Genomic DNA, 247,517 nt, shown 5'->3' on the forward strand with positions numbered 1-247,517 from the left:
CTGGATGCGCTGGTCTGGCACAGATGCACCAGTGCCCACAGCCCGGCCTTCTCAACCCCACACCAGCGCTGGCCGGGAGGGGAGCACGACCCCGGGGTGATCTGCTACAGCACCCACGTCTGGCCAGACCCTCTGGGGTGACCTGCCCTGCCTGGGGTGGCCTCTGCACTGGGAGCTGCCGACAGCCCCATGAACTCAGCCCTGCAAGGCGTTAGCTCATCTCCCCGCTGCGCACAAGACTTGGCAGGCACCTTCCTGTGCTCTTGCCTGTTTGGGATCCAAATGGATGACCCCAAGCCCAGGCTGGTCTTGCTCCACCCAGCGTGGGAAGACAGCGAGCTGTGCTTGGCACCCCACACTCCTCTGGCCCCATCGGGGTGGGGTATATGGGAATCCTCACCTGAAAAGTTGGCTCATGACACACTGGGCCCCCCCCCGGTCCAGTGTGCCTGTCACAGAGGCAAGTACCACAGGCCACAACAGCAGAGGGAAGCACGCTGACGGTGAGGCTCAACCCGTCACTCCGGGACACTCGGCTCTCCAGGGATGGAGAGGACAGCACCAGGATGGACACCTGTGCCTGGGGTGGAGCTGGGCCCAGACCACGAGCAAAACAGCGCATGGCCACACGCGCCGGGGCTGAGCCTGAGCTCCAGCACCGGTGGAAAGCAGAGAGCTTCCAGCTGTGCACAGGCACCGAGGAGAGGTGGTCGCCATCCCCTCCACCATGCCAGGGTGGCCAGAGCAGGGCTGCAACACGGTCGCGGCAGAAGGGAGGAGCCAGCGCGGGAGGAATGTGCTGTTGCATGGGAGGGAGGAGATCACAGCAAAGGAATGTGCTGTGCCACGGCCAGGGCTGGGGAGCGGGGAGCGAGAGAAGAACCAGCAGGCAGGAAAAATAAACTCCGTCTCTCACAGAGCTACAGGGCCGCCGTCCTTCTGGTCGCAATTTTTTTTTCCCTTCTCCCTCTTAAATAAAACATGATGTCAGCCATTGTTCTGGCTGCAGAAGGGCTGCCAAAAGCTCTGGCCTTTTCTCAATTGTCCTCCAAGCTCTGCTCGCCTCCCCAGTACAGGACTGCGGACACAAGACCCACTGGTTAGGGTCACCCTCTCTTCTGGTTCCTACAGGGTTCAGGGGGCCAAGACCCACAGGTATGGTTGTGGAGTCCTCAGCTCACTGCCATTCGCTTCATCTGATCCACCGACATTACCCCACTGTGGCAGGTCTTCACATCACCAACACCCCGGTCTGCCTCCTTCCACCCTTTAGGAAACCCGAAGCCCCCAAAACCTTGTGGGCTGATGGCGAGCCCTGAGCACCGTGCTGGGAACACTGCCCGCTGCAGGAGTCAGGGTGAGCTTTGTCGGCTCGGAGGTGGTCCCCACACAGCTGTGCACAAAGTCCTGCCCTGATGCCGTTTGCTCTCTCCTCCGGACAAGGAGCAGAGGCAAATCAACACCCCCTGCAAGACCCCACAGAGGGGTGCTGCCCACCCTGGAGAGCCCCCACCAGTGAGCAGAGCTGGCTGGAGCGGGCCGAGGCGAGGAGGCACGGTGACAAGTACACGGTGGTGGAAGGGAGAAGAGCATCACATCGCAGGAGGCAGATCCCACCCCATCCCTGGCTGTGCTGCAGGTGGAAGGAAGATGCATGTGTGTGGGAAGTGGGGAGGCTGTTCTGAGATCCCGATTCAGCCAGGCATGTAGGCTCGCCAGATCTCGCAGGTTGCTACTCATGGGGCTTCAGTTCCTGTTGCAAGGACACCTCCTCTCTGTGCTCGAGCAGAGTCTGTCCCGGGAGCGAGGGAGCAGCCATATCACAGCCCACTGACCGTCTGCAGAGTGTCACCACCTGGGTGACCAGCAGCCCACCCGAAGCACAGGGTCAGCCTGGCCCAGCCATCTGCAAGCAGCTGCTTCCAGCCCTGCGAAGAGATGCTGGCTCTGCAGATGTAGCCCATAAAGCCAGAAAATCACAGGCAAAGAGCACCCGAGGGGCTTGGCCCACCCCTCCCCTCCATGTCCACCCTACCTCATCTGCCAGCTGCAGGTGGATGTCAAGCAAACAACATCCAGATCTGGAGACTGGGGTGGTACCCCAGGACCTTCCCCAGAACAACACATGGAACACATGGAACTGGTGACCCTTGTGCTACTCAGGGCCTTGGAGAAACCTGGCCGATGGCAGGAGGGGGTGCTTCAGGCTGAGATAACCTCCAGAAACAGGACTTTGAACATGTCCACAAGTGAAGACCCACAAACCCCAGGAAGGTTGAATGCAGCCTGTGGACATGGAAACAAGACTGCATGGGCAAGATACAGGCAGGGGGAATGATGCTGGGGGGGTGGTGGGAGTCCTGGACCCCTTTTGCACAAACCACTCTAGAAGTGGATGTGTGAAGGGAAACAGTGGGCAGAGGGGGTGAGGGTTGGGGGGACAGGCACTGCAGAGAGCTCTGCCCATGGAGCTCATCAAAGCTGAGATGTGGATGGGAAGCGTGTCTGAAGGGATGATGTCCTTTTCACGGCTGGGACACTGTGCCACCCTCTGGACGGGGGGGGCAGAGACATCCATGTAGCAGATCAGTAAATGGAAAGGCCAAGTTGCAGTCATTAATACGGGTGAGGGCTGCATTCCTCTTGCAAGTAAGACAGCCACACGCTGGGCTGCACCAGGAGGGCTACAGCCAGCACATCCAGACAGGTCCTCATCACCAGTGAATCTACCTCTGGGTACTTCAAAGCCAGCTCCATGGTTGAGGCAGGGATCAGTGCGTCCTTTGATCACATCCAGTATGGCCCCATGCTCATGGGAACGTAGGACTGGGGTGGTCCTGAGCCCCACACCACCTCATGGCTCAGCAACCTTCACAAGTGCCACCTCCTCTTCCCTAAGGAAATGCTCCAGGACACCAGGGGATTATGGATTTCTTTTTTCACATCAGATTATTCATGGCCAGTTAACATTCATTTCTTCCTGTGCCAAGACCAGCCATGTGCTCAGGCAGCTTTCATCCACGGCCAGCTTCTCTTCCTCTAAAACCAGGACAGTTTTCCATGGCCATCACTTCCACCTGCTGCCATGCCATGTGGTCCCTGTCCTCCTGCATCACTCTCAGGATGAGAACTATCATCTTCATGTCCAATAGGAGCTGGGGTTTTTTTACAGATTGTCTGCATTGTTTCTTTTGCTTTTGCTATGTACTCTGAGGAGAGTCTGGTTTTTTCATCTCTACAACTCCTTCAGGGGACTCAGTCTCACTGCACAGGGTGGCTCAGTCTTTGGTCAATTTAGTGACCATGCCGTCACAGCCTCCCCAGCCTGAGGCTCACCAGGCTGAAGCAGCCAGGCTCTGGTTCCCATTGCTCACACATTCCCCACCATGTCTCATCCCAGCAGCCTCTCTCAACATCATCTCTGTACATCCTTAATTAGGCTGTGCCCTGCTTCACAGAGGTGTCAGATACTCCTGTATCTGCTGGAAGATCTTCCTCAGCATAACTTGGGATCACTCATGCCTCTCCCAGAGGCAGTTTGTGATCGCCCTATGGGAAATGAATGCCTCTCAGTCCTAATCTTTGGGTTTCACACTCTTCTAGCAAGCTTGGGAGAATATCCCAGTCTTGAGCAGTCATAAATTTCCCAGCATGGTAGGAACATGATGTAAGTAATGAACCAGATCTGGGCCACATCCAAGGAGTTCTATCAAGAGCAAAAGGAGACAGGGATTGAGACATGGCTACAACATACACTCAAGGGATCAATCCAAGAGACAAGGTACTTATGAGGTCCATCCAGGAGACAGGGCTGGACACAAGCTGTCTACCACACAGGTCCAGGGTCCATCCAGGAGAGAGAGCAGGACACAAGCACACCTACAATGCTGCTCAAGAAGGCTCTGAATATCCAGGGTTGAGGTTAAATGATGCTCCTGGGCCATGAGCAGAGGTGTGGATGGGGCCCATGTAAGGCTGATCAGGGCCCTGACACCCTCCAACCAGGAATGATGGTAGTAGGAGACATCTGGTCAGAACAGGGCACACAAACAGAGGCTCAAGGACACCTCAAGCAGCATCTGTTTTTGCAAAGCTCCGTCTTGGCCAAGAAGGTTGGACTCCCCACATCATTTGCATGCCATGCAGGACAAGCCACATGCTGTCTTGGCTTGGGCTGCAGAAGAAATACTTCACATACCCCTCCGTGTGGCTCAGGGAATAACCCAAGGTGCTTCCATCATTTGAATGTCACCTTTGCCAGGGACATAAATCCCTTAGTAAAAAGAATAAATCCAAGTGCTTTCACATCCAAGAGGGGGTGGGGAGCAGTGGTCCTGTTTAAGATGCCAGAGCCAGCAATGTCCCTGGGCACATGTGACAGCTGTGGTGGATGCCTGGGAAAGGTGTTGTGAGGGCTTATTCCATGTGGGGAGCACAACTGGGTGCTGGGAGAGCCTGGGGGAGCCTGACTGGTGGCAACATGCGAGGCTCTGCAAACAATCTTGCTCAAGAGAGCCCTGTGCCACGCAGTCCTGCCAGTGGGCTGACTGTGTCATCCTGACGACAGCAGAGGCCAACTCTTCCCAGACATGTGCTGGGTTGTGCCTCAGCATCCAGAGGGAGATGCAGGGCTGAGAACACCCTTCCGCTGGCTCCCCAAACCCCCAAATCCAGGGGTACATTGGGCCCAGGTGCTGTCCTCCCTTGCTCATCTCCGTCCTCCAGGCTTCCATCTGCACCTGGGTGCCCTTCCTGGTCCTGCCAACCCCTTTGCTCCCAGCTGGGCTGTGCGGACCATGTCTTCCCTGGCTCAGTTTCCCTGCCTGCCTTCTCCCTCCTGCCCTTGCCCCTCATCCTGCAGGAGCCCACCTCATTCTGCCTCTTCTCACCCCCACCCCAGGGCTTGCAGCCCCCCACTGAATGGAGATCATGAGTCCATCACCCCAAACCAGCCACTCTTGGAGAAGGATGAGCTCATGTTTTCTGGTAAGCTCTTTGAGGCCAGAGGCTGGGTCATACCAAACCTCCCAGATTTATGGTTGAGGTGATTTTGACCCTGGCAGCAAGAGCCTGCACTGGCTGAGGCTGTGGGCATGCAAATGCACGGATGCACCTGAAGAACTGCCTTCTGCAGCACCAGTGGGGCAGCAAGGCCCCTGAACTACAGCCCACCTGCTTGCTGTGTGCCCCCAGCCCCACTCCAGATGTGCCCTCCTGTAGCCACATGGCAGTGATCTGTGCTTCAGCCCCGCAGCGAGATGTCCCTCTCCCCCTCCGGTGCCCCAGGGATCTGGGGAGCAGGGCACACAAGTGTTGTGTTCCCACATGGCAGTGGGGGTCCAGGAGTCCTCCCTGTGCCTCTTGCTGCCCCATCCACCCCACAGCACAGACAGGGGACTCTGTGTAAAGGAGAGGTCACCCCCAGAGTGTGCCACCACGTCCCTGACCCCTTTCCACTGTCCATGTCCAGCCCGACAGCACAGCTCTTCACCCAGCCACCGCACACAGGAGGGGTGTGGCATCCCCTCCACCTTCCCTGGCCCTTCACCGCTCTCACTGTGGGACTCTCACAGGGGAACAGGGACATTGTGCTGTACTGACATGGTGACTGTCACTGGCTTGCAACTGTCATTCAAGAAAATAAGCTGGAGAGCTCAGACACCTCTGGGCATCCACTCCACAGAGGCCAGGATGCATCCCATAGTTTCACCTTGAGATCTGGTCCTCTCCAGTCCTGTCCCCTCTGACCAGGGAAGCAGGACATTTCCTTCTCCCTCTGCTCACTTGTGCATCTCTGGAGCGGCACAGCATGGCAGTGCGTGAGATGCAGGAGCTGGGGAGGGCATGCAGGGCGGTGGGAGCCACACTGTGCCCTGCGGCCAGGACTATTCTCACCCCAGCCCTCTTCCTCCGCTTGCATAACTGCAGTAAACAACTCCCCACACGAAAAAATGTGTGGGAAGCATGGGAAGAGAGGGGAGCTGTTTCCAATTCTGGGCCTCTTAGAACTTGTCCTTCCTGGAATGAGGAGAAAAATATGGTTTTGATCCTGGAGATAAGGCCAGCAACAGTCAACATGTGAGATGTCTGCAAGGATTTTGTACCACCCCAGTGGCTGAAGGGGTGTGAGGATGTCGGTGATACAACCTGTGCAGATCAACCAGCAGCTCAGATGCTGTGATGGGAGCTCAGGCTGACATCCACTCCTCTCCAGGGTTGCAATGGAAAGGTGATGAGTTAGCAACCTCATCCAAGAAGTAGAGAAATTTGAGTGTGGGGAAAGAGCCCTGAAGGAGTCCCTCAGTGGAGAGTTTATTCTGTGCTGCCAAGAGGTGCCAAGCTCTCCTCAGGCAATGCCAAAGCTCTCTCTCAGAGCCTCTGTCCATAAACTCGAACAAGCACTGAGCAAAGCAAACACGGTGACCATCTCTTTTCTTCTTCTTCTGAGGCTGGAGCACCTTCAGAAACTCTGTCTCCAGACTGCAGGCTGGGGGAATCTAAAAAGGAGAAGGCAACATCACTGTGGGCATCCTGGAGCCAGGGGCTCTGATGTTCCTCCCAAGCAGCAGCCCATTGTGTCACAGAGGGAGCCAGCCATTTGCTGTCCTGGCCTCACCCAACAAGGAGACAGTTCTCTAGAGTCTGAAAAATTTTGGATGTTCTCCAGTGGTGGCACAATCACACTGTAAAGTGTAAGGAAAAGTCTTCCTCCATCCATTGCCCTGCCAACCTGTTCAAGGCTGTGTTATAGGCTGAGAAATGTGGTTTTCCTTGATCTTCCTTTATTAAAAAAACCACTGTATCAGGGAATAACTTATTTATGGAAAAACATCCAAGGTCTTTAGTCCAGTTGTGCTTAGAGCAGGACTAACTCCAAAGCCAAATCCATTTGCTCCAGACCTTGTCCATGAGCAACCTTATCTGGCCCCTGTGCCAGGCCTGCACAATACATTTTTTCTTGTGTCCAGTGATACCTTCCTTGCTTGAAACTTCTGCTTGTTGCCAATTTCCACCTTATTGTTCACCTCTGAGAAGAGCCTGGATCTGTCTTCTCTACAGCTCCCCTTTAGGCAGAGGAAAATTCAGGCAGATCCCCCTTTCAACCTCTCTTCTCCAGGCTGAACGACCCCAGCTCCCTCAGCCTCTTCTCATACATCTTCCCTCCAGATGTTTGCTGTACTCTCACTAACAGAACACCAGTTGGCTTTCATCACAGGAAAAGTGCGCTGCTGATTCATGGTCAACTTCTCTACCGAGTCCCCACGTCCTTTGCTGCAAAGCACCCAAGCGGGTTGGTCCCCAGCCTGTCCTGACATGTGGGGTTGCTCCTTCCCAGATGCAGGACACAGTATTTGTCTCTGTTGAACTTCCCGAGGTTCCTATTGTCCCATCCATCCAGTTTGTCAATGACAGAGGAACCTCTGACTGGCTTTATCTGAACCTCAAAGACTGCTTCCTCCCAGCACGTTTTCCTGAACGAAGAACTGGCCGACTAGTCCCAGGATCATTGCTGCTGCCGTTTTTGCAGACCAGTACAGCATTTTCTTCACTCCAGACTTCTGGAAAGCAGTAGCTTTAATGTTAAATTGCCTGCTTCAGTTGACAGAGCAGCTGCTACATTCTTCGTCTCCCTGAGCACTCTCAGCTCTACCATGTGGATCTGGCGTTTTCTTTTTTAACGTATTATTTTGTTCCAGCACTCTTTCTTCTGCAAACTCAGGACTAAGATATACATCTGCTTTGCAAACATCTGGGATGGGTTAAGAACATATTTCTCCCTGCTTATAGGGCAGAACATGGAAGCACTCTTTTATCTGCTTCAGTGCAAAGTTACACAAGTTAAGTTGAGCTGTCAAAGGGAAATAGTGGGGTTTCCAGATGCCTCTGCTGCCCTAAAGCAAATCCAGGAGCATTCACGTGTCCCTTTCTACTGCTGAAGCCATTGACAGGATCCTCCAGTGGAACAAGGAAGGAGACAGAGGCAGATTTCACCTAGCTCTGGTTACAATTTCATTTCAGTCATGGGCAGTGTTCAACAAACCATCTGGAGCTGAATCATTCCCCCTGCCCCAGGACCCTGGGGATGCTGGTTTCTCACCAGTACAGCCAGACTAGAGGTACTGGAAGTTTTCAGAGATCAGACCCTCTTGTGGGTCCAAGTGATGCCTCTGCTCCAAGGAGCCATCTCGGGCTCACACTAGCTCCAAGAGGCTTGTGGTATCCCCTTGGAGGCACTGAGATCTCCCCTTGACTGCTCGTGCCTTTCTCTGCTCCTCTAGTCCCTGGGTTGGGGACTTCAGTCAAAGTCAAGATGTGTCTGGATTTCCCCCGGTATCATTATTGCCCTTCACTTGTTCATGGTTTCACAGCCTTTTCCCTCCTGACAGACTTAAAGTGATTTTTGTTCCTGCCCTCTTTCTTCACTCAAATTTTGTGAGCCCTAAGTGGCTTGTACAGATGCTGAAGCAGCCTCTACATTCAGCTGAAGGACTTTAGTTTAATTCCTTTTGTGCTTAGGACATTTTTATCAGCTTCCTGATTCTCTTGAAAATTTCCTGTCTCCGGCTCAGAATGATCCTTCTCATTTTTCCCATGGTTTCTCTACAAAACATTGACATGATGTTGCAGTGTCTATTACTGGCAGCTCAGTTTTCGTTGCTATAGCACTTTGTAGTTACTTGAATGTCATTCCTTGAACAAATGCCCCGTAGTTAGGAATCAGCACTTGGACACACTTCCCTTGGTGCTGGATCAGGAATGACATCCCAGGTATTCACGTATTTAACTCCTTTTCACACCAGGAAGAGGCAAGGACCCAAGTGTCTGAGAGACCCTCACTCCTGTGGAGCACATCATGGGGGTGAGCGTTGCCTCTTCACCCCTTCATCCAAGAGGAAGTCCTGCAAGCGCGTGGATCTGCTGGGTCAAGATGTCACCTCTACACTCACTTAGTGTGAGCCCCTAAAACTTGGATGACAGTATTCTCCGACCTTGGAGCTGTATTTCAAGGATATTTCTGTATTCTTAGTGATGTAAGCTGTACTCCAACAGCTCTGTCCTGCCCCAAAGATGATGACACAAAGTCTTCCCAACAGCTGCTTTATCCACCTCACCAAGGACTGGGCTTCCTTCTGCAATGCCCATCACCAGTCCTCTCTTTGCACCTCAGCAATATCTTGGGGTCAAAGAGTCTCTCCATGTTTGTAAGCTCTTCTCCCTCATTTCTTCTCTCCTATAAACACAATCCACCAACCGATGAGCATGGGCACAGCACAAAAAAAAAGCAGGGAGAAACTCCAGTACAACCTGGGAGTTGTGAACTCTCATGGAGCTGGTAGCTGATTTTTTTTAACTCAGCTGTCACTGGCCAACCCCTTCTTGCCAAGCACTCTCACAAGGTGCCCAGCTGTGATCCAATGGCTCTGGAGATCACCCTGAAAGACATAGAGCACCACACATAAGAGCTGTAGTCCCTTCTGGTTTCCTTGCTCCCTGAGGACATCTTGTCCTGCTGATGGACGGGCTGGTCCCTCACTGAGAGCCAGGCATGGTCTAAGTACAACACTTCCAAATCACGAAGCTGATTTTGAGCTATCTGACAGCTAGCGAGGATGAGAAAAATGTTTGAAGAGAGGAAAACATATTTATTCTGATGCTTACATAACACAGAAACAGCTGAACGGATTTTGTTCAAACCATCCCCAAATAATTCTTCAGTTTTTTGGGCTGAGATCAAGCATGAACAAATTCAATCCAAAAGGATATTTTTTGAGGGATGTATAAACAACTGAAAATAGGGGTTTCGGCTGGAATGTGTGTCTCAGCCGTAACTCGAGTGTTGCAAGAGCAGTTTGTGTGTGTTTCTCCGGGGAGTGCGGTTTGGCGGCGATGTGCGGGATTTAGCTCTCCAGTCTCACATCCTCCCCTATTGAAGAGGGCTCCTTTACTCTAAACTTAGAAGTATCTTATGGGATCTGTTCCACTCGTGATGGGGCCTCACTGGCAAGCAGCTCCAGTGTGTAATTGTCCTGTCTGGTAGAAATGTTCCCTATGTTTGACTTCAGACTGGCCCCTGCTCCATGCCAGCACGTTGCTACGATACTGTCTGCAGCCACCCCCGTCATCAGCGCCCGGCCGCATCCTCACTGCTCTCCTTTTTTGCACGCCGACTTCAGATCTCCCTTCATCCTCTCCCCTCCTCGGCCGGTATCCAGGTCCTGGCTCGTCCTGCTCCCAGAGTCTCTGCTCCTCTGCAGTGATGCTGAAGCAAGCAGACAGGCCACGTTAGAGGGGGCAGGAGTCTCCCAGGGGGGTGGGCTGCTGGGTTCCTCACAGCCAGCCTCCTGCCCTCCTGCCCCCTAAGACTTGTTGGTATCATGGACAGGGCTGATGTGGGATGCAGGAAGTCCCAAGCTGCGGTCCCCTCTGAAAAGTCCACCAGCTCATGGTTGGCCATGAGTTAGCCCAGAGAGCCTCTGATGGCCAGGAGGTCACAGCACTGGCTCCCCGAGTCCTTCTTCATCTCACTGCACTCCCAAGAGCCAAACTGCTTCACTGACCCCTCTGCCAGGTCAGTCCATTTCTGAAGACAGGTGAAGGTCCTGGGCAGGGCCAGTTCTGGTGGCCACCAGTGCCCCACACAGCTGGCCAGGTGTTAGGGCAGTGTACAACAAGCCTTGCCCTCTGCTCTGGCTGAGCAGGTTCCTCTGCCCCTTCCCCAAAACAAGCGCAGAACAGTCCTGGCCACAATATTTTGCCTGGCATGGACATGCTCTAGACGAACACACTTGTTATTTCTGTCTGCTCATCCTGACTTTGTAACAGTGACTAATGCTTTTTCTGGCTGGGAGAAGGTTTAGGGGCATGTTAGCAAAGTCAATGCAAGGAAACAGGCAGCTCCTCTGATCCCCCATCACTGGCGACACCACTTGTGCTTATCCGTGCAGGAGTGACCCAGTCACCGGGCTCATTGCTGGGACCTACAGAAACCATGCTCTGGAATCCAGCCGGGGACATGGCACCCCCCGAGCTGGCAGCTGCTCCGTTGTGGGGCAGCCTGCCCTCAGCAGTGTGTCTGGGCAAACACTTTATTTCTGCGTCTGGAATCTTTCCGATGCATCCAAAGAGACCGAGCATGGTCTCAGTCCAACGCTGAGACTGTGCTGGAGCCCACGGGCTGAACACAAGGTGTACAATTAATGTTTCCAAGGAGAAACTTGAGGCATGGCACTGGAAACCTGCAAAGCTATCAGAGCCACCTCCAAGCCCCGTGGAGGCAGTAAATCCTGGCACAAGGTGGGGAGGGCTGGGAGGACAGGAAGGCAAGAGACAGCACGACTGAGCAACCCCACACCATGCCCTCCTCCTGCGTCTCTGCCCTGAGCTTTCCTCTCCTGGCCGAGCTTGTGTTGGAAATGAGCAGAGCATGTGGGGCAAGGAGAAAAGGCTGATCCCAGCAGAGACGACCTGGCAGAGGGGGTGTCCAGCTGTCAGAAGGTGTCCTTTCACAAGCAGGCATCCCATCACAGTGGAGAGATCTGATTTTATTTCCTGTTTGTTTCTGCGAGCAACTTTTTTTTTCTTCCAAAGCTTGTACCCATTCCCATTCAGAACTTGGCCTGAAATGGTGTCAAATAAACATGACTTCTTTTCACTCAGAAGACTGTCCAGCACCACAGGACAAGGTGAAGTCAAATGAAATACAGGAACTGGGGTTCATTGGCCCCTTGGACAGTGGGGCATCCTCTGCTCCAAGGTGATGCAGAGGAGATGGAGTGCTGGGGTGCCTCAGTGGAGTCGGGACTGCCTGCTTTTGAACCAAGGCTTCTCCAGCTAGCAGAGACGCAGTATTCCTACATGGAGGGCAAGAAAATTTGTCCTTGTGTTTTCAAGGGTACATCTGCAGGCAAATGCCATGGTATGAATGTTTTTGGACCTATCCACAGCCTGAAGCTTTGCCCAGGCCTTGCTGGCTGGAGGACCCTCAGCTTTTGCTGCAAGAGATGGATTGGGACTATCCAGCAAGAGCAGATGTTTCTGTATTCTGGTCAGGAGTCTGAAAGTGACAGAGGCACAGTTGTCCTCAGGCTACAATCAGTCAGAAAGCAATGCTGCCAGACACAGCCATCCAGGTCCTACCAGTGAAATCGCCTCTCTGGTGGCCATCCTAGCACCCTAGTGGCCAGCTCACAGCCTGGTTTGGCCGACTTCTGCCTCCAACGCGTCTGAGGTTGCTCTGTGGTCAGCGTGGCCTTCACTGGCTCTAGATCGCCACTTCCATTCCCAGCTCCTTCTCTGCAGAGGCCCACACTGAGTGAAACCCTCAGCTGAGCAGCCACTTTGGGTTGTCAAGAGGTGTGCTCCAGGATGTAAGGACACAGAGGTCAGGATCTGCTCTGCTGCCTCATTTCCAGGGGTTTTGTCCAGGAAAGCAGCAGCCCTGTGCATGTCACTATCCAGGACAAGCTGGGAGTCCCGCAGCCCACCTCTCCAGCCCAACTCATACTGGTCTGTGCACCTCTGACCCAAAGCCTGGCGGTGGCAAGGCCGATTCCTGCTGCAGGAGACAATCCCATGCTCATCCCTGCCAGCTTCCCCTCCTGAGACCTCTCCTCTCCACCTCCCCTCCAGCACTGCACATCACCTCAGAGACAACACCCAGCCGGGCTGTTAACACCTCTCTCCTCTCCTCGAAGCAGCCTTGTGCTTGGCTAGTTTCTCCTCTTCTTATCTGCAGCATCCGTTTCCTCCCTGCCCCCCCAGGGTCCCCCCGCTGCGAGGACCTCAGGGCCTGTGCAACCAAGACAGAGCACATCCCTCCCGGTACGCTCTCAAACAAACCCTGCACTGTTCACGGCCGTCATGCAAGGCCTTCACACCCATAAAAACTGGTTTGAGTTATTCCCCACTCTCTCCTCCAGTTCCCTTTTGGCACCTCCAGATTTATTCCTCCCGTTGCAGAAGTGTTTGGGATTCCTCTTATCTCTGAGCACAGACTGCATTTGTACGCAGGGGATGTCATTTGATTACATCCGACCCAAACTTTAATCGCTCTGTATAAAGTCTCTGTTGTGCTCAGTCTGTGCTGTTTGCCTATGTTAGGATCCTTTCTGAATTTCATTAGAGGAAAGACTTGTTTAAATAATTTGGGAAGCAATTTGGAAATACTTTTACTTATAAAAGCAGTGAGTTCAGTACGCTGTCAGTTGTGGATTTATATCGCCTTTGTTTGTGAACATCCAGATGGTATTCTCTGACTATTAAAATGCTTTTCATGATGTTCACAATGATTATTCACTTAGAAATTCCCACAGGAAGCTGACAACCCACAATTTGTCAGTCTCCTGCTTGAAAAGACTCAGCCAGTCCGACAAGGGGCTGAAACCACCCCAGTCCTCCAAGCAACGTGACTCCTCTCACTTGACAGGGACCACACGATGCACCTTGCAGGGTCAGAGCAGGGGAGCATTGCCTTGGCAGCAGGCACTGGTCAGGCATTTCAGGAAAGATCCAAGCAGGTTGGGCATTTGTGTCACCCGTGTCCATCCAGACATGTCCCCTGGCAGCCCTAGCCAGCCCCGTTGCAAGCCCAGCTGCTGCAGCGGCTCCAAATGGGAGCGGGCTTTTCGGAAAGCCTGGCCCGGCTGTGGTGCTGAGCGCTGGGAAACCTGGCACTGAGCTCCTCTGAAATCTGGCTCTTGACACTTAATGACTTTCTCTCATACGACGTGCTCTGTTACTTAACTAGGAATAAAAGTCGAATGTTGACTGCCAGACTCTCCATCCTTTGCTGTTTCTGAAGCTGCTCTGCATCAGCATCCCTCCCACGTTCTGCTGCTTTTGCCATTGCTCATGATTTTACACAAGTGCAGCAGTTGGCTCCTCGGGCAGTTTCTGTGCTCCTCTGATGCCTGTCCCTGGCCTTGCAGAGCTGCACTGGGACGGGTTGTCCATCATCTGCCAGGTTTGCTCTCTGGCAGCTGTCTGAGTCAGGAGGAGGACAGCTTGATGACACCCAGACCTGGCTGGGAAGCCCAGAAGATGCCACGTTGTGCAACAGCCCCATTCCCTCCTGAGCCAGGCACAGGGAGCTGGTGGGTTCCCCGATTGCTCCTGCCAGCACAGGATATGCTCCTGCTGACAAGTCTACACCAGGTTTGTCTACACCAGGTGCCAAGCACGTGCTGTGTCCCCATACTGCCAACCTGTCCTGGCCCCAGAGAAGCAGATGGTCCCTGTGCTGCCCACTCAGTGGCTGATACCTCAGGACTCACCATGCCCCAAACCCAGGGAGAGGGGAGGCTTTGGCCCTGCTGCCTCTCTGCAACATGCAGGCAAGGTGGGGGGCTTTTTCCAGGGTCATTCAGACGCATCTCTGCCTCCTCTCCCACCCTCTCCCCTCACCTTCCCTCAGCCTCTATCCCTGCATGGGCTTGGGATGGCTGAACTTTTGCCAATGGTGGAAAGCAGCTTCACCACCAGAGACGGCATTTCCTCCTCTCCAAAGCACTACAAAACCGGCCATGAGCCGGACGCTCAACTCCCAGACTGGCCATTTCTGTCCAAGACCCATGCATCCATCCCCAGGCGTGGTGCGGAGATGCCCTGTGAGCAGCCTCGCTGCCCTTCATCTCACTCCAAGCACCCCTGGACCAGCCAGCCAGCCCACCAGCCCGCCCTTCCTTCCTCCTCGGGGGGAAAGTGAACAGCCCAGCAACTGCGCTTTTACAGCGCAAGGCCTCGGACGCCTCATTTTTCTGCCGGCTCAGCAGGGCTGAGAATTGGCTCCAGGTGTTTTTGCTCGGGTCTCGCGTGCAGAAAGGGTGCTGCAGTGGGAGAGGCTGTCTGCTGGGACCAGCCGCAGCCACCAGCCTGCAAAACATCGCACTTCATCAGCTCCCCGGGGAGTGCACACAGTGGGGGGTGCCAGGGGAGCGCCTCCCCCCTTCACACATGCCGGTCAAGGTCAGCTCAGCGGAAAGAGGGAGCAGAGACCGCCATCCTAGGAACGGCAGCCACATGGGGAAAATGGTTTTCAGCCCCAAACTCATCTCCAAAATGAGAATGGGCCCTGCGGCAGGCTGGCCACGCAGCAGGCGTGCTTGGCCACGCGCAGGTGTGCACACGCGTGGGTGGCACGCGCATACACGAGGATCCCCGTGCCGCTAAACGCATGCCCAGTTACACAAACAGCGTGCAACCAGCCAAGGAACACAGCACCACCGGCTGCGGCATGCCAGAATGAACACACACATCGCCGAGTGCACCTCATTTACAAAACACCACCAGACACACACTCTAAACACAAACCACATGTTGGCCGGCGCGCACGCCCTCCCCGCGCAGACCAGCACAACAACGCTCCCCGCCAGAGATGCACGTCGGCACATGTGCTGTGTCCCTGTGAGCCTCGCCGCCCTGGAAGCGTGCACATCTCCAGCCAGCCCCACGCTGATGGTGGACCTGCCCTCCACGTGGGGACATCTCCTGTCCTGTCCAGCTCCCCCATGTTGGCAATGGCAAAGGCCGAGGCTGGGAGGTGCCCTCAAAGATGTCCTGGGGGTTTCCTGCTCCCTGGTGTGGTTGGTGTGGCAAGGATCACCCATCCCTGGGGTGAGGGACATCTGCACCAACAGTCTCCAGGCATCTGCTGATGTGCCAGGAGTGACAACAGGGGTGAGAGACATCTCTGAAGAAGCAACAAGAGCTTGAGGACCATTAGAAACCCAGCAGAGGAGGAAACCCGAAGTCCCTCTGATGTGGATGCAGGAGCTGACCCTGCAGTGGGAGCAGGTCTACACCCTCCACCAGCGAGGGCCCCAGCACCAAGAGCTGGAGCTTGTTTTGCTGTGGACAGGGCATCTTGTCCTCTGCATGTTCAACGCACCTCAAGGCTGGCTCTCATCTGCTGCTGGGCATCACCTCAGCTCTCTGGGGTCACACGCACACACACACACAGAGCCTCAGGGTTCCTCGGGCTTCGATCCATGCAGGCCTCTGCTTCAAGAAAGGCTGGTGGGGCTGCTTGATTCATGAGGCATGCACACCATGTTTCTCCTGTGTCCATTTAGGGCTCCTCAGGCAGCCCAGCACTGGTAGGATTCTCCTGAGGCTCATCAGACCCCAGGTGGAGAAACTGGACCTGGGCTGAGACGGCATGGTCACACCTACAGCATCCCTAGCCAGGGCTGGGCCTTTGAAGAGTTTTTTCCTTCGGAAACACAGCCAGGAGGAAAAGTGAGAAAGCTGCCGCACGAGAGTTGGTCAGAAACATTTAGACAAGACATTTCTCCATTGGAATGTGCTGGCTCATCGTGATGTTTTGTGGAGACGGTTTGATTGCAGTTGAACTCTGCCAAGAAACTGCCAGACCTGCTGCCTGGCAATCCTCCACCTCCCCCTGCTCCTGAGCAGCTGCCTGGGGCATGGGCAGCAACCCAAGAGCCTAGAGACTCTGCAAGCCCCAGGTCTCCACTCACCAGTCCATGAGAAGCTCAGCTCCCATGGCTGGCCTGGGTTTTGGCTGGAGGACAGAGCAGCAAGAGGAGTAGCATGAAGTCAGCATTCCCAGGAATTCCCTGGGTCTGGGTGTCAGGGCAGTTGGCTTCAGATCCAAGCCCCTTGCCCCCCCCCCCCCCCCCAATCTATTGACTGGAGAAGCTCTGTGTCTTGGGTTCAATCTACATCCAAACAAATCCAAATCTCCAAATGTAGGATGTGGGGGGGAAACCAGACTTGCTGCTCTCCCCAGACCCAGCTGCCGCGAGCACTGTGTGAGTACCAGGCTCCAGGAGCTGCAGCAGCTCCTGGAACTCCAGTCCCCAGCGAGAAGTGTAGGGACCTGATAGGAGGAAGCTGCCCCCCGTGTCTGTCTGCTGCAGGAATGACAATTCCTCTCCAGGCAGGTTCAGAGACAAACTGGGTAAAGGGTGGGGAAAAGCTGTGCTAAGCATCAGCTGTGTGCATAAATACTTTCTGTGTGAAGAGGTAAAGTATATATGCTGCTGTGGTAATGACACAGGGACTGGATCCCCCACCAAAACTACTTTGCAGAAAGATTTCTCTGCTCTTGGCAGAAAAGTAAAGACCATGCATTTTGTGGCCAAGATTTGGGGCATTTGTTCCTATGGCCAAGATGTAATATTGACTCTGGGAAGGATCCCAGTGTGGGGACAAGCAAAACAGGTGGGGGATCTCCATCTCTGGAGGCTTTCAAGCCTCAGGTAGACAAAGCCACAACCACCCTGACCAAGTGTTGGCAACAGTCCTGCTATGAGTCAGAAACTGGATTGGAGCCCTCCAGAGCCCCCCTCACACCAAATCCTGGGGGTTTCTGAGAGAACAACCCCAAGGGGATATTTTCAAAGGCAAGACCATTCCAGCCAGGAGATGCAGGTGCTCTGCACACAGGCTGAGGACCATGTTTCATACAGCTGTTTTTTCACATTCACACTCCTGCCAGCCTGACTCCAGTCATGGGCAGCCACAGGCCAGGCAAAGACACCCTGTTTCATGAGACATGCGTGGACGGCTGACAGCCTAGCAGCTGCTGTGCAATTACAGCCCAGGGATCGTCTCCAGCGAACATGAGGGCTCTGCGATGTAATTCTAGAGGCGGTAGTTGTGTCAACACAGTGCGCTGTTGTGGGACAGGTAATTCAATCTGGCCCTAGATTTCAATTAGAGACTAAACAATATAAAAGCCACATGGCATACGTGAAGTGTAATTGAACGCTGGCTGGCTGTCAGCTCTCAGAAGCAGCTGAGATGAGGCCCATCACTTGCAAGTGAGTTCCTGCAGTCCCAGACCTCCGCTATTTAACATGAAGACAACATGATTAATGTTATAAGTGATTAATGGATGAAAACCATGATTAATATTGTCTGCAGATGGCATAGGCTGTGGTGGGAGAGAGCAATCACCAGGCCCCGTGAGAAGCAGCATGTTTTTAGCTGTGTGTGAAGCCACTCTGGCAGGAGCAGAGCACAGACTGGGAGCTCTGGCCCCATAACCACAGACCAAGGGTCCTGACCCCCATTCCCACAGGTGGGAGGCTTCCTCCCAGGAGGCAGCTTCGGGGTCTAGCAGGTAATTTGTGATCACGGACCCCAAAGCAGTGACACAGGGGAGCTGGAACATAAGTGGGAAGGTTGCAAGTGTCCTGGTGTGCACCCACTGGGGGCTGTGCTCAGCTCACACGTGTCACAGGGGAGGATGGTTGGATGAAAGGTCTGGGAAGAGTCACAAACGTTATTATAGAGAAGAAGGCAAAGAGCATCAGGAGCCACTAAGCTACAGGGGACACTTTATGATGTCCATAAAAATGTTGTGATGGATGGTATATGGGGGTCCCATGTCCTTATACACAGAGTGGTGCTGGCAGTCGTTTAAGAGACTGATTGCATTAAGCAGCCCATCTTGAAGAAGACAACAAAACTCTGTCCCTGTGGAGTGATGGGGGGGGTAGTCCCACGTACAGCAGGGTGGACAGGAGCTGGTGTCCCAGCAGAGAGCTGGGAAGGGACATCTCACCATGGTCAGCTGTCAGTCCTGAAACCCTCACGAGGTAAAGGGGACAGAGATCATGGAAAACCTTTGGAAGGATCAGCAGGACAAGGATTCAGAGAGCAATCTCTGTTGTGTGAAATGCAACACCCATTGCATTTCACCCAACAGTGATGAAGGGCTGGAAACGGGCAACCTGTCCTGGGAGCACAGGGTGGGTCCCAGTGCCCAGCAAAGGAACTGGCACGGAGCTCCAGGAAGGACCCCACAGCTCTCCTGGGAGCAGACATCCCTGTGGAGCAGTGGCCACCCACCAATGCCCCACAGCCATGGGGCAGGGAGGCACCCAAACACTCGTGTTTTGCTCCCCCAGGAGTGATCAGGACCGTCTCAGGTCCACCCAACACCAGCAGACACGGTTCCCCTGGAGGTGGCCAGTGGGATTAGCAGCACATACCAGCTGTGAGCGACGGCTGGGTCAGCACAGCGTGGATCAGTGGGGCTTTACAGGCTGCCCCTCAGGGATTATCATGACTCAGTGACATGCTTTAATAAATAAGTATTTTTCCCTGCAGAAATGGTGAGCTCAGCCAAGCCATGCTGCAGGGAAGGTTGCCAGGGGGGCAGGGGATGGCAGGGGGGATGCGTGACTGCCTGAGGGTGGACGACTCCCTCCCCGGGCACTGCTGGGACCTTCAGGAAGCGGTTGTGGCACTGGTCCCCAAGGGCCCGTGGCTCCCAGGGGACGGCTGGGCGGCTGGCGGCCAGGGGAAGCAGACGTGAGTGTGTGGGGAGGAATGTTTGCTCCAGGCAGGTCCAGTCCCTGCGCTATTTCTGATCCCAAGAGGCCCCGAGGGAGGGCTGTTTATCAGGGATAGACTGTACCAGATTGACTTGGCATCTTTAAAAAAAAAAAAAAAAAAAAACAAAGTTCATTTTTGGGTTGGTTTTTTTTTTTAGACAAGAGGTAATAATGAGGAAGGCTGGAGGAGAAGGGTGACACAGTATCATGTGGGCTACAAGGGTGAGGACAGGGTGTGCTGGAGGGCTAAGCACAGCAGCTAGCAGAGCTCCTTACAGTGCATTTTTGGACCAAGGTCATCAGCATCCCTGAAGAACAAGAGGCACCACAAGGAATATAGTAGATCAGGAGGCTTCAGCGAATGGGTGATATTGAGAATCAGAGTAAAAGAAAATAGGCATGGTGTGCTGCTGCAAGAAGGTTTTGTGCGTAAGGCTGTTCATGGGAGCTGTGTCCTAAAAGGTGACTTTGTCTGGTGGAAGCCCCCAAGGCAAAGAAAGGCTGCAGATGTCAACCCTAAGCCAGCAATGTGACATGGCTGTTATCAAGAGGATCAAAGGGTCAAAAGGATCCTGGGGTCAGTGAGGCTGGGGTCCTGCTGTCAAGGAGATGAGAATCTGAGGGGTGGGATCTGCCACCTCTGTGCTGCTGCTTGTCCACCATGTGCCCTTGTCTTCTCTTTCTCCTGGGAAGCACAGACCCACGGTGGAGCTGAGCACAGGTCTCCATGCAGTTCCCCGAGGTCCTGGTGGCTGCCCACTCTCTCATGACTATATCCTGTCCAGCCTTGTGCTGGACTCATTGCTGATGCTGCTGGTGGGAGGACCTGGACCACTCAGAGGAAAGGACGGACATACTGCATGGCCTCAGCTCACTGGAGGGACCTGATGGTTGGGGTTTCTTCACAACTTCCAAGGAAACAAGACCTTGGCCACTGCCAGGGGATGTCTCAGATGGGGAGTAGGGACCTCCCGACCATGTGGGATGGGAGGTGTCTCTGGCTCATGGCATGGGCTCCTGGAGCATGCATATGCTGGGGATCCCGAGCACATGGTGGGGCCAAGGCAAGCTGAATGCCCCCAAATCACGGGGAGACTAAAACAAAAGGAGACACCTACCTTTAATCCACGCAAAACAAAGGTTGTGAAAAGTCACCTTGCTGCTGGGAGCCCCAGAGGGCACAGGGCATAAGGAGTTACAGGGCTATGAGCTAAGGGTCATTATCAGCCACAGGATGTCCTGGTTGGCAGGTACCTGAGCCTGCACCTGGGACAGTCTCCTGGTCAGGGAAGCATGAGACTGGGGATGGGGACAGTGATGACGGCAGTTCTGGGCCACATGTCTGCCAGGGCAAAGCCTGGGCATGACGACAGTTTTCCTTTGGGAGGCAAGCTTGTGGCAGAGATTGTGGCGCTGGCTGTGTGCACACCCCTTGACCACGGGAGCAAGCAGGGGACACGCAGGGACAGCAGCCATCCCCGCTGGGGCAGCCCACGACGGGGCAAGAGCTGGCATGGGGTGACTCTTTTCAGGAATCCTCACCCACGCAGCTCTCCAGGACTCACTCTCTGGCACTGGGAGCCAACTTCCAGGAACTCCTGGCTGCCTGGGAAAGCCTGGGCCGCCTGCATGTCTTGAGCCTTTTAAGGAGCTTGTCCTCCACAGCTGAATTTCCCCTGCTTTCTCCGAGCATCCCAGACAGCGCAGTGCCAGCACGGCCAGCTGTGCTCCAGCACGCTGCGCATCGCCGAGCAGGCAGCCCCCACCATGGGGACTGGCTGCCTGCATTGCCAGACGCAGGCAGGATGAGTTTGCACCGGGCAGCACCTGGACTTCAGAGGCAGCAAGAGGGCACTGCTGAGTGGGAAAGATCCTGAGCAGGGATTTGAGGGCTCTCTGAGCCCACGCAGAAGGTGTTGAGGTGCACCACAGTGACACCTCCTCCGAGCACTGCCATGTGCGTAGGCAGAGCAGGGTTGGGGCTGGGTGTCTATGCCAGGGCAGGCAGCATAGCAGGAGGGCATCCGTGGCTGTGCATAAGCACACACACATGCATGCACTACTGCACCCTCTCCTCTGCACACGTGTGTGTGTGTGTGTATGGTCCTGCTGGCGCCTGTTTGGCTGGGTGCTCCCATGCACAGCCCCCGGTTGTGTCTGTGTCCTGAGAAACGAGCACGGCTCATACCTGTGCCGACAACCATGGTCTCCGTCATCCTGTCTCAGTGCTCACGTGTGTGCGTGGCTCTGCCGTGGCTAGGCGTGTGCAAGCAGGTACGTGTGTGCAGTCGTGCACGTGTGGCTCTGCCATTGCCTTGTGAAGCTGGTTCACAGGGGTTTCTGGGAGCCGCATGACGAACATGTGTGCTTGCTGGCTGTGTGTCCAGAACAAGAGGGAACGGCTTGAAACTCCAACAGGGGAGGTTCAGACTGGACATTAGGAAATTTTTTTCCCAGAAAGAGTGGTCAGAGAGTGGAATAGGCTGCCCAGGGAGGGGGGGAGTCCCCATCCCTGGGGGTGTTTAAGGGCCGTTTGGATGAGCTGTGGGGGATGTGGGGTAGGGGAGAACTTTGTAGAGTCGGGCTGAGGGTTGGACTCGGTGATCCCGAGGGGCTTTTCCAACCTGAGTGATTCTGTGATTCTGTGCACACCCAGCTGCCCCCTGTGTCTGAACCCTCCAGCAGATGTGGGGGCCCAGGCAGGGGGGCTGCACATGGGGCAGGGAAAGGCACAGCTCCTGCTGTGCTGGTTGGGACCATGCTGGTCCCCACGTCATTCCCCTGCCAGCTCTCCCAGCAGTTGTTACTTCCAGAAGAAATCTCAGGATTTGCTGAGGGACACAGCTTCCTACAATTGTCCCCTGAGCAGCAGCGCTGGGCTGGGCATGGGGCTGTGATTAGCCCATGGCCTTGGCACTGGGGACAGCAGCACTAGCACTGTGCTAGGTGGGGCAGCAAGATAAGGTGCCCGGATGCAAATAACAGCAAATCCAAGGCTGCCAAGGCACCAGGATGGGAGATTTCAAGACATGCACCTTCCAAAGGGACACCTTGTCCTTAACAGGGAGGTCATGGCCAGGGAAGATCCTCCCCATGCCCTGGTGCTGTTGGAGACAGAGGGACACCTTGCTGCAGTGTCCCCTGTGTCCTGCTGGTGCTGTCAGCTGCAAAGAAGGGTTAGAGGGTGGCAGAGGATGGTGGAGCTGAGAAGCAAGAAGAAGCCGTTGCCACTGGCCTCTGCCTCCCAGCCTGTGGCACAGATGTAGACCCCAGGGCTTGGCCACCTCTCCCAGCTCCTTGCAGAAAGTGATCTGGAGTAATGTGATATTTGAGCAAGAGCTTTGCAGCTGGACGGGAGCGTCCTGTGCCAAGGGAGCTGCCTGGGGCTTGCAGCAGGCACTGTGCCTGGGTGAGAGACTCAGCCCCTGGCAGGCAGCGCGGGACCCCTCTGAGCGCAGCATGTGCTGGGTGGCTCGGCACGATCCCATGGGGGAGCAAGGACGCAGGGTGCAAGGCTGTAGGGTGGCCCCCAGCACCACAGGGGCTTTGGAAGAGAGAGAAAGCACTGGGTGGGCTGAGTCGTCTCCAGCCATGGGAGGACTGGAGCCATGAGGAAAATCCAGGATAGGGCCAGGTGCAGGGAACCCATCCAGCACAGACCACAACTTCCCCAGGGCTGTGCCTGTTTAGAGGCACATCTCATGGAAAAAGTGACCTGTGGGGCTCCAGGTTTAGTTTCTCACCACACGTCTTGTGCATTTTTCGAGGCTACTTTAGGTTTTGATCAGCAGTTAGGAAAAAAAGTTATTGAAAACTGTTTATTTTGCATGACTCATTATAACTGAGCATCTGGGTCTTCAGACTTACTCGGACTCTCTCCATCTGACAACACGTTGGTAGAAGTCGCTATGAGCTCTCTCTCTGTTTCTCCCCCTGGAATTTTCTGCAAGCATGAGCAGAAGTCCAAGGGCAGCAGCAGCTCTCCACGTACTGCCTCACCAGTTTGGCAGTTGCCAAGGATCCAAACTCTGTGCTGCCCCACCCCCTGGCAGCTGGGTCCAGACACATCCTGCAGTGACTTGACACTGCTAGTATTTTCTAGCCTTTCCATCTACTCATTCTGCACATCCTTCTTCAGCATCAGAAATGTGTCCTTTAACACCAGCTCTTGTCTCAGAACAACCTCTGCTTGCTGCCAGGAGCATCTTAGGGAGCTGGAGGTGGCCCAGCAGTGCTTGGTCCTTCTGGCACACTTTGGGCATCGCATCGCATCCCATCCCATCCCATCCCATCCCATCCCATCCCATCCCATCCCATCCCATTTCTGCTTCCTCTGAACACTGCCCATCCCATCCTGCCTGGCAGCCACTGCTGGACAATTTCTCATCCAGAAACAACTCCTGATAGTCAGGGCGACTACTGGGCAGGGAGACCTTCCTGCACAGCCCTTGATAGGCTCTTTAGCCAGCCAAAGGGCCATGGGAAGGCAGAAAGCCTGGAAAGACCCCTCCTCTTCCAGGCAGTTGTGTCTCCAAGGCTACTGTCCCCCAAGGTGGCCTCATGCAGATAACAGCATCCTCATCCCGTTGCTCAACTCTGCTGCCCCAAAACCACCAAAAGCTTGTTGAGAGGGTCAAGGTCATGGTTCTGCCTGTCATGTGTCTGCAGGGTGGATGAACAGCCTCAACATAAAGGAAAGAGCTGGAGCAAGGTAGGGGGGGTTTGGACATAGGCTGCATGGCTACATGGGGAAAAAGAAGAGCTTCAGGAAGCAGAAGAAAACGCCGAGGGATTCCCAGTGTGGGCATAGCACTGCTTGGCCTCCAGGACATTGGCAAATGCCTGTCCTGGTGCTGCTCATTAGCACCTCAGAGTGTGCCAAGCACATCAATGCAGTCTGGAGGTACCCACGGGGCGCAAGCCAAGAGGAAGAGAGGCTGGCGCTGTGCAAGCTGTCCCCTGCCCCCAGAAAAGCCCATGCCAGCCTGGCTTTGCTCTGTCAAGTATCTGCAAAGGGGAGCAGGCACTCCCAGACAGAGACAGCTGGACCCCTGTGCTGAAAGCAGCCCCTGGCAGCACTGCCACAGCATTGCAGCAAGCACAGGGATTGCTCTGTCTCTTCATCATACCTCTGGGATAAGCTGTTTGGAGGCATTTCCCGTGTTGCCTGAGTCTGGACATGCATTGCCCTCATGTCTGGACCCCCTCATGCCCAGCGTATCCATCCTCACGGGCTTGCACGCTGCTGAAGAAGGGGGCAGGTGGGCTGTGGGCAGCCTGCCATGTTCTCCATCCCGGTCCGACCTGGCAGAGGGCCCAGGCGGGCAAGGGGGGAAGGCTGCAGGAACTTGATAAAGAGTGCGGAGGGTGGGGATGTGGGGCTGGCTCCAGGCTGCCCGAGGAGAGCCGTGGTGGCAGCCAGGATCCCAGGCAGCAGCTGCGGGATGCTGAGGGGCATAAGGAGCCTGGCCTGGGGGTATTGAAGCCCCACAGAGTGAAGGATGGGAATAGACACAAGCCTGCCCGGCTCTGGCAGGGAGGGACCGTGGTGTCCTCACCGAGCAGGGAAGGGGTCCCTGCAGCCTCGGCTGGCTCAGATGCACCTGCACCAGTGCTCAGGTCCCTGAGCAGGCTGTGCTCGAGAGACATGAAGATGATGAAGCATCTTGCTGCTGCTCTGCCTAGGCACTACCTGCACACTTGCTCTGTCCTCCCTCCCTGCTCACAGGACCCCATGTTCTGGAGCTGCAAGGGGTTTTGGTGGGAGCCTGGTGGTCCCTGGGCTGTTGAGGACAGCAGAGTCTGAGACTTCCTCCTGAGCCCCTCTGAACATGCCCCCAAGATCATCCCCACCCCAGCGTGCTGCCCATGAGTTCTCTGACTAGTCCACCAGTAGCTGGGTGTGCTTAACACTTCGCTCCACAGGCAAGGGGATGGTCTGGCACCGTTACATGGTGGTGCATGCCTCAGTTTCCTGCACTATCCTAGACATGGGCAGATGGGACACCAGAGCTTGAACACGACTTGTGTGGCCCAAGCAGAGGACTGGGGGGGATGGTGGTCTGAGAACCACAGGGCACCACAGTGAGCCCAGAGCCAAGGTAGGAACCTGCTGGCACTTGCCCCAGGGACTTCCTGGCAGGAAGATGCCAGCTGGTGCCAGAGCCACGTGTCAGAGAGTTGGGGGGCAGTGAAGAGGGCAGCCCCATGCTGCTGCCATTCCCTGCGTGGCCCTGGCTGCTGGCCTCCTGCCCCTCTGCTCTCCATGCTCCCATCCTCTGGTTGGACCACAGGCTGGCATGCTCCTCCTGCCGCGTCCCAGCACCTTGCATTTCCCTGTAGCACAGCCCGGAGAGATGACCTTCCCATGGCACCTCGGGGTCCAGCTCCCTGCTGCCAGACAGGGGCTTCTCAGGACCACGGCTGCCTGCCAGGATGTGTCTGCCACTGCACTGGATCACCTCTCATTGCCACTCCAGCAACCAAAACAGCTGGTGTTTTCGGAGTCTGCCCAGCCCCTTGTGTGACCCAGACAGGCCCTGCTGCGAGGGAACAGGGGGTCAAGGGCCAAGCAAACATCTGGAGGGAGGTGCAGCCCATCCCGCACCCACACAGAGGGGCTTCCCACAGACAGGCAGTGTTTGGGGGTCAGGGGGGGTCCCCAGGGGCTGTACCCCCCAGCCCCCTGTTGCGCTGAGGGGTGGGTGCTGGCACATCCCTCAGACACAGCCGGTCTGAGGACTCCCGGCAGCAGCACACAGCTGGCTGGCCGGCCACCGACACATCTGGAGCTGCTCAGGCAGGTCCAGGCAGCTGCCCACAGAGTGCACAGCAGCCAGAGCAGGGCTGCACACTGCCACTCTGCCAGAAGGGACAACGGGTGTCACTGCACCCCACTGCAGCCACACCAGGGCATGCTGCTGTCCTGACTCACTTCCTTGCTTCAGCCCCACAGAATCTCATCCCTTGCCCCCGGTGCTGGGATGGCACACGAGGGCTGGGCTGCAGGGACTGCCTGAGCAGCAAAACCAGGGCAGGGTACTGGGATGACGTGCCAGCCACTCCATCCAGGGGGAATGGGGTCTCTGCCAGCACCCCCTCACCGTCCATGGGTGTCTTCTGGAGGGACAGACGGGATGGATGGACAGGAACAAGGGACACGAGCAGACTGCACAGACATGGGCACAGCTGTTTGGGGAGGGTCAGCCAAAGCAGCCCAGCTACACCTTGTCTTGTTGGATCTGGGTGTTAGTATCAGCCATCCCTACAGACTTCAGGGTCTTCCTCCCATGCAGCCTATGCCCTTTGTCTGGGATTCTGGCATGCTCCCAAGCAAGGAGCCAGGAAGGTCTCAGCCAGGCTTTGGAGCATCTCCTGGAGATGGTCACCCCATGGTGAGGGGGCACATGGGTCAGTGGAGCCACCAGCACAAGGAAATATGTCCCCAACACACTCCTGCCCAACAACTCCACCAGCAGCCCAGTGGAGAGCCCCAGCACAGCCCTCCTACTCCACCACCCCTCTTCAGGCAACCAGCCTCTCCCCCTGGTCAAGACCCCCGGCCAGTCAGTGTCTTCCCATACCAGCTTCCACCAAGGGTTGACACAGGCCCCCAGAGCAGATGATACCTGGGTGCCCTCCTGACTGGGTCTGTCAGCTCTTATTGCCAGTGTCACGAGCATCACTTCTGCATAACACAGGCAAAAGCACCAGTTCCATCGAAACAGGGCACAGATCCAGAGGTGAAATCCGTACCTTCTCCTGGCCTTGCTGCCGAGCAAGACCAGATCAACCTGTTCTGCCCCTTGAGTAGATAAGCACCCATGGGCCCCCCTCACATTTCTCTACCAGGTACCACCACTCACTGGCCTCGAGGACAGCCCAGTACAGCCAGTCCACCAGCACCCTGCTCCCCACCACCAGTGCTCAGGTCTGGTCAACACAGCAGAGCAGAGCATGGCCACCTGAAAAAGATGTTCCCCCAACCCTCTCCAAGGCATGACTGACTGCTTTAGAGCAAAGGGTCTTGATCCATGTGGTTTCTTTGTGCCAGTTTGGCCAATTTCTACCAACATACCAGCCCAGGGAGGCTCTTGCCTGTGCACGTGGTGGGGTCTGTGTTGCCTGGTGCAGCAGCTGGACCACCTCCAGAGCATCTGCTGAGCACCAGACCTTCTCCTGCCAGGGAGGACCCACCGCTGCCCACCAACAAGCTGGCAAGGGAAAGGGAGAGAGGGAGTGGTGTCCCAGTGCTGGAGTAGTAAACATCATTAATGAAGCATCAGTAGCTCATCAGGGGAAAGCAAGGCTGTTCTCAATTAGTTCAGATCTAGATTAGGCAAGAGAGGTGAGTAACAGTGTGGGCTGGACCCATGTAAAGTTATTGGCTCAAGCAGACTAAAAAATAAACAAAAAAAAAAGGAAAAAGAAGAAATACCATATTCAGGTCTGGTTTGTTTATTCAGAAATAGAGAAAATTAAAACATAAGTACTAGGACAAAATATGCCAGCTCTAAATTCTGCCTGAGATGGTGATTTTATTAGCAAAGAATCTGGATCTCAAGTTATGTCTCAAAACAACACAAAACCAGATGCAGAGGTCAATACTCTCATGCCTAATAACAATGCTTTCAGTGACATCCTTAAGGAAGAGATGGACTCATCGGTATTGCAAGAGACCTTTCAAACAACTTGGACAGCAAAGAAGACAACAAGATTTCACTATTAGAATCTGCAATTTAAGTTGAGACAGAGCATAATGAAAGCTCTGTTCCAAATGCAACCCCATTACATCACTAAGATTCAACAATTAACATCAGCTGCTTCTCAAGTAGTTTGAAAAATGAAGATAAAGTCATAATTCATGAGCTAAAGTCATCCCATAAGAAAAATCAGTGGTATCCTGAAAAAAAGGGGGCCTTGAAGTGTCAACCTAAAGCCATTTCCAAAGGGAATAGCAGCAAAACTAGTAGGAATTAAAAAGTATGTGTATGTCATACAGCTGAAATGTTCACAATGGAACTAAGACAAATGTAAAAAAACCCCAAAACCAAACAAACAATCAAACAAAAAAACTAAAAAGCAAAAAAAAAAAAAAAAAAAAATTCTTGCAGGAGAATCAAGTCCTGTGGACAAAACACTCTCTACTACAAACCAAAGAATCTTGAGGGTGAGCAGGAGCAGATCCTAACTTTCCAGCTTTGGAAGAAAATTCCAGTTTCAGAGAATAATGTGGGCATAACAACAGTGTTGTCCACATTAAAATAAGATATTCAAAAAACAAAATCTTAAAGATTGTCACAAAAATGTTTAAGAGATCCTGCAGCAAAAACAAGTACTGGGACCAGATGGCATCTGTTATTTGTATTAAAACCTTTTATTCATTGCACTCATTTGTGTGCAAAACTCAATGTTTTGCACTTCATTGTAAAACTTTCCAAGCAGTCTTATAAGGGGGGGTTGCAAAGTGACACATAGGTGTTGAGAGCTAACAATGAAGAATGAAGGTTTGGACAGGGATGTGTCCGGCTAGCTAGACGTCTCCTAACTATTTGAAAAGTTGGGATTGATCAGATGAGAGCTATGACCGCTTTGGCAGACACAGGTATCTCCCATGGGCACCGAAAAGGAGACAGATGAATGAGACCCTCTGCAGAACGATTTCTGGTTGCCCGTTGAGTGCAACAGCTCTGCATGGGTGTGACACGAGTGTCTCCTCCAGCTCCACTCCTATGGATGTGAGAGGCCCTGCACGTGCTGTCAGGGGTATCACAGCTTGCTTTTAGCAAGCCAGATCTCTAATCCAAAGCTGCAATCTAGACATGGCTCATGTCTGGCAGAAAGTCTCCCAACAGGACTTCTTGGCTTTGCTTGCTGCTATGTGTCCTGGAGGAAAAGCTGATGAGGCTCCATCACAAAAAATGCCACTATCAGTTTCTGCTCATTACTGGCATTTAACAGGCCATAGCAGCATGCCAGCACTGGGGAAGATTTTGCAGTTTGGAATAAACAAATATTGTACTCCAACCGTTACAAATACGCCCAGTGCAGGTGGGAAGGGAGTCTCTGATTCCATGGGGAACTCTCTTATCTTTAAAGAAAGCTACAAACACATGGCATTTGGCACTTTGGAGTGTTTTTATCAGCAATGCTGATGGTAAAAAGAATCTCTAATTCTTGAAAGTCACTGAAAAACCCTGATTTGGATATTTTATAGTTATGGTCATGCCTTATGGTCTCAGCGTGGGATGATGAATGACTGAGACGGTTGGATGGGATGACCAAGAAATAAACCATCATGACCTGAGGGCAGGCGCTTGCAGGGTGTTTGTACCTAAGCAGCAAGTAAAGAACAGAAAAGCACTGAGTGCTTTGTGTTTGGGGAATCTCAGAGAAGGTGCAAGGCTGCACTCATTCAGCTCCTGGGAGCAGAGAGCTACACCCTGCTCAGTCTCCTCCGTGCATGGATGTAGATGCTGCTTGAGCCCCCTGGTCGCCCAAAAGCTTGTGCTCTCCTGGCTCCTGCTCACCACCACTTCAAGTGGCCAGAGGAACGCACACGTGGCGCAACCACGGGGCAGGTTCCTTTCCCTGCTGAGTCACGCTCCTAATTGTGGGTTTGGTCTGTGGTTTTGGGTTCCTCTCTCATCCTGGTCCCTTGTGTCTGCAGACAGGAGCTTCCAGCAGCTCTGCACCATGAGGGGGGTCCATCCCCATGAGATCTGACGCAGCTCTTGCTGCCCATAGATCCCCAGAGGAGTGACCACAGGTTTCTAGAGAAAATCAAATCACCATGGAAGTTTGGTCCCTGTCTGGTGGCCTGCCCTGAGTGACTCAAACACAGAGATGAAGACTGAGGTTAGCAAATATTGTGGCTTTTCCTGTGGTGCCTGCAGCTTGGCAATGAGGGAATTGTTCATCTAGCCGGGGACACGGTTTCTCAGCTCTAGGTTGAGGTCTACAGACTCACTGCTCTCCCACTTCCAGCCCATGTCCCAGCAGCCTGGCTCTGACCATCACCTCTCTAACAGGAATATAAAGACAGTAGGAACTTTTTCTCGCCTTAAAAATACCCCCATTTTTCCTGGTGAGGGAAAGCGAGCACAGAAGATGTGAGATGACCACTGATCTGATTGTCTGACTGCCTGGAGGCAACCAGGCAGCTAATGGGCATCACTGAGCAAGAGCCAGCAGGGTACTGTTACTGTGCTTGTGGTCTTTCAGATGCACCGAATTTATGGCCAAGAGGCGATAAATATCACCTGAACATCAGAGGACTGACAATGTTGCCCTGTGACCACATTAACCAGGATCTCTTTTGGCTTAAAAATCCTCTGCCGGAAACTCAGTCTGCATGTGACAGTGTTGAGGAGAATTCAACCTCTGCCCTCTGCAATTAGTTCCAGTCATGGTCAGTGTTGAAATATGTTCTAGTCCACATTTGAGCAGGTCTAACTCCCAGCCTTTGGGTCTCGTTATATTAATTTCTCTGCTAAATAAAAACACTCCCAAGTACTTACTTGTGTTTTGATTTTGCAAGGAAGCAAGCCTTATGCAATCGTGTGTCTGTTCCTCATACCTTCCTAATGTGTGAAGCAAATTCAGGCATATTTGACAGACAGCTCGTGGTCTTAGGCGGTAGCTTGTAAGGATTTTTTAAAATAGGGCAAACATGTGGGAGGAGAGAAGCTCTGCTGGTTTCTCTCCCTCCTCATAAAATTGCTCCGAGGAAGAACATGGAAAAAGCTTTTGGTGTCCACATCTTTATAGAGCAGATGATCTGGAAGGGGATCTGTTACTCAGACCTCCATTATCTCAGTTAAAATATTGACCCACCAGGAGATATCCCCTTGGGAACCTTGTGCATGGAACAGGACATCCACTCCATGAGCTCCTTATCACCGGAAAATGAACCAACCTGCTTCTTCCATCCAGCCCAGCAGCCTGACCTCCTCTGGGTCCTGCTCCTCTGTGCATGGTCCCTCGACCCTTGCTATCACAGGAGGCATTCACGCCCTGGGGAAGATCGGAGACTTTGGAGAAAGGCTCTCTGCCTGCACAGCGCTCAGATGCTCCCTCTCCCTCCAGATCTGTGCATGCATCACTGGTTTTGCGAAGGGGATTTTCCAGGATAAACAGTTGAGATGAACTCATGGAAATCTGTGGCTTGTTAACCCTCGTTAAGAACCACTGGCAGGAGCCTGGGGACTCGGAGTCCCCACGGGGGCAGCCTGGGTCACGTTCTGAGGAAGAGCTGCTGGGCATGAGGGGCTGCGCAGGTGACCGTGGCAGTGGGGCTGGCAGGGCTGGACATCCTGTTCTCCAGTCTCTCAGCCCAATTAACATCACCTCAGAGAATGAGGTCATCGTAGCGGCCAGACAGTCTGGGAAAACACTTTCACAGCTCCAGGAGGATTTCCTTTTTCCTCTTTTCAATTGTTCCTCTGTGCTGCCTCCCTCTGCTCCCCCCTCCCCATCCATGTCCTCAGGCCTCCTTTGCACTTGGGCAGAGGCAGGCTCCTGGATGCTGCACTCACATTATTCCTCCAGGGAGGCAAGAGAGGCAGCCACAGCCTGCAGAAGGGCCACATGGGTGCTGGGGGAGACCCTGGTCGCTGCAGTGGATGCTGCTCTGCCTATGCTGTCGCGTGGCCATGGGAAAGAGATGGCTACAGAGCTGCTCCTGCCTGCCTCTGGTCTGCTCCAACAAGCATGTCCCATCCCAGGAGTGAAGGGGAGTGACAGGGCCAATAGCCCTGTCCTAATCCTCCTCTTGGTCACCTATTTAGGACAGGGATGTCTGGTCAGCATGACAAGCAAGAGGACCTCTGTATTTTATCACCAAGAATATGGAACCCCTCGAAGATGGAAGTCTTCAGAGTAAATACTTATCTAAAAACATGCTTTGCATCAGCATTTGCCAGAATTGCAATGAGGTTCCCTTTGCTTCCTCACTGCAGCTCTCAGCTCTAGAGATGCAAAAGTCTGGACATGTCTCTCAAGGTACATCCATGGGTTCCTCTGAAGCTGTTCCTGTGAGGTCCCTCCAGAAATCCTGTGACCGCAGCTGCTGTTGCCAGGACCATGCTCAGCCACCCAGCTCTCCACACCTGGTGATGCTCCCCCTCTCCCCCTCCCCTGACCTCCCTCCCAGCCCCAGCACACGGCTGCACAGCCTCGAGTCCTCCCTGGTTCACCAGAGAATCCTTCACAGGGCCTAAAAGTTGCTCTCATGTTTAACAGTGCCCATCACATCCTCCATCCACAGGGTGCTGGGTGTTCATGTGAAGGATGGGTCCCCATCCTGTGCAGGTGATGGGTGATGCAGGACCAGCCTGCAAGGGAAGTCCCTTGTGGATTGGGAGCTAAACTGGGGGAGTGGGAAGGAGGGAGGGAGTGACTGGGTTGCACTGGCCAAGCTCTCATGCGATACCACAAAGTTGCCCTGGGGGTCCCTGGGAAGACTTCCTCTGCCCCAGTAGGCCAGGACCGAGCACTTGAAAAGGTTCTGCCTGCCCCCTGACTCCCCATAATGCCGTTACCACAAGGATATGGGGCTCTGCTTTTTCTGTCCAGATGCCAGGTCCTGCCTGCAAAGCGTTTAAGGCAGGAGGTAAAGCCCAACCGTGAAGGATCCCATGAGGCAGCTCCCAGGCAGGCAGGGCTGGCACGACCTGTGTGGGGATCCCTGCCCGTGCTGAGATGGACGCTGTTCCCTGTCCCAAACCCCACTGGTGAGCTCAGCCACAGCCCACAGGAGCCCCCGCGCCAGCCTCAGTGGTTTGATCTCACCCGTGCCTGGGAGTGCAGAGCTCAGGGACTGCGCTGGGTGCTGGCTTTGGCTATGTCACCCACAGTTTTCCTAGAACATTTGTGCTCATCTCTATCTCACCCTTTTTATCACAATCCGGCAAGACACGTGGATTTAACAGCTGTCTTCACAGCAGTTTGCTCCCAATTTCCTTGCTTCATCCAACATGTACAGCCAAACCACTGTTAGCATCCCCAAAATACCGTCTCCTTCTTGGGAAGGAGATGGCATTTTGGGGCCGCTAACAGCAGTTTGTCAAGAGACTGGCTCAGGTACAGCAAGGTTTAACCATGCCAGAGTAGGGATCACTGGTTCATCATCCCCAGAAACATCGTCCAAGTGCTCCCCAGCATCCCCATCCCCCCTGCCAGATGTCCAGCTCAGCATGCTGCTGACATACATCCACTGCTCAGGGACATCCTAAGGCCTCACACTGACAGGCAGTAGGAGCATGCAGGCAGCAGGTATCGCTGAATCAGGTGACATTCATCCAGCGGCATCACGGCCCAAACTGTTGATGGTTTCACTGGTGCATCTTGTTCTGAACTCCTCGGTTTTGCATCCCCTGGTCCCAGAGCTGCTCAGGGGTTGCATGGTCACCATGGTACTTGAGGACTCAAGGATAAGAAGTGGGACATGACACAGGACCCACACCGCATGGAGTGGCTGCTTTGGGGCATGTGAAGGACAGTGTTTGGAGAGCTCATGTGCCCATGGCTTTCCAAGGGACCAGACTCTCACTTTTGGGCAATTATTCATTCAGACATTGAAGGGGAACATCCAACATGGCCAAGACACCAAGTAAGAGGGACCCTCAGGACTTGGTGTCCTAGCACTCACCCATGGGCAGAGAAGGTTCTGACACTCCTGGAGCAGGCTGGCCTCAGAGGGGAGATGTGCCTGCAGAAAAGACTGTGTCCCACAGCCACCAACTGATGCTCCACAAAGCACCCAGGGAAAGGAGATCTGAAAATTCAGTTTTCCAGAGGAGCTGCCAGACTTGTCCATGGCTCCACCATGGCCCTGGGCTATTGCACTCACAAGCCACTGCTGTCTTATCTTTTCTGCGCCTCAATGTTTATTCCCATCAGTGCCCACCATCTCTCCTCACCTCATAAAGTGCTCTCACATGCAACATCACTCTCCCCTCAAGCTCGCCGCCTGCCCTCTGCTCAGAGCAAGCATTCCAGCGAGCATTTGCCAGGCTGCCGTTAGACATGACCTCAGGTCAGTTTGCAACACCCTCCAGAGGTGCCTGTTTTCCTCTGGGGAGAATCCACAGAACAGCTCAGATACAGGGATACACAAACTCGTCTGATATGTTCAAAGAATTACTGAGCATCTGCAAGGACAGGGAAAGAAAAACAAACACACGGATGAAAGGATTCCTGGAACATGACAAAGAGGAAAGAAAAGGAGACAGGGATGAATAAGGCCACCCAGACTGGTCCTAGGCTTTTCTGGGAGCCCACCATCCCCTTGAGGAGAGGTACCTCAGCACCTGCTCTGTGGCCAGACTGTCACCACCTGCCTGTCCACTCTGTTCTCTCTGAAGCATGCGGTCAGACAAGCCATTTGGTGCAACTTCATTAGTGAAGAGCTCCTTTCTTCAAAGCAGGGATGTTGCTCCTTGACTCCCCAACCTCTGCCCTGACCATTTGGAGCAGCTAATGGTTCTGCATCTATTAAATGTGCCTCCTGTCCCTTTTGCATCCTCCCCAAGTGTTGGGATTCTAAAGGACTTTCTGTGAGAGAATGGACATGTGAGCAATCCTGCGTGAGAACAAGACTGATAAGAGCCTCAGCAGAGCAAGAATGCGATAAGGATGTGACCCTGACTGAGGGGGGAGAAACTCGACGAGACAAACAACCCCTGGCAGGGGTTGGGACGGAAGAGGAAGTTCCACAAGGCAAGAAGCCTGGCAAGGCTGATGCGGCACTTTTTATCCAACCGTAAGAAGGTTTAAAGCGCGGGCTAAGTTAACTGTCCAGTCTTGAGGACTTGTACTGCATGTTACTCACGTGTGCGGGAGAACATTATAAAAGGGCTTTCTTAGTTGTAATAAATGGGCATTACTTGATCACACTGGTCGTGTGCGTGCTCAGCTCTCCCGCACCCAAGGAACTCTTCTTTGCTTTCTTTGCATGAAACGTTCAGCCTAGGGCAGATTTTTCTTACTGTCCTTGGCACCAGTCACATCAGACACTTCCATCCATCTTCCAGTCTTCCAGAGCTTGCTCCACTGACATTCAAAATTCTCCCAGATATTGTTCCACAGCTCCTTTTCCCTGCCCCTATATCAAGCACATGGTCTCATCCATCACACAAACAAACAAAAAAAAAAGAAAAAAAAATAGAGGGAAACCTGTGGTCTTCCAGAATAACTAGAGGAGCCACAGCTCTAGCTGTACCCAAGGAGCCTGTTGGAGGAGGATGATGAGAGCAGTTCACATCCCTCAGGAGATGTTCAGAACTGGTCTACAAACTCCACGCTGCAGTGCTGAGTTCCCAGGCAGGGATGACACTCCAGTTCCTGTGCTGTGGAAACGCCCATGATGGCCAGCAAGAAGCAGGGATGGGGCTGCAGATCTCTACAAAAGCCGTCTTCGGCAGCCTGAAGTCCTGCCTGCCCTGAGGGACCTTCCATCTGCAGATCTGCCTTTCCCCACAGAGCCCAAATCCTGCTGAGACAGGGATGTCTTGGCTTGGTGTCACCTACTCCCAGGTGCCCATAGCGCTGGGATTTGAAGTCACTGCACTGACTTGAAGTTCAGAGCTGCTGTTCACTGCTGTGAGGATCTGGGTCACAAAACAGAGGGATGAAGGAGGTTTACCCCCTTGGTAAATGTGCAGGCAGCAGCGCTGCAGCCAGGCACCAAGCACGGGCACTGAAGCAGGTTTGCAGTGCCCATGGCCAATGCTGCCTTCGTGCAGAGAAGCAGCGCGTGGGCACAGCTCGCTCACCTGCAATGCACAGACCTCTGATGCCGTAAGGACACTATTTTAAAGCACTATCATTGTCTTAATGACACCAAAAATGGGAGTTGAAAAGGGGAGGTGAACCAGCAGGAAGCTGTTTGTTATCAGGACTGGTTTTCACCCTGCACTGTCTCGGTGTATAATCGGGTAAGGAGGTGCAGGTGGGATGGATGGGAAGCAGCAGGGAAACAGAGCTCTCCAGGCAAGGGAGGGAGAGAGACACTTCTAGTGGCTTTAGCCTTTGTACAGACTTTGCTGGCTCATAAGACAAATCATAACAGGCTTAAGAAAGCTGTCAGTTTGGGACTAGTGTCACCTGAGAAATCCCATGGGAGACCGGATCACAGGACCAGCACGGTGGGGAAGAGAGATGGGAGGGGGCCAGCACCAGTGGGACATTGCCTGGTCTTGAGGAGCTGAAGGCTCTGGGGCACGTGGAGAGTTCAGAGGCACATGGGCAGCTCTCCACTGCCCTGTGTGCAACCCCAAGGCTAACACCAGGTCCAGGTCCAGGTCCAGCTACTGCTCAATGCATGGCTGGATAGCAGGTGCTACTTGGAAGGGAGCACGGGGCTGAGCATGGGGACAGGAGGAGGATCCTGGCAAGGAACCTGTCCCCACCACTTCTTGCCCACATGTCCTCTCTACAGGGACCTCTCAGGCTCTCTTGTCCTTATCTGCTCACTTCCTGCAGGACCCAGCCCCTGCCCCTCATCTTTCTCCCCCCACAACCATCTCCCCTGATGGGTCCAGCAGTGAGCTGGTCTCCAGGGGATGCTGTGTGTCTGCAAAGCCTTTCTGAAGCTGTTTCGTTGGGTGCTGTCTAACCTCATGAAGCTGAGACCTCCCAGGATCCTGCCCTGGGAGGGATGGGATGGGGAGGAATCATGCCTGGATGTGGTGCACAATGGCAGTATCAGCCAGTGCCAGCACAAGGCACCCAGATCACACCAGCTTATGGGGACAGCACCAGAAGAAAACAGGGCACGGTTGGCACAAGACACAGACTGAAGCTCAGCAGCTCTTTCTGGACTGCACAAACCTAACTGCTCCTAGGTTCCAGGCTGAGCTCTTGAGTCAGCAAGTGCCAGGACCATTAATAGTGTGGTGACAGTGTTTAAATTGGAGCTGCCACTGCCGCAGACACAATAACTCCTCATGCACGAGAAACTGATTAGCAATGGCCCCGTGCGGCATTTTCCATCACCCTCTGAGGAGCGAGTGAGGAATGTGGCTGGAGGGGAAAGGGTGCAAAGTGGACCTCTGGGGCTACGGTTCACCCTGCCATCACCAGGTCCTTCCCTGTAGCTCTGCCCTGTACCCTCTCCCTCGTGTCCGGCTGCTGAAGCCCCTCCTGCAGAGTTTCAGGGCTGCGCTGTGACTTATTGTCAAGTGTTTACTGTCATTGCCGGGGAGACATTAGTTCAGATTATGTCAAAACAAAGTTATTCCAAGCTCAATCCTAGAGAAAAATATTATTGTAAGCACTGATTGGCGAGGGGTGGTGTGTGCACCGCCAGCAATCCCAAAGCCCAGGGGGTGGGGGGAGATAGGATCTTTGTTTTCAAGCCAGGCTCCCAGCCAAGAGCAGCCATAGCTGAGGTAGAAGGGAGATTTTGTGAGGCAGCCAGCAATTCAGGTCAAAGCTTCATTTTCTCCAGAAAAAAAAAAAAAAAAAAATCATTTAAACTGTAAAGAGAAAGTCCTGTTCCAGCCCCAGCCTTGGCCAGAGAACATATGTGCCATATTGTCCAGGAATTGAATGTAAGGAATCCAGATATGCCATGTTATCCAAGAATCACATGTAGGAAATCCAGGAGTGGCTTGTTATCTAGGAATCACATGCTGGGAAGCCAGACAGAGCCTGTTAGACAGGGATTGTATGCAAGGAATCCAGATGTGGCACATCAGATGGGGGCTGGGTGCAAGGAATCCAGATGTGCTGTATTACCCCAGACCTGCAGGGAGGGATAAGAAAATGGCAAACACAAGCAGGCAGCACCTAGCCTGAAAGTGCAAGTACCCAGCTGGCTCCAGCCTTAGCTCAGAAACAGATGAAAAGCAAAAAGCAGCCTTAAAACCAGGGGCTGCGAGCAGGGCTAGGCCAGGCCAGGCACAAGCAGGTAGGGTGGGGGACCCGGTGGCCAGCTTGCAGCAGGGCAGAGAGGAACTGACTGAGGGTGGAAGCAGCAATGTGGGTTCAGAGACCAGCCCTGGAGATGGGGATCAGCAGGAGGAGGTGATGGTCCTTTTCACCAATGCTGGTCGGTGGCCCTAGGGCCACCAAAAGAGGTCCTGAAGCAAGAGGGGCCTTGAGGGCAACTGGTGAAGGAGATGCACCAAGGAGGAGTGGAGACAATGTAATTTATAAATGAGCCTAAAGAGGTGCAAATAAGGACAGCAAAATGCAGGCAAAGTCTCAGGAGAAATTCCCAGACAGTGAGATAGAGCGGGCAGTGGACACCTCTCTCCGGGGCTGGAAGGGGCTGGATGGGAGCTGTGAAGCTGGCTCCCTGGAGCGGCCGAGGGGACGGAGCCGAGAGCAGCCCAGCTGGGCAGGGTGTCCAGCAGCAGGAGCCACCTGGCCCCAGCCCCAGGGAGCCACGCGGGGACAACTCAGTGGGGTGGTCACCAAGAGCACCCCAGGTCCCATCCCAGGCCGAGCAGCAGGTCGGGGCTAGCAAAGCCTGCTCAGCCAGGGACTGCAGGAGGCTGCTGGCACAGGCAAGCTGGCATGGATGCTACCACCACCCCAGCACCCCAGGAGACCTTTCACGACCCTGGGAAGTGCTGGTAAAAAAGAGACTTTCCCCAACACATATGCCCTGGGACCACCACCTGGTTTGGCTGGAGGGAGACACCCCTGCAGAGTCACAGTCCCACTCCCAGCCCTTCCCATGCTGCCAGGACATCTTCCCAGGAGCTGGGCAGAGCTTCAAAGCAGACAGTAACATACACTGGCAGTCAAGGCTTGTCTGGTCCCATCCCCGAGGGAGACTGGGAATGGGTCCCATCACCCCACTGCTGTGATGATTCAATGCCAGCCAGCGATCCAGTTCTGTGAGCTTCCCCTAACAGTGCCTTATGGGGCTCAGGTGTGCTGCTCTGACCACATCCCCTCCCTTTCTGGATGTGGTTTCTCATCTGCTTCTTCTCTCAGTATCTATTTTTGTCACTCTCTCCCTCCTGTTGAAAGAGTGCCACAGAAAAAAAATCACTGGGCGGCTCTGGGGACTGGCCAAAGCACGAGCTGTGCAAATGGCACCAGGCAAAATGCCCGGCATTACTCTGGCACTGAACCAGGCTCTTTAGAGACTGGCCAGAGCCCTCCCCTTCCCCAGAGCTCCTGGAGGAAGGGGCACCCATAAGGTGGAAGTAAATTGTACCCCAGCCACAGCGATGCACAGCATCAGCAAATCCTCTCTTGCTTTTTGAGGTAAGGCTGCAGGATGGAGCAGAGGAGGAGGCAGCAGACAGTGGTGGGACAGCAAGGATGTCCCCAAGCAGATGAGCAACATGACATCAAACATCCAAACATATTGGTGGATGTTCTGGGAAAAGAGCTGCACCCACTGCCTGATCCTGCCCGTGCCATCTTCTGGGCACTTCTGCTGGGTGATGACGGCAGATGGGAGACGTTTCCCAGAATAAGCGAGTTCCTTTTGCAGACACATGGGTGGGTGGGTGTCAGCACCACCGGCTGTACCCTTGTCCCCAGCTTTGTCTGCTGTTTGTCTGTATTATCATGTTTCGTGGCTTTCATCTCTATCCCATAGCACCCTCCATTCCTCTGCACTGTCATGTCCATCTCCTGTATAATTTCCAGTGTCCACCACCATCCTGGTTTCATGGTCTTCCACCCTGGTGCTGCCTGGAGCCCTGGGGCTGATCAGAAACCTTCCATTAACAAGAAACTGTGCACACTGTGAGCACGCTGACTGGTTCCTCACAAAGGCCATGAAGGAACCAGACAAACACCATGATTTGATCCTCATCAGCGAAGTTTACCTGGAGAATTTCTCCTACAAGCTGGCCCAAAGCCTGGCTGGCAGGAAGAGATTGTGCTGCACTGCCAAAGCTCCAGCCAGTGGTGAATCCTCCCAGCATCCAAAAATCTCCTCAAGTGCCTGGTCACCCTCAAGGAGTGAGAAACTGCATCTTGTTTCAAAGCTGAACTTGGCTGAATTAGGTTTCCAGTCAGTGGACCGTAGCGTGCATTTGTCAACACTCCCAAAAGCCTCCAGGAAACATCTTTATGTGCAAGTACCTATAAAATGATCACGTCACCTCCCAGGCTTCTCTGAGCGAGAGGGATAAATGGAGCCTCACATCCTGAAATTCATTTCCCAGCCCATGGGACCAGGGTCCATGATGAGTGGACACCACCTCTGGCTGCACACCCCCCTCCCTGGGCCATCAAGCCCTGGCCCTGGCAGGTCTCCAAGCTCTCAGCATTGTCCTGTCTTTCCAAGACTTGTTCAATGTCAGTGTCAGCATTTCAAGGACTCTTCCAGCAGCTCATTCTCGAGTGTGTAAGTTAGCTGGGCCTGTTGGTCTGTGGTTGCACAGCCTTCTCCATTACAGATGTTAATTACTTAACCCCTCGCAGGATTGAACATGTCTCTGTGTTTTGACCCAAACACAAACTGGAGTCATCTACTGAGTACTTATGGTTTTGTTTGTTAAAATTAGACTCCATCTACTTTGCACAGGGCTGGGATTTGGGGTTGGCTTGATTTGGTCATCCTAATGATGTTTTCAAATACTTCTCACTGCCATTAGCCAGTGACAGCTTCCCCTTCTATCACAGCAGTTCTTTACGTGGCTGCAGCCCTCCCTTTTCTCCATCCTCCCTGGGGTTCTCCACCTTCTCCAGCCCATGGGTTGGACCTTGGGTTTTGACACATCCCAGGGTCTCAGCTGGAAGCCTTCTCCGTGTAGGAGGAAAAGTCTCCTGCCTGTGCTGCACAAGAGATGACAGGACAGATGGGAGTGTCCCATGGACCAGATGGACTCTCCGGAAGATGCTAACCCTGGGTTACACCTACAACCTTATCCTGTGTCTGTTCACAGCCAACCTGTCTGAGCCCCTCCCAAGGGGGACAGAGCAGCCCAGACAGGAGGCTGGTTGCTCTGCTGGGGCCCTTTCCAAGGTCTTCATCAGCTGCCATCATCCCGTGGTCCCAGGAGATGCCATCAAGGTCTCTTTTCTCATCCAATGGCCACTCTTCTCCACACTACCAGCCTTCTCATCATCTGACTCTGCCTGCTCAGCATGAATCACCCCTCCAAAACACATGGTTGAAACAGAAGAAGGAAAATAAGGAAGAGAGGAAGACACGCTGCCCTCTCCAAGGCAGAGAAACAGCGTAAACACTTCAGCCTTCGTTCTGCTTCTTTCCCTCTACCCCAGATGCAGGCCAGGCTCCCGCCTGGTTCCCACCTGCTGCATCACTCACGGCAGAGCGGTCCTCCCCCTCCGGCTGTGGGCCACCACGCTTACACATCCAAACCGCCTCTGACAGCTTCTTCCCTGAGAGAATTATTTTGGTCTATGAAATCATGGCTTTTGGGGCACTGTTGGGATGTCCTTGAATGAGTCCCAGTTTTTGCTAACACCTCCCACTCTAAATTTACAGTCCCAGCCGGTCACGCCAGCAATTGTTTAGCATTTTAGAAAATCGACCTTTCAGATGTCCAAGTAAACGCTCTGTTCATTGATGTCCAAGGCAAGTGCAGCCACGCCGCTCTCCAGTGCCCACAGATCCCCCGAGCCCAGCAATTAGCCTGTCATTAGCAGAGCAGAGCTGGCTCGCTCCTTACCCTGACAGTGTCCAGAGTTTTCCATAATGACCAGCTCTTATCTGTGATTTTTAGAAACTCTTGAAAAGTTACGTTGCTGGCTGCACAAGACATCCGTAAAGCCTCTACCAGTCATCTCCAGGGAAAGAGCTCTTTCTCTCCACAAGCCTTTCCTGTAAGCTGCGATCATGTTTCCCCTAAACGACCCCATCTCTAATTAAAGAAGCTCAGCTGTCGGCGGGGCTGCATGCCGATGCCAGAGCTATCAGCGATGATGTCTGTTCCTCTCCTACCCCTGGGTTGAGCCAGTACCTCTCCCCACAGCCGCTGCATGCCCGGGATAATGGTGCTCATCGAGACTTTTCATCAGCTGTTCCAGTGCTTGTACAACCCCTCCCAGCAGCAGCGCTTCATTCATTCCTCATCCCATTTTTCCCTCCCTGTAAGGCAGTAAAATTCTTTACCTTTGGGGTTGTTTCTTTTTCATTATTCACCAGACTGCTCTGCAAACACCCTGACTTTGGACTAGTCCTTTGCCACATTTTTGGAAGCCCTGGGGACTGAGTTCCTCCCAGCTGCCTTTGTTCCTAAGAGCCGGTTTGTTTGCTGTAACTCGCACTATTTCTGGCGATAGTTTCACTAGACTGACTGTTGCCACTATATTTGTATCGAGAGTTGGGCAATAGCATGAGGAGACTTCATGTTTCTAAAACCAGCTATTTTTGGGACATGTGTGTAGCAGTGCTGCAGCTGAGGTCATTCAGCCAGCCACATGCACACGTCAACCTCCTGCAGACTCCTCTACCCCGTCCCACCTTGTGGGACATGCTCTGACGCCCGGGTGCCCCAAACCTCTGCCAAAGGGCTCAGCTCATCAGCACAGCTCACTCACAGTGGGGATCATCCAGCAGCAGCCAACCTGGGGTCCTGGGCCCACCAGGCTCCCCTCACTCACACATGCAGTCCACACCAAACTCCCAGGACCCCCTTGATCTCTCAGGTGGTGTGATAATTTGCAGGAGGAAAGTTGGATGTCAAGTTTATGAGATCTCCACATGAGGTTGGGCACTGGGCACACATTGGAGATGATGTGGGATGTCCTTGCTTGTTGGTCACACCAAGAACTGCAGCTCCAGGAGGTGACTGTCCAGCGCTGTCTGCTGTCTCACAGCCCCATGTTACCCAGCAGCACATGTGACTGGTCCATCAGCAATGGTGTGAGCCTGGCTCCAAGCACATTCCATGGACCACTCCCTCTCAACGCACTTCCCACGGCATCCGAATGCCTCCATGGGGATCAGCTAGGGGAGGGGTATGGTCACCTCCTCCCCCATGGACTCATATCTCCAGCATGAGGGTCTACATCAGGCCAAGCTTTCTGCACCGTGTGGGAGAGGCCAGATCCCACCACACCAAAATGGGCACTACTGACAGATGTTCCCACAGGTGGAAGGACAGAGGCCATAGCATCCCTTGGATTTCCTTCCCACCCAAGCAGATGGGATGGGAAAGGTCACTGGCTCCAGCACAATGCTGGTCTCCTCCAGAAGAGCCCTTGTCCCTCAGGACACACCCTTCACCCTGAAGGTCTGCAGTGTGTCGTGCTGTCAGGCCCCTGAAAGGAAGACCCACGTCCGGAGAACAAGGTGGCAAGGGCTGACCAGACTGCTGCTGTCAGCAGACAGAGATATAGGGGAGGGGGGGGTGGGTCATCAGTCCCGATGGACACCAGTGCCCACCTGAGCTCTCCATAGGTGTGGAGCAGCTCTTATCCAGGTGTCCAACACATCCAACACGGAGCAGCCCCTGGGCCACCGCGCGGCGTTTCGGAGGCGCCGGCAGCGGCAGTGCAGGCGTCGGTGACTCATGGAGTGAGAACAGGCAGTTCTGCGAGACCGGGGAGCCCGGGGAGACAACAACAGTCTGAGATTTATTCCACAAAGCAGCCTGAAAACAAACCCGAGGAATGTTTATTATTTTTCCTATGTGGCAGGGAAATAAAGCACGATTGTCTCTCGCCTGGAAATGCTGGCATCCCCACACACAGCTCCTCCGCTGAGATAGCGTCCACAGCTGGACACTCCCAGCCTTGAGTCAGGGCTGCCTCTCCATGGTCTGTGCCGCAGAAAAAGGGAGATTTATGGAGTGACTGAATCCCTGGGATGGAGCCCACTGGGAAAGGTCATCCCAAGCCACAGGAGCACCCACCACGGCCACGGACACTTGGGTTTTCTTTCCCTCTGACACAGCCCCTAGGCTAAGAGTGAAGGATATGCATCGAGGAGGGATGCCCATCCCCCTTCCCCCAGAGCTGTTTCCCCCCTGACCAGGAGAATGCATTGGTGGCACGAGAGGGCTGGAACCTGCTGTGGGGCTGCTGTGTCAGGATGGTTGTGCCGAGCCCGCACTTTGCACACTGGCTGCACCCTCCCTCGGCATCCTCCCAGCCCACAGCCCCACTGCCTCCCCTCCCCAGCCCCCCCCACACCTCTTGGCTCCAGCAAAGGCCAAGCAAGGTAACACTGGGGATGCCATTGGTCCAACTGTTCCCACCCCAGCCCGGATCTTCTGCAGTGAGCAGGCAGCAGTGCTAGAGTCACTGCGCTAGACATTAGAGACTATGCGGAGTAGGGTATATCCAGCGCTAGTGCCCAGACACCCCACAGATGGCACAGATTCACCCCAAAACCCAGCTGATATCACCTTACACCACATCCCATCCAGATGTTCTCTTTTGCTCTGTTAACACACCACTTCCAAGAGATGCAAGCCTTTGCATCCCTCCCTGGGACGCCATTCACCAGTGGCACCAGTGTTGCACCCTCCTGGGGTGCCATTCCCCAAAGCTACACCCTCCCCTTCCCAGGATCAGGAATAGCAGTGCTGAGACTGGTACGAACAGGGTGTGCGTGGGGATGGGGTGCAAACACCACTGGGAGAAGGGCCCTGGGAAGGGCAGGTGCTGGCAGCACTGAGATTAGCAGCTCATCAGGACACCAACACATCCATGTGCAGCCTCATGGGCACCGAGGCTTGGAAAACAAAGGACAGGCTGCCCCAAAGGATGAGTTGAAACCACTAAAAGTCGATTGCAAGAAGACAGAGTCATAAAACTCCCATGAGGAGACAAAGGACTGTGAGCCCATCAGCAGCGCTGCTGCCGTATGATTTCTAGAGGTGGGCAAGGATGAAGAGAATAAAGGTTGTGGGCAGCACCAGCCTGTGCACGCTAACTTCAGCTCATGTTTTCCACAGGCCGCCATCCCCTCGACAAGCCAGCCTGCAATCCAGGCCTGCTGGCCTGGGGCCTTCTCTGCGATCTGGTCTTGCAAGTTTTTCCAGCTTTGACCTCAGTCCTGCTGCAGTACATGAAGCCTCGGCAGGCTTGGGAGGGCTGGAGTTCATCCCATTCCCTGCCCTGTCTCGCAGGGCCCAGCCCTTTACAAATCAAGAATGTTTATTTAAAATAATTAAAAAAAAAAAAACGCAAACCCTCACATAGAGCTAGGGAAGCCCTGAGACAACAAACGAACATGAGTGTGATACTTAAGCTTCAAAAGGGCAGGCAAAACCAGTCTGTGCCTCATAAAATAATGAGTGAGTATTAGGAAAAGATCCTTAAATACCACAGATAAAAAAAGCAAAAGCATCTGGCACGGACCGTTTGCTAAGAACATCTCTTGCCTGAGAAACTTAATTGTTTTGTCAGGAAGAATTACTGGAAGAGGCCAATTAGAGCTGGATTTTGGTTTAGTGCCTGGTCTGATGGCCCCAAAGATTAGCACCCACACACATCTCAGTGTCCCGAGCAGTGTCACACCAGCTCTGGTCCAGCACATAGAGTAATGCCTGGAAGCTGCCAGGGGCACAGAGGTGTGTTCTGGTTTACGTGGCCACCAGCCACCCTAGGAGGGGGTTCAAGGTCTGTTCCTGAGCCCCGGGGACACCGTGTACAGAGGGGCTGGACTGCTGTTGCACAGAGACATGAGAGCGGCAAACCAAAGCCCTTGAACCCTCGGATCCCATGGCTGGTCCACAGGGGATGTGCTCTGAAGAGTCTGAGAAACCAAACTGTGGAAAGTGGACCTGAGAGCTGGAGACACCAGTGAGAAAAGACAAGTTTGCACCATGATGGGGCAACAGGATAATCCTTGGGGCATAGGCTCATGCTCAGAGGCACCATGTCTGGGAGAAGCCCATCACAACCTGCTCTGGTACCTGGGAGAGGACGTGCAGCTCCATCAGCAGAGCAGTGATGGTGGGTAAGGACCATCCTGGCATTGGGGCAGGTGCTGGAGCCAGGAGGATGGTCACATCCCCGGCAAGTACGCTAGAAAAAAAGCTTAACCAGAGTCTGCAATAAACAGCCCAGGGCTCATTATTAAGGTCAGAGTCCCAGGGCAACAGCAGCCCCCATCCTGTATCTTCTCCACTCCTTTTCTGCAAACCTCCTTCTTTGACAGCACCTGGTGGTGCCATCTCTCAGTTCATTCAGCCCCTCAGGCAGGACTGTCACCTCCTGGGCAAGCATCCCTGTGCACTATCACAAAATTACAGAGTAATCAAGGTTGGAAGGGGCTTGTGGAGATTTCTGGTCCAGCTCCACTCTCCTCAGCAGGTCCAACATGATGATGTTGGCTGGGGCCATGTCCAGTAAAGACCTCAACCTGTCCAGGAGCAGACATCCCACCATCCGCTCTGTCCTGTGTTTGACCACCTTCATGGGGGAAAAAAATTTCATCAGGAAAAATTTTGACGTTTCTTCATGTTGCAACAGGTAGCCATCACCTCTGGTCCTCCCACTGCACCCAGCAAGTCGAGACTACCAGACCGTGTGGGGCGTGGAACAGTGCAGCCCCCAGCGCCTCTTCCCTGTTACTCCCCTCCTCCTCCTCACCCCTGCTACATGGACCCATACCCTGGTGAGGAGACGTGGCTGGTTGAACCACTTGCCCTCATGGTAGGTCCAGGTTTGCAGGTGCCGTGCTTCCCCGGAGCCTTTGCCCTGCCCATGCTGCAGGAGCTTCAGGCTCAGGGCCAAAGGAAGCGCAGAGGTCTGCGAGGGCAGCACGGGAAGTGGAAAAGGGCAGAGACAGAGAAAGTTTATGAACGGCCCTTGCTAATGGAGGCATCCATTCACAGCAGACAGCGACCCAAAGCATGAGTGAAACCAGACCCTGGCAGAGAGATAACAGCACAATTATAGTGAAACTGGAATTCAAACCATGGCTTGCTTGCTTTCCTCGGGGAAAAGAGCAGACAAAATAACAAAAGACCTACCACATGCACATGGCCTCAGGTACCAGCCCCTGCTGGGCACTGCCCCAGAGATCTCACCTCGGCAGGAGCCAGGGCAGCGGGTTGTGCTCACAGTCCAGTGGGGCTGGTGGCACCCAATGATGCTTTCGTGGGGCTCCTTATGGTGTCGGAACTCTGCAGAGCACTGCCAGCCTGTGACTGGGTGAGCATCCCACCCCGTCCTGGGGGCCATGCCCAGTGGCCCCCATAGGGTGGGCAAAAGAGGGTTCGGAGATCCCACACACTCTCCCAGCACTGCCCCTCACGACAGGGCTGCAAATGGTGCCCAGGACCTCCCTTATTTAATTAATTACTGGGATATTTTTTTGTAAAACCAGCTGCAGTCATGAACTCTGAGCCCTAATGCTTCACAGCTCTGGCCACAGGGGGTGACCTGAGGTACTTCCCTCTTCCAGGTTGCACCCCATAACTGTAAAAATTGCTGGTCTGCCCTCTGCACAAGCAGGAACCTGGGGGCCAGGCAGGGGAGAGCCAGGGTGCTGAGCCCCTGTGTCAGCAGGGACGAAGCAGGAGCAAGGGGGTGGGCAGTGGGGGGCTGGTAGGGTGGGAGCTGGAGGCACATGGAGGAGGAAGCCTGGCCTCTACCCCAACCTCAACCTTGAAGAACCCAGGGACTCAGCCCTGAGCTCAAACCTGTCTTGGCCTTCCCGTTGCCTCAAGCCGGGATGGATGTCTGGTAGGGCCATGGGGAAACTGGCTGCTCCCACCAAAAGCCCCATCAGAGAGCTCAACGTACCAGCAACCCCAGTGGCCATCACGTCTCCAGCACCTGCCCCTCACTTCAGTCCTGCTGCTGTGTCCATTCCCCCACCAATATCAGTCACACTCACCAAGGGCAATCAGGGACAAGCCCAGGGAACGGCAAACCCACTGACTGTGCTGAGAGGAGCTGAGCGTCTGCTGGGCTGCATTGCCCTGAGCACCGATGTACAGACATCACGGGCATTTCTAGGCTCTTATGACACCCTTCAGGACAGTGCATCTGTGCCCATCAGCCCCACAGCACAGCACAGCACCCACGTAGAGCCATATACACCCTTGCACAGCCCGTCCCCCCCATCCCAGGAGCGACAGACCCTGCAGAGAGCTGTACGCTGCTGGTGGGTTTCCCTGCCTGGGCAGGTTTCTGGGCTGAGAAGCACCTGTCCCACCAGCCTGGGAACGGGGCAGAAAGGGGGACGCAAATTTGGGATTATGGGCTGTAATCCTGGGACATCGGACACCTGGCACTCTCATCATGGGACAGAAAACATAAACAAGACCCTGGGAAAGTACATGGAGGAGGGAGGGGTCCCTCATATCCCTGACTCCCCGGGCTCCCAGGATTTACAAGATGCCCGTCTCTGCCCACGACCCCCTGCAAGGGGACAGAGCAGCTCCACGGGACGCCGTCAGCCCCAGATGGCCACGAGCTCCCCTCTGCTCGCTGCAGAAGCACACTGTCCCAGGATGTGTTTGTCAGGAGGAGGAAAGCAGATCATAAATCACTCCAGCTGTGATGGGAGCTGGGTCCAGGCCATGACCGTGGCAGTCCCTTCTGCTCCCCTTGCCAAAGGGAACAAGCAGGGCACGGGGCTGCTGGCTCTGCTGCCATGAGACGCAATCTGTCTGCAATGCTGCTCGTCCAGCCAGGGGGCTGGGCAGCTGCAGTGTGTATTTATATCAAACAGGGAGAAGGGTTGTATTACTTTTTTTTTTTTTTTTTTCTGTAGTACAGCAGGAAATAGCTGGGATAGTTACATACCTGGCGAGATGGCCGAGGAACTGGGAGCCAAGAAACATAGAAGATCTGGCATCACCCAGAGCATCTGTGCTGCACACAGCGAGCAAGCACCCAGGGCTGCATGTATCTGCGTGCCTGACAGGGGGGCAATAGGTCACAGTGAGGACCCCCACATATGGCCAATGATTCGGGAACCGGTGGAGAGTGGCCAGCGTGCACTGGGTGACTTGAAGCAAAGCACTGAGCTCCATCCACCCGGCAGTGAAGCACGGCTCTCCAGCGAGCTGTGAGCAGGCACACAGAGCCCAGCCAACTTCTCACCTTGGGGCCAGGTTCAGACACCCCCTCACAGCCCCAGCACCTGGTGTATCTGCTGATCCACAGCCCAGGAAGGAACGAGGCTCCTCTGTAGCCCATGAAGACCATAGGAGAGAGGTCCAAAGCAGGACCTGCAGAGCCATTACGCTTCCTCCTGCCCCAGCCAGGATCTGGGACACTGCCACAGAGAAGGCCACAGCTCCTGCTGCCCACAGCCCACCAAGCCCCAGCACGGGACCTGGTGTTGGGCTGCTCTCTGGTGTTGGGAATAGTAGAGACTGGACTAGGGACCTCCTGAGGTCTCTTCCATCCAGCTCTGCCATTGTTTGTCTCAGAGCCAAGGCACATTAAGCTCTGATGTCCATTGCGGACACCCCCTGGTGACCCCCAGACCAGAGATCCTCCTCCAACACCCACCATACCAGCCAGAGACTCACTGCTTGCAGACCAGACCTGGTGAAGGTCATCTGGCTGTGGCACAAAGGGGTGACCTCGCTGCCTCAGCCTCGTGACTGGAAGAGGAAAGCTGTCTCTGGCTTGGCCAAGCATGTGATGTCAAGTGGGCTGCAAGAGACCAACCTTCAAAAGCCAGGATAGGATGAACCTGGAGAGACTCTGCTAGGGCTTTGGCACAAAAGTCTCCTCCAACACTGGTACTTCACTGCTGCCACCTCAACCCCCAAATCCTAGTCCTACTAACAGAGGAATTGTCCTTCCTTTGCTGAGGCCAACCAGACCAGCTCCCTCCTGCCCTGGCTCTCCAGCCCCCCCGGTGCTCCTCCAGCATCCCACCTTTCCATGATGAGCCCAGCTGCATCTCCTTGCCTGAAAGTTCCTTTTATAGCATCTCCCTTAATGAGATGGGTTGGATGGGGTTATAGGATCATTTTTTCAGCATGTCAGGATTATTTTTATTCAAGGCTTATTATTATTTAAGGCTTCCCATGGGGCTGTGGAGTCTGCACATGCATGGTCTTCATTCAAGGGTGATGAGGATTGCTCTTTGGGAACCTGCACACAGGTTGTAACAGTCCCGGGGGACTCATGCTCCCTGCTGACCAGCCTGGAACAGCACCAAAAGCCTTCCTGCAGTCAGGGATCGGACATGTGCCTTTTCCACCTGCCTTTTCACTTGCTGCAAAAGGAGATGCAACACCTTCCCCCTGCACTGAAAGGAGGGTGCAGTGCCCCGAGGCACCCTGCGTCCCTGTATATCGCCACCAGCAGAGGTGAACAGCAGAAACACAGGACCCACACAGGGTGACACATCCTCAAATACTTTCCCATCTTACAGCAGTTTGCAGTTCATGGACCTCCTGAGCCAGAACTGAGACTTTTTATGTGATAATCCCTGGTGGATTTTTCTTCTATGAACTTGAGCTGAACCCACCCTTTGAACCTATGTGAGCTCCTAGTTTACTTGTTCTCAAAGATAATCCACAGACAGTATTTCTTCAGCCAGTGTTCAAAGTGCCATAAGACAAAAGCCCATCATCAGGCTTTTGAAAATATGGGGTTTATCTAAACACCCTTTACCCAGACGTCCAGCCTGCCCTAGGCTGAGCTCTAAGCCCTGCCAGGAGAACATCAGCTGCGCTTCCCACCCAGTGCCAAAGGAGAAAAGGAAAGTAACGAACCAGTCATCTCAGAGTCAGCTGTGGTCACTTCCCCAGGACCCCTGGGACCACCAGGGACCACCTTCACCTTCCCTGTAGACACTGGGAAATATATCAGCCATCTCCAACAGGTTGTGCTGCCTCTGCCTCACGTTACCCTGTTTGTAATGATTTAATGTTGTTTCTTCTGTCTGGGCCCCTCCTCCTTGTTCTTGAGATAATTGCAGAGATTTCCATTTTGCCAGATTCCTAGCCTCTCTCTGAACTTACTCTCTTAAAGCTGTTTCTGAAGGACCAGGCAGCTGCCCTGCAGTATCCTCCCTCGCACGTGCTTCCCAGGAGTTATTACATAGCAGTTGTCAGTCCATAGTCTTCATTTTGCTGATCTCCCTCCTTCCTTTTCCAAGACGTTAATTGCACATCCTCTTCCAGCTGCAACTGTGAGTTAGGATAGACCCACCACTAGACTGCCTAACCAGGTCATTTGGATCAACATGGGTTGGAGAGCATTCAGACAAGCAGCTCAAGCCAGGAAATCCAAAGATGCAATCCTCCGGCAAAATCCTCCACAGCTGAAATCCTCCAGCAAAGGGAGGGCAAGACTCAACAGCCAGGAGCGCTTGGTTGTCATTGTTTCAACCACAGGAGAACACATCATGGATGAAGGATGGATGAATTCTCAGTCCATGGTCACCATCACCCAAACTGTCGTCACCTCCTCAGCCCATTACTCTGCTGGTCAACCCACACTCAAAGTCACTTCCTTCTCTACATGTGTTCTTCCCTGACTGTGTTACACAGTCCATGTCTGGTGATTTGGTTCCAGTCAGAATTGGCAAAGCTCAGCTCAGGTTCAGCTTAAAAAAATCAATGATTTGACCTATTTGGCTCCACTCCGCAAGGGACCCCCACAGTCCTCATTTGGGCAGGACAGGCAGGGGGTAAAGCAACGGAGGGATCCTCCATCCCTCCAACCAAAGACAAGCTGCTGGGCTCACAGCAGAGCTAGGATTCACAAAAGGAAAGCTTGGGCTCCAGGAGATAATGCAAGAGCCTGAGGACAAAATAAATATGGGTAGCATAAATGTGGGTACAGCAGCCCATCCTCCTTCCTGAATATCTGTAGAGTTGAGTGCTAGTGGAGGGGATTACAAATTGCTTTTTAAGATTTGGATACCCAAATGCCACCAAAGTCCTGGTGTAGACAGAGCTGAGGTGGCTTGACCTCACCAAATGTCCGGAATTGCTTCAGGACGATCAAGATGAACCTCAGCAGATAAGGTCCAGAGTACCCAGGGCTCACCACGCTGTCTGCTTAGGTTACACTCAGTCTCACCGAAAGCACTGAGTCATCTCTTACAAGTCATAAGAAATCCTTTGTTTATTTACAGCCACTAATCTACTCATTAATTCCTGCTCCAGTGAAAGTTTGCACCTTATTACTGAGCTGAACTTTGTTGACTCCAGCTTCCCACTCCCTGGATCTCATCCAGCCTGTCCCTGACGCTTCCCAGGAGGTGGCAGTCGCTTCCCAAGGTACACGGGCAAACCAGGGGAGTCTCAGCGACCTGGGCTGAGTCTCACGGGCAGTCAGGGTGGTGGCGGGGGGGGATTTGCACCCAGCCATGGGGCTGTGGTCGGCAGCCCTCCCTGGAGTGCCAGGATTTACACCGAGTGGGTCACCGTACACCTCGCGCTGCGTCTTGGGATGGGAACGGGGAGCTCCTGGCTGTGCTTGGGGAGGGACACCAAGTCACGAGGGTGCCGTCCCACGAGGGACGCTGAGTCACGGGGCTGAGGCCTGCTGAGGTGTTCACGATGGGATGGCACTGCCTGTGAGCGTGGGAGCTGGGGCACGGTGGCGTGGGGTGCCTGGCTGTGGGCAGGCCTGCGAGGGAAGGGAGACAGGCGCGGGCCGTGGCGGGGTGTGACAGAGCAGGCGTGGCTGGGAGCTGAGGTGAGGGAGCGGGCTCTCACCTGTGTTGGATGTGGGAAGTCCCCGGTTAGGGAAAAAGGGCAGATGGCAACGGGGACAGCAGGGAGCAAGGGGGAAAGGGGAAAGTGTGGCTGGGGCAGACAGGGGAGGGAGGTCTGTGGGCTGGGGCTGTGGACGTGGTCTGTATGGGGCTGCTCAGTAGCGAGGAAGAGGCTGAGCTGGGCAGAGGGTGCTCGGGTGAGAACTGCAGGAGTGCACGTTGTGAGCAGAGCTGCTGGCGCTGGGGATGGGGAGGGTGAGAAATCGGAATGTCACCGTGTGGGAGCACTGTGCCCCCAGGACATGGGACTGCTGAGCCCTGGGGGGGTTGGAAGCACCAAGCATTGGGGGTGCAGGAGGGATGAGAGCACCATACATTTGGGGTACAGGACGGGGGGAAGCACCGTGGACCAGGGGTGCAGGAGGGGTTGGAGCACCCCACATCAGGTGTGATGGGGGGATGAAGCCCATAACCTGGGGGCGCAGGGGAATGGAGCGCTGTGCTCTAGGGGTGCAGGGGGAGTGGGAGCACCACACACTGGAGGTGCAGGAAGGGGGGTAGCACCATATATTGGGGGCGCAGGAGGGGTGGGAGTACCACGCAATGAGGGTGCAGGTAGGATGGGATGCAGGGGACACGTGCACAGAGGCTGTGGGAGAGCGGTGGCCTGGGGATGTTCTCAGCACAGCGGGGACAGCTTGCTGCAACCCGGCCCTGGGGAGCAGCTGTGGTCAGAGCCCTGCAGGGTGGCAGGCCACAGCCAGGGGACATGTCAGGTCCCCGGGGGCAGCATGGTTCGCTGGCGGGAGGACAACCCTTCCCAGCCATGCGGGAAGTCATGAATCAGCTGTGAGCTGCTCCCCCAGGTCTGCCTGCCTGCTCCGCCGGTCTGATCTGCAGCCAGTTCTGCGCTGCGCTGTGCTCATTTATAGCTCAGCCTTTTCCTGCTACCTGGTTGTGAGCCATGCGGGGGTTAGGGGCCAGTGCAGATCGTTTAGTGACAGCAGCCCTGGCCGCCATCAATCACAGCAATGCTTGAATTTATGAACAGAGAAGTCGGGCAGGAGCCCAGCGATCTGGGGCAGCTTATGGTGCTGAGTGGTATGTGTTAGGGAGCAAAATCCCCTTGTCCCTGGACACCTGAGGGCTGGGTTTTAGGGAAGGACTGGACAGTTCAGGGACTGACAGACTTCAGCTGTGTTTGGATGCTGGGAAAGGAAAATGCTGTCATCTTGGATGCAAGTGGCAACACTGATGTGCAAAACCCCACCAGCTGCCCCGTCTGTCCAACCATCTGCCACCTCCTCGGCCATGGGGAGATGCACTCTCCTCCCTCTGCCCCCTCCAGGGGCTCTCCAGGTCCCACCTGGCTGGCATCCCACAGGGTTTTCCTGTCCTGCCCTGTTCACAGCCCAAGTCTGCACCCTGCAGAGCATCCCACTTCAGCAGGACAAGTGCTGCACTTTTGTGGGACTCAAGTGCCCCACTGTCCTTGCTCCCCCAAGCTTGCGATGTGCAGCAGAGAGCTCAGAGGACCAGGAGGGGTCCCTTCCCAGAGCTGTGCATGCCTTGTGGTGCCCTGAGGATGATCCCTGGCACTGGCATCCTCCCCACACCACCAAGGAGTAGGGAGAGGGGTATGGAGATGCCATCCATGATCTTGACAGCATTCTGTGACTGTCACCAAAGTCCCCTGAGACAGAAGCTGCCAAGTTCCCAGCTGGTCCCACCAAGCATCTGTCCCCTGGCCCAACTCCAGGGAATACATCCACCCCACAGCTGGGCCAAGGGGCTGGAAAACACCCAAGTGCCAGGCTCTGAGCATCCATGAGTGCAAATATTTGGGAGCAGAGAAACATGTGCAAACTCCTGCGCAGCACAGAGCCACCCATGCAGCACAGCCAGCCCCTGCAGCACATCATTCCCGCCTGTTCATTGTGTCTGAAAGCTGTGAGGAGAAGCTGGACTCTCAGCTTCTGATGAGGACAGCATTGTGCTGCTCCGGAGGGGTCTTTTGGCCATCGTGGTACCCAGGACCTGTAGGGCCCTTGTCCCATGGGGCTGCATGGGGCAGAGCACCTCCGGGGCAGGACAATGCACAAGGCTGTGATGCTGGAGTGAGGGAAGCAGAGGGGAGGCACCTGGGAGGGCTGGCAAAGTACGAGCCGAAGGTGTTTGGTTGCTCCATATGCTGGAGGTAGATGTGTGTGCCAAGGCAGCCCTGGCAGGGAAGCAGCTGGGCTCTGGCTGCATGCCAGCATCTCCTGTGAGCTCCCAGCAGCCGATGCCAGCAGGAGCCACTTGGAGCAGGAGCTGGACACACACAGGGCGCTAACAAGGACCTCCAGCCCGTGTCCCATCCCTCAGCACACAGGTACAGCCATCGCAGCTGCTGACATGAGTTCTTTGTTGCAGCAGACCTTTGCCATGCTGGAGCCCAAACAACCCTGTGGGTCCCAGCAGCCTCTGGCTCTCAGCTGAGCGCTGATGGAAATCACATCAAACCACCTGGACCTGTCAGGGTACCCACAAAAGCACGCACCTTCCTCCATGCTCTTGCCAGGGACCATCTGTCCATCGCTAACTATGCCACTGGGCTCATGCACAGCCATGTGGGCAACCCAACAAGCCATAACACTGGGCATCCCACAGCTCCACCCCGATGGGAGAGGCTTAGGGTTATTCCTCCAGTGCCAGTTTGTCCAGGCAACAGGGTTAGTCCCACCCTGAGGGCCAGGGCCATGCCAGGGATGCCCTGCACAAGCTCTGGGAAAGGCAAGTCCACCTGCTCAGTGCCCCAGCTGCCACCCTACACATTACACAGGGATTTGGATCAGTTCAGATGTGGGACCTGCAAGTAAGTTAGGAGCAGATGACATTGCCAGAGCTAGCAGAGCCCAGCCTGGAGATGTCTGGCCCCTCAGAGGATCCAAACGCAGCTCAGACCTCACCTGTCCCAACTCAGTGGCAGGTTTCAGGGCAAGGGACACACCTAAGCTGCTCTTCCATCCCTGCATCACCTTCTTGGGAGGGCAGATGAGGCCATGGCAGAGGTCTGTGAGCTCAGGGTGACCAGCCAAGCCCCTGCCTTGGGGACACGCATTCCCCCAGCCTCCACGTAGAGGGGTGATGGGGTTACCCCACCAGAGCAGCTGCTGAGCTGGCCCAGCCCCACTCCAGGGTCCCAGCAAGACAGGGTGGGTGACATGTCCCCTGCAGCCAGCACAGCCAGGGCATAGCCAGATCCCCTGTTTCCAGGCAAGGGACAAGGACAGCACCCCAGGGAACAGCATTGCAGCAGCAGGATGGCCTGTGCCCGAGTGGGAGCCCTCTAGCACCAGGCCATGTGCCAGGACAAAATCCAGCCTCAGCACCAGCACTGGCCATAGGGAAGCTCCGACCTGCCTCAACCTGCTGCCACCCGTCACGGGGGTCCCCACCATCCCACTGTGCACCCTCAGGGGACAGCCCGGGTCCTGCGACATTGGCACCAGGTCCAGTCCAAACGCTGGCTGCCAGCACTGGGTCCAAGCCAGCCCAACGCCATCACAACGCGGGGTGAAGCTGTTTGCACAGCTGTGGACGGCGTAGCGCGCTGAGCCAGCTCCAGGGAGGCTACGTTAGGAAAAGCACCGGCTAATTTGGGATTGGATCCGTGTGGGTCAAGGCTCAGGGAAGGCACGACCCAGCTGCAGTCCAGAGGGCAGTGGGGTCGGGGCGGTGGATGCTGGCGGTGTACCCTGACTCTGGTTTATCTTGTAAATGAAGGTCAGGCCGTAATTAGTGGTGGAAACCACGCTGGGAATGTGACAGCCGCCATGAGAGGGAGGTCACAAAGCTGGCGGTCACCACGCTGCCGGGGAAGGGGGTGCAGAGCTCTCGGGGCAGGATCCGACCCGTGCTGGCAGCTGCAGAGGGGACAAAGTGCCCGTGCGTGGTGGCAGGAGCTGTCGAAGGGCTGCAGCCCCCCGCGGACCGTGCCCAGGAGCCATCCGTGTGTTCTCGGGTGGGTGGGGATGGCCCCTGCCCCCGTGGGTCCACCCCCTCCCCGCCCGCCCCAGCCCCACGCGTCCCCTCTGCCACCACCCCCCGCCCCCCCCGAAGGATGCTCCGAGGATGTCGCCGGGGGTGACGCGGGGCTGCTGCTCGCCCGCGGCGGCCGGGGCTGAGCCCGCCGGCGGTCCGGGGGTCCCGGCGGGCGCGGGGCAGTGCCAGGGCGGCGGTGGCCCAGCGCGGGCGGAGGGCTCCCTCTCGAGGCCCCCGGCCAGCACTGCCCGGCCGAGGGGCAGAGCCAGCCCCCACCCGTGACCGTGGCTGGGTCCCCACGGGGCTCCCAGACCCGGAGCAGCTGGATGGAGGCGAAGCAGCCACCACAGAATGCGGGGACAACGGAGGAGCATCAGCGAGCTGCCAAGCAGGAGGTGATGAGGGCCACCAGCGTGGCCTTGGGGCAGCCACCGGCTCCTTCAGGCTGCTTTCATTTTCTTTCCATCGTTAATTAGCAGCTGAATTTGTCTGGTTTGTTCCTGGAAAAAAACAGAAGCCAAGTGATGGGTCACAACAGTTGAGGGTGGTCCCACAAGTCAGAGCTTGTCCCACATCCTCCACTACGAACATCAAAGGTCGGTTTAGCAGAAGACAAGAGTCACTCCCGAGAGCTAACGAACGTCTCTCATTAATCAGCTGGATCTGGTACCTTCCAAATGCTGGGCACCAGGATTGAGGGAGAAGGCATCTCACCACCTCCTCGTGGATTGTGTCGGCACTCAGTGGTTTCTTGTCCTGCTTCCCACGAGCAAAACCCAAACCTGCTATAGCCAAGATGTTCTTCCTCCTCCCCAGCCCCGAGGGTCCTTGCTCCTGTCCTCTGTCTCCAAGCTTCACCTGCTGCCACACACCGGGTCCGTGGGCACGGGGCGGTGCAGAATGACCACCCATGGGGGCGGCGGGGCAGCTGGAGGGGGCGGGCACGTCAGGACGTGAAGGAGCCGCCCCGGTGGTGGGTGCCCTCTGCACCGCTGGCTGGGGGAGCGGCTCAGCGTTAGGGCGTCACCTTCACGCGTGATGGGACAGGATGGGCTCAGGTGGCGGCAGAGCGTGGTCACCACCCGCTCACCGCTGGGTGATGGGTCTGAGCGTCAGAAGAAGATGCAGATGCAGGCGCGGAGGTGACAGCGCAGCATCAGGGACGTGCGGGGCTGGGACAGGGGGCTGGGCAGGAGGTGCCAAGGGAGCAGGGACTGTGCCGGGGCCAGCAGTGCCACGCGGGAGGGCTGACCCCTACAAGTGACAGAACAGACCTTCAGCAGCAGCGCGGTGGGCCGGGGCCGGGGCCCGCTGCACGGAGAGACCGGTGGCCCAGGGGCACCTGGTGTTACCCCGCAGGGCACCTGGTGCCACCACCCCTGGATACTTGGTCACCCCAGCAGGGCGCCCCCGGTGCGCCTTTGGTGTCACCCCCCGGGGCACTCGGCGCCATCCCCTCGGGACACTGCGGCCCTTTGGGGCACTTGGTGCTCCCCCCCGCTCCCCGGCGCACTTGGTCGCGCCCGGCTCCCGTAACGGCGCGAGACGGAGGCGGTGGCGGCGGCGGGCCCGGCGGCCAATGGGGCGCCGGGGGGCGTATCCGAGGCGGGGGGGGCGCGGAGCCAATGGAACGCCGGGGGGCGTGTCCAGGCACTCGTGCGAGGAGCCAATCAGACGCTGGGGGGCGTACCCGAGGAGGGGGCGAGCGGAGCCAATGGGACGCTGGGGGGCGTGCCCGAAGCGCGGTGTAGAGCCAATGGGACGGCGGGAGGCGTGTCCTCGGCGCGGAGCAGAGCCAATGGGGCGCCAGGGGGCGTGTCCGCGGCGGCGGCGCGGGGCCGGCGGGGATGGCGCTGCCGGTGGGGGTGCGGGAGCGGGTGGCGGCGGTGCACGGCGGCGCGGCCCTGCCCGAGCGCCTGCGGCTGTACGATGGCTGGGCCGCCGGCTACGAGCAGGTACCGGGGCCGGGGAAGCCGGGGGGAGCGGGACCGAGCCCGTTCCATTCTCCCGGCTGCCGCTGACCGCCGTGTCCCCGCAGGATGTGGCGGCGCTGGAGTACCGGGCACCGCACCTGGCCGCCGCTTCGCTCGCCTTCGCCTTCCCCGCGCCGCCCGCCGAGGCGCGGCTGCTCGACGTGGCCTGTGGCACCGGGCTTGTAGCGCGGGAGGTACCGGGCGGAACGGGGCGGGGGGCGGGACCGGTAGTGGCGGGGAGCTAACGGTGCCGGCTGTCCGTCTGTCCCCGCAGCTCCACCGCCGCGGCTTCCGCTGCCTGCACGGCGTGGACGGCAGCGTGGGCATGCTGGAGCGGGCGCGGAGCACCGGCCTCTACCGGCAGCTGCGGCGGTGTGTTCTGGGCCAGGAGCCCCTGCCCGCGCCCGCAGGTAACGGGCCGGCACCGGGGCGGCGGGGAGGGCGGCGGTGCTGCCCCGGAGGGTCCCCCCCGGTGATGCCGCGCGTGTCCCCGCAGAGCACTACGACGCCGTGACTGTGGTGGGGGCGCTGGGCGAGGGGCAGGTGCCGAGCGCGGCCGTGCCGGAGCTGCTGCGTGTCACCAAGCCGGGTGAGGGGTGTCCCCAGTGTCCCCTCCCCTCCAGGACACCCAGGGTGGCAGCACGGGGGCGCCGGGTCCCGGTAGATGTAGGTCCCCGACTGGGCGCTGGCCCTGTGGCACAGCCAGGACGTGGCTTTGTCCCTGCTGCCGGGTACAGGCAGGGACATGCAGTGACACCTCGGTCCTTGGCCCTGCCTGCTAGTGGACGAGGCCAGAGGTGATGGTGGCACTCCCAGCACTCCAGGACAGCCTGTGCTTAGGTGTGGTGGCCTGCCTGTCCCCTGCCCACTGCCCTCCCTGTCCCCTGCCCGCTGGCCCACTGCCCTGCCTGTCCCTTGCCCTCTGGCCTGACAGCTGACACCCAGCAGAGCCTCGCTGCCTCCCCTCGCCCCCCACTTTCCAGTGGAACACCAGTCAGTCACTGGGTGCCATCGTCAGGGGTGACACCCGGCGTGGGCATCACCCATCCCCTCTCTCCCGGCAGGAGGTTTCCTCTGCCTGACCACGAGGAGCAACCCCTCGAACCTGCGGTACAAGGCGGAGCTGGAGGCAGCGCTGGAGAGGCTGGAGGGGCAGGGAGCCTGGCGGAAGGTGCTGGCACAGGAGGTGGAGCGCTGGGAAAGGGCCACTTCCGAGGAGGAGAGCACCCAGGGCACCGGCTACATCTCCGGGGTGGTCTACGTCTATCAGAAATGCCCTGTACCCCCTGTCAAGGAGGGCTGAAAGCCAACGCGGCCTCTGGGAGAGGCGGGGTGAGCACTTGGACCCTTGTAAAACCCAGCCCAGTGACCCCCTCCCCAAGCCCGGTGGCTGCTAGAGGGTGACAGTGTTTTTAGGGAGCATCCCGATCCCCTTCCCTGGCTCCTTCTCCCCAAGGTCTGGGCCACGGGGACCTTGCCTGCTCCTCAGCATGGGGTGGATTTCCTGGTTTCACCGTGGTCTCCTGGGCACCACCATTAGCTCTGACATTCTGGTGCTGTCCCCGACGCCTTGGCCCTCACCGTACCATCTCACAGACCCACCTGGCTGTTCAGAGCCATCTCCTGTCCGGGATGTCTTCTCCTTGCCATACCCACCTCTCAGCCCTCGTGGTCAAAATCTGGATCCTTCTTCATCTCTCCCACCCCAGACCGCCATGGCCTTTACCTGGGGACTGTTGGAGGTGGGTCCCCATCGCCACATCCTGTGGTCACCCATCCTCGTCCTCCCCAGGAGTTAACCCAGTGCACCCTGAGGTGCAGGAGACCTCCTCGTCCAAACCAGGAGCAGCCATGCCAAGGTGACACCCAGCCAGAGAAGTTTTCCAAGCACCACATCGGCCTTTCATCCTGCAACAGCTGCTTAAGTCTCTCATTTTCCTACAGCTTTATAGTTAATGGTCTGGGTGGGAAATGAGCCTGGAAGGGACTTCAGGAGCCGTGGCTGCTCCCCACACAGGAGCCACCTGGCATGGCCGGCCCAGCCTGTTCCCCAAGCCCCTTGCCATGCTGCCTCCACCCCTCCTCCCCCACTGCTCCCTTGGGAAGTTTTTTACCCAAATCTCTTGCTGGGATATTTCCTTTTTTCCTTTTCTCTTCCCCCAGACCTGTTCCTGCTCGTCCCGTTCCCATGGCCCTGGGGAACAGGTTACTTCCCCTCAGGAGCTCTTCCTGGGTGGGAGGCAGTATCTGTGTCTGTCCCTGGCCCCCACCTGGGGCATCCCACATCTCCCACACTCATCCTGCCAATGGTTCTTTTCACCCCTCTGCATTGCCCCCCCATGTCTTGGGATCCCTGTGCCCATCATGGGTAGCTGCCCTGCTCCCCGCTCCCCCTCTTTGTCCCCAGTACTGTCCCCTGGGCACTTGGGGTCATGGCTGTCTTCATGCCTGCAATTGACTGTTGAATAAACCCCCTGCCTCCACTGCCTGCCTGCTGTGCGTTGTTCCCAGGGCAGTGGGGCTGCAAACCCTCTGGGGTAGCCAGGAACTGGGAAGGGGGGCTTTGGCCTTTCTCTGGGGTCCCCTCCCAGTCCTTGGAGGCTCAAAGGACTGAGCTCTGGGAGCCTGGTGTGTCCCCTGTGCCCCTCTTGGCTCTCAGCACACTCTCCCTGCCTCAGTTTCCCTGCTGGGGGATATTGAGGAGCCACCCTGGCTGCCCACTACCACATCCTCATGGGGACCCACCAGGTGCTGGGGCAGCAGCCCCCGTGCTGGCAGCAGGCTGGCAGGGCAGGGCACCCATAGGACACATCACCGTCCTCCCCACCACCACCGCGGCGCTTCAAAATGAGCCCAGGCAGCCTCGGTGGCACCAAGATGTTTATAGTCCGTTGCGAGCGCAGCTGGGAAGGGCGCACATGGGAGGACTGTGCCAGGGGTACAGCCAGCGTGGGGACAGGCAGGAGGAGGCAGCGTGTGGGCAGCGGGGGTGGCATGTGGAAGCAGGACAGGAGCAGTGGTGCTCTCCCTCGGGCTGGCACCAGTGGCTCACACATAGTCTTTCATGGGGTAGCCCATTGGGCTGCAGGTTTTCACGGCTCTGTACTTCTTGGGGTAGGGGTCCTGCTGGGATGGGGGTCCCGAGCAGCACAGGATGCCCCCGCCGAAGAGCTGGAGGGCACTGGAGGCCCAGCCGATGTAGAGGGCAGCCCCCAGCTCTCTCTTGAGGGCCTCAGGCACCATGGGGTTGTAGAAGTTGCTGACAATGCTGTTGGCAGACCAGGAGACAGGGATGAGCAGCATGATGCTGGCCAGGACAAAGATGGCACCTGCCACGATGGAGATCCTGGTCTTGGTGCTCTTGTCATCCACCCAGCGGGTGCAGTCTGCGCCCGAGATGGCGGTGAGGAAGGCAAAGAAGGCCACGAAGATGGAGGTGACCACCAAGGCGCGAGCTGCTTGCAGATCGGAGGTGAGCTCCAGCAGGGAGTCGTAGACCTTGCACTGCATCTGCCCCGTGCTCTCGTACACGCAGTTCATCCACAGCCCTTCCCAGAAGACCTGGGCCACCACGATGTTGGAGCCGATGAAGGCCGTCACCCTCCACATGGGCAACGCGCAGGTAAGGATGGAGCCCAGCCAGCCCAGCACAGCCAGCATCAGCCCACCCAGCTGCATCGTCATCGTCGCCATGGTCAGCACCTGCAGGGACAGGGCACAGCCATGACAGACACCGCCCCACGCCCGGCAGGCTTTCTGAAGAGCACGGATTTCATGCTGGGTGCGTCCTGTTCCCCACCTGGGCGGGAACAGCAGATGGGGACACAGGTGACATGGGGCGGGGACACGGGTGGCACTGAGCACCCAGGTCCCATGGAGGCCGAGGTGCAGGAGCCCCCATGTGCCACGTCTTCCCCTACAACATCCTGATGGCACAGGACAGTCCTCTGCCGTCACCCCCTCCCAGCTGGTCTGAGCTCACGGCAAAGGTTAGGCAGGGGACAGGTTCCTGGGAGCAGGACGAGGGGCTCACTGTGCCCATCCCACACTCCGAAGTGCAGACCCCCTCACCCCACTCTCAGCCCATGTCCTGCTGTGGTAGCCACCCCACAGCACCCACCCCATGCTCTGCTGCACTGCTGGCGCGTCAGCCTCCTTGGCCGTGAGTATTGGGGGGGGGGAGCACAGGCAGGTGAGGCAGCCCCTGCCCTCACCACAGCACTGTCTGCTCCCCGTTCTAGGGCAGGTTTTGCTTTGCCCTCGGCAGCCATGCTGCAGCGCCCTTTGGACCCAGGATTTCCTCTCTTGGGTGCTGCAAGTGGGTCAGAGCTCAGGTCTGCCTCCTATCCTGGCCGTGGTGCTCACACTTTCAGCAACACCCGCTCCTCCTTCACGCCGGGAGCAGCACCCAGAGGGCAAACCCCCGGTGAGGGGCTGTGGAGACCACGGTCACCGCAGGCATCGCTCCCCTGAGAGCAGTGGCCAGTACCGGCAGACCCGCCAGACATGCCAATGGTCACACATGGCCACCGTGGCCCCTGGCTCCCCCAGATGGCTGCTCAGCCTCCCACAGAGCAGAGCTCCCGTACCGCCACAGGGCAAAGTGCACCCATGGGTGCTTGCACCCACACTTGGCAGCCAGGACCAGCTGAGGTTTTATGAGCCCTAAGCAGCAGTGGGGTATCGGCTGTGCCTGGCACACCCTGTGGCACTCACAGGAGGTTTCATCATTGTTCCTCCCGTCCTGGTTTCAGTTTCTGGGGACTCTTCTCCCTCATTGCACCCCCACTCCTTCTCCAGCACCTTTCATCCCTTGGCATCCTGGCAGACACCCAGCACTGGGATTTTGCCTCCCCTGGTCCATGAAAGCCCCTTTGGGCCACAAATAAAATCCGTCTCCCCACGAAAGGGAGACCAGCCTCTTGGAAGGTCGGCAGGGAGTGGATGGGAAGCCATCCCAGGCAGCCTCCACAAGACACTCAAAGTGGGGTGCATGGCTGCCCGCAGCGGGGATGAGTGATGGCCCCGCAGAGCCTGTCAGGGATGCTCACTGAAGCATCACGCTCATATTTCTACCCAGCTACCAGCAGAACAGGTGCATTTTCCACCATTCCCACTCCCAGTGAAGGGATGTGAGAAGCTGGGAGCCCTCAAAACCCCCAGACCCAGATGTGACACCCAGAGCCAGGCAGCTGGTGTCACCCATCATCCCCACGCACCCCGAGGTGGGAGGGAAGGATGTTCCCAAGCCAGCAGAGTGCCGGCTGCGCCCTGGCGCAGCTTGCCGTGCCAGAAACAAGATAGGCAAAACACCCGGCGTTGCCACGCTGGCCCCGGGGTGCTCCCAGTTGGCGCTGTCAAGTGGCCCCGGGGCCAGCGTGCCCTGACCCGCCCTTGCCGGTGCCAATCACCTTCTTCCTGCTGGAGTGGCAAGATCACACGGGGACAGGCGTGGGGCACCCCAATGCCGTGTCTGGTGCCACCGAGGCCTTGTGCCATGGGGGGACCCGTTGTCACCCCTTGGGGAGCGGGCGCCTGGAATGGCCCGGGGAGGGGTGGATGATGCTGGGGCAGGGGACAGGGGTGGCTGGGATCATGGGAGGCTTCAGGGAGCAGATTTGAGGGATCTCAGGGGCCAGGGGTCTGCGGCACAGGAGCATCGGGTCATCCTGCCACTAAGGCGGGTGTTGGAGAGGGTAAAGAAAACGAAGCACAGCAGGGTCTGAGCAGCTGCCGTTTAATGCGGGAAGGCTGCGACGCGGGGCAGGCAGCGGCACAGCCCGGGGCAGGGGGGGACGGGACACCGCGACCCACCTTCTCCTGCCCCCAGCCTGGGCACCCCACTCAGGGGATGCCAAGGGAGCCATGGGGTTGGGTGCACCCCACAGGACGGGGTCGGTCCGGGAGTCATCCCCTGCCATGCACAGGGCGCACAGCCCGGCTCCGCTCCTGCCTCCCCGACCGGTTTTCCCAGCCTGGCCGCTGCCTTCCCACTCCCAGGATAATGATGCCCCCGCCCCGGGGAGCTGCCGCGAGAAATCACACGTCTTGTACAGCCGCTCCGAGCCCCGAAAGTAGGTCAAAGTCAAAATTTAGGGTACAGGCAGGCAAGAGCCTCCGGCACCCCTCGAGACCCCGTCGGGGTTCGCAGAGCCGCTGCGTCCCCATAGGACAGGTCTGGTGTCCCCACCGACGCCGCTGCCCACCCTGACGGACGCCTCCTGGGAGGGGGGTACCCAGCGAGAGCCCCGTGCCACCGGCGGGACGGGCCCCCGGGAGCACTGGGAGCACTGGGAGCTGCGTCACCGCGCGGCACACCCCGATACTGGGAGCCAGGAGATGCTCCGGGGAGGGATCGGGTGGTTTTTTGAAGATGCCGCGGCTGGGTGCTCCAGGAGGAGCGGGACCCCTGCCGGGGGGGTGGGCAGCCAGGACAGGATCTCCCTGTTCCCCATCTCAACCGAGATTAAAGAACCAGCTTCAATCCCCCGGTGAACAAAGGCAGCTCTGTCTGCTCTCCCTCACCGCCCCGGTGCCCGGCCCTCCCTGCCCCGGCTCCCAGCCAGCCCCCGGCCCGGCCAGGGGGGGTCTGCGGGCCAGGGACGCCCTGGGAGGTCCCAGCTCCCCGCTGTGGCTGGGGGGGTCCAAGCAGGCGCAGCGGCTCCTAGACGTAGTTGCTGGCTGGCAGTGAACGAGCGGCCGTGAACTTGGCGGAGTAGGGCTTCTCGCCCCGGGGGGGGCAGGTGCAGCAGAGGATCCCACCCCCCAGCAGCAGGAGCGCAGCGGCCGCCCAGCCCACGTAGAGGGATGACCCCAGGTCCCGCTTCTGGGAGTCGGTGACCAGTGGGTTGTAGAAGTCCTGGATGATGGTGTTGGCCGACCAAGAGATGGGGATGAGGATGAGGACACCGGAGATGATGAAGATAATGCCAGAGAGGATCATGACCTTGGCTTTGGCAGCGTCGTCCTCCACACAGTTGGTACACTTGCCGCCGGCGACCGCGAGCAGGGTGCCCAGGACGGCCAAGACGATGGCCACCACCACCATGGCGCGGGCGGCTTGCAGGTCCTGCGGCAGGGCCAGCATGGAGTCGTAGACCTTGCACTGCATCTGCCCCGTGCTCTGCACCACGCAGTTCATCCACAGCCCTTCCCAGATGATCTGGGCCACCACGATGTTGTTGCCGATGAAGGCCGTCTCCCGCCACATGGGCAACGCGCAGCAGAGGATGGAGGCCAACCAGCCGATGACAGAGAGGGCAATGCCCAGCACCTGCAGCCCCATGGAGGCCATCGCTCGCTGCCTGCACCCCTGCCTGCCTCCCGCAGCACAGTGCCGGCTGCCAGGACCATGGCAGGCGTTATATGCCTTTGCCGAGGGAGGAGCACTGGCCGCTGCCGCCGTCCTGCCGCCGGCACCGGATGGAGGGGTAAAACCAGTTTCCCGGGATTCCTCCGCTTGCATTTCTCCCTGAAGCGATGACACTTAATATCCTGGCTGCTCCCACGAAGGAGGACGCTGGAGAATGGGATCAGGCCACCCAGGCGCAGGGCTGCGTCCCACCACTGCCCGTGCAGGAGGTGCCCAGGGCAGTCACCGGGCTTCAGCCTGGGGTGCGGAAGGGGAAGAGCCGGTGTCCAGGCACTGGGATGTCTCTGCCATCGCTGCCAGCACCTCCTGCTCCATCACCCGGATCGGGTTCCTCCATGCTTTCGTGCCTCAGTTTCCCCCCAGCTCGTGGGGCAGCTGCTCCAGCAGCAGTTCAGCCTCTGGCCCCCCGCAGCGCCGTGCCGGGGGGCAACACACTGTCCCTGCCCCGCTGCTGGGCTCCGTGCCCGGCAGGACACAAGAGGCTCTTGTTTGTTCCTTGGCGTCCGTACCAGTACTTCCCAGCCCTCCATCAGGCCTCGGGCGGGAGATGTCACCGCCCAGACCCACAAACCGGTTGGAGCAGCTGCCTGCTCCCCACGGAGGAGAGACGGCGCTGCCCGGGGCGAGGGGGTGGCAGACCCCAAAACCCACCCGGCCTCATGCTCTACCGCCGAGCTGGCATTCACACGGCAGCCCTTGGTCCCAGCCCTGCCAACATCCCACTGTCTGTGCTGCCTGCGCTGCCTGCACTGCCTGCACTGCCTGTGCTGCTGGCCAGGCTTGGTCAGTCGGGGATGTGGGGGGCAGAGGTGGCCTCGAGGTGTCCCAGTGCCGCCGCTGCCCCAGTGGGGACCGAGGTGCCAGACGCAGGCAGGGCCACATGGTTCTGGCAGCATTTTGGCACAACGGGCCGTACCCACGGGCCAGGCTGTGCCAACGCCAATGCCGATGCTGATGCCAATAATGGTGCCGATGCTTTGGGCACTGCCCGACCTCTCCTCCTTTAATCCATGAGCCTCCACACACACATCCCCTCCTCACTCCCTCCAAAGTCCCTCCAGCATCTGCACAAGCACAGTGCGAGGCCAGACGGACCACAAGGACAGATGGACATTGCACCATTCCCCCACCCCAGCTTAATCCTGGGCCTCTGGAAAAGATAACAGGGCCTGAGATAATCTCAGTTTTTCCAGGCACTGAGGTCACCAATACAATCAATCACTTGTGCTAGTTGTTCAGTGAACAGGCTCTAGAGCTGTCGCTGCCCTGATGCAGTGGGATGAGCCGGGTGGGCTCTGCACTGCAGTACCATGAGGATGCCAACAGCACCTGCGCTGGGGGTGCTGGTGCCTAGTGTGGCAGGAGCGGGCAGGGCAGAGCCCAGGCACTCGGGAACTCGGGTCTCACTGCAGACCCTGACCCGCAGGGACAAGCCTGCCTGACCCGTGCCAGAGGAGTCATCCAGGCACCCGGCCAGGCTGGGATGCTCCGTCTGTCCTGCTGGAGCACCCACATTACTCACATGCCAGCGTGCCCACCCCACAGCCGGAACCTTGTGGTCAAGGGCTCCCTTTAATCTGCAGTGCTCCGGAGCATCCCCGCCGGGGCCAGACTCTGCCTGGGGCTGAGCATGGCTTTCACCTCCCAGCCACTCGCTGTAACCACCAAATTATCCAGTGCTGGAAAGAGGCATGCGCCCACGTGTGTGTGCACCTCTCATGGGCCGTGTCCCCGCAGGCACGTGGGGACATGCCTCTGGGCTGGGGACAAATGGCAAGGTGGGGATGGGGACTCCTCCACACATAGAGCATCAAATGCCTGAAGCCGCCCATGCTCCCCCTCGGAGGCAGAGCAGGCGCCAGCATGGCCCTCCGACAGCCAATTACTGTAATTAAAGCTGGAACGTGACATATATTCAAACATATATTCAAACTGGTGGCTGTCACCCAGAAACAGCCCCCGTGCCCTTCCCCACATCCCCCAGCGACGCACTCGCCCAGCCAGGGCAGCCAGCCCCGTGTGCCGGCACTGCCAGCCAGCAGGACAGACGGATGCAGTCTCAGCAGGGAGCGGAGGAGCAACAGCCTTCCCCCGGGCAGCACCCCGTCCCCAGCACCCCGTCCCCAGCACCCACGGAGCCAGAGGATGCCGGCGCAGAGCGGGCAGGACCATGGCAGCGCCGAGCGCCTTGGCATGTGCTGCTTGGGGCCGTCACCGCATGCACACCAGCCCCACAGCCCTGACCCAGTTGGCCACATCTGGGTGCCTTTTGCAGGACCTCAGCCCCATTTCATCCCAGTGCCACCCCCATGTCCTGATGGGACTACAGCCCTCCCACAAGGAGTTCCTCCACCCCAAAATGGGGGGCTCGCCCCATCCCGAGCCTCTGCCACCCAGCACCTGCCCCAGCAACCAGCCAGGTATGGGTGCCCTGCCCCATATCCAGTAGGATCTGCAGGACAAAGGGGGCCCGAGCTCCTGCCACTGTTCCACCACACACTAACAGGGTCAGTGACAGCAGTGCTCCTGTCCTGGCACATTGGCCACCGGCTCTTCATGGCTCAGGAAACATCCTTCATCGATTGTCCCTGCTTCATCGGGATGGGGACATGCTGCAGCCCCATGGCTGGGCAATACGGCCATCCCTGGGCAGGGAGGTGGTATTAAACCTGATGTCACTGCGATGTTGGGCACATGGCAGAGGCTGCGCCACCCTGACCTTGCTCAGGGCAGAGGACGCCCTGCAGGAGGAGGGCTTGGGGCACAAATCCTCTGCCAAAGGGCTTGGGGACATCCCTACCAGGGACATGGGTGACATTCCCACCTCACACACACACACACACACGGCACCCGCTCAGCCCTGTGCTGCTGAGCCAAGATGCCCTCATTCCCCAGCACCCATGCGTGAATCCACCACCCCAGCTACCTCGAGGTCCCGAAAAGGCGGGTCAGACTTGTCGGCAAGCAGTGATCCACCGGGATCTCTGGCTTCACATCCACCAAGCAAGGCACGGCCACCAGCCCTCCCGCTCAGCCAGTACGGAGCTGGGCAGCCTCTCCCTGCTGGCGGCCAGGGATTAGTTACTGGCAGACCAGAGACTGAATGTTCCCAAAAAAAGTCCTTGCCCAACATAAAACCCCCCTGACCGGCTCAAATATGCAGAGTCAGGTTGTTTTCCGCTATGGGAAAGCACAGTCTTATCGGCTCAGCAGGAGAGGAGCTGTGTGCCGGGATCTGCGGGGTCCTTGGGGGGACACAGCCACCAGGCAGCAAGTGCTGTGGCAAGACACGGGACCTTCGGCCTGAAGGCACTTTGAAAATAAAAGCCCTGCCCAATTTGCTGAGCAAGAAGTGTCTCTGGACGGGGAAAATACGCCCAAGTGCTGCGAGGTGGCTGTCGAAGGGATGGGAGAGACGACGACAGCCACGGCTCAGGAAGGGGGATGCGTGCGGTGCATTGGGGGTCCCCCGTGGGCGATGCCCGGGGGAAGCGGGATGCGGAGGCAAAGCACCGGGGAAGCTGATCCGAAGCTGCTGGGGTGGGGATGCCCCAGGCACGCTGAGATTTCGGGTGTCCCACAGCATCCCCTGGGCAAACTGCCAGCCTCCTGCCACGTCCCGCCGGGCCGTGCCCCCCACCGCCCCCCAGCTCCCTGTGTGCCGGCCGGGCGCCGGCGCTGCCGGCAGCTCCATCCCCGCCCCACCGGCAGACAGAGCTGCCATTGATGCTCGGAGCCGCCTTACCTGCTCTCCGTCGCCGCCGAAGGGGCTTCAACAATGGGCTGCCTGTGTGCCCTGGCCAGGGCAGAGCCAGCAGCCCCACGCCTGAAATATAAGCAGCCGAGGCAGCATTTACCGTCCCGGCCCAGCTCCCCCGGGGGGGTAAACGCCGTCACTCCCGAGACCGCAGGGGAGGGGGAACACCCCAAACCCTGCGCCGGCTGCCGGGCACACGTGAGCGGGACGGGGCCCCATGGCACCCGGGGCAGTTTCTGCTGTCACTTCCTGCTCACCCCTGGGTGCTGGGTACACGGTGGGGATGGGGGGATGCCTACAGTGGGTGTCCCCCCCTCTAGCACAGGTGTCCTTCCCTGGTGGGCCACCAAACCAGCGACACTCCCGTCACCTTTGGGTCTGACCTTCATCCGGGGTCACTACATCACAGGGAGGGCAAACCTGTCCCCGTGTCACCAGTGGCTCCAGGGGGCTTGTCCCCATCCTGGGGGGCCTGCTGTGGGTGATACTCCCCCTCCCTTCCCATCTGTGGGGGGAGAGCAGAGGGGCTTTACTGGGGTGGGAGACGCAGGAGGAGGAGGGATGGGGATGCTCCAGGACCCCCGCAGAGATGCTGGCCCTGCTCAGGTGTCTTCGGTAAACACCAGCAAGCCGGTTTGCTCGCCACAAGAATGTGTCCTGAAGCACGCCGCAGCAACCAGCACCCCGAAACCCCGGTGATTTGCCCCTTCCTCTGTCGTGAGTCAGGCGACGGCAGGTGCCCCGGGCCGGCACGGCGCGGCACGGCACGCAGCCTGTACTTTGGGCAATTTGGGATGACAAAGTGGGGACGCGGCTTGTGGGGTGCTGATTGCAGGGTCGGGGGCCACGGTGCTTCGCCTGCCCTGTCTCATCCCATCCCTGATCCAGTAGCCCCTACCCCAGGGGCATCCCCACCGCTCCATACACCTGTCTGGGGTATCCCCCTCTTCCCCTTCCCCATGTCTGCACCTCGGGGTAGCCCCCCCCTGCCCCACACCCTGACCTGGGGTATCCCCATTGCCCCACAGCCCTACCTGGGGTGTCCCCCGGCTCTACACCCCTCCCTGAGGTATCCCCCTGCCCCACATCCCTACCCAGGGGTATTTTCCCCTACCCCACACCCTTGCCTGGGGTACCCCCATTGCCCCACACACCTGCATGGGGTACCCCCCTGCCCCACAGTCCTACCTGCTGTGTCCCCCCTGCCCCACACCCCTGCATGGAGTATCCTCATGGCCCCACACTCCTACCTGTGGTATCCTCCTGCCCCACACTTCCCCCCGGGGTACCCCCTGCCCCACAACCTCCGTAGCCGTGGGTGTATGTGCAGCAGTGGGTGCTGGTGTATCTGCGTGTGTGCCCTGGGGTGCGCGTGTGGACACCCGTACTGTCGCGTGCCTGTTCTGTGTCTGTCTGTCTGTCCGTCTGTCTGTCTGGGTGTGCGGCTGCGATTCCGGGTGTCCCTGCCGGCAGAGGGGGTAAGAGAGAGAGAGAGAAACAGTCAGACAGCGACAGAGAGACAGCGAGACTCTGCTCTGTTTGGGGGTGACGGTGTAGCGCCAGCATCTCCCCGGCAGGCCTGACCCTGCACCCACCATCATCACCATCACCTGCTGGCCGCAGCGGCATCGTGGGCACCCCAAGGTGTCCTCGAGGGCCAGGACCCCCAGCACCCCCCAGCAACAAGGACACAAGGTCCTGGGGTGCTGCTTGCATGTGCTGCCCCTCAGCAGCACATATGGGGTATGTGGGTACCCCCACAGTCACCAACCCTGGCTGGCTATGGGGGAGTGATCAGGGTACAATCAGAAACTCACCTGGCCAGATACAGGGTATTTTGGGGGTTCCATGGGTTGGCAGAGGATAATCTGGTTGGATACGGGATATTGAGGCATCACGGGGTGGTGGAGGTCAGATACAAGGGGCCAGAGGCAACCCAGGTGGATATGAGGTGCTGCAGTGACATGAGGTGACAACAGCTGACCCAGCCAGATATGGGGTGTTGGGGTGCTGTTGGGTGGCAGAGGTGCACCCTACTGGCTACGGGGGCTGAGGGTGCTGCAGGGCAGCAGAAGCTGACCCAGCCAGATATATGGGTGTTTCAGGGTGCTGCGGGGCAAAGGAAGTTGAACCCCCTGGCTATGGGGTGTCAGGGTGCTGTGGGGTACAGCCAGGCAGATGCAGGGCTCCCCCTCCATTGCAGACCTCAGGTGCCTGAGCAGGGAGGGCTCCCTCCACAGCTGCCAGCATCCCGCCGCGCTCTTGAGTAGTTAATAAGTTGTAGGGGAGATTTTGGTGCAGGCAGGGAACAGGCAGGAGCAAGCCCGTGTCTGGCAGGGGCCAGCGACCACATTCCTGGGTGAGGGGGGGGGCTGGAAATGCCGTCACTGACACCTGCATGCAAGGTTGGGGGATGGTTGATGGGGGACACACATGCACCCCACAGCCATGGGGCTGCTGCTGCCAGGTCTGAGTGTGCCTGCCAGCAGCCTGCCTGCACCTGCCTTATTTTTTCCTTCACCAGCTGCCCGCTCGGGTTGACGAGGTGACGCTGCTGCGGCGGTTACGTGCGTTATCTGCTGCTTCCTTCAAAGCCAACATATATGAGCAGGATGAGTAAAGATATTTATCATCTGGTCTGGGGATCCCCACCGGCGCTCCCTGCCCGGCAGGGTGAGAGCAGGAGGGGGCTGGGGGGGGGGTTCCCCCCCCCCCAGCCCCCTCCTGCTCTCACCCTGCCGGGCAGGGAGCACCCATGGGTCCCCCAGGATGGCTGGTGCCAGAGCAACCAATAGTGAAGGGGGTTGCACTTTGCACAGCGACACAAAGGTGCCCGGCGTTTGCTGAACCCCGGTTAAACGTGAGCACTGATAAGACGCTCCAGAAATAAACCAAACCCTGACCTGCCGGCACCTCTGGGTGTGTGTCGGGGGGGGGGGGGGAAACAGCAAAGGTGAGGGATTTCCAGATCCCAGGGGGGGGTTCAGTTGGTCCGAATGAGCATGGTGGCTGTGCTTCCTGGTACCCATCACCCCAAAACCAAGGGGATGGCTGAAGCAGGTGGCGTCTCTCCCCCTCCCGCCCTTCTCCGGTAACCAGCGCCATCTCTGCAAACAAAGGGGAGGGTGTGGGACGCGGGTGACGGAGGAGCAGAGAGGAGCGTCCAGCAGCGAAACCCCACCCCGGGCGGGCGCTTGAGCTGGCCCCGCCAGCCCTTATAAAAGCAGGTGCACCCAGGTGTAAGCTGATCCCCCAAGAGCTGCGAGCGGTGACGGGTGACGGGCGACGGTTTCGGTCCGTGGGTTCTTCTCCGCCATCGCTTGGAGCGCGACAGCGAACCGGCCACCATGTCGATGGGGTTGGAGATCGGCGGGGTGGCCTTGTCGGTGCTGGGTTGGTTGTGCAGCATCATCTGCTGCGCGTTGCCCATGTGGAGAGTGACGGCCTTCATCGGCAACAACATCGTGACGGCCCAGATCATCTGGGAAGGGCTGTGGATGAACTGCGTGGTGCAGAGCACGGGGCAGATGCAGTGCAAGGTCTACGACTCCATGCTGGCCCTGCCGCAGGACCTGCAAGCCGCCCGCGCCCTCCTGGTTGTGGCCATCGTCTTGGCCGTCCTGGGTTTAATGGTGGCCATCGTGGGCGCCCAGTGCACCCGCTGTGTGGAGGATGAGAGCACCAAAGCCAAGATCACCATCGTCTCCGGCGTCATCTTCCTGCTCTCCGGCGTCATGACCCTCATCCCCGTCTCCTGGTCGGCCAACACCATCATCCGGGATTTCTACAACCCACTGGTGCTTGACGCGCAGAAGCGGGAGCTGGGCACCTCGCTCTACGTGGGCTGGGCAGCCTCCGCCCTCCTGCTGCTGGGGGGGGCCCTGCTCTGCTGCTCCTGCCCCCCCAAAGACGACAGGTACCCCACCGGCAAGGTGGCCTACTCCGCCCCGCGCTCCGCCATCACCAGCTACGACAAGAGGAACTATGTCTGAGCTCCCCTGGGACCCCCCGTCACCCCCCCAACATCCCACCCACCCCCACCCCCCCGGGACCCTCATCACCCTTCATGGGGACCGGGGACTGCGGCACCGGGGCGGGGGGGGGGGGGCGCAAAGGAGGGGACGGGGACAGCCGCGAGGTCAGGGCCGGGCTGTGTAAATAGAGACAGTTTCGGTTAAACAAGAGGCGGTTTCGGGTCGGCGGGAGAAAGCGGCGCCCGGCGTGCCCCTGCCTGCGCCGATGGGACAGGATGGGGACGGGGATGGGGATGGTGGCCCCCCCCGTGTCGTGTCCCCCCCTCCATCGACAGCGGCCGGGCACCATCTGTCCCTGTTACGCGTGGTCTGTACCGGTTACATTTGACAATAAACGTGTCCTGTTTTTAGCCCGAGTATCCTTGGGGCGGGGAGGGGGGGCAGGGTCCCACCGGTTACCGGGAGGGGGGGCCGGGGGCTCCAGCCCCCCTTCAGGAGCCACCCCACCCCCTCCGCCGCGGCAGCACCCCGGCGGTACCGCATCTGGCGGGGGGGATGTCACGGTGCAGCCCCTCCTCCCCCCCCGCTGCCGGGGGTCTCTGCTCGCGGGGGGCCGGTCCCCCCCCGCCCATTCGGGAGCAGCCGCGGCAGCAGGGCCGCCACCGAAATCCGGCCGCGGCACTCCCTGCCTGCGCGGTCCAAAGTCTGGCTGCGCCGAGGGGAACACGGGGCGCTCTCCCCCCCAACCCCCCCTGAGCAGCGCCCGGGGCGAGGCCGCCTTGCACAACCCTTCCCGCCGCCGCCCCGGCTCGGCCATGGCCGCTGCCTCCCCGCCACGCTCCAGCGGGCAGGGACAAAGCGGGAGGGACCGGCTGCAGGTGCACGGCCCGAGCGGGCAGCGGGGCCCAGCGGGCTCCCCGCACCCCCCCGGGGCTGCCCGCACCCCCCCGGGGCTGCCTGCTCGGGGGCTCGGAGCGGCTTTTCAGGAAAACGCTGCCCAGGGGCCGGCGGCAGAGGGAGGTTTCACTGCCTTCGGCCTTGGGTGCACCTGCGGGCAGGAGCAGGCAGCGGGAACAGGCAGCGGGTGCCCGCCCGGCCCCCGGCGCTTTGTCTCGGCCGAGCCCCCGCTGCCCCGCTCGCAGGCCGGTGCGATCTGCCCGCCTCGAATTCCCCCGGGCCGCACCTCGGCCCGCTCCCCGGCACGCCCGGCTGCCCGCGGGCACCTGCGATAAGGATCGGCAGCGCAGCGGCAGGGCGCTCCTGCCCGGCACCGGCTCTGCCCGGCCCCGGCTCTGCCCGGCCCGGGGCTCCGCCTGGCACCGGCCGGGCGCGGGGGGGTGGGGGGCGCGGGGGGTTCCCGCCCCGCGGGCAGCGCGCGGCAGGCGGTGACCTTGCGGCGCAGAGCCGGGCAGGAGCGGGCAGCGCCCCGCCCCGCCCCGCCCCGCCGGCAGCGGCTCCGCCCTCCCGCCGCCAGGGGGCGCCCGACGCCGGCAGCGGGGCGGAGCCGCCCGCACTGCGCCACGCCCCCCCCTCCCCGGTCGCGCGCCGCCGCCGCCGCCATGATGTTCCGCCGGTTGCCCCGCGCCCGCGCCCCTGCCCCGCCAGAGCGGCGGCGCCCCGTCCCGCCGCCCGCCCCCGCCCGCTCGGTGGTGACGTAAGAGCCCGGCGGGGCGGGGGCGGCGGGAGGGGTCCCGGGAGGCGGAGCGGGTCCGTTACCCGGGGGTTGGGCCCCTGCCCCGCCCCATGGCTCCCCCCCCCCCCCAGGGGCTGGGCTCGCCCGTGCGGCATGAGAACGCCGGCCCCGCCCCTTTCCCTGGCCCCGCCCCTTTCCCTGGCCCCGCCCCTTTCCCTGGCCCCGCCCCCAGACGCCCCTCTCCCCGCAGAGCGGTGCCGCTGGCCCACGTGGAGTTGGGGGGTCGCGGGGACCGGCCGCCCCTGGTGCTGCTCCACGGACTCTTCGGTAGCCACAGCAACTTCCAGACGGTGGCCAAAGCGCTGGTGCGCCGCGGCAGCGGCAAGGTGAGGCCTTGGGGTTGGGGGTCCCGGGCGGGCAGTGCCCCGGGCCGGGGTGACACGGAGCCCCTGCCCAGGCAGGTGCTGACGCTGGACGCCCGGAATCACGGCAGCAGCCCCCACAGCCCGCTGATGACCTACGAAGCGATGAGCCTGGATGTGCAGCACCTCCTGACCCGCCTGGGCATCACCAAGTGCATCCTCCTGGGACACAGCATGGGGGGCAAGACGGCCATGACGCTGGCCTTGCAGCGGGTCGGCAGGCGCAGGGCTCCCGGGGCTGGCGGGGGAGGCTCCTGGGGCGGGAGGCTGGAGGATTTGGGGTTGTTTAGTCCGGAGAAGAGGAGGCTGAGGGGAGACCTCCTGGCCCTCTGCAACTCCCTGCCAGGAGGGGGCAGAGAGGGGGGATGAGTCTCTGGAGCCAAGGAGCCAGCGCCAGGCCCCGAGGGAATGGCCTCAAGCTGCCCAGGGCAGGGTCAGGCTGGCTCTGAGGAAGGATTTCTGTGCAGAAGGGGCTGTTGGGCGTTGGAATGGGCTGCCCAGGGCAGGGGGGGAGTCCCCGGGATCCCTGGAGGGGTTGAAGAGTCGGGCTGACCCAGCGCTGAGGGATCTGGGGGAGTTGGGAACGGTCAGGGTGAGGGTCATGGTTGGGCTGGAGGAGCTTCAGGGGCTTTTCCAACTTCGAGGATTCTGTGACTCTGATATAGAGGGGTGGCACCATTGGGGGTTTTTCACTGGTGCCAGCCTGGCACACAGCCCCGTAGAGGGTGGCTTTTCTCCGTTTCGGGGGTGCAGTCCCCCTCAGAGCTGTAAGCTGAGCTGCAGGAGCAGGAGCTGGTCTCTGCCCACCAGCCCACGCTCTGCCCTGTCCCTCCAGCACTGATTGCAAGGGAGCTTCGAGATCTCCCGTGCCAGGGCACAGGGACTCAGGGAAGGGCACCTGGAGTTCTCTGCTGAGGCAGGAGGGAGCTAAAAGCCCCCAGGGAGTCTGGGTGGGAGCAGAGCCCCTGGCCAGGTCTTGCTGGGGAGATCTGGGCTGGCATCCATCTGCCCTGCTTGTGCCCCCAGCCAGACCTGGTGGAGCGCCTCATCTCCGTAGACATTAGTCCTGTCTCAACCGCATCTGTCTCAGAATTCTCTGCTTACATCTCTGCCATGAAGTCGGTGAAGATCCCAGACGGCCTGTCCCGCTCTGCAGCCCGCCAGCTGGCTGATGATCAGCTGCGTCCAGTGGTCCTGGTAGGAAATCCTGCTCCTTCAATGGGGTTTCCACTCCCAGCCTGTCCCTGAGACTGGAGCACAGAGCTTTTGGACCATGAGACTTTTTCCACCCCTTCTCACTTGCTGCTGTCATGGGCAGCTGGAGGATGTTTTACCGGGGCTGCAGGGGCGATGGGGAATGTGACGGCATGGGAAATAGGCAGAAGGGGGTGGAGGGGAGGATGGAGGGTGCTGGGACATCTTGAGGGTTTGTTGCTCTTACTGAAGAGTGTATGATCCCCTTTTGTGGCAGCTCCCACAGCTGAGACAGTTCCTCCTCACCAACCTGGTGGAGGTGGAGGGCCGCTACCTCTGGCGGATGAACCTGGAGGCTATTTCCCACCACCTGGCAGATATGATGGACTTCCCTGTCTTCCACAAGCCGTATCCTGGCCCTGCACTCTTCTTGGGAGGATCCAAGTCGCCCTATATCAGGTGGGACTGGAGAGAAGCAGTTCAGAGTCTGTGGATTGACCCCTTGTGCTCTTCTGCAGCTGTCCAGGGTGGGAGGAAGCCCCCGAGGTGGAAAAGGTCCTGGAGGGAGCTCTGTGCCTCCAGCAGCCCGTGACACCAGCACACTGCAGAGCGAGGGGGAACTTGGGGGCAGCGCTGGGCTTTCCCAGCTGGGGAGGGGACATGGTCAGACCTGGGATCCTCTGCTGCCTCGGGAGGGTGAGGAAGGGCACCTGGGTGGACCTCTGACCACACTTCCCATGGTGTGTTCACTTCTCCTGCAGCTCCAAAGACTACCCGGAGATCCAGCGCCTCTTCCCCAAGGCAGATGTTCAGTACATCGAAGGTGCAGGCCACATAGTCCATCAGGATAAATTTGAAGAATTCATCACTGCTGTCCTCAATTTCCTGCCACCACCATAGCCTGGGGATCAGGGTTTCTGCCAGCACCACGTGGGACCTGAGAAGCTCCAGACAGTGACGTGGGGCTCTGTGAGAAGGGGCTCGGCCTGGACTGGCTGCCCACTTTGCAGTCTGATCCTGGCTGCAAGGCCTTCTCCCACCCCAGCTCACCTGGAGCAGAGCGGAGAGGCTCCTCCATCCCGCAGAGCTCTCCTGCCACCTCTCAGGATCGCAGGGTGGCACCAGCCCAGGGTGCTGTCCTGCCTGCGCTGGAGTGTCTCGGGTGCTGGGAGGGGGCAGGAGAGCCCTCTCATTTTCCTGCTGCCAGGCCACCTGGTTGTGGGTCTGGCCCTGACTTTGCAGAACGCGCAATAAAGCTGAATCTATGCCAAGGCAGAAAATGGTTTGGCTGTGGCCGTGGAGGACAGGGAGGGTAGCAGAGGGCACAGGAAGGGGCAGTTGCTCACCACCAGGGCTGCTGGTGGAAGGCAACAGCTGGGCTGGGTCTGTAAGGCACTGAGCTGTGGGAGCAGCGAGCGTAAGGCCGGTTTGAGGATCTTTCTTGGCTCCCCGGGGAAATTGTGTCCTTCCTCCACTGCAGGGGCAGCGAGAGGATCAGGGAGTGGGGGAGGCTGCCCCCTGAGCCAGGAGATGCTACAGGCCTGCAAAGGGGGGGCATGGAAATCCCCTGAAGGTGGGCATCCCCTCCTCCCTGAGCTCCTTCCGATTTCCCACCTCCCACCTACTCTGTCCCCCGAGAAGGCAATGTAACCGCAGCTGCTGCTGGCTGTAACAACCATCCACCCACCGCAGGCTAGAGGCAGAGGAGCGGTGCCGTCTGCTGTGAAAATCCCTTTACTAGACAACAGGTAAAGCCAAAGACAGGGCAGAAGCGGCTCTGAGGGTGATGGATCACCTCTGTCTCAACTGGGGACAGGCTTTGTCTGGGACAGTTAAGAGAGACACCAACCAGCTTCGCATTTGGTGCTCCAAAGCCAGGTGTCTCTGCTGTTCCCTGGGAAGTTTGCTCAGTTTGGGGTTGTCTGCAGGCCACAAAAGGAAGGGAGCACAGGAGACCAAGGACTATTTTATTCCAGGTCTGTTTGTAGTTGCCTAGCAGAGGGGGCACAAGTTTGGAGGTTCACTGTTTCTGCAGAGCTGTTCGTGGATTTTCCTCTTTCCTTTTCTGAAGTGCATCAGTGTGGAGCAGGGCTGAGTTTACCTTTGAGCTTGAGCTTTCTGCTGTGGTACTCCCAAATTCAAACATTTCACCTGTGAAGAACATTAGACCGAGAAGCTCCTGAGACACGGGCTACTGGAACGAGTTCCCTGAGCGCCTGTCTCTCTTACAGCCAAGTGGGGATGGGGATGGAGTCAGGGCACTGCGCGGCCCTGGCTACCAGCACACAAGTCCGTTGGATATCCTGCCTGAGCCACGAGGTCTGGAGCCCGGGAGCGATGAATTTCTCCCCACTGGCCAGGTACCAGGTTTGGGGCACAGCCAAAAGGCTGCTGCAGAGTTGCGAGGTGAAGAGACTTACCCCAGGCAGGAGATCAATGGCCTGGGAAGAGGTAGAACTTCCTGAGCATCGTAGTCCGTTCTTGTGCTGGTAACTGCTGAGGGAAATTTCCAAAGGAATATTGGACCTGGGGTGAGGGAGAGAGTGGGGAGAAATGAGAGCAGGTCTGTTCCCAGTGTGGGAGGGGTGCAGGGAGTCGGGAGGCATCCCCAGGGGTATCCCCAGTGTGGCAGGGTGTTGGTGCCTCCAGAGATGCAGCTGACTTCCCAGGCCAAACCAGACCCCTTTTTGACAGCTCCTGAGGGGCCTGCTGAGAAATGGCCTGCCCTGGCCCGAGTTCTGCTCTGAGCAGTATCTCTGACCACTGGCATTGCTGCATCTGCCAGCACACCTGCAGTTAGCTACAAAGCCTCACCTTTCGGAAGATCTCCTGTAAGTTGCTGTTATAGGCGTGGTTTCGAAACTGCTCTATCAGGCGCTGGATGAAGATACAACCTGTTACTGGGCTTCTCCAGGAGACAGTATCTGGGGAGACAGAAGGTGCCACTGAGTGTGATTTCATTGGTGTCCCTCACTGCAACAGTGATTAACGCTGGGTGCTGAAGCAGGAGACAGGCATCTCCTCTGAGATCATTTGGCCCACCCAACCCACAGCACGGGAAAAGGAGAGGGCATCCCAGGGAAGGCAGAAGTGACATAAATATTTTATTTAAGCCTCTGTGCTCTCCCATGCTCTCAGCCATGCCAGCTGCCAAGCTGGCACGGCCTGGAGCCATCTGTGACCCAGCAGGAGAAGACAATTTCCCCGGGCCAGCCACTGTGGTGAGATAAGTCGGCTGGGGAAGGAATGCTGGCGGGGGGGGGGGGGTGCTGGAGCCAGGGCCAGGGAAGGCAGCCAGGCAGAGGCACAAAGCTTTGGCCCTGCTGCTGCTAAGAGGGATCTGTGGGTGTCCTGGAGCAGCCTTGTACCCTGGCATCAGGGGACACTGCCTTTTCCAGAGGCTGTTGGAGCAATGCCAAAGTGGTCACTGGGTGGAGGGGACCCCTGGCAACCCACCCCGAGGAGGAGGAGGAGGAGTGGAGAGGAACTACAGCCTCAGGAGTGGGAATCCTGTCCCCCTCACCTGCCCTCAGGCAGGGCAACTGTCTGCAGGAACTGCTTACCAGGTGTGGAGGAATGTAAAGTGGCAAAATCACTCTCCAGGTGGACTTCACAGACTGCATCATTTTCCAGCCCTTCAGGGATCATGTGAGCCAAGCTAGGAGCGGGCAAGGCAGGCTCTGCAGAGTCACGCACCAACACGGACCCTATGTTGCCTAGGAAGGCAGGGCCGGCCATCAGCAATGATGGGGTGTCCTGTCCCCAGCCTGTGCCCGGGGCTCACGTGCCCTGGGATAGCCTGGCCGGCTTGCTTGCCTCACAGGCACCTGGTCGCGGGGACTCACCTCCACGGCAGGACTGGATAATGACCACTTTGGGTTTGCCTAGCAGCGCCTGGCAGTGCTTGTTGTTGAATTTGTTGTAGATGGTGTCGAGGGAAAGGATGTCTGTGGTCTTGTCTCTGCTCTTGGTCCCGCACAGCCCAGCCCTGACCCCGTGGGACATGAAGACCAGGAAGGTGCTGTCAGAAGTCCAGTGGTCTTTGTGACTGGCAAAATCCTTCATGACGGTAGCCATTTCCTACAAACCAGCATAAGGAAGGAACATCAGCCACCTGTGACCAGATGTGTGGAGACCTAGCCACCAACCACTGTGGACAGAGGTGTCCCTGCGGTGCTTGAGCCCCCCATCACCAACACATGCAAGGAGGGTCTGTCCCGGGGCTGGTGGCAGCTGCTCTGTGCAGTAGTTTACCTGGGAAGTTAAGTTGCAGTGGGGGTCCACCACGTAGCCCAGCCCTTCCAGCAGCTTTGTCATCCCCTCCACATCCACTTCAGCCCCATTCCGCCGGCTCAGGTGCTCAAACTCAATGTTGCAGATGAGCAGGGCCCTACGGGTTCGTGTCTCCCGTGGTAGATGGATGGGATAAATCTGTGAGGACAGAAGGAGGGAGCGCTCAGCAGAGGGTGCGTGCAGGGAGCTTTTATTGGGAGGCAGCTAATAGCAGAGAAGGCCCACAGGTGCAGCAACCATATCTCCCTGTCCCTGGGGCATCTCCTCACATCTCCTGCCCTGCTCCCGGGTCAGCGAGGACCCTGCTTTGCCTCAGCAAGCCCCTGCCAGCTCTGGCGTGGTGGCCAGGCCATGCTCTAGCCCTCCTGTCATCTCTGCCTGCAGCACCTGATCTCCCTCTGTATCCCTGATGTGCTGGTACTCGCTCAGGGAGCACTGCCGGATCCACTGCTGGCCCCGGATGCTGACTGGGGGCCCAGAGGGAGCTTCAGGGTCGGCAGAGGCCAGCTGCTCATCTGGGGGCCCTGCAAGGAGAAAGCCCCACAGTTACACTGGGAAGCACCTACAGCAAGAGGGGACTGTTGCAGGGCATAGGCAGGCGAGCGAAGCTGAGCTCGGCCCTTCGAGGTCCCTGTTCAGCCCCACAGGGCATGGCCACCCCTGAGAGCCTGTTGTCGCTGCATGGCAAGGGGGACTCAGTGCCACAGAGCACTGACATCAGGGACACCAAACTGCCTCTTCAGGCCTTGGATGCTCATCAGGGCCAGGCCCCCCTCCAGCTTCCCACCAGAGGAACTGCGAGCCCCGGCATGGCCGGGGGCAGACCACAGCCCCACATCTCTCACCAGAGTTAGCGGCCAGACCCAGCTGCTCTGCCAAGGTGCCATCACGGTTCCTGAGGCTGCCGATGAAGACCTGGCTGGCCTTGGCGCCCTTCAGGCGCACACTGTCAATGAGGCAGCGGGCCTTGTCAGTGCGCACTGCGTATCCATCCTGCACCTCATCCACCTCCTCGAGGTTCAGCACCCCTTGGGCCAACAGGTCATCCAGCAGCCCAGAGATCACCGGCTTTCTCACACGCTCTACAAAGTCTGTCCGCACATTCAGGAGCAGCTTGTCTGAAGGGCAGAATCACAGAATCAAAGAATCACTCAGGTTGGAAAAGCCCCTCGGGATCATCGAGTCCAACCCTCAGCCCGACTCTACAAAGTTCTCCCCTACCCCACATCCCCCACAGCTCATCCAAACGGCCCTTAAACACCCCCAGGGATGGGGACTGCCCCCCTCCCTGAGCAGCCTATTCCACTCTCTGACTACTCTTCCAGGGAAAAATTTTTTCCTGATGCCCAGTCTGACCCTCCCCTGTTGCAGTTTCAAGCCGTTCCCTCTTGTTCTGTCACCAATTCCCTGTGAGCAGAGCCCAGCCCCAGCCTCTCTGCAATGTCCTGTCAGGAGCTGTAGAGAGTGATGAGGTCTCCCCTCAGCCTCCTCCTCCTCACACTGAACACTCCCAGGTCCTTCACTGGCTCCTCACAGGATTGATTCTCCAGCCCTTCCCCAGCCTCGTTGCCCTCCTCTGCCCTCGCTCCAGCCCCTCGAGATCTCTCTCGGATTGAGGTCCCATCAGTGCCCAAAGCCTCCATGCCATGGCTCCTGCTGCCCCACCTCCCACTCTGGGTACTCCCTCTTCCCCACCTCCTCCCCTGGATGCTGATCTCTTCCCCATCACCTCTCTAGCTGCTGCCCCCGCCCCATCACCTGCCCTGGGTGCTCTCCCCTTCCCTACTGCCCCACGAAGATGCCAATCCCTCCCCCACCCTCCATCTTGGTTGCTCCCCCTCCTTCATTGCCCACCCTGGGGGCTTCCCCTGACACACTCACCTCTCCCTTTTCTCACACACCCACAGAAAGTGCCCTAGGGGACACATTTCCAAGGAGCAGGGCCCCAGTTACTCGGGGATGCAGCATCCTGGCCCCAGCCCGCATGCTGTGCTGTGTCCCTGTGCACCAGCCTGGCCGGGCAGGCAGGACCCACGCGGGATGCAGGCAGGACCCAGGCAGGACCCAGGCAGGACCCAGGCAGGCCCCTGACCCACCACCAAGCCCCAGCACCCTTGTACTCACCCGCCATCGACCCTCAGACTCTGGTCTGCCAAAGGAGCCACGAAGGCCGTTTCTCTAGAGAAGGGAAAATGAAAGTAAAATTTGTAACCACTTCCTGTATCCCCACTCGGGCCTCTCTGCTGGGACATTGCCATACCCCGCCCCAGTGCCCGCCAGCACCTATAGCCCGGCCTGTGAGCCCACCGAGCCTGGGGCCAGAGCCCCTATGCCTTTTGCAGCCATGCTCGGATTTACTCCCGGGGTGCTCAGCACAATCTCATGACACTGGGGCATCACTGGGGCTCCAGCACCACAAAATCCAGCACTGGCGGGGCGAGAAGGTTCCCAGCTCTCCTGCACCTCTCAGAGCCAGGCATGGGGCAGCTCCGCTCACAGCTCGCAGCCCAGGGCCAGGCAGAGGTGGCTGCGTTCTGCCAAGGACTGACATCCCCTTTGTCCGTACAACCCTCCAGACCTGTCTGGGGCTGAGGTCAGCTCATCCCTTCCTCGCACGGCCTTGTCTGAGTCCAGAGGTGCTGGCAGGGAGACACCACCTTGGGCTGTAGCATCCTCATCCACCTGAGGGCTCCGCGGCCCCATCTCCATCCCACAGGTGCTGGGGGAAGGGGAGCCTGCCTGAAATGTAAAATCCGAACTGTGAGAAAGCCTGAGGTTCCCCTATATTAGCAGGGCTGTTTCGCAGGGCAGGGTGAGTTTAGGTGAGACTTGGGTGGGAATGGCAGAAGCAATGCCAACGATAGGGAAACGAGGAGTGATTGAAGGAGCTGGGAGTGTTCAGTGTGAGGAGGAGGAGGCTGAGGGGAGACCTCGTCACTCTCTACAGCTCCTGACAGGACATTGCAGAGAGGCTGGGGCTGGGCTCTGCTCACAGGGAATTGGTGACAGAACAAGAGGGAACGGCTTGAAACTGCAACAGGGGAGGGTCAGACTGGGCATCAGAAAAAATGTTTCCCAGAAGGAGTGGTCAGAGAGTGGAATAGGCTGCTCAGGGAGGGGGGAGTCCCCAGCCCTGGGGGTGTTTAAGGGCCGTTTGGATGAGCTGTGGGGGATGTGGGGTAGGGGAGAACTTTGCAGAGTCGGGCTGAGGGTTGGACTCGGTGATCCCGAGGGGCTTTTCCAACCCGAATGATTCTGCGACACCCAGGGACGAGCGGTGGGGAAAAGGGACGTCCCGCGCTCGCGGGGCAGAGGCAAGCGGCGCTGGCGGTGGAGCGACGGAGGCCTGAGCAGGGTGATAAAGCCACGAGGCCTTCGGATCTCTGTGCCGCCCTCAAGGCTCCCGCAGGGGAGGCCCGGCCACACCGCAGCGCCGTGCCGAGCCCCCAGCGCCATCCCGCCCTGGCCACGACACCGCCCGTGAGGGGCCGGGGCTCGGCCGGTGCCCGCCCACCCCACGGCCCTCGGAGGGCGGGTGCTGCCTGCGGGGCAGGCCGGTGCGGGGCGCGGCCCCGCCGGAGCCGTCGGGGGGGCGAGGGGGTGCGCCCGCCCGCAGGGCCGCCCCCTCCCACGGGCCCCACCGCGGCCGGTCCGCGCTGCCGGCGGGCGGGGGGCAGCCGGGGAGGGGGCCTGGTCACGTGAGGGGACGCCCCGCCCCCCGGTTGTTTCCGCCCCCCCGCGACGCCCCAGGGACCGCCCGCCCTTTTCTGCGGGGAAAGGTTACGCGGCCGCGGATTGGCTGCGGCGGGACGCGCTGTGATTTCTCATTGGGCGTCGGGTGCCGGTTCCCGCCCCCCGCCGGGCGCCGCGGCGGGTCACGCGATAGGCTTGCGGGCTAGGAGAAGGGCGGGCTCTGGCGGCCGGTGGCGCTGGGCGGGGACGCGTTCGCTCTGTTCATTGGCTGGCCGTGCCGGCGGCGCCGGGCGCTGACTGGCTGCGCCGCGCGGGTCGGCGGGGGGGGGCAGGGCGGGGAGCTGCACGCGGCAGAGGCGGGAGCAGCGCGGACGGAGCCAGGTGAGGCCCCGCCGGTCCCCCCTCCCCTCCCGCCGCACCCCCGAGCGCGGCCTCTGCCCGGGCCCCGCGGCGCTTCTCAGCCTTCTCCCCGTCGCCCGCCTGGGCCCCGCTCCTCCTCCTTCTCCGTCTCCTCCTCCCCGCCACCGCCCGGTGAGCGGGGCCTTCCCGGGCCTGTCTGTGAGGGGCGGCTGCCGGCCCGGTGGCGGAAGCGCTGCGACGGCGGTGGCGGGCCCGCGGCCCTGTCCCAGTGGGGTGGGCGGTGGTGGCGGGCCCGGTCCGGCCTGCGCTGCTGCCCGCCGCGGCGCGGGCTGGCCGGTGTCCGCGGGGGGCGGTCCCGAGGTGCCGCCGGGGGGTAGAGGCTGGTTCACGTTAAGAAGGAAGGAGCCGCGGGGCTTCCGCCGGGTCAGGCCCGGGGCGGAGGCAGCCAGCCTGCTGCCGGCCCTGCCGCTCGGTCCGGCGGCTCTGCAGAGCCTCCGCCCCCTTCTGCCGAGAGCGGCGGCCCTTTCCTAACCCCGCGGCGGCAGCGGGCGGCCCGCAGTCTCGGTGAGCCGTGCCCGCCGGAGGGAGTCCTGGGCGGCGGGCCCGGATGGGCAGTGCCTCCGCTGCCCTCTTGCCAAGGGCTGTCCCTGCCTCCCACCCCGGCAGGGGCCGTGCGGGCCGTGGACATCCCACCTGGAGGCTCTTAGCTGGTGGCGGATCCTCGCACCGCACCGGCCGTGGTAAGGGCGGGGAGCTGCTTAATCTGCCGGAGACTCCGCTCGCCCTGCAGCCCACTTTGGGGAGGGGGTGGGTGCCCGGTGCCTCCTGCCCCCCGTTGCTGTTTTTTAGAGAAGGTGTCTCCCCTCCGTGTTGGGTAGAAGCCGCTGAACTTTCTGTGCTGGTTTGACCCTGCTGGTGACTGGAGTTTGTGTGGAGACAGTGTTGTTGCAGGTTTGACACATACTGAAAAAAACCCAAACCTCAAACAGCTTCGTGTTGTAAACATAGGTTTCCCTAAAGCACTTGATATGATGCCTTGGGGTTTTGCAGCTGAATTAGCTGAAGGGGGATGAGCTCAAACTAATCTGTGTTAAATTAGTGGCCCCTAGAACACTGGGGACGTTATGTTAATAGTCTCATAAGGATCCTGCTGCTGGTTTTGTCAATGACCTGAAGAAAGTTTGCAGCTAAAAAACTGTTGAAGTGCACAAGCGACTCAGAGCGCTGAGTGGAAAATAAGAGATGAGGATCTGGTACAGTGGTCTGGCTCGTTTGGCACTGTGCTTTTGGCAAGGCCACACGTCTATTACCAGAGAAAGCCACCTGTTGAGGAATAGTCAGAGAAACACGGGAGGAAGGAGTGAGGTCTGCCCTAGGAAGCAGTAATTTTTGCCTGGGTTCATGAATAGGTTGAACACAGACAGCGGGGCTGGAGGCAGGCGGGAGAAGGTGGCCTCCTCCACGGCAGCTGTGGAGGAGGAGGGGGAGGGGGTGCCTGAGCTCAGTTCCCACACTCGTGCAAACACTTGAGCACTGCTACAGCCAGGTTTGGTGGCTGCATGTGGTGTGAAGGCTGATGCAAAGCTGGGCAGAGTTCAGAGACGATATATGATGGTGGGATTAAAGGTGAAAAAAAGCTGCCATGCGGTGATGAGAGCTCCATCTGCTTCATGCAACGACAAGATTTGGTCAGTCTGTGTGTACTTGTGGGGGACAGAAGTTGGTCTGTGGGAATTCAGTATGGCTGGTGGTGGTATAGAAGTGAGTGCATGGAAACCAAAGCATATATTTGTTAGCAACAGAGAATCAAGCATGGGAACAAACTTCCCAAAGTCAGTGCCGACTTTGTGTTTGCTGGCAACTTTTACAACAAGCCTCAATACTTTTTTTAATGAAAGCAATGTCAGGTATTGCAGCTCAGCTAACAGCCTGGGAAGTTTTGTGGTCTCTCTGCTTGGGAATTTGCAAGGTGGCCATAATGTCTTTCAGGGTGTTTGCTGGAAGATGAGTAAGTAAAACTGAGATGAAGACTGGGAAATAAATTTTAAAGTTTTACTTATTAATTTCTAGGAACATCTGGTTTCCAGTTTCCTTTGCTGCACTTGCAGGAGTCTGTTTACACTGGCAGTGACAGTTATTTGATTTTTCTGAAAGAGCCTTAACAGGGAAATTTCCTCAGATGTATCATTGCTGTTAGTTTTGTGGCAGTGTCCAGCCTTTTGTCTTGCTGACAGTGTCACTTAGCTGTCAGATTCGTCTGTAGCAAGCTAAAAGGAAAAAAAGAAAAGAAAAAATCAAGGGACGCTTTAGGGCTAGATCTTACCACGATATGGAGGCTTTGGAGCATGCCGCTGTGCCAGCTTTTATTGTTATCTCGATCTGCCAAAATATGCACTGGCTTGCTTTTGTTTTTTGTTCACGTGGGGCTTTTCAAAGTCTCCCTTGTCCCAGCTCTGGTGGGAGTGGAGGGGATAATGTGTGCAGCGATTTCCCCCTCCTGGTGGCCTGTCTTGCTGAGCTTTGCTCACCTGAAGGCAGGCACCAGACCTGGATGGCTCTTGTCCACCCCGTTTGTGAGGATTGCTCTGGGAGCTGGGCCTTCTCCTGCAAGAGACACTGCTTTAGTCTGTGCTGTTTGAGACAGAGCTATTTCCGCTCCTATTCTGTATCCTCAGCTCATCTTTAGAGCTGCTCTCATCTGGGGGAGAGAGTTGTTCTCAGTAATAAATTGGTAAGTGAAAAAAGTTAGAGACTAGAGAGAAAATGAGATTGTTTCTCAGGGGTGTGTGTGGTTGCATTGAAAGAGTGTGTGCAGTTGCGTTAGAAATGACTGAGCACTGTTTTACAAGAAAATCAAGCAGTATAATCTAACCCAGATTATTTTTATCAGGGAGAAAGGTGAACAGGAGGAAAAAATCAGTGCTGCATACTTGCACATGGTCCACAACTTCCCAGGACAGGAATGTACCCCGAGGAATTAATAACTAGCAGGCAATTATGAAAGTTCATACCTTTCTCTTCCATCGTCTCTCACCCACCCTTCAAGGTAGCTCCATCCAGCCAGTGTTCTGCTTGTTGGTGTGTTTCTGGATTTCGATGCGGGCCCTTATCGTGAGACTCTCCTCTATCACTGCGTGCAGGAAAATGTCAACATTTGCAAAACTAGATCAGAGCCCTTTTTAGATAACGATTAATGGAGAAGACTACTCTTAAAAAAATTACTTTGCTCTTAACAAATTAGCGTAACGTATTAATCCCTGTTCATAATCCCTGGCTCGCTCTCTAGGAGGATGCCTGTGTCGTTATGGAGCAGGGAGGAATTTTGCCTGAGCGCGCTCCTCACTGATATAATTGCTTCCCTTCTGTTCCTCCCTAGCAGTCCTGTGGAGACTGTGCAGTTAGTTACTCATGCTCTCGACAGCCCGAAAGGATAGGATTTCCCTTAGGAGGGATCAGATGATTAGCTTATAAATAGTAAATGCCTGTTCAGGCCTACTTTTGAGTGCGTGTTGTTTGGTTGCTGTCTTGCTCTCTGCCTTTGCAACAAGTACAACCGCATCTGCACCTCAGGGCCCCGAACCAAATCCAAGGAAATTGGGCATAATTTCTGTCAGAGATGATGAATTTCTCTGAGGATGGAAACTGCCCTGGTGCGAGGTGCTTCAGCTTTGCAGCCAGAGCTTTAGGCGTTGTGATTGATTTGAAAGGCTCTGGTGGCAGCAATGCACTGTGCTGCTGTGTACGCTGGGGTGGTGCCTGGTTCCTTGCCTGCACAGGAAAATCAACTCTTTTAACTGGGAACATGAACTAAAATGAAAATGAAACACATTCAGTGGTTGAATCCAGTTTGAAATGAGTCCATTTTCCTGCCAGAGAGAATGTGCTGGTAACCGGGAGCTCTTCTCTCTATGTTTGACCTCTTGGAGTCCTTTTGGGCTGCACACATACATATCCCTTACCTGCCACCTATTTCCCTCTGGTTTTGCTTCATTTATCTCCAGTCTTGGTCAGTCTTACAGCTGCTGAGAGGGTTTGATGCATGTGGACGTTTAGGGTCTATTGAGACTCCTTCCGACACAGCTCCCCGACAGCTCGCCCGCGGGGCTTGTGCTCAGCCTTGCTCACGCTGAGGTTTTGGCGTGGAGCCTCCGGTCACTCTGCTGTACCCGGGTTTGCGTCTGAGCTGGAGTTGCTCCTTCCCCTTTTCCAGGGTGCTTTGCTGGGGATGGGGATCAAATTGTGGCAATAGTTTTGCATAGGATTTGTTTTGCAGCATCTCTCTGCAGACCCGAGTGATCTGTGTGTGGTAGATTTGAAAGCAGCATCTTGCCTTTCCTAAGGGAGGTAGCATTAACAGGATATAGCAACAACAAAACTAAACAGATGGTTCCTGCTCGTAGCAGTTGTGACTTTGTTGTTACTTATTATTTTGACTCTGTTGCTCTTTCTCAGTTGAGAGATGCCCTCAAACTTCTTATTCAGGAGGGGGAAGCCTGCCCAGGGCCTATCCCGAGAGAGGAGAGTTACATGTCTGTATATTCTGTTTCAACATGTATCAAGTTACTGGCCTCAGAGGCTTCCTTTTATGTTGCGTGAGTTTGTAGGTGCCTTATTCCTTTTAGTCTCTGATTTAGAGCAGTACCAATCTTCCTTCCCTTGTGGATCATATTGCTTATCTTCTAGGTGGAGTGTTTGCTCAACAGCATGTTTGATACAGCTGATCTCATGCACTATAAACCCCGTGAAGGTCAGCTGTCCTGGACATGCACAATAGTTTTGCTTTTGCCAATATTTATTTTCCTGGGGGAAAGAAATATTGCACTGTCTCTTGCGAGGGTGCGGATCTGATCGCGCTGCGGAGGACAGGCAGGGCATTCACAGGAGGGATGGCAACGAGGACTGAGATTTTTACCTAAGCCTTGGGAATGGCGTTAGCTAGGAATAAAGTGGATGGAGCTGTTCTGATGTCAAAGTCCAGGCTATATGTTGGGCACCTTTGTCTGAGGCCTAGCAAGAAGCCAAATCTGGTGACTTTTGCTGAGGCTGCTAACAGCTGTCAGCTCCGCCCCTCTTTGGAGGAGTCTGTCCTGGCAGCAGAGACATAGGTAGACACAGCTCACAACTTATCTGCTTGGGGGCAAAGTCTTGTATCTGAACTTAAGCCCACATTTGCGACAGGGTGTTCTCTAGAGTTCAGCTTTCTTCCATTCCATGGCTCAGACAGCACTGACTGGAAAGAAGAATTGTTGTTCCTCTTCCAACCTGACCAGTTCTTGTGGAATTGTTCTCTCTGGCAGAATGTGCTTGGACATGGTACTGCTTGTGAGTGACAGCTTTATGGTAAGGACTCTCAAAGCATTTCTACTTTACAGTCGGTTCAATTGCTTAGACTCTGCCAGTCTTTCTGTGATGGTCTCTGTTGAAACTGAGGACTGTTCCAAGCAAGGGGTGCAGTTTGCATTGTTCCTTCTGGAAGCTTCAGAGGGTTTTGTTGTTTTGTTCTAGAAACTTGTTGAAGTAGCCAGCTTCTCTGAGTGGATGAGTGCCTTGTGGCAATCGAGCATAAATCTATTCAGTCGCCTCCCTTATTTCAGCTGTACTGCCTGGATTAACAATAAAATTTTTTTTAATCTTTCAGAGTAGTCGGCGGAAGTGCACTTTATTGCTGGAGCATGACTGACACGTAGCACTGGGTACCACCGGTGCACAGCGTGACAGAGCCAGGTGGAATTTAATGGGAATGAGAGGAGCCATTGTCCTGTTTAGTATCGTGTTTGTGGGGCACCTACACACTGTTTTGAGAACATCTGACCGAGGCTACTTGGGGAGAGCGTGGCTGGCTGCCAGCCCAGAGCTCAGGTTGGTGCCCGTGCTTCCTGCAGCACAGCTTGCCTGCTGCTACCACCTGGCAGCATCGTCACCCGATGGGTTCCTCGTGGCCCGGTGTGTTTGGGTGTAGGTTTAGGGGGACATAAGTACCCCCGGAGTTGTTCCTTCTCACCCCAGTCAGTATCGTTTGGGCTTGTACTTCTGCTTTTTGGCCAGACTGCACAGCCCTGTTCAGGGCAGCAGCTGCCCCAGTGCCAAAGGCACTTCTGCCTTCCTTCCCTAATGGTAGACTGAACTTCCCAAAGGCTAAAATGCTCGATTCTTGCTGAGAACTTTGGAGCAAGCCCATGGCATCTGGGGGCAAACCAAAAAGCCTGTGCTGCCCTGAAGGACAGACTTGGGTAAGTGGAAATGAGTCTCTTCAGGCACAAAGCTTGGGGGAGCTGAAGTCAGATGTGAAATGGAGCAGCCGGGGGGGGCAGAAAGCTGTGTTTGGCTGGGGGAAGTACAGCAGTAATGTATTTTCTGAGGTTGGTGGGGAGATGCACAGTGAAGTGGGATTTGGTGAGCTTCTCTGGAAGTGTCAGAGTAGGGTTTTTTTAAGATGCTTTAGGTACCACTGGGGATGCTGTCTGCTGTATGTTACTAGTATGTTACTTTAAATTTTCCCCTTGGTTGTGCTGAAGTACCGTTCATATTTTGGAGTTCTGCTGTCAACTTCCCCAGGGTAGGTCTGGGCCCTTATAAGCCCCTCATTCCCTCTCCATTGCTCCTCCAGTGTGACGAGTAGGGTGACTCCAGGGTTTGTCACAGCCTGATACTTTTACGTCCTCTGTATGTGAGAGATTTCCTTTGATGCTACAGTTCAGTGCTGCTTTTTTTTTTTTTTTTTTTTAAAGCTGAGGCCCTTGTGACTTGGGGAACTGCTGCTGAGTTCTGGTGTGATGAGTGTGATGAATATCTGCCTGCCTCTGTTTGCCGTGCTGCTGGGCAGCCATTTCCCTACAGTCCCAATGGGTTAGACAGCCTAATGGCTGGGATCCCTGCAGTGGGATTAACTCTGTCTCCTCTTTCTGGGGTATCAGCTTTACTTCTGTGTATCTGTATCCTTTGTGCTTCTAGACAATGTGCCTGGTTCTTCTCTGTCCTCTGCAAACATGTCTCTCACCTGCACAAGGCTGTTTATCACCTGCCTGCTATGGAGGGGAGATTTGCTTCTAGAAAGAGCCAGTGCTTAATGTTCCTCTGTCGGGGAGCTACTGGCTTGCATTTTTCATATCCACGCCCTTTACAAGCAGCTGACGAGAGACAACTACTCTAGGAAGTGCAAGCTCCCAGTGCCCTCTCTGTGCACCTTCTCTGGCAACCTGGTGATATCTGGAGGCCACGGGTATGTGTGCGAACCCAGCAAGTAGCTGTGGATATACAGAGAGGGAGTCTGGGAAAAAAGAAATCTCATCTAGCTTGCAGCAAGGGAACTTCTCTGTCTGAACCTGGTTTCCACAAGGTGCCAGGGACTCTCCGTGCTCCCTCTTTGCAAGAGCAGGGAATAACAGTGTGTCCAGGGAGGGGGACATAGCTGAGGTTAGCGGTGGCTCTTTGTGTAAAATTTGTAGCCTAGCTGAGCTGACAGTCTGTTAACCAGGTGATCGTGAGTTTTGGTACTGATGCCAGCCCTAACACCGCTAGGCTCAGATTGGTAGTAGAGCTTGTGTGGTAAAGTGCCTTTATAAAGTCATTTTATTTCTAGATTTAGAGAGTTTTATCATCCCTTGGGTAACCCAGTGCTGGGTATCCTTTCTATTCCTGGTCCATCTCCCACACTGCTACCCTGCTCAGGGCCTTGTTGTCTCTAACTCAGGCAGATGAAAAGTATATTGAGCTCTGAATGTCTGTTCTTGATGTACACTGGGCTTTCATGTGTGGATTTAGCTGCCTATGGGAAGAGAAAGTACCTTGATTTCAAAGGAGAAGTGCTTATTTAAGCTGTGAAGTCCCTATTTTCCAGGGGGGTTGAACCTGCAGCGCATCATCCTAGTGGCAATTGTAACTAAAGGGCACATAACAGCAAGAATACACAATCTTTTCGTTAGAAGTCTTGTGGTGAGGGAAGGGGCCATGGTGGGAGACTCCCAGGTACTGTACAGAAATCCCCAGGGGGATCTTAAGAGGTCTCAGACTTTCCCTGTAGCTTTGCCAGATTGCACCATCTTTAGGGCACTGTCAAATGCTCCTCTGCCTGGAGTGGAAACAGTACCTTAATCAAAGTTGTTGTTGGAGCAGCTTTGTTCTGATCCTTCTGCTCATGTTGGCCTGACAGCTGTGACAGCTTCATTTATGTGTCTCAGCCTGGCAGTTGTGATCCTTCAAGTGGGCGTCTGCAGTGCCTGGTGAGAATACCGAGTGGGAGCTTCGGGGAGGCAGCGGCTTTCAGAGGTGACCTGGGCAAAATTAATCTTTGCCTGAACCATTAAGCGATGATGTTGACAGTGTTCCTGTATAATGTCATGATACTGTGGGTTATCGGGGTGCCAAATTAGAAGAGCAGATGCTTTCTCTTTGTAGTGCAGCGAGTTGGTAGTGTGAAGATTTGTGTTGGAGAGGAGCTTCTCTGCTTGCTGAAGGTGAGGGATGAGACTTGGTGCAGGAAGTGATAATTAGTGGAGTTGCCTCAGGCTGAGATTTGATGGACTTAGGAGCTAGGCCTGCAGGGAAGCCTCTGCAGTACTTTAAGTCAAATAAATGATCAGAAGAAATAAATGAATGGGCATGCTTTTGTCTGAAGAATTGGTAATGTCCTTTCTTGTACCTGCGGCTGACTCACACCACTGACCATTCCTGTTAGAAGAGCTGGTAGCTTCTAGCACCCACAGTACTGTGCTCATTATAGGGCAGCCTGGAGACATATTGCAGGCAGCTGCCGGAGGGAAAGCCATGTTACCGGCAGGCAGCCAGCACGAACTGGATGCAGATCCACAGGAGGAGTGGATGCCAGGGCTGGTATGTGCCAGCAAGCAACTCATACCCCTCCCTCCTGTCCTTTGCACTTCCTTGGACTGGCATGAGATCACTTCTTACCTGCTCTGTTGTTTGCTCTTTTCCCCTTCTGTAATTTGAAAAGTTAATAATATATTCAGTCTGCTAGCACTGCTCTCTGGGGAGTGTCGTCCCTCCTGACGTGCCAGCGGGCAGAAGGATACCTTTCTGCTGCCTGCTCGCAGCGTTTCCATCAGAAAGAGGGGAGCCAAGCACCTTTGGATGCTGGATAAGATGATCATAGACAGAGCCTGTTTTGTTTGGCAGGGAGAGTAAATGGAGGTTATTTTTTAATATAAAACTGTTGAATGCAGAGGTTCTATGCAGACTTCTAACCGCCTCATTAGGAAACAGTGTGCAGAGCTTTCATTTCCATTGCTAAATGAGGCAAAAGAGGAAGCAAAAGTATTTTCGTTCTGTAAAGTGGCCTAACAGTTTTGTTTTATAATAAAACACAGGCTTGAGGAGAAGTGAAACCCCCTCCCTCCCTCCCTTTGTCTGTCTTCTACTGCATCTTTCCTTCTTCAATACGTGTTTCTACTAGAAGAATTTCCAGAAGAATGAGAGAAACTGTTCTGCCTGTGGGTTTGCCTTCTTTTATTGAAATATGAGAGGAAGTTACTTAGACTTCTCAGAAAAGGTTCAATAGGTCTTGTAGCAGAGGAAGTCACATTTTCAGCGTGTTTTACTAATGACGAAGCAGTCGAAATCAAAGCTCGAACGAGCAGCTGGTTCATCTGTTGGCTCTCCCTGGGGAGCAGAGCGCCCAGCACTGGGATCCCACCGCACTTGTGCTGCGGGTAACCGTGCTGCCCCTTCTGCTTCCTCCCACCCCCCAAAACCGCAGAGCAAAGGGTTGTTACTGGAGTGATACTGGATGGGAAGCGGGACACCTCCTCGAGTGCTGTGACTCTGACTTCTTTCAGAGGCAGGTTTCTGCTCTGCCTGTTCCTGTGCCTGCCGGCACCCGGAGCTGTTGTGCTGCGGCCCCAGATGCTGGCTGGTGTTGCAGAGTGTGTGCTGAAATGAATACACAGTGGTGGGGAAAGTCTGGCTTCAGCTGAAATTGCCGACTGAAGTGCCGCTGGTTCAGCCATGGCGTTTCATCTGTGCGTGTCACTGATGCGCTGACAGGAGGAAGATGACTATCTCATATTTGAGCAAAGATGATAAAAATCCCCTTGCCTCCTGAGATTTGTCTTTGTGTTTAGCTATAGCTAGTCTAATGCATTTCATTTTTGTCCTAAACCTTTTACAGGCAGGAATTTGATCCTTAATGACTTCTAATACAGTCACTAAAGGTAGGAAATCCTAGGCTCTGTTTCTAGCACTAAAAAAATCTGTGTGAATTGCAGTAGATGAGTATAAATCCTCAGGCTCCTTTCAGTACTGACCTTGTCAGGTGGCACCTTCCTACCCTGTCCTGGTGGAAGCTGGTAGCGAAGAAGGGACAATGCTTGTGAATTTGGGCAGCTCTTGCTGCTGGATAAGCAGGGGACTTGCTATATATATCAAATTGCCTTCTCTTTCCTTTTATTGATTGGCTGGGGATTTCCCTTTCTAAGAGTGCCTTTTGAGAGGATGTCATGGACAGCACTGTTTTTAGAAACAGTTAAGGTCATGGTAGAGAGCAGAGACGGTAGCAGTTAAGGTCACCTGAACTTGCTGTCCTGCCCACGTCTTTTGAGGTGAGTTTATTAATGAAAGCAGATCAGTGTGCAAGGCAGTCCCTTCACATGATTTTTCACTGCTAAATTGCAAAACATTTTTGAAGGCTCCAGATACCTAGAAGATAAAGACCGGAGGCTCCAGTTTAATCTTTTTCAACCAGAGATTTTGGGGGTTGGGATGGGAAAGGAGAATTGTTAAAGGCCAGGTTAAGTATTTGCTTGGTATTGGGAGGGAGCTGTGTGATACCGTACCCAGAAAAAGCCTCATGAGGTGCAGGTTTCTGAGTTTATTGCTGTACATGCCTGGTAGGGAAGAGCAGTGGTGACAACACGAAGCCCTGAGAGTGCTCCTCTCTGCAGTGGCGTGGGGAAGGAGGACATCCAGGCTGTCTTCATAACATACCATCCAGAAAAGCTGCCTGCAAACCCATCACTTCCGCAGGAGCTGCCAGGTTTGCCCGTTGGATGACTGTGCTCAGCAAAAAGTGACAAATTTCAAGCTGAATGTGTAATTGAAAGTGAGCTCTTAACTTATTAGTAAAAAGGGTTTTCCTCTCCTCTTGTGGTCATCTGTCTTCCTGTAGCTTGGTGGTAGAAACCCTGAGCAGGTGTTTATCGCTGTGTTCCCGGCTACGTTTCGAGGGGTTGGGTGTTGCTGTCACTGCTGAAGTCCCTGGTACAGGATTTTCTTCCTCTTGTAGGTGCATCTGGTTGTGGGGAGGCTGCTGAGAAGGCTGGGCTTGGTTTGAGTGAGTCAAGAGAAGAAATCTCGATATGTTGTTCTCTCAGACCTGCTTTAGTTTCGGTTGTAGCTTCTCATGTACATGTTTATGTGGGTAACTAAAAAAAGATTCATTTTTCTTTCTCTAGAGGAAAATTACCCTTGGAGGAAACAGGCTCTCCTAGAAATTTTGTATGCGAATGGTGGTTCATGGGTTCTGGCCTGGGCTCAGCCTCTGGTCAGCAGCACGTGCACAGCAAGCCCGGGGGTTTCAGTGCTGAGGAGACACAGCTGGAGCTGGAAGCGTGGCCATCTCGGGGCTGTCAAACCCCGTAGTGTTGCAGGACTGTTATAGGGCATGTGATCACCTGGAATAACAGAATTTTATTTTTTTTTTCAGACTCTGTTTCTGTTGAATCCCAGGGGGGATCCAGATGCTTATAGACAGGTACCAGTTTAGTCTAGCACCAGTTTGGATGCCAGAGGCATCCTGCCTGGCCTGTCAAGCTGCCTTTACTGAGGGGTACAGTTTCCTTGTCGGTCCTGCTGGCTGCAGGCAGATGCCTTGGAAACCTGAGAACTTCTGAAATAATACCGGATGAGTGTGTTTACACACCTGTATAAGAGAGTAATAGAATTTACATTTGTAATAGCAACTGGGCTGAAGTTGTGTTGCTGCTGTTTAGATGAAATTACTTTGTCCCCAGATGGTGAGTCCAAGCCTATTGCAGCTGGGTGCTCTGAAGAGCCGTGAACTTGGCTGGGGGAGAGTTGGTATGAGGTGGAGACGGGGAGTGGCATGCTTCAGGACTTTTATCTTTTGATTTCTGAGCCTTCTGGTGTGTTTGGATCGCATATTTCAGGCTTTTTCTCTACAGTCACAAAGACTACCTTTCAAAGAAAACTGTGGCTGTCAAAGACTCCACAAGTTGATGGGAATTAAAAGGTGAATTCTCTTGATGCATAAGAAGAAATGAGTGTTTGCACAGAGACCAGTTTAAACAGTGCTTCTCCGGCCTGGAGACTTGGGATGTGACCTCAGTAGCTCAGGCACCATTTCCTTGAAGTTGTTGCTGTTTCCTTCCTGAGATTTAGTTAAAATCTGAGCATGGCATGGTGTGGAGGGAGGTTAACAGGGCTGCCAGGAGCAGAATGAGAGGGAGCCCTGTGCCCGTGCGTGTCTCTGGGGCTACAGGCAGAGAACTGGGAGCAGGCAGGAGCCTGGATTGCAGCTGGGATGGGTCCATCTGCACTGCTTTGGGTAGGGACCAGGCAATTGTTTGTACTTGAATAAAGGCTTAATTGTGACTCAAAATGTCCCAACTGCTTTTTTTAAAGAAAAGCAAACAAAACTGGAGAACAACGGGCTGGAGTTACAGGGGTCTTTGGAAATGTTTGCCAAAGCTGTGCTTCCTGTCTCTGTTAGTCCAGTGGTTATGAAGTTCAGCTTGGAGCCTTGGCTTCAAATCCCTTCTCTGCCGGTTTGGGATAGAAGGCCTGGAGGGTGGGGATGGCATGAGGGTGGTGGGGACTCTTTGGGTCCATGGTTCCTCCATGTGCTGTTGAAATGAATGAGGGGTCTGTCTCACTCTCAGCTGGTGTCTCAGCTTCTCGCTGGCTGAGATGGAAAATGAATCAGCGCAGCGATGGCAGTGTGTGTGGCATCGGCAGAGCCTTTGCCAGTCCCTGTTCTCTGCCAGTTTGTTAGGAAGATGAAGGAGGAGGCAGAGGCTGACCTGGCAGGGGAGCGTCCCTGGTGTGTTGCTGCCACCTGGTGCCACCGGCTGCCCCCAGCCCTGGGCTGCTTCGCCTGCAGAGCGAAGTATTCCACTGCCACAGCCTTGGCAAGAGAAAGGAGATGATGCTGAGTAAGGCATGCTAATGGTCCTGTTCTGCAGCTTGTGGGGCTTCCTTTGAAGTTACTGTTTTCCCCTTGAAACTCTGATTTCACTGCTATTAATGTAAAGAGTGGAGTCAGCTGGCAGGCAGGCATGCTGCTGAAATTAATTAAGCTTAAAATCATTGCAGTGATGGATTGTGGTGCTCATTAGGGGTCTGACAAAGCGCTGGGCTCTGTTCTCTTCCCTTGTAATCCTGCACACCTTGATGACATCTGGGTGGCACAGCTGGACCCTTCTTGCTGTAGGTAGACTCCAGCTCAGAGGACATCAGTCTGTCTCTCTGTATGTGGTGTAAACTCTTTACTGGCTCCTCTTTGTTGTATCCATCTCTCCTGACACCTGGCTGAGCGAGACGTGGCAGGGCGACCTTAGCAGAGGAAAGGATAGGATGGACAGAGTGGTCGTGTGTCTTGCATGCACTGTGAAGATCTCCCTCTCCCCTTTTTCTTCACTTTTCCACAAAACAAGTTGTCATTTGACCACTTCAGTATTGTTCCCAGGCTTAGCGATTCCCTGGGACTAGAGCGCAGAGATGAGTAAGGGCTCTTCTGTGCTTATCTCTGGCCCAGCCTATTGAGTTAGGCATTTTTCAAATTCTGGTGGTATTTTCCTCCCCCAAGCTCTAGTCTTGTTTGCCCATTTCCTCCTCCATCTCTCTCCACATCCTTCCTACCATGGCTGCAGCTTTCGATGTTTCTTCCACCCTCAGCAGTCCTCCGCCGTTCACCAGCACAAACCCCAGAACTGTCTGTGCCCCGGTGCCGTTCCCACTCCGGGGCTGCCCAGCCTAGCTCCAGCAGAATCCCCTGTGGCCACCAGTGTCTGCCCTCGGGGTCTGCATTGCTCTTCCCAAGCTCTGATCTCCAGCCCATATCTCCTGTGTATTCTCACTTCTGGCAGCATTCCAGAGTCAGGCCTGCCTGTGGCATTGGGGGCTCAAGGCTCATGTTGGATGTGCTCTGGTCTTTGCTAAACAAGAGCTTTTTGCTTTTTTGTCAGGCATTAAGCCCGTGGCTGCTCCAGACACACCTCTTGATTTCTCCAGTCTTCCTTCCTCTTCCTTTTTAATGTAGAGGACCTTGTTTTTTTCAGAGGGGAAAAAAGGCAAAATACTGTGTCAACATGCCCTCCTGCATCTCCGCATTTCTCATGGCTCTCCTTTCTCTGTGCCAGGCACAACTTCTCATCAGATCTGTCCTCTTGCCTCTGAACTTGTGCTGTCTATTCCTCTCCTATATTGCACCATTCCTCTTCCCCCTCATTCTCAATTTCTCACCTGCCTCTGAATCTTTCCCCATGCTGTGTAGTTTCTTCCTTATTAAAGGCAAAGCTCACCTCTGCTCCTGCTCACCTCCTGTGACTGATTTTTCTTCCCCGCTTTCCTGGTAAATCCCTCATACATAGCCCATTTGGACTGAAGTCCCTCTTCTCCTCAACCTGCCTTACCTGCTATACTGGAACTGCTGCTGCAAAAAACCTCGAGCTTGGCAAAATCTCCAAATTATTCTTACGCCCTTCACCATTCAGGATGTTTGACTCCATGACAGTTGTGCTTCTGAAATCCCTTCCCTGAGCTTGCTCTGCCCGTTTGCTCCCTCACTCTGCTTCTCCTTCAGCACTTCCTTCGGGATTTGTTCTCCCAGCACGGCTCTGGTTTCTGTCCTCCTGTTGCTCTGCACTCTGTAATCTTATCCATGCACACACATTCAACTACCCTCTTTTGCAGCTGGCACATGCATATACTGTTTCTCTCGTCCTCGATGCCTGGCTGTCTGTCAGGGAGGACTGGATAATCTGTCCCCATGTTACCCATGTGTTACACCGTGTTACCATGACCAATAACAGTGCTGGCTTGGAGGATGGGCCCTGACATCTTCACTGTACAGCTGTATAAACTTGGTCTGAGAGTGTGCATGAGGACTAGCAAAGCACTAGCCAAATCTGGGTATGTTTTTGAGGGTCAAAAGTTGAATTTCTCCTGTAGGATGGTGCTGTGTACTCAGGAGCATTTCTGGCTACAGCAGCTTTCCCTGGTCTCCACAGAGCAGCAAAGAGCTGCTTTATGTGTCCTGGTCTGATCTCTTGGGTACAATCCCATGTTTAAAACCTGGATGTTCCTGCTTTGAATGCAGGAAGAAGCCTAATCAGTCTTCAAAAAGGCCTTGATAGTTTTTAATAAGAAGAAAAACATTTTCAGGGCATTTTAATCATGAACTGACTCTTAAGATTGGACAGCCAGGAAGGGTTTGCAAGCTGTGACCCTCTCCCAGCTGCCATGGTGGCTGTGGGTAAGCTGGAGTGGTTCAGCTCTCGGGCGGTACCTGGTTCTGTGCTGTGGGCTGAGCGAGGTGATGTCCGTGTCTTGCTTCTTGTTGAGACTGTCTCCTGGTACTCGGGACGGGTAATGCATGTGCAGAGCTGCAGTGCCATGGGAAGTGCCTCCTGCCCTGGGAGAACATCTCCTCCCCTCCCCACATCTTGCAGGTGGGTTAATTTTGAATGTGAGATTCTGTCTGTAATTCCGAGTCACTGATCTCCTCTGGAAGAGCAGCTGGAGGTGGGGTGTGCCGAGGGCGTCGCTGGCAGCTCTGCTTACTCAGAAGTCGGTGGGGTTTCACATATTCAGACCTGGACAAAAAGTAGTACCTGATCCCTATTAAATACTCAAAGCAGTAAAAAGGAGAGCTTTTTTCATAAGCTTGATGGAATTTATGCAATTCTGAGACTTCATCTCCCAGTAATTGGATTGAGTTATATCCTTGTCAGCAGAGTTGCCCAGAGCTGACTGTACTTTGCATAAATACTTAAACATATTGAACAAGTCTGCTATTTTATTTTCTTTTTAAGCTGCATACATGAGCTTGTTTTGTTTTGGATCACTAGATGGGTTTTGTCTTTCTGCTTCAAACTTGTTGTCTTAGCTCGGGCCAGCTGGAGGCAGTTGCAGCCGTGGTCCTAGCAGCGCTGGGGACAGAAATGCCATCAGTTTGCCACCTCTCCTGTTTACGACTCTTTTATATATTATTTCAGTACACTTTTTGCTTACTCCTTGTTGAGCAGCTCACGCAGAGGTGACTGTGGGGTTCTCTAAGGCACGTGACCTGCTGTTTTCCAACATCCCTTCATCTTGTGGGTAATTCTGGATTTCTGAATTCATACCTTGCCTCTGGTTATACCCACATGCAGTTAAATTATGATCACTTAGCCTTGCAGAGTAACCTGAATACTTTGGCACCTTGTTGTCATCATCATCTGATACTACTGTGACATTCCTAAGCTCTGGTAGCCCAGTCTTTTTAATAATTACTCATCAGTAAAATTTTGTCGTTGTCGAAGACCAGCTGGTAGCGGCCTTCATTAGAAACAGCCTTTGGACCTGTAATTTTGCTTAAAATAACAAAGACCATCCCATACAATCTGCTTTGCATGTAACTATGTGGTCTGACAATTAATTATATTTTTAGCCTCTAATTAGTTGAGAAGCTTGAGATGGCTGTTCTGTTTCATTTGGGATCAAAATAAGGCTAATAGGGTTCCTGACTGTTTCTTCTAACATCTCCTGTTTAATATTGGGACTTGTTTTTCCCCATTAAGTACATCAGGACTAACTCTACCATTTTAGCTGAAATTAAAACGAAATCTCTGCCTGGGGCAGGCACTGAGTGCAGAGAGTTTCGCTCCAACTGCAAACAATTGGTGAAGCTTTATAAGCAATTAAAATCGAGTCTCCTAGCGGGAAGCGTGGAGCTGCCAGAGGGGCCACCCACCTCGCCCGGGGTGCGCACCGAGAAGTGTCGCAGCAGCGCTAACGAGGCTGGAAGCTGCAGTCGGCGCTTGCTGCATTTCCCATCTTTCTAAAGCCCCGTGTGTGAGTCTGAAGTACCCCGATGCGCCCCGACAGGCATCCTTGCTCCCTCCCAAAGGACCTCTGCTCCTCGCACTGTGCCTACGGCAGGTGATCGTGGGGAGCGGCCGTGCTGTGCCTTATTATTCAGTGTTTCCTAAGCCTGGCTCGCTGTCGTTAGTGGAGCTGTGCTGAAGGCAGGGCTATTAAGCTTTTCACAAGCTTTTCTGTGAGGCTTCTGTAAATACCGATTGGTGAAGCAGCAGTATGCTTTCATGGCACCTCCGTGAGATGTGGAGAAGCAGAGTAAACGTTTCTCCTGATTTTTGACAGCCTAATTGTTTGCTTGGAGAGTTGGGTTTTCCAGCGCACGTCGTTTCTATTGCACGTTGACTTGGCTTGAAGCTGAGAGGCAACCTGGGTGTTTGAGTCCAGAGCTGTAGTTCAGAAAATGGGGAATAGTCACCGATTGTCTGTGAAATGTCTGGCTCGGGTGGTGGCTGAGTGTCCTGGAGGAGGACGGGTCCAGGTCTGCAGGCAGAGCTTGGTCCTTCTGTCCAGGCTCCTTTCTCACAGCCCCCGTGTCTCTTTGAGCATCTGCAGCAAACAAGGGCAGAGGTTTCAAGGCAGCTGCTGCTCCAGTCCCCACTGCTCTGTTTCGTGCTGGGAGAGGCAAAGATCCCTGGAGGAAATAACGCAGTTGCATAACAAAGTATACAATAACACGCGTGAGTCACATGGGCAAGAGGGCTACAGGGAGAGCAAAGTAAGATTTTTTTTTTTTTTTTGAGTGTTCTCAACTCAGACACTTCCTCGTTATCTGAGGGTTTGGCTCAGAGATTAATAGTTCCAGGGTAGGATACAGGGTATAAAAATGCCCAACAGAAGTGAGTTATTTTCTCTGTTTCCCCCAACCCAGATGTGTCAGGCAGCATCACCCTGCCGGCCTCGTCAGCCAGACTGGCACTGCTGGCGTTGTCCTGCGCCTGCCTCGGGCCAGGCAGCGGGGAGGGCAGCAGGCACCCGGCTCTGCCACCCACAGCCATGGGGCCGCAATCCCTGCGCTCTAGGGCTGCACGGCAGCACAACAGCATGAGACTCTGGGCCGTGGTTTCCATCCATGCATGAAAGGGCATTGTTCTCTTATCTTCTCTCCAATTTAATCCTTTTTGTCTTGTCTTTCTCTGTCTCCGGTCCCCGTTTAATTTGGCAGCGTCAGCCTCTGCCTTGGCTGGACATAGCAGGTGGCCAGCTCCAGCCTGTCCCCTGTGACCAAGATTTTAGGGAAGCTTCTGACCTGGATTTTGGGGGAATCCAACCTCCTCCATGTGAAACAGCTCCCTGACCAGCTGCAAAACCACACGCGTGACGTTCATGGGAGAGGTGGTAGGTGCCAGCCCAGAGAGGGGTCGGGCAGTGGTGCTGGGTGTGTTGGGCAGCTGCTGTTCCCCCTCCTGAGGGCTGGAAACCGCTTGGCTGGAAGCCACAGCAGCAGAGCTGGCAGCCAGTCGAACACGGCAGCCTTTGGAAGGAGGAGGACCACAGCCACTCCTGAAACGGGAGCTGCATAAGTACATGAACGAAGTTGCCTTGCAGATGGGTGCACTGGGCCAGGTATAATTCAGGTAGTGCTGGAGGTCCAAAGCTTTTCTTGGTGTTACAAGTAGTGCTTGGGTTTTTGTGGTATCTCCTGGCTTCCTTCACCCCATAAATCCTCAGGAGCCCCTTCAGCTTCATCCGTGCTCGGGCCAGGAGGAGGAAGCCCTCAGGGCGGAGGAGCGGCGGCATTCCTGCGGGCTGAGCTAATGCGGCTGCCTGAACTGCCTTCCTCTCGGGCAACTGGCTTCAAGAGTACCTTGGGGGATGGGAGCGAGGAGGAACATCCTCAAACATGATGTAACCAAAGAGTTGCAGTTTGTAGCGATTACCGACTTCCAGAAGAAGAAAGGGAGACACTGAAGTAGCCATTAGCAATGATTTAATAAATTGGTACAAAGCATACTGCAGGAAAAGCACTCGTGTGTCATTCGGTGTTATCAATAATTCAGATATCTTCAGACTAGTGAACCAAGCATACTTAACATTTTACTTCCCTTGCTATAATTGTGCTTTTCACCTAATTTGTAAGTCACCAATTGGCAGCAACTCTTCCTGATGGCATGGTAAGGTGCTACTAGATTTTTGTCTCCATGTGAAGTCTGATATGTGTGGTCATTTTGCTAAACAGTGGGAAAAAGGCGTTTATAGTTGAAAAGAGACAGTCTAGATCTGGGTTTGAAGGGACATACTGCAGTATTTGGATTTTTCAGTTTTCCTAAAAAAGTTGATTCCCACTGTGTGTTTTTTCCATATCTTCCTGAAACTTGGTGATCTGCTTTTAAGCGTAAGATAATATATTGCACAAGTTTTGAATCCTTCCTGAACTCCCATTCCTTTCTCCTGCCCTTTCTTGTTGAGTGCATGGCAGGACATGAGAAATTAACTGAAAGTACAAGGGTAATTAGTCCTACCTGACAGCACTGCTGGAGCAGGCTGGGAGCTCCCTCCTGCATTGCGCAGCAGCGCTGAGGGACTTGCGTGCAGCTTGTTCACCATAAAGATTGCATTTCAGAAATGACTCCTCAGTGCTGGCGTTCAGCTTGGCCTTCTGATGTGTGGGTGTCAAACCTCACTTAATTCAGGGCTGGGAAAGAAATCCTCAAGGGGAAGGAAGGCCTTGAGCAGGTATTCAGAAACTCCTCTGTGGCTGACCCGATTCCTCAGTGGCAGAAGGAGGAGTAATTCTCAGCTGGGGTATGTTGTGCGAGATGTTTAGACAGTCTCCAATTCTACATTTGTTGACATTTGTATTTCATCTAGGGAGGAAAAAAGTTAAAATAAATGGTGGCAAAACTTAGCAAAGACCTTGAGCGTTCCTGGAGTTTTGGCATGCTACAGGCTGCTGGTGACTGACAGAAATCAGAAATTTGATTGATGAGCTCTAAGACATCTTCAGACTACACAAATACTGAACATCCTCACTTAAAACACTGTTATTTTTAGAAAGCATTGGGACAAGTGTGCAGATTTCTGTGCTACTTGTGTGCACAGTGAAGGGGCTGTGCAGCCAGGTGAGTGGCACTGGGAACGGGAGTGTACAGTGCAGCTACAGGCGTTCAACCCATTTTTGATGGCAGTGTTTAACTGTGTGTTATTCGGTCCCCTTTGTGAGGCTGGAAGAGCAGAACAGAGGGCAGAATTTCGATCGTTGAGAGATATTTTGGGGATCAAATGTTCCCATGTCAGAGAGATCTGAAAACCTTGAGGAAGAGTCTCCTTCCTCTATGAAAATCCCAGGATCGCCTGTGGGATCATCCAGTGCTCTTGGAAAGATCTTCTCAGAGCAGGACCTTGCTCAAGTCTTGCTTGGCTTTTCCCCTCCTGCAAAACACCTCCTGTGAGTGGCCTTCTGCTAGTGGGGGGAAAGCTGGCAGAAGGGGCAGCTGGCTTTTGTGTGCTGTCCTCCTAGGCAGGACAAAATTTGATTGTAGGGGTGATTTCCTCCCAAGACCACAGTGATCTTTGCCAAACACTTTGAGTTTCCTATGAAGAAGGATCTTCTCCAGGTCCTTGAACCATAATGACCAAGTCTTTCTTCCTTCAGCTCCCTCCTGTGCTCCCCTGAGATGTGGGGTTTTTGTACCTCTGGGGTATTGTCTGGTGTGTGTTGATGGGCAGCAAGTCCTGTGTGCTGTGTGTGGTGGCTGACTGAAAGGATTTGGTGTCTCCCCTGTGATGCTGAATCTGATTTCCAGCAGCTCCTGAAAAGGGCACTAAATAGAGGCTAGCAGTGACAGGTACAGGGTGCTAGCCTCTTGTACTCTTTGGTTTTGGTGTTTGTTGTTTTTTTTTTTTCCCTCTGTGTTCATACTGCAGTATGATTACTGTTGATCTAAACTTCTGCTCCGGTTTGTCTCCTATTTGCTGCAGGTGAGACTAGTGGAAGAACAAGAAGAGACTGAGCTGTGATTGAACCAGGAGATTTTTGGACCGGTGTCTGAGGATGGTGAGTATAGATTCTAGTCTGCCTCTGTCCTCTGTGGATGGTTTTGTTCTTTCTTTCTGTGTCCAGATCTTGTACTGCTGGTAAATGTATGAGAATAAATACAGGAATGGGAAGGAGCAATGCTATAGCAGTGTGTATTATATATAATAATATAGAGAGCTTTTATTACTATGGTCAAGATGCTGTTGGTAGGTTAATTTTACCCCTAAACTTGTCACTGGAATACACTGGAAAAAAAGTAAATAAGACTGGAATCCCCTTTGCCCTCCTTGGACTACTGACATAGTCATCCAGATTTGTGCCTTATTGGTTTATTTTTACTTATAAACTTAATGCTGGGGCTTGTCATGTTCCTCTGTTGCCTCACAATGAAGATTTAACACCATGTTAATAACATGCTCTGGTGCCACCAAAGTAGCGGAAATTTTACATTAATTAGTCACAGAAAAATATGGTATAAGAGAATCTGAAAAGACTGAAACACAGCCAAAACAACTGATAAAATCGCTGATAAAATTGCATAAAGTGCTGTTAATGCCTCCAGCAACAAATAACCTAAAATACATGCGATCTGATGAGAGGAAGAAAGCTGGAGACCAAGAGTGTTTAAAGATATGCTGAAAGTGTCGTTAGGGGGGTAGTTTGAATAGGGGTTTGAAGGCGACATGGTGATCTGCATATTGGGCTGTGGGTGGGCCGGGAGCCTGAGCGTTGCTGCAGTAACAGGGTATTATCAGCTTCGTGCTCGCTGCTGCCAGAAGCGTATCATTATGTTGGGAGAAGTGCAGAGGAGAATGGCAGAAACAGTCAAAGGGCTGGAAATTCAAATTGAGGACATAAAAATTTGGGTTAAACCTGGTAAAAAAAAAAATCAAAAAAAATCTGGCAGACTGCTTGAGGAAATAGTGACGTCCCCTATGGGATTGTCCCCCATGTGATCTGTTAACAACTGGAATAGAAAAGGAAATGTGCTGTCTGCATTAATTGAAGTGTCAGCTCTAGTAGTGATGCATGCAACATTTTTGGGGTAGTCCCTATCCTCGTGCTCCCTGGTTTTGCCTCAAGATCTCCTGTGCTTTCTGTTGGAAGAGCTTCTTGCTACGCTTCAGTTTGAGGAGCTTGCTCTGGAGTGGAGAGATGAAATTATGCCCTTGTAAGCTGGTAAAGTGTCGTACACTTCAAATTGGAGTTATCCTGGTGTCATACTGGAAGTGTAAAAACCCAACTTCTCTGTATGGGATTGAGGGGAGAGTGATGCAGATGTATCCAGATATGAATGGGGAAAAAAAAGTGAATAAACATAAGGAAAATCCATAAAAGTTCCCTCCAGATAACATGGAAAAGGTCAGGCTGGGTCCATCAAAGGCCTGGCTAGTCAGATACCCCAGTGCTGGGGGGTCACTGGTGAATGTTGCAGGGAGAGCCTGGGGGGAGCAGCTCTCTGGTGTGTGCCTTCACCTGTTAGGATATGCAGCTTAGTGACTGGGTAATCCAGAAACAATTTATTGATGTTTTATGAACCCTTGGTAGATTTGTCTTCCATGAATTTATCTAGCTGCTTTTCAAAACCAAGTAAAGATACGCAGTCACGACACGTTGCAGCAAAGAGCTGAGTTGTGCGGGTTAGACCTTCTTGCTCTGTTTTTGAACATGCACCATGTTTCAGTTGATGGTCCTCAGTTCTTGTATTGGGAGTAAGAGTGAAATGTGGTGCTGCCTGCGAGCGTCCCTGTGCCCTTTGGGATTTTGTAGATCTGTCACATTCTCCTTAGACATCTGAAGAGCTCTAGTCTTTTACATTCTTCTCTGTAGAGAAGCCATCTTTAATCCTTGTCACACCATGCTGGACCTGTATTCTTTCTGGGGTGTGTAGGGTGGAACTTTGGACTTACTAAAGCATGGAAGATTTTGCTTTTCACTGTTCTCCTTTCCTGTGTCTTGACAGATACTTATTCTGACCTTGCCCTGGCCTGCCCTTAGTTGTACATGGTTTGGTTTCTTCTTAGACAAGAGAGTCTTCTGCTCTTTATGAACACCTGAAGATGAATTTGCAGTTTCAAAGGACCTTCTGAAAAGAATTTATGGGGTTTTCATATTTTATTAAAATGTTCCTTTGATTTTTTTTTAAAATATTTTTTTTTTCCTTTTGTGAAGAAAAACAAAAAAACCCCTAACAAACAAAAAACTCCCCAACCAACACAAAACCACACCCCCTCGCCCACTGGTTTGGGAAGAGAGTATAGACTTTTTGTCTCCCATGGCAAGGGAGAGAAAGCAACTTAAAATTGCAAGCTGTAGAAATAAGCACTTACCTCCACCTACTTAGCTGAGCTTCTGTCAGCAGTTGGAGGTAGACAGCTGATGTAAACTCTTGACAACCTCCTTTGAGTCCCTTTGTGACCTGTCTGGAGGGTTGTGAGTTCTGGGTTAAACACAGGTCTGCTGGGAGGTCAGAGGCTGGTTGCTGGTGGTTAGGGGATGCTCTGCAGGGTTGTCTGCTAACCCGTGGGCACATGGGGCTGGCCTCCTTTAGTCGGCGGCTGGGGGGTTGGCTGGAAACTGTTCCCTTGCAGGCATGCTGAGTGCTTAATTACTCGTGATCCCTGCAGTCAGAGGGCACAGCACCAAAGGGCATGCCCGAAAGCTACCTTACTCAGCAGCACCCCAAATGTGGATCACCAGCTGCTCTCCCCTTTCAACTGCTACGAATGCTTGATCTAGCGTTGGTTAAGAGCTTTGTTTGCTTTGTAAGACTCCTCTGGTTTCTTCCCCAAAGACTAACTGCTGATGAAAATGACCTTGCAGACAGCACTAGTGGTGGCTTAATCCTTAACTCTGGCTAATGGAAGTCCTAACCAGCACTCAATACCTTAATACATTACTTAAAACTAACCTGGCGGGTAAGTTAATGCAAGCTGCTGTGCTGCTCTGCCGGCAGCTCAGGGCTCACCTCTTACCACATACTGCACAACTCCATGGCAGCATTCCTTCTTCTTACTGCTGGGGATATTGAGACTGAAGACAGACATCTAGATTTCCATGATGGTTCATACCCTTTGGAGGGGACTGTGACTGTTAGTCTAGGTCACGTTTTGCAAGTTAACCATCCCTTGTCCCCTCTTGCTCGCATGTGGAGTTGATAGCCCTTGACTTCTGTTCTTTTGTTCTTCTTCTCAAAGGCTTCTTGCTTCATATTTCTGTTAAGTGCTCACCACTGGGCAGCTTTCTGAACAAATTAACTGTAATATTATAGATCTATAACCTCTTCTGTCATTCTGTAAAGATGAAAAGATGGCACTCACCAGCCCAGTCCTCATTTACAGGCTATAAAATGGTAGTTTCTCTTCACACAAGTTAAGAGGTTTATTTCTGGGAGGCCACCTCAGTGGCTCAGCAACCTTTCAGTTCACCCAAGGACCTCCTTCGGCTTTGAGGAAATGAACTATTTTTGAGAGGGACCTGAAGCAAAGATGCCCTTTATACAACAAAAGTAAAGGAGGCAGAACAAGAAGTCCCTTTGGCCTCAGCTAGTCAGCTTTCTGCATCAGCTTATGTAGATCCCCTGCCTAGGCAGTGAGAGAAACAGAAATAGGTGTCTGAGTGCAGTTCAGCTCACCTGATGTAGGTATCCTCTAAGCAGAAAGAGGATAGATTTTTAGATTCTAACTTTTAGAATGAGATAAATGATACGTGTCTCTCCCTTCCCCTCCTTACCTGTAAAAAGATCTAGATAACCAGTTCCTACCTTGATCTTCATCGAAAATATTCAGACCTGGACAGATATAAACTAGAATACCCTGATAACACCTCTGCTGCTGGGAGCATCTCAGCCCGCAGCAGCTGGCAAAGGCTCGGTGACTGCTGGAGCTGCAGTCTGTCAGGCAGAGCTGTCCTAGCTCCTGGAGATTTGCTTCTGATGTCCTGGAAGTACTTTCCCAGGACAATCACCACCACCTGCCGATTTTTCTATCCTTTTTATCCAGCTGGAGGCAGATTAGGGCAGGCTGTGCAATGCATGTGCTACCAGGGACAGGGATGTGGATTCAGATCTCTGCCATCCATGGCTGTAGCCTCTTTCTTTCCCTCCTCGCCATCTGCGGGGTGATGCGCTGTGCTGTGGTGATGAAAGGCCCACCCTTAATATGTACAAGGTATGGAAGTGGTGCCCTCTGCCTAATGAAGGAGTATTTACAGTACATTTATTTGTTGTGCTAAGTCTGAGTTCAGTGTGCTGGTGGTGGCACGTCCTTGCAGCAGGCAGGACCAGTTTTCTTAACCCTTTGGCTGTTTACTTCCACCTTTCTGCAAGTGATAGACTCTGCCAGTACCTATATTTCACAAGGGGCTTGGGATCCTCCAGTACCTCTTCGTGTCATTCAAGCTCCTTGAGACACTTGCAGATCTGTGCTTGGGTGGATTGTCACTTCTGAAGAGGAGAGATCGAGCTGCAAACTCAGGAAGAGGAATCAGAGGTGACCCCACAGAGTGGGTGGTAGCTCCTCTTTGAACCACCCTTTCCCTGTCTTGCAGAAAGCTGGGCTAGCTGCTGACAAAAAGGTGCAGTTCAGGTTGTTGGCTGGCCCCGGGCCTTGAGAGAGGTTTCAGCATCTTGGTGACTGTCCCCCACTCCCAGTACAGATTCCCTGGGTATGTGGGACCAGATGGTAGCTCACCCCCGTGAACCCCATGCTGCAGGCTGGCCTCCTGGTGCATGCAGACATGTCTCCACAGGGAATACCGTCTCCCTCCGAGGCTGCAGAATGGCCCCTTGAGTGCCAGTCCTATTTTTGCCAAGCACTGCGCTATCTCAGAGCCTCCAAATCCCTTTTGGAACCTTAAAGAGAGGTTGCAAGCTGTTTACCTGCAGCGTGCACACACAGATGGGGGGTGGGAGGAGCAGCAGCACAGGAGAGTGCCATTTGCAGCATGAACAGAGTGCAGTGCTAGTGGGAAGAAAAAGGGTTAATTATTGCCAACTGGTCTTAAGAACATGCTGCCCATGTTATATTCAGTTCCTGTCTTCCTCTGAGTACATGAAACCTTTAGGGTTGTTGTGGTTGAGAGAAAATGAAGGAGGTTTCTCTCTCTGCCCGCATGAATTCACATATGCATGACACTTGGAGGAGACCAGTTACATGAAAATAACCTTGTCTTCCTTGTTCAGTCTAGTGGTGGTTAGTGATAACAGAGCAAATACCAGCTGTTCAGCTGGGGAGGCTTCTGAGGTGGCATTTAGGAAATCCCTCTAGCTGACAGCTAAAGGAGGCTGGAGCTCTGCATTCCTGCGCCAGGCCAACCGGGCTGCCCAGCACCGACGGGCGCGCTGCCACCCCTCCTGTCCTTGTCTGGCTGGGTGGAAATGGGTGCAGGTATTTTATGAACTGCTGGAGGAAGAGGTGATAGCAGTGGAGTTTGGATCTCGTTCCTTCTGAGACTGTGAGCCTCTGAGACACTGCTGAGCTTCAGGGTAAGGTCTGCTTCAGCTCTGCACCAGGCTCAGCCCTTGGGCAGAAGCTCCTAAGCTATGTGTGAGTCTTTATCTAATGCTAAAAGTGCAAAAAATATTTCGATGAAAGCAGGAGAAGATCTATTTGTGAATATTCAGGTCACCTTAGGTTAGAAATTCAAAGTAATGATCTGATGAGCGACCTTTTAACTCTGTGCAGCTGCAGCTTAGGGTTACAAAGGTCCTTCTGCAACTCAAGCTGGAAACAGTCCAGGCCCTGAACCAAGTGCTGGTCTTAAAAATCTCGCTCTGGGTCGGAGCTGACCTCCGATGCATGTTTCTGTATGTTACAAATACTAGTCATGTGTTGTATGCACTTAATATGTTAAATAGCAATGAATGCTTTGACTCTACCTAAGAGAATTCTGTGCTTCAGCTGTTACTGACAGACGTGCTTTGTTGCTTTTCTCCTGATACATGTCAGAAAAAAATTGGTTTTACAGTTTTTGTAGCTACACTTTTCTTTGCAGTATAAAAGGTTCCTTCCACTTTTTGCTGCTCTGATTTCTCAGCAGACCTCTGCCACTCACCTCAGAGAAGAACCTGTGGGGAGCAGGGCAGCTCTCGCACCACTCTTAATTTTGCCCACACAAATCCATAAGCTCATCCATAGCCCTCTGTTCTCACTGTGTTGACTCTATATGTAATGCAAATGTGTTTCAGTTTGTGGGTGCCAGCTGGAATCTGGTGCCCTCGAGGCTGGGCAGTGCCTGACGTTTGCCCACCATGCACCAAGTAAATGGTGGAGCGGGATGGAGCCAAGGTGGTAATGGGATTTCATGGCCTATCTTCAGGCGTGGCTGCATTTTCTTCTAGGGCTTTTCTCCTGAATGGTGAAGTCTGTGTGACCGTGGCCTGTGGACTAGTCTGTGTGTTTCCTCAGCAAGGGAGTTCACTGAACAGCTTTTTGGTTGGGCTTTGTTGCCCTGTAGTGACGATGGGCAGCAGGTCTGGGTGTTGCACAGATGTCCCTTGGTCAAGACAGCTCAGAATAATCTAACTCTTAAGGATTTTGCAGAGAAATGCCCAAATCTTTTACCTGACTTGAGAAAAGCCTTTTGCAATGCTGTTGGTATTGCTAGGTTGAGCTGTCTTTGGAGTGACCACATCTACGAGGAGCTTGACGGCTACTGGATGTGCTCTGTTTTAATGGTCCAGGAGCAAAAACCTGGTATGATAGGAGCGAAATAGTTGGGCCTGGGCCTTAGAGGATTAACAAAGGGCCATGTTTTAATTTTGCATTTTAAGAAAGAGCTTCTCGCTCTGGCTCATTGGTGGGAGGTGGAGGGCAGAGCAGCTGCTGGTGATAGAAATGGAGTTGGTGTTGCCCAGGAGGCTGCTGTCCTCTGGCTTCTGGGATGGGCTGTGACCCGGGGGGCTTGCTGTTTGCTTGTGGACTTGACAGGCATCAGGTAGTAAAAGTCAGCTCCTGGGAGGCTGGGGTGCTGGGTGGTCAACCCACAGCGTTTCCTGCACCCAAGGTATTTCCCTCTTGTCTGCTAAACCAGAGCTGGTGAAACTTCCCGCAGGAGTTAACGGCCCAAGCCGTCAGCGAGGGCAGCGGTGGCCGTGGGGCCAAGCTTCAGCACATGGGTGCTGGTGGGAGCCCGAGACATCCAGCTCCCCCCTGCCCGCACGGGAGTTCATGCAAGGGGGGCTTAAGGGCTGGGGGGAGTATTAGGCAGCGAGGAAGCAGCAGCAGGGGCAGCCCCTTTTGTCCTCTCCTCCCTGGCGGGCCGGCGGGAGGGGCAGTAAAGGTTTGCAGTCGGGGGCTCCCGGTTGAGCATCCGCAAGCATCGGCCGGGGTGCGGGGCTCGGGGCCGGGGTGCGGGGCTTCCCCGCCGCTATTGTTCCCGGCGCTCCCGCACACGCCGCCGGCGCGGCCCGGGGCAGGTGCGGGCGGGAGTTGTGCCGCAGGCCCGGGCTCCATCGCCCGGCCGCTCCGCTTGGCCGCTCGGCGAGGCCGGGGATGAGGAAGGGATGCGCCGGCCCGTCGCCAAGGTGCCAGCCCTGCGCATGGGGACTGGAGGGAGAGAGGAGGGGTGATCCCTCCGTCGGGCTCTCCATTTTCTGTCTCGCCTGTCAGGGAGACACTTAGATGGCAGAGCCGTGCTCGGCGGCCTTCGGAGGTAGGTGGAGTCTGGCCGTCCTCCGCCCTCCCTCCCTCCATTGTCAGCGGCGGCGAGCGGCGGCGGCGGCGGGCACCTGCTGGGGCCACCGGCGGCAGGGATGCTCCTGCCCTTGGCGGCGGAGCGGGGAGGCTGCCGCAATCCCGGCGCCGCGGTTCGGGAGCAGCTGCCGGCAGCAGCAGAGCGCCGGAGGAAGGAGATGCTGCTTGCGTGTGCCCGGCCCTGCTGCCGCCTCGGGAAATGAACATGAGTCTGCCAGGCCGCGTCTCCTGCTCCATGCTCAACTGCTTTGTAAGTGCTGATTTCCTCCCCCCCCCCTCCGCCGCCTAGTCCTCCCCTCCGTGCAGGCAGAGCTGTCAGCCAGCTTCCCCCTCCAGCGCCCGGGCTGGGCTGCCTGCCCCCGGTCAGGCCTGTCCTTGAGGCCGGGCTGGGTGCGGATCCTCCTGCCCTGGATCTGCCCGACCCCGGCGTGCTGCCCCCCCCTGCAATGGGGGATCCCCCTTCTCCTCCCTCCCACGTGTCGCTGGAGGATTCCGTGGCCCCCATCGCTGCCGGGCTCCTGCCCTGCCCGGCCCCAAGGGCACAGCAGTGCCCGGCCCCGCAGGTCGAGTCTCCCGGAAGGCCCCGGTGAACGGGCCGTGCTACGCAGGCTCCGGCCAGTCCTTGCCTGGAGCTGGAAAATTACTGTGTAGAGCAGCTGAGCCCAGGGGAGCTCCGTGCGCCCGCCATGGCTGCGGTGTGCAAGGCAGGGGTGTGCAAGACCCCCCCTGTGCTGATGCTGCCTGGAGGATGTTGTAGTGGGAAGGAGTGCTGAGCTCTGCATCTTTTATACCTTCAGGGAAAACAGTTTTCTTGCTTAGAGGAGCTCTGACGCCCCTTCCTTCAGAAAGCATACCCCCCCCCCCCCCCTCAAGGTCTCATGGCCAAATGGCTCTGAGGGCTTCAGGAGATGGCTGGCTTGTAAAGGGAGTAGGATCCTGGTCCTCATGCCCTGCTGGTACGCTGGCACGGGCTGTGGCAGGAGATGCTCGGCCTCCCGCCTGTCCTGTGCTGCAGGAGAGGAGGGACTCAAGGACACCCAGGCCAGTGGAGAGCTCAGGCTGCCCTGTTCCAGTTCCTGATGCTCGCTGGGATTTCTTTGTGAGCTGCAAAGAGGTGATGGGAGAGGATCTCTGATCCCTGGCTGCTGCACTGGCACACAGGCACACACCTTTCCTTTGTGCTCTCCTGGGCATCAGAGCAAGCTGCTGGCAGGAGAGCCCACCGAGCCCCCGTGCTCCCCAGTAACTGGCGGTGGCTGGAGCAGGCGCTGTGCTCTGTGTCCCTCACAGCCTCACACAGGGACCTGGTGAATGGCTGAGCAGGGGCAGTGCCTTTGCCTCCAGCTGGAGTTGATGCTGAATTTTATGCTAGCTACGAGCAGCATGTGGCCCCGAGGAGGTGGGCTGTGTGGGGTCTGGCTGCCCCTGCCTAGTGTCCAGGGAGCACGTCAGGCCAGGCTGTACCTGTGGGTGCCAAGGCTTGAGCAGCTGTCAGCAGCATAAGGAGATTCAGAATCATTTAAAATATAACGAAGCCAAAAGGGTTGGGTTCTTATTTCTTCAGATTGAAATTCAGGGTTCTGGCTTGGGTGACTTCCCCCGAAAGATACTTCATTTTAAAATATTATTTGATGCTTACAGAACGGAGTATTTCCTAATAAGTGCTGGAGCTATAGTTAGAGAGCAATAGGCACTGTGAAGAAAGTGTTCCCACACCAAATACACATGAAACTAACACCATCCTGGGCTCCCAGCAGCATCCTCAGCTGAGTATCTGGATGCTGCTCGTTCGTACAGCAAGCCAGTGGTTTGACAGTGTGGGATGAGGGTTGGTGAAAATTGGGACTGAGATTTCATGAGTGACTGAAGATTCACAGGTCACAAACTGAGACACTCTCCCCTTTTCCAGTGATGTTGTGTCCAGGCTCCATGTGTCCTCTCAGACCACTTCTCTGAGGCCTCCGTGGGCTTTCCAGGGTGTCTGTCTGAGCGGGTTAGACACGTTCAGCTGCCCTGAGGATGAATGCTTGGGTGCTGTCACCAGTCAGTAACGCATGTTGTGAATTGGGTGCACTTAGATACAGTTGTTATTGGGTTACGTGTTCTCCTCAAAAACCTTCAAGCTCTTCCCAGACTTCTTTGGATTGAGAGTCAAAATGAAAACTCCCAAAAAGCAGTCCTTATGAACCTAAGAGGAGAAAGAGTAGGTTGAAGCTGGACTGTAGATGGAAACCATCTGTGTTTCAGTGTTTCTGCTGTGGTGCCATAGAGAAGGTAACGGGATAACATTTGACATGACAAATTACTGTCACATCAGTCTGGGATCCTGTGCGTGGTCAAGATGTATCTGCTTGGCTTTCCAAATACCACACGGTTGGAGGAGATGGGACTTGGAGACTTGCTTCAGTCTTTCAGTGTGCTGTAACACAGAACAGTGCAACAGCCAGGGGAGCTGCTGGCATCCTGCAATGCAGAGTACGGTCTGGAGGCAGAACGGGCATTTCCGTGCACAGGTCCAGGGGATCCCCAAGGTACTGGGGTGCTGAGAGTATTCAGCAGCTTTGGTTTTTGGCTTTTCATAACATGTACTGTCTGGGGCCTGTCTCAATGTGTGTTTTGTTTGCAATGCAGGGTGAAGAAGGCCCTCCCAGTTTGGAGTATATCCAGGCCAAGGACTTGTTCCCCCCGAAAGAGCTTGTAAAGGAGGAAGAGTCATTGCAGGTAAGGAATTAAGAAAACCCAGACAGCTTTGGGCTCGACTCTGGTAATGTGAAATCTGAGAGCAGTTGTCCAGCCCAGGACGTGTTCTGGAGGCGGCAGTGGGCTGGCCCATGCTGTAGGTGACATTTGGACTGGCAGGTCCTTCTGCATGTGCGGAGGCTGCTGCCGGCAGCGCTGCACGCCCTGGCCCTGCCTTCCCAGCCCTGCCCAGACACTGCGATTTGTACAGCATCCCATCTGCTGCTTAGAAATACGGCTGGAGCATGATGCAGTACGGAGCTGACCTGGGTATTCCCTGTCGTCTGCCTGTGCTGACAGTGAGAAACTGTGACACTGCCTCTGTAGGGCTCTGCAGCAGGTAGATGCTCTCTGGGACAGGTCAAGTATCAGGACTAGGCTGTGCTCTGGGTAGCCATGATGTGCAATTGCAATGGCTAATCTGGCCTTAATACACATTGCTCCTGGCATTTTCCTCCTGCAGAGCTGTGGGAAAGAGAAACCTCATATAGCTCCAGCCTCCTGCTGCAAAAGGCCCTTGAAAGAGACCTGGGTACTGTGGCTGCTGTGCAAGCAGGGGCAGTATTCTGAACAGCAGGAGCAAAGCCTCCTGGTGTTTGTTGCTTCCTTTAACATAGTCCTCTGCCACCTTGTCCCAGTGCTCCTCCTGTGGCTGTAGCCAGGCTCATGTTGTATGTTCTCATTGCTGCTGCAGCATTTGAGTTTTTCTCTGTGGCATTGTCTTGGTAAATGGTGCTGATAAAAGCAAGGACTGAAATGTGGCAACGGGATGATTGACTTGAAGGAGCAAATGCAGACTGAGGAGTTGCACAGGGTCAAGGCTGTGGGTCTGTGGCCTGTGGGAGGTGAAGCCGCTGAGAGGACTCTGAGCTGAGACTACGCAGAGAAGAGCAGAATCTGCTTTAGTCTTCTGTGTGGAGGACTGTAAAGTTCACCCCTCCCAAAGGGTAATTTGCATTCAGTAAATTGTTAAGTCTCTTAATGTAAAATGAAGTCTAAAAGGATGCCATTGGCTTGATAACAAACTGTATTGAGGCACCTGTCAGTTTATTCCAGGATTTCCCTCTGTCAGTTCTTGCATCCCATTTATAATCTGTCTCCCTTATGTTGCTGTGTGAAAGAGCCACGTAAGCAGAAGAAATACATGCCAACTAAAACCAGCTCTGGCAAGTGTGCATAAATAAACTGCAGAAATAAAGAGTATATTCTTTTAATGTCAAATAATGAACATTTTCAAAGAGTATTCAGACAGGTGCCAGTCTAAGGTTGTTATTTTTGTACAAGTAACTTAAGAATGGAGAAGTTGTCAGTACAATTGTGACTTGCACATGAAGTTTGAAATCCAGGAAATTCAATTTTTAGTCAGCGAATACCCAAGCCATAGAAACAACTTAGAAATAAAGACAAGGTGGTCTGACTTGTACTAATTACAGTGTAATGAATTGTTTCATCAGATGCCCTGTCTGGCAAGTGAAGGACTCTGGCTGAAGTGATAAATCTTCATGACGTTTTTTGCATAATTGGTTACCAACATCACCTGGTGTAGGTGGCATTCAGGGAACAATGAGAAGTCTACATAGCTATGAAAAAAGGGGCCTAGTGAATTTTAGGCTGTTCTGCCTTTTTTTTTTTTAAATACAAGAAAAAAAAAAGACTTGGCCATCTGCCAGGATACCCTGTTCTAAAAATAGCTACAGCATGTCTGGACTGATAGGAAAAAACAAAGACATTTGATTATCTGGATTTTTTTTTTTTAATTCAAATATGGGTAACTTCGAAGTTTTCTCAGTCAGACAAATAACTGTACATAGGGATTCCCTCAGAGCTTTGTTAGCAGAAATTGGGCAAAACATTTATTCATTTACTTACCCAGATTGGTACCAGTGGGTCTGGTAGCCTGACACAGCAGGGTCATGTGTGCGACGCTGCCTTGGGGCAGAGGACTCCAGTTGTATCAGGCTCTGCCTGGAGCTGGGGAGTGCACAGCTCGTGTCTGAGTTGTGCCTGAGGTTGTGTCCATGCCTGAAGTTGTGTCCTTTATAATGCCACTTGCACCAGGGCTGTGTTTACTCTCTTTGAAAAGCAGAGACCATAAATCCCTCTGCCCACATACAACACCCTCGCTGCCAGTTGCCCACAGGTGGTGTCTGTAGCATTTGTGGTCGCACCTCTCCTCCACAAGTAATTACCTGTCAGGGGGTGCTCAGTGGGTCCTGAGGCATCCTCAGAAGAAGATCCATCTCGTGGGGCTGGGCAGCGGGTACCAGTGCTGGTTTGTACTCTTGTCTGCTCTCAGTGCACGAAGAGCACGTCGCGGTGAATGATTTCCCGCAGGAGATGTGCTGCAGAGGCAGTGGGAAGAGTGGCTCTTGGCATTTATGGTGCACAAAGTACTCTGCATGTGTCTTGAATTAGTGATGTCTCCCTTCCAGGTCCCATTCACTGTGTTGCAGGGCGAGGGAGTGGAGTATCTTGGCCATGCAAATGATGCTGTGATTGCCATCTCCAACTACCGGCTTCATATCAAATTCAAGGATTCTGTGATCAATGTAAGTCTGGATCTGCCTGCTCCTGCTGCACGAACCATAATCTCTCACAGTATTTTGGGGGGACATAAGCCATTTCCATGGTCTGTGGCATGGGAGCCTCTTGAAGGATGCCGAGCCTGGTGCTGTCTCTAGTTACTTCTGGCCATGCAGTTGCTGTTTTGCTGTTGCATTTTGTGTGGATGGGGTTTTCCTCTGGATAATAATTAATTATAATAATAATAATATTCTTTGCTGTTCCCTTTAAATTCAACCTTTAAACTTGGTGGGTTTAAGACTGTTAAGGTCTTTTGCAGGCCAGTTTTAATGAGACTTCTCCAACCTGGAGACCCACAATCAAGAGACAGACAGTAGGAGCCTGAGGCTTTTTCTCACTGTCTTGACTTGCCATTTTTTATTGCAGCTTCTGTTTGGTTCAGTTACCTGTACTTGTCTGGATGTGATTTAGTCAGTAACTGGCCCTGGGTGGGAGACAATCCAGGGATAGAATAGAAATCAGAATAGTAGTTGTTGAAGGAGGCTCTGCACTGAGACATGAAGCTTCATAAACCTTGGAGTGGGTTTATAGTTGGAACTGGAAGCTCATGATTGATGGTAGAGCCGTGGCTGTTCATGATGGGCCTGTGGGCAAGGCTGCTGTGTCTCTGATGTGACGTGGTATGTCTTGTCATGCCCTACATCTGTCTCTCACAGGTGCCTTTGAGGATGATGGAAAGTGTGGAGTGTCGGGATATGTTCCAGCTTCACATTGTCTGCAAGGACTCCAAAGTGATCAGGTATCTGTTACTGCTGTGTTGTAGGTGCCACTGCAGGCCGGTTGACATGATCAGCTCTGGTGTCTCCCTCTGTGTTGCTGTTGGAATTGAGCTGTTCATGGCCAGGGTTGCTATACCTCGCACTTCATTCCTTTTTCTGGTGAAGTGGAGCAGAGCTCCCTGTCTGTGTGTCTTGGCTGTACCCACTGAGGGTGATTTACATTTGGGTTTGCAGGTGCCATTTTTCCACCTTTAAGCAGTGCCAGGAGTGGCTAAAGAGGCTAACTCGAGCCATTGCCCGCCCTGCTAAGCCTGAGGACCTCTTTGCGTTTGCCTACCATGCGTGGTGCTTAGGAGTCTGTGTTGATGAGGAGGATCAACATGCACATCTCTGCCGTCCAGGTAAGCTCCTGGCCTGTCCCCTTCCTGCTTTTCTGTCCACAAGCACTGCAATGCAATTTAAACTGTTGTCCATAATTTGATGTCCGGCTAGGTCTTAAGCTCTGCCCAAGTTGATCTTGCTGAGGGGCATCCTGTACCTGGCCTAGAGATCCAGCTGATGGCCAGATTTGGCTGGACAACACAGTAAAAGGAATAATAGTAATAAGCACAAGAGCATTCTGAGCCAGCAACTTGTAAGCAACTTTTCCCATTCTCCTTGTGAATGAAGAAAACATCCCATACTTTGGTACTCTCATCATGATGACAGAGAGCTCAAGCAGTCTTGTTCCTGGATAGTAAACATAATCGGCTTTGAGGCAACATAATTAATGAGTCCATCTGCATCTCCTCTCCAACACCTAGAAATTCCGTGACATTCCTGTGGCCAGGTCTGCGGAAATGTTTGGCTCATCCTTACACAGGTGCAAATAAAAATCTTTGAATCCATAAAGAGAAAACAGAGCTGTGATGGTGCCCTCCTGTGGATTGGGAGTTTCCCTTCTCTGGGAACACAAAGTTCACTTGCTGTTGCTTTGTCTTTTAAACGGCTTCATCATGAATCAAGTGCGGTTAAAATGAGTAACAAACCTGGCTTTAGACTTAAAAAGGTGCTGATACTAGAGAAGCAGTAACCTGAATGAAATGTCCAAACACAGGATGGGATGGAGGGATGAGGTTGGATAGTATAGCTGAGAGAGATATCAAAAAGAAGCTGGTAGAAAAAAAGTAACTGTTCTTACTGTGTCCCAAACACCAGCAATTGGGAGATATTTTCTGTCTTTCTTTTAGATAAAGTATTATTCTCTAGTGTAAATACACTTACCTGTGGAAATTGTTGCTGCAGCAACAGAATGAGGTGAAGAGCTTTGCAATATTTATTTATTAACAACATTTGACACTTGGGCAACAAAGACATCCAGGATTTGTAAGGTGTGGCTAAAACACAAGAGAGGAAACCCTGAGTCAGCCACTGAGAGAGCAGTCCAGAAGACAAAACTAACTGCCTGGGGTGGGTGCTCAGTACTCCTCTGCGGTGGGATTTCTGACATCTGCTTTGGAAGCTATCTCTGTCAGAAGGGCAAAAGGGGATTAAATTACACCCACCCCCCACCCCCCACTCTCACATTGATGTGAAGAGGCTATTTCCGTGCTGCTCTGTGCCCTGAGACTGAGAGCTGATCTGACTTGACAAAATAAACAGAGGAACCCTGGTGAGGGACAGTTCTATTTGGCTTCTGCAGCAAGATCCCTGCCATCCAGCTGTCCTGTAGTTTCTCTCCAGCCTGGATATAGCTGCTGTGGAGCTGCTGCTAGGACAGTTAGATTTCATTAGTTCTGCTTAGCTGTCAGTAAATGCCCTGTACTTTGTTCTTCCAGGTGACCATGTGAGATACCGATTTGAGATGGAGCTGGTGAGGATGGGCTTTGACTTGCAGAACGTCTGGCGCGTCTCTGACATCAACAACAATTACAAGTGAGTGTTTCCCCACCAGGCGCTCTCCACTCTCCTCTTTCCTTCTCCCCTTTGCAATCCTTGTGCAGAGCAGTGGGTGAGTCAGATTCCATCTAATCCTCCTTCCTGGCCTTGAAAACCCTCAGGCAGATCGGTATATGAGCCAGATCCACTTTCTTTCTGCCTTTCACATTGTGGAATTGAAGAAGGAATATAGCCCAAACATCAGAGCTAGCAGCAGTTGTAAATGCTGACTCAGGTAGTTTATAATGCAAAGACATTCAGGAGTCTTGGAGGAACTGTCCATCACAGGGTTGCCTTTCTGGTCAGTCATTCTCTCTAAAATGCTTGTGCTGTTTGAAATAAAAACCACAAAGTTTTAATAACGTCAGACGAGTATTCAGCTCTGTTGAGAAACTGGGGGTGAGCCAGTGGACGGCTGTCAGGATGCTCAGAAGTCTGGGGAATGAGCGAGGCTCCTTCAGTCTGGTGCAGAAGAGGCTGAAGGGTGATTTACTGGCAGCCTCCAGCTGCTGAAAGGACATTTACAAAGGTGAGGGAGTGAAACTCTTCTGACGGTGGCAGATGTCTGAACAAGAGGCAATGGCCACGGGTGCAGCTTGGGAGGTTCAGACTGTACATGGGAGGGAAAAAAAAAAAAATCTTTCCGCAGGAGTGTGGTGCTGTGCTGGGGGAGTTCACCATTGCATCATTTCAAGTCTCAGATGATCTGGTGGTGGAGGTGGTCCCCTGTGAGCAGGAGAGTGGAGTGGAGATCTTCCAAAGGTCTCTTCCATCAGCACGTTGGTGATTCCAGCCTGTCTTCTCCTGGAGAAAAGCACAGGAGCTCTTGGAGAAGCGCTGCTGCATTCTTTGCAGCAGGTGGCATTAAGCCAACAGGGTTTTATTAAGCTTTGACAGACATATTCATTTCTGCATTCTTTATAATCCTTCTCTTGAAATGACTGGTATCTCTCAGTCTCTTCTCTGTCTCAGCCAGTAAAGGCATCCCCATCATCTATGTATTGGGCAGTTCCAGGTCACTGGTTTCTTGTGGGGACCATGAGAAGCCTTGGGCGTGCTGGCCTGGGGAAATCCCACTGGAGTTTTGCAGTTGCTGCCTGTTCTCTCTTCCTCAAGTATCCAAGCAGCAAGCATTAGATTTAGGGGTTGATTTATAGTTTCTACTTGGGCATACTGACTGCATCGATGCTTTTGGACTATTAACATGACTGATGGCATTTATGCAGTTTCTCCCAGGTTGTCAAATAAAAATTGTTTTCCTGAACCGCTCAGTTTTCGAGTGTACAACCTGTAGGTCTTTGCCCTAGGTAGAGTCTGTATGTGTCTTTGACAGCCATCAGGCTTTCTCTGCTACTAGATTTTGGGATGTTTTTCCCTCTGACTGTTTCAGAAGGTTCAACTTAAATTGACCACCTGTGGTTCTCCTCCTGGCCAGTAATACACAGCAATTAACCAACTTCTCTAAAGACAGTTGTTTTATTTCCAACCAAACCAGGGAAGAAGGAACTTGAAACAAACCTCAGCAAGCTGGATGCAGGCCTGGTTTTGCTTTTCTCAATCTGCTGAGTTCCTACCTGGAGATCCTGGCAGGTCGCAGCTTCCTGCAGACATCCCGAGATCTCAAAGGTGGTGTAATTTGTTTGTGCAACTCAGAAACCAGTTCTCTCTTGCTGCTTCTGGGATTGTGTCTTTAAATCCTGCCTTGCCTTTTGATCATCACCACCTGCCTCTATTCACAGGAATCGGGTTACTTTTTAACTGTTTATAGTCCTTTTTATCTTTTATTTCCCAGCATTGGCAAAATAGTGTTGTTAGAGACAGGATACTCCAAAGTAATGGCTTTGTTCATTGTCTTTCAAGTCTGTTCGGACATGTCCTTATCTGGAAACTATTATCTTCTTCCTGGCGACAGCCATCATAAAATTAGAGCAATACAAGCATATAATAACCACTCCTTCAGTCTTGATAAAAGTATACTATTTCAGCATACAGTGATAATAAAATTATTACATGATATCTCTGTGGTGCTCACATCTTCAGTGGTCTGTACATCCAGAGAAACGGACACATCCTGGCACTGCCCATCTGGTGCACCCATGCTGTCCGAGAGTTGTTTCATATCGGTCTTAATGCTGGTGGCTTTGGTACACACGTCGTTCCTTCAGAAAGGAAAAAACATTCACTTTTTCTTAAGTGTTGATGCTCGTTTTCAACTTTGATCTTTTTACAGTTGTGATTTTATTTTTGAGTTCATGAGGAAAAAGCTGTCTGGAGTTCTGTGTAACTGCTTCAGACAGCTGATGTTTTCTCTTTGTTTCTGTGACTGCTCTTAATTCATATTTTGTCTTTTGATACTATTATTTTAATACTATCCTTTGCTTTTATTGGAAAAATGATAATTAGTGTTTTGTTTGTATCTGCCATATGAATGTGTAGACAATAAGTCTGCAAGGACTGTTAGCAATAAAGCCTGTGCGTTTGCGTTGTGTGAAGGAAGATCTCTCAGGCTGGACTGGCTGCTACCTTTGTGGCAAGAAGATGCTTTGTCATTCCTTGCCCGTATGTGTCTTGTGCTGATTTATGCGTCTGTGGTGTTACAGCCACCTTTTTCTGGGATCAAACCTCACAGTTTCAAGAAGTCTCATCCTGTGTTCTGGGTCAGCGTGGTCCCAGGGTGTTCCAGGCCGCTCCTCCGTGACCCACATTGCTTTGCTGTGGGTCTCTCTTCCATGTGACAGGGAAGCATATTGCACAACACAGGGACAAGCATGGTTCCCTTTCGTGGTGAAAAATGACCGTTGAAGTTCTGTACTATTGCTTATCTTTTCGAGAGTTACTGTTCTGTAAGAGAAGCTTCCTCCAAGTCTTTGGGGAGCCACCCGTTAAAAAACGCACAGACCAAAACAAATTGAGAAAACACCAACAAACCCTTCTGAAAATCCAAACTGACTGTCAGCCACGTGAGCTCTACCTGCTCGTTCAGTGATGTTGCCAGCAAACTCCACATACGTGATGCCCGACCTCCCTCCACAAAAGCCGTGTTGATTCTTCCCAAGTGCATGGTATTTACCCTTGCACCAACTGTGACAGCAAGTTGCTTTGTACAGAAGTCAGACTCCAGTGGTTTCCCATGTTTGTCCCTGAGACCTTTTTTACAAAATTGATACCATGTTTGCCACCTTTCATTCCTCTGGCACCCAAGCCAATGTAAGCAATAGCTTACACATCTCGGTTAATCATTCACCTGCTGTGCACTCGGGTTGCTGTAGAAATGTTGAGCATTATCTAGTCCTGGTGATTAGCTACTCCTCATTCCTAGCAGATTGTTCTAAAACTTCCCCTTCTTGTGCCTCATCCCTTGTAAAACAGGTTTAGGTCTGGCAGCTTCTTTGTGGACTCTTGTGCTGAACATCAATGCAAATTGTTTTGATTTTCTGCTGTGATCTTGCTGATCTACTAGACCTTCAGTTTTGGTAGCAGACTGATACCTCCAAGATGTTTGAAAAAGGTCTTCAGAGTTTTAATCTTTTAACAAGTCATTTCTCAAAAGCTGCATGATGTGTCTCATGTTTACAGTTTTTTAAATTCAGGTGCACATTTGGCTTCTCTCATGTCCTTTGGAAACATTTCCCCTCTTTGAAGGATGTCCTTTTATTTCTAAAATCCTTCTTTTGTTCACTGTTTAAGTCTGCTAGCTCTTTCTGATCTTTTTGATGCATTTTATATTACCATCAAATAGCATGTTTAAATAACCATCATATCATCTGCAAGCTTTCTCCTGCCCCACCCCCCATCACCCTCCCCCCCTTTTCTGAAACTCATCCTTACTGTCGTGGGAGTCTTATCCCCTTAAAAACATTGGTGAAGTCTATTATGTGATGAATACTGTAACAAAGTGATTTTTCAGTTATTCTATTTTGGAGCAGCTTAGAACCAAAGGAAGAGTTACGTACTTTTGTATTATTTGGCTGATAGCACCAAGAAGCAGCTGATTGCATCTGAAAATGTCATCTTTGTCTCATGCATTATCATGATGCTTATGTGGTTTATGTGGAAGCAACCCAAATCTCCCATGGCAATTTTTGCCCTCGCAGCCTTTCTGCAGCTCTTCCAGCCTGTTGTGGATGTTGTTACTGTTTCTCTTTAGGCTTGGGATTTGAGTCAGGGCACTTTCTGCACTGCTGTGGATACTGGTAACTCTTGGCCTCACGCTTTTACCTTCACGTTTTCCTCGAACATACCACACTTTGCTCACTAGCACAACATATTTTGGTCTTCCTACAAAGCTTGTACTCTGAAATTTAGGGTACCACTAATAATCTTCCTTGTATCAAGTTTATAAGATGCTGTTAAGCCAACATATTTATCCTTACTTTTCAGTTTCTCTCCCTTGTTTTTTTGGAATTCTAGTCTAGAAGCACAAGTTGTTTGTCTAGATGTCATTGACTGTTTTTATGTGTCCAGCTTAAATTTGGCTTAATTTCTTGAGGCATCCTGTTTCCTACCTGAATTTTACTGAATTCTGTCTTACTGTTTTCTTAAGACTACAGAGTTTTAGTGACTTATCTCTTAGAAGATAAGCTCCTGAACCTCTCCTGTACTGACTCCCCAATTTTTATTTTAAGAAATCTCCTATAATGTTTCATTTGTAGCGCCAGGGACTGATTCTGTTTTCATTTTGATGAAGCCCATTCTTGTATAGATTGAGCTGTTCCAGAAGTTCCTCCAGATCTTAACAGGTGCCAGCCCTCTTCCACATACCTTTATTCTCAATCCCACTTCAATGTGTCTCTAATTTCCTGACCAACCTTACACATAGAATCTGAGGTATTTCAGAAATGTCCAAGCCTAGGCATCCTACCACAGACAACCTGGTCTTCAGCTTCTTACCTGACAGCTTTAATTTTGCTTCCTGGATTCCTCTTCTTCACCCTGTTGTTTTTATCCTGTAGACCAACCTTACTTTCTGCCTGGGGCTTTCTGAGAAGCTGTCTAGACATTGTGTGAAGTGCCATCTTCTAACATAGCAGGCAGTTCCTCGCTAGCATCACAAACTAAATGATACTGAGGGCTGTATCTTTGCCTTCAGCAGGGGTAGTTAGGGCTCAGGGGAGCACCAGGCCACCCTTTGGAGCTTGCCAGCTGCATAGTTTCACTCCCCTCAGTTTGTTTCCCATCTGCCCTGAAACATTCCTTCTAAATGATGTGGGTTATAGCCTAGAGCTAGAGTTGCTCTTTGATGTTTCTTGGCATGTAGGGCTTTCTCTGCCTGGGCTGTTGGAGCTTAGCTGGTCCAGCAGCCAGCCTGCAACCTGCCCTGCCCTGCATGCAGCTGTATGCCGCAGGGCAGGATATTGGCTGCAGTAACCAGGAAGCCCCTGCACTCCTGGATTTTCACCCGTGCTTCATCCTACTCATACTGCTCTCTCCCCAGCACTGTTTGGCTGTCCTCCTCTGACCCTTGGCTTCCCTCTTGCCTTGCTGATAATGTACTTGCAGTTGGATTTTTAACAGCTTTCTTAGGACTTAAGCATTTGCAGTCCTGTTGCCTGTTCTCATCTCCCCCCTGCCTCCACCAACTGAATTTCCATTTCAGCTGAACTGCTTTATGCTTCAGGTTGATTCAGATGTGGGGCTCCTCTGGCACTGCCGCTCTGCTCGTTGAAGAGTTTGGTGCCCCTGCTATTGGCTCTGTGTGCTGGGAGTTTCTTCTCCAGCGCAGGGGATTGGTAGGGACTTGCCCATCACATTCCTCTTGCTGCTGGCATGTGTTCAGATGTGTATTAGGAATCTTGATTTTTGGCACCCCACCAAACAAGATACTCTCTTAGATCTCCCTCATGTCATTTTATTATAGCATACACCAAGTCACCATTGCCATCTTTCTGGGCAGCGTTATGTCTTCCTTGCAGAGAAATGTGTACATTTTTATCAATGCTGACCTTTTTTCTGCAAGGCAGAAAGTGGCAGATCATCATTTACCAGAAGTAAATTCTGTGTGTTTATGGGTTTGCAAGTGCTGCAAGAAAACCAAAACCCCACATAAATTAATGACTGTTACCCTAAACCCTCATAAATTCTTAAATCCAGAGGATGTTCCAAAGGCATGCTTGGGAAGTACTGGGGTGTACTTAGTATGGGGCTGGAGGTGAGGCCTGAGGTGAAAGATCGTCTTCTCTCAGCTCATTCCTGACAGCATTTTTTGGGTCACTTTTCCCACGTTGAGGCTATACTGAGACCGATATCAAGAGGAAGAGCCAAAGTCTTGCATGCTGAGTTTGGGGAAACTGCTCCTGTCCTCTCTCTGCACAGCTTCTCTGGTAAATATTTTTGATTGCCAAGTCCTCATCTTGCCTTCATGCTTTTTTTTTTTCCAGGCTTTGTTCCAGTTATCCTCAGAAGCTGCTGGTCCCTGTCTGGATCACTGATAAGGAGCTAGAGAACGTGGCTTCATTCAGGTCGTGGAAAAGGATCCCTGTGGTGGTGTACAGGTAAACACAAAAGCAATGCAGTGCTCTCCCCCAGACCCCTGACAGCTGTCCTTTTCCTGACATTACTGCACAGGGCGCTGTGAAGCCAGGTTAGCCAAGTGGATACAGGGCTGTGGAGCGCGGGGTGACAGCGATAGCTGTGTTCTGGTCCTCGTGCTGGTGCTCCTTTTGCCTCGCACCTGAAAACATGCTGCTCTTGGGCCTCCTCCTCCTCCCAAGACATACATCAGCCTCTGTAGGCACCCAGTCTGCGATGGTAACTCAGGATGTTCTCCAGAACAGAGAAACAATGTTCTGGTAACTGTTGCTTCTTTCCTGCTCTTGGTTAGATCTGAAGGTGTGGGTGACTTTCATCCTTCGGGAGATGCAGCAAGAACACTATGTCAAATTAAGGTTCTCTTTCTTTGAGTTTCAGAACTTTCACCAATTGGTACTTGCCTAGCTGCTACTTTGAAAAGAAATCTTGGCCAAAACGAGCCTACTGTGTGGTCCTGCTCTCAGCTAGGACGTACCTTTTAATACCCAAGTGCAAATCACTTCTGTTTTGACCAAGTTGTGAGAGTTTGACATTATTTAGGTAACAGAATGAGATGTTTGCATGTGGCTGAACCTTGTTGATTGAATAGCTAGTAAATATTCCCTGGTCAGCCTTCCAAAAATAATATATACAGGGGGATGCCGAGGCTAGGCAGCAAATAAAGCAGGGCTTTTTGGGGTAGGTGGGTGGTTTCTCATCAAACATGTTTTCTGGGAGACTGACATGTTTGAAACAAATGGGAGGCTGGTGAATAGATGCACCCAGCCAGTGTGTATGTTGTAAAATGTACATTATGGTTTCTAGCCTTAGACTCCTTGTTAGCAGTTATTAAATCCAAATATAAAAAACTTTGAAACTATCAGAGCTGCACAACAAAGAACAAGCCTGGGAAGTAAAAAAGCCAGGAAACAAAATGAATGAATTTACATGTACCTTAATGCTACATCTTCATGTTATATGGTTTGCTGTTACATGCTGGCAAAACACAGTGTTATTACTTCTAGGAGAACTAAATTCTACAGCAGAGTAATAATGAGCGCTGCTTATCGTATGGAGCCTTTCCTTCTTTGTAGCAAAGTCAGCTAAGAAGTTAATTGTATTTCTGATTACTTTTACTAAAAATGGCCTGGCGCTGGAGACTGTCCCAGTGTGCCTCTCCACCTGAGGGCAAAGCCATGTCTTTTTGCTACTCTAACAATTATTTTGTTCCTTGCTTTATATCACTATAATGGTACCCAGTAATTTTAGAATCTAAGCTGCAACTTTTTGCAGCCTGGGATCAGATTAGAAGATGCTGACAAGTGATGTTACAAGATGGGACAAGTGATTGCCCATACATATCTCGTTTTCATGCACTTTTTATAAAGTCTTTGCCCTCAAGATTGAAGGCTTTTGGCCAGGTGGGTCCGTAAGGGCCATGGCTGCTTCTGGAGTGCCTTGTGCTGTATGGAAGGGGAAGAAATGAAAAGCCTCACACTCAGCTCCTCCTCCTCACTCACAGTTCAGGAGAGATTGGACAAGTGGGTTTGGGGGTGTGCATCCCAGGGGCTCTAAGCACAGGACTTTGGTAGGCTTCAGAGCCTTTGGAGAGCAAGGCTGAACTCGCTGGGTCACAGTCAGATCTGTAAAACATGACACCAAAGGTACCACATTATCAGTTTTCTTTAAAAAGAGTATAATTTAGCTTTTAAGCAAAGCAGACATTCAGGTCTCTATCTCTTGAGTTCTCACTGGAGATGTGCAGGAGTGGTGTAGGGGCCTTCAGGCACAATTCACTTTTAAAACTGTGCAAAGGATGCAGTTAATTATTTAGCTGACTACAGAGGCAGACAGGCATCGCATGCCAGCTGCTCCTCGTTGTTGCTCTCTGTCTACACAGCCACCTTCAGAAGACCTTGGGCCTGTGTTAGCAAGAATGCTTCTCACAGATGCTCAGCATCACCTTTGCCTGTGGCTGTGCTGCAGCAGCTCTTGGGGAGGCAGCGGGCAAACGGTGGAGATGGCTCCAGCCCCATGGATGAGCGCTTGGGTCTCAGGCTTTTAGGTCATGCCAGAGTGAGCCAGGAGCCTAATGCAGAGACTCGGGAAATGAAAGCACTTGTGTCCGTGCATCTCAGGGGACAGCTCTGTGAACCCTCTCTTAGCTCTTTCTTATGTGTTAAGCCAAGCTGCTTGACTTTGCACTGTGGATGAGCACTCCTATGGCCAGAAAATAACAGAGGGGACTTAAGGGCTATTAGTTGATGCTTTCTGGATGGTTGTTATAGGTTAAATGGCATGTGCTAACAACGTCAGGTGTGCTCTAGTCTTGTGCTCTGAATGAATCTGGGAGTAAAAGCTCAACTGATAAACTACAAAGGCACCTCATACTCCTCTTTGAATGCTGAAAGGTTCTCAAGTCATTAAGACTTAACTGAAGATCCCTAAGAAATAATTTTGTCCACATAAGTTAAAACTCTGTGACACTTCCTGCCATTCCAGTTTCAAGAAAGGAGCTTTTTTATTTTGAGGAAAATCTCCACAAAAATCCCTAGTAAGAAAAAGACCTGAAATGTTTCATATGCTTGTGATGAGGAGATTAGCAAGGGAGTGTGGAGTCAAGCCATGGCTGCTCCCCTCACCTGGGAAGCTCACTGCAAGCTCAGTTGTGGTTTTGGTTCATCCACCAACACCTGCTACACTTTCTGCTTGCTGATGACTTCATGCTCATCGATGCTTGCCATGCTTCCTTGTGTTTATTGGCACCTCATTATATCTCTTGAAACTGGCTACCTCAAGGCATCCCCTGCCCAGTGTTTGCTGCAGTGCTGAGAAGTTTCTGCTCCCAAGAAGTTTTCTGAGTTTAATGTGACTCTTTGGCAATGTTTTTAGTATTTCATGAAGTAGGCTACCACTGACTTCAAGTGGCCTACACAGCTAAACTACTTTATTCCCTTCTGCATAGCAAAACTGTGCTGTTGCATCCAAGCAGCCTGCTGGGAGCAGACCCTGGCACAGCACCTGCATCTCCCAAAAACGTGCTCAGGCGCTGTCTGGGAAAGTGCTGGTTGGCAACAGGTCAAAAACGATGGGTGTGCTGACAAACAAGCTTGGATGATCACAGGCTGACACTTAAGTCCACACCTTGGCTCTGTTTCATTTACTAGTATAAACAAAGGCTTTGCTCCTATCTGTGTTAACCATCCTTGAGTGATCATGAAGACAGAATAGGTCTCCTGGGAGCGACTGCTCTGTGAATCACCTTGCAGAACAGAACAGCAACAGAGGAGGGCACTGGAAGGAAAAGGATCTCAGTGTTTTGTCATAGCTGAATGTACGTCTTCACTTTAAAGTCTTCATCAGTATTAGCTGTTGAGATGCCATTAACGATAATACATTTTCTGTGTTTATTGATGTTGCCTCAGCAGAATAAGGGAACCTTGTCTCTGAGAAACAAAATCATTACTGCAAACTGCAGAAGCTGCTACTGAGATACTGTGCACCGCTTTTAGAATGAGTTCGAAGTCTTGATGCATTTTCTTGGTGTGCTGCCTTACAGCAGATAACAGGGACAGGCACTGTCATCCTCTGGAACACAGAAAGGAGTGGCATGAAAAGGAGGTACCTTCAAGAGTGCTTCTGATAGCTCCCACTGGCAGCTAAACAGCCTTTGGGTGATGGGTTGAGGCTTGTGCAAGTGCACTTCAGGATCTAGACTGTTACATCCCCTACTCTGCAATTTTTTCAGAGGTGTTCACCTACAAACAAAAAAATAATACTTGGATGTGGCTTGTCAGAAGCTTTATCTACATCTTTGTTCTTACTCCAGCTCATCTTCAGAGAGGTGGTGGGATAGGTAGGGAGGGGCAAGCACTGTTGTGAAGAACTGAGGTGTGGGACTCTCCTGTTTGTTTATCCTGTCTCCAAGAAGGGCCAGGCACCAGGAATAGCATCTCGGGGAAGTGTAACACATGGGACAGGTATGCGGGTGTTCTTCCCTGGTGCATCTTTGGAGTAGCTGTTATCTTAGATTTTCTATGAGAGGTGTTCAGGAGAAGGGTGTCACTGTGTTTCATGGTTACTTGGTGGACCTCCCTGAGTTTGATATATTTTGAAACCAATTTATACTTCTACATTGCACGGTGGCAGGGAGTCTGCTGTCTGTTTTGTTTGTTGTCCAAAAAAGACTTGTTTTTTCCTAAATATATGGCATCACTATTCCAGCGCTTGTGTGTGTTTCTATCAGGGAAAAATAAGACTAATCTTCCAAACTCAATTTTTTATATCTTTCATGACTTTTTATGCCTCTCATCTATTCTTGTCCTTCTCTTATGGTAGCAAGTTGTTTCCTACTAAAGTTGTCCCTATAGCAGAGCTCTTCTATACCTGTGATTGTCCTTGCCACCCATCTCTGGAGGTTTATTACGTTATCCTTTTTGAGATGGACTAGTGAGAAATTCATATCATTTTGAAGATGTCTGAGATGTCATGTCATAGTATTTTCTGTCTTACTCTTTTCCAAATAACTGCTAGCACATTCTCAACCTTTTTGCCTCTCTTGAGCATTGAGCTGAGGCTTTCTGAGAGCTCCACAGTGACTTGAAAGTCTCTGAGATTTGGCTGCTGATTTGTACCAAACTGCTTCATGTCATAGCTGGGGTTGTTTTGATCATCTGTAAATATTTTTCATTTATTAATACTAACTTTCATGTTCTGTCACCCAGTATCGCAAGATCCTTTGCAACTTTTTCCAGACAGCCGTAGACTCTCCTGGATAATTCTGTATCACCAGCAACTTTGTCACCTAATGGTCCATTCCCTTTCCAGGACATTTGTGAATGACTTGCTGGTGTGTTCATGTGAAAAATCGAATGCTTATTCCTGCTTCAGGCCTTCTGCCAGGTGTCAATAAGCAACAGCCAGGGTAGGGTTCACATTTTAGGGGTTGTTAATAAACACCAGCTCAGGCCTCCACCCAGAAACTAACCAGTCTGATGCTGAGTGAGCTAATCTTTCTAACTTACAAGTGATAAATGAAATGGTTTAACAACAGGTATGTACTTTAAGGGAGGGGAAAAAAAAGAAAGAGAATGGGATAACAGAACAGCATTAAAATAAATAACCACTACTTTCCCAAAGTACAACCATAATCATTTAAAGTTCTCCTCTCTGATTTAATATATAAATATTTACATATCTATAGACAATGATGTGTATTTTAGATAGTATATCTTAATAAATAATATATATATTATTGTAAATAAAAATACAAGAACAGTTTAACAGAGTAATGGCTAGAACAACTGGTAGCTTCCCTTTGCTGCAGAAACATTCATTTCAGTGGTAGTCGAGTCCCAGGGCAGAGCCGCTGACCCTGGAGGTGACGTCCCATGAGCTGCAGCTGCCCTGGGGCTGCCACCGTCCACTGGCACTAGCTGTTCCCAGCAGCCCCTCCAGCAAGTGCTGCAGTGAGCTGCTCCTCTGCAATATCATTTTGGCTCCATGAGCCACTCTTGTGCTACTCTCAGCCATCTTCTGTTCCTCACCGCTCTGGGGTGAGTGACAGCCTCCGTGTCACTGCTTTTGTTAGGAATAATGGTCGTTTGAAATGCCCTGCCCCGCTTCACTGCTTGAATGCAAGAGTAAATGCAGTAGATAGAGCAGTGAGGAGGGTTGTGTAGGTGGTGACTGTAGGGGATGTTTGCTGGTGGTGTTCCTCACCTTTCCAGGGGCTTCACCAGGCTCTCGCTTCCTTCACAGACACGTGCGCAATGGGGCGGTGATTGCACGCTGCAGCCAGCCTGAAATCAGCTGGTGGGGCTGGAGAAATGCTGATGACGAGTATCTTGTGACATCTATTGCCAAAGCCTGTGCCTTGAACCCTGGAGTAAAGGTATCTGGTGGCGTGCCACACAACGGGAGCAGCGACGGCAGCGAGGCCTGCGATGCCGACTTCGGTGAGACCACTCACCCTCTTCCACTCTCTCCTAAACGTGTGAATTATTTTGTGCTTCCTACACCTAAATGTTGCTGTTGCTGCTAAACAGGGCTGTTACAATGTGATGTTTAAACCCAGTATCCAGCCCAGATAATCTGGGCCCTGTCATGCCTTGACTGTGGTGTGTGGCACGGGTCTCGGGGCGGTGCTGGGGGGCCCTGGAGGCCTGTCATAGGGGACAGGGAGTGCCGGGAGCTCAGTCCGTGCTGTCTCCGCAGACTCGTCCCTGACCGCCTGTTCAGGTGTGGAGAATGCAGGAACTCCTCAGAAGCTGCTGATTCTTGATGCCAGGTCCTATACTGCGGCCGTGGCCAACAGAGCAAAGGGAGGTGGCTGCGAATGTGAAGGTACAGAGGGTTAAGCACATCCCAGAACATCTTCCTCTTGGACCTGCTTTGTCGAGGGGGTCCTAGAGCACAGCTGGGGGTTGGGTCAGCATTTTGGTACTCAGTCCCTGGGAGCACATTCCCCTTCTTGTTTGTGCAAAGTTCATTATTCCAGACACATCAGTGATGGCCCACAAGGCTTTTGCAGGAGAACCTGCCTACCTGGAGACCAGAACTGGTGCTGTGAGGGGACAGCTCACCCGAGTGTATGGAGGCAGTTGCTGCAGTGGCAGCAGCTCTCTCTGACCATTTGTCTGTTGTGTTCAGAGTATTACCCGAACTGTGAAGTTGTGTTCATGGGCATGGCCAACATCCACTCCATCCGGAACAGTTTCCAGTATCTGCGTGCTGTCTGCAGTCAGGTGCCAGACCCCAGCAAGTAAGTGACTGTCCTCTAGCTGAGTTTGATGCCATATCTGTCAATGTCCTGGGGGGGGTTTCCCTCAGTTTTTCTTTTTTCCTATCCCAGGTTTCTACCTCAGAGAAAGTACTGACAGTGTTTGTATACTGCTTAATTTGACCCCTGGCAATCCAGAAGGGATTGCAGCGCTGCCTCAGTGTCACTTGATTGTGTCTGTCCTCTGAGGGTCTCCAAAATGTAGCCATATCTGGGAAAAATTGAAATTAGGGGTTGGATTCTTTGCATTTATTCCCAGACTGGCTGGCTCTTCTAGAACATGTTTTGGAAAAGACTGAGGACTCCAAAAAGACTTTGCTTAAAATACATATTTTGGTTGTGTGGGGTTTTTTTCTACTGGAGAGCTAAGCAACCATTTTTTTGCTTTGTGCACATCTTCTAGCTGGCTTTCAGCCCTGGAGAGTACCAAGTGGCTGCAGCACCTCTCTGTCATGCTGAAGGCAGCAGTGCTGGTCTCCAGTGCAGTTGACAGAGAGGGGCGTCCAGTGCTGGTTCATTGCTCGGACGGCTGGGACAGGACTCCGCAGATTGTAGCACTGGCAAAGATTCTTCTGGACCCTTACTACAGGACCATGGAGGTACGAGTTGTGCTATGCTGCTGTTCTGTGTCTGCTTTTGTCTCACAGTCTCCGTAGAAAGGAGCAGAATTGCATTTGGCCATGAGCTTAGTGGCATTTCAGAGCTACTATTGTGGTGGTTGAGTTTTTCCACGTTCCCTTCCTGCCTGTTTTCGGTGAACTGTACGTCATTCCTCCGCCCAGCTTGGTGAACTACCGTGGTAAATAACCTCTTGTGTTCAAGGTTCAGCTGCTTCCCTACTCTTAATTGTGCGTATTCTCCAGGCTGTTTGTGGTATAGAGATAACAACTGTTAGTTTGTGTTTGGAAACCTCTGACATTCAGCACCAGTGCAGTCTCCTTTCCAGCCTTTCGGAAGCCCTGAGTTTGCCTGGCACTGCTGGCAGATGAGGCTTGCCTTGTCCTGTTATGTGCCTACAGCAAAGTGTCTGCAGTTAATTTTTTCTTTTATTCACAGGGCTTCCAGGTGCTTGTTGAATCAGACTGGCTGGATTTTGGTCATAAGTTTGGTGATCGCTGCGGTCACCAAGAGAAGGTGGAAGATCAGAACGAGCAGTGCCCAGTTTTTCTCCAGTGGTTGGATGCTGTTCATCAGCTTCTGAAGCAATTTCCTTGCCTCTTTGAATTTAACGAAGCTTTTTTGGTAAGAAATATGCATGCAAACATCTCTTTATCACTTACCAGATGTAAGCAGAGGCAGAGGAAAGGCCGAGATATTTTAGTGTTGCAGCTGAAAGAAAACAAAAATTTCATTCTTTAGAAATGTGAAAGTGTCTGACTAGTTTTGGGCTCTCTGCTGGCATACCTGACATATACCTTCACTGTGTGGGTCCAGCCCTGCCCTTCAGTTGTGGTATTTTGACCTGGTTCTGTACATGTGATGCTTCTGCTGGCTTCTGTGAGCTGCTTGCAATTTCCTCCTCCTCCTGGGGGGTACTGCAGGCTCAGAGTACCTGACAGATTGCACGGTGATGAGGGCTTTATGGCCTCTGGTTTCTTTGAGTCACTTCTCCAGGTCCCTTTCTAGCCTGGTGAATTCAGATACTGTTAGCACACTGCTTTGATTAAAAGCCTGATTTGCATCTCTCAGAGCAGTGTGAGTCTGAAACATTTGAAAAAAAAAATTAGGGAAACCATAGCTATTAATCTTTGTCTTATCAAATAATACAGGTTAGGGTTATAGAGGGATGGGTATGGTATCAGTTGACTATTGCTTTCACTTGATTCCTGTTGCTATCCTCTCTGTCCTGCCCTGTGTGGAAGAGAGGACAAGCAGCAGGGTCACCACCTGCATAGGAAGTGTGTGAGCCATCCCAGAGGAGTGGAAGATGTTTCCCCTGTAGACAGGAGATGCGGTTTCCTGATGGCCCTGACAACTGTTCCTCTTGTGATGCTGCAGGTGAAGCTGGTGCAGCACACGTATTCCTGCCTCTATGGGACCTTCCTCGGGAACAGCCCCTGCGAGCGGGAGATGCACAACATCTACAAGCGTACCTGCTCCGTGTGGTCCCTCCTGCGGGCCGGCAACAAGAACTTCCACAATCTTCTCTATATGCCGGGGTCTGAGCAGGTGAGTAGAGCCCCTGGCCCAGCTTTCCAGGATTTTTGCAGGGACTTTTCACCATGGACTGTGTGGGGAGAGGCTGGCGGGGTTTCCTTTTGTGATCCTCTCTAATGGTGAGTGGCTGTTGCAGGTGCTGCACCCAGTGTGCCACGTGCGAGCGCTGCACGTCTGGACAGCGGTGTATCTGCCAGCTTCCTCGCCGCATCCTCTGGGACAGGATGATATGGACATTTACCTGCCCCCTGGATCTCAAAGCCAGGAGTTCGGTGGCAGATGTTTGGACAGGTAAGAGCCTAAGAGCTCCAGGCACAGGTTGCCACCTACCCACAGGCCTTCTTTTTCCCCTCTTTACTCATTGTAGTTCCTCTGTACTTCCTGTTCTCACCTTCCCTGTGGAGAGCAAGAGCTCTGTAGCACTGTCCCAGCCACTTGGAGAAGAATGTGTACAGCTCCCTGCTGCACCTAAAAAGGCACAGTGGAGAGGCCATGCTGTAGTGTTGGGCATTTCAGCTCATGCTGCTGCATCACCCCTCCCCGCCCACCCCACGATCTGTAATAAGGAACACTTAACAGAATCACAGAATCATCTCAGTTGGAAAAGCCCCTGAAGCTCCTCCAGTCCAACCATGACCCTCACCCTGACCGTTCCCAACTCCACCAGATCCCTCAGCGCTGGCTCAGCCCGACTCTTCAACCCCTCCAGGGATCCCGGGGACTCCCCCCCCTGCCCTGGGCAGCCCATTCCAATGCCCAACAGCCCCTTCTGCACAGAAATCCTTCCTCAGAGCCAGCCTGACCCTGCCATGGGCAGCTTGAGGCCATTCCCTTGGGGCCTGGCGCTGGCTCCTTGGCTCCAGAGACTCATCCCCCCTCTCTGCCCCCTCCTGGCAGGGAGTTGCAGAGGGCCAGGAGGTCTCCCCTCAGCCTCCTCTTCTCCAGACTGAACCCCCCCAGTTCCCCCAGCCGCTCCCCAGCAGACCTGTGCTCCAGACCCTGCCCCAGCTCCGTTGCCCTTCTCTGGACACACTCGAGTCATTCAATATCACTTCCCTTCCCTCATCTCAGTTTTGACTGAATTGAGGAGAGTTTCTGGACTTTTATTTTGAGATTTGTTTGCTTTTGCATTCTAGATTACCAAAGACAAGATCTATGGATGACCTGCTCTCAGCCTGCGACTCCAGCAGCCCCCTGACCCGCACGTCTAGTGATCCCAACCTGAATAACCACTGCCAGGAAGTCCGGGTGGGCCTGGAAGCCCGACATGCTGCTGCTGAGGGAGCTGAGCTGCACATGGGTGAAGGCAGTGCGGTGGCTGTGGGAGAGACACGGCAGGTGAAGGAGCAAGAGGAAAAAGCTCCCCTCCAAGCCGACAGTGCTTGTAGCAGCCGTGCTGAGCAGGAGGGGCACAGCAAGCAGCTGAGCAGCTGGGCCCCTGTGCCAGCGAGCAGCATGTGTCTGGAGGCAGAAAAGGGAAACGGAACACACACAGAGGAGCTGGATGGCACGTGTCCAGCTCCAAATCCTTATGGACAGGAAAATGTTGACAGGGTTTCCACCAGTTCTGGAAAGCAGTTAGAAACCTGTCCCCAGGAACCTTTGAAGGCTGCTGGCATGGTGTCCAGTGGAGGAGGCTGCCCCAAGAGAAACACTGCCTGCCAAGACGTTCCCAGCCAGGAGTCTCTGGCACCAAGTGCCCCTTGCCAGGACATCTCAGGCCCTGCCCCAAGCATCCCCTGCCCGGATGAAGACAATGGCAAAGGCAGTGTTGGAAGGAGTGTGCCCAGCGAGGAGCCTGGCCGGCTGGGGAGAGTCCCTCTAGAGCAATGGCGCAAGACCATTTCCCAGAGCCAAAGCAGCGAGTTTTCCTTCCTGGGCTCCAACTGGGACAGTTTTCAAGGAATGGTGACATCGCTCCCCAGTGGGGACCCTGCCCCCAGACACCTCCTCTCCTACGGCTGCTGTAGCAAAAGGTTGAGCAGCAAACCTCTGCGAGCACCAGGCCTGTGCCTCAGTGGCCAGTGGTCAGCCAGGGAAGGTGTGAAACCCTCAGTCTGCTCTGGCCACGTTGGCACACATTTTGCAGGCCCCACAGGGAAGCCAAGCCGTTCATGGCTGCCCTGCCACCTGAAACAAGCGTCTGGTCCCAAGCACATGCCACCAAAATGTCCTTCTCCTGTGCCTCCTCTCTACCTGGACGATGATGGGCTGCCCTTCCCCACAGATGTGATCCAGCACAGGCTGCGGCAGATCGAGGCGAGCTACAAGCAGGAGGTGGAGCAGCTGCGCAGGCAGGTGCGGGAGCTGCAGCTGCGTCTGGACATCCGCCACTTCTGCGCCCCTGCCACCGAGCCTCCCATGGACTACGAGGATGACTTTGTAAGTAACTGGCTCTAACACCCCAACTGCTGCAGTGCAGCCCCCTCACACTGCCCTCTCCAACCCACAGTGCTCCATCTTTTACTTCTGGAGTGGTGGTGAAGGTTGCTCCTATGTTTCCTCAGCCCTTTTCCCTTCCTCTCCATGTGCTGTGTCCTTACGCCATGCAGGGGTATCTGTGCTTCTTGAGGGCCAAGCAATGGCTCTTACATGCTCATGAATGTTTTACTTTCTTGTATGGGGAGCTGTGGAGCCACCCGCATGTCCCTCACAAGCACTGAGTGTGGCCGGAGTGGGGAATGGCCTTACTGTGTGATTGAGGCAGCTGAGGGGGTTTGTGGTTTCATCTCTTTGTGCAGACATGTTTGAAGGAATCGGATGGCAGCGACACTGAAGATTTCTGTTCTGATCATAGTGAAGACTGTTTGTCAGAAGCAAGCTGGGAACCTGTTGATAAGAAGGAGACTGAGGTACGTGTCCTGTTGTGGCAGCTGTAATGCAGCAGGAGAGAATGTTTCTCTGCAGCTAATTTTGGTTATGGCAGCAGAGTGGTCTGGAAGCAAGGCAGAGAGCAGCCACCCCTTGTCCTTTAACACATCCTCTGCATCCTCTGCTGCTATTGCGACCAATAGAAGGGGACCCGTGGCGTGGGCTCGCTCTGAGCTAGCCCCTTGCAGTCCAAACCCACATCTCAGCCAGTGCTGGGGTCCCGAGACCTGGTCGTTGTGGTGTCACAAACTGAAAGCTGATGAGGATGGTGTCTGCCCTAGGTCACGCGGTGGGTTCCAGACCACATGGCCTCGCATTGTTTTAACTGCGATTGTGAATTCTGGCTGGCCAAACGGAGGCATCACTGCAGGTAAACGATATTATCGCTGTACTTCCACTCGTCTTCTCAACCTGCTTCTCACAAACCTCACAAAATGCCTTTCTGTGGTGTTTATTCCCTCCAGTTCCCAGGAGAAAGTTTTAGATCTTTCCTTTATTTCCCAGGCCTCATAATTCCCTTCAGGTTTCCGTTCTACATTGTTCTTATTTTCCCAAGGCCTTTGATCCTTCTTCTGGGTAGTAATGTCCATTAGTCCCTTGTTAGCACTAGCCAGTTGGCTTGCACTGGAGACCATGGTATATACTTTAAGAAACATTTTGACAAGTCTTAAGTAAGGCTGGTACTTCACCCCTGAGCTGGATTCTTTGTGCTTGCTGAAGTTTTGTTGTGGTGTTCCCAGCTCTCTTTCCACTGGTTTTCTTGCTCCTTGACAGGAACTGTGGGAACGTGTTTTGTGCTGGTTGCTGCCATCTGAAGTTGCCCATCCCTGATCAGCAGTTGTACGACCCTGTCCTCGTTTGTAACTCCTGTTATGACCACATCCAAGTGTCTCGTGCCAGGGAGCTCATGAGCCAACACCTGAAGAAACCCATCGCCACAGCTTCCAGCTGAATGCCAGACAAAGGACCTGTCTAAGCCCAGCCTTTTCTCTCGTGGGTTTGAAGGGTGACTCTGCCTCCACTGTAATTGTGAAGGCCTTTGGTGCAACACTTGAACACCAAGCTTGAATGCACTGTCTTCAGCAGTCTTACTACCAGTCTGGAGCAGAGGAGCTCAGATTAAAGAGTATGGTGTGTGTCCCCACTCTGGTACCGGTGGGCCCGTACATTGTAGTCTGACGACCTAGGGCTAAAGAGGGGATTGCAACCTCTTTCTTTTGTGGGCTGGAAAGCAATGTTTCCACAGATACTGCCTGTGCAAAGTACCCCCAAAGCAATAGAAAGGCATGTTTAGAACCAACTCCCCCTACAAAGGCAGGCTGCTGTGCGAGAAGGAAGAGGGCAGACTCCCGGTGGTACCGTGTGCTTTGGAAGGGCCTCAGCCTGGAGCACTTCCGTAGATTCTCTTTCCATGAGTGTGATTTGTGATCAGCTTGGTGAACAAGACTCGTTAGCCGTCACTGATTGATTTTTCTCTTGGGCGTTGAAGAGAAGTTCATTCTGGCTGAAAATGGGCCGAGCAGATTTTGCCCGTTTTCGTGCTCCGCTAGGATTGGTGAATGCACTTGACTTTGCCCCTGCCCCCCAACACCGCGGGGAGATGACAGATTGGCTTTTTCACTTCTGCTCTGCCCGTCTGCTTTGTCTGCGGTCGTGTCACAGCCTGGTGCTAACACAGGAATGGCACCCTGATCCTCTCCTGGCATGGAAACAGAACTTGTGTTCCTGTGTTGCTCCTCCTCCCCTTTTCTGCCCTCAGCTCTCCACTTCCTACTGCTCTTTATCCTGAAAACTTGATACCTTGAGGGTATAGGCCATAATGTGTTGTTTTACCTCCTGGAATGTGCTGTCTGGTGTATGTGAGGGTTTCAGTCCAAATGCTGCTATATATTTCTGTGCACTTAATGTAACCCGAAGAGGGGAGAAAGAAGCATCGATACCAAAACGGGGGTGAGGAAGGACACTGGCTGACATAGACGCTACGGTCTGTGCTTTTCACTTCAGGATGTACAGCCAAGCTACAGTGATAAACATGACGTGTGGCATCTGTTCAGTGGTGGAAACAATCTCTCTGACTTGCCCCAGTGCTGCCTAAAATGCCTCTTGAATTTGACTTCTTTTCTGTCTCCTGCACAGTGGTCAAAGTTCAGAGTTGCCAACTTGTAATTGCCTCTCTACTTCTTTAAACTAGAGAGCAGGAATCCCAACTCATTTTAAGGAAAAGGAACTGGCTTTAGAAAGAAGGAAAGGTTTAGAAAGAAAGTGGGCTTCAGGTGGGCTTTTGTTTAATCCCTTGTTAGATCCCTTGGGGAATATCCATCCTGCCTCCTTTCTAAGAAATGTGTGGATGCTAGTGAGGAGGAAGAGTTTGAAAGTGGGGCATTTCTTTGCAGAAATGCAGGTTTTCTTTCCAGCTAAATGAAAATGTCTGATATATTCTGCACCTCATGAGCCGAGACTTTGTTTGCGGGGGGAGGACCTGTGAGGACATTTGGTCTAACAACAAGGCCAAGTACTTTACGCTGTTGTGATCTCCCAGGTTTTATGCTCATGGTTTGTCATCTCTGTCAGAGGGAATGGAAAAATGACCCTTTCCTGCACTTTGATATGTCAGCCTCTGGTTTTGTAAATCCCAGTAGTGCAAGCAAAGCTAGCGTCATCTGAAGACCCTGTACTTACTTGGACTCTGCTTCTTTTCCGTACTGGGAACAACCAATATGGCTTTGGGAAGAGAAGGCACCTTGCTTCAGATTCTCCCCTGCCTTGTACCTTGCAGTCATTGCCAAACATGAAAGAGCGACCGTTGGGCTGGTAGAATAAACTGGATTTGCTCCTGTTTTGCACATGTTGGAATGACTGCAAGCAATGAGGAAGCCAGAAACTAGGTACTCCTGGCCCTTCTGTTCAGGCCATTAGTCCAAACTGCTTTTAGCTCTTGTGAGTTTCAGCGTCACAATGTGCTGGCCAAAAACTCTAAAATCAGTTCAATAGCATTGTGACAAACAAAATGTGCTGTACAACTCAATACAGTCAAAATAAAATCTCTATATTAGTGCTGCTGTGTTTGGACCCATTCTTTAGTTTGTGCTGAATTCTTTTTGCAGAGTGTTTCTCAGGCTGCTGTTAACTTGCTACCTTTTCCCTTGATTTAAGGAACATTAGGAATTTAATAGTGCTTCTCAGAAATAAGAATCAAGGGTAGGACGCAAAGCACACTGTGCTGTGGTCTTCTACTCTGAGGCTCTGCTCTTTCTGAAAAAAACCCTGAAGCTGCCCAGGATACCAGCCCCTTCCAGCATCTCCCATAATGACTCGGTGAGGAATTTTTCTTTCCCAAGGAAGAGTTGTTAGGCAAGATTCACTAGCTCTTCACTGACATGTTTATACCACCTCTTGCCTGGTAGGTTGTGTTCGTCTGCACAGGATGATGGATGGGGACTGTTGTGCTTAGCTTGAATGTGCCAGGGGTGATGCAGGTAAGTTACAGTTTGTGATGGAGCTGGAGAGAATCTTCTAGAAAGCCTGTCCTCAGCTTAAGATCCCTGGATGCTTTAAGCAGATCCCTGGTAAACTGCTCCCATAGTTCAAGTCAGTGTTCATGTCAGTACCTAAACACTTTGTTGTATTAGGAATGTTAGGAGCAAGATAGCTTGTTGCATTTAAAAATTAACCATTGCTCCTGAAAACAGTCCCACAACAGAAGGTCAGCTGTGGGGACAATGTCTCTGAACAGGAATCATGAGTGATGTTTCCCAAGGAAGAACAGTCTCCTGATTAACTTCCAGGCTCTGGTGTTAACAGTTCTGTGTCCTCCTGGCAGGTGGTGGAAGGGTGGGATTGTGGTGGGACCCTTGGGCTTCTCATCACCAGCTGGGTCAGTGCTTCAGCCCAATTTGCCCCTGTTCGTTCGAAGCTGAGTAGAGGAATTTTGCTGGGAGCTCCTGGCTGGTGTAAGGTCAGGCTGGCCATGCCAGCGAAGGGCACTTAATGCTCATGATTATTGAGCACAGAACAAAGCATTATCACTTCAAGTATATAAAGCCATAATTTGCCAACATATTCAGCCTCAGGTAATCTATATGTGCACTGAAATGTGTCTAAACCTAGCACAAACACTGAGATCAAAGCCTTCCCCTATCAGTGCACTAACTGCCATGAATTCTCAGCAAATTAACAGCCGGAACTGCTTATGATGTACCATAATATCTCATCAGCCACTGAACAAAATAAACATAGGTTTAGATGTAGTGAGCAGCCAGGTCAGGCTTGTGATGGTTGGTATTGTTCAGCTGCTAAGCGTTAACAGATAATGCTAAAACTGCAGGGGATGTGAAGAGACATGTTAAGCCTTGGTTATGAAAGAAGAAAAGAGGAACGTGATGTGTGGCCTTGTGCGCCCTGCCAGTGCTGATAAAGCGAGAGACATGGGCAAGAAGGATGCAGGCTGTCTGAGGGCACGTTTGGTGTGTTTCTGTCCATTCAGTTTTCAGTCTAGGAGTTAAATAGTACATTTCTCTCCCAAAATGTTAGGCTTTGGCAAAAGTGAACTTTGGGCACTGCCCTTTATTTATGGTACCTTGGGTATCTGTGTATCTTTTAGGTTAAAAATAATAATGCCAAATTGTGCTTGGATAAAAGATGATGCATGCAGTCTCCAGTGTGTTTAAAATCATAATAATTTAAAAGAAAAAAATCGCCCCAAGCAGCACACAACTTCAGTCTCATAAAGTTTAGGCCAGTCATGCAACTTTTACTCTCATGCAAGCATAGTTTTTCCTGATGTGTTTGCACTTCTTACCAAATGCCCAGTCTATTCTTGAGACCCTGTGTCAACCTCTGTGTTTAAAAGGTGGGTGCTGTGTGACCCTGCCGGACTGGCCCATGCTAAGCAGAGCTCTCATGTGAGATGACAGCGGCTGTGGCTGGGGGGTATTTGCAGGCTTTGAATGTCCTGGGACAGTATTCATCCTTGCAACTGCCTCTGCTCTTCTGTGACTTGACTGTACAGTGCTCCCTGGCACCCTCTAATAGTCATATTGTTCAAAAACAAGCTAGGAAATTTGATAGAGTGGCAAAGAGCAGTGTATCTTTACTTGTGGTTGAAATAAAATATGCAGCTTTCATTTAGATTTGGAGAAAGACAGGGTTTTTTTAATGGCTGTAAGGGCACTTGCCAAAGGAAAGCATTTGGCACAGCTGCATCAGTAACACATGGCTTAACAGATTCAGGGTATACACTGGGCCGAGCACCTTTTGAATGTACAGGAAATAAACTATTTGCTAAAATCGCTTACTTCAGTGGTATTGAAAGAAAGGAGGGCACGTGGCTTCACAGATGTGTAACAGGTGAGCATTTGAAGAGCAAATTGAACAAATTCAACAAAGCCAGAATTCCTGTGTAGAACTGGCAGGCAGCAGTACTGCTGCTTACTGCACTTTGGGGTTGGGGTCTGTGTTGTAAACCAAAGCAATAAGGATCATTTCTGTTAGAGAAAGGGTTTGATTTTGTACCTTCTTGCTAAGAAATTTTATGACAATGACAAGATAATGTATTTAAGGCTAGGAAGTATGCAGGTGCTCAGCCTCCTGTCTGCTTTTGTGCTCTGAGGGCAGCCACGTAGTAGAATGTAATTTTCTGTCACAGGACTAGGGTGCAAGCAGAGGGAGGTTACGCACTGTTCCTTTCCCTGCTCCTTGCTCTTCTTCCCCTTTTGGTTCATAGAAGATCCTTGTTCTCAAACAGTAAGAATGATTATGCTAGGGAAAAAAAAGTCCCCACAGTCCCCGTAGTCTGCCTGCAGCCATAGCTCACAGCGGAACTCTGTCCAGAGTTTAAGGGGCCAACAGGTACATCTTGGGTGTGAACTCTGGGCTTCCTCCAGTGCGGGGCTTGGGGACTGGCAATGACAAAGGTGCCACCTTTAAGGGCCCTGGATGTACTTTTCTTTGGATTTTTTTTTTTTTTGGGGTGGGGGGGCAAATGTGACACTTATAATTCCTGATTTGCTCTGTATTCAACATCCAATCCATTCTAAACTCATTTTCCCTTTTTTGTGAACTGCCAGTGAAGTATGAGCTGTCACCTTCCAACATCTGCTCTACTGTCATCGTTTCTTTCATGAGGGCTAATCATCAGTGCTAATCACCAGTTCAAAGACATCACCGTGTACCTACATGAGGATTCCGCATCATGCTCACCGGCGCTGCCCTTCCCCCAGGTGCGGCGTTTTCCCCAGGCAGGGAGTGCGCGGGTAGACCTGCACTCCGTCGCGGTGCTGCTGTCCTGAGGAAGGACGATCAGCAGAAATCATCGCCTCGTTTACCACCCGCTCCTCAAGATTACTATCCTGCGGGAGTTAATTGATTTAATTCTGTGTTTCCTATCCCTTGGGCCCAGCCCCCGCGGTGTGAGGCCGGCTCCCCGGGAGGACACAATTGCCCCACGTCACCCGCGTTTTGAACCTCCTTCCGCGGGTCCGGGCCGGGCGCCCCCCGGTTCCGGGACCCCCCGCGCCCGCCGGGCCGGCGGCGGGGCCGTTCCCAGCAGCAGGTTTCACCCCCAGTGAGGACCGATGGGAGCTGCCGGTGGGACCGGGGCTGAAGGGAAGGGGGAGACTGTGGGGGCTGAGGGGGTGCGGGGCTGTGGGGGGCGGCGGGCCGGGCGACGGGCACATGCCCGGGGCCTGGGGGGAAGCGCGACGGCCCTCGCGTGGCGGCCGTTGGAGCGCGGCCGTTCGCCGCGGCCGTTCCCCCCGCCCCGGAGGCCATGGAGAAGCCGCAGCTGCCCGCCGACATCAACCCGGACAACTTCCCGGCCAAGCTGTGGCGGCTGGCGAACAGCCCGCGCTTCCCGTCCATCTGCTGGGACGCCCGCGGCCAGGGGCTGATCATCCACCAGCCGCAGTTCGAGCGGGAGGTGCTGGGCGCGGGGCCGGGCAGCCATGGGGCGCCGGGGGCCACCGGCCTCTTCAAGACCAGGAGTTTCGCCAGCCTCACCCGGCAGTTCAACCTGTACGGCTTCCGCAAGCTGGCAGAGACGAGCAAGGCGGCGGGGGTCGGCAGCGGTGGGGACGGGGGCAGCTCCGGGCCCCTGCACCACTTCTGTAGCCCCTACTTTGTCCGCGACCACCCCGACCTCCTCGTGCACATGAAGCGCCTGACAAAGGCCAACAAGGCGAAGCTGGCGGCCGGCCTGGAGGTGAAGAGCCGCCCGCCCACCGCCTACCAGCAGCTGCTTGTCACCCTGACGGACCAGGACCCGCTGCTGCTGCCCCCCGCTCCCGGCGAGGCCAACGGGCCTGGTGAGGCGGGGGGGCTGTGCAGGGCCGCGGTGGGTGTGACGAGCCCTGGGTGGCACGGGGCTTGGAAATCACACTGCCCTGAGCCAGCAGTGTGCCCAGGGGACCAAGAAGGCCAATGGCATCCTGGCTTGTGTCAGCACTGGCATGGCCAGCAGGGACAGGGAAGGGATCTGAGCCCTGGGCTCGGCACTGGGGAGGCCGCCCCTCGATGAGTGGGTTCAGTTTTGGGCCCCTCACCCCAAAAAGGCCATTGAATGACTCGAGCGTGGCCAGAGAAGGGCAACGGAGCTGGGGCAGGGTCTGGAGCACAGGTCTGCTGGGGAGCGGCTGGGGGAACTGGGGGGGTTCAGTCTGGAGAAGAGGAGGCTGAGGGGAGACCTCCTGGCCCTCTGCAACTCCCTGCCAGGAGGGGGCAGAGAGGGGGGATGAGTCTCTGGAGCCAAGGAACCAGCGCCAGGCCCCGAGGGAATGGCCTCAAGCTGCCCAGGGCAGGGTCAGGCTGGCTCTGAGGAAGGATTTCTGTGCAGAAGGGGCTGTTGGGCGTTGGAATGGGCTGCCCAGGGCAGGGGGGAGTCCCCGGGATCCCTGGAGGGGTTGAAGAGTCGGGCTGAGCCAGCGCTGAGGGATCTGGTGGAGTTGGGAACGGTCAGGGTGAGGTTCGTGGTTGGGCTGGAGGAGCTTCAAGGGCTTTTCCAACCGAGATGGTTCTGTGAAGAGGGTTCCCTGTCCTGGCTGGTGGCCGCTCGGTTCAGCCACCGTAGGAGAACAGTGGTTGTTCACACAGGTCTCTTTGCTGCCGGTCAGCACGGGTAACGGGGTTCACATATTTCAGTCTGCCTGTAGACCACAACACAGTCCCCGTTGTGTACTACACAGAGAACAGCCTTGCCCCATCTCTGGAGCTGGCATAGCTCTCCCAGATGAACGTTACTCCTCCTTGCCCATCAGCAGGGATGCTTCATAAATCTGCGTGAGACGGTGGGTCGTGTGAAGTGACAACTTGAGCATCTTGTCAGTTTTGTGCAAAGACCTGGTCATAAGATTTCTTTCAGTTGCCTCCTGAAGAAGTGTTACAAGTGAGGTAGTTTTTAAAGAGGATTGAATGAGTAGATGAGAGCTAAATAGGAAATAATATTGTTGAAAATCCCCAGAATGTGTTTTATTTCTTTGTAAGCCTCCTTGAGAGGGTCTGAATTTTCCAAGACAAGTCTGAGCTCTCAGAGGATTATTCCACAAGCTGGATACAAACAGGAGAGTGTTGTAGCTGACAGTGGGTAAGGGAGTTGAGAATATCTTGCTTTGCAGTGCGGAGTCTGCTCATACTGTGGGCTGCTGCCAGAGGAGCAGTCCTATGTCCTGTTCCCTGGGTCATGTGTTTACCATCCTCCTTGCAGCTGATACAGCAGCTGTGTTGGTTCAGCACGATGACCCGAGGAGAAGACCTGAGTGGCCTTTCTGGGGCTGGCCCTGGGCCCAGGGTGATGCACCTCGTGGGTGCGGAGCTGCAAGGCTCCGTGTGGGAGAAGCAGCAGGACTGTGCAACCAGGAGAAGGGGAGAAGCAGTTGATGGTGCTGGTCCCTGCAGCACCAGTCTGCATTTAGGACAGAGTAGGATATCATAGTATTTGTCCTGGGTTACTGTTTCAGGGTAGGAATTGTCATCTACTTTCACGAGGTGTTTTCTGTGATGTGTGTGGGACTACACCTCTTATACCAAGAAAACGAAGCATTGGAGAAGGGAGGCGAGGAGGCATTTCAATTAAAGATCTGGTGTTAACATTGTTAAGACTGAGATGAGTCATTCCAGGCTTCTTCGATGAAATCTGGTCTGACTGAGGTAATGTAGGCCATTGGTAGAGTAAATGCTAAGAAAGATAGAGCCTTTTAATTTTTTGGCCTCTGTTTTTCTAGGTGCAGTTTTAAAGAGCTTTTGCTCTAGGAGTTTCTAGAAAGATAGAACAAGGAAAACAGCAGGTTCTGTATGGAGTTGAGTTCTGACAGGCTGATAATTTACTGTGTGCTCTGTACTGACTATTTAGGGGCATGTCTTTGCTGTAAATGTGAGGTAATTTGATAGATAGAAGATATTTTTGTTTGCAAAGCGTCATCCTGTTCCAGATGTCTTCCAACATGTAATTCTGTGTTAGACATCCAGGAACAATTCCTGTAAAGCAACTGGTGCTTCATAACTTGGCATCCTCTGGTGTCTGGTTTATGTGTTAAAGCTAGATAATCTTAACTTCCCTGTCCAAAGATAAAATATAAACAGAAGAAGTCTCATACTTCTGTTCATTCTGTTTATATATGGTAAAAATACTTAATGGGAAATAAACAGTCCTATGCATTCACTCTTACTAAATTTTCACAGCCAGGAGGTATTTATTTAGTGATTCTTAATGTTTTAATGTGAACTTGCAGAACAATGACTCTATGTTACCCATTTCTTGACTTAGTTTCCATCAAAAGCCTTTCAAGTAAGAATTGGGAAGTAGGGATCTGAGAAAGCCGGGCTTCTAGAGAAACCCTAGTGATGTAAACTGTCTTGAAACTTGTAGTTAGCATGGCCCTACACAACACTGACGAACAACCACAAATACAGCAGTTCTTTTAGGAATTCGGTGAGCACAGGCGTTCTTGGTGTTACTGTCAGTGTCTCAACAAAGTCACTGAAACCTCTAATAGAAATTGATCCGTCACGGTATGAGAGCATATACCATTTAATGAAATAATAACTAAGTCAGGAAACTAAGAGAAGAATACAAGGAATACCTGGGAAAGTGGCAAAGTTTGGGATATTTTAGTCTCAGCTAAACTAGTTGAGCTGGCTGGAAAAAAGTTGGCTTTGAATTTTTTTCCTTGACGTACTAAATGACTCGTCCTAAAGTACTTTCAAAGCCACTTGGTGGATTTTGGCATTGTCCTTCCATTTGCTGTCTGTGAGCTGTCAGCACTGGAGTTTGGTAAAGTCTTGCTTTATGATTTCCCTTTTCCTTTATTTAAAAAAAAAATTAAAAAAATTTGTCTGATTGAACACACAGGACTTTCTAAATACTTTGGTTTAGTAAGTTGCTATTTATTTGATTTATATCACGTTTCTAAATACTGATGCCTTGTTGCTGCAAGTTGAAGGAGACTGAGTGCTGTGTGGGCCCCTGTGCCCTGGCACTGCGCTGATGTGCCACTGCAGCAGTTCCGGGACGTTCAGGTGTAAGAGTCTGTTCCGGGGTTAAGTAGAGTGGAGCAGAGGCCATCTTCCCAGATAATGCTGTAGCTCCTCATACTGCTTTTCATTGACTGTGAAAACTAACACTCGTTTCACTTTGCCTTGTACCCTCTGCAGGACTGCTGACTTTGCAACAGCTTCATCAGCCTTACCATCAAGCCAACTATCCAACGGGTAGGAAAAAAAAATTCTGCACTTGCTTTTTAAAAGAGGTATTTAAAAGTGGTACCTTTAAATATTATTCGACAATGCTCTGTCATGTGTATATCTCAAGTGAGAATTAGATAGAAAGGGTAAAGTCTCAAAGGAAGCGACACCTTTAGAGGAAGAAGATTTTCTGTGTTGGGTGTTCCTGTTGTTCTGCCAGATTTTGAGCGTCCCCTGATTTTTGCAGAATCTCTGTTGAGGTTGAAGGGCGAGCAGAAAAACTTTTGTTCACAACTAGTCAGTGTCAGGCCAACTTTCATATTTTTTTTACTTAAGCAGAGCTGGGATGATGATCCTAAAGCACTGAGAACTTGTTGAAGAGTAGTGTACTAGTCCTTGGTCTCACGTTTTCCCAGGTTCAGTTGTTATCATCAAAGGTCAGTCAAAAGTATTGTGTAGAATATTTCATTCTGCTGGTACTGTTTTAAATCTTAATTTATTTTCTTGCTCAGCTTCTTCATGTTGGTTTTTTTTTATGTACTCAAGGCTAGAAAGTGCAAAATTCTTGACTCTTCTGTCTGAAATGTTTCTGCTAAAACTTTCAGCCTCACTTAAGTGTATTTATTCTTCAGAAGAGAAGCTGAAGCAAATGATTGTTCTTTTCCTTGCCCTTACCTTGAATTGGAAAAATCACGTGATATTTTTTGGGGGGTGGTGGCCTGGTTTGTCGCTTGTGAAATGCAGAACATTGTGAGTCCTTCCTTGAACAAACTAAAGCTCAGTTATTGTTCTTTCCTTCTGCCTGTTCCTCCCTTGGCAGCTGCACCTTCACTAAGGTAGATAGCCCTGTTTAGAAATCCTACATGTGGTGGCTGCTGTCTTTCTCCAAGTACACAGGGAATCTCCATGTCTTTTGTGTGTGTCTTCTGAGACCTCTGCTGAGAACATTTCAGAGAGTAATCACTATTTTCCATAACATCATTTTTGTGAAGGGACAAAATATTGAGGGAGACTAGCATAGATTTAGACATGGATGCGTAGATCTCTGTAACTGGGTGATACTAGTCTCTCTCACTGGAGTTATAAAAGTTCAAAGGATAAACTGGCTCTGCTGTACAGGTAAAATCTTCTGGGGTGGGCGGCGGTGGGAAGAGCATGATGGAAGCATACCAGATTTTGCAAGGTACAAAAATTAAGGTGTAATTCAAACTAAAATAGGGAAGTGTATGGAATCTGAGGCTTTTGAAAACTTCAATTAATTCACTAGTACTTCTGAGAAGGTAAATTTGACATTTTCCTACAGACTATTAAAAATCTTTGAATTTTTTCTGTCACTTAGGACTGTCTCAGTGTCTTTACTTCTGTTCCTATGTTTCTCTTAATTTCTCTTTTATCCTTTCTTCTGTATATTATAACATAGAGAATGCAGAAAGCTTATTTCTTCATATGTCCACATGAAAAAGTCTGCTTCCCTTCATCTTGAGAGCACAACACCAAGGTTAGCTTATTTGGAAAGTGATAGTTAATTTTAAAATACTGTATTTCATAAGTGAGGCGACTAGAGATTATATGTTCAATCTTATTCTTGACTCTTTTTGTTTCACTATTGAAGTCCCATTAAATTAAGTCAAAGGAGAACTTTTTCAAAAGATTTCTTTTTAGGTATATTCAAAATTGTTTGTTTACTTCAGTGACAAAAAGATTTCCCCGGATTTTCATTATGATTCTTATTGAAAGGGCAGTAAAATAAAAAAAAGCTTATCTGGATCTTTTTTCCCACTAGCATTAGATCCTGATTATTTTAAGGATTTAGTTCTGTTTACTTTCAACTACCTGCAAAACCTTTGGCAGTAGTAGGATTGCATCAAAGAAACACAGTGAAGGTTTATTATCAGAGACTATCCTAATAATGAAAAAATCAGTCAAGGAGACCATGTGAAAAATGTTAGTTACTGGTGCCACCTGACATTGCAAAAGTCCAGTTGTGCCTTTTGAATAGGTCTGTGGCTGTAGGGTTTATTTACAGATGATAACCTTTCTGGTGAGTGGTAGCTTAGGAGTAATCATGTTATTCTGAATGATATACCCTGTGTTAAGATAAATGATTTTTGTTGTATGTAAGGCTTAAAGTTCACGTGGTCAAAAGTGGATTCTTAAAATAAATAAGCAGCTGAAAACATGTGTTTTAACACAATATGAATAGCACCATATTTTCCCTTGAGAAAAGCAGACTAGATGCATTAGTAATGCACTTGTAAAACTAGTTGTAGGATTCATCTTGCCACAGATTCATCTGAATGTATAGTAGTTAGTTGTATATGCCTGGGCTTGCCATCTAGATTACATATATAGTCAGTAAAGAGAAACGGGCACCTCTCAGAGGTTGACTCACTCCAGCTTTCTTAGATGTATGCCTTTGGAAGAGAATTCATTTCTTTCTGAGGAGCCTATTTGTTCACTGTGCAGAGCTGCTAGACTGACTCTATGTAGCAGTAAGGCAATTAATCCCACCTAAAAGTCTAAATTCAAACAACACTGTCTTTCCCATTTTCCCTTACTGAAAAGACCTTGTGTATCACCTTCATTTTCATCAGGCTTTTGGCTGCCAAAGGGTCAGGGCTTGCACAGTTTTTGTATCCAGGCCCGTTCCGATGTGGTCATTGGTCTGGCAGGAACGGGCATTGCTCCATTCCCTAATTTCCTGCACAGCTTTGAGTACTATTTTCTGATGAGTAACTAAATTCTCTTAGGTGTAACTTTTGGAAATGACATAATAAATTCACACTGAAAGGATGGTCTTAAAGCTTTTTCTTGATATTTCCCATCTAATGCATGCTCGAGTGGAATGGAAGATGCTGGAGAGTGTCAAAATGGCAAAGTTTGGGATATTTTAGTCTCAGCTAAACTAGTTGAGCTGGCTGGAAAAAAGTTGGCTTTGAATTTTTTTCCTTGACGTACTAAATGACTCGTCCTAAAGTACTTTCAAAGCCACTTGGTGGATTTTGGCATTGTCCTTCCATTTGCTGTCTGTGAGCTGTCAGCACTGGAGTTTGGTAAAGTCTTGCTTTATGATTTCCCTTTTCCTTTATTTAAAAAAAAAAAAAATTGTCTGATTGAACACACAGGACTTTCTAAATACTTTGGTTTAGTAAGTTGCTATTTATTTGATTTATATCACGTTTCTAAATACTGATGCCTTGTTGCTGCAAGTTGAAGGAGACTGAGTGCTGTGTGGGCCCCTGTGCCCTGGCACTGCGCTGATGTGCCACTGCAGCAGTTCCGGGACGTTCAGGTGTAAGAGTCTGTTCCGGGGTTAAGTAGAGTGGAGCAGAGGCCATCTTCCCAGATAATGCTGTAGCTCCTCATGCTGCTTTTCATTGACTGTGAAAACTCTTTAACACTCGTTTCACTTTGCCTTGTACCCTCTGCAGGACTGCTGACTTTGCAACAGCTTCATCAGCCTTACCATCAAGCCAACTATCCAACGGGTAGGAAAAAAAAATTCTGCACTTGCTTTTTAAAAGAGGTATTTAAAAGTGGTACCTTTAAATATTATTCGACAATGCTCTGTCATGTGTATATCTCAAGTGAGAATTAGATAGAAAGGGTAAAGTCTCAAAGGAAGCGACACCTTTAGAGGAAGAAGATTTTCTGTGTTGGGTGTTCCTGTTGTTCTGCCAGATTTTGAGCGTCCCCTGATTTTTGCAGAATCTCTGTTGAGGTTGAAGGGCGAGCAGAAAAACTTTTGTTCACAACTAGTCAGTGTCAGGCCAACTTTCATATTTTTTTTACTTAAGCAGAGCTGGGATGATGATCCTAAAGCACTGAGAACTTGTTGAAGAGTAGTGTACTAGTCCTTGGTCTCACGTTTTCCCAGGTTCAGTTGTTATCATCAAAGGTCAGTCAAAAGTATTGTGTAGAATATTTCATTCTGCTGGTACTGTTTTAAATCTTAATTTATTTTCTTGCTCAGCTTCTTCATGTTGGTTTTTTTTTATGTACTCAAGGCTAGAAAGTGCAAAATTCTTGACTCTTCTGTCTGAAATGTTTCTGCTAAAACTTTCAGCCTCACTTAAGTGTATTTATTCTTCAGAAGAGAAGCTGAAGCAAATGATTGTTCTTTTCCTTGCCCTTACCTTGAATTGGAAAAATCACATGATAGGTTATTTTGGTCTGGCAGGAACGGGCACTGCTGCATTCCCTAATTTCCTGCACAGCTTTGAGTACTGTTCTCTGAGGCTTCTCTTAGGCATAACTTTTGGACCTGACATGATAAATTCATACTGAAAGGATGGTCTTAAAGCTTCTTCTTGATATTTTCCATCTAGTGTGTGCTCAATTCGAATGGAAGATGCTGAAGAGTGTCAGTCTCATGCACTTTGACCCAGATGAGGTGATAGTAATGCTTACTCATGTCTGTTGCTATCTTGAATGCATAGAGATGATACATGTGTTCCTTCAATTTCCAACAGACCTTTAGAGAAGTGGTGGTGGTTGTTCAAGCTAGGAAAAGATCTGCTACTGATCATATATGGATTGCATTTATCTTGGGGCTTTCAGCTTTCCTGAGCTTGCATGTAGTATTGGAACCTGTAAAAAGCATGTAGTACAAATGTCTACCCATCAAACTGTAAGCATGGAGCTTTTCTGATGGTCTTAGATTTTATTTACATTTAGGTTCTAGTTTCCACATAGATTTGGCAAGATGTATATTTGCTAAAACCATGGCTGAGCTCAAGCATAGCTGTCTCTGTCTGTGCTACTGTATTAGACTTTGCCAGGAAATGTGCCTGGGTGTCTTGATGAGCTCTATCATTAGATCGTTAGCCTCGTTAGCACTCTCCCCCAAAAGTGCTGTGCTTGGTTCAGCAGTTAGCATGGGCTTGGGGCTGGTCCTGACAGGCTGTTTGGATGTGACTGTTTTGACTTGGAAGAGTAAAAGATTTTAATAGTATTAACAGAGTCTGTGCCAGAAAACGGATCTGGATGCATTTAGTTTTCTGGTAGAGCTGTAGCCTTTGTGTCTTCAGCAAAGATTATGATTGATTTGTTCTTATCTGTTGAAACATGGAGAGCCCACAAAATAATAGTGTCTCAAGAGGAGGAAGATGTGTATAAGAATGTGATGTTAATACTGTCATCCCTCCAGCTATTTCATGTGCTTATTCTTATACAATTCATCCAATTTTTCCAGTGTCAAGAAAACAGGATTTAGTGAATGCCTCAATAATTCTCTAATGAATAGTTCCCTGCTTTGGAAACAAGAATAGCCTTGATCAGACCAAATGTCCATATAGCTCATCATTTCCTCTGACAGCAATGCCCAAGGAGGAGTGCAGGAGTAGAGCAAGCATAGACTGATGCTTTTCCGAATTCCTCCAACAGTGTGGGCTCAGGGAATTAATAAACCCCAAGATCAGTTGTGTTTAATAGCCCTCAGTGGATTTCACTTCTATGAACTTGTCTGTTTCTCCCAACCAATGTAGACTTGTAGCATAGACATCATCTGTGACAAGGACTGCATTTCTGAGCTTAATGGCATTTTGTGCCTCTTCTTGTCTCTTTGACCCTACTGCATATTCACTGTATCTCCATTTGGTTTTTGTGTGAATGTGTCTATATCCAGATCCCTTTCACTGCACTGTTCATGATTTTAAATGACTCTATCCTAGTCCCTTCAGTTGCATTTTCTCTGGACTGGAGAGTCCTGCCCCACTGTCACGGTCTGATCATGGCCGGCAGCCCAGCACCACGCAGCTGGTCGCTCACCCTTCCCCACTCGGTGAATGCGGGAGGGGACGGGGAACACAAGGATGACTCTTGGGCTGAATTAAAAAAAAAAAAAACAGTTTAGTGATTGTAATAACACAAAACAATAACAGAAAGTACAGAGGGGTAACACACAATGTGCCTGCTCACCGCTCGCCCCTGGCCGCTGCCCCGACAGAAGGAAGATCCCGGGGCCTGCAGCCGGAGGGAACCCACCTCCTTTATATACTGAGCACAACGTCACATGGTCTGGAACGCTCCAGCGGCCAATCCGGCCTCCAGCTGTGCCCCCTCCCAGCTCCAGGAAAGTTAACTCTATCCCAGCTGAAACCGGGACACCCACTGGCTGTTCCTTCTGTACGAGGGTTCTGTGCACCATGCGTGCTGCTTCCCCAGAGCCCCTTATCCTCTTAGCGAGATGCAGAGTCCAAAACTGTACATGGTGGTCAAGGTATAGGTGAGTTATGGATTTATACAGTGGAGAAATAATGTTCCTATTTCATTCTCTGTTTCCTTTTGTATTAATCCCTAACAATATGATTGTTTCATTTGTGACTTTGGAGGTCTTTGACAGCTGCTGAGTGTCAAGCTGAGATCTTCCTGAAGCCTTCTACTATAATACCAAGATCTAGCTCCCGATCATCAACTAAGAACCCATCATTTCCTGTGTGAAATTAGTTTTTCCTAAACACAGAGCTTTATCTGGTGGGTGGTGGCTTTGGGAAACTCCTAAGGTTTTTTTTCCCATGTCTTCATAGCTGACTGCTGTTTTCTGATGTGAATAACCTGGTATTATCAGCAAGCATCACCTCACTGCTCACTCACTCAATTTTTAAAGTACTTTATTAAAATGATGAGCAGCATGAGTTCCAGTGTAGGTCCTTGAGGACCTCCACTGGTGACATCATTTACCTGTGAAAAGTGACTATTCCTATCTTCCATGTTGTATCTTTAAAACAGATTCTTTCTTAAATGTACAGCCTTCCCTCTTGTGCTGTTGTTGCTCAGTTTTTGTAAGAGTTTCTGATGATGACTTTGTTAAAACCTTTTTGGAAATCCAAATACCGTATCAGCAATGTCCGTTATCCATGTTTGTTTACCTACTGGAGGCCTTTATCTTAAAGCCCTTTCCTTAAACAAAAACAAGTCTTGTTGACTCCTCCCCATTATATATTATCCAGTGTCAACCAATTCTCTGTTCCATTCTATTTCCCTCTATTTTTTCTTATCAACTGTCAGATTTAAAACTTGTATTTCCTTATAAATTGTATGTTAACATACTTCTAAATAACTTCCTTTAGAAGTATTGATTTCTTTGCCTGATTTCTTTGCAACCTCCTTGGATATCGAAATATGTTTTCAGTATGTTTGAAATATGGTCTTTTGACTTCTGTGCAAGAGTATTTGTGATGCAGAGTGTTCAGTCCTTTCCTTGTTCTGTGACCTGTGCTCTTCACTGATCTCCACTTGTTCTTGGGCGTCCATTGCTGGGGTGGTTATAGCCCTGCTGACCACAATTCCATTTTCAAAAATCAGTGTTCATATTCCCCATAGTGTGTCCTACGGAGTGTGTGAAAATTTCCATCCATAGCTTGTATAGGCAGAAGTATGTCTCTTTTCTGGCAGAAACAAATCTATTGTGAGGCTGATCCATCTTGTTTGATGGAAAGGGCTCTATCTTTTTGTTAATTTATTCAGTAAATATAAATTTATTCCATAAGATGCCATTCATCCCTGTCTCGGTAGTATTCAAACGAGATCCATGTTCACTCTCAATTATTTCATAACAGCTGGTGACAGAATGGGCTTTAGCTGGTAGTTTCTGCTGGGTATCACTAGATTAACTGTATCTTGAACAAAAGATCTTAGAAATTTCTTCTCTCCAATGAACAGGGGAGGACAAAAAGCATGTGAGTGAAGCAGGTGTGTTCGTTGAATCTTGATTCAGTTTGAAGCCTTGAAGTATTACAAATGGATTGCCTTTGATAACACTGCCCGTCAGTAAATGCTTCCTTCAGTGTTATTTAACAGGTTGTTTGGATATATGGTGACTCTCCTTTTGTGACTATGGGTGATGAGTGGTACTTACCTAAAATCAACCTCCATCTTACATTGGATTTGCTTCTTTACTGCCTACTGTTAAGACTACATTCATGACTCCCATGATATTTCCAGAGATGGAGTTGTTCTTCCTATTAGATCAGTCACCACCATATGCAAACTGTTCTTTTTATGCAACATTCTGCATTTAATATCATTTCAAATGGGTCATCAGTCTAGTCTTCTCACTGTGATTGTTTGATTAATGAGTTGCCTTTGCTATAAGCTCTACTATTAAAATAACTGTCATTTACATTTTACTTGTACCTTTTTATAGTATATGATCTGGACTTAATGTTTTACAATTACCTACTATTTCACAAGCACTTTTTCACTTCAGGTCATTCCTTTTCTTTTCTTAGAAAATAGGTTCTTTGTAATATGTGTTTGTTTTTCCTTGGAATCCCTCTAGCAGATTACAAATTTCTCCTTTGTCATTGCCTCTCATTCATACAATAGCCCTTCAAAATTTTTCTGTGGTGGTTTTCTTTGGTTTGTAAAGAGACTTTGGAGTAAAACCTAGATACCATTTAGGTTTTTGACAATATCCAGAATTGTAGTATGTTCACAGGTCATAGAATGTTCTTCTGAAAGATGTCCACATTTCATCATAAAGTTGCTCAGAAGTAACGTGGGTCACACACGTATCTCGTACTTCTTTAGAACGATGTCCACTAGCTCTCTCTGTGTTGTTCAGCTCCTGTGTTTGTTGCTCCAAACTGCATGAAGATTCAGCAGCATCATATTAAAAAGGGCAATAGGTGTAGATAATAAAAAATCATTTTGTTTATCATAGCAACTGCCTCGTGTGAAATCCCATGTAAGTGTCAGGCACTACAAATAAATGGTTCTGATCTGTTTGCCATCTCAAGTTATAACATTTACTTCTTATGAACATTGGACTAAATTTGTTTTCATCAAGGATTTCTCTCTCTCTCAGACTGATTGCAGATTTTAAAGATTATCTGTCCTGCAAATAATACCTTACTTTTAAATTATCTTCGCATGTCACCAAAAAATAATACCTGCAGAATACTGCCTCATCTGGCAGTGGCTTTTTAGAATAATCTCGTTGTTTAATTTCAGTGTGTGTGTGAACATCTAGGCTCTTGCTGTGTGAATCCACTTTCTGTGGTATCAATATGTTGTGGTGAGAAAGCCAAGCAGCCAAATCAAAAAGGTGACATTAAGATACAAAAGACTGTGATTATGAAGTTTCTGTGGGTGTGTGTATATCAATTTTACAATATCTATTTTTAGTATGTGTACACATATGTTAGAATAAATATTTTCTAAGATGGAATCAGTTTTAAAATTACTTGGGAGGTAATAATCCATTTTGGGCATTTAGTCTAGTGTGGGATTATTGGAATGTTTAATCAGAGTAAGCAATAGAACTCTGCATACGAGGCACAAATTCTGGAAGTCTGATCACTGTGTTTGAATTCTTGCAGCTACACTGCAGCTTTGTTCACCACCTGCCCACACAGATCCTCTGACTGGCTGTGCTAGTCCTGCAGCTTCGATGTACACCCACTGCAGCTTCTTCCAGGTGAGCAGAGATGCTGAAATCAGGCGAAAGTGGAAGAGACTGTATGAATTTCTTGATGGACTTCTGGAGTGAAGTATATACATTTGAAACTTGATCTTCTTGAGGAAGTGGTTTACAAATACCTATTTCAAAGAACCACTGAACATCGAACAGGTAGTTTTGTGATTCAAGTTAGGTTTCAGGGTAGCAGGCAGCATAGTGGGTGTCCTCATCAGTGGAGTGGTTTCTTCTCTGTAAGTTCTCTGCTTAACTTCACCAGAATTCGTTTTAGTGAATGAGTTTATCTTTGAAGAATGTCCTTGCCTGGACAAAAAGAGATTCTTTAACATTATGAAAATACTGGGAAACAGCTCCACGTTTTTTTCCAGACAGCTTTCTGCAGTCCTGAGTTTCATTTGATGAATGAGAAAAACTGAGGTGACTTCTGGAATCTCAGAGATGTCTTATTAAAGATAACTCCAGTACTTACTGTAAATGCTTTCTATAATTCTGGTGGAAACTGCACCTTATTTGGAGGGCCTGGCTTATCAGATATCAAAAGATCTGAAGTAAAAATGCAAGGGTTTCCTTTTCTCCTACAGCCTAATGCATATACTTTTTTTTCCCTCCCCACCGAGGACAAGCAAAGCAAGTTATGCTTATGTATCTTGAAAAAGGGTTGACCTTCCCAAGCTTGATCATCCAGTTTCCTGTCTCACAAATATCAACCTTTGTGTTTTATTTATCTTTTTTTTTTTAATGTACACTTATCCAAGATGGCCAGGTTATGGCCAGGAAAACATGTTGGTGTAAGGATATGAATAGCCACTGGCCAACCATGCCGTTGATACTCTAGTACTTACTCTTCACAGAGTGCATCTTTGTCCTCTCACTTTCATTATGAGTTTCCTTTTCATCCAGGACATAAGGATCAGTCTGAGTGATGGGAAGGCACCGTCAAATAACTTATCTCAGAAGGCTGAGATCAGCGTTTGGGGTAGCAAATTGATCCAAAGAAGCTGTCAAGGGTGTTTGTGGCTAGATTGAAAGATAATGTAAGTACACAGTCCAGAGAGTCTAGCAGAGATCAGCTGTTCGGAGAAGGAAGTCCGTGGGCAGTGTGTGGAGTCAGGAGAGATTTAGGGCACTTACTAGTGGATGCTTTGATAATACAACTCTACCCAGGCAACCCCCAGTCAAAAGCTGCTGGTGCATCTGGGTGGAGGTTTCTGGAAGGGAATCCTCGGTGAGAGCAGCCCAGGGCAGAGCTGTGGTGCAAGTCAGTTCTACCAGGTCAGTCTGTCTCTGACATGACACAAATACCACACAGCAGCAGCAACAGGGCTGCTTGAGATTTCTGAGTCCTGGTGTAGCACAGATCGCTGCTCCCGGGACACGGTGACAGGGGCTGTGCAGATGGTACAGACGGCAGCAGTTTGCCTGTGGTTCTCGCTGACCTGTGGGGAATAATCCTTCACCTTTTGTGTGCTCCGGGGTTGATACTCCCCCAAAGTTCTGCTGAGGGATGCAGTCAGCTGCATCATCCTGGCCTGCTTGTGTGTTGATCATCAGTAACCACTTGCACAAACCCTTGACAGCGTAAGATTAATCAACCCTGGCTGACTGAGCATTTTTATCGCTCCTCACAAAAGCCGGAACTTTTGTGTTGTATCGTTCCCGCTGGTACCTCCCACCAGTTGCAGGACTTCAGTGTGAAGCTGTTGAAGGGCCCTTTAGGCTGTTGGATCCCACTGTGGCCTGCTTGATACCCCTGGCAAAGTCGATAGAAAACTGCTGGACCCCTCCAGAAGACAGTGAGCCATATCAGCACGCTGGCTGTCGGCATGTGATGGTCAGCCCTGTTTCTGTTGGATCCAGACAGGGCTTTGTGCTCTCAGCAGGAGGAACAGGCACTGTTGGACAAGAGAGCCTAAACCTTGTGCTGGCCCTTACGCAGTCTTGCGGAAAGCATCCCTTGAAGTGTAGGAGAGATTAAGACTGGCACAGCTCCTCGGGGCGTGGAGGTCAGCTGCTGGGCTTGTACAGCACACGCCTGACCTGCTGGAAGTGTTGGGTGACCCGGGCTGGAGCACAGGCAGGCAGGGCCAGTAAGCCTGGCAGGAAAAATTTCTGTCTGTCTGCCTGCTGTTTGCTCTCCAGAAAAAGCTGCAGAGGATTACTGCATGGAATGGCAGGGGGGTAGAGATGTTGTACCCAGACGTAGCGGCTGGTGAGGATGTATCTCCTGTCAGGTTTCTGAAACCAGGGTTTGAGACTTGTGTTGCCTCTGATCACAACTGGTTACAGACCTGGGGGCTCAGGTACAGCTTCACTCTTTTTGCATTTGGGTTCTCCTGAAGTGGGGTGTGGGGCAGAGTGAAGAATCGGTGCCCTTGGGTAGGAAGGAGTCTTGTGAGAGAAAGCTCCTGCTATTTTCTGCAACAGCAGTCCTGGCAGCTCACAACCATTAGTGCAGTATTTCCCCGCTGCTTTATCATAGGTGTGAACCGAGGCTACATATTGGATTGTAGTGATTTTTTTTTTCTTTTTCCCTTTGTTTTTGCTTTAACTAACAGCCCAGCTAATTGCTTGTTTCTGTTGGCATTGTTATTAATTTGTCAGTATTTCCTTGTGGGACTGAAGCAAGAGGTAACTGGAAATGGAAGAAATAAATGTGGGAAAAAATGTGATTTGATTTCTACGTCCCCTGTCTGATATGACTCTTCATCTGATAGTTTATCTTCTTGATTTTTCTCTTTTTAAAAAAATAATGACATTTGTATTATTGTTTCTAACAGTTGTCCTGTGAAGTATACAAATTAGGATGTGCACTTGAGAAATCTTCCCTTCTCTCACTATCTGGTTAAGGCTGCTTACTCATTTTTCTAGAACTTTTATTATGTAAATGCCACGAGGAACGGAGAGGTTCATCACACGTGAAATGGGGGTTCTAGCTGGTGAAGGCAGTGAACCACAGCCCTCCTTCCTTCTCTTTGTGTTTCTGCCGAGGAAGGGGTTGTGGTTCAGGTGTTGGACAAAAGGCGTTGCCGGCCAAAGGGTTTTCCCATGGCCGTGTTCCCAGTGCTAATGCAGCACCTGCAGACAACACCTTTCGAAGAGCCCGTGCTGCAGGACAGGGGTATCTAGCCAGTGAGGAGGCGTGGTGGGGAAGTAGCTCTCCCTGTAGCATTCGCTTCCTGTACTCACACAGACCTTGTGGAATATCATTATACAGCTTTGACAAAGGATGTATAGGTATTTCTCTTAATATGCACATGTATTTAACATTGAGTAAAGACAGACTCAGGGTGGAGAGGGTGACTGTTGGAATTACCAATATCTTACTACCAAGTGTGATGACCTTTTGTCCTCTATAAACTCACACATACCAGGTTTAAAAAGCTTTTTTTCCTGAATGGAAGGAAGTGTTGCAGGCTTTGAACAATGATTGATAGGATATTTGCAGAGGAGATGAATACTTTAGAACAGGCGATAGTGAGAATATCTTTCTGTCTAAAGGTAGACTCCAAGTGCTTAACTGTGGGCCTTTACTTCCTCAGTGGAACAGAAACAGAACTTGTTGTTTGTCTTTTTTTTTTTTTAAAGCTTACAGATTTTTGCCACATGATCATGAAAATATACCAGTTCAGTCCATGGTTGCCTGCAAAATACATAGGGAACAGCAGCAGAGGGCTCCAAAAAGCAAGCAACACGTTAGAGTTTAACATCTTAGCAACTGGACAGGGTGGGGTGAGATTCCCAACGAGAAGTGTGTGGCTCACGTGTGGTTTTGCATCACACAGCACTGTCAAGTTGTTTGAGCCAGATCTGTCATGACTAATACACGTGTTGGTAACGATGAGTGGACCTGGATTTCTTCTAGCTTATTTCTTATAGCTTGATAACTGAGGGCAAAGTTCAGACTGTGAGGACATGCACCCTGACTTCGTATATTCTAGTTTTCTGATTTCATGTTTTGTTTAATATGACATTTTGTAAGAGCTTGAGTTTCGATTTGGCAACCTTAATTCTGAGTTAAAAACACTTATTATGTAAACCATCTAGGCAGAGTTCAACACTTGTTAGATGTCCTTTTGGAGCAGAGAAGAACAGTTAGTATTTTGTCCCTAACATGATTACAGGAGAATATTGAGTGATCGTTGGGTTTCTTTTTTGTTTGGTTGTTTTTTTTAAGGAGAATACTAGTGTTAATTGTGAACCCAATACCTCCGAGGCAGAAGGGAGACCACTTCAGGAACTGAGCATGGGAACAAATCTGTAGAAGAGACAGATTCATCTGTAAGACCTAGATGCAGGAAGAGAAATCTGAGTTCATACAAGGGCAAGTCCTCTGGTAAGAAATCCTACATTTTTTCAGAGATCACTAAGACAGCTACACTGAAACTAACTCTTACAGAAAGGGGAGATCAGAAGTGTTCAGTTATTGTCTGCAGTGTAAGTACTTCACTGTGCCCTCAGTTAAAATATTGTACAACTTCTTAGTGTACTTACCAACACTCTTCTATAGATATGCTTACACTAATTACTCTTATGTGGAAAAGGGTATAAATTATACCAGTAAATAAAACCTGAAGTTCTGGCAGCTGTGTCAGAAACCTGGATGACACAATATTGAGATGAAGTCCACAGATAGGTTTGCTGGAGGGTGACAGTGCTGTGAAGGAAACAGTGAGTAATGAGGTGACTGCTGAAGTAACAGGGAAAAAATCCACCGAACTGGTGAAGTGAATGTAAAATTCCAAACTTTTTGTCTCAGATCACTAAATAAATTTGCTACCACTCTGCTGATACGTGTGCTGAAACACATGAGAAAAACAAGCAGCAGAACATCTGAGGCCAAAACAATTCACAAATTTAGTAACTAAAGGAAAAAAACGACATGTCCACAGATTAGAGAGACGTAAGAGGACACAAAGAATACTTTGGATCCATTCTAGAGGAGCAGTTGGTGCAGCCTGCAAGTCTCGCAAGAAGCTCTTTCCCTCACAGCTGTTCATCAAAGAGCTGATTGTAGAGTTTGAAGAGCTGTTGCTCACTTCAAAGGGTAGTTTCTAGATTCCAGAGAATGATGCTAGTTAATAATTCATCTCCTAACGCCCATCAGTTTCAAACATTTAAGGAAGGAATAGTCTTTTTGTCAAGAAGCTGAGAAAAAGGGTTGGATGCCATCTTAGAATCCTAGAATATCTCAAGTTGGAAGGGACCCATAAGGATCATTGATGGCAACTCCCTGCTCCTTGCAGGACTACCTAAAACCAAAGCAGATGATGAAGAGTGTCAGCCTTGACCTCTGACAGGCTTCGTGCTGTCACCACTTCCCTGGGGAGCCTGTTCCAGTGACCCAGCCCCCTCTCAGTGAACAGCCTTTCCCTAACGTCCAATCCAGACTTCCTCCGACACAGCTTCATTCCCTTTCCTCGTGTCCTGTTGCTTGAAAGAAGACAGGCTTTTGTTTAAAACACAGAATTGAGAGTTCTTTTTCAATGACTTCCTGGTCATGGATAATTAGCAAACTTCTCAGCTTTTGTATCTAAGGCAAAACATTTCCATGATGTGCCAGCTGTAGTTACGTACAGGAACATTTTGGAAGGCATTTCCATAAGATTGTTCCACAGAGATGAAACAGGCTAATACTAATTAGCAATAATTAGCATAGAGCCTGCTCTCTGGGACGTACGATAGTCATCCAGGTCTGCATTTCCACTGTTGCAGCCTTTAGGCTTGGTGTGCACGTGAAGGGTAGAGACAGAGAGCGAGAGCACACCTGAGCCAAACACGACCGGCTGCCGTGGGCCCGGAATGCGTTGGGCACGGGAAACACAGCCCAGCTCCTGCATTTCAGCTGTAGGCCTGAAGCAGAGGTTTAAACAGCAGCTGGCTTTTGCTGCTCTGACTACATGTTTGTCTGTCAGTACCTCCTTTCCCCTGTGAGTCTTTGGAAACAACTTCTTCCTTAAACTTTCTGTGCTAAATTGTTGCATGATGACAATTTCCAGGTGTTTCTTCACAACTTATCCTCTGATTGTGATGGAGTCCTGTCTGATTTCCTCTTTTCCCTTGATCACTCATCTGCAAGTTCTCTGAGCCTGCCCTTTGACACGTATCCTGCTATAGAAAAGCCTTTTGTGCCATCTCATTCAACAGGCTGTTGACATGTTTCACTTTTCTTTGTTGTGTGGCGACACCAAATTCCAGGTATCACACAGCGAGAGCCAACATGATGTGGTACCAAAGGCCACTGCAATGAAGATGGGAGGAAAAGTCACCTCTGTGATTGGGAGCAGCTCTGGGCTGAAACCAAGGTGATAATCTGTATAAATGGGCCAAGAATCAAACCCTCCCTTCTGGAGGAGGTGTTGCTTTCCTTTGAAGAGCTGGACGGGATTTCTTTGCATTATGCAGCTGTTCTGTAGCAAGAAAGACAACTATTGTTTTATTAAGACATAGTCTCCAGGATTTCCCTCCATAGCTGCCAGCCCATCTCTGCAGCACCATAAATCACCATTTTCTTCAAATGATAAACGACATACTTCACCAACTTCCTCAGCTAAATTCTGGTTTACCAGGTGTAAGCACATCCTGCCAACCAGGGTCAAGGTGAAAGGTCTCTAGTGCACTGTCCTGTCTCCAAGAGGATCTTAGGCATTTTGTACTATTAAGTAGGAAAGGCCTCAGTAAACTTTTCTTCAGTGAATTTTTCTAGTCACTTCTTGAAGCCACATCAACGTTCAGTGTCCAATGTGTTTTTTGTAAATTAATGTCATTAACATGGGTTAATTACACAGTGGGTGAAGAACCCTCATCTTTGTTTGCTTTGAATGCAAGCGTTTGCTTTAACCGTATCTTTACTGCTCATACACTAATTGTCTTGGTACCTGACGATGTGGCAGGGGGACCCCATTTTCTTTGGTAGCAGCACGAGAAGAAGAACTTAATTGTGAGTCCTCCGGGGAGTCAGAGAGTGCAGCACTGAGATGCATCATTGCAAATGAGTGTAGGCTGTGTCATCTGTTCCCTTCCCACTGTTTTTCTTGAGAGTGAGTGAGTGTGGCTCTCTAGTTCCCGGCGTGTTTATCACGTGGAGGTGTGAGGGATAGTTCACCTTTCAGGGACTGCTTTTTTCAGCCCCAGACTCTTTCTGAGGACATGGATTTGAAGGTGCTGATGATGCATCTTCTTCCTCTGCTACTTTCTAGTTGAGCTCATCTGTAAACCGGGATTTTGGCATAAATCTGTCTGGTCATGTTGGCAGCATCCACATACAGCAGGAGTCCTTTTGGACTTCACAAATGATGATGGGAACTCTGTAAATTCTTCACGTATCCTTCAGCATCTCCTCTGCATTGTACTCCATGGGTACACTCAGCTAGCGAATAGAGCTGTACCAGACCTAATACCTGTGGGCTGTGCTTCCTCTCCTAAAACTGCATCAGAAGGACCAGATTCTGCTTGGAGAAGTCCTTGTTTGCTGCCCTTGTTTCTAGAAGCACTGAGTGGAGCAGTGGGAATTAGTTACTTCTGGATTTAAGCATTTAAGCATACTGATACATTATGGATTTCTTTCTCAATGGCTGGCCATGTATTTTTTGTGAGTTGTCTAGTCCTGCAAATAATCTGGCAGCGTCCTGTTTGGGTTTTTTTGCTACAAGAACACAGACGTAATACTGAGATGCTACTGGCTCAGACATCTACCACCCACTCCCACACCACTACGGTTGTGTCATTCTGCATTCCCTCTCATTCACTCCAAGGTAAAGAGATTTGTAGGTGCAGTTTCTAAGGGCAAGTCTTCATACAGGCAAGGTCTCCTGTGCTCTCATATGTTCACTTGAACTGCTTCCTGCACCTGCCAGACAAAAATAATTTCACTGTTCATTTAGTCTTCCTGGCAGGTCCCAGTGAGATCTCCTGCAAAAGTGTTAAGAGTTAATGTGGGGACAGGCCTGGCCCTGAACTCTTCAGTATCTCCTGCCTGAAGCCCAAAGCGAAGTTGCTCTCAGGAATTTGAAGCGCAGCTTCTTGCTCCAGCTCAGTTGCCATTTCCTTTACTTCATTATATGCTCAGTGAAGGACTTCCAGATTACCGGTCCTGGCAGTCTGCTCTTTTGGATGAGTGGACGTTCTACCCCATCTCCTAACTTGACCTCATTTAGAGCCCCATTGTTACGAGCCCCCTTGTTTCTCCACCCCTGTGCATTTTCAAGGTTTGTTCCTAACAGCGTCTGCTTTGGCAGGAGGCGAATGTCAGAAAATGCAGAACTGGTGCCTCTTGGGCAGGAACTTTGTAGTAGAGAAAAAGAACAACGGCTAGAGTTCTTCTCTTTAGATGTGAATGTGTCTGTTTAGAGATAAAAGTTCATATGTGTGACATTTGCAGTGGTAGTGCTGTTGTGACTTTATCAGGGTACTTGTTCACATCATTGACCTGCAAGATCTGGCCACACGTGGGAAGTATCTCCATTTTACTGTGGGTCAAGGTAATTTTTAAAAAAGGGAGTCTCTTGTTTGTCTCTCTGTGCCACCATGAGTTTTCTCTAGGATCTTGGCACCAGCTGTGGCATACTTTGAGGCAATTGTGCTTTTTCTGGGTAAATGAAGGTGTACGTCACAAGCAGGATGGGCATTTCTGTAGCTACTGCCAGAGTTTCACAGTAATTAACGTTTGGCAGTTGGTATCCGTGGTAGTGAATGAACATATAAATAATATCTCGTGAAGAATGGGAGCACCTTTCTTACAATTTGTTTTCTTGTTGTTTTGTATTTAAAGTTTTGAAAAACTAGAATAATTCCTATTCTTTAAGCTGTAGGCCTCAAATTCTCAAGTTCTAGTCTGCCTTTCAGGCCCTGTTTTGTAGTACCTGACAGAAGTACAATTGCTGTGTGTGCTGCCAAGTGGAACCTATACAAGGACTAATACTGGGTATTACCCTTTTCTTCCTAGATCTCCATGTGCTGGGAGATACAGCTTGCAGCAGGAGTCTTTTCTGAAGGAAGAAACAGGAGTGTGAGAAGTGGGTGACAAGTGCTTGAAATGTGCAGCAGCTGCCAGCTGGGCTTCGCACACAACAGTCCCTTGGGATCATTTTAATTAAAAAACCCCTCAAACTAAATCACTATTTCTGTGCTTTCATTTTACCTTTGTAGGGGATTAGATGCTCCATTTTTTTACACCTCTACCATTAAATTTTCTACCTGTGAAATTAGAGAGCGTCGAGTGGTCCGAGTGCTGATAGTTTGCTGAGCTACTTGTATTCCTTAGCTATGGAAAGTCTGAACTTGTTGCACACAGGAAGCCTTAAAAACTTTCTCAAAACTTTCTTACTGGGAGGCAAATTGGTTTTAGTGCTCTGTTTGGAATCTTTTTATTGAACGTTGTTGGAAGCTACAGTGTTCTCGGCATAGGTGGCGTTTGGTGTTCTCACACTCTGCTTGCAGTCATACTGTGGCCCTTTACTGGGAATGTACAGCCAGTAAATACTAGGAAGTAACTTCTGTAACAAGATGTTTTTAACTGTATTCTTGTAATGGGAACAGAGCGGGGTTTACCTTGAGGATGTTCTTTTATACCCCTGCTTAGGCAGCGTGGCTGCAGCAATCTGCAATGAATTTTTAAACTGAAATGGGTCTCGCATTTGTGTTTCCTTTGTGGTTTAAACTGCAGATGATAGAGTATCATAGTTCATAAAAAACGCTTCACGTTTGGGCAGTTCTTGCTGACGCTTTTATCAACCATTGCCACACAGACAAGCCTGAAGAAAAGCGGACCGAATCTTTGTGTCGTTTATTAATTTCTGTGGAGTCCGGGGCTTAGCTGGTTGCCCGCGTACCAGGAAAGCTCCCGATCATCTCTTGCCTGTCCTGAATGTGCGTTTCCATGAGCGGCGGGAGCGGCAGCCGGGCGCTGCCTGCACTGGGAGCACTGGGAGCACTGGTCGGGCAGCGGTTTCCCGGTGCCCCCGCTGCAGCGCTCCCTCCCCTGCGGGGTTGCAGAGTGCCAGCTGCCACCTGGCTGGGGGGTTACAGGTCTGACCTCTGGTATTATTCACCTCGCCGTGATGTCAGAGGAGAAGAACAGTCGGATTCCAGACCTCTGACATCAGCCTGACCCGAAACCTCCCCGCAGCGGCCGCCCCAAGAGGGCTGCCGGGCCCGAATGCGCCGGAGCCGGGGCAGGGCAGCGGAGGGAGGCGGCGGAGCCCTTCCCCGGGCCGGGCCCTGCCGCTGTGTCCCCGCCCGGCCGGGGCCCCGCGCCCCGGGGAAGCGCCGCCGAGCCCCCGCCCCGCCGGGCACCGGGAGCCGCGGCCGGGCCGCGCTGCAGGCGGGCGGCGGGGCGGGAGGGGGAGCCCGCGGTCGCGGCCCCGCGGGGGGCGGCGGCTCCGGCTGCTCCACCCTCGCTCCGTGCCCCAGGTAGGAGAGCGCCGGCCGGGCCGGGGCCGCGGCAGCCGCAGCCTTCTCCGGGGGCCGAGCCGCGGCGGGCGCTGCCGTTTCCGCGGGGAGCGCGGCTGTTCCGCGGGCGCGCTCGGGGCCGCCGGCAGCCCCCGCGCCGGCCGGAGCGAGTTCCCCGCCCGGTAACGGTCGGGCGGCCGCCGGGCTTCGCTGCCGGGTCGCCGCCGATGTGCCGGGTTTTCCGCCCCTTGGAGCGCCCGCCCCGGGAGCCGGTGGCTGCGTTCGCTGCGGCGAGAGGAGAGAGCGGGCCGGCGCCCGGGGGGTTCCGCGGCGCGTCCCGGGGTCCCGCCCGGGTGTGCGGAGCCCAGGCGGACCCTTCCCGCGCAGCCCTGCCCGCCGCGGGAGCTCCTGCCCGCGGCAGCTCCCTCCTTTGATCTCGCTGGATTCTCTCCCGGGCTGCGGAGCTCCGCTCGCACCTACCTGCCTGCTGCATGTGTGCGACAAGCGTTTCCTTCTCTTCGTTTAGAAATCTTTTTATTAGAAATACCAGTGTATTTTTTCTTTTTAAGACCATACCCGAACATCATCAGACCCACAAAGTTTTCTTAAGCTACTGGAAATAACTTTTACCCAGGATTTGCAGCAACATTTCCATCCATCCGGGCCCCGGCGGACTGCAGCAGGCACATTGCCTAACAGGTTTGCAGATTTTTTTTCTTTTGTGGTTTTTTTTTTTTTTTTTTTCTTAAATTACGTTTTCACAGCTGTGTGATCGCTGTAACTCTGGTTTTAATTGAAAATACCCTCTCTCTAAATTCTCCCAGTTATGAAGACTCCTCGATACGTTTCATGTGACCTTTGGGCAGACCATGGAACTTTATATTTTATTTTGTGGGGCCTTTAGCCGGGATCTTCTTAATGTATGCTTGGAAGTGGTCATACCGGAACTCAGGCGTGCACAGAAATAGCGTGAGAGTAACCAGATATGCTGTAACTTTTTGTTTGATACCTGTTTGACTTGGTATCTAAACTTTTAAATTGTTTTCGGGCCTTTTTATTTCCTGGAAACTTGAAACTATGAAGAGAAACTCTGTGCTTTATTAATTATCCTCGAGAACTGCACCCAGAGTCAGACTCTGAACATGGATTGCTAGGAGGAAAGTAAAGTTGATCTCCAAACTTGAATGAAGCACTTCTGGCACGAGAAGGATGGAAGGGATCACCTTGACTTGGAAGAGAACAATACAGAAGCAAACTTTCTTTTCACCATAAATTCAAGAAATACCTCCTGCGTCATTTCTGAGAAGGATACGGATAATTGCAGGTAACATTCGAGCTCACGTTGTGGGAAATGCTGGCAAGAAGGTGAGGTGTCTCTCAAGGGTATTTGAGATGGATGTTTTGAACCTCTGGATCTCCCAAACTCTCGGCCAGGAGACACGAGGACACCACGTCCACGGGGAGATCTCCCCATGCCTCGTCTCTGTGCGACTTATGATTTCCTAACGCTTCCTGGTGTTCCTGTATACCTGAACTGATTTCTTGCTTGCAACCTGTTTCGCCGATCTTTCCGGATTTATCTGCTGGAGGAGGGACTCGTAATTTAGGATTTTTTTTTTTTTTTTTTTAGTTTGTTTGTTTAAAATATGCCTTTGAGCTCCCAGCGGCCCTTGAGCACGTGGCACCAAGGAAGAGAAACGGTGATGGCGAGAACCGGAGAAGTTGTCTGGTGAGCAGCGCTGGCGGACCTGAGCCCCTCTCTCCTCTCTCTCCCGCTCCCCGCCGCTGGCACCGCAGGCGCGGAACCCCTCGAGCTTTGCCGACGGCCGGAGCCCGCCGCGGGGTGAGGACACGTTCCTGAGCGGTATGTGTGGCCGGAGCCCACTGCTGCAGCTGGTAGCATGAGTGCTGGCCCCCAGCTGCAGCTGGCTCTCCTCTGGCCCTGGCTGCTCATGGCGACCCTGCAGGCAGGACTTGGCCACACAGGGCTGGTGCTGGCCGCGGCGGTCGAGTCGGAGAGGTCGGCGGCACAGAAAGCCATCATCAGGGTGATCCCCCTGAAAGTGGAGCCGATCATCCTGGAAGGGGAGTTTGCTAACGTCGCCGAGGTGACTCCAGCCGAGGGAAAACTGCTCCAGGTAAGAGCAGCTGTATTTTATCCATCTCCATCTGCCTCACCTTCCCACTCCTGTCCTCTCCCCCTTTTCTCTCCTTTGCTGCTTCACATCTCCCAGTGCAACGCGTTTGATTTTTCTTCCCTGACTGCAGATTTATACCCGAAGCAAGGAGGCATTTTTTCTGTGAGCTGTCCACCTGTGTGTTTTGTCCCTTTGTGTTCCTGCTCCCCTGTCCTGCACACCCCTTTTGAGGCAGAAGGGATCGTGCAAATGGTTGATTCTTCATTCAATCGTGATCTGTAGCTGTGCTTGTATTAGTGTCGGATTTTGGATGTGGTCAGTTGATCCCTTGAAGGTTATTGCGTGTTTTAATTGATGTTATAAAGCTGAGTGTGTCGAGTCACATGTTGGGACTCCAAACATCTGACAGAAAACATGATTTTATTTTTTTTTTTGTGAAATCCATAACATTTTGTACACACCTGCTGATAGCTGGGGTTCAGTTACAGCTAAAATACACAAAATACACATCCAGACTTTACCCACTAGAATTACTGACCCTGCTAGTTGTTGTCTTGTGTGTTGGTTGTACCTGAAAGTTGAATTTTGCTCATACAGTGGTTCCTCTGGTGTCACCACCATGTATTTTTATAAGTGAAATTAATGCTGATTTCTGACCTTTACTGAGGAGAGAGCATCTGAACATCTCACCGTGAGATACAGGTGCTGGTAAGAGACAGAGCTGAGCTATTTGGTGAACAGACCAATCTCCTGTATATGCTGAGTTCTGAGTTTCTAGAGACCTGGTGTGTACTCTCTCGTTTCTGTTGATAATTTTCTTGGCAGTCGTGTGCTTTATTCTTGAAAATTAAAAAAAAAATAAATTACAAAATACCCTGCATTAAGGTTAAATCCTAATGTTTTCATGGCTTTTTCCAGTCTTGACTTTCCAAATGCGGTATGTTGTAACCTTAATTAAATTTGTAACTTGGAAATTTATATGAAAGTAATACATATTATTGTTTAGTCTTATATGAAAAGAAATACAGTTGAGCCAGCTTTAGAACACGGTCACCTGTCTGAAAACAAAAACGGGCAGTTTGTGACATTTATAAAGCCTGGTTTTTCCCTGTCTTTTGAACTACTCAGAATGAAAGCTATGCTATAAAGTTATATTACCAGGCTTAAAAAATATCTTAGACAAATGTACTCAAGGTCCTGTTCTGTCGTGAGGCAATGTCCAGGAAAGTCAATATTTATTCCTTACAAAAACTACAGTGGTGTTGCAACTGAGCACAAAGTATAGAGTGTGGACCTTTTCCTAATGAGAAGAAGATAACCTCTATTGTCTGATGTGTGGAGGTTTTCAAGGCAGTTAAATGCAGCGACACGAAGTGGGATTTTTGTATCACCTGCCCTCACAGCAGCACAAATGAGATGTTTTGAACACTAAGCCGTGAATAGTGTCAGATTTACAAATGGACTTCATCCTTTAAAAATCATCCTCAAAATGGAGAGCGTTGGGGAAACACTAATCTAATCTGCTGAGTTTGTGTACACAGATACTGACCTGCACTGTATATGTTTTCAGGCCTTGATTCTGGCACTGTGTGTGCGCAGGTGATCATTCCTATTCCATATCCCACTGAATCCAGTGCAGAAAATCCTCTGGGTCTGGTTTCAGATGGCAGTGTTGGGATCGGGGGGTCAGGCTGTGCCTTCTGCAGCAGGATGTTTGCCCAGTGCCAGGCACCGCGCTCTGGGAAAGCTTAGTCAAGTGTACCTATGACCTCTCGTGTATATCTTACGGTGTAGTTTCTAATTCTGCCACCACATATCGAAACTGGGAATATAAAATGCCATTTACAATTGTTTGGGTCCCGATCCTGCAGTATGTTCCTGCCTCTGGAATAACAAAATGGGAAACAGAGCCGTAACTGTTAAGGTACAAAGTAAGTAAGAAATGAATGGGAGGAAATATTTTTAGTTCACATTTAGGTAGTTGAATATTAAATACGCCTGAATTAGGCTTTATTGGGACATCTCATTTTACATGTGGTTGTCAACATCTCAATCTTGCAAAAACGTTAGGTCACGTGTTTTACTTTGATGTCATTTGAACTCTTGCTTAAATAAACTTAAGCTGGTTCACACATACCTGCACAATTAGTTCTTTATATGTAATTTGGGTACATAACATGATTATCTTTACAGTTAATTAATTAAAAAAGTCTAAGATGCAGTCAGCCCTCAGTGCCCATCACAGAGAACACAGACTCCAGAGCTTAGCTTGGAAAAGAGGGCACGGCCCAGTCCTGTTTTCAAAGCAATGCTCTCTTAGTCCAGTGGTATAGTAAGATTGCTTAAGGATAAGTGGTGCAGAGTTAGCAAGGAAAGTTCTCTTTAACTTATAATTATCTTCACAATGTTCTGGTCAATTTATTTTTAGAAATACATTCTTAATTTAATATAGAAAATCCTGCATGTAAGTGATGGAGCCTCACCAAATGTAGTTCTACCAGAACATTTTCTTGGTTTAATTTCTCCTGCCATAGGATCATCTACAGAAACAGACTTTGGTCATAGCGTATTACATTCTTAGAAGCTAACTTTAAAAGTATCTTCTTTACCTATAATAAAATAACCCCAATGTCAAATTGCTCCTCGAACCCCTTGCCCCTGCGACCAGTTCTTCTGGGAAATCTCTGGATTTCCAGTTTGCAGGTCACTGAACCGTGGTGGGTGAGCGGGAAGATGCCAGGAGGCTGCCTGGGACCTGCCCGCCATCCGCCCCTTTCAGTTTAACCCAGGCAGTGTTACCTCTGGCACTCTGCACAATGCACTATGATGCAAAGGGAGAGGAATTTCTCAAGTAGGCAGAGCCACTTAGACTTTATAGGTCAAAAAACCAACACCTTAGACTTCTTACAGAAATCGTCCTCAAGCTTGTTCAGATAGCACATGCTCTAAGCATTAACTGTTGCTTAACGCAAGAGAAGTAGTGCTGTGAACTTGTCTGCAGTTTCCAAATGGCTGGAAGTTTAGATCTCTGTCGAGCTTAATGCAGTAGCCTGGACTTCTTCTGAAAAAAGTCCCGGGGAAGTTAGAAAATGGCCCTGTATTAAAGATGGAAAAAACAAACGTTTTAGACAAGTAGGTTGGAAAGAACGTCCTTGGATCTTACTGGTAACGGGCAATCCATGAGCAGCTAAGGATTCAGCATGCCCTCTGAACTGCAGTTCCTGTAGTGTTTGCAGATATCCCCCTTTAATAGGATTGCTAATGCAATTTTTACAGCTTCCACTTTTGATATTTTTGCTGTTCTATTAGCTGATTTTTGAGAAATAAATCTTGGTTTCCTTCTTGCCCATACCTCAGTATCCACTTGCTACTAGAGAGACTTGATGATGCTGACTTGAAGATAGATGGGAAAATAAGGAACATCTTGGAAAGAAAAGGAGAGAGCCACTGTAGAGACTTGAGAAAAGGAGAGTTAAGATTTTTCCGATTGAATTACAGTAGAATTCACATGCAAATCTAATTGTGGAAGAAAAAAATATTTACTTGAGGAACAGTTCAGTACTTGAAGTTGTGGGGTTTTTCTACAGTGTATATACAAGCATATGTAATTAAAACTGTGTATTAGTATCTTCCAGTGTATATAACCCCAATCTTGTATACAAGGGAAAGGATGATACCGTTAGTATGTGTGCTGTGGCTGGGATCATTACAGTCTCTAGTTCTGGGGCTGGTATTTTGGAAATAATATTAAAAGTTTGGGAAAAGTCCCAAACAATGATATTTAAAAAGAGATAGATAAACTCAAGCTACTGTATTTACTGTAGAGAAGACAAAGCAATCATCAACCACCAGTCACCTTACATGCCTACATGTAGAAAAAACATGTAGATATGTAGAACAGCAGAACAGTCTTCTTATTTAGCAGGCAAAAGTATATAATCGGTTTTCCCCACATGCGTTATTTTATCACAAGTCTCATAATATTTTTTTTCATTTCCATATAATCTTAGCAGTTAAAGTGAATTTTCATTTACCCACTGAGCACATTGTTTTAACTTATGGTTGCAGGAAAAAACCTTGAGAACACAGAACAAGCCCCCTAAAGGCTCTGAACCACAAAAGCAAAGATTATCCTCTTTTCTTTCCCCTCAGAGAAATATTTTTTTTAAAAAAAACCCATTATTTTTAAAGTCAATCTTCTATTTGGGTGGAATGAGTGAGAATTAGAGGAGGATCCTGAATCATTTTTAGGTGTGTTCAATTCAGAAGCTGAAAATCAAACATATTTAGAAAAGGAGCCTGGTATGTGATCATATCAACAATGATAATTAACCCTTGAAATCGCTACAGTGAACCCAACATGATCATCCTGGAAATGGAGAGTGTTTCCAGTGTTGCAATCCATAGTGCTATTGGAGAATTACAATCACCTACTTTATTGCTTATAGAGGGTTATGCTCCCAACCCATAAGAAAGTAAATATATTAGTAGTCTTCGATATTACTAGCTCCTGGATCAACAAAAGGATGTTGAGTGTATAATGTTGACAGAGATCAAAGAAGTGAGAAAGTCTAACCAAATGATAATGGGGACTTAAATTACCTGTGAATAAACTGGTCAGATAGCACAATAAGAGTCAGTTCAAAGAAGCAATTTCTGCCTCTTGGAACAGCTAGTACTAGAGTACACAGAAAGATATTCTTGACTTAGCGTTAAGTAATGTGCAAGAACTGACTCAAAAGCTAGCAATAATTGAGCCACTTGTATTGACTGCAGCACAATAAAATTTTTTGCCTAAGTACTAAAAAGTGGAACTCTTGAAACTAAGCTTTAGGATGGGAAATTGTACTGAAGTGAAACAGTGAGACAAATGGCTCTTAGAACTTAAAAAAAAAAAATCTTTAGATGTGACATAGATATTACTCAGGAGAGTAAAAGCAGTCTTGGGAAGCAACCAAAGCATTGAATGAAAAAGGCAGTAGTAAACCAATACAAATACATTGGTAGTGTTCAAGAAACCATTTGGGCCAAATATATCTTTTAAAAATTGGTCATATAGTATTAGTTTAGGATTGGCATAGCGTAACCTGCAGCGTAGATTAGTATGGTATTGTTATTAGTGTAGGGTTTAAGTGTATCTGAAATGCGAGCCATTAAAATCCAGATGCAGAGTAGGGAGCCTCAGCTAGAATTAGCTGTTAGAAACACTTGAGTTTAGAGGCTGTTTCTGAACCTCCATCCCTCTCTTGAGCATATGCAGAGGCTGAGTTTGAGCTTTGCATGGTGCGTCTTCTTTCCTGATCCAGAAAACTTGTGGCGGGAAATTGTTCTCTGTTTAAGAAGGAGTTTGAAGGACTTAAGTTTAAAGTCTTCCAGCTGCCCAGTGTACCATCTGGTGCTGGTCGTTGTCCCAGCAGAATTATTTATGACACATGTAGGCATAGACCTACCCTGAATTTCAGTGCTAGAAAGGTCACAGATCTGGAGGCCCAAGTAACTACATGGGGCAGGCATGAATAGGAGAAGCAAACCCGACTGCAGCAAAGCCAAGATACGTGGTCAGAAGACTAAATCAACAGGGTTGGAGTGAGTGACAGTCAACAGAGGACTTCTGGCCATGCACACCCGTCCTGGAATATATCCAAGGAGCAAGTGGACATTTCCCAAAGATAAGCTGGCAGAGGGGTGAGGTTACAGGAGAAGGGAAACAGGCCTCAGTCGTTCCTGTTGGCTGTAGCCAGGCTGGTTTTGTGGGTGAAATGGTTCTGAACCATTAGAGAAATTCCTTCTTGTTCTGTGCTTCCATAAAACTAAAGGTTTGGTAGGCATTTCCTACAGATTATGGAAGGCTATTCTGAACTGCATGTGAATTCATTATTTTAAAGTGAAAACTACTTTCAGAATTGTCAAAGCAATACGTATGTCACAAACTTTGTATGAACAAAGAGAACTCTATTGTATCAGACGTTATTGGATTACATGCATTTTTCCATGCATGGAGCTCTCAAATGTGCCTAAATCTTTCTGTAGACTTTCCCCAGAAGTGTTCCTTAGTCTGAAAACAAGCAAGTTTTAACCTAAAAGGGAAAAAAGTAACAAATAAGTGCAATGGAAAACTTGCAGTGTAGCTTGATCTTTAGGTCTGTCTATCTTCAGTATCATAAAAATCTGCGTTGCAGGGGTTGCCAAGAGTCAAATGTATGAAATTCTGGTTTATAAATGAAGCAGAATTGTAAGCTGAACCTCAGTACAGGGGTATATATCACACTCAAGCAATGCACGTTTGTATTTTGTCACCCTTTTGGGCTTCCCTCCATTTTAAGTCTTGAGATTATATATAGACAGGATGACAGCATATAGAGTAGGCATAAGTGGTGTGGATGGCCAAGGTGGTCTCTTCTGTCTTTCAGTTCTGTGATTTATTTGGTTTTTTAATGGCTGTTTATTTTTCCCCTGTTTCACCAGCTGTAAAGAACAGGAAGTGTTGTACTCCCTTTCACTTGCCCACAACATTTTCAGTCTGCATTAAGGAATCATAATCACATCTCATGCTTCGGAGCTTCAGGCTTGCTGCCAGCATGGGTCAGGTGGGAGTCGGCCAAGAGTTGTCTTGGGATATTTTCACCCTTTTTTTTAAGAGCATCGGGGATTTGCCTTACCTTGAAACAAGGCACTGAAACATATAGGCCAGTGTTCAAAGGTAGTAGAGAGAATATTGTTTTGAATATGCTTAGGTTGTGTGGGTTACTCTTGTGCAGATTGCCAGATTTAAGTGGAAGACTCTCTTCCTCCCTGCAGCCACCCTGTTCAAATGATCTGAAATTTTGGGTGTGTACCCTCTTCCTCTGCAGTTTGAGACATGAATCATCTGCCTAGATCAACGGATGTATTCTCATCTTGTCACTTCCCTAACCCTAAAGGGACTAGTTAAGGGCATTAGTGGCCCTTTGATCTCTCTTTGTTCTCCATCTCAGTAATTTGGTTTCCAGTGACCAAATGGGTTAATCTAATGCATATTGCTGTGCTCAGTAGCAGGATAGTGGCAGAAATGTAATGGATTGTCATATACAGAAATTCTGACTAGGTAGCTGTATTAATTCCTGTGGCGATAAACTCTATGAAACAAATGACACATTTTTTACCAAGTTTGTGTATGACATGTTAATTTAGAATGTAAATAAAGCAGTTTAAGGATTAAATTTGCTATTCTTTTGACAAAAGGTATGTGAATTCTAGTTCAAAATTACATGAAAGAATAGAATTTAGACTTCCTGCTTCTAAAGCTGTTGTTCCATGGGGTCTTTGTTCAGTTGGATGGATTTGCTCAAGACTGCCGGTGCACTGCTGTAGAAGAGACACACACGCTGCAGAAACTTGAAGAGAAAGACCCTGGGATTGAATTGGCTCCAGATATGAAAAATGAACAGCGCTGCAGGACTATTACAGACATGAAGTGGTTTTCCTTACAAAGGCCAAAAAGCCCAATAATAGAGCAGAGCAGGTGCAGGAAAGACACTGTCTGAAAAACGATTTGGGGCAATTGCCTCATGGTAAGACAACTTGAGGAGATCTAGGTAGTGAACGAAGAATATTGGTTCTTTCATTAGTTGAATTTTGTGCAGGATCTTTCAGATTAATTGCTTCCAGATTGTTTAAATGTAGGGAACATCGCTAAGGATATGAAAGTCAAGCAACAAAGGGTGCATTGCGGCAATTCCTGTATTTTGCTGGATGTCAGTTTGAATGTTTAGCAAGTTGGTCTCTTTACACCACCATTCAGTGTAGAAATACAACTTTGGAAACCCTATGTTGACTATGTTTTAAAGTGGTAAGACAGCTGACACATCTGTTATTGCTTCAGTCTTGAATCATGTTACTTGCAAAATTATTTTAATAAATTTTATTTACTAAGACAGTTTTATTCCAAAATAAGTGGAACCTCACAAAGATCTTGAAGATATAAGGAAGAGTTCCCCCTCTTCCACTTATGCTGTACCTCAGTTATTCTTTTGCTCCATAAATGTCTCACTTGAATGCGAGTTCTCCTTTGCAGCCATGATGTGGTGCACAAATGTCCCTGAATGTCAACACCAGAGACTTCTGTCCAAACGTTTCCCCAGGGCCACAGCAATGTCTCTGTCCTCCCCATTACCCTGTGTTTCATCTGGTCTCATTCATATAAGCGTAAGACGCCCCAGGTCATACAGTTCCACTCAGCTATTTTTTTCTACTCATCTACTCTCCAAGTTTCTTTCTTTTATCTTTTAACATTTTCATCTTCCTTTTTGCTCCAAACAATGCTTATTCTTGTTATTTTTCTGTATGCAGTCTTCTTGATCACTGCTGGTGCACAAAATGGTTTAGGCTGTTGCCTGGCATCATTTGCCTCCAACACTTTGCTCTCCTCCATTCTTCTCTATGATCTTCTGGGCTTTCCATTACCTCCTTCAGACTACCTCTGACCTCTCTTTCACCTCTCAAGGGGACGATGGCTGTACCAAAAGCTGTTGTTTGTGAACTTGGTACAAAGTACATACCTCCATGAGAGATGCAGATATCTGATTTCAGTGATGGACGAACCCTATGTACTTGTACAACATGCAGCTCATACAAGCCCTGTATTAAAAAAAGATCATCAAAATAACTTGTGTAGGTTCTTGGTTGAGAAATCACCACGTTGCATTTCTGATGGTTGCACCTAGTTGTGGCTTGAGTGGGTGCCAGCCCGTGTCTTCATGCTATATCACTGACTGCCTCTTTTATGGCTGCTTTATCCATAAAACAAAGACTGGGGAATGCCTGTGGGACAGGTCCCTGCTGAGCCTTCCCTGAGAAAACCAGCTGTACCTTTCTCTTGCTGAAGACACCTGAGTGGAACATCTTGGGTCCATGTGATATTGCAGAGCCTTCAACTGGCCAGTAACTTCTATGAGCTGAGGGAGATCAAGGGGCAAGAAGTGCAGTGGTTATGGGAAGCTTTAACTACATCCATTACACTTCAGGGAGCTGCTCATCAGGGAACCAAGAGGGGAAGAAGCATTGCTGGCCTTGGCCTTTTCCAAGACCTCAATTAAAGTCCTGCTTTTGAAAAGCTGCTCTGTAACAGGTACAATAAAGTGTTTTGTTCCTGCAAAGATGTTGAGAGAGAGAGGCCAAAAAGTCATCCACAGTTGTGTTTTAATTCAGAAAGGGAGTTACATGAAATCGAATAAGGTTGTTAAAAAGAAGCTGAGAAGGCGACTAAGAGTTATATCCTTGCAGCTGGCATGAAGGTATTTAAGGACACAACAGTAGGAATGATCAAATGTACCTCTCAAGAAATACTTGAAAAATGATAAAAGGATATCAGCATACCTAAACATAAGAGTAAGAAAGTATATAAAAGCATCCTGAAAAGGCAAAAAAAAAAGGTAAAATGAGAAAAAAGAGGAACAAACTAAAGATATATAAAAATATAGTGAAAAAAGGAAGAGAAATAACTTGAAAAAAGATTAAAAAACTAATAATGGATTCTCTTCAGTCACATCAGAGGCAGAAAGCTTGTCTGGCAGTCTGTAGGACCTATAAAAAATTGAAATCTAGAAGATGCACTTAGGGCAGCTAAACTCATAGCAGAAAAATGAATGCAATTCTTTTTGTGCTTTGAGCTGTCTCAGGCTGAAATGTCTGTAGGTGAGCTGGTGATGTAGACAGATAAAATCAGCATTATCAGTCACCGGGATCAGATGGTATTCACCCAAGAGTTGTGGAGAATGAAATCATTGAACGATTAACTATGTATATGAACTCTTGTTTAAAATCACTGGAAAGTGGCCAGTGTGATACCACTTTGTCTCCGGGCTCCAAGTCATCGACAAAAGCCCTGACCAGTGTGCTGCAGAATCTGTGTGGAGTAAATTGTTATAAACTATAATGCAGAGTGTAGTAAGTGGATGCGAAGGAGTCAACAGATGTATCAGTTGGGTTGGTCCAGCTGAACTTCCAAAATGTCGACGTCCTTCAGCAAAGGCTTTTAATCTAAGCCATGGAATAAGAAGGAGGCTCCTGAATAAATAATTATTGGAAGATAAGAAGCAGATGGTGGGAATTACTGTCAGATTTTCACAGAAGCTGAAGACTGTATCTCTGCAGGTGTGTGTGCTGGTAGCCATGTTGTCCCGTAAGTTTAATAAGCACATGGAAACCAAGTGCTTGGTAATGTTTTAGAGCTTTCCAATGCGTTAACTAATTTGAAATAATGAAGCCAAGGATCAGCTATGAAGCACTGCAGAAGAACTTTATGAGACTAAATACTGTAAGGAGATGTATGTGGAAAATCAGTAATTTCTTTACATTAAGGTGAATGGCTCTGATTTGTCCACTACCACTCAGAAACTATATCTTGTCATTCTAATAGATTGTTCCATGCAAGTGTCAGTTTAGTACTTGGTGGTTGTCATGAAGACACAGAGAATAAAACAGAGAATATCGTTAAGCCCCTGTGGAAATCCAGGATACATCCACATGTTGAATATTGTGTCAAGTTCCATTCCCCACGCCCCTGAAAAAGGTGTAGCAGTATTGGAAGAGGTTTAGATAAGAACATGAGGATAAGAAAAAGTGTAAGATGTGTTTCATACAAGGAACAACTAACTGGACTAATACTCTTCAGACTGGAAAAGAGGCAGCCAAGGGGTGGTATGAAAAAGATCTAGAGAGTGATGAATAGGGATTGACTGTTAGTTTCTTTCAATATGAAAATAACGGGGCATCACATGAAGCTGCCAGGAGCCATGTTCAAAAGGAAGTGCCCTTCATACACTGTACAGTTAACCTGTACAATTCCTTGCTGCCAGAACGAATATGGATGCTCAAAGTTATAGAGGTTCAAAAAACACTGGAACAAATGTGTGGGAGAAGCCTCCACCAATGGCTATTGATTAACCAGTTCCAGTTTTACCTCAGGCAGTCTATAAAACACAGCTTGTTGGAGGCTTGGAGAGTATCCTGGGGAGAAGCCCTACATGCTTGTCCTGTTCCTACTTCTCCTTCAGAAATCCACTGTTGGCAGCTGTCAAAGATCATGGGTTAGATGGACCTTTGGTCTGAATCCACACTGCTGTTTATTCTCATCTTCTACAGAACACGTTTTCAGCCATTAGGCCCATCACCTTCGGCACCAGCCCTTCCAGTTCACCTCTGCTCTGTTTGGGCAAGTCTCTGTGGAAGAACTGCAGTAACATCCTTCACCATCCATTACTGACTTTGAGCTCAGCTGTTCATTCACTTTGAAGCCACTATGCAGTTCCTTGGGGTCCATTATCACAAATCTCCTCACACGTAGCTCTCAGCTGGTGCTGTTAACCAGTGTTCGATGCCCTTGACACTTTGGCCTTCATACCTTTCTGGATGTACCATTTTTATCCCTCATCACCCTCATTCTGCATGATCCTGCCAACTGTGCTCTGTTGGTGGGGTAATAACCATTATAATTTGGTCATATGCTCCCTGCCTTTGTTCTTTAATGCAGTAGTACTCACCTAGCAATATTTGGGTTGATATATTGTTATAGGTTCTATTTTTTTTGAGCAATGACTGCTCCTCAGAATGGCTAAAATGACTCTCTGTATTCTGACTCATACTTGTCCATCTTTGTATCCAGCCATGCCTTGCACACTTACTGCCTGAAATGAATAAGTGATGGAGAAGGAAACCTGATATTCCCTGAGAAATAGCACAGTAACTTCAACCACAGTGGCAGCAGAGGCAGACAGTCCCATATGTGGTAGGGCCAGGCTACTGTAGCTCATGAACATAGGGCGAGATGTGGAAGTTCTTGGTCGTAAACCCTCACTACTAATTCTATCTTCAATAGCTTCAGAGCTACATTTGGCCTCTTCATGATGGTCGTCCCACATAAATTTGTTGTGTCCCTTTGGAATAAAGCCTATTTTCTTGTCTGGCAGGTGTACCAAGATGACTTTAAGATTTCTCAGGATCTTGTTTAAAAAAAAAAAAAAGCAAACACCCTCTTAATTTTTGTTTTAGTATTCTACACCTTTCAGTGCAGAATGGGCAACCATTATCCTTCTGAATTATGCTACCCCAGCATGGATATTCCAGTTTTGGCAAAGTTCAGAATTTGTACAACCAACTTCTATCAGGCTGGCTAAGTAATAATTATTGAATTATTTTATTGAATTTTATTTACTCGATGCATGTTCTCCATCTGTGATTGGATTAAGTGTTCGATTGAGTGTGTTTCTCCTAATATTGGAATCACATTATTCCAACTCTAAATAACCTTCAGGAATAGCAAAAATTGTGCTGTAGGTAACACTGGATGTGTGTCTTGTGGCTCCTGACTTGGTACATCCAGCATGCCTTTAGAAGTCTTCTTAAAAAGGTAACTGTCTTTATGGAAGACTTTCTTCAAGGATGCAGACTAGTAGGATGCACCATGTCTTTAACTCACGGAAGAACTCATGTGCTGCTTATGTTCTTTCAGAATCCTACCTTTGGTACTGGCAGAAAGACCCCAATAACGGGTGCATTCATCAGCAATATCATTCCTCTCCAACAACTCTAGCCAATGCTGAATTCTAGAACCTGTGACAAAACCATTATCAGTTCTGTATTTCTAAACCTTTGAGCACACCTTGAAACATCCTGCTCCTGTGCACCAGATCTCAGGATATAACCAAGGGATCTTATTCCTTCCACCTGTTTATGCCATTTCTGTCCTCCCTCTTCCATTTGGCACAGACTAGGACCCCAGCTGGGGCCAATGCCACAGCACCCAGTCAATGCTGAGGAGCAAGAATGCAATGTATACTGTTCAATTTTGCAGGTTCCTGACATTTTCAGGGACCTCTGTCACAAGATACCGTTGTGGCAGGAGACTGCTTACTCACACTGGATGTATTCATCCATCCTCATGTTCCCAGTGCGTTGTGTATATTGTAGCCAGCAGAGCCTGCATCCTTGATACCTACCAGAGTGTTTGAGTAGAGTGCACGCTCTTGGGAGTTAACTTCTCTTTATACTAACGGTGTCACAATTACAGTCAGATATTCCTGTGGTTGAAATAAGAGCCTCTCTACATATTAGAGAATATATATTTTTTACAGGACTGGCACGTAAGCTCTCTCCTTACCTAGGGAGTGAATCACGATAACCTGCAAACATCACGTATTTGGTCACCAAGAAGGGCAGTTGATGCGTTAAGTTAAAAATAGTTTCAGAACCTTGCCAACCATACCATTTGCATTTTAAGGTCTTCATGTTCAGGTGATGTCAAACAAGATACTCTGAGGTCCTGTTCTTTCTGTCAGAAGCCATGGAGCCAGGGAATCCAGTGTGCTTGGTGGGAGCCCAGCTTCGGGAATGCTGAAGCTATCAGTGGTAGAAAGCAGTTTTAGCTAACAGGCTACAAATGAGAAATGTGGGATAATGTCTGAAGGGGCAGTTTGCAGAAGTTAGGGGGTTTGCCAAATTGGCTTCCTTTCCTCAGGTGCCACTTACTGGCTCCACTGCCTGTAGGCCGGCCTGTTTCTTGGATTCCTGGTAAACACATTCTTGATTCTGTAGTGAGAAGGATTAGTTGATACCTGTCCAGTACTTCTTCTCCCAAAAGCCTATTGCAAGATACGGGAAGATGTATTAGATCCCTATGTAGACCTGTGCTTCAGTGGTTCTGTATTGTTCACTAGGACTAGTGAGCATAGAGTATGAGTATAAATTACATCAGTGCAGATACCCAAGCAACTATTTTTGTCCATCTGAGAGATTTACCGTTTTCTTCAACCGCGTGGTCCTGAAATTCTGTATGGAGCTTTGGTAAAAGATTGTTGACCTCTATCCCAGCTTTGGGTTCTTAAGCAGGGTCTCACCATCCAGACAGTGTGATAACATGAGCCTGTGGCAGCTTGTTTTTTATTCTACCTATGTTTTCAAATGTGACTTTTCTCGTAGCAAAACATTCTGCCAGAGGGTGAGAAAGACCCACTGCTAAATGTCTTGTCTTTATTCCCCCTTCCCAGATAAGGTTTCTTATATGCTTTCTTGAGGTCATATCTAAGTTTCACTGGAGCCAGAAAATAGCCCTTCTTTTCCCCCCAGCAAACCCTAGACCATCATGGACAAAGTGGTATGTCTCCTCAGACATCTGATGTCAAGCAGACCATCTCCTTCCTTGTCTGCACAGAACCAAACCCGTCAGGTGGCCTCAGTTCATTTGTGTCATGAACTGGGAGATAAAGAGGTGCACTGATACTGGTAATTGCATAACATATTGTATCAGGAGATGTTATGATACTGTCTAAGTGTTTGTGCCTCCGGCCATCAGTAAATTCCATCAAAAGTCAAGTTGTACAATAGCTTTTCCAGAGGATGTCTCCATTCTTGACATCTGCAGAGCTGACATGTGGCGTTCCATTAAGCTCTATACCATTGCAGATGCTTCCAGGAACAATGCCAAATGTGGCAGATTGTGGTTTGCAGAGTACTCTAAAATGCTTGAGACACCCCTGCCCGCTTACCTGTGGGGAGAGACAGAGAGGGAATTACTGCCTGGAGTTACGCACCTTCTGAATATGTATGTGGATTGTCATCTGAAGAAGAAAAGAAGATAACATGATAGTAATTGAGCTGTCTTGAGATGTGTAGTACAAATCCACATTAACTGCTCTCTCTACTTCCTCAGAAGTCTAGTGGTTGGGATGAGTTGTAGGCACACGATGAAGAGTATATCCCTGCTTACCATTCTGAATGTATACATATTGACAACGTGCATCTCAAAGAAGATGATGGTAAACTTTTTTTTCTTCTTCCACAGCAATAATCTGACCCTTGTGCCATGATTTATGAAGGGAAGGGAAAAAAATGTGAAATTAAACCGTTGGGGTTTATGGGTGGAGATACTGCTTTGAGTAAACAAGATGAATATTGGTATTGAGAAGCCTGATGCTTCCATGAAGGCAAACTTCCTTTATGTATATTTAATTCTGTTGACCATGTTAAGAACTTTGAGAGATTTATTAATAGCTTACAAACTCTGGTCAAATGTCTGTATGAACATCGTCTTAAGTACATGGGCTGAATAACTGCAGATGTTTTGTGAATATTCCTCTGCTTCTGTAAAGTTTAGGTGGGACTTGAAAAGTCCCATAGAATTCAAGTGAAAGTCTCTGACGCTTAAGAGCTTTTGGGATTTTGGGGGGATATGTTTATGTTAGCACAGATTTGGAGGAGATTTAGGAAGATTTTACGTTGAATTGTAGCGTGTCTGTGCTCTGGTGGAGAGATCACGTTGTCTGGAGAGGTGAGTGACAGTCTGGCTGCCTCTTGGCCGTGCGAACCAGTCCGTAGTTTGGGTGTATGTTAAGGATTTCCTTCCTTTGATCCAGTATATGATTCCGGTGATCTTCAATCTCCTCAGTCTAAATTGTACTCAGAGGATCACATTTGACCTTTTGACCATGATATCACATTGGCAGCGTATGTTGATTTGTTGTTTCGTCATGATACTGTCCTTTCTTTGACCTTTGGTTGTTTTCAGAGTTGCTGTTTTCAAGTGTACAAGTCTTTCATCCTGTGAGTATTTTCTGAGTTCTTTGGTCTTGTTTGTGCCTATATCTGGATGTACTAAAATGCCCATTGTTCCCATGTGGCCAAGACATCAGAGCTGGTGGCAAGCCTCGATTTTGGCATTATTTATGATGGTGCAGGACTTTGTGTTATTTACAGCAAGATTGCCAGAAAGAAGTAATTTAAGTTTCTCCATTTAAATAGGTAGTTCTTAAATTACATCATTTCAGTTTCATTTAAATGATTAAACTTAAGCGATTAGAGCAGGGTGAAGAAAACAGAACAATGTATATGCATATTGAATGCCATTCTGGTTTATTCTTCACCTAATGCCTCACCTGTGGATACTTAAGAGTGTAGAGTCTTGTCCATATAAATGTTGGAAGGGTGGCTGTTACACATACCTGAATTGTTCATTAAGAAAGTGCATCTCTACCAAATTCCCTCTTCTCTCTTCAGCTGAGAAATGAAACGTAGCCATAAAGAACTGAAATAGAGTGTTTGTCAAATGATTTTGCAGAAGTTATTCTTGTTGTTATGCTCAGTGGATGCAAAGCCCAGCTGAGTGATGTGTTCACCCAGCTTTGAAAGAATCATTTTGTCTGTAGCTGCTATGAGGAGGACTTGCAATATAGAAATCGTACAGGTTTTAAAACGAAAATGTCATCTAGTAGGAAAAAAGATAGCTTGTTTAAATTGGCTGAGTCCAGTGCTGATTTCTGCACAGAAAACATCCATGAGCACTGGTGGATGAGGAGAACTTTGAGTTTCAAATTAATTTCTCTTTCATCTTTAAATTTTGATATTCAGTTGTGTTTTGCCAGAGTTCAGAGTAACTTTCAGGAATTCAACTGTCTTTCAGATATATTTACAGGGAAAATATATCTGTCATTTCCACTCAAGCTGCACCTGTAAGCTGATATCCTTGAGTTTCTCTTAGTTTCACTGTTTTGTTTTGCTTTGTTTTCCACCATGTTTTAACAAGATAAGCATCTCTCAGTGTATTTTCCCTTCATTTCAGTAATTGCCTTCTCTAGTGACCGATTTCCTGTGCTCTTCTGTTCATGTATTATTACAAGATCTCAGTGTACTGCCCACAGACACCAGTGCATAGAGCCCTCACCTAATCATATTATCATCTCAGGTAATTCATTAAAAGCTCCTCAGAGCACCAAATGGAAAAAAAGTGCACTAATTTCTCTGAAGACACAGCCTGTGTAAACCGAGATGCTTAGAAGATGCCTGAAAATTTGACATCATCAAACACTAAGGTGGGAATTCAGTTTCTTTCAGGTTTTCAAAGTTCTTCCACTGAATAATTTAGACCCCTGAAAATTCAATCCAGGTGTTATAAACTTGATGTTTGCCACTGTTCTGACTTGCCACAGAGCAACACAGAAAAATAAATAGATTTGAGTGTATATGAGATTCAAACCAAAAGGAATTTGACTAAAAAGCAGTGATTGAAGTTCTATGTTAAATAAACTAGGAAACAATTGTGTCTCTTGAAAGCAGATATGATACACTTTCTTAAAATGAGCTAAGCAAGTAATCAGCGATATTCTACATCCTCAGAGCTCATTACAGTGATCTTGCCTGATAAAACAATACCTGGATAACCGATGCAGTCTCATCGAGAAGCAAAGAGATGGCCACCTTGTAGTAATGTGAGAATGCAATGTACTTTTGCCCGTTATCAACTGTAAGTTCAGGATCAAATGAGAAAGCAAGGTTGTAAATTTGGTTAAGTGAACAAAAGTCAAGTTGATAATGCCTTTTTCTTGTTGCCTGGTAATACTGCTTCAGTCTTACTAGGACAGTGTTTGGTCAGTTATATAGGTGTCATACTGTCTGGAGCCAAGCAAGTACAGATTATTGTATTGCATCTTCACTCTTCCAAGGTGTCCAGCGACCTCACAAGTGTGCTGAAAAGGGAGGTTAACAAGAATGAACTGTCTGAGGCCAGCAGGAGTGTGACTGTGCTGCACCTCTTCTAGGGCCACCCACAGAGATACCAGTGATAGCCCCAGTCTTGCTAAACTGTGTGATTGGTTTTGTTATTTTACATCAAAGCCTGTAGCCAGATTTAAAAGAAGTATGAAAGCCTGAGACAAGAGTTAAATTCTGTGTAGGTTCTTCTACAGTGTTTATTAGCATATTAGTGTTGAACCTCTTCCATCTGCACACTGAGCAGCACGGGTACCTATGTTCATAGATTGATTGTTTTGTCATCATCTCCTTATGGTCAGGATTTTTGTGTAGAAGAGTGACTTGCTTTTCTTGGGTTTAAAATAATAGTTTTCTTACAATTATCAGAGAACATGAAGTCAAAGGTGTCTTTACCTATAAGTGAAAAATGGGATCTGCTTATTTCTTCATGGAATCCAGTCTGTACTGATAGACTTGGTCCCTCCAAAAAAGGTTGTCTTCTATGCAGATGGGTTTTACCCCTTCTGTGGAAAGTCACTGGAAAGGACTGGGACTTCTTGGGGTCAACTGATCTAAGACAGCATAGGCATCCATCACAGGGCAAATGAGCCATGTATTGTAAGGGCAAAGTGGATTTTGGGTTTGTCTCTGAAGGGAAGTGAGACAGCTAGCTCAGCAGTACATGGGCTACACACGTAGGTATACGTGGTAGATGCTTGAAGTTAGGAGAAAAAGCCCAGTAGGAGAAAAAAGATGAAGGTGGGTGTGTCCTCCCAAATCCCAGGACTCCGTGGCTTTGGGGGCCCCCAGGCTGGAAATGACAGACAGGACACTTGGTTAGTCAGGATGGATCTTGCCCACATGGCTTTCAGGATCTTTTACACCTCCACATCATCTTTTGTCAGGGAATGTAATTCTGGGCCTATGAAAAGAATTGGTTTTGTTTACTTCAAACTTTTTACTTGACAGTGGTTTGAGGTGCCCCTTTCATCCTTGCATTATGAAGAATAGTGAATAATTATTCTCTATTTGTGTTATTTACAATGTTCACCATTTTACAAGACTCTGTCCTGTTCTGGGTGGAGCATCCTAGGCTCTTCTTACACACAAGCTGTTCCACACCTTGTTGCTCCCTGTCTGCTTTTGTTACCTGTGTACTTTTTGTGGTTTTGCATTTTGAGATAGGGTGACCATTACTGAGTGGACTGTTCAGCTGTAAGTGTACCACAGGTGGTATTTCCCCATCCTCTTTTCCAATACTTTCCTAACTTCATTTGCTTCTTTGGAGAGTGCAGAACTATATATATTAAAATAATATATATACAGTGCACACAAATAGTGTGGTGTTTTCAGAAAATGTTCCAGAATGATTCCAGGGTCTTCTCTGAGTTTAGTTAGCTATTTTAAAGCCTATCATTTTGTCCTTACAATTAGAATTACTGTTTCCCAGGCATATCCCTTTGCGCTCATTGATACTGAATTTCACCTGTCATTTTATCACTTTATTCAAGCTGCAGTTACACCTACAGTTGATCCCAACTGACGGCTCCTTGCTGCTGAAAGGAAGACTTCTCTCTTTTTTTCTTCTAATTACTGCTTTACCCCACCCCTACTTTCCATGTCACAACTCATCCCTCACTTGCTGTGACCCTGTCCTTGTGAGCCTTTCCCAAACCCGTCCAGCTCATTAAAACTGCAGAAAATGCTCAACTTAATTTGCTAGGTTCATTTTCTGATGTTTTTATAGCCTAAATGGGCTCATGAAGAAATCAAGGATGGGGTAAGCAGTGGGGAACATGTGGTCAGGAGCATGGGAGAGGTGGGAGCAGTTGGCATCCTGTCGCTCATGAAGCCATATGTTGAGTCGCCTAAGATCCTTCATGCAAGTCTTCGCAGTCAGTTTGAGATTGAATAATTCAGAAAAATATTGTTTCATCTGTGAATTTTGTCACCTCATTAATTTACCCTTTCCCAAGTAATTTATGAACGTGCTGAAACGCTCTGCATGGGAACTTCCTGACTTCCTCTGTAGTGAACCATGATGCAAACAATTCATTTAGGTTTTTTTGCAAATTTTTTTGAGTGCATCTTTCATTCCCTATGTTATTTGTTAGCCACAGAAACTCACTAATAGGCTTCCTGCTTCTGATGTGTTGAAAAAGGCTTTGTTGTTTGTATGTAAGCCCCTAGAATGTTTTTCTCTTTTGACCAGTCTCTTTAAATTGCCAGGATTGCAGTCTTTTCTGCTCTCATCATTTGGATTCAAGTTCCACTTTTTAAAGGTTGCCTTTTCCTTCTGGTATTCTACTTTCCTTTATTGTTCACTGTTGGGCTTTTGGGGTCCAGCTAGGTTCCTTTGCTCAGTGGTGTAGGTTCACTCAGAGTCTCTAGCAGGAGATCTCTAAACAATTTCTGTATCACCCAGAAACATTTTACCTTCTCATTTGCTTTCTAAAATGTTTTTCTAATTATTTTACTTATTCTTAGAATTCTGTATGGTTTAAGGGTTTTGTTTTATTTATTTATTTTCATTTTCCTTTCCCACAAATAGGGGAATTTGAATATATGATGGTCATTATTACAGAAATAATCTGTCTTCAACCAAAGCGCCTGTGTACTGTGCAGGATTGCATCTACTTTGGAGCTCTCTCCAGATTGCTCCATAAAGATGTCGATGAAGATACCTAAAGCTGTCTTTTGGTCAGACCTCAATATAACATTTTCCCTGCCTGTATGGCAGTGATTGGTGTCACCCATTAATACTGTGTTTTTCCACTTTTGTAACCTTCCAAACTTCCCTTAGCCTTTCCTCATCTCTGGCATCACCACAGATAAGTGGTCAGTTGGTGACTTAAATACTTTTTTCTTCTGTACTGGCATGGAATTTCAACCTACAGATCTTTGGAACTGTTTCATACAGTTAAATATATATTAGTACACTCTACTATATTAATTGTGCATCTCTATTATTACAGTATCCTCTAGACTCCTTACCCAGGTGCTTATGAAATTAGTATTCTAATTTAGAAGTAGGCATTTTGTTTTACTCAACTTCAGGCTTGGATTTTGTGTTGGACAGATAGATGGACAAAAATCTATATATAGCTATCTACACACAGATGTACATATCTGTATATATGTCTATATAGATATATATACACACACATAAGTACGTGTATATATAAGATACACATTTATTGATACACACAGCATTCTTGCATGGTGGATATCAGTGCAATATCCCATTTTTTAGGTGCAGGAATTAAGAGACAAAATTTTAAATCCAGTTTCCAGCTACGAATGCGTAAAGCCTGCTATACAAAATTACTTTTGGAATCTAAAAAGAGCAGTGTGGTGTGGTGCATGCTGCTCGAGAGGGGAGTGCCGGGGTCTCTGCGTTGCCTTTCGAAAGTGCAGTGAGTTGGAAATCGCTGGCTGAAGTCGCTAGCCTAGAGCGAGGCAGGGGCAGAGCTTGAGTCGGGTACAGATGAAGGCACCGATCGAACGTCTGCAGTACTTAATCTCTGCAAATGTTAATAAAAGTGTTAGGCAGGCAACATGTTTCCTCTTGTTTTGTTATGGTTGAATTTCATATGCAGACAGCATGCCACGAACCTCATTTTCTCTTGCCATCCCTTCACACCAGCAGCAGCTTTCCCGAGCCTCAGGCACCACAAGCTCTGACTCATTTACTTAATATTCCTCTAATGAAACTGCCCAGAGCTCTGGACCTATTCTCCTCCAAAACAATCTTTCTCCTCCTTATTTTTCCACACCCTACGCTTTCTTCTCGCCTCCCGTCACATTCCTAATCAGACTTTAGCTGGGCTTCCTTGAGCAGACCTTCCCTTGCTGCCAGCCCTTCCATTCCCTGCCCGGTCCCCCCCACCTCCTGCCAGCCTGGCTGCGAGGAGCAGCCCACGAGTCAAGGCCGGTGCTGTGAGATGGCTGTGGAGGTACCAGCCAGCCTTTACAGTGGAGCAGGAGGGCGAGAAACAAGCAGGAGCGTTTCTCCAGCCATGGTGTGATGGGGAGAGGGGGGTGGCCATCAAGGGCTCCTGCCCACCTTGACTTTCTAGCAGGGTGGCTTGAAGCTGTACTGCTTTGTAGGGCATCCTTGCCAGAGAACTGTGGGGGCTGCAGCAGAGGAGCTGGAATGAGCACAGTGTTCCTTGCAGAAAGGATGGGAGTGACAGAAAAGGCTGTAAACTGACCTCTGGTAAAATCCTACGCCCCCCGCCCCTTCCCCCCGGCTATCTGTAGCGCCCTGGTGGGCTGGAGGGTGCTGGGATGAGCAGAGCCCCAGCCCAGGATGCTGCTACCAGAAATAACCAGAAAGCAGCTGTGGTAACTCTTGCCCAGCTTTGAGAGGGTCACGTTAACCACCTGCAATCCACAGGTGACAACTGGGTAAAGGGAACTGCAGACATTCAGCACGGGGAGAGAAGTCCGTTGCACTTTGCTTTCTCCTTGCTCAAAGGCTGGTACTAAACATGTGAGCAACAGAACAGCTGGGATGCAGCTATCAGTTTATGTATTTTATGTATATATTATTATATTAGCTAGTAGCACTTGACCAGAACCTGTGACACCTGGTAGCAAAGCTGTGTGGTGGGAGTAGAGGGAGAAAGAAAACACATTTAGGGGCAACCAGTGCACCCGTGGGTTTTCCTGGATGTGGGACACAAAGGGTGCTGGAACGGGTCTAACCCTAACTAGACTGCTCGGGATGGCGTGGCTGTGTCAGGAGATGCTGGTGGGCTGGTGGTGTTGCCATTACTCATGATGTAGAGATCTTCAGGGGGAATTTCAAACCCATTTTTAAAGATTTCTACATTGTTGGTATTCTTTTGTCTGTATTTGTTATTTACTGAAATGTACAGTACCACTTTGAAGGACGTTGGTCCTCATGGGACCAGAGCAGAGCTGGCTGCCCAAATCTGCAAATCACAGCAACCAGTATAAAAAATACAGGAACGATGCCTCTTCATAGGGCTGAAAAACACAAAACCTGTGAAGCCTGGCTTCTCACGCTCGGCGCTGATTAACAATTTACTTGCTCCTAAGGAACATCTTCTGCCCAGTTTGCAAAACAGTGGCGCTTTATGATCCTCAGGATTTCTTTTTATAAGCACTGATATAGAGTCACAGTTTATTTGGTGGCATCTGCAGAATCACTGCATCCAGTGCTTGCTGCAAGTGGCAGGCGACTTGGTGGGGTGTTGATATTTGATAGGCAGGTGGGTGTCCCTGGCCGGGTTTCATGGTCAGTGGATGGAGGATTTCTTCCTCCTGAGCAGCTCCAAGGGTACACACGGGTAGGGTTTTGAGCAGCAGGAGAGGAGGATTTCTTTTGGGGCGGATAATCCGGCTGGCGAAGGGCGCGTGGGGGCAGGGAGGGAGGCAGTGGGGCAGCGTGGGGCAGGTGGGTCGGGAGATGCTGGGATGGAGGTTTGTCTCGGGGATTAACGTGGTGAGGAAGGCTAGGTCTGTCCAGGGGTGCAAACGGGAGGAACGAGGCCATTTTACGTGCACGGTGCAGAAACTGCAGGCTGTTAATGAACCTCGCGCATTGCGCTGGCAAGGAAAGGGCTGCTGGGTGTTACTGTCGGCGTTGCACACACAAAGCTCTCCTGGGCCGGCTGTTCCTGCAGCCTGTACAGACAGGCCTGCGCTCCTCAAAGACGAGGGATCAGATTCTTGCCCTCCGGGGGTTTCCAGCCAGCTCGCAGTTCAGAGGAGTCCTTTCTTTCTCCTGCTGTTCACGCCCTGCAAAGAATTTTCTATCAACAAAAGAAATTGTTTTATAATCAACTTGATGTTCATCCCCAGTCCTGGGGTATGAAAGGGGTTTTGATGGACCAGGGAAATGGAGCCTGGAAGTCGTGGAAGCAGGGGATGGCAGCCACTGGCATAACCCTGCTGGGACTGGGCAGATGAATTTTGGGGGCACTCCGGAGTCAGTGAAGCTCTTGGGTGCAGCTCTAGGAGTGGGAGTAATTGGACAACATGCCAGAAAAGGAACAGTCCCTAGAAAGAAAGGGTTGGGGGCTCTGGTAGGCTGAAGAGACACTCCTGCAGCTTCTGTGACTGGACCCTTAATGTCTCTGCGGCATGCTCCATCACATGAAGATCCTTGAAATGTTTATTGTAGCTTGGGCTGTACCTCAGAATCAATAGGACCATGTTAAACTCAGAATGATTTTCTTTAAACAGTGCCAGTCATCATTCCAGTGAAAAAACAGTCTAGTTGACCCCTACTTGATGGCAGCCCTGTCATGAATCTTCTTTTCTGTGAGAGGTGCAGTGGGATGAGAGCCTGGGGAGGTCTCATCAACATCAAGTTCAAGAGCTATGAGACTACCTAGGGAAAGAAGGAAGTGTTCTCCTTGAAGGAAACGCATACTGTAGGTTTTGCAGTGCTTGTGTTACAGAACTGTAGCACACAGACGTGTGTGACCAACAGATTTTAATTTGTCCCTGCCAGTGGAGGTACTGGAGAGTGCTCATGACACACAGCTGGCCTTGCAGCGGGAAGGACAGACGTCATTCCTGTTCTCAGGAGTGTGAAACGTGTGCAGTCAGTGTGCAGGCTCTACCCACTCTGAAACACAGCTGCTACCAGCATCTCCTGGAGCAGTGACCTGTCTGCCATAGCTGTTACAAATGGTTTATAGTGGGAGATAGAGAACTTGCCATTTTTATGAGGGAGAGATGCCCTGAGGCCTCCTCTTAAGTGATGGAAAAATTAAATGCTTCCAAATCCAATTTCCACTATTTCTGTGCATACTACAGCCTCATTTGTAGCCCAGCTCTCGTAGTCTTAGCATGAATCCAGTTAATGTTCATTTTTTTTCTCCTTTCAGGCTGTGATTACATGTATGTTTTCAGCCTCTTAAAACAAAAATTTCTCAAAGCTCAGAAAAACTTGGGGCTCAGACAGCCCAGCTGCAGTTTCGGGATGAAGATGGGGCAGGGTGGTGGGCAGGTTGCTGAGGAACATCATCAGAAGGAAGGGTCTGCAGGTAGAGACACAGCCTCCGCTCCCAGGACATGTGGAGTAGGAGGGCTGGCAACCTCAGGCTGAGCAGAAAAACTGTTTTGAGTTACCTGACCATACTTCAGGCTTTTGTAAAGCAGCTGTTGCTTCACTTTGCAGTACAGATATCCCTGCCTGGGACTGTGGTGGTGGAGTCAGTATTTTTTAGAGAAAGATGGAAGCATGAGCTCAGGAGCTGGACTTGGTTACCTGACTGGTTTCCTTAGCTTACATGAATGTGTCCAGAAGCTGGTGAGTTTGGAAAGGAATTTTTTTGTGCTTATGAAAGGCGGTTTTTAAATGTCAAAGTTGAAAGTACTTTTCCTTAGCAAAAAAATCACCACCAAGCCATCCAGAACTGGCTGGGTGCTCAACCTTCTGAGCAGCTGGGCTGAGTCCATGGCATTTTGTATGAGATTTTTAGGTCTTTAAAGGCAGCCCCATCTTGATGTTGTATCTCCTAGCCAGGAGCACACACTGAAAAACACGCAACAGCCTTTGAGCTGTTTGTGTCAGAATTGTTTGCTTACTTAATTTTAAAACGACCACATCCACATAATCGGAGGGATTGCCACATCACGATGCTCTGAAAGTGTCCTTTGGCACTTGATTTACAACAGCTAAATAGCAATGGGGTCAGTGGCCAGCTGGCCACCAAAGCAGGAAACTGAATGACAACGAGAATAAATAGTGTTTCATGGAGCTGGAGTGTCTGACACTGCTAGAAGCTGTGAGGAGGGATCAGCCTCCAAAATACTAACCGTGGAGAGGGCTCTTGATGGTTGCTCAGCTGTCAGCCAGCAGTGATGGCCATGGGAGAAAACGGCACATGTGCCCACTAAAATGATGATTTTTGCTGTGGAGGAGTTATTGATACAGTTGTACAGAAGTGGCGTCTCTGCAGGTTTCCAGAGGATGAGAAACAACCATCCTTGGGCAGATCTCTAGGAGAAGATGCCGTGTTTGGGAATTCCCCAGCCCCCAGTAGCAGAAGTGATTGATGTGAGTTGTGAGATTATAGGATTGGTAAATGAGAAATGCTGTTTGGGCTGCCAGCCTGCCCACACTGCAAGGGGTGCTCGTGATTAACAGCGATGTCATTTCGTGTGTGCCAGAGGAATGGCAGGCACTCCGCAGACATACGGACTTGATCACAAATGTCTGAAGGAAGCTCAGGCCAAGAAGAGCAGAAAGGAGGGGCTGTGGCACTCTTCATGTCGACTAGATTCAGCAAGGAAGGTCATATCCAGCCTGTTTAGAGGAGGATTTGAATGCTTCTCTAGGAAAAGTGCCACCCCCACTACCCACAGGAGTTTGTCCAAGTTGACCTCAGTGGTTTCCTGCCAAAAATACCTGTGAACAATAATGACTTGTTAATGATTTATCCCTATGTTCTCAAGTGCTGCACTGATTCCTAATACAACAGAAACCATCCAAGCAGTGCTCTGCAGGCTTTAAGGTTTTGGGTACAGTGGCTTTTTGTCCTTACATAGTGACAGTGATGCAGCTCGCATGAGGAATCCAAGGGCTTGGTGTATTGGACGGTGTAAATGCACGTTGTTCAGTGTGATGTTAGGGAGTATTGGTGGGAAAATTAACCGAGTTGTATCGGGGAGAAGTCAGCTGAGCTGTAATGAAGGATTGTCCCTTCCAGAGTTTGCAGACAGTCGTGAACAGACCCCTCAGCAGTTTCCAGGTGGTAACGTCGATGCCGATGAGGTGTAGCTCTATGGAGAGTTTGCTTTCTGCAGAGAGCCCTGCAAATTCACCCTGCGTGGACCAGGCATGGCTCTGGAGATGGGAGCTGTGAGAACATGCTCTCCCCTTCCCTGGAAAATGGGCACCTGCCATTTTCACAAGCCGTCAGGGCAGAAGTATGGAGTCTTATGGCATGGGGGGGATAAGATGCAACATGTTAAAACCTCTCTGTGCTTCCAGCATGGCTGTGTAATAAACCCTCGATCAGACATCCTACCTCGGTGAGGGGGAGCACAGCGAGATGAAAAGCAGCAGATCCACAGGGACAATCTGTGACTGCAACAACCACCTCCACCCTTCAGAACCAGGAGAAAAGGCAATGGAGTCTGCATGAGTCAACTCAAGGTGTAGATGGCTGATTTTACACAACTACATAGTGTAGTTTTATCACTGAGCAGCCATATCAGAAGCTCTAGGCAGTGCTCTCTCTTCCAGTGGTCTTTCTCTGGCAGGGACCAGCATCATTGTTCAAAAAAAAGCAGGAAAAAAAGCAGAATTAGCAGGTGTCAGGCTGGTAGCTCTGTCCATCATGTCTCCTAATCTGCAGTAATCAGAGATGAGACTTCCCTCCTGTAATCAGGAGAGCTTTTCTCCTTTCTGAACTTCTTTTAGTCCTAACTACAGTGACTCCAGATCTCCTCATGCTGGCACTCATCCTCCTTTTGGATCTCTGTCCCCTCTCAAGGAGACAAGGGTTGATGATAGTTGGTTCCTTTAGTGGAGGTGATGTCACAACTAACCTAGTTTCCCTGCCTCAAACACATGGTCTGTGAATGGCTCCCTTCCAGTTTTGCAGAACGAGAAGAGTTGTTAAGAGCTCAGTCAGTCTGTACCATTTTAAAGTAACGTTTGCTCAAATCATTGGGTGGCCTTGAGTAAAGACAGTGGGTAGGTAATCTACTGGATCACATTCTGTTGAGCAGGGAAGTTATTTCACTTTCTGTCCCATTTGTCCTTGATCCTGCATATTCACAGCTCTGAACACTGCAGCAGAGGTGGCTGAAAACGGAAATTTCTTCACCTTTTTGGCCTCAGCCTCTTGAGTACTGGGCCAAGAGCTGTGTCATCCTCGTCCCTAAGAACCTCCGCGTGAAGACATGCCCTTTGGTGATGAATGCTGGAGTCTTCAGAGTGCTCCCAACAGGCTGAAACTAAGGGGAAGAGTTTTATGCTTACCTGCTTCAAGCTCGTTTCAGTGTGCCAGCCCAGCCCTTAGAATGTCTGTGATATCTTCAGGGGCTGGACGCCCCAGGATGCAAGCCGGGTTACATGCGGCAAGGATGGTAATAGTCAAAGGTGCATCCGAGAGCTAACAGAGATTTCTCTTGGAAGTCTCCTGTGAGGCAAAAAAAAAAAAAAAGTTATTGACTTAGCTGAAATCTTTTGTGGAGTTCATTTGCAGAGGTCGTTGTGGAAGAAAGTATAAATGGGCAAAAAGCGAACGAGGCGTGTTTGTTTGTGAAATCCTTCAGGCTGTTAACCACCCTGCTCTGGCTACGTCCTCCAGATCAGTAACTCCAGTAATGCCGGGAAGGTCTAACATTGGAAGACCACTCTTTGCTGGTTTCTGCTGGCTTGTGAGAGATGGATCACAGGGTTATGTCAGTTCTTGGTCTGACTCCGTGTCTGTGCGAGACTCTCATTTCTGCTCACCATCTGAAGACCTCAGTGAAATAAATTTTCAAACAATTCCAACTTTGCTGTTTAAACTGGTGCAACCTTTTCTGACCATGTGTTGTGTGGCCTTAAAATGAGCATGTGTTTGTACATTGGAAGGGGAAGGCTGTAAATGAGCCAGGACTGCGACCCAGACACCCCATCTTTCATCCTTCCTGTAGCAGCCGATGAGCTCAGCATCCCCAGGAGCCTGGAGCTGCATTCTCGGCATTCCTGCAGCTCCTTAGATGTCAGTGATGTCATCGATAGCAGCCAGGGAATTGCGGATCCCAGAGGGCCTGAACTCATGTCTTAGCAAGTAAGCGTAGGAGGAACCAATTTTTGTAGTGTACTGCACTGTACTAGCAAGTTTTATTGAATCAAATCACAGCAAATATATTTGCATCTACATTTCTGTCTCTTGGCAATACTACAACATCCAGCAAGAGAGAGACTTGTGCCCCTCACCAGCCACTCTCTCATCCCTATTTAAAAAACCTACATCTGAGCAATAAAACACTGGGAAGTCGGTATGCGATGCAATTAAAAAGCAAGCAATTTATTCCTTTAGCTATTCAATCTTCGCCCTTACGCCTGGGATCTGCTGACATACATCATATTTCAAGCACACAATTGGCACCACGTGAAGGCATCAGCCCTTCTCTGGAAAGCATCCCTTGGAAACTCCCTTGTAGGCTGCGAAAGAGACACTTTTGCATTTTTTGTGCAGGTCAAAAATGCCTCATTTTTGGAACACGGGAGCAAAATTTTAGTATAAATTTTCATACTTTTATTATCCAGCCTTTTCTACAAAGAGCTTTTGGGTGATGGTGTACCAGCACTGCTGCAGCCCCCTGGTAGGCAGGAGATGCATCAGTTCATGCTGCTGGTATAGCTGGGAGTTTTAAACCCTGGGCTGCACTGAAGCAGAGGTTTTTTAACAGTGTTCTGTGGATACCTTGAAGCCATGGTAGCTCAGTCTGCAGATGGTCTAGTGAACAGTATTAAATAACATTTTACAGCCTGAACTTCAGTGTTAAGGGGGACTGACGAATGTTTCTATCTGAAATGGCAATGTAATTTTTTTTTTTTTTTTTTTCCCTAGTTATATTTAGGAAGTTGCCTCTGACAAACTTCCAGGAGCAATGCATGGCACAGAGATTAGCTTCTGCTCTCACTGAACCTCCCCAGGTTTCCACGGGGGCAGGACCATTGGTAGGACGGAGCCGTCCTCTGCAGCTGTGGTGTTTCCTGCCTCGGAAGCAGTTTGCTCTGTAGCCTCAGCACTGCTTGAATGCGGCTCTGTGTTACTCAGCTGTAATTAGAGCAGCTTGCCAGTTCTTGATTTCATCCCTTCATTTCAACAGGATTTCCAGACTTGGTGCAGTTTGCCCCAGAGAGCTGAGGCTTGTTTTCTAACCCAAATCTAGCCAGACCTTATACCTACACCTGCATTTTTCCAGCTACAAATAACAATGGAAGTGATTTTATCTAATCTCCTACCACCTGGTTTGTTCTTGTCCACACTTTTAGGCATGAGGGTGTTGAAAACGCTTTTGGCAGGAGTAGCCTTAAGCTGTGTAACCACCAGCATTAACAAAACCACCCAGGCTACGTGTAAAGAATGAGGTATGGACGGCAGCGACCTTGTGCAGGGAGAGAAACCTGGACAGGCGGACCTCATGGACTGTGTAGGTCCTCTCGTGGAAGCCAGCACAGGCAGAGGTGATGTTCTGCAGGAAAGTGCCCACCCCACACAGACCAAGGGGCTGCAGAAACCCCTCGGGTGTTCCCATGTCTCTACGTGACTCAGCGGCTGGTCCCCAGGACACCTCGCCAGAGCAAATCTGTGACTTTCTAGCTTGGGTTTCATGATCAAGCGCTGAAGGCCCCTCCTCGGCATTTCGGCGCTGTGCTTTGGAAGGACTCCAGGCCAGCAGTGAAGGGCTCTTTGATAATATCTGACGGGCGGGTAAGAATTTTGGGCAGCAGCCAAGGTACACATTGCCTGTAATCGTTAACTCGGTCTGTAAACAGTTCAAACGGCACTGAAGAGGCCATCAGTTATTACATTAGAAAAAAGCCTTTCATCTCCCCGCTCAGAAGCCAGCCGTACAGTCCCGGCCCCTGCTGAGCTGACTGAGCGGCAGGTCTGCAGGCAGGGCAGGCAGCGCAGGCAGTGCCTGGCCATACAATGAGCACGGCGCTGAATGCCTGACCTTCAAACCTTCGGTGCTGAAGCAATAACTAAATCATTAGTTTCCTTTTGTTCTGCACCTGGCTGAGGCAGTGGAGCCCAGGGATATTCAAGGGGGAGGGGATCAGGCAGCGTTCCCCCCAGCACCAGCCAGGAGGGCTCAGCCGGGGTGACTCCCCCACCCCATGCCCATCTCTTGCCCGCAGCTTTTCCCTGGTGAGCACAGGTTCATGTGCAATCGTGACAAATGCCCATGTTTCACTTGTGACCAGGTAAGGATCCCCTGGACCATTTCGGGTTTCTCCAGAAATGGCCATAATGGTGGTTCAGGTCCACGTCAGGGCCTTGAAATCTCCAAGCAGTGGTGGAGGCAACACTGCTGCTGAGCTGTATCTTTAGAAGAGTCCTAGAGCATTTCCCAGTCCATGTCAACCTCAGGGGAGCCCTATGGTCTCCTCTCAGGAGAAGTTCAGCCCTCCTAGAGATGTGTGATGCTTCAGAAGAAATTATGGCATAATCTGCCTCAAGGAGAATTTCCTTGTCAGTCTTTGCTCCTCTAGATCTGTTATCTCCTTTCTAGAAGAGCAAGAATGCTCTTTCTGGCATCCACTTTCAAAGCTTTGAAACTTTGAAATCCTCTGTAGAAACTTGCTGGTTGAGGAAACAATATTCCGGTCCCTGCGGTAAAGTGATCTGGGTTTGGGTGAGTCTTTGTACCTGGCCCGTTACTGCGGAGTTGGTTTTAGAGTCAGAGCTGTCTCCTGTGAAGGTGCTTGACATATCACTTGTGGAAGTCCTCATGTGTCTGTGACACCCCTAACTGGTCTCCAGTGACAATACAGCTTGGTGCTTTGAGGGGTAGGAGGGATGCCACCGGGCTGCTGTGCTCTCTGCACAGCTTGGGTTTTGCTTTGAGCTGTTGAGGGACAAGACTTGCATGAGTTTTGTGGAAAAGTTTTAACCCCTGGACCCCTGTCAGCACAGTGCAGAAGGTCATTGGGTAAGGGGGCCTTGAAGTATGGAGATTGCCAGTGACCCTGTCCCCCAGAGTGGGGACAAGTTGAGCCCCCTAAGGTACATGAGGTGAGCAGATCCACATGGGCTGGATGCTGTTCACTGGGTTTTGAACCCAGACTGCTTGCAGTGTGCTTGGAGGCAGCGGGAGCCTGAGCTGTTCTCCCATGACTTGGGCCAGCTTGCCTTTACTTTCATTTAGTGGTGTGAGTCAGGGCTGACCAGAGAGCCTCCCTTTGCCTTTGATATTCCAAAATGGATGCGCAGACCAGAGAGGGAGTTTAACTAGACATCATGATGAAGCTTTGCCAAAAACTTTCTTCTTGGCCCATACTGTCATCATGGTGGCTGTGCTAGAACAAGTGGCACTTGCTTCCTCGGTGTTGGACCTTTCTGCCCATAGGAGAGCAAACTTCAGCAGAGCTGTCAGTAGGACAGTGAAGTGTATAACAAGAGTTTTTTCCCACACCATGGCCATGTTTGTGCAATTGGACGGAAAAGATCCACTTAGTAACTCACCTAAACCATCTAATACTGCACCTGTGATAATCAAATAAACAACCCTCTTGGGGTTCGGCACTCCTCTTTTTGTTTACCAGCTTTGTAATGTAAAGCGGAAGGAGATGCGGTTATTGATTAGGGACTGATTTGTTGTATCAAACCCTCGGGCCCTGTTGACCCTTGAGACGGGCCAAAGATAGTGAAGCTCATGAGCACGCGTAAAGGAACCAGCATAGGAGTATTGCAGTGGCACCTTGTAGATCCTTTGTCTCCTCTCCCACCTCTTGCCACTCCTTCGGGGGACTCAGATGGTTGTCTGAGCTATTTGCATGTTGAGGTAGGACCTGAGTCTCTCTAAGAATAATGCGTTTGTTATCAGTGAATGTGTTTGTCTGTGACTCACAGGCAGGTAAGGTGTGTTTGCTGTGTAACAGCTCTTGAAACTTTATGCAGGTAAATTAAAAAGCCCTGTATCCTGATGGCTTGGCTTCATGTTCAGGAGGAAGCTGCAGTTTTTCCTCGGGTCCCTTGAAACACTGCCGTTCTCTTTCTTTTTCAAGCAGTGATTTCCATGTTCTTCATGGTTAACATCCACTTCACCTCTCTGCCTCATCCCTCCTCAGTGTGCTGTGTCCTTCCAGCAGCATCCCAGAGCACTCTTCAGTTCCTCTATAGCTTCATGTTCCCCTCCTGGCAGCATCTCCTGTACCTTTGGTAGCATCCCCTCGTTCCTGCTTCTGTGTCTGTGAGTAGTGACAGCTACATAGTGTGAGCGGGGCTTCTGTTGAGCTGATAGAGCTGAAGGGTTAAGATAAACTGGGAAGAGTTTCTCTTACACAGGAATAAAGATGTTCACTCAGTGTTGGGGGACACCGAGGGAGGAGGATCTGATACCTGGGGTGTCCTGGCAGGGCAGTGTGGCTGGCAGGAGCATTCCTCAGGCTTGCCCTGTGCCGCAGGAACACAGCACTGCGCTGCATCGCAGCCTGAGCCTGCTAAGGGCCGTCAGTGCTTTGGTGATGTGGCGTCCAACCGAGAAGACAGGGGAGGTGCAGGGGCCCTGTTCCTCCCCAGCCGTGCAGAGGTCCCCAGAAATTCCCCAGGTGCCAGCGGTTGTGACAGTGTCTGTGCTCTGACACTTCTGGGAGATGCACCCTGCAGGTGCACATCTGGCTTTCAGAGCCTGTCCCTCTGCCCTGCTCCTTCCTGTGACAGTGCAGGTTCCCCCTCTTTATCTCCTGATAGACCCCAGCAGAGGATCTTGCCCAATAATTCTCACAGCAAGGTCAGTGTTAGCAGCAAAGATGTGGAGGAAGGTAGTAAGGCACTTCCACTTGCACTTTTGAAGCCTATGAAGGAATATAAACTTCTGAACGAATATAATTTATTTAGCTCAAAGCCTCAGTGGCAGACTTACAGCAGGGAGGAGGATGCACAGAGCCAGACCCTGATATCCACAAACCCAGGAATGTCCTCAGGAGCTCTGGGACAGCGATACGGCACAGCTGGATGAAGCAAGCAGGTCAGCAGGGAGTGGGCATCTCTGAGCGACAAGGGGACGTGGCATGGTGATGCCCAAGATGCCACGTCCTCTCAAAAGGCCACTGTTCGCTGTGCCCTAGGCCTCCTGGCTTATCTCCTCGCTGCTGCCAGGCTCCTTTCTGTTTTGTGATGTAGCTCAGCTGTGAGGGAGCCTTTCCAGCAAGGCACTTCCAGCCGCCGCAGGCTGTGACATGAGTGGTGCATGCAGGATGCTCCTGGCATGAGCTGCAGCGTTGGGAGGGTCTTGCTGTCCTGAACAAAATCATTTCAGGCTCCTCCAGGCCCTGGACACTCCAGTATTGCCCCGAAGACTTGCGTGGGATTGGAGCTGCTGTCACGCCTGTGAGAAGGAAGGCAGGAGCACTGGTGCCGGGTCACAGTCAGAAGTCACACAGCTGTCCCCATAGGTGAGGCAGATGCCGGCTCCACTAATGTTCTGCTGGAGCCCATGGGGTGGAAGAAGCTCTCCCGGCTCCCTGGCACTGGACCTCAGCTTTATTCTGTTATTTGGTTTCTAGCCCAGATATTTGTGGGAAGAGTCTTCCAGCAGGGAGGTGAGCGTGCAGCCCATGGTGGTGCCTGGCAAGCGCCCACACGGGTGCTCCAGACCCAGTGCACAGCCCCCATGTCTGCAGCTCCCTGCTTGGCCCCAAAATGTGGAAGGAAAGGGCAAATACAAAGTGACACTCGTCTGCAGGTCCCCAGCTGCCGGCAGGCTGGGCTCAGAGACAGCCTGCACTGGGGCTGGGGTCCATATCTTTGAATTTAACAGCTCTTCACAGTCCTTGTTCCATCAATTCTCCATATTTTTCATGACTTTATGTAGCTCTAACATACCCCATCTCCACTAAGCTGAAGAATTCTTGTTCATTTAATCTCTTCTTGTACAGAAGTAGTGCCCTCTGTTTAAGATGGCATGAGCAGGACTTGTAATATTCAAGTTGTTGACACACTGCAGCTTTATCTAGTAGATTTTTTTTTCTTTAATTTTTTTCCGGTAATGCTTAATAGCCTATTTGCTTTTTAACTGCTTTGGGTGATTCAGCAATGGTTTGCATGAAACTCCCCATGATGGCTCCAAGATCTTGCCCGTTTCTTAACAGGTAACTTAGAGCTCACCCCTGGGTAAAATAGCTAGATGTATTTTTTTTCATATTTGCATTTTTTAACATCTTTATCAGTCTTGTCACTCAGTATCCAGTTTTAATATTTTGCAGCCAGTTTTAATATTTACTTGCTTGAATATTTGTGTATTATTGAAAAACTTGGCAACTTCACCATTCCTCTCATTTTCCAAGTCCTTTGTGAATATTTGGACAACACAGTTTATCTGTGGGATTGTCCTGGTAAGTTCATTGTAATGGCTGACCTGCTTTTCTCTCAGTTCTGGAGATGACCCTGGGTAGTGCTGTGTGATATTCTGTCACCTTCCATAGCCTGACCTTGTAGGAGCACGGAAGAGGAGATGCCAGCGTACGGCATTAACTGAACTATCTTTATTCCCACACTTGCTGACTGCTTCAAGGAACCCTGTGGGTCTGTGAAGCACTACTTTCCTTTTCCAAAGCACTGTTAGTTCTTCCCTTCATTATGCTGGTTTTTTTACCATTTTTGGGGGGCAAGGAACTAATTCCCTGCATTGCTCTCAACTTCTTCAGATTCAGCTTGCTATTTGCTACCTGCAATTTTTCTGCTACTGTGGTCAGTTTAGTGATATGTTGATGTTAACAGTTCACCAGTTTAGTCTGTGATTTTTCTAGAGCCCTTTGAACACTCTCTTGTCCTGTTCTCTTCCTCTCTTTTCCATGCTAACCTTTCTGGTTGGTTATAAAATTTTTACTGCCACTTCAAATCAAATAAATCCTTTTGACTTATTCATCCCCCATGAAGAAGGGTGTGAAGTAATCTGAGTTCCCTTACAGAGAAATCTGTGGCCATCAGGGACTTTGCTTCTCCAAGTCCTTTTTCAGCCCTTGTCCCTAAAGACTCTTTTGTGAACAGAAAGGAGAACAGAAGTGTTTAAATGGTTCTTGGGAGAAAAAAGCAAATAATCTCTTTTCTGTGGGCATAGTTGATTCAGTGAGAATTAATAAGTTTAGACTGCAGCAAAACAGATTCAGAGGAGGTGCTGGAAAATACTTTCCGGTGTCAGAGAGAAGGCAGTCCTGGAGTGGGTGAGGAATCTCCCTTTTTGGAGGTCTTGAAAACAGGTTGAGTGAGTGTCTCTGAGGAATGTTTTAGGTCTGGCTGATCTGCCTTCAGGCAGCAAAGTGGGCTAGATGACCTCTCAGGGTCATCTTTTATTTCTACTCGTTTATAAATGAAGGCCCCAAGTGAGAATCGAGCACCTCTCTATGCCTGGCTTTCCCCGGGACCTTTTCACATCCCCTGTGTTTCTGCAGGGGAGCTCCTGGCTGCTCCGTACAACCTGTGAGTGGTGCTGGCACAGGGACAGGGACAGGCTGGTGTGAAGATAGTGGGAATAAAGAGGGAAAGATAGCAAGGATAAGTTAGAAAAGGGAAATTCAGTATTTTCAGAGTGGTGTTGTGAACAGAAAAGGTAGAAAAGAAGGAGATGCCATAGCATGAGGAAACGGGAAAAAAAAAAAAAGTGGTAGCAAGCACATAGGGATGCAGAGGAGCTCTGCATCCTGTTGAAGGGGTGACAGGAGGGATGTGGTGACAGGGAGAGGTGGAGTGACAAGGCCAGGGGGTTCACAGGTCTGGCTGACAGTCTTACAAGCAGTGCCAGCACCTGGCATGGTGGGCATGTGGGCAGAGCTGGCAGGGCTGAACTGCCCAAGACTGGGTCCAGACCCTGTCAGGGAACTAGCTAATCCCGACCTCACCTCTGGGATCCCAGCAGCACAGAGCCAGGCAGGGATCATTCTGGGAGAAGGGTCTGGCAGAGTTTCCATGTGACTTCGAACAGGGAAGCCCCAGCTGGAGCAGCACTGCAGGATCCCCAGTAACATCCATCAAGGTCCTGCTGCTGACCAGGAGCCCCCGGGAGCAGAGAGTGCTGGTTCAGGATCACGATGAGATTTAGGCAACGTGTACAAGACCTCTTCAATTTGTGATATGAACACATCTCCTCTCTCCAGCGACTGGATTTTGCCTGTCCTTTGTCTCCTAGATGAGAGAGGCTTTCTGTAAGAAGATACAGCTTTGTGGCTGTGGCAGTTGGTGCTCCAGAGGTGCCCAGCCCAGCAGGGTGGGGGATGCTCTGCCTGCAGAACCCTTCGCTCCTGCCCTCAGTGAGCCCGTCCGCAGCCGTGCATGCACCGGTCTGGTATCAGAGGCAGCGAGGGATCCTGACTCTGCAGCCAGGGCATGAGTCCTCTGCATTGAGGAATCTTATAATATTTGATTTAGGTGATTTTTCGAGTCTGCTCTTGTCCTGTGAGCATGATGTGCAGCTGTGATTGCTCACTCATAATGCAAGGGTCAGGGGAAGTGCCAAGAAATGCAGTTGTAGGATGTGGACAGTAAGAACCAGGTCTTGCTGCTTTGCTGCTGTGTGAGGAGTTGCCTGTGTAGCACCAGACGGGAGAAGAAGATGGTAGGAAGAGAGGGAAGAGGTGGTTTGGTGCAGAGACAAGTGGGGCATGTCACATGGGTGGATGACATGTGTGTCCCTTGCACAAAGAAGAATCCTCCCGAGCTGCCCCCTGCTCATCTTGTGCAGAGTGCTGAGAAAGACTCAGCCTCCAGAGGTGATTAGTGCCTGATGAGGGACTCATCACAGGATAACGAGGGGCCACTACTGTGCCTCAGCCCCATGGGCAACTGCCCACGTGAGGGAGGGTCTGGGCTGGCAGGGATCCTGCGTGGCTGTTGCTCCCCCCGCGCTCTCGGCCATGCCAGCGCGGGTGCAGCTGTGCCCCGGCAGGAATGAGCGAGGCGAAGGCCCCTTGCTTGGCCAGGGAGAGTGGGTGTCCCAGAGCGAAAGAGGAAGGCACCACGGTGCTCAGTCTTAACAGAAAATTAAAGGGAGGGTTTTGGTGCATTTATCAGCAGGTCTTCTCCATGTTTACTGACCACACACCCCCCAACACCTGCCAGCATTTTTATACATGCTCCCCATGCTCATTTGGAGCTGCGGAAGCTTAGCTCATTGCTCTTATTCTCAGTGTTTATCATTAACGTGGCGATTGGATCCAGCAATCCTCATCACCGAGAGGCTGCTGTGTGCTCAGCGTGCAGGTCTGTCCCTCGCTCCGTAGAGTCACTGCACCAGGAACACCACAGCACCCCAGGCCATTCCCAGGGGCAGACACAGCTCCGAGCAGCGTCTGGAGGTGCAACTTCTTTCCCAGCACCGGTGGTCTGGGCTCCTCTGGGCTCCAGGAGCAACCCAGCCAAGGCTCAATAAAGCCAGCAAGAGGGTTATCTCTGAATTATTGGAGACATGCTCTTAGCATTTCCTGCTTTGTGTTTTTCTGCAGTTATTACAATGATATATTAACCAAAAGCTGGAGAACTCCCAGTCAAGCAAACAGAGTATAAAAATAATGACATTGCTTGGTAGAGCGAGCGGGATCTCGGGCACTTCAATGCTGTGTTGGTCTCGGTGGGGCAGTGGCTGCCATTGCTCGAATGGAACATGGGCTTATTTGGGAGCCACCCCTGAGCGCTCCCAAGTCATAACAGATTGGATTGCTGCCCCAGAAACCTGCATTTCTAGAGTTTATGGTGCTTGGCTTGGTACAGTTGCACTCTCTCCAGTGTCTTTAAATCTGAAGTCTAATTTATATAGCATTTTGACATTTTTCTACTAATATCACTATGGATTAGAAAGACAGACCCCAAGAGAAAGATGGGTGAAGGGCTGCCAGTCGAAGGCACACATCAATTCATCAGTGCTGAGCTACCCTGTGCAATATTTTAAAGTGTAACAGGTTATGTCTTAGCTCAGACTTGTATGCCATCTCTTAGACCTGTCTGTGAGCTCCTGAAGGTTCGTTCGGTGAGAGTCTGGGGTTTGATTTCTTTATGCCCTTGTGACTGTAGGTGTTACCTCCCTCAAAATCTAGGCAACTTGGAAATGTCTGTGGCTGCTCGTTTGTTTGGGGTGGGTTTTTTGGTTTGGGTTTGGGGTTTTTTGTTGTGGTTTTTTTTTTTTTTTAAATCCTCACCATTTTAACTTGCATTCAGGTCTTTGTAAGACATATTCTTGTTTGGTAGAACAAGACTTCGTGCCACACTTTGCAGCACTACGATTCTGTAGCGCCTCCTGATTTCAGAATCGGTGCCGGGCTGTATCCCCGCCAGGCTGCACAGAACCCCCCCGGGAGTGCCGGCAGCGTGCCCCGCGCTCCTCTGATGGGAATAACGGCGCGACCGAAGGGACAATCTCTGCAAATTACCCTCCCCGGGGGAACCCCGGTGCCGGCACGGGGGGGCTGCTCGGGGATTGAGGATCACGGAGCGCTGGGCTCGCCCCCAGCCAGGCTCCGGGGGGACCTTGGCGGCCCCGCAGCGGCTCGCCCGTGGCTGCCCCGCAGCCCCCCGGCGGGGCCGGGCCGGGGGGGGGCAGGATCCGGCCACGAGCCCCACCAAGCGGTGGCAGCTCCTGCTGCACCTCCGGGGCTGTGTCGGGGCCGGGGAGGGGGAGAGAACCTGCCTCTGTCGGACCCTGAGCTGGTGCGGGGGATGCAGGGCGGGATGCTCCAGCCTGCAGCTGGACCAGCTCCGAGCACCCAGCGCCGCCGGCCACCCCGAGCTCTCCGTCCGCGGAGGATCCGACAGGCAAAGCTCTCCTGTCCCCGTGCCCAGGAGGGACAACAAGGACACTGAGCATCTGTCTTATCAGCATGGCCAGCAGGGGCAGGGAAGGGATCTGAGCCCTGGGCTCGGCACTGGGGAGGCCGCCCCTCAGTGAGTGGGTTCAGTGTTGGGCCCCTCACCCCAAAAAGGCCATTGAATGACTCGAGCGTGGCCAGAGAAGGGCAACGGAGCTGGGGCAGGGTCTGGAGCACAGGTCTGCTGGGGAGCGGCTGGGGGAACTGGGGGGGTTCAGTCTGGAGCAGAGGAGGCTGAGGGGAGACCTCCTGGCCCTCTGCAACTCCCTGCCAGGAGGGGGCAGAGAGGGGGGATGAGTCTCTGGAGCCAAGGCCCCAGCGCCAGGCCCCGAGGGAATGGCCTCAAGCTGCCCAGGGCAGGGTCAGGCTGGCTCTGAGGAAGGATTTCTGTGCAGAAGGGGCTGTTGGGCGTTGGAATGGGCTGCCCAGGGCAGGGGGGAGTCCCCATCCCTGGAGGGGTTGAAGAGTCGGGCTGAGCCAGCGCTGAGGGATCTGGTGGAGTTGGGAATGGTCAGGGTGAGGGTCATGGTTGGGCTGGAGGAGTTTCAGGGGCTTTTCCAACCCAGATGATTCTGTGATTCTGAGTGAGCGGAGGTGCTGCTTGACTTTTGAAGGCCTCCATACAGATGGCTGCATCTGAGTGAATCGCCTACACTCCTTTGTTGTCAGCAGTGAGAAATGAGCACAGTTCATCTCCTCCTGAAGGACGTGACTAAAACCAGCCCTGGTGTAGTGTTCCCTTGAAGGACCTGTTCCTGTGACCCTGTTCCTGTGACCCTCTCAGACATGAAAAGTCCACATCAGCATGTCTGCAGCTAGGTGAAATGAGCCCCGTGCTCCCTCTCACCCACAGCTGGATTTCTGCAATAAGCTGCTGGCAGGGAGGGGGAAACATCATCTGGCTGTTTCCCAGCCTGCCCTGTTCCCCAGTTCCTGCCAGCCCCATGCTGAGGGGTGAGCCCACATCTCTGGGTGCCCCAGGCCCGTGTTGGGGTACGTGGCAGCCTGAGGATGGGACCAACGCTGCTTCATAGCATGAGCATGGCCCAGTGCGGGTGGAGAGCGAGGGGTGTCCCTGGGCAGCTCTGACAATTCCTCCCCCTGATTTTAAGTCTGCCAAGACAGCCTGTTTTTTCACAGCACTGGGATGCTGTTGCAGGATTACCTGCAGGGTAGGCAAGCTTCCTGGGCATGTTTCTGGATGGACACCAGGTACAAAGCCTGCCCTAATCCTCCTGGTTTATAACATTGAGCTTTCCTGCTTGTTTCCCACACTTGACATACTGATGCAGTAACAAAAGCTGTCTGGCAGCCTTTTATAGGCTTTTCTGTACCATAACCTGTGTGCTTCTTACACCACCATGTAGTCACGCAGAAGGCTTTTTTGGGAATTGATGAGGGAGCTCATGCAAGATGGTGGAACTCCCAGGTGAGAGCCAGCAACTGAATTCCAGTTTTCTTCCACCTCCTGCCATCCAGCATGAGACCATCATACCTCCACCACTAGACTGAAAAATCAGAGGCAATCAGACACTTTCCAGGCAAGGATCAGAGCAGCACTCAATGAATATCATCACGATGGTGGATGTACATGAGGTGCAGCCAGCACTGCCCACCCGAGCTCTGCCCCAGCGGCAGGACAGCCTCACCTCCAGTGGGTTTAACCACCGAAACCCAAACCGAGTGCCACAGGCAGGACTGAGCCCTATAGCTTGTGTCCCGTAACATGCCAGGGCACCCTGTATCCCCTTCTGTAGGATGCTCTGCAGAGGCGTGTACCCAGACCCAGTGCCTCGACCCCGTCCTGTCTCAGCTCCCTGCTGCCAGGGGTTCACCTCAAGCTGATGAACATTTTTCCAGGACTCATTGGGAATGTGGCTACTGGGATCTTTTCCTCTTCTTCCTCATTCCTGATACTTCTCTACCCGCTTTCAGTTTTTTCACTCCTTCCTTTGGCTTCTCCTCTGCAAATTTATCATAAAGTTGTTGAGTTTGATGGCTGAGAAACAAGAAGTGCTGAATCTTTGGGGGCACCAGAAGTTTCCTTTTGCTGTGGTCCCATCACCTTGCCCAGAGCGCTGTCAGGGAGCAAGCTGGCTGCAGGCAGAGTCTCCTGCGGCCCGAGGATGCCGACAGTCCTTGCGGCATCAGGGACCTGTGCTGCTGGGATGATCTGTTCCAGAAGTCAAGGGCTGTGGCCTCACAGGCTTCTCTGCCTTTGCTTATCTGTGACTGGAACAAAGTCAGACCTGAGTGAAGCCACCAGAAAGGTAGAAACTCCACCTTTCTCTGGGATGTTTTCCTGGTGGACTTAAACTTCGACAGTGATTTGCTTCTTGTGGCGTTCAAAGCCTCACTGACACTCAGGCAGTGCCATGGGATGTATCAGCAGTGGTGATGCCCACTGCAGGGGTGTCCTGCACCCTCTGGGCAAGTCCTTATGGCACAGTTTGTGATGGGCTTGAGCCACCCTTTGCAGTGCTGAGCCCCAAGATCTGAGTTTCCCTTTGCTTTTGTCCTGCAGTCCCACCCGCTGTCCCTGTGCAACACCAGCGAGGATGAACACACCGAATCGGGGTTCATCACCATTGTCAAGCTTGAACAGCCGGATCGGGATCCCAACCCGTGCCTGTCACTGGCTAACAAGGTAGGTGCAAAAATGCCCCCAATGGCACCAACCTGGGAAGTGAAACCCATGGGGCAGGAAAGTGAGAGCAAGAGGAAGCAACAGGGTAGGAAAGAGCTGTTGGAAGGTGAGAAAAGCACAAGGATAGAGCAGGGTCCTTGGCAGAGGGGTCCTTTGGGAGAGGCACTGTGCCAGCCATCCCCAATACCCATCCCTCCTTATTTTTTGGACTGCCTGGCTTTGTAAAAGGTGTGAGTTTTCCCTAACCTGACTGTTCTGGGACAGCTCAGACCTTTCCCCAGCATCCCATACACTTTACTGCCTGTTAGCCTCCTACCCCTCCTGTTTTGTAGCCTCCCCTTGCTTGCTGGCCTGTTGGGGGGATTTGTATTTCCCCGTGTCCTCTGTCCTGTGGGAAAACATGGACACAGGAAACATCTTCTGTGGTCCTGTCTTTAAAAATAATACTGTAATACTTCACTGGATGAAGCACATGAAGAGTCAGTGCTGAGCAATTCAGATAAATGCAAACCAGACAAACTAGTGGTGGGACGTGACTCTTTTAACAGCATGGGCCACCATCTGCCCCACAAAGGGATGGGAGATCTCAGAGGCCTTCAGATCAGGTCTCCTGTGAAAGAGGTACCTTTGTGAAATAGCAATTACTGTGTCAGAAGCTGAGGGCACTGGTATAACTCTCTGGTAATAAGGAAATGGGGTAGGAGCGAGGGTCATTTTAAGTCTTCAAATCTTTGTGTCTGATAAAGTTGTGTGGATAAGGCTAGCATTAGCTTTTTCTTCAGTGGTTCACTGCGTCTGTTTATTGTCTCAGTACTAAATGTGGTATTTTCCACAAGCACTGTACAAACATGAGAAAAACCTTGTTTAGCTTTTCTTGGCTTTTTCTGGATTGCATCCAGGTGATGCTGCTCCTGTTGTCTGCTTTCTGCTGGCAGTGACATACCAGGGATGCTGGTTAGCTGATCAGCTGGTAGCAGAAGCCAGTGTGCTGGAATTATCAACCTGCTATCAGTTACTCCACATCTGGAAAATGGCCTGGTCCCACCTGTGGGTGTTAGTGATGTACAAGGGTGGTGGGATAAAGAGTGAACCCAAGGGCTTCCAGTGCAGCTTGTGATAGACATGAGAGCGAGGGCTCTGCAGGCACCTTGAGAAGCACAGCTGGGTACTCCAGCTCTCCCGTGTCCATCCAGATGTGACCATCATGTTATAGTGGTCCCAGGCTGCCACATCTCATGAGGGAGGATGCTGGGGGTGCGGGCAGCAATGTCTGGTTTGGTCAGTGTAGCTGCTGTGGAGGATCTTGAACAGGAGGAAGGAGCGGCTTCAAAGACTTCAAACCTAAAAGGTTTAAAAACTGTTTTGCTAGCTTTGAGTCTCTGATCACAGTACTTGAAGTACTAGTGTGTTACTGAGTCGAGGGATTGGCTGAAGAAAGTCTGCAGAGGACAAGACGTGGTACATTGCTGCACTGTGGTCATGCTCCCTAGTCTTGATGCCTTCCAGTAGCCCTCCCAAAGCAAGTAAACCTCTCAGTTCATTGCCATGCTCATGACTTTATAGAGTGACAGTTCATTGGCCTTTAGTCATCATTGCTTTGTTACCAGAGCGGAATCCAACACTGGATTTTGAGATCCAGCTGAACATGACGTAGGTTGCCATCCTGCCTGCAGGCAGTCCTGCTTCAAGATCTCACCCAGGGAGGCTCACAGCTCTTGTCCCCCCAGATAGGACTAGTTTAGCCATGAAATACAGGCAGATGCTGGCCATATCCCCAGGCTCTGCCTTGTACCTTGGTTCCTCCATCCCCCTGCAATTGCCATCTGGCTGCTTCTCCATCCTCCTGAAGCCTCTGCCAAGCTTCTTCCCTCCAACATCATACACACCTCTTCCTCAAATCCCTGGACAACTCTTGTCCTCAGGAGCAGAGATGTAAATGTGGGATGTGGCTGGTGCTCGCCGGAGCAGGAGCCTTGTTTTCCTGGCATGTGTTTCTTGCGGTAGAGCTTTGCATGTTGAATTGCAGGGCTATATCAATGATGATAAAAATAGCCATGTGCAAAGTGTTATCATAACCTCTGCTTTAGCTGTCACCCAGCCAAGCAGTGCACACAGGCAACCTTGTCCAGCCCAGCATGAGGATAACTCCACCAGCCACCTGATGCCCTTTTCTGCTTCTCTCTTAAATTCTAGCACTGCTTCAGCACCAGTAGGGAAGGTGTTTGGTCTGCAAGGGGAGAGGAAGGTCTGGAAAATACCTCTGGAATCAGTTCAAAGTGATTTATTTTTTTTCTGATGTATCATTTATAATTTTTTTGGTGTGTTGTTTGTTTTTTTTTTTTCCTGAGGGAACCACTGATTGCAAGTCTGGTTGACAGACTGCTGAAACCTCCTAAATCATCCTGTAAACACAGATTTGCACCAGAAGTGTTTCAGTCCTCAAAGAGGGAGGTCAGCTGTGCAGTGCAGCTGAAGAGATCCAACACAGAGACAGGAAGAACTCTGAAAAATATTGCAGCAAGCAGGTTGTGAATAGCTTGAACAAAAGTTGTGTCCTTTGCAACAGGAGTTAGATGCTGGGAAGAGTCACTCATCCAGTCTGTTGTTCGTTTCCCCATCGCTAGTGTCTTTAGCAGGATAAAACCTTTGTAGATCTGTTCATTGTTCATCAAACCTTGACTGTCTCCAACGGGTGGAAATCACTACCTGAAAGTCCTGTTTCTTCTTCGGAGCTGGCAAACACTGAGGCTCCTTTGATCCCAGGCTGGACCCCAGTCTCTGATCCCTGCCCCAAGCCTCTGATCCCACTTTTCCAGCTTTCCCATCTGGTATACCAAACAAACCCAAGAGTGTCAAATCCTGTCAGCAGCTCAGAGCCTTCAGCGCTGCCTCCGTGGCCTTCCCGACCTCCATTCACATCCTGTCCCTGTCCCCAGACGCCCATCTCTGGCACCCAGCTTCTCCCCAACAAGGCTCATGGAGGTAACCATCACCTGCAAGCAAGGGATGGAGCTAAACCTGCTCCAGCACCGCTTGCCACGCTGGGAATGCCCCTTCCCTTCCCTCAGCCCGCGCCCTGCGTTTGATATTGCAGCTGGGAAGCGGCGGCACTGACCTCTGGCCCCTGAGCTGGGGTTTGGCAATGCAGTGGGTAAACTGCTGCAGCAGCTCCGGCAGCTCCCTGTTTGCACAGGCGCTCGGGACGCGCAGATCAAAGGGCTCCGCATGAGTAACAGCGGCCCAGCCCTGCACTTTGTTCATGTTCTCTGTCTGCCTTTCACAAGAGGCTGCCTCTGCCTGCCTGGAGGGCTCGAAGGGCTTGGTGGGAGGACGTGGGTGACCCCGCAAGGTCCGCCAGGCAGTATGCTTTGACCTCACCAGGGTGGCATGTACACTCATTTGGGTGGGTCTCAAAGCTGTCCTCAGACCACAGCAACTGGTGGGCTGTGAAAAACCATCCCACTCCTAATCCTAGACCAGACCTGCAGCCCAGACTTCACCTGAGCTTTTCCCTAAGGAACGCAGGGGACCAAGGAGAGCAATGTGGGGGGGGGTCAGGCCCATGGACAGCCCGTGGCTGGTGCAGCCGTGGTGACAAGTGGGGACCTGCAGAGGTTTCTGCTGTCCTGGGACAGGAGGGTTGTGCAGCAGTCAGCAGAGCTAATGGGGCTGCAGGTCCCTCCTCTGCAAATCCAGCTCTGAAGCAAAGGGGCACACAGCACAGACAGCTGGGGAATTTGGTGTTTAGGTTTACGGGTTGCTGTGACTGTAAGCCCACAACCATAGGGAGAAACCATCCATGAACCGCAGAGCCCTAGCAAGAGCAGGCACTGCAGCCCAACACAATGCAGAAACCAAGGTGTAAATGATTTTCTCAGTCTAAGCAGCAGGTGCTTCTTTCTCCTGTGAAGAGCCAGGGAGGCAGATACGTATCCAAACGGTAGATGTTAACACAGATGTACAATACAAAATGTCCACTGAAGCTTCTGTTCTTTTGGATAGGCAAAGCTGGCGGGGGAGCGTGGAGCCCGTGCGATCCTTTTTGACATTACTGATGATGAAAGCGCTGCTGATCAGGTACAAACTCCATTGATATTATCAGCTAAACCACAGTGCCCCTGTCCCGTCCCAAAATGTGCGCAGGTCAGGACCCACCAGCCACCAAGACACAGTGGGAGGTCCCAGGAGGACGCTGCAGGCTGGTTTTGAATGTCAGCTCTTACCCAGCTTGTCCACACACACAGACAGCGCTTTTCTCTTTTGCTCACTTCATGGCACAGCCAGAACTCCACACAGCACAAGCAGGCCAGCAGCTTTCTGCTCTCAAAGGACATTGTCTGCTCAATTGAGCTTTTCTGCCAGAAGCTGGATTTTTCCTCTTGGGAAGTCACAGATTATGTGATCCCATCTAGTACAGACAGCCCTGGTGTACCTTAGGGGAAAGATGATATCTTGAGTTTTTAAGCCAAAGTCACGGCCACCCTGCTGTGCTGTTGGTGATACTTCTGCTGCAAGTTTAACACTGATTTAGAGACCTCCAGAGGTCCCTTCCACTGGCATCTCTGGAAAGGAATAGGTTCCCCATCAAAATAATCAAGGGATAGTGAAAAGTATCCAGCATTAGATAAGAGGACAGATAGAGGAGCTGGTGCCTGAGTTTACCAAAACTCTGGGCTGACTCCTGCTCACTGGATCTGTCCCTCATGGTTCTTTCATGCACTTAAAACTTAATTTCTGATGCCTGAGAAATGCAGCAAGCGAGTGCAAGCCCATGAGGTGATGCTGAGGTTGCTCAGTAGGGGTATGGGAAGTGGTTCGTGGCTCAGAGAGCCACCCTGATTCAAGTCAGTCTGGAGGGCAGGGCAGACTTAGACATTCATTTGCTGAGCTACCCAGGCCAGGCTGACTGGACCGTGGTGGGAAAAACAAACAGAATGTCCTGCAGATCACAGAGGGAGGAGGGGGGACATGGATGGATCTCACAGGAAGAAAAGAGGAAGCATTTCTGTAGTGAGGCAACACTTGACACTGTTGGCAGTTACCACGTGGAAGAGGAGAGACCACGGAGGTTTGAAAGAGGAGCACAAGAGACACTGAGCAGTGTCCAGTTGTGCATGAAGAGGCAGCGTCAGAGGAAATGAAGATATCCATGCTGAAGAGTTCTTAAAAGAGGAGGAACTTCCATCTGATTTCATCATAGAAGGATAGGGCAAGTTTGGGGTAGCAGTCAGTCTCTAAAGTGTGTGCAAGAAGCACTGGGAGGAACCCAACGTGCCTAGGGGGCCAGGATAGTCCTTGTTTCAGGCTGTTCTGGACCATCTCCCACTGTGTTTGTCTCTTTACAGCTGAGAAAGCCCCGAGGTCTGAGTCAGCCCGTGGTTCTGATCAGGGGCCACGATGCTGAGCTTCTCATGGGCGTCGTGAACAAGAACAGAGAGGCCCACGTGAAGATAGAGGTCAAGGAGCCACCAGCTTGGGTGAGAGATGCACCATTCCCACTACCTTCTGTATCCCCCCTCCCAAGCTGCTGTGCCACATAAGAGGACTTTCCCAAAGATGCTGAGGTTTCCTCCCCAGGGATGGAGATTTCAGCCCTTTGAAAGAGCTGCCTGTCTGCAGCATTCAGATGACATGCTGCCAATAAAGGCTCAAAAGCACTTTCAACTTACTTAGTTTCTTCTGCTTAAACATCACAAGTGAGGCACGGGGATTCCCTGTCTCTTCAGGTGAGACCAAGCCTTGATTTTTTCATCTTGTGCTACCTTAGACCTTGACCTCTAGGGACCTGAGGTGCTGCGAGATAGAGAAATTCCATTGCTGCTGGAATGTGCAGAAAAGACTGAAGCCTTTTTCTTTTACCTGTAAAGAGCAAGGAGGTAAAGCTTGGCCAAGGATCACGTGTTCAAAGGCTGATGGTCAGGAAGAGATCGGGATTCTTCTGCCTAGCCTCTAATTCCCACCTCTGCCACACATGAGTAGTTTCTTTTCTGTTTTATCCAACAGCCAGACTACGATGTGTGGATTCTTCTCACAGTGGTCAGCACTGTGGTCGTCATCATTTTGATTTTTGTTGTCCGCACAAAGTGCCAGCTGAACAGGACTCAGGTAGGAATCTCACAGAGCAGATGTGTCTGAACAAACAGAAACTCATGAAGGGCAGGAACGGGCACAGTTTGGGAGGGGAAATGGGCCTCTGTATGAACTGAAGATGTGGCCATGTGAGGCACGTGGGCTGGCAGCATCCCTCCTGCAGTGGCTTTGCTCTCCTCCTGCTGCCTTGCCAGCACTGCAGCCTGCAGTCCCAGCACCTTTCAGAGCTTGTCCCAGCGCCCAGATCTGCAGAGCCAGCCCACAAGCTCTTAACAGTATTGTCGGTATTGGTAGAGGTAGAAGATTTAGTATTTTTAATAGAACTTAACAAATTAAATAATCATCTTTCCAGACTCAGACGTATTTCCAGATTTGAGAATACCCCATTTGTCCTATGGAAAGACAAGCCTTGGGGGCTCAAAAATTCAGGACTGCTGAGTGATTTTTAATGTCTACTGCTAGATGTCTCCTGCTGGTGACAAAGCCTGCTCTGGCTAAGCCAGGTTAGACAAAGTTACCTCTGGAAATGAGTATCACCTCCGAATTCCAAAACAGAAGGGCAGTGAGAAGTATGGCAATGTAAGGCTGAGCCTCTCCTTAAAGCCTCCTTTCTCCCTGGCAGGACTCCTTGCAGCAGCAGACCATGCAGGCCATCGGGCAGCTGGCCACACGCAGGTACCAGTCACGGTGCCGGCAGGCGCCGCGGTGGGACTCGACCAGCAGCTGCAGCTCAGCCCCAGTCTGTGCAATTTGCCTGGAGGAGTTCAGTGAGGGCCAGGTAGGGTGTGAACACGGCTGTTGGAGCCACGGCTCTGAGCTTCCCGGCCACAGTCGGGGGGAGCTGCAGTGGGAGCTGAGCAGTCTAGCAGGGGCGGGAGGCCCTTGGGGTGTTTCCTTTAGCAACTCCTGAGGGCTGGGAAAGGACCAGCATCAGTGGAAGTCTGCCTGCCCCTTGGCCAGAAAAGCCCTGCCCTGGCTGAAGCCACTTGCAGGCAGATTCAAATTCCCTGAAAATGCGTCTCCAGCTGTTGCCGCAGGGTAAAATGTCCATAATACCTCCCTGTTCCCGAGGGCTGGCACCTCTCTGGACGTTCACACCCCAGAGCTGGACACAGTGAGCAGAGCCAGAGCTGCCCATCTGCTGCACGGCCTCCTCCATGGGCAGCAGATTGCTCGCCAGTAGACATCTTCCCATCCTACACGGCTTGCTTCCATCAAGAAGGACCCATCCATGGTTCTTCTTGCTCACACTCCTCCTCTTCTCTACACTTCTCTCTAGGAACTGCGGATCATCTCATGCTCCCATGAATTTCACCGGGCATGTGTTGACCCCTGGCTGCAGCAACACCACACGTGTCCACTTTGCATGTTCAACATTCTTGGTAAGGCTCAGACACAGCATTTCCTGGCCAGGGACAGGGCTGGTGGCAGGTTGTCCCCAGGAAGTCCATGTACCCTTGGATGACACAGTCAGTGTGTCAGCAGGAGCACGTGGATGTACAGGGCAGTGTGTACATGGAGAGGGGTCCCTGTGCGTGTCACCACCTGCAGCATACAGTGGGGTACTGGGCTTGGGCTGGGACCTGCACCAAGAGGAGGGATTCCCAGACCTGGGACCTGCCAGCAAGGGAGGTGGGATCTGAGGGTCGGGGCAGACCATCAGGATGGTTTGGTGGTGGCAGTGAGGAGTTGCAGGGCACGTGTAGGACATGGGACCGTAGTGGGAGCGCAGTGGAGGCTCACTGGTTCTGGGGCTACTGCAGCTGGGCTGTGGATTGTACGCTGGATGCTCCCTTCTCTCTTCATAGACAGAGACTCGGTGGACCAGGCCACGGCCGCTGGCTCCCGCCTGGCCCCTCGGGACATGGAGCCCGGACGGCGACTCCACCTTTTCCGCCAGCACCCGGGACATGCCCTTTACCACCTTCCACACGCGTATCCTCAGAGGAACCTCAGAAGCTTTCCCCCAGATCCAGCCCATGGCAACCCCTTCTTCCACTCTCCAGAGCTCTCCCAGCTGGATTTTGGCACCATCCACTACATGCCCTACAGGCCAACCTCCCTGCTCGCCTGCGGCCACCCGTCCCCCCTGGCCCCGGGCTTGCTGGGCCAGCAGCATCCCAACCCCTCGGCATGCGGACAGACGCTGTCACCCCACAGGACTTGTTCTCTCCAGCCCCAGCCTCCCTGCCCGGGGCTCAAGGCAGCCCTGGCGCAGAAGCAGCACCGTGCACCCGCCCTGCGCCGGGGGGTCAGCCACGGGCACCAGCACAACAGCAGTGGCTCTGGGGAGAGCTATCTCACGGACCACAGCGGGTACCTGGCAGATGGGCCAGGCAGCGACTCCAGCTCAGGGCCCTGCCACGGTTCCTCCAGTGACTCCATGTTGAACTGCACAGACATCAGTCTGCAGGGCATCCACGGAAGCTGCTCCACTTTCCGGAGCTCCCTCAGCAGTGACTACGACCCCTTCGTGTACTGCAGCTTGGAGGGACCTGCCATGGACCACAGCCAGGAGCAGCCGCGGCCGCTGAGGGAGACACGACCCAGGTCCTTGGACCTGATGGTGCCTGGCGGTGCTGCTCCTGCCAAGCCACAGGTGCTCAGCCACGTTCACTACCACCATCACCAGCACCATCACTACAGACGAGACACAGAGTGTCCACCCGGGCGGGCCGGGCAGGTGCCAGGGCAGCGCAAATCCCGGTACTCTGGGGCCAAGGTGGGCTTCCACGGTGCTCGGACACAAAAGAGGACCGAGAAAAGCCATCACTGTCAGCAGCCTCTGGAAAGCAGCACTGTGCTACAGGAGGCAGCTTCGGCAGGACAGCCAGCCTGTCCCCAGCAAGGCCAGGAGCCCCCTCATGCCCCCTCCACTTCTCCAAACAGGTTGGACTTCAGCGTAGATGCCAACAGACAATCGGGATCAGCTGGCACATCCCCTGTCCTGCTGCCCTCGAGACACAGCTTACAGAGCCGTCATCACCGAAGGAAAAGAAAGTGTCCCCTGGAGCCCGACCCTTCTCTCCTGCCTGAGGACTCAGCCTTGCCCAAAGCCTGCGATGCTCAGGTTCCTCACAGCCATCCCGCTGGCTACCGCTGCTCGCCCGAAGTCCAGCCCCTGATCCCAAGCGCTCCCCTGCCCTATGGCTCAGGCTCCCGGCCGCTCTGGAAGTGTTTAGTGCCACAGTCTGGCTTAGAGCTGAAAAAGCAGGAGGAGGTGGTGTCAGGACAGGAGGGAAACCACACGGTTCCTGCTGATTTCTCAGGGACAGGCACCCCCAGACATAGTCTGAGTCTTCACCTTCACTGCCCCTCTCAGCAGGGTAGTCAGGGTAAGTCTGGTGTTTGCCTCTTCTTGCAGCAAAGCAGGTGACGGAGGGCGGTTTGCTGAAGGTACTCTGGCTGCCAGTACACCTGGTACCTTTACAGTGGGCTTTTGTACAAGACCACTGACAACAGAAGCATTTCAAAGCTCACCTGTCTGGAGATGATGGCCTCAGCAATTAGCAAGTCTGTTAATGAGTGCACCAAACCTTGCAGTCTCATCCTAAAATAATACAAATTTGAAATAAGGTGGCTATTTTTAACTAAACAGCTCTAGCAGCGGGAATATCTCCCAAAGGAAGAGGTGGGACTATGTTTCTCAGTGTCTTTACATTGGTCTGGATGCCTTAATGGCAAAGTCACTATTATTGGGCTCTAGTTGTTTTAGCCAGCCCCAGCTAACTGGAATCAGTAAGGACGTGTGCGTGGCCAGTGGTAGTAGGAGAACAGACTAAATGAGTTTATAGATTTGTACATCCCTCGTTTCTCACCTGCCTCTGTTGCATGGGAGTTGCTTTTTAGTGTCTTTTGGAAATCAGACATAATGAAAGTTTGGCCCTTTGCATAACTGCTATACATCTCTCGCTGAGAGAGGGAAAATATATTTGAGACAATGCTGTTTGAAAGAGCCTGAGTTTAGCTCCCAGGTCTTGCTTTCTCAGGTTCCTCTGAATACAGCAACCTGCAAGTCAGCATGGGCAGGTGCTGGCTCCGAGCAGAGCCTGGCTCCCTTCCTCGCCCTGCCGCTGACGCATTGCAGGTCCTTGGGCAAATCGTTTTGATTTAGGTACCAAATACAGATCTAGCTGCCTAATTTCTGTTAAAATGCTGGCCTTAAACTCATGACTCACCATGCCCATTGTGCTGTGGAGGTAATAACTTCCTCTCCATGCTTGTCTATCCAGCCCTACACCACACCCAGGCTGCTGGTGGTGCAGCACCTACCGAGGAGGCAGCGGGGACCGGGGAGAGGCTGGATGGGGCACAGTGCTGGCTGCCTGTGGCGCTCCAGGCTCTCAGACTCCCAGGAGCAGATTTTATTTTTTTTTTCCCAGGCGCAGAAGTGCCTGACACTGCAGATAGATAGGTGATACGATAGGTTCTTCAAAGGGCCCCGAGGGATGCTGCCGTTTTGAGAGTTAAGGAGGCAGCAGTGCAGAGATGTCTCTGCAGGTTGCTCTGAGTGCTGATGTCCCCTGAGTTGGAGGCAGTAGGCGATGGTATCACCAGGACACAGGTCTCCCAGGATCACAGACGGGGACCTTCACACGGAGAGAGCCCTCCTGGCATGAGGGCAGGCTGCTCAGGAGTTGCTTTGAGCTCCCATTTCAAAATTAACCTGGGATGACCCCCCAGGCCACCAGAGTAGCAGTCTGTGCACCTAACGCAGGGCGCTGGGTGCTGCAGTGTCCAGGGCCTCACAAGGGTCTGTGCCGTGATGCCTCTGTCTCTTTGTAAGACAGCCCCAGAGGCCTAGATCTGCACCCACCTCCTGATGGTGTGATGGGGGGAAGGCTCTCTGGCACCCAGAGCCATGGTGTGTGCAGCCTTCGCTCCCTCTCACCTCCCTTTAACAGGAGCTAGAAGGACCAATGTGTCTGAAAGCCGTGTGACTCTATTTGACTGCAGTAGCTTCTGTGGGTGCTTTCAGGACCAGACAGTCAGAATCTCCTTGTAAAATTGAGAAAATACATAGAAAGGAAGGATTTAACTTTATTAGGAACTGAGGACAGTTGAAGAGAGCAGGAGCTCATGCAGGGCTTATGCAGAAAAGCCATCAAACTGAAAACATGTTGGTTGACATAACACAGCCTCTGAGGTATAATAACGTAATATTTCTTTATCTTAGAAAGGGACTGGGCATAAATCAATAGAGACCAAGTAAAAAGAGCAAAGAACAATCTCAGTAGACAGTCCCATATAAGCAAGACAATAAAATAGTCAAGGAGACCAAGGAGAAATGCATACATGCCTCTAGATAAACGTTGTAAGGCTAAAAAATATAAGTGGTGGAATTAGAAAGCCCAGCTTTAAATTAGTTTTGACATAAACTTTTCAGAAACCCAGTTTAAAAAAAAAAGCCAACAAATCAACAGTGAGACCCTGTAATTCCCAGGTGAAATTACAGAGAGGAGAAGAATGTGTCTCTTCTGGTGGCATGGGAGGGACACTATGCACTAAGGAGAGTGTCAAGTCCAATGACAAATAACATAAAAATCCCCAATTGTGCCTAAGTAGGAGGAGTATGGTATTAGGGTTATAATACATATATATGTATTAGCACAGGCTGCAAAAGAGGAGCCTACATATACATGAGAACCTTCTTCAAATAATACTAAAAGAAGCAGTCAAAAGCATAAGACGCTTTTGGGCACAGGGATCATTTAAAGCCCCAGAAAAGGGCTGGCCAAGCAGCAGAGCAGAGAGAGCAATTAGAAACAAGAAGCTGTTCTTCCAAAGCGAAGGTGTGGCTAGACAAAAGAAATCAGAAGCGAGTTGGATGCAAAGCTAAATGCAGAGCCATGGTGAGGCAGGCCAGGAAGCATTTCTATGAACAACTTGTGAAAAAGAGAGAGACTATTAATGCAAACATTTTCATCAGAAGGAAGAAGGCTGCCAGAGGCTCTGCAGGTCCAGGGAGTAACGCAGGGATGTTCAAGGGCTGCAACTGCATAGTAGAAGAGCAAACTGAATTTATTGCATTAGTGATCAACATGGAAGCGTTTGAGGAGGTTCTCAGCCAGGCACATCTCTGTTCAGGGCATGGGGTAGAGGATCCCTCATAAATCAGGTCATCAGTTTGACCGTTTCTGAAACGCACCAATAAAGTGGATAGTAACAAATTGCCAGGACTACAGATCACTTCCCTGGGCATCGTGCAGGGGCACAAGCACAGAACTGCTAAATCACAAACGTGGACTCCAATCTGTTACCCATGCCCAGAGCCAGAAGGAAGAGCTGAGGGCAACATCAGCTTGAAACAGCTGAAGCTACAGAACAATGAGCCTGACTTTCCTGCCAAGCAAATTGTTAAAAATTCAAATACAGGGTCTGACTTGTAGGCACATGGCTAAATGTGAAAACCAGGGGAGGAGGCAGCACAACTTCTGTAGAGAGAGATAACGCCTCACAGATCTTTTATGGGAATGAAGCTCTCAAAGGATAAAAGGGAAGGTGCTCTCATAGGTAAATAACTTGCTAAAAAATAGAAGACAAAGTGCAGATCAGTCTTAATGGAGGAAAGTTACTCGGAGAAGGAGGAAAATAGAGTTCTCCAACTGTCTGCACCTTTCAGCAAGCTCATAAATATCCTGGATAAGGAGAGGAGATAGCAAAGTTTATAAAAGACAAAATCCTTCAGTATTGTTGGCTTTAAAACTGTTTACAAAGTGTTACAGAAGGATCTCCCATTGCTGAGTTATCAGGCAATAGAGTGGTGGATGAAATCCCCTGTAAGCAGCACAAAATGCCACACACAAGCAGAATCTAAGTAAAAAATCATTATTAGGAGCCAGCTGGGAACAAACGTGGGACAAGCAGAAAGTGGTGTTACGCAGCTGCGTAAGTCTGTGGTGCTTTCACAGGTGGCATCCACCACTGATCACCCCTCCTCAAAAAAGGATAGAACAGACTTGGGAGAAGTGCAGAAAGGTATTGAGCACAATCACAATGATGAGGTTTTTCTGAGAAAACAGAAAGAATATAGAAACTTATGTGTGGGAAATAGATGATTAGCAGAGGATATGTAAGAGAGGATATGAAATCAGGAGAGCAGGGGAGAAGGCAGATAAGAGACACTCACTGGTGCTCACAACAAAAATAAGTGGTGGCATCAAATGAGAACCAGAAGCTTTAAAACACCTGATAAGGTAACACAGACCGTGTAGTGAAACTGGTGCTCATTACCCAGCGGATGTAGTTGCCAGAAGTAAAATGGGTTCGAGAGCCTAGATCAAGAGCTATCAAATGCAGAGATGCAAATACTCTCTCTGGCTCAGGAAGTCCCTAAACCAGGGTTTCCAGAAGCTGACGGTGCATCTGTGGGATGCAGCACCCTCCAGGTGTGTGCTCACCTCGCCCAGCTGCAAGATGAGTCTGAATCTTGGTCCACAGCCCCTGGAGAAACTCCACTTGTGCAGGCAGTGCCATGCACTGGCATCGCAGGGAATAACGCTGCCCGCAGCCATCGTCAGGGCAGCGCAGATGATCCCAAAGAGGCCTGCATGATCTTGGTGTTTATGCTGCTTCCTTGAGCACCTCCACCAGCTTTTCTTGGTAGGATTTGCATAAAGATACATCCCTGCCTCTCTTGCCTGGGAGACTGTACCTGGGAGTTGTTTCACTGAAAAATCAATCCTCAAGCAATGCTGAATGGATCCTTTTAAGAGAAGTCAGACAACTAGCAATGAATTACAGCTAGATGGCTTCCTAAACCACCCCAGCACGCACAGGTCTCATCCCAGAACAGCCAGATTACTCCCAGCACAGGCTGATGAAATCTCTTGATTTCTCTCTCTGGGAAATCTTACCTCCTGCAGCACGCTGTCAGCATCCTCCCCCTCTCCTCCATCTTCTGCTCATCCTCTTAGCCATTCCCTTTCATGTCATGTCTTTGATCTTTACTAGAGAAGGGAAAAGGGATTAGAAGGCAGGAAAAGACCACCATTAAAACCTAATACCCAGAGAACAAGATTTCTCTTGTATCACTATGCGCTCCTTCAGCTCATTGCCCCATGTGGATCTTGATGGCTCTACCACCTCTCCCAATTCAAGACCTTTTTCACAGAATCACAGAATCATTCAGGTTGGAAAAGCCCCTCGGGATCACCGAGTCCAACCCTCAGCCCGACTCTACAAAGTTCTCCCCTACCCCACATCCCCCACAGCTCATCCAAACGGCCCTTAAACACCCCCAGGGATGGGGACTCCCCCCCTCTCTGGGCAGCCTATTCCACTCTCTGACCACTGTTTTGGTGAAAAATTTTTTCCTGATGTCCAGTCTGACCCTCCCCTGTTGCAGTTTCAAGCCGTTCCCTCTTGTTCTGTCACCAGTTCCCTGTGAGCAGAGCCCAGCCCCAGCCTCTCTGCAATGTCCTGTCAGGAGCTGTAGAGAGTGACGAGGTCTCCCCTCAGCCTCCTCCTCCTCACACTGAACACTCCCAGCTCCTTCACTGGCTCCTCACAGGATTGATTCTCCAGCCCTTCCCCAGCCTCGTTGCCCTCCTCTGCCCTCGCTCCAGCCCCTCGAGATCTCTCTCGTATTGAGGTGCCCAAACCTGGACACAGCACTCCAGGTGTGGCCTCTTTTTTTCTAACCTTCCTTTCTGTTTTCAGTAACAGGCGACACTCACACAGGCACAGTTTTCAGAAAATATTTTAATGCTGCTATTTGAGACTCGGGGCATCTGGCTGATCACAGAGTGATCAAATCTGTACAGTCTCTTTTGTGTTGCACATAAGCTGCTGTACACGAGAACCAGTTGGCCATTGCTTATTCAGCGTACCAGTGACACAAATCACAAATGCCAGATACACTCAAACTCTGTCTTCTGGTACTTTGGCCATGCCTGCACACATATGTATATGTATAACACTGTGTCTGTGCATTAATTTTCCTATGTCAACTCGCTGCATTTTCAAAGCAGAATCTCATTTGTTTGTTTTCTTCCCGTATATTTAATTTTCAAAGGTCCTGTTCCTACAGCTGGTGATTTATAACAAACAAGAATTTGCTGTGACTGTTTTGAAAAGTTGTTTTGAATTGCTCTCTCTGAATATCTGCATGGGCATTTGTTTCCTTTTGATCCCACGAACATTCAGGAAAAGGGACATGTGAAAAATTATGCATATGGGCTATGCTGACCCTGCGTGAGAGTTGTGGGCAGACTTGAGAGAGATCTGGGAAGGGACCGTGATGTGTGTGTTGAGAAAGGAACTATCTAAAGCAGTAATTCAGGGTGCACCATTTCCAGGCAGCCCTTATGTTGAATGTTTCGAAGTAAACTACTCAGCAATTGCCTGTCAATAATTCACCAGGCAGAAGGGGTTGGGGAAGAGCAGGAGCTGCAGTCCTTGCTGGCTGGGCACAAGGGACTGGCATTTGTGGCCAACCACCACTCACTGGGTTTGGCTTGTTTGGGACTCGGAAGCAATTTGTGCAACCTCTTGAACATCGTGAAATGCATGTGCCATCCCTTTCCTTCACGCACACATCACTCGCAGTCAGCTTTTGTTGTCTGGAGTTTCTGTTGTTGTCCCCTGTCCCTGGAAGGTGCTGCTGTGGCACTGTGTAAATATGAACTGGTGTTATTTTCTGTTGCTGATAATTTTAAAAACAGCTGTACGGATTTTCCTCAAAGAACAAACATCAAAAAGCCTCAAAAGCAAACATCTAGTATCAGTGTGAACCCTGGGGTGCACCATGCCCTTAGCCTGTATCTTCTGAAATATTTAAAGAGTAGCTTGATGTCTTATCTTTACGTTTCACTGTGCTTTAACTTAGAGGAATAAACTAACTGGGGAGGTGGCCAGAGAAGTCCCTCCAAAATACTGGGAGAAACTTATTGGCTTTTTCTGCAGCATCTGTTCTCTGTATTGCAGGGTCAAGGCCCCAGCAGCTGCAGAGGGAATGTTCAGCGAGTTGTAGCTCACACTTTTCTTTTTCCTTTTCTTTGAATGCAGGATCTGAAGAGGAGGTCCAGGATGTCCATGAACACTCAGTTTAATAAAACACTGGCCTGTTTTCTTACTGGTGAGCTGGAGTGGACAAAGATGTTCAGCACACTGACCGTAGAGGAGCTCACATTTTGCTCTCTGCACAGGCAACGTGTAATAACCGACCCTGACCTGCACAGCCCACGCCAAGATGCAGACTGCAAATAAGCAACATGACACTTGTGGTCTCCTCACATGTTCCCATGTTGGGATGGTCACACAAACACAGAGCCATGATCTCCAGGTCCCCTTCTCCTTTGAAGGCACAGGCAGCCCATCTTCATCCTGTGGCATCTATCTGCATGGGCTGGCTCGCTCAGAGACTGGTCTTGGGACCAGCTGGAGTGCTCATGGAGCGAGTGCAAGCTGCTATTTTGGCATGTTCATGCCACAGAAGGTTTTGCTAAACACTTCAAAAATAAACAAGCCTTCGAGACCGAAAGCTGCAGAAATTACTTTCTGTGGCCTGGTAGCTTCTGACTTCATTTCCTCACTTAGGTCAAAAGCCAGACTTCTTCATTTAACTTTTTCACTCTTATTTCAGACACAGGAAGAAGCTGTTCTCCATCTCACCACTCACAGGTCTGCCCTGCAAAGTGCTGCTTCTGTCTTCATTGGAAACCAACAGCTCTCACCATTGCCCCTCAGCTGATGCCATCTCGGCCATTTGCTGTGTTTTGCCAGCAGCAGGAGAGGTGAAGGCACAGGGACGAAATCAGCATTTCTGGGAAGGAGCAGGGTCAGGTTCTTTCCGTTGCAAGGAATCCACCCTCTCATCTGGCAATGTGAACAAATCTTTTACTCATCCTCTAACTCCTCCACCTACCCTCAAAATAGGTGAGATGGCCAGCCCTGTTAAGAGCCAAGCTCATTTCACAGAATCAGCTAGGTTGGAAAGGACCTTGAAGATCATCCAGTCCAACCGTTAACCCAGCACTGACAGTTCCCAACTACACCAGATCCCTCAGCGCTTTTGAGCATATTTCAAACCTGGAGATGCCCCTGTCACAGGAGTCATGGTCTTGAGTTCACATGGCTCCTGCTTCTCTCCTTCCACCCTCGTTTCCCCAAGACACAGCAAAAATTCCCAGAAAAAACATCCCAGCAAAATGCAGAGCAGAGCCCCATCCATCACGCAGCCTTATCTTTGTATTTCTGAGACACCTGAAATGATCCTGTGAAGGAAGTTTTCAGAATACCCTTCTGCCTTTTCTGACATTTTGATGATGGAACGAAAAGCTTCCAAGAAATTGCTAGGCTCTTGGTTTATTACTTTTTTCCCCCCCTCCCATTTGTGGGGTTTTTTTTGGAATGTCTCTAGTTCTTATTTCCTACATCCATAATCTGGGGACATTCAAGTAAAATAAAACCTGCCAAATTCAAAACATATAAAACCCAGTTTTCATACAGCAGGGAATTAAGACTGTAGAGTTCATTGCTCCAAATGATCATTCAGGCCAAAGAATTTGCCAGATTCCCACATGAAGTGCACGTTTATATGGCACCAAGTGTTTCCAGAGTTAATGCTAATGAAACATAGGTGAGGATTCAACACTGGAGCTGAAGGTAACTCCTGACACTTTGAAACCCAGTCTAGGGACAGACTTCCCCCATCTGCTCAGTGCTCAGTAACCTTTCTGTGTCTTCCTTTGAAGTAGCAGCTGCTTCTCCAGTTCAAGAGAGCGCACTGGTTTTGTAGTCCCACTTCAGGATAATCCTGCCTCTGCCTTCCTTCCTTGGTGAGGAAAACTTCTTACGGGGTTTGCTGCCTTTGAAAAAGGCATCTTTGTCCTAGCTGCTAATCAGTCACTGACATTCAAGTGATGGTAGTAAAAGCCAGCCAATAGCGCACTGTTTTAAACAAAGCATTATTCCTTTGCTAATGTTCATTTCTTGTCTCCTGTGACCAAGCCAGTGCAGGACCTTTCAGTCCAAAGAAGAGCTGAATTTCTTTCATCATAGAAACCAGCAGAATTGTATTGTAACCTTTCCAGGTTCTTCTTGCTTTTCCTACAGAGCAAGCAGAAGACATAGGCTCAGATGTTTTCTCCCTTACAGGGAAGTCAGTCTTAAACTAGAGGAAAAAAACCCAGGAGTGGGTCTAGATTCCCCCTGTTCAACTTCTTGTGCACGTGGTCCATGGCTTGTCTCAACCAGCTCCTTGACTGGAGTCCTTGACCATCCTGGAGAGCTCAGATGACTTTACAGAGGGGAGGGTCATGAAGTCCAGGTGCTCCCAGCGATTTCTTTAGGAATCAAGAAGGCTGAGAGCCTCCAGGGATGCATTTCACTGCCTCAAAAGAACGAGCATCTAGTTTGCAGTCAAAAAGTCCTCCTCTCTTTCCCTCCTTATTGTTAAAAAAAAGGAGGGCTCTGAACCTGTGGCAAGCCCCCAGCTTCTTGGAGAAAGTGGTCAGCACTAACGCACCCTTTCCACTCCCTACTGCAGTATTACCAGGCTGTGCAGGGCAATGCCTGCTTTAAAGTGTTTTCCTTTCCTGATGTTATGCTGCTGTTCCTTCTCATCTAGAAAACGGCCATCCTAGATGCTGGGCCCTCTGCCCGGGGCTTGCGGAGCTGAATGAGAGTGTGCAGGTCTGCCTCGGTGGGTTCTCAAGTGGGAGGAGAGGGAGGAACTCCCTGGGAAGGTGGTTTTTAAGATCCTCTTCAGTAGCTGGACTACCATCCTTGGCTGCCTGGAAGGGAAGCAGCAATATCTGAGAAAGTGGGGGAACAGCTCCTCTCAGTTCCTGCACCTCTCATGTCTGGGTGATGCTTTTGAGTGCTCAGGACCTTTGGGCTCCCACCACCGAATTTCTTCAGCATCACTGCAATGAAGCAGAGCTCATTTTCCTTCATTGCGTCCAAAGTCCCAGCTGGAAACTGATGGAAACCAAAACATCCTGAACTCCCTCTCTCCGAAACTGAAGCCCCAGCCCTTCCCCAGGGAGCACCGTCTTCCCGGGACCTCTCACCCCACCAGGCTGGGTACGGTGGGCCAGGCTGGCTGGACCTCCTCCCTTCCTGCACAGAGCCTCTGCTCTCCCTTTTATAATGTTCAGATCCTTTTGAAATGTGAATATAGGTTTGGTTATTTGTTGTTGTTTTTTGTTTTGTTTTCTGAGTCTCTTCTGGCTCTTAGGGTTTGGGAATAAATTATGACCCCCCAAAAAAAGAGGAAGAATACGTTTTATATATATGCAAAACTGTGTATTTATGTCCGATAGAAACAAAGATGTGTGAATATGCTGATGTGCTCAGAAATATATTTATTTACTAATATATTTATCCATGTACCCGGTCTGCTCGCCTGCTTTTGTCCGTTATAACAAGCCGTTGGGGCTGTGTTCCAAATGGCGCCTCCGCTCAGCGCCATGGAAACAAACCGCTTGGACGGCGGCCCCGGGCCCGGTGAGAGGGGCCGCGGCCCGGCGCCAGGCCCGCTCTGACAGGAAGCTCCGGCCGGGCCCGTGGCCCGCTCTGCCCCGTCACCGGAGCCCCGGGGCCCGCCCGGGCAGTGCTGCCGACCCTGCCCGCCCTCGGCGGCTCCCGGCCGCCCTCCGCCGGGCGCTCGGCGGGCAGGGGCGGGCAGGGCCGAGCCGCCGCCGCCGCCGCCGCTGCCAGGCCCGGCCCCGCTCTGCGCCTGCGCGGCGGAAGCGGAAGCGGCGGCGGCGGCGGCGGGATGGCGCTGGAGACCGTCCCCAAGGACCTGCGGCACCTCCGCGCCTGTTTGCTCTGCTCCCTCGTCAAGGTGCGACCGGCCCCGGGACCAACACCGCTCCCCGCCGGGCCCCGGGCCTTTCCCCGCCCAGCCTGGGCCTCCCTGCCCGGGCCCGGGCCCTCTCTCCCGGGCTGCCGCCCGGCCCGCGCCTCCCTCGGGCCCTGGGTGCCACCCCGCGCGGACGGGCCCTCCCGGGGCTCCCCCCCGCCCCGTTCCCCCGGCACAGGCCTCCCTGGCTCCCGCCGGCCGAGCCGCCTCGCTCCTCCCTTTCTCAGCCCCTGCGGCCGCCTCGGGCCCAGCGGGGCCGCGTCCCTCCTCCTCCTCCGGCCCCGCGCTGACGCCTCTTGTCCCCCTCAGACCATCGACCAGTTCGAGTACGACGGCTGCGACAACTGCGATGCCTACCTGCAGATGAAGGGCAACCGCGAGATGGTCTACGACTGCACCAGCTCCTCCTTCGACGGGTGAGTGGGGCCCGGGCCCCGGCCAGCGGCGTTCCCCGGGGTGCCTGGGGGGACACCGTGGGGACGCTGCTGTGTCACCTGGCTGGGAAACGTCCCCTCACTCCCATCCCTCCCGCAGGATCATCGCGATGATGAGCCCTGAGGACAGCTGGGTCTCCAAGTGGCAGCGAATCAGTGAGTGTTTTTTCCCACCTGATTTGGGATCCGGAGACTCCTTTTTTTTCCAGCAAACCCTTCCCTGGGGCAGTGGGAGTTGTTGTTTGAGCTGCAGAGGGGGTTTCCCTGCCTGTCAGGCAGAGGCTGGCAGGGCTGCTCACCCACCTGCCCGCTGCTGCGTGGGCTAACTCTGTGTTTTCTTCCGCCAGGTAACTTCAAGCCTGGTGTCTACGCAGTGTCTGTGACGGGCCGCCTGCCCCAAGGTAACGCTGCCGGTTTGTGTTCAGGGGAGGCTCCTGCATGGCAGGGGGCAGCTGAGGGGTTATTCAGCACCTCAGGTGCTGGGGCTGTAGCCCCCTCTGAGGTGACATACGGAGCAGTGCATTGCGCTGTACCTGTGGGGTGAAATCAGGATTTGGGGGTTCAGTAAACATGGCGTGCTGTGAACAGCACACGCTGGGTGGGTGAAGGGATTAGCAAGGTGACTGCAAGAGGGAGATACTGGACGGGAGGGTGCATTCAGGGTTCTGCAGACAAGGTTTTCTGCCTGCAGTCATTCAGCACTATGCCTGTCAGAAGATGCTGCTGACTAAAATGTGTGATACCAGACAAGCTGTCAGAGGGTTAAACTGTGATTAGAGTGACTCCAGAAAGTGGGTGTGTTTCAAACCGTTCAGCTACAGGGAAACACAAAGGTTTGTCCATAGAAAAGAGGTTTGCAGGATGGGATGCTGTTACGGTAGTCTCAGTGAGCAGATAGCCCTTTCCATCATCATACTGCACTGAGGGCAGTTAAGGTGGGTTTTGTGCATTTAAAAATGGAGTGGGGTGTGTAGAGAGTTGGTCTTACCTCTGTAATGCAGAAACTGCATGATCCATCTAGCTGAGAGCCCCTTCCCTGTACGTAGCCCTAGATCAGACTCCTAACCCAGGAGTGCTGCAGTCCACATCCCCAGGTGAGAGCTGTGCTTGTCTGGAATACCAGGCTCCTCATTTCTGACCTGAGCTCCTCCATCTGCATTGGGAAGGAGCTGGAATATCACAAGGCTTGAAGCCAAGGCCTGCCAGCACAGCTTGGGGCACATCCACAATACCTGGAGTGCAGCAGATGATGGTGTGAGCTTGATGCAACCGCAGGCAGGAGCCCAGGGCAGCAGGCAGAGGGGGTACAGGTGGGACATGCTGTCTTTGGCCTTGCTCAGCCCATCCTTGTGTCATGTCGCAGGGAGGAGCGTGGGGACTGGGGAGCGTGGTAAGCAGCAGGCTGCACTCGTGGGCCTTGCAGGCTGTCCTTTGGCTGTCCCATGGTGCTGGGGAGAGCCGTGCTGAACCCCATGGTTCTCTCCTGCTATCCCTGTTCTTAAGGGGGTTACTGAGCAGGTGGGATGTGCCAGCAGGTCACAGAAGTGACCAAAAGATTTAAGAAGAACCGTTCAGTTACAGTCATAATATTCAAACATTTTCAGGTAGGAAATAATGTAAATTAAAAAATCACCTGGTTCTTTCCCAAGGCAAAACAAGAGTTGATGTTTGGGAGCTCTATCTAGGTGCTTAAACTAGAAGAGGGAACACTCTTAATGGTTCTATTAGAAGAGATGAAGATGATTGTCCAGTGCCTGATCTCTGCAACGAAGGCTATGTGACAGAGCAACCAGATTTTTTCAGGACTCCATCTCTAGAGAATACTGAAATGTGTTTGTCTCCTTGCTGCAGGGATCGTCCGAGAGCTGAAGAGCCGTGGCGTGGCTTACAAGTCCCGAGACACCGCTATAAAGACCTAAGGGCACTCTTGTACTGCCTGGAGGGTTCCTCGGTGCTGCGTTCAGACAGGCAGCGGACACACGGTGTGCTGCTCCAAAACCTCTTAGCTTTAGCATGTGGGAAAGTGAGCCTGGATTCAGAGGGAGTTTGCTGGCCTGGCTCCTCTCACTCAGTACCTCTGGACTCTGACATACCACAGCCTGCCCACACAGACCATGGACAATTTTTTGAGCCTTGACAAGGGGGAGGGTGCAAGTAGGTTTGAGAAAGGGGTGTTTAATGGTGATGCACAAACTTTTTTACAATTGGTGTGGAAAAGAGGGGAGGTGGGATATAGCTGTGTAAATATTTCAATAAAACATACTGCCTGGTCAGAGTTGAGTCCAGCTATATATGCAGTCAGGGGTTCCACCTGCTGCAGGGAGTGGGTGGCGTGGTGAGGGCTTTCGCTCTCAGTCCCCTGCCTGCCAGACTTGGGAGCCCGTGAGCCATCACTCTTAGGTCATGGACCATGCTCCTGCCTAGAGGGAGAACCTGCCCGGCCTGAATTGGGGTGGCCTTCACTTCAGGAACAAGCAGACTAGTGAATTGTGCCTTACAGCTCTCGTCCAGATGCAACAGGTAAGACGATGCAAAGTATTTCATGCGGAGGTCATGGTGCCCTGAGCCTGCAGGGCCCTGCACAAGGGATGTGGAAGGTCCTTCAAGTGGCCATTGCTGGTCTCCAGGGCAGAAAGAATGCGACAAGCCTGTTGCTGGTGTTGGTGGAGGCAGCACCAGGCCTTGCAGAGGGGAGGAGGGGACAAGCAGGGATGGAAACACCCATCCAGCCTCATATTTTGTAGCTGTCTGTTCCGAGTGTCAGCATGGATGGTGTCTGCATTGCACATGCTCCTGAGAGATTTGGTCTCCTTAGCTGCTGGCTCTTGCTTCATTTGGTTTAGTCCAGTTCAGCAGCAGCCACCAATTACAGGTGGCTTGTCCAGGGGCAGAATCCTAGATCAGGAACTCCTGAAATAAGCATTTATTGTTTTTCTGAGGTAATCCTGTAAGTGGAAAGCTCAATTTTTGTTTTCTGTAGACAAATAGTGGAGAACAAATACAGCCTGAAAACTGCATTTGATCTGGGATGAAAGCGGCTGCAGTGATGGGAACGTGTTGCTGTTGGGGAATGACACTGTCAGGAGTGCGGAGGCAGTGTGCTCTCTGTCCTCTGCTTTGTAGAGCTGCCCCCAAGAAGAGTCCCAGGCCCTACAGGTCAGGCAGCACATGGCTTTCTGGGGGTTTCAGAGCAGATGTGTGGCTGGAGAAAACTGCTGTGAGCACACGGGAGCAATGTGGGGGCCACGGTGTTGAGAGGAAACGCTGCAGAGAATGACGTCTTAAACCACGTTTCTCTTGGGGACTTGCAGAGATGATGCTGATGTCAAGAGTATTTGCTTGGTGCAGACCAGGACGAAGTCAAGTTGGTGGGTGCTGGGCTCCAGCAGACACCTCCAGGTGCAGGTGATCACCCTTTGTGGGAAGAGCTGAGGGTGCTTCAGCCCCTGACCTGGGGGTTAGAGCCTCTTCCTGGGAGGACGGAGCAGCAAGTTCATGTCCTTGGGCAGAGTAGGGAATTGACTGATTTTCACACATCCCTGTGGAATATCTAAAGCACTTGAGTTACCTGTTATTATAATTTTCCTCCAGACTTGCTTGGTTGCAGAGACCCAACAGGAAATGCACCTTGGAAATACCCAGTCAGTCAGGTCTGTGGGAGAGAGGTACGACTGTCCCAGCCCACTGTGCAGGATGCTCAGGTTTGGACATTTTGGGCTCAGACCTCTTGGCCCTGGAGGGCAATTTCAGACTGGCTGTGTGGTGAGAAGCACAGGGTGAGCTGGGACCCCGCCGGGGTCTGTTCATCCTCTGCAGAATGATGCAGGAAAGCTGCAGCCAGCGTTGCCTGGGCAGCCATGTGAGGCTGATGAGAGCTGACGTGGTTCAGAATGAAGGGGGTCAAGGAGGATGAGATGGGCAGCTCTTCCTCTAGCTGGAAGAAAATGGGGCTGGGGAGTGAGGTTTTGGCTCCAGCCAGTTCGGGAGGATGTTGGGGGTGATGGAGATCAATCACCCTGGCCGTGCCCGGCCCTCGAAGCCTCACCCTGCCAGTGCCACGGGGTGGCAGCACGGCTTTGTGGAGCGGGGCTGAAGCCTGGGGGTGGGCTGGAGTGAAGCTGCTGGGGATGGACCCGAGCTAGAGAGACCTGAGGCACATCTCCGTTTTCTGCTGTATTTCACAGTGCCTTTCGCTCCCTGCTAGCTTCCCAGGTTGTGTCCTCCTTCCCTGGCTCCTAGGATGGGGATGCCAATGCTGGAGGCACATCAGGACCCCTTCCCCAGTCCCAGACCACCTTGTCCCCTGGCCCCATGGTGTGGAGGAGGTGACAAGAGGGCTCTGCACAGGACCCTGGGCAGGGTGGGCCTGTTTGGCTGGGCTCTGGGTGTGGATCTGCAGGCACGATAGTTCACCTCTCCCTTCCTGGGAAGCTGCAGCCTTGCAGTAACAGTCACTGCCCAGGGCTGGAAACTTTGCTTAGAAAACTCCCCAGAGAGCAGTGTGTGTTGTCACCATGCCTCTTGGGGGAGGTGAGGGGGCTTTTGAATCCCACAGGGACCTCACCCCTTGCTAGGAAGTGCAACTGCTCCAGGTTATGTAGAGCTAAGACTGGTGGGGGCTGCAATGCAAGTGCAATAGAGTCAGAATAGTGAGGCAAATGGGCTGCACACCGGTGGTCTTTCAGAGAGAGCTGCACCTCCTCTGCCTGCAGCAGCTCACAGTGCTTCCAAGAACGTGGTGCCTCTAAGCGGTCTGGCTCGGTGAGCCGCTTCCCTGCGAGCTTGCTCGCTCGCCCACATGTGCACCGTATCTCCCAGCCCACGCCACCCAAGTGATTCATCGCTCCCAGGCTGCCAGAGCTGAGCGCTGGACCTCTGCAAAGCACCTGAGATGAGCATTTCAGTTAGACTCCAGCCCTGGAGCTGCCAGGGTTTTGTAGCAGCAAAAAGCAAATGGATGTGGAGCTTTATTTGCTGAGAAAAGTAGGGCAGAGAGCTCTCACGTTGAAGAAACTGGAGGAAAAATGTGCAGCGGCAGCCTGGGCTGTAATCAGGAGAGAAAGCGTCAACTGGGCAGGGAGCTGTAGATCTGAGTCAATTTAAGACAGCTCCTCCCCCTGCACCAAATGACGCTAAAATGTTTCAGCCAGGCCTGAAAATCCTGCAGGTTTGGCATCTGAAGCAGGCTGGCAGCTCTCGGGCAGTGGGGGGGCTGGGACAGCCCCCGGCAGCGCAGGCAGGAAGCGCGAGCCAGTGGATTTCTTCGTGCGGGTTTTGAGAACCGATACCCCGGTTCTCCCTCCGGGTGAGAAAAGTGACTTTCCAAAACCGCAGAGCACACGGTGTCTCTACACGAGGCAGCTGCTGGGAAATGCCCAGCCGAGCTGTCCCCACCTGTGCGGGGCCTCTCCGAGGACAGGGACATGCCCACGCACGCTGCTGCCCACCGCCCGGGGGCTCACAGCCTTCGTCTTGGAGCTTGGGCAAGCTGGGCTTCAGAGGAAGGGGGACGTGTTAAAGCACACTGGGCTCTGCCTGAGGGGGACTGTGGCTGGGGGGGGGCTGAATCCCCCTAGTTTTGCTCCCATAGATGCTCTGTGAGTGCCACAGCATCCTTCCCACTTGTCCCCTCTGTGCTGGTCCAAAGGCCAGCAGGCAGAGGTGCTGCCCGGCGCCAGCTGCAGCAGCATCAGGCCTGCTTTGCCCTAAATCTGCTTTCACTTGCTGCCTTGCTGCCTCCCCACGCACAGACCTGGGCTTTCCCAGGTGCCTCTCAGCCATCCTTGTACACCTGGGAGGGCTGGCTACCGCAGGGGTGTGGAGCCCCTTAGTGGTAGGTGCTGGGGGGAACAAAAAACCCCCAAACAAACCCCAGTTTAGAATTGTTTTTTGTGGAAAATAGTTGAGGAGGCTTTAGCAGGGTGGAGGTACAGGGGAAGACGACCTGGGTTGTCCTCCTGGTAGCCATGCTACCTGCCCAGGGCTGGGGTGCAGAGCTGCTGGGGCAAGGATGACACAGCCACAGCACACGCCGTTAGTGGGTGGCCCCTCCTGCCCATCACCTCTGCGTCAGGGCCCGTGGGCAGGAGCCACCGAGACACCTGAGTGTGTCTGATGTGGTGGGGAGAGGAGGGGGCCCTCAGCATGCTTTCAGCAGCAGCTGTTGGGATGGGCTGCAGAGGGGATGGGCGCAGGTTTTGGAGGTGCAGGCACCTATGACAGCTTTCAAAGCCCGGCAGAAATGAGGCACGGCTGCCACGTGCACCGTCCCGAGAGGTCCCTGGTGCACTGGCAGTGGAGGTGGGTAGACAAGGAACTGGAACGTGTTCCTTGTTGAGCATCAGCAGGGAAAAGGGAGAGCTCTGATATACGATGGGTCCTCTGAGTGTTTGTTCCTCAGGAATTGCAGTGGAAGGAGGAGGCTTGGCTTTGTGAAGCAGAGGCAGGCTGGTGGGCTGTCGGTTCCCGAAGTAGGCCTGCAAAGGGCATGTGAAGATGGTATTGCCACTTCTCGCAAGCTCAGGGCTGTCTGCAAAGAGGCCCTGAGCTGCTTCACAGTGGATGCCTCTAAACCCGCTGGTCTGCCAACAGAGTTGGGGTTTTGGTAGCTGGGGGACACACAAGAAGCTGGTGGAGGGTCTCAAACCTCGTCTTGGCTGAGATCTCTCACCTCCCTGGTCTGCTTCTGCAGCTCTGTGTCACGGGAAGGGGAGACACCAGGGGTTAGTGGGACAGGCTGGGGTCTCACCCTGATGGTGGAGGTCACTGGGGTGCTGAGGGCACGTTTCCTTAGGACAAATGGTGAAAGAAGACCACAGCTGAAGTCACAGGAGGGATTTGAGAACCTGATGATATCTACTCAGTTCCAGCTCTCCTGGACCTCCTGCTGCATCCCAGGTGACACTTATTCTTCCTCCTCCTGGCCAAATGTGCATCACCCAGGCTCTGGCCAAAGCGGGTGCTGGGCTGGAAGAGGATTTTCCCCCACAAGGGAATAGTCTTCCTGCGTGGGCAGCTGCAGAAGAGCCACTGAGTGCCCAAACAGAGCCCTGGCACATGTGCTGAGCGAGGATGCTGCTCCTCTGGTGGGTCCCCAAACAGCCCAGGTGCATGGTACAGGGCAGGGGCTCAGCACGCTCTGGTGCCTGCAGGATTTGGCCCCTTGGCCAGGCTGGGGACTGTTACCAATGATCAGCTGGTCTGGAAAGATGCCGTCAATGCCAGGTTTGGGGAGATACTTCCTGGCAGCCCTGGGTGCCTGTCCCACCTCCCTGGGGTCTCCAGACCTTGGAGATGTTCAGATCTTCCTGCGCCTTGTCCTGGGGAGGCCAGCGGCTGCTGGGAAAGGAGGGACTGTCACCACAGAGTTCAGCCCCGCGTCTCCTGAGCCCATCCTGCCCAGAGGTCCACAGCCCGGCGGGACGGCTCTCATCCCTCCTTTCCCATATCGCTGCTGGGCTCTGTCCCAGCCCATCCTCCATCCGAAATGGGCCCACCCTGGCACAGAGCACCCCGGGACGTTGCTCAACCCTTGGATTAAGGCGAGAAAGGGGAAAACAGGAGTCGCTCATCTGTGCCGCTGCAGTGCAGCACTCGTGCCGTGGGGGACCTCTCTGGGGGCGCTGGGGCCCCCTGACCCGTGGCCTCCCCTTCCCCCACCTGCAGGGCCGGTTGCAGCAGGTGACATGGAAAATGACAGGGCACTTTGTGCCCCGCCAGCGCCAGCCCAACGGCTCCGCGCCCGTCATTGGCGCAGACGGGCCACGATTTGTCTATATATGGGCAAAGTGAGGTGCCCGCGTTCACCCGCGTGTCCCCCGCGCCCGCCCCGGCTCGTCACTTCGGCTTTTTGAGGTTTCCCTTTGTGCTCTCATTTGCCTCCCGCTTGCCGCCTGTTTCACCCGGCAGTTTCTAGTTGACTCACAGTTTTAACGGCCTCGCTCCAACCCCGGCCCTGCCGGCAGCGGCGCTTCCAGGGGGACAGGCAGAGTGCAGGCAGCAGGGCTGGGCTAGGAGCCCATGGCGAGCCCACCCCAGCATCCTGCTCAGTGCCTGGTGGTGAAACGTGGCTGAGCCCAATGCGTCTCAGCCCGATGGGCCACAGCCTGAGCCCGGCCCTGGGGGCATGGCAACTCCCCTCTTTTGAGTGCAGAGGTGGGCATTCAGCCATGCCACAGGTGCTGCAGTTCTTCATCATGCCTGGTGGGATGGTGGCAAACAACGCTCTGCCATCCAAAAAGCTCTCAGGGTTTTGGCACCCCTTTTTTCTTTTTGGTGCAGCAGCAGCCCTCCCCATGCTCTCCAGGAGCACTGCCAGTTTGGAGCCTCCTGTCACGGGGGTCTTTTTTGAGGCCACCCCTTCTGCTGCAGAGCAGCGTAAGCTGTGCCCATGCCTGCACCTCTGTCCCCTGTTCCCAGAGGGGAGCTGGTGGCTCGTGTTGGGAATGGATTCATTAGGCTTCAGTGTTAACGGTGACACAACCGAAGCACTGTGAGTCTGTTGGGGTCTGGCACAATGATGGCCAGGAGATGCTACTGTCTGTCTGTGCCACTGGGGCTGTGGACCCAGTGGCTAGCAGACCATCTTTCCCACTGGCCCCAGGGCAGTAGAGAGGGCTCAGGGAGGCTTTGGGTGAGGCCACCTCCTTCCTCCTCCTCCAGCACAGCTCTCAGGCCTACAAGGTGCTGAACGGATGGGAGCCGTGTGGGCATGGCTGGGCAGCAGGCAGCTGCCCGCCCCGGCACAGAGCTGGGTCCACAGGCCAGGGCGCCACAGGAGTTCGTCTCCTTTAAACACGGTGCAGGGTGAAGGCAGCTGGCCTGGCCGCCACTTCCCCTGCGTGCAGCGAGTGCCGCGACCGCAGGCGAGGAGGGGAAGTTGCTGCAAGGCGCGATAAGAAATATCAGCGCTTTCACAGCGCCCGGGCTGCGCCACCCGACAAGGGCCCTTCCCCCTACCCATGGGCCGGGGCCGGCAGCGCTGCTGCCCCCCGAGCCCCCAGCTCCCACTCCCCTGCGCTCCCCGATACTGGGAGAATTACTGGAAAAGCAACAGCCCGTGTCCCACAGGGCAGCAGGGAGCTTCAGTCCTGGGATTGGCGGCAGCAACGCACCCTCCTCCATGCTCAGTACAGAGTAAAAACTGGGTGGCACCCCTGGGTGCACGGGGATGCTGTGGGTGTCCAAACCATATCTGGGTGCCCTGAGACAAGGGCAGGGGAGGGCAGAGCTGGGGGAGCGGTGCCACAGTGGGAGACAGTTTGGATTAAGAAGCTGCAGCGGGTCAGGGAGCTGCACCCCAGGGAGCAGCAGCACCCTGTGTGTCCATCAGCAAGTCCCTGGGTGATGCCAAGCAGCTGCAGGGTGTGGAGAGGGACCTTGGGAGTGTTGGAGACCAAACACTCTCAAAAGGTCCCCAGGGGAGGAAACACAGCCATTTCAGCCTTCCCCAACCCCAAAAAGCCTCCGTGCTCTCAGCCCTTTGGGAACTATTTTAGTCAGGCGTGCCTTGGAGAGCAGGACCAGTCATTTGGGGCCAAGGGCTGGGGCAGAAATTCCTGCAGCCTTGTTTGCCAGTCGGTAAAATTAACCAATGGCTGGGGGATGTGGTAAATTCATCATCAGTTGGAGATTTTCAGGCCTCCTCATCTGAACCTGAGGAACCAGATCTGTTGATTTCCTATTTTCTGAGAGGCAGCGCAGGCAGCTGGTGGCTGCTGCTGGCAGAAGGAAACTAGCTCAGGACAGCCGAAATGTCATGTAACCCCCTCCATGCTCGGCCAAGGAAAGAGGAAGCGCCGCCTTCCCCCACTTCCCTGCCGGGAAGGCACCCGCGGCCTTTCTGCATGGCTCCTCCGTACGCCAGCACCCGGCTGGGTGCAGGCAGCAGCACAGGCAGGCAGTGGACAGAGCTCTGCCCCAGAGCCCTGTTTTGGGAGGGCACAGCTCCTTCCGTGCCGCAGTGTCCCCTGGCACTGGCCACGTGCTTTGCTCTCCCCCTGACATCTTGCCCTCCAGCGCAGTCTCTCCCAGCTGCTTCCTTTAGGAAACACATCTTCATCTTGCTCTGCAACATGGTTGCCTTAAATGAACCTTTTCTCATGAGGGCCGGGCTCCTCACCTTCACCTTCCAGCCCTCTGTATTCAGCAGGGGCTGGCTTGTCACTGGAGCAAGGCACACTGCAAGAAATGTGGCCTCAACCCTAGAGCACAGGGGAAAGTCCCTCAGCAGCACCTCTGGGACCAAAGCTCCCTCTGGCTGCCCCAAAAAAGGTTCCTCTGCTCTGCTGTAAGTGCGTGGTTGCCTGTACCCCGTGCAACATCGACCCTCGGTGATGGTACCCACCGCTGCTGGGGACTGTCCCATGGCACCAAGGTGGCTGACAGCACTGGGTGCTGTCTCCAGGCAGGAGTCTCTGGGTTGGGAACAACCTGCTCACACATCCAAAATTAGGTTTACACGTTTCAGGTGTCCCCAGGGGGGTTAATTTGGAGACCTCAGGACTACACGTGGGACCAGCTGGCTCCACGTGGGACCAGCCCTGCATGTGGTGGCCTCAGTCACTGGCAAGGAGCTGCTTGCCACTTGCCTCTGGCAAGACAGAGAGGTGTTCTTCCACGTTGGAGCTGCATCAGCTGCCAAGCAGACCCTATGGAGACATCACCAATAGCCGCTTAGATTTCCCTGTTGAATTTCTCACTGGCATGGGGAGCACAATGTTCCCAGCCCAGTGACCAGAAGGGATGGAGATGGGGCCAGCAAGGGTTTTGACACGGCAGCCTTCTGCAGGCTGAAGGTGCAGGGATGGGGCCAGCTGGGCAGGCAGACCGGCTCACCCCAGCCATGTCTGGAGTTTTTTTTTTTCCACCCTTGACACCCTTCGATCAGTTCAACCTCGGTTTGGAAAGAGTTTCCTGACCAGTTCCCTCTTCACCAAAGCCCCTTCTACCTGGTGTTGTCAGCGCACGTGCTGCTCAAGTCAAATCACTTCTGACTGTGCCACTGCTTGGTTATTGTTAACTTTGCTTTTCCCCTGCCTTCTGCAAGGGTTTTTTTTTTACATTTCTGTCCAGATTATCAATGTAGAGAGTGAATCTTGTTGGCCTAAAAAGGTTCTTTTGCAGAGCTGCATAAAAACCATTGCACAGACCGATACAGTCCCATTTACAGTCATTTTGGGGAATCTAGATTGTAGTTTTTAATCTAGTTCAACGGGCCATGTCACCCGGTGCTGGGGCAGGGCCTGCTTCTGGCATGCAGGGTGGTGCTGGCAGTGCAAACCCCTGCTGCTCTGCATGCCGTGGCTGCTCCAGCCCCGGTGCCACCAGGCAGTGACAGCCATTGTGACCAGGGTGTGCAAGCTCTGCAAACCTGGATTTTGATTTTCTCCCCAGGGGCCTTATGTCCCCATCGGCTGTTACAGCTGCCCAGGGCCAGCGTAAGTCTGGTGTTGCAGAGCACCGAGTGGGTGAGAGGCTCCAGGACATCTCTTGGGCAACACATTTCCTAAAGAGAGGTTTAGGGCTCACAGCCCGCTAGCACCCGTGTCCCTGCTTGCTTCACTCCTACCATGGGGCAGCACCCTGAATCCTGCAGACCCCCACCATGGGCTGCTGGACCCTCGATCAGCTCTTTCCATGGTCAGAAACATCTTGGACCTGTGCAGGTCCCACCACCAGGACAGGGCAAGGGCACACGGTGGAGCCATGCAGCCATCCCAGCCCCTGCGCAGCTGTGGTGGGGGGTGGGTTCGCTTACTGTCACCCTGTGCAAACAGCCTTTTTTTTTTTTTCCTTTCTTTTCTCTTTTTTTTTTTTTTTTTTTTGCACAAACATGTTTGTCTCTCTCAGCAGCAAAGCCCAAGAGAGCGTAACCGGCTGCTCTGCAACGGCCCCCGGTGCTTCCGGCACTCGGCGGCGGCCGCCCCTTGCCCCCACGGCTGGGCCGGCTGCGGTCAGGCTGCGTGGTGACACTGGGTGGGACCATGCACCGTTATCTCCTCGGCAGCTACGGCTCTTCCTGTGGTTGGGCCACGTGGACAGGATGGGGTTAAAAGCGGCCCCGCACCCTGCAGGGGCCCATTGCTCCCTGGCCACCACCATCACCCTATGCAGCACCCCGCCGCAACGGCACCCAGCATGCGCCACCAGCACCCAGCGTGGGCCACCAGCACCTGGCGTGGGCTACCGGCACCCAGCGTGGGCCATCAGCACCCGGCATGGGGCAGCGGCACCCAGCATGGGCCACCCGTGCCCTGACCCGGTAATGGGGGGACCCATCCTAGGTGCCCACGTGGCACTGGAGGAGCAGCGTGGGGTCTCTTGGGGTGCTGGTGGCTGCAGCCCTGATCCCACTGCAAGGGGGGGCGG

General features: G+C 51.5%; 10 protein-coding genes and 1 long non-coding RNA gene across 23 annotated transcripts; 7 read left to right on the top strand and 4 right to left on the bottom strand.

Annotated features, from left to right (window-relative positions):
* Positions 1-58,701: 58,701 nt before the first annotated feature.
* Positions 58,702-61,333, top strand: METTL27 (methyltransferase like 27). 6 transcript variants are annotated; one of them, XM_074922720.1, is made up of 6 exons: positions 58,702-58,832; positions 58,916-59,044; positions 59,125-59,260; positions 59,347-59,439; positions 59,915-60,182; positions 60,307-61,333. In XM_074922720.1, the coding sequence occupies exons 1-5, from the start codon at positions 58,725-58,727 to the stop codon at positions 60,151-60,153; spliced, it is 705 nt and encodes a 234-aa protein (XP_074778821.1). In that variant the 5' UTR covers positions 58,702-58,724; the 3' UTR covers positions 60,154-60,182; positions 60,307-61,333. The 6 variants fall into 6 exon arrangements, with proteins under 6 accessions (XP_074778821.1, XP_074778822.1, XP_074778824.1 ...); XM_074922721.1 differs by having other exon boundaries at positions 60,447-61,333; XM_074922723.1 differs by having other exon boundaries at positions 60,560-61,333.
* Positions 61,334-61,728: 395 nt separating this feature from the next.
* LOC141968285 (claudin-4-like) lies at positions 61,729-70,076 on the bottom strand. 2 transcript variants are annotated; one of them, XM_074922806.1, is made up of 2 exons: positions 69,968-70,076; positions 61,729-62,552 (listed from the first exon to the last, which is right to left on the bottom strand). In XM_074922806.1, the coding sequence occupies exon 2, from the start codon at positions 62,541-62,543 to the stop codon at positions 61,899-61,901; it is 645 nt and encodes a 214-aa protein (XP_074778907.1). In that variant the 5' UTR covers positions 62,544-62,552; positions 69,968-70,076; the 3' UTR covers positions 61,729-61,898. The 2 variants fall into 2 exon arrangements, with proteins under 2 accessions (XP_074778907.1, XP_074778906.1); XM_074922805.1 differs by lacking the exon at positions 69,968-70,076 and adding an exon at positions 69,149-69,244.
* Positions 64,589-66,342, bottom strand: LOC141968252 (claudin-4-like). The gene has a single exon (XM_074922734.1). It carries the CDS (start codon positions 66,313-66,315, stop codon positions 65,515-65,517), a length of 801 nt encoding a protein of 266 aa, XP_074778835.1. The 5' UTR covers positions 66,316-66,342; the 3' UTR covers positions 64,589-65,514.
* Positions 70,077-73,231: 3,155 nt separating the features above from the next.
* Positions 73,232-74,349, top strand: LOC141968247 (claudin-3-like). Its single transcript, XM_074922727.1, has one exon. The coding sequence runs from the start codon at positions 73,327-73,329 to the stop codon at positions 73,969-73,971; it is 645 nt and encodes a 214-aa protein (XP_074778828.1). The 5' UTR covers positions 73,232-73,326; the 3' UTR covers positions 73,972-74,349.
* A 1,145-nt stretch (positions 74,350-75,494) lies between these two features.
* On the top strand, positions 75,495-78,470 carry ABHD11 (abhydrolase domain containing 11). 4 transcript variants are annotated; one of them, XM_074922741.1, is made up of 6 exons: positions 75,495-75,607; positions 75,837-75,972; positions 76,044-76,221; positions 77,099-77,205; positions 77,480-77,661; positions 77,964-78,470. In XM_074922741.1, the coding sequence occupies exons 1-6, from the start codon at positions 75,513-75,515 to the stop codon at positions 78,100-78,102; spliced, it is 837 nt and encodes a 278-aa protein (XP_074778842.1). In that variant the 5' UTR covers positions 75,495-75,512; the 3' UTR covers positions 78,103-78,470. The 4 variants fall into 4 exon arrangements, with proteins under 4 accessions (XP_074778842.1, XP_074778840.1, XP_074778843.1 ...); XM_074922739.1 differs by having other exon boundaries at positions 76,048-76,221; positions 77,035-77,205; XM_074922742.1 differs by having other exon boundaries at positions 76,048-76,221; positions 77,128-77,205.
* A 669-nt stretch (positions 78,471-79,139) lies between these two features.
* Positions 79,140-84,534, bottom strand: LOC141968291 (caspase-1-like). The gene is made up of 10 exons (XM_074922812.1): positions 84,074-84,534; positions 83,620-83,673; positions 82,341-82,613; positions 81,883-82,019; positions 81,457-81,633; positions 81,048-81,282; positions 80,766-80,918; positions 80,017-80,126; positions 79,623-79,728; positions 79,140-79,353 (listed from the first exon to the last, which is right to left on the bottom strand). Exons 2-9 carry the CDS (start codon positions 83,624-83,626, stop codon positions 79,636-79,638), a joined length of 1,185 nt encoding a protein of 394 aa, XP_074778913.1. The 5' UTR covers positions 83,627-83,673; positions 84,074-84,534; the 3' UTR covers positions 79,140-79,353; positions 79,623-79,635.
* Positions 84,535-85,528: 994 nt separating this feature from the next.
* Positions 85,529-143,587, top strand: MTMR4 (myotubularin related protein 4). Of its 3 annotated transcripts, none has more exons than XM_074922589.1 (19): positions 85,529-85,569; positions 106,519-106,594; positions 116,902-116,991; positions 119,442-119,558; positions 120,249-120,331; positions 120,546-120,712; positions 122,129-122,225; positions 128,606-128,719; positions 134,496-134,692; positions 134,952-135,080; positions 135,387-135,498; positions 135,920-136,115; positions 136,573-136,758; positions 137,515-137,685; positions 137,810-137,964; positions 138,810-140,055; positions 140,415-140,525; positions 140,826-140,914; positions 141,319-143,587. In XM_074922589.1, exons 2-19 carry the CDS (start codon positions 106,592-106,594, stop codon positions 141,494-141,496), a joined length of 3,441 nt encoding a protein of 1,146 aa, XP_074778690.1. In that variant the 5' UTR covers positions 85,529-85,569; positions 106,519-106,591; the 3' UTR covers positions 141,497-143,587. The 3 variants fall into 3 exon arrangements, with proteins under 3 accessions (XP_074778690.1, XP_074778691.1, XP_074778689.1); XM_074922590.1 differs by lacking the exon at positions 85,529-85,569 and adding an exon at positions 86,249-86,288; XM_074922588.1 differs by lacking the exons at positions 85,529-85,569; positions 106,519-106,594 and adding an exon at positions 114,284-114,520.
* Positions 87,629-88,788, bottom strand: LOC141968453 (uncharacterized). The gene is made up of 3 exons (XR_012634876.1): positions 88,560-88,788; positions 88,077-88,152; positions 87,629-87,815 (listed from the first exon to the last, which is right to left on the bottom strand). It is a non-coding gene; the product is annotated as an uncharacterized LOC141968453 (long non-coding RNA).
* Positions 143,588-147,310: 3,723 nt separating the features above from the next.
* Positions 147,311-169,728, top strand: HSF5 (heat shock transcription factor 5). Of its 2 annotated transcripts, XM_074923077.1 has the most exons (6): positions 147,311-147,845; positions 151,186-151,242; positions 154,647-154,703; positions 160,539-160,636; positions 164,811-164,969; positions 169,578-169,698. In XM_074923077.1, the coding sequence occupies exons 1-5, from the start codon at positions 147,311-147,313 to the stop codon at positions 164,895-164,897; spliced, it is 834 nt and encodes a 277-aa protein (XP_074779178.1). In that variant the 3' UTR covers positions 164,898-164,969; positions 169,578-169,698. The 2 variants fall into 2 exon arrangements, with proteins under 2 accessions (XP_074779178.1, XP_074779179.1); XM_074923078.1 differs by lacking the exon at positions 164,811-164,969 and having other exon boundaries at positions 169,578-169,728.
* Positions 169,729-172,923: 3,195 nt separating this feature from the next.
* RNF43 (ring finger protein 43) lies at positions 172,924-230,956 on the top strand. Its single transcript, XM_074922943.1, has 9 exons — positions 172,924-173,160; positions 214,692-214,814; positions 218,817-218,891; positions 220,160-220,291; positions 220,818-220,919; positions 221,527-221,682; positions 222,184-222,286; positions 222,713-224,239; positions 230,913-230,956. The coding sequence occupies exons 1-9, from the start codon at positions 172,924-172,926 to the stop codon at positions 230,954-230,956; spliced, it is 2,499 nt and encodes an 832-aa protein (XP_074779044.1).
* A 3,637-nt stretch (positions 230,957-234,593) lies between these two features.
* SUPT4H1 (SPT4 homolog, DSIF elongation factor subunit) lies at positions 234,594-237,414 on the top strand. The gene is made up of 5 exons (XM_074922862.1): positions 234,594-234,696; positions 235,024-235,130; positions 235,249-235,304; positions 235,496-235,549; positions 237,000-237,414. The coding sequence occupies exons 1-5, from the start codon at positions 234,628-234,630 to the stop codon at positions 237,065-237,067; spliced, it is 354 nt and encodes a 117-aa protein (XP_074778963.1). The 5' UTR covers positions 234,594-234,627; the 3' UTR covers positions 237,068-237,414.
* Positions 237,415-247,517: the final 10,103 nt, after the last annotated feature.

The sequence above is a fragment of the Athene noctua genome, chromosome 19 (assembly GCF_965140245.1).
Source record: "Athene noctua chromosome 19, bAthNoc1.hap1.1, whole genome shotgun sequence".
Taxonomy (NCBI): Eukaryota; Metazoa; Chordata; class Aves; order Strigiformes; family Strigidae; genus Athene; species Athene noctua.

Coding starts and splice junctions, on each gene's coding strand:
- HSF5 (XM_074923077.1), top strand. CDS start 147,311: ATGGAGAAGCCGCAGCTGCCCGCCGACATCAACCCGGACAACTTCCCG. Junction 154,704..160,538: donor TCAAGCCAACTATCCAACGG/GTAGGAAAAAAA, acceptor GAATTCTTGCAG/CTACACTGCAGCTTTGTTCA. Junction 160,637..164,810: donor CCCACTGCAGCTTCTTCCAG/GTGAGCAGAGAT, acceptor GTTTTTTTTAAG/GAGAATACTAGTGTTAATTG.
- LOC141968291 (XM_074922812.1), bottom strand. Junction 81,634..81,882: donor GGGATACAGAGGGAGATCAG/GTGCTGCAGGCA, acceptor CTGTCCTCACAG/ATTTATCCCATCCATCTACC. Junction 80,127..80,765: donor TTTACATTCCTCCACACCTG/GTAAGCAGTTCC, acceptor CTGTCTCCCCAG/ATACTGTCTCCTGGAGAAGC.
- RNF43 (XM_074922943.1), top strand. CDS start 172,924: ATGAGTGCTGGCCCCCAGCTGCAGCTGGCTCTCCTCTGGCCCTGGCTG. Junction 214,815..218,816: donor GCCTGTCACTGGCTAACAAG/GTAGGTGCAAAA, acceptor TCTTTTGGATAG/GCAAAGCTGGCGGGGGAGCG. Junction 218,892..220,159: donor ATGAAAGCGCTGCTGATCAG/GTACAAACTCCA, acceptor GTCTCTTTACAG/CTGAGAAAGCCCCGAGGTCT.
- SUPT4H1 (XM_074922862.1), top strand. CDS start 234,628: ATGGCGCTGGAGACCGTCCCCAAGGACCTGCGGCACCTCCGCGCCTGT. Junction 235,305..235,495: donor CTCCAAGTGGCAGCGAATCA/GTGAGTGTTTTT, acceptor TTCTTCCGCCAG/GTAACTTCAAGCCTGGTGTC. Junction 235,550..236,999: donor GACGGGCCGCCTGCCCCAAG/GTAACGCTGCCG, acceptor TCCTTGCTGCAG/GGATCGTCCGAGAGCTGAAG.
- LOC141968285 (XM_074922806.1), bottom strand. CDS start 62,543: ATGGCGACGATGACGATGCAGCTGGGTGGGCTGATGCTGGCTGTGCTG.
- LOC141968252 (XM_074922734.1), bottom strand. CDS start 66,315: ATGCAAGCGGAGGAATCCCGGGAAACTGGTTTTACCCCTCCATCCGGT.
- ABHD11 (XM_074922739.1), top strand. CDS start 75,513: ATGATGTTCCGCCGGTTGCCCCGCGCCCGCGCCCCTGCCCCGCCAGAG. Junction 76,222..77,034: donor TGACGCTGGCCTTGCAGCGG/GTCGGCAGGCGC, acceptor TTGTGCCCCCAG/CCAGACCTGGTGGAGCGCCT. Junction 77,206..77,479: donor AGCTGCGTCCAGTGGTCCTG/GTAGGAAATCCT, acceptor CTTTTGTGGCAG/CTCCCACAGCTGAGACAGTT.
- MTMR4 (XM_074922588.1), top strand. CDS start 114,470: ATGAACATGAGTCTGCCAGGCCGCGTCTCCTGCTCCATGCTCAACTGC. Junction 119,559..120,248: donor TCAAGGATTCTGTGATCAAT/GTAAGTCTGGAT, acceptor TGTCTCTCACAG/GTGCCTTTGAGGATGATGGA. Junction 134,693..134,951: donor GGCCTGCGATGCCGACTTCG/GTGAGACCACTC, acceptor CTGTCTCCGCAG/ACTCGTCCCTGACCGCCTGT.
- LOC141968247 (XM_074922727.1), top strand. CDS start 73,327: ATGTCGATGGGGTTGGAGATCGGCGGGGTGGCCTTGTCGGTGCTGGGT.
- METTL27 (XM_074922719.1), top strand. CDS start 58,725: ATGGCGCTGCCGGTGGGGGTGCGGGAGCGGGTGGCGGCGGTGCACGGC. Junction 59,045..59,124: donor CCGGGCTTGTAGCGCGGGAG/GTACCGGGCGGA, acceptor CTGTCCCCGCAG/CTCCACCGCCGCGGCTTCCG. Junction 59,440..59,914: donor GCTGCGTGTCACCAAGCCGG/GTGAGGGGTGTC, acceptor CTCTCCCGGCAG/GAGGTTTCCTCTGCCTGACC.